This window comes from Sorex araneus, chromosome 9, assembly GCF_027595985.1.
Source record: "Sorex araneus isolate mSorAra2 chromosome 9, mSorAra2.pri, whole genome shotgun sequence".
NCBI classification, from domain to species: Eukaryota; Metazoa; Chordata; class Mammalia; order Eulipotyphla; family Soricidae; genus Sorex; species Sorex araneus.
In genome coordinates this window covers 18163141-18449734 of record NC_073310.1, presented here as the reverse complement: position 1 = coordinate 18449734, position 286594 = coordinate 18163141, and the positions used below count along the sequence as shown (strand labels likewise).

General features: G+C 48.9%; 5 protein-coding genes across 11 annotated transcripts; 2 read left to right on the top strand and 3 right to left on the bottom strand.

Annotated features, from left to right (window-relative positions):
* Positions 1 to 37043: 37043 nt before the first annotated feature.
* On the bottom strand, positions 37044 to 46807 carry TUG1 (taurine up-regulated 1). Its single transcript, XM_055147139.1, has 4 exons — positions 46728 to 46807; positions 46488 to 46627; positions 43965 to 46290; positions 37044 to 42768 (listed from the first exon to the last, which is right to left on the bottom strand). Exons 1-3 carry the CDS (start codon positions 46805 to 46807, stop codon positions 45827 to 45829), a joined length of 684 nt encoding a protein of 227 aa, XP_055003114.1. The 3' UTR covers positions 37044 to 42768; positions 43965 to 45826.
* On the top strand, positions 46147 to 95305 carry MORC2 (MORC family CW-type zinc finger 2). 5 transcript variants are annotated; one of them, XM_055147529.1, is made up of 27 exons: positions 46147 to 46808; positions 47365 to 47775; positions 58548 to 58601; positions 61022 to 61056; positions 65345 to 65413; positions 65794 to 65884; positions 69802 to 69910; positions 73042 to 73201; positions 73312 to 73423; positions 74344 to 74469; positions 75632 to 75711; positions 76320 to 76402; positions 77088 to 77173; positions 79597 to 79737; positions 79843 to 79997; positions 80128 to 80256; positions 81258 to 81363; positions 81669 to 81801; positions 85128 to 85202; positions 85283 to 85666; positions 86814 to 86945; positions 87357 to 87444; positions 88433 to 88574; positions 88700 to 88936; positions 89025 to 89118; positions 90999 to 91187; positions 92023 to 95305. In XM_055147529.1, exons 2-27 carry the CDS (start codon positions 47708 to 47710, stop codon positions 92089 to 92091), a joined length of 3147 nt encoding a protein of 1048 aa, XP_055003504.1. In that variant the 5' UTR covers positions 46147 to 46808; positions 47365 to 47707; the 3' UTR covers positions 92092 to 95305. The 5 variants fall into 5 exon arrangements, with proteins under 5 accessions (XP_055003504.1, XP_055003508.1, XP_055003507.1 ...); XM_055147533.1 differs by having other exon boundaries at positions 46147 to 47775; positions 87390 to 87444; positions 90999 to 91178; XM_055147532.1 differs by having other exon boundaries at positions 46147 to 47775; positions 87390 to 87444.
* A 9752-nt stretch (positions 95306 to 105057) lies between these two features.
* On the bottom strand, positions 105058 to 236279 carry OSBP2 (oxysterol binding protein 2). Of its 3 annotated transcripts, none has more exons than XM_055146737.1 (14): positions 235717 to 236279; positions 207328 to 207536; positions 129229 to 129482; positions 120435 to 120627; positions 119481 to 119598; positions 118700 to 118754; positions 118385 to 118531; positions 116986 to 117231; positions 115539 to 115659; positions 115307 to 115410; positions 115136 to 115231; positions 114872 to 115056; positions 106810 to 107036; positions 105058 to 106670 (listed from the first exon to the last, which is right to left on the bottom strand). In XM_055146737.1, exons 1-14 carry the CDS (start codon positions 236256 to 236258, stop codon positions 106525 to 106527), a joined length of 2643 nt encoding a protein of 880 aa, XP_055002712.1. In that variant the 5' UTR covers positions 236259 to 236279; the 3' UTR covers positions 105058 to 106524. The 3 variants fall into 3 exon arrangements, with proteins under 3 accessions (XP_055002712.1, XP_055002713.1, XP_004615615.1); XM_055146738.1 differs by having other exon boundaries at positions 105058 to 106667; positions 235717 to 236276; XM_004615558.2 differs by lacking the exons at positions 207328 to 207536; positions 235717 to 236279 and adding an exon at positions 154813 to 154974.
* A 17219-nt stretch (positions 236280 to 253498) lies between these two features.
* On the bottom strand, positions 253499 to 261923 carry C9H5orf52 (chromosome 9 C5orf52 homolog). The gene is made up of 3 exons (XM_004615626.2): positions 261652 to 261923; positions 260195 to 260303; positions 253499 to 253696 (listed from the first exon to the last, which is right to left on the bottom strand). Exons 1-3 carry the CDS (start codon positions 261921 to 261923, stop codon positions 253499 to 253501), a joined length of 579 nt encoding a protein of 192 aa, XP_004615683.2.
* A 190-nt stretch (positions 261924 to 262113) lies between these two features.
* DUSP18 (dual specificity phosphatase 18) lies at positions 262114 to 270753 on the top strand. Its single transcript, XM_055147044.1, has 2 exons — positions 262114 to 262360; positions 266746 to 270753. Exon 2 carries the CDS (start codon positions 266819 to 266821, stop codon positions 267383 to 267385), a length of 567 nt encoding a protein of 188 aa, XP_055003019.1. The 5' UTR covers positions 262114 to 262360; positions 266746 to 266818; the 3' UTR covers positions 267386 to 270753.
* The last annotated feature ends 15841 nt before the right edge of the window (positions 270754 to 286594 follow it).

Sequence of the window (286594 nt, the reverse complement as noted above, 5' to 3'; positions counted from 1 at the left end):
GCCAGTACTCATCAATACACTGGTTCGGCTCTTCACACAATACCTGTCTGAGTGCAAGGTTTCATACCAGTGGAAAACCAGCAGGACCATTCTGTTGTATAAGAAGGGAGACATCCACGACATTGGGAACTATTGCCCAATCTGCCTGTTGTCTGTCGTGTACAAGTTGTTCACTCGAGTCATCCTGTATAGGATTGGCAGAACACTAGACGAAGGACAACCATGCGAGCAAGCTACGTTCTGAAAAGGATTCAGCACAATCGACCATGTCCACACGGTGACCAAGCTCATTGAGGTTTCACAGGAGTTCAAGATGCTGCTTTGTCTAACGTTCATTGATTTAAAGAAGGCCTTTGATTCTGTTGAGACTGAAGCAGTCATTGAAGCCCTAGCCAAACAGGGCATTCAAACTCAGTACATCAGGATCCTCCATGAGCTGTATTACAGATTCACCACCAGGATCTCACCATTCTTCAAGGAAGTGATCATCAATGTAAAGAGAGGGGTTCAGCAGGGTGATAGCATTTCACTGAAACTCTTCAGTGCCACCCTCGAGAATGTCATGTGACAAATGGAATGGGAAGGAATGGGAGTGAAGATTGGCAATTACACCACCTTCGTTTCGCTGATGACATCGATCTAAAAACACCAAACATTAGCCAAGTGGCATAAATGCTGGCCGACTTCAACCACAAGTGTGGAAAGGTTGGACTGCAGCTGAATCTTACCAAAACAATGTTCATGAAAAACAAACTAATCCCTAATGCTCCATTTGCTCTCAACGGAACGAACATCTCCGAATGCAGCAGCTATGTGACCTGGGTCAAGAACTCAACATGAGGAACCACTTGGTGCCAGAACCACACAGGAGAAAGAGAGCAGTGTGGAATGCCTTCCAAGAGCATCGAAGAAGTGGTTAGGAGGATGAAGAACCTCTGGCTCCAGGCACATCTTTTCTTTTTTCTTTTTTTTTTTTAATTTTTATTGAATCACCATGTGGAAAGTTACAAAGTTCTCAGGTTTATGTCTCAGTTATACAATATTCAAACACCATCCCTTCACCAGTGCCCATATTCCACCACCAAAATCCCCAGTATACCCCCTGCCCCCGCCCCCACCCCCAACTGTATAACTGATGAATTTCACTTCATTTTCTCTTTACCTTGATTACGTTCCATATTTCAACACAAAACTCACTATTGTTACTGGAGTTTCCCCCCAAGAAAGACAGCCCTACTAAGGAAGCATTTGATAATTAGTTTTCCATTAGAAGATTGTATGTTTTCAGTTTTTAGAAAAGGTCGCGCGGCCGCGTTAGCGGACCAGGCACATCTTTTCGCACATCTTTTCAACTCCACTGTTCTTCCTGCACTAACATACGCCTTGGAGACCTGGGCCCTAAGAAACCAGGATGAGAACACTATTTGGGTCTCTCAAAGAGGAATTGAAAGAGCTATGCTAGGAGTATCCATTTCACTCGAGTGAGAGAAGGAAACCGGAGTTGCATCAACGATCGAGAATCAGGGACGCTGTCTCATTTGCCAAGATGTCAAAAATCAGATGGGCTGGACATGTAACGCGATTTGGAGATGACCACTGGACTAGAGCTGTTACCGAATGGATTCCACAGGACGTCAAAAGAATGCATCTCCATCCACCTATAAGATGGTCAGACTTCTTCATCAAGACCCTGAACGAATGGTTTGAGGTAACTCACATTCCTGGAGCTAGCAGACACCATTGGGCTACACTAGCACATGACAGGGATGAATGGAGACGTTACTGGCACCCGCTCAAGCAAACAGATGAGCAATGGGATGACAAGTGATACAAGTGTTAATAATATAGTTACAGAATAGTATATGTTGCCAAAAGTAATATATAGATTTAGTGCAACCCAAATATCTAATAACATTTTTGTTTGTTTGCTTTTGGGCTATACCTAGTGGTGCTCAAGGCATACTCCTGGCTCTGTGCTCAGGGATCACTCCTGATGGGCTTGGGGTACCATATGGGGTGGTGGAGATCAAAGCCAGGTGGGCCGCATGCAAGGCAAGCACCCTGCATGCTGTACTAGCTCTCTGACTCAGACATTTAAAAAAATTAATTAATTTTGGGTTTGGGGCCACACCCAGCAGTGCTCAGGGCTTACTCATTATTCTGCTCAGGGATCACTCCTGGCGGGGCTTAGGGGACTATATGGGGTGTCAGGGAATCGAGCCTGAGTTGGCAGCATGCAAGTCAAGTGCCTTAAAAACTATAATAGCCTTGGGGCTGGAGTGATAGCACAGCGGGTAAGGCATTTGCCTTGCACGCGGCCGACCCGGGTTCAAATCCCAGCATCCCATATGGTCCCCTGAGCACCGCCAGGGGTAATTCCTGAGTGCATGAGCCAGGAATGACCCCTGTGCATTGCCGGGTGTGACCCAAAAAGCAAAAAAAAAAAAAAAAAAACCAAACTATAATAGCCTCCCAAATCACTGTCACTGTATCACTGTCATCCCATTGCTCATCTATTTGCTCAGGCGGGCACCAGTAATGTCTTCACTGTGAAACTTGTTACTATTTTTTTTTTTTTTTTTTTTTTTTTTTTGCTTTTTGGGTCACACCTGGCGATGCACAAGGGTCACTCCTGGCTCTGCACTCAGGAATTACCCCTGGCGGTGCTCAGGGGACCATATGGGATGCTGGGAATCGAACCCGGGTCGGCCGCGTGCAAGGCAAACGCCCTACCCGCTGTGCTATCACTCCAGCCCCAAAACTTGTTACTATTTTTGGCACATCGAATGCGCCATGGGTAGCTTGCCAGGCTCTGCCGTGTGGGTGGGATACTCTCGGTAGCTTGCCGGCTCTCCAAGAGAGGCAAAGGAATCAAACCCAGGTCAGCTGCATGCAAGGCAAACACCCTACCCACTGTGCTATCACTCCAGCCCAAATACTGTATATTTTTTTATGGAATCAGAGAAGACCTCAAATACTTATGAAAATCCAGAGGAAGAAAAAGAAAAATGGAGGCATCATGTTATTTGACTTCCAATTATACTAAAAAGTAACCAATTAAAACTATATGGTACTGGGATAAAAAGAAACACAATGGGAAACCATCATTAACAGTATTGTAAATCACAGTACCTAAATCAATAAAAGAAGTTAAAAAATAAAAATAAAATCACTACTGGGGCTGAAGTGATAGCACAGCGGGTAGGGCGTTTGCCTTGCACACGGCCGACCCGGGTTCGAATCCCAGCATCCTATATGGTCCCCTGAGCACTGCCAGGAGTAATTTCTGAGTGCAAAGCCAGGAGTAACCGCTGTGCATCGCCGGGTGTGACCCAAAAAGCAAAAAAAAAAAAAAATTAAATTAAATTTAAAAAAATCACTACTAAGCAATCCCCAAGTGCAGACCTGGGAGCTCCTGAGTAGCCCTGAGTGTGGTTCAAAGACAAAATGTTTAATGAAGTCTATATTTTAAAATCTACTAAAATATTATTACTATTATTATTTGTTACACCCAAAGAATATTTAAGCAGGGGCCAGGGAGTTAGATCAAAGGACTTGAAGCAAATAGATTTTGGCTCAGTTCCTCAGCACTGCCAGGCGTGGTCCCAAAAAAGAAAAGAAAAACAGAATCAAAAGAATATAAGAGATTAGCACATCAGACATCTAATTAGGGGTGAATATCTAAAAGCACATGAAGAAATCATACAACTTAACTACAAAAAGAATTCAATTGAAAAAAAAATGGGCGACTTGAATAGACTCTTCTCCAAAGAGGAGATACAGATGGCTGATGAGAATATGAAAAACATTCTCATTATCACTGATCATTAGAGAAATGGAAATTAAGACCAAATAAATATTATACCACTTGTGAGAATGGCTAACAACAAAAGAGGCAATAATCAGAATTGGGGAGGGTATAAAAAAGTTTCCATGGAATTTTCATGTAAACTGGTGTAACCATCTGAAAACTGATACGGAGGATCCGTAAGAAAGCAGAAAGATCAGGCTAGAGAGATAGTACATGGGAAAAGCTCTTGCCATGCATCTTGCCAAACCCAGTTTTATCCCTGTGAAGCTACAAAGCTACAAATAAGCCCTGAACACAGGTGGATGTGGTCCAAACACACATCTCTCTGTCTCTGTCTCTGTCTCTTTCTGTTTCTCTCTCTCTCTCTCTCTCTCTCTCTCTCACACACACACACACACACACACATACACACACACACACAGAGCAGGAAAAAAAAAGAAAGAAAGAAAAGGGAAAAAAAGAAGAGAAAGATATAGGTATGGGTCAGAAGGAGAGTTAAGCTCATCAGCTAAACTCATACTTTGCAAGCAGGAGGCCCCAGTTGAATCCCCAGTTCCAAATAATCCCTGAGCACTGACAGGATGACATGTGTACCCCTCTCCCCCAAATGGAGCGAAGATAGGGTCACTGAGAAATTCACATGATAGTCACATGTCTAACATGTGCAAAGGCCTGAGTTTGATGATTCTTGGCACCACACGGCCCCGTGGCTCCATTTGACATAGCCCTGGTGCTGCTGGCTCCATGGGTCAAGCTCTGCTGGGAGTGGCCCGTGGCAAAAGAGAAAAAGCTAGAGATTCCATGTGATCCAGCCATTCTATTTTTGGGATTCAGAGACTAAGAAAACAACACAAGTAATTCATGTATAATCCATTGTTTACAGCAGCACAATTCACAATATCTAAAACATGGAAGCAACTGAAATGTGCAGCAAGAGATGGACAGAGAAGATGGAGAATATGTACATGGTGGAATCAGCTACTCTTTAGAATGAAATTTTAGGGGCTGGAGTGATAGTACAGTGGGTAGGGTGTTTGCCTTGCATGTGGCCGACCCGGGTTTGATTCCCAGCATCCCATATGGTCCCCTGAGCATCGCCAGGAGTGATTCGTGAGTGTAGAGCCAGGAGTCAGCCCTGAGCATCGTTGGGTGTAACTCAAAAAGTCAAAAATAAAAAATAAAAATAAAAAAATTAAATAAAATTTTGTCGTTCAGGAGAAAATGAAGGGGGTTTGAGGGAATTTAACAAGTTCAAAAGTCAGAAGGAAAAAAGATACATAAATGAATGGCTTTGCCTACATGTGCAATATAAGAATAGCACTGTAGCAATGTCTACCCATTGTTCATCGATTTGTTCATCGATTTGTTTGAGTGGGCACCAGTAATGTCTCCATTGTGAGACTTGTTGTTGTTACTATTTTTTTTTCTTTTTGTGTCACATCGGCAATGCGCAGGGGTTACTCCTGGCTCTGCACTCAGGAATTACTCCTGGCAGTGCTTAGGGAACCATATGGGATGCTGGGAATCGAACCCGGGTCGGCCACATGCAAGGGAAACACCCAACCCACTGTGCTATTGCTCCAGCCCCTTGTTACTGTTTTTGGCATATCAAATATGCCACGAGTACTTGGCAGGCTCTGCCGTGTGGGCAGGATACTCTCAGTAGGTTGCCAAGCTCTCCGAGAGGGGAGAGGAACAGAGGAATTGAACCCAGGTCAGCTGCGTGCAAGGCAAACGCCTTACCCGCTCTGCTATTGCTGCAGCAATATAAGAATAATAAAAGATTAGGGAATGGAAAGATAGGACAATGAGTTGCATGTTTGCCTTACAATTTGCACATGGCCAATCCGGGTTCGATTCCTGGCACCAAGCCCTTGCACCCCAACCCCTCCAACAGTGATCCCTGAGCACAGAGTTAGGAGTTAGCTTTGTGCAATGCTGAGTGTGCTCCCTCCCCCCAAAAAATTGATGAACAAGAGTTGGAGATATAGTATAGTGTCTAAAGCCTTTGCCTTGCACACAACTGACATGGGCAGATTCCCAGAGCTCCATACGCTCCCCTGAGCCAGGCCACCAGTGATCCGTAAGTACAGAAGCCAGGAGTAAGCCTTGAGCACAACTGGCAATGGCCAAAAACAAAATAAACCCCCAAACAAAAGAATGGAAACAGGGGCTGGAGCAATAGCACAGCTGGTAGGGCGTTTGCCGTGCACACGGTCAACCTGGGTTCGATTCCCAGCATCCCATATGGTCCCCTGAGCACCTCCAGGAGTAATTCCTGAGTGAAGAGCCAGGAATAACCCCTGTGCATTGCCAGGTGTGACCCAAAAAGGAAAAAAAAAAATGGAAACACTGTGTCTTCTTTTAATATTAAATCTTTTTTTTTTTCTTTTTTGGGCCATACCCAATTATGCTCAGGGGTTACTCCTGGCTCTGCACTCAGGAATCTCTCCTGGTGGTGCTTGGGGGACCATATGGGATGCCGGGGATTGAACCTGGGTTGGCCGCATGCAAGGCAAATGCCCTGCCCTCTGTATTATCGCTCGGCTCTAAACCACTTTCTTGATAAGAGAAAACTTCTATTTAATAAAACTTTTTGGGTTTTGTTTTGGGGCCACACCTGGCAGTGCGGGATCACTCCTAGTAGGGTTGAGGACCATATGGGTACCAGGAATCAAACCCAGGTCAGCTGTGTCCAAGCTGTATACTGACACAGCGAGAGGGGGAGGGGCGAAGGGTGGCGCACCAGGTGAATTTAGTTTAAATCTCATCATTGAAGGGCATCTAATCAAAAAAGATAATGGAATGCTGGGGACTGGGAGAAAACAATAGATGAAAGGAAGCCTTTGGCCAAACTCTCCTGTTCTTTCTTCGCATATGGCCTGCTGGGCTACAGGGTCAGGTAGGGGTTGCCAGCCCAGGCAGATGGCCGGATACAGGAAGGGCTGGACAGGCTCGGATGCCCAGGCGTTGACAAGGCACTAACTGCATGGGAGTCTTGCCCACATACACTGTAGACCATGGCCAGAGACTAGGAGAGTCAGGACCAGATGATAGGAACCCCTGGGGTAGAGTTGAAAGAAGACGAGCAACAGGTATAGATCATGGGGATTTCGTGCATATGGCCACGGTTGGAGATGAAGGAAAGCTGAAACATCAGGGAGGCACCGGGGGACAGTCCAAAAGAGGCACAGCGACAGATTTCAGAAGTCATGGAGCTGGAGAAATGGCACAGCAGGTACGGCGTCTGCCTCACACACAACTGCCAGGGATTTGATCTCCAGCATCCCATATGACTCCCAGAGTACTGCCAGGAGTGATTCCTGAGTGCAGAGCCAGGAGTAACCCCTAGGCAGTGCTGTGTGGCCCCAAAACAAAATCATACTCTGGACCTGGCATCATGAGACAGAAATTGTGATTTTATACACAGGTGAAAAGAGAAGCCTGAACATTTGGGGAGGGACCGTGACCCATTTACTTAAATTGTACTATGAACTCTTAACTTTTGTTATTGCTTATTTTGGGGCCTCGGGGTATATTCCTGGCTCTGCACTTGGGGATCACTCCTGGCAGGAACAGGGACCTACATGGGATTCCAGGAACCGAACCTGGGTTGGCCATGTGCAGGGCAGGCACCCTACTCACTGTGCTATGTCTCCAGCCCTTGAACTTTTCTTTTTTTTTTCTTTCTTTCTTTCTTTTTTTTTTTTTTTTTTTGCTTTTGGGGTCACACCCAGCGATGCTCAGGGGCTACTCCTGGCTCTGCACTCAGGAATTACTCCTGGCGGTGCCTGGGGGAATATCTGGGGTGGCAGGGATTGAATTTGGGTTGGCCGATTGAACTTGGGTTGGCTGTGTGCAAGGCAAACACCCAACCCATTGTGCTATCCATCTGGCCCCTCCAGCCCTTGAACTTTTAACCTTCCCAGTCTTGTATGCAAATTTTCCATACAATTCTTAATTCAGAAGCACATGAAAATTCACTTTCAGACTAATATTACTACCAGTTAGTCTGGCCCCTAATAAGCCTGACAAATGAAACTGGAAGACAAGTATGTTGGGATATAGACTATATAAAGAATCGATTTATACATTATAAAATTTTGTTTGGTTTTGGGTCACAGTTGGTGATACTTAGGTGTTTTTCCTGCCTCTGCTCTCAGGAATGACTCCTGAGATGCTCAGGGGACCTTATGGACCATATGGGATGCTGGAGATTGAACCCGGGTGGGCTGTGTGCAAGGCAAACCCACTACCTGCTGTACTATCTCTCTAGCCCAATATACCTTTAAAAAAAATTTAAGGGCCAGGGGTGTGGCTTGGCTAAAAGCACATGCCTTGGATCCCTAGACCTGGGTTCAATTCCTGACACTGTAAAAAAAAAAACAAAACACCTTTTTTGAAAGGAACAAAGATTAAAACCTGAACCCAGGGCCATAGATTACGAAGTACAGGGCCTATGTACAGGTTTGATCCCCAATACAGCACTGCATGGTTGGTCCCAGAGAACTGCTAGGAGTGACATCCCCTTCACAACAGGGCTGGGATTAGCTCGAGGAAACCGTCAGATGTGGCCCACCCCACAACCCTGCAAAAAGAAAATCTGAATAAAATAGAAAAAAGGAAAGAAGACAGTTATCTCCCAGAAAAAAAATCTTAAAAAGACATTTTTGGGAAACACATACACTGGCACTATACAGACCCCAAATTAGTCAATTTAGAATTCTTAATTCTCCTTCTATCTTTTTATTGAATAGGTGTTGAAAACAACCCTCTTTGCGCATACTGAGCCAAGCACCTCTGTTGAATGGCCTCAGGAGACTTGCACTTGGCTGACATCAGGTTCCCAGTTGATGCAACCTAGAACCACTTGCAAAAAAAATTACTTGTCCAATACTTGGTCATCGAGACACTATGACTAAGAAATGTGCCTTATTTGGGGCTGGAGCAATAGCACAGCGGGTAGGGCGTTTGCCTTGCACGCGGCCGACCCGGGTTCGATTCCCAGCATCCCACATGGTCCCCTGAGCACCGCCAGGGGTAGTTCCTGAGTGCAGAGCCAGGAGCAACCCCTGTGCATTGCCGGGTGTGACCCAAAAAGCAAAAAAAAGAAAAAAAGAAATGTGCCTTATTTAGTACATCCCTCAGCCCATCCTTCTCTGCCCTTCTGCTTAGTTTTCTCTTAAAAAGAGAACTACGGAGGAGCGGGAAAGATAGTACAGTGGGTAAGACATTTGCCCCGAAGCCAACTCAGGTTTGATCCCTGGCATCCCATATGGTCCCCCAAATATCTCCAGGAGTGCAGAGCTAGGAATAGAACTGGCTATGTTGGGGCTCAGGGCACCATATGGGGTGCCAGGAATTGAATAAAGGTTGACTGCATGCAAGGCAAGTGCTTTACCTGCTGTACTAATGCTCTAGCCCCTTGCTTCATTTTTAATAACTTGCTGATTCTGGTCAGAGATAGTCCAGTGGATAAGGCACTTGCTTTGCATAGCCTTACAAACACACACAAAAAAACCAAAATATAAAGAGACCCGTGAAGCTTGCCTTTAAATCACCTTGCCGAGAAGGACAGTAAGTAGTAAGTACAGCTATGATTTAGACTGCTATTCAGTGGCCTTTGTTTCTCAATGTTCACATTTTCTGGAATTTGGACAGGTGGTGCTCTGGGCATACTCCTGGCTCTGCACTCAGGGGTCACTCCTGGTGGGCTTGAGGGAAATATATGGGGTGCCAGGGATCAAACCGGAGTCAGCTGCATGCGAGGTAAGCACCCTGCCTGTGGGACCGTTACTCCAGCCCTCACTGATTCCATTCCAGTCATTATTCCAGATCATGCATATTCTAGCTTGACCTGGAGTTCACAGAGCTCGTATCCTCTGGATTCCTAATAGAAACCTCCTGCTTGTTGGGCAGTTGTGTCAGGTTCTTCGACCCAATTTCAATTATGAGTCTGGTGAGGCTTCCCTCCATGACGCCAGCCCAATGTCTTCAAACTCACCTCAATTCTGACTTCATCTACATGAAGACAGGCTCAAGTTTCATAGGTCCAAGGCTGGGTTCCCCAAGACATCTCTTCCCTCTAAGCTGCACATGTCTGAGCCACCTTTGCTTCCCATCAAGCAGCTACAGGTGGGAGGGTCCCACTTCCCAAGAGCAGGCTTCAGTGGCTAAACTGAAGGCGTGGTAAAGCAGAGGCTCCCCGCTAGCCGTGGCACCTTCAAATAGCAGGGGAAACATCTCACAGAACTCCAGAAGCCCAGCGGACTCACTAGATTTATTCCCAAGTTTCCAACTCAGTAACAGTCAGATGGAAGAGGCCCAGGACTGTGAAAAGGACACGGAACACTTTTGAGGCACAGTCCTTCACGTGCCTTTACACGGTCTCTGACCCAGATCTCTCTGGAGCTGCTGATGGGCCCCCAAGTCATGGAGCCCCCATGCTGGCGTTCCAGAGCTCAGTACTGGGCAACGCCCAGAACCCATCAGCAAGCTAGGTGGGCAACCCACAGGACTCCCCTTTGGTAGGGAGTTCCCTGCTTCCTCGACTTTTGTTTTGCTTTTGGATCACACCCAGCAGTTCTCAGGGCTTCCTCCTGGCTCTGTGCTCAGGAATCACTCCCAGCAAGGCTTGGGGGAGCCATATGGGATGACTAGGATCAAACCTAGGTCTGCCGCGTGCTACCAGCTGTACCATCGCTGTGGACCAACTTCCCCACATTTTGAATTCTCCAGGAGTCTTCATTACAAAGGCGGGCTTGGTGAAACTATCAGCTTTTGAGAGTGTCTCAGCCCTTAGCTTCTCTCCCTTCGGCAGAGGTCCGGGGACTGGACCAGAAGTGAAGTACGAGGTTGGTTTCCCTGGCAACCAGTCACCAGGTTCTAGTGGCTCCAGAACTAACGTCATTTACATAACAAGAGACCCCTTTCTAAGCACTTCGAAAATTCTACGATCTGGGAGAACTGTGAGCAGGAAGCTGGCAGATGACTAAAATGTATATTGGAGACATTTATATTTCAGTGACCAAATACATATATTTCCCTATCAATCACAATATAATAGCCAGAATCTTTTTTTTTCGGGGGGGCTTCATTTTAAAATTCTTTGATTTTTTTCTTTTTTTGTCACACCCAGTGGTGCTTAGAGCTTACTTCTGGATATGTGTTCAGAGATTTTGTCTTTTGGGGCTCAGGGCACCATATGGGGTGCCAGGGATTGAACAAAGGTTGACTGCATGCAAGACAAATGCTTTACCTGCTGTACTAATGCTCTAGCTCCTTGCTTCATTTTTAATAACTTGCTGATTCTGGACAGAGATAGTCCAGTGGATAAGGCACTTGCTTTGCATCCTGCTGATGGGGTGGGAGATGCCAACCCCCACCATCTGAGGAGTAGGATTCCCTGGGTGGCTCGTGCGAAGTGGGGAAGAGAGAAGCAAAATGGTCTTGATCACGAAAATCTATCACTTTCCTCCCTACTTACCTCTGCTACCTAGAGAAGTGCTCGGGAATCTAGATCTGATGAAAGTCTGTGATGAGCCCCAGCACCACATGGACCCCAAGTGTCCTTTCAGTCCCAGGGCAGCCTGCAGTCCACTGTGCCCAGTGTAGGAAATGATCCTTGCCACTGATTTCTCGGGTAGCCGTGGACTCAGGCTGGAACAAGGAATGGCTCTTTGCAGGAAAGTTCAGCCCGTCTTAAATCTTACCCAAACTTTTCCAGTCCATTGCCTTCCCTCATGGAAAAGAATTTGGGGAGGAGACAAATAGTGAAGTAAAACAAGTGCGCCAGGGGAGGAAAGGAAAGGAAAGGAAAAAGAGGTAGATAAAGCTATGGGCTGGAGCGATAGCACAGCGGTTGGGCGCGCTCGCCTTTCATGAGGCCGACCCAAGTTCAATTCCTCCGCCCCTCTCTGAGAGCCCGGCAAGCTACCGAGAGTATCGAGCCCGCGCGGCAGAGCCTGGCAAGCTACCCATGCATATTGGATATGCCAAAAACAGTAACAATAAGTCTCTCAATGAGAGACGTTACTGGTGCCTGCTCGAACAAATCGATGAGCAACGGAGTGACAGTGACAGTGATAAAGCTATGTGCCAAGAGAGACTACAAGCTCCTACAAAATGGAAAAAGAAAAATACACATCCGAAGCAGGAGTGTGTGGGCCATTTCCCTGGAATGCTGAAACCACCCTAAAGTAAGAAAGTGCCAGTACCAGGCAGACGCAGGCCAGGCTAAGAAAGCACACACCTCAGGATATGGGACTGGGGCATGTGCGTCCTAAAGCAAGAAAACTGAAAACTGAAGACCGGAGACACAGGCAAGAGCATGCCTCTTCCTCCACCATTAACTTACATTATCATTTTCCCAAACTGCTGGGGGTAGAGGGGCCCAACCCCCTTGAGGCCCTTGCCTCTGGGAATGCTTGGAGCAGTTGATGGCCTTCTTTTGATATTCTTCTCAAGGCTTTTGTTTCAGTGGTGCCCAGGGGGTCCAGCCTCCTCTCCTCTCAGAATGCCTCAAGCACCTGGCCTGGAATTCTGCATCTCAATTGTTCCCCCGGGCTCCTGAAAAGGGTTTTCTGTATCAAAGGCCTTCATTCCTACCATGGGGCTGGTTTAGGTTTCAGGCAATGTTTTCTCCAACAAGCCCCCGCTACCCCCCAGTTGTCCCCCCGCTGCCCCCCACGCCCCCCACCAACCGCAGGTTTAATCCCTGGCATCATATATGGTGGTGAGCACTATCAAGTGTAACCCAAGCTGCCTCTCCCGATCAAAAGAACTTCCAGACTTTACTCTTCATTTACAAAATGATGCCCATTTCATTTTTTTTTGGGGGGGGGGCAGTGGCACACCCCGTGGTATTCAGGACTTACTTCTGGTTCTGTGTTCAGGGGGGACCATATGGGATGCCAGGGATTGCGAGGCAAACCTCCTACCTGTGTGGTGCTATGACTTGGGCCCTCCCTCATTTTATCCTTAAAGCTTTTGTCCCAGGGACCTCTACTTTCCAATTTTAGGATTTTGGTCATTTGGGTTATACCTGCAGTGCTGGGGGTGGAGAGTTGCTCCTGGCTGTGCTCAGGGGACCATGTTGCACCTGGGATCAATCTTGAGCTCTTCAATGCAAAGCATGTGCTCCAGCCTTCCAGGGGTCTCCTGGCCTCTAATTTTAGTATTCATCTTTGTTTTGAGGCCACTTTGCTTAGGGTTTATTTCCGATTATGTGTTCAGGGATCACTCCTGGCAGGGCTCAGAGGACTATATGCTGTGCCCAGGATTCAACCTAAGTCTGCTGCATGCAAGACAAGAATCCTACCCGCTGTACTATCTTTCCAGTCGCCTCCAATCTTAGTTTTGACAGGTAACGACTTTTTTTTTTTTTTTTTGGTCTCTCCCAGCAAGGCACAAGGGTTACTCCTGGATCTACACTGAGGAATTACTCCTGGCGGTGCTGGGGGACACCCTATGGGATGCTGGGAATTGAACCCGGGTCGGCTTCGTGCAAGGCAAACGCCCTACCCACTGTGCTATCACTCCAGCCCGAGACAGGTAACATTTTAAGTCTCCTGTAGACCTGTCAGGGTGGGATTTTTTCTGAAGCTTTTCCATCTTCAGTTCCTTATTTCTATTTCATTTTTTTATCTTTTCTTTTTGCTTTTTCTGGTTTTAGGTCATACCCAGTGGTGCTCAAGGCTTACTCCTGGTGTGGCTGGGATCATATGTGGTGACAGAGATGGAACGTGGATCAGCTACATGCAAGGCTAATGCCGTGCCTGCTGTGCTCCTGCTCCGGCCCTATTTTTTCAGTTTTTTCGGGACTCCATAATCAGTTGTTGGAGTATATCCTAGAGATCTTTCCTCAGAAAGGGTGCGTGAGAAAGCTGCAGAGCGCCTGTTGTCTTCAGATGTCTTTTGCTTTCATATTTGCTGGAAGTATTACTGAAATGGGAAATTTGTTGAAAATAATGATCTCTATTTATGATGTATTAGGGCTGAAGATGTAGCTCAGTGGTACATCATATACATCATAAATATGAGGCTCTAGGTTCACTACCTGGGAGAAAATTTTTCACATAACAAGGAGAAATTTTATTATGTTAGTAACTGGCATCAGCTTCCCGTAAAGAAGGGGACTGATTAAGATAACCTGTTGAGTTCCTTTTTGGTTTTGGGACCACCCCCCACCCCCCTAGAAGTGTTCAGGGCTTACTCCTGGCTCTGTACTCAAGAATCACTCCTGGTGGGATTTGGGAGACCATATGTGGTGCTAAGCACCCTGTCCACTGTACCCTTTCTCGGACTGACCCCTCTTTCAATATATTCTTTAAGAGAAAGCATCCAATTCACCCTTCACTTGAGTGTGAGCTACACTCAGTGACCTATTTTCAGTGACTAGAATAAAGCAAGAGGAATGAAGTGTGGCTTTGGAGACTAAATTAAAAAAAAAAGGCATCATGGATTCTGTCTGATGATTTTTTGTGTGTATGTGAAAAAGGACACTGTCTGATGATCTTTAAGTGGACTCAAGGGGCTGGGAGATGGTGGTTAAGCCACATGTGTAGCATGCACCCAACTTGGGATTTTGTTTTGTTTTTTGGGTCACACCCGGTGATGCACAGAGGTTACTCCTGGCTCTGCACTCAGGAATTACTCCCGGTGGAATGCTAGGATTTGAACCCGGGTCGGCTGCATGCAAGGCAAACACCCTACCCACTGTGCTATTGCTCCAGCCCCCCAACTTGGGATTTATTATTCTCATCACCCCAGCATCAGTGGGTACACCCCTGGAAATGCTCCTTCATTACTGTGAGTGGTCCCAGAATTGCTAGGTTGGTCTGGGTATCCCCTGAACTGCATCACATTTTTTGTTTCCTGTCCTTGCATGACTAAGTTAGTTAGCTAAGAAGCACAGGTAGGGCCCCAGGATGACACTGTCCCAAATAAGACCTACCCTACGGCTTCCACTTCCTCATTCTCCAAATGCTTGCTCTCAGAGGAAGCGAACTGCCAGGACAGACCAGACAGACATCTATTTCCTTTGATTGCCAAGCTGAGGGGCAACCCAAGCTAGACTCAGCTTCTCTGTGTGAGGAAAGATGCATCCCTAAAAGGTGCTCAACCTGCCTCCCACTTGCCAAATGTCCCAAGGTGCCAGGCTGGAAGTGAGGGAACCATACTGGATGTTCCTCTCCCAGATGTCACCTCAGGGAGAAGAGCTGAGCCTGATGCAATGGCTCCATGTGACTCATTCCAGCCTCCATCAGCCATTGTGGATCCTGTAGCTGACGTCTGGATGTCTGAGCACAGAGATGAACCACACACTGTTTTTGCCGTTTCTGACTCACAGAATCAAGGGTACACAAAATGGCTCCTGGGGCTGGAGAGATAGTACAGCAAATAAGACAGTTGCCTTGCAAGCAGCCAACCTGGGTTAAATCCCTGCTACCATATATGATTACCGCCCCCGCTCTCCCCACACACACACCACAGCACTACCAGGAGTGATCCCTGAACACATGAGTAAGGCCTGAGCACTGCAAGTGTCATTCCCCTCCCCCCAATAAAATAAAATAAAATAAAATATAATGTCTACTGTTTCATGTTACACCATTTTGGAAGTAGTTTGGTATCTAGCAATGAACTGTAGCACCGTCGTCCTGTTGTTCATTGATTTGCTCAAGCGGGCACCAGTAACGTCTCCATTTTGAGACTTGTTACTGGTTTTGGCATATGGAATATGCCACGGGTAGCTTGCCCGGCTCTGCCGTGTGGGCAGGATACTCTTAGTAGCTTGCCAGGTTCTCTGAGAGGGATGGAGGAATCGAACCCGGGTCGGCCGCTTGCAAGGAAAATGCCCTACTCCTCTGTGCTATCGCTCCAGTCCTTAAAAAAGGGTAAAAGAGGAAAATAATACGAGCATCACAAATTCCAAGCATATTTTAAAACAAACTTTAATCCTACATGTATGAAAACTCTGAACTATTTTCCTCTTATTAAAAGCGAAATGAAGACATAGCTTATTTATATAACATACTTAAAGGGTAACCTTTGCATGCTAGACTCTACTAAAGTAAACCTTGCAAATGGGGCTGGAGCCATAGCACAGCGGATAGGGCGTTTGCCTTGCATGCGGCCGACCCGGGTTCAAATCCCAGCATCCCATATGGTCCCCTGAGCACTGCCAAGGGTAATTCTTGAGTGCAGAGCCAGGAGTAACCCCTGTGCATTGCCGGGTGTGACCCAAAAAGCAAAAAAAAATAAATAAATAAAGTAAACCTTGCAAAGAGATAAAGCCACATCAAGTCATACAAAAAGAAATCAGGAGAGGCAGGAAATCTCATAAAATTAATGAAGCAAGGTAATTGGGTGGGCATACCTGATATAATCTTTCTTACAGTAGTTTTCCCATCTCTAAGAATCACGTACAGCTCTCATCCAAATACTAATTACACTCTGCATATTTCTAACATGCCACATGCCATCCCAAATCCAGTGAAACCCTCAGAATATACTGATATACTGATCGTTGCTGCAACCAACACATAGGGAAATCGGACATGGTTGTTTTTTTGTGTGTGTGTGGCTCTCCCATGTCTCCCATATCTGTAACAGGGAGTAATGTTCACAGTGAAATGGTGGTTGGACAGTTGGTGAACAGTCCACAGAGAGGATGCTGAAGCTTGGGCTAAGTGGGAAATTGAGGCCCCGAGGGCTGCCAGGGCTGGAAGAGCCAGTGGCCGGGAGGCGCCAGGCCCTCGCCGATTGGAGGGTACAACAGACTCGGCGGACTCGGCGCGGCTGGGGCACCTTTCCTTATTTCTTACTCAAACTAGAACAATCGCACAGTTTATAACCCAGACATTTAAAAAAAATCTTTATTGAGCATAATTTCTTCATTGCCAAAGCAACTTTTGCGGTTCTCTCCTATTCCAATACAGCACTGTTTTGGGTAGGGGCCTTGTTTTACTTAGAGTATAGCTCCAAAACCTAGCATAGGCCCAAAGGCTTTGGGCTCCGGGATTGCTCGCAGAGGTTCTTGGGGGGACCATAATATACCAGGATAAAACTGTTACAGCAGATCCTGCATACATTATGGGTCCTTGAGAACTGCATGTAAAACAAATTTTTTTTTTTTTTTTTTTGTGGGAGTGGGTCTACAATCAGCAACGCTCAGGGCTTACTCCTGGCTCTGTGCTCAGGGATCATTCCTGGCGGTGCTCAGGGAATCAAATGGCATGCCAGGGATTGAACTTGGCTCAGCCACCTTATCTGCTGTATGACCTCTCCGCCCCAAGCATGTAAAACCAGTATGCTGAACATGAGGCCGTTGGTGCGCTAACTCTAATTTAGAGCTCATGTCTGTATCTCTGTGCACTTCACAGCCACAGCAATAGGAGCGTCCGCCTCCTGGACAGCTACCCTGCTGCCCTTTACTGCCACGTGGCTGCTCAGAGCCCTCAGGTCTGCCCTTGGCTGATGTGCGCAGACTGTGTTGGCTTATTTTTCTCTTGTTTTCTCCAGTATCTGCTGTTCTGCATCATTTTCTCTGCTATCTGCCTGCCTGCTTGCCTGATCTCCCAATCAGTGACCTCTCTGGCTGGGAAAAACCATAGATCATCTTCATATCTCTGCCCTTAGCTGTTTGTGCTATCTGACTGGCTACACTCCATGCAATCAAGGTTTAAAGTGGCTAATCGGGCCAGGGAGATAGGACAGAGGGTGAAGCACTTGCCTTGCACATGGCCCACCCAACTTTGATACTCAGCACAGCTTATGTTTCCCTGGGCACTGCCAGCAGTGATTCCTGAACACAGAGCCAGGAGTAAGTCCCAAACACAGCCAGGTGTGGTCCCCAAACCAAAACCAAACAACCTTCTCCCATGTCCACCCCTAAGACCTCACAATCAAATAAAATGACCAGTTGGATTGCCTTATTGCCTTGTTTCCCCTCCCCTACTTATTTCTTCTTTCTTTCTTTCTTTCCTTCTTTCTTTCTTTCTTTCTTTCTTTCTTTCTTTCTTTCTTTCTTTCTTTCTTTCTTTCTTTCTTTCTTTCTTTCTTTCTTTCTTTCTTTCTTTCTTTCTTTCTTTCTTTCTTTCTTTCTTTCTTTCTTTCTTTCTTTCTTTCTTTCTTTCTTTCTTTCCTTTCTTCCTTCCTCCCTTCCTTCCTTCCTCCCTCCCTCCCTCCCTCCCTCCCTTCCTTCCTTCCTTCCTTTCTTTCTTTCTTTCTTTCTTTCTTTCTTTCTTTCTTTCTTTCTTTCTTTCTTTCTTTCTTTCTTTCTTTCTTTCTTTCTTTCTTTCTCTCTCTCTTTCTTTCTCTCTTTCTTTTTCTTTCCTTTTTTCCTTCCTCCCTCCTTTCCTCCCTTCCCTCCCATCTCCCTTCCTTCCCTCCTCCCTTCCTTCCCTCCTCCCTCCCTCCCTTCCCCCTCCTGCCATTTATTGTTCTTCCTTCCTTCCTTCCTTCCTTCCTTCCTTCCTTCCTTCCTTCCTTCCTTCCTTCCTTCCTTCCTTCCTTCCTTCCTTCCTTCCTTCCTTCCTTCCTTCCCCTCTTTTATTCCTTAAATTAAATTTTGGAGCTACATCCAGTGATACTCAAGAGTTGCTCTTGGCTCTGTGCTCAGGAATCACTTACTGGTGCTCTGGGGATCATATGAGATGCTGGGGATTGGACTCGGGTAAGCCACATGCAAGGCAAATACCCTACCGACTATGCTACTCTCTCACCCCTTTCCTGCTTCCTTCTTAACAGAAATGGGGTCAGACTCATGCAAGGCAAGCACCTTAACCCTTGTATTCTCTCTGCTTCTTGATGAATGCTTCTCCCTTCATTTTCATTTGTTTTGTCTTGGGGCCACACCTGGTGGTGCCATTCAGGTTAGCTGCATGGCAGGCAAGCTCCTTACCTGCTTAATGCTCTACCCCTCTCCTGCTTTCCCTTTTCTATCTCCTTTCTTATTACATTTGCATTCACATCTGAACGAAAGCCAAACCCAAAAAGTCTTGGAATGGTATTTTAGGAGTTGAATTTCAGCGGCTTACAGGGCAGGGGCGAGTCATGTCTCGTGGGTAGTGGCCTGAGTCCAGCTCTCTGGCAGAGGGTTCTGGCTTCCACGATTCCAAGTCCCTCTGCGCATCCTGCTTGATTAGGGTTGACACGGTGTCTTTCACAGACTCTGACAATTCCAGGGGAAATAGCTTTCAGGACAGAGCAGCTGAACTGAATGGGGAGAAATTTCTGGATGGATTACAGGCATTTGGCCTTGAACATGTCTTTCTCTGGCTGGGAAAAACCATAGGTCATTAAAAGTGGGGTCTGGCAAGGTCCCAAGATGCCAGAATGAATTCACCCCTCCAGTGCCTCAAATTCTTTAGAAAATGTGCACTGATATCTCGTGGAAAGTCTGTTGCGATGGTCCGGACAGAGAGTTCTCTTTTTGTCACTTTATTCCGCCTGTCAGCAGGAACCAAGCAGGGCAAGGCCATGTGCCATGTGATATCTGTGGTTATCTGATGGGGTGAGAAGTTATTCCTGGGAATTTTTGTTTTCTTTTTGGTGTGCTTCCAAATTCACAACAATGAGCATCTATTGCTTCGAAGATCACGGAAGTTTTTTCTTTTTTTCAAAACAGGCAGTTTGGCATCTGCCTTTTATTGTTCTTGTTAAGTTGCTTCTAGGAAAAGGAGGACTGATTCTACAGCTTTGGGAGCGGAGGCCCTGGGGTCTTGTAGTGTGTTCATGTTTAGTTACGAAGGGACACTACTACTGACTCAGTGACTGAGAGCTGTTTTTTACTTCCCCCAGTGCCAGGGACTGAACCCAGGACCACTCACAGGCAAGGCAGATACTCTGCCACGGGGCTACATCCCCAGCCCATTCGTGGTCACAGTTTCTGTGTGTTGGGAGTCTAGACATGACTTAGTAGATCCTTTCCTCAGAGGCTCCAAAGAGTACCATCTATTTGCAGGCGGGTTTTCTCATTTGGAGACTTTTGCTTTGAGGCCACACCTCTCTGTGCTCAGGGATCGCTCCTGGTGGAACTCTGGGATTTTCTTTATGTGGTGCTGAGAACGTTATAGGGGTTGGTGGTATGCAAGGCAAGCACCTTACCTGTGTACTATCCTGTCTGGAATCTTGACAGGGAAGAATCTGTCTCCAAGGGCACTGGAGGTTTTTATTTTTTCTCTTTTTAAGACTAAATTTTATTTTATTAAAAAAATTTTTTTTTAAATTGAATCACTGTGAGGTAGAGTTACAGACTTACAAACTTTCATGCTTAGGTTTCAGTCATACCATGATCGAGGACCCATCCCTCCACCACTGCCCATTCTCTACCACCAATGTTCCCAGAATCCGTCCTCCCTCCTCACTTTCTCCCCCCCCACCCCACCCCCTGTGGCAGGCACAATCCCTTTTTTTCTCTCTCTCTCTTTTAGGGTGTTGTGGTTTGCATTGCAGGGATTAAGTGGCTATCATGTTTGGTCTATAGTCTACTTTCAGTATGCATCTCCCATCCCAAGTGGGCCCTCCAAGCACTCTTTTCTTGGTGGTCCCTTCTCTATCTGAGCTGCCTTTTCCCCCAGCATGTGAGGCCAGCTTCCAAGCCTTGAAGCAATCCTCCTGGTCCTTATCTCTACTATCCTTGGGTGTTAGTCTACCATTACGTTACTTTATATTCCACAAATGAGTGCAGTCCTTCTATGTCTGTCTCTCTCTTTCTGACTCATTTCACTTAGCACAATACTCTCCATGTTGATCCAGTTGTATGCCAAGTTCATGACTTCATCTTTTATAACAGCTGCATAGTATTCCATTGTGTAGATGTACCAAAGTTTTTGGCACTGGATTTTTTTTTTTTTTTAAGGATTCAGTTTATTGTAAGAATGAGGGACCTAGGGCCCAGAGCGATAGTACAACAGGTAGGGCATTTGCCTTGCATGCGGCCAACCTGTGTTCAATCCCCGGTATCCCATATGGTCCCCCAAGCACCACCAGGAGTAATTCCTGAGTGCAGAGCCAGGAGTAACCCCTGAGCAACGCTGGGTATGACCCAAAAAGCAAAATAATAATAAGAATAAGAATGAGGGACCTAGCTTCCTACCTTTGGTGGGAAATCACTTTCATATCTCAGAGGCTACCCATAGATTCCCCCATGGGTTCTTCTTACCTGTTCACTTAATTCAACCATCTGGTAAGGGAAGAGCAAGCTTTCTAGCAGAATTTTTTGGTTGTTTTGGGGCCACTGTAAGCAGTGCTTATACCATAATCAGTACTGGGTAGGTGGTAGACTCAGTACTGGGTCGACTCAGGACTATGCAGTGCTGGGGACTGAATTCTGGGCTCCAGCAAGCAAAGCATGTGCTCCAGTCCTCTGCATTGTCTCTGCAGCCCACAGAGTCTTGATAAGTTACCACAGACTGATATCTTATCACCTTGATCAGATGCTATTGGTGAGAAGCAAATCACAAGTTTCACCCTTAGAGGGATTCTGAATCAGGGAAAGGATTATACCAAAATATTTCTCTTATTTTTGTTTTTTGAGCCACATCTGGGGGGAGCTCAGGGATTAGTCCTAGTGGGGATAGGTGACCTTATGGAGTATGGGGGATGGAACCTGGGTCAATCACAGGCAAGGCAAGCACCTTCGCAGCTGTACTGTTGAGGAAAACAGATCTCTGCCCACATTTCAAACAGGCGAAATCTAAGCAAGTAACACTAGAGAGCAGGAAGTGCCAAGGGGCAGCTGAGTCTGAGTGACATAATAACCATGGAATGCATCTGGGATGTCCTTGAGATAGTCTTAGTCTCTCTGTTACCTTGGTAACCTGGGAATGTACTCCAAATGTGCTCATGTCCTTGAGGCGGTCCCGGCTTTGCAAAATAGAGTGCTTTGCAATTTCTTCTTTTGTAGTCTCCTGCCAGCTGGCTGCAAATGCCCCAACCCCCATCAGATATTCTATAAAACGGTGCTTTCTGGCCTTTGTGCTTAGCCCATTTCTGAAGCCTTGGAGGAAAAGTTTCCAGAGAAGAAAGGAAAGTTCGAAGGATAACTGTCCTTCCAAAAGACACTGACTCATAAAAAAAATAATAATAAATTAAAAAGCAAAAAAAAAAAACCAAAACGGATAGCAAGCACAGTGGGTAGGGCGTTTGCCTTGCACACAGCCGACCCGGGTTCTATTCCCAACATCCCATATGGTCCCCTGAGCACCACCAGGAGTAATTCCTGAATGCAGAGCCAGGAGTAACCCCTGTGCATTTCCGGGTGTGACCCCCCCCCCAAAAAAAAAGCAAAAGACACTGACTCATTTGCTCTCTCCCAGCACATAGGCGCTAAAGAAAGGCCACGAGTGGGTGGAGCAGGAATGCAGCTCTCTGCAGGGCAGGAAGTGTCCTCTGATACCATATTGCTTCTCACCCTGATCTCCAGCAAGGCCACGTGTGGGTGGAGCAAGAATGCAGCTCTCTGGAGGGCAGGAAGTTTCCTCTAGGTACCGTATGACAGGTCACTCTGGTCTTGAACCTCCAGCCTGTAGAATTATAACATGCCTCTGTTGTCTGAATCAGATGGGTTGTATTTTGTTACGAAAGCCTGAGTGGATGAAAGAGGTATGTACATCAGGGAGCACTGATCCTGGTTGGGGTCCCCTAGAGCTGGCCACACTTCAGACTGGGAGATTGGCTGGACTTTCAAAGAGAAATTCTACCTGCTCCTAGGTAATACGTGGACTCTTTGAAAATGTAAATTCTCTGCAAGACTTTCATTCTGCAGGCCAGCGTGGGGCAGGAAAGTTTCTAGGTACATCCCCGTGAGGATTCCAAGGCTGGGGCAGGGGGTGTGAGTTGGAGGGTGGAGTCCAGCAGCTTCAAATCCCAGCCCTGCACTTCCTGCCTACGGACCTAGATTTGTGACTCCTTCTCTTAGCCAAATTCATGCAGCTGGAGAAAAATGGCAAGTTATACAAAACAAAATAGAATGGAACTGAACGGTGTTAGTGGCCCTGTTCCCAGTCCATCGCCTGCAAAGAAGACAGGGATTGAGCCCTCAGAGTCCCAGCCCCATAGTGGTGGATATCTCAAGGCCATTAAAAAGTCTGAAATCAGAAATTGGGACTGGTTGGGGGTGGGGGAGGCTGAGAGATACTATGACAGGTAAGGCACTTTCCTGGCACCTGGTCAACCTAGGTTCAATCCCTGGCATTACATATGGTCCCTTAAGCATCATCAGGAGTGATCCATGAGCACAGAGCTAGGAGTAAGCCCTGCGCATGGCTAGGTGTGATCCAAAAATAAAACCAAAATATAAAAGACATGGGGATGAGTTTTGGGCGTGTTTAAATGGGAAGGAGTTCCGGATCTTGCTTGTCCTCATGGCACCTTCAGGGGTATGTGGAGTTCTGTCATCAAGCGATGGTGAGAGTGGAGGGGTAGACTGAGGCCAGCTGGGGGAGAGTGCCCGGGTGAACCAACAGGCAAAGCTATCCCTGGCCATGGTGTGCTCTAGCACCCTGTGTGAGCACCAGAGTCCATGGTCGGGGTTGTGGTGTCCCTGTGTGCAGGTAGGAATAAATGACCCGTAGAGATAAAGGTAAAGGCAAATCTTACACATGGACTATGGGATACAGTTCATCCCAAAACATGTCCAATGGGACAATGCACACACTTTGCAAGGCACAGTGGCTGGCCTTGCAGACTAAGAGTTTGACAAGCCAAAGTTATTCCACTATGTCCAAACTTCCTACTTTGCCTCTCCTGCCTCTATGCTTGTTTAATCACCATCATGGGTCCTGTTGTTTTCCTGGCTGGAAAAAAAATCAGTAGCTGAGAAGATGGTGCTAAGGGCTTAATTCCTGACAGTATTCATGGATCGCTCCTGAGGGGCTCAGGGGATCATGTGCAGTGCCGGGGATCTAACTCAGGTTGCCTTTGTGCAAGGTAAGCACCTTTCCTGCTATACTGTTTCTCCAGACCCATAAATGAGAGCATTAACACATAGGTAATGATGCCAAGAGTTAGCCTAAGCTGGCCGATTGGGTGACATGAGTGTGTGTTAGAATGTTAACCAAAGGGTACTTGAGCTGAATATTCCACTGGGATGAGATTTCCAGGAATGGAATCTGTGTGGTCACAGAGAGCCCCATTCTTAGGAAGATTCATGCTTAGGAGGTTCTCACTTTTGAAATTTTTATGGGTGGTGGTGGAGTTATTCTGAGGAGTGATAGTTTGAGAGTTATTCCTGGCTCTGTGCTCAGGAGTGACTTCCGGCAGTGAGCAGGGGAGTGTACATAGTTATCACGGATCAAATCAGAACAGTTGCGTACAAGGCAAGCCCTGATCTCCAGTACTATCTCTCTGGCCTTCACATTTTGTTTAATGATCTGCTAGGATCATGTGGAAATTCTTACTTTTTAAACTAAGGGCCCTTGTATTTTCTTTCTTCCTTTTTTTTTTTTTTTAAACTTTTTGGGTCACACCTGGCGATGCACAGGTGCACAGGGGTTACTCCTAGATCTGCACTCAGGAACCACTCCTGGCAGTGCTCAGGGGACCATATAGAATGCTGGGAATCTAACCTGAGTTGGTGGCATGCAAGGCAAAAGCCCTACCCGCTGCGCTATCACTCCAGCCCCAGGACCCTTGTATTTTCTTTTTTTAAATTTATTTTATTATTTTTTTAATTAGTGAATCACCATGGAGGTACAGTAACAGATTTACATATTTTCATACTTGTGTTTCCCTCTTACAATGTTCAATGTTCGGGCACCCCTCCCTCTACCAGTGTCCATTCTCCACCGCCAGTGAACCCAGTATCCTTACCACCTCCCAATCCCATCCCCCCTCCCCAGGACCCTTGTATTTTCTTTCTTTCTTTTTTCTTTTTGGGTCACACCTGGCGATGCACAGGCATTACTCCTGGCTCATGCACTCAGGAATTACTCCTGGCGGTGCTGCGGGACCATATGGGATGCTGGGAATCGAACCCGGGTCGGCCGCATGCAAGGCAAACGCCCTACCTGGTTGTACTATCACTCCAGCCCCAGGACCCTTGTATTTTCATTTGGCATTGGGTACCACGAATTTTGTAGCTGGTCCTGAAATAACCTGACTAAAGTTCCTAGTAATGACCTGCATGTGAAGTTTCCAATTTGGGGAGAAACTTGATCTTTTAATGTTTTGATCCTACGTGGCTATGTCAGGGGGCTACTCCCAGCTCTACTTGTGGGTCACTCCTGGTGGATTTGAGGGGACTGTAAGATGCTGGTGACTGAACTCAGGACTACCTCATGCAAAGAGCCTGTCTGTCTGATCCCAGCCAACTCTATCTTGTCTAAGTGTTGTTATAGCTTGAGCTAAGTGGTTGGGGGGTTTCCTGCATATGGCATGAAACAAGCAAGGGGGGAAGAAGGGGCACAACAGGGTTGAAGGCAAAAGCTGTAGGACTAGAAAGTGGACCGAGTCAGAGTTGGGGAGAGTGTGAGGAGCCCTCGTCAAAGGAAATGGCTTTCTGTGAGGCTTCTGTCAGGCACACGAAAAATGGACTCAAGTTCTCCATGTGAAAGGAAGACTGGGGAATGAGAGAAGTGGGGAAGAACGAGTGGATTCTGCTTCTCCCACTTTGGTTGTTAGGTCAAGGACAAGCACAGCGAGTGTAGGTCCAGTGACATGAGGCCAGCCAATGGGGGACGATGGCCATCAAAGCAGACTCTTTGCCTTGAAGAGGGAACCGGGAGAGGTCTCTAGGCAAAGAACCATCCCCACCACCCGAGCCCTCACTCCCTTTTTGGGTGTCCCAGGAACGAGGAAACAACAATCTACTTGGCCAAGTGCTAAGAACAACTTGGTGTCAATTTGCTCTTCAGTCAGAGCCAAGGATGCCTGTTATTCCAGACTTGAAGTTCCTTGAAACTTTTCCATGTTCCTTTTTGATCACTCAGAATGCTGGGAGCCTGTGAGAAAAGGGACGTGTACTGACCCAGTTCCTCCAGTGGTCCATCAGGAGGTCTCTGCCTCTCTCGCCAGGGGCTGCTTTCAGCAGGAGCCCAGCAAGGCACTGCCTCAGGAATTACTTTCTGGACTCTCGGTTAGTGGCCGAGGGTGGGTGGGTGTATGTACAGGCCTGGACTCATTTCATGCTGTTTTTAGTTTTTTTGAAGGGTGGTGGTACACCCAGTTGTTCTCAGGGCTTAATTCTGGCTCTGCACTCTGGGAGCATTCCTGGTAGTACTTGGGGAACCATATGAGGTGCCAGGGATCAGAACATAGTTGGCTGCATGCAAGACGAGTGCCTTATTTCCTGTATCAGCTCTGCATTTTCATGCAGACTGAACTTATGGCCTGATAAATCTCTGAGCTAGTCCTTGAGTTGTTAAGAAGGTTTATTTTATTTATTTTTTGCTTTTTGGGTCACATCCGGTGGTGCTCAGGGGTTACTCCTGGCTCTGCACTCAGGAATGACTCCTGTCAGTGCTTGGGAGACCATATGGGATGCTGGGAATCGAACTCAGGTCGACCACGTGCAAGGCAAATGCCCTACCCGCTGTGCTATCGCTCCAGCCCCAAGAAGGTTTATTTTAAAATGTTAATTCTTGTCTGCCATAGAGGCAGGGGGTGGGGTGGGGTGTGGGTGGCAGGAGGGATACTGGGGACATTGGTGGTAAAAAATGTACACTGGTGGAGGGATGGGTGTTTAATCATTGTATGACTGAAACTCAAACATGAAAGCTTTGTAACTGTATCTCAAGGTGATTCAATAATAAAAACAAATAAAATAAAAATAAAATATGCCTCAGAGACCTGGGCCCTACAAAAATAGGATAAGAACGCTATTTGGGTCTCCCAAAGAGGACTCAAAAGAGCTATTCTTGGAATATCACGTTTCACTCAAGTGAGAGAAGGAATTCAGAGTTCCAACCTCTGTCGACGATCGAGAAATAGGGATGCTGTCTCATTTGCCAAAGCGTCGAAAATCAGATGGGCCAGACACATAATGCAATTTGGAGATGACTGCTGGACTAGGGCTGTTACCGACTGGATTCCACAGGACGTCAAAAGAACTCCTGGCCACCCACCTATGAGATGGTCAGACTTCTTCGTCAAGACCCTGAATGGTTTGAGGATCTTCGTGCTCCTGTAGTGAGCAGGTGCCATTGGACTACACTAGCATGCGACACGGACGAATGGAGATGTAACTGGGCCAGCTCAAGCAAATTGATGAGTAACGGGATGACAAGTGATACAAGTGAAAAATAAAATGTTAATTCAGGGGCTGGGAAGATAGAGTAGGGGGTAGGATATTTGTCTTGCATGTGTGATCATATAGAGATCCTTAAACCCTGCCAGAAGTGACCCCTGAGCACAGAGCCAGAATTAAGACCTCAGCATGGCAGGTGTGTGCTCAGGGCTCAAAAAATCCACCCCCTCACCCAAATTCACTTGTATCACTTGTCATCCCATTGATCTTCGATTTGCTTGAGCGGGCGCCAGTAACGTCTCCATTTGTTCCTGTCGCGTGCTAGTGTAGCCCAGTGATATCTGCTCTCTCCAGGAACATGAAGTGCCTCAAAACGTTTGTTCAGGGTTTTGACGAAGTCTGACAATTTTGTAGGTGAGCGGCCACGCAGTCTTTTGATGTCCTGTGGAATCCAGTCAGTAACAGCTCTAGTCCAGCAGTCCCCCTCATTAAAATAATAAATTAATCAATAAATCAAATAATTAATAAATTAATAAAATAAATTAAATAATAAATAAAAAACACTATGTCTTACAGTGTTTTCTGAAGATGGCACATATTTGAGACCTCATCATTATCTTATTTATTTTGCTTTTTGGGTCACACCTGGCTATGTTCAAGGGTTGCTCCTGGCTCTGCACTCAGGAATTACTCCTGGCAGTGCTCAGGGAACCATATGGGATGCTGAGGATCAAACCTGGGTCGGCCACATGCAAGGCAAGTGCCCTCCCCAACTGTACTATCGCTCTGGTCCTCGTCATTATTTTTTTTTGAGTCTGAGTTTGTCATGTAACTTTCCTGACTGGAGTTAATGGTCTGGGTACAATGGTCTTCTAGTCTTGCATTCCTGAGCCCCTCTATCCTAGTTGCATCCCGCTCCAACGGCTTTGAAAACCTGATTTCTGTAGGTCGTAGGTCGTTCTTCTAAATACTGGGCCACTTAAAAACAATGTCTAGTTGTAAATCCATTCGCTGGGCAAAACATTTTCCAGACATTTTCTGAAATTGAGAAATCCCATCATGACTAGATGTTTTTTGTTCCACTGCTGCTGTCTCAGGTCAAAGATAAATGAATGCTCCTCAGTGCCCTGTTAGCCACATGAAGAACTCTGACTTTGACCCATTTCCTTGACTCTAAATTTAGTCTAGGAAATCAGGATAGCAATTTGGGATAATGCTGTAAGGTCTTCTGGGATATTCTGAGTAATTCCTGAACAGAAAATATCTTTAGGTCTTATGAGCATGACACAAATCAACCCGTGTTGTCTCATTATCATCATCATCATCATCATCATCATCATCATCATCATCATCATCATCATCATCATCATCCCGTTGATCGTCGAATTTCTCAAGTAGTCTCAGTAATGTCTCCATTCGTCCTAGCCCTGAGATTTTCAAAGCCTCCCTCCCTGCACACGTTCTTTCCAATGATGCCGCACTGGAGGCTCTTTCAGGGTCAGGGGAATGAGGTCCATCATTGTTACTGGTTTTGTCATATGAATATGTTATCCCCAGAGGGAGAACTAGGCTATAAGATATCACGCTTTCAGGAGCTTGGTTTTATAGTCTCTGGATGTTGGCCATTGGTGGCATTACATGGCGCCAGGGGCAGTCAGTCCCTGGGTGTGACCACCTAGATACTAGAAAATGGGGATCTGGGTGGAAGAGGTCCAGTCCCGATCTGAGCAGCCTTGGGGATCTCAGCCCCAGATCCCACACACCTGGGTTCCTCTGCCAGTTCCTTCATGCATGAGGCTCGTCCAAATGTGTGGAGAGGGGCCCTGAGCATGGCTGTGGCTGGGTTCTGGAGGTCTTTGGCCACAGGGGCTCTGCTCAGGGTGGGGAGGGAAACTGAAACCCATCCCCTCCAAGAGGCCCTGGTGAAGACAGCCAGGCAAGGGGCAAGAGACTCTCTGGCCGTTTTGTCTAATTAAAAAAATGTCTCTTCCTTTTTGTTGTCATTGTGAGGACTCTGCACTTAGGAATCACTCCTGGTGATGCTAAGGGGACCATATGGGATTCCAGGGATCAAACCTGGGTTGACTGTGTGCCGGGCAAGTGCCCTACCCACTGTAATATCACTCCAGCCCCTTTTTCCAATCCCTGGTATTGCATAAGGTCCCCTGTGCACTGCCAGGAGTAATCCCAGAGCACAGTATGTACAAGGTCCTGAAGTTGATCACTGGAACCACATACAAAAATAGTAACAAATAATTGAAAAACACCAAAAGGAAATACCTTTCTCAGTTGTTTAAGCAATATTTCCCTTGCAACTTGCCAGAACTAGCTTGTTTATGTAAGCCTGGTTTGGCTGACATCTTATTCACTCCTTATCAACGATCCTGACGAAGGGACCGAAGTACTCTGGTGTATCAGTTGGGAGGAAGTATTCGCCATAGGAGCAGGAGCTATGGTACAGTAAGGCCTTGCTTTAGTTGTGGCCAACCCAGATTCGCTCCCTGGCACGAACCTATTGTCCCCAATGCATGGTGAGGAGTAATTCCTTGAGGGCAGTGAAACAGTGGGTAAGTGGGTAGTTAGGGTATGGACAAAAAGTGGAGGAGGGTTGGGGACCCAGAGGGAAATTACCATGTTTTCAAACATAAGGAAGAAGGCAACTGGTTAAGAAAGCAAGGGCTGATTTATTAATGTATTACAGGAATGTGTATATGGTTCATGACCCAACCGATTTTTCACTGTAGAAAACTACCCTGCTGGCAGTGATGTAGTAAGGGGAGGTTGCTTCAGTGTTTAAAATCAGTACAAACTGTTTTTCAGATACAGTACTCTTGTGAGGGAGAGAATTTTTTTTTTTTTTGCTTTTTGGGTCACACCCGGTGATGCACAGGGGTTACTCCTGGCTCATGCACTCAGGAATTACTCCTGATGGTGCTTGGGGGACAATATGGGATGCTGAGGATCGAACCTGGGTCAGCTGTGTGCAAGGCTAACACCCTACCTGCTGTGCTATCACTTCAGCCCCGAAAATTATTAACATCGAAGAAAGAAGTTTCTCTTGTAAACGCAGTTTAGAGGAAAACAGCCAGGTCTGGTTTGGTGGCTCCAGTCATTTGGCTCTTTTGAACTGGTTGCTCCACTTGCATTCACACAAAAGTTCCTTGTCCTTCATGGTTTATTCGTGACAGGCTCAAGATCTAGTCATTAGCTGAATAGAATGGAAGAAAGAGGGTTGGGCAGAAACAAGACCCAGAAGTTGCTCATGATCTATGGGCTAAAACTTATCTCTAAGAGAAGCTGGGAAATACAGTGTTTTACTTTAGGAAGAACCAATACAAGGAGACAACCAGTCTGTCTAAACATGGTACCCTAAAGAATAGCCCTCCTGGGGTTGGAGTGAGTATAGCGGGCAGAGTGCTTGGCTTGCACGCGGCTGACCTGGGTTCGATGTGTGACTTAAGTAGCATCCCTGATGGCCCCCCAGGCATCCTGTATGGTCCCCCAGCCTGCCAGCCTTCTTGAGTGCAGAGCCAGCAGTCAACCCTAAGTACTGCTAGGTATGGCCCAAAAAATAAAACATATACAAAAACAAACAAACAAAAAGTAGTCCTTCATTGCTTATGCAAAGATTGAGGGCCAGGAACTTGGAGCCAAATCACCTTCTAAAGGCAATCTTAAATGTGGAAGATGTCACTGTTACTTTGTGTTGCTCTCCTTTTAATTATCACCCCTAAGTGATAAAATATTTATAAATAATAAATACATTTCATTATATATAATTTTAAATTATATATATGAATATACTTTAATTTATATATTAAAAAATATAAAGTCTAGGGGCTGGAGCCATAGCACAGCGGGTGGGGCGTTTGCCTTGCACACGGCCGACTTGGGTTTGATTCCTAGCATCCCATATGGTTACCTGCACACCGCCAGGGGTAGTTCCTGAGTACAAAACCAGGAGCAACTCCTGAGCATCGCTGTGTGTGACCCAAAAAGAAAAAAATATATATAAAGTCTATTATCACTGTATCACTGTCATCCTGTTGTTCATCAAGTTGCCCGAGCAGGTGCCAGTCATGTCTTCATTTGTCCCTGTCTCGTGCTTGTGTAGCCCAATGGCATCTGCTTGCTCCAGGAACATGAAGAGCACGTTGTTGTTACTGTTTTTGGCATATCAAATACGTCACGGGTAGCTTGCCAGGCTCTGTTGTGTGGGAAAAAAAATGAACAAAAATAAAATAAAATAAAATAAGTAAAACAAAAGAGGTCACGTGAATGCAGCCGCACACTCCAGGAAAAACTGTGTTGCTCTCTTCCTCTCTTCTGGGAGCTTTGTTTCATAGTCTCTGGATCTTGGTCATTGATGAGATTACATGGCATGGGGGGTAGGGGGAGAGTTTGTGGGTGTGACCGCCAAGCTAGTGTAAAACTGGGGATCTGGGTGGAGAAGGCCCACTCCTGATCCGAGCAGGCTTGGAGATCTCAGACATGGGTCCCGCATACCTGGGTTCCTCTGTCGGTTCCTTCATGGGTGAGGTGGCTTGTCTGAGCATGTGGAGTGGCCTTGAGTATGGCTGTGACTGGGTTCTGAAGGTTTTCGGCTGCCAGGGCTCTGCTTGGGGCAGGGAGGGAAACTCAACCCACTCCACTCCAAGGGGGCCCTGGTGAAGACAATCTGGCGTGGGAGCAGGAGATTATATAAAGTGTATTGTAATTTTTAAAATATGGGGGCTGGAGTGATAGCACAGTGGGTAGGGCACTTGCCTTGCATGCGGCAAACCCTGGTTCAATTCCCAGCATCCCATGTGGTCCCCTGAGCACCGCCAGAAATAATTTCTGAATGCATGAGACAGTAGTAATCCCTGTGCATCACTGGGAAAAAAATGGAAAAAAAAATAAAGTGTAGCTATAGGAGTCAGAGAGTTTCTGCCTGCAGGAGGCCCAAGTTCAATCCCAAACACTGCCTGGCCCCAGGGCACAATCAGAATACCAGGTATAGCTCCCAAACCAAAACAACCCCACCAAATGTAGCTATAATAAACTGCTATACATATATGTACATATATATATGTATATATATGTGTGTGTGTGTGTGTGTGTGTATAGCGATGCACAGGGGTTACTCCTGGCAGTGCTTGGGGGGCCATATGGGATGCTGGGAATTGAACCAGGGTTGGCCACATGCAAGGCAAACACCTAGCTCTGTGCTATCGGTCCAGCCCCAAGGTGCTATTTCTGTGTTACATCCTTAACTCAATAAATAGCTTATTTTATTAAAAAATTTTTTTAAAATTTGCTTTTGTTTTGGGGTCCACAGCCAGTGAAGTTCAGGGGTTACTCCTGGCTCTGTACTCTGGGATCATTCCTCCATATGCTTGGGGGACCATATGGAATACTGGGGACTGAACTCAGGTTAGCCATATGCAAGGCAAATGCCTTACCTGTTGTACTATCTCTATGGCCTCAGATATTTAATTTTTTTAATCTTTAAAAAGATTGGGACAAATTACATTTCCATTAACAAAAAATTTTAATTTACCCTAATTCTTACTTTGAAATTACCCTAAATCTTGCTGGGTAGGTGACCAGTGGTACCTTGTCTTTGTGTTTATGTATCACTCACAAGTACACTTGACCCTCTTTCATATGATTATTGAAACCCAAAAGTAATGATTCAGGGTCCAAACTTTTTCAAATAGGATTCTCAAAGGTCACACATGATAGCACTGATGGGCTCATGTGGCATTGGGTATAGAACTCAGGGCCTCCAAATGCACAAGGTATATGTTCTCCATGCAGGCATGAGCTAGCTCTCTAGACATAATAATGGTGTGTGTGTGTATATACAAGAATAACGTATATATATACACATACACACACCATTATTCTTTATATATATATATATATTTTTTTTTGCATAACATGCAGTACTCAGGTCTTACTCCTGGCTGTACTCAGGGGTCACTACTGGCTGTGCTGAGTGGTGTCAGGGATCAAATCAGGGTGGGCCACAGAAAGGCAATTATTTCAACCCTTGAACTAGAACTCTGGTCCCAAGAGTACAGATTTGGGGGTGGTTTTTTTTTGTCACAACTGGTGGTGCTTGGGGGCTACTTCTGGCTCATGCTCAGGGGCTCGTGTGATCCTGATGATGGAATCTGGATTTCCTGCATGCCAAGCATGTACTTTCTTGACCTCTGAGCCATCTTTCCATCCCCATTCCCCAACCCCCCCTCCCCCCCATTAAGCTGGGTCACACTTGACTATTTTCAGAGTTTAATCCTGACTCTGTTCAGGAATCACTCTTGGTGGGGCTGAGGGAACCATATGTGGTGCTGGAGATCAACCTATACTTTTATGCTCTCTGGCCCAAAGGAATAGTTTTGGGCGACACCCAACTGTGCTCAGGGATGATTCCTGGTGTTACTCAAGAGGATCATATGCTGTGCTGGGGATTGAACTGGGATAGGCTGGATGTAAGGCAAATGCCTTACCTGCTGTATTATCTCTCCAGACCCAATCTTTCTTTTTTATTTTTTGGCATTTGGACCATACCTGGCAGTGCTCAGGGTTTACTCCTAGCTCTGCATTCAGGGATCACTCCTGGCAGGTAGAGGGACCATATGGGATGCCAGGGGTTCAACCTAGGTCTGCTGTGTGCAAGGCAAACATCCTACCCACTAAAGCATTGCCTCACTCCCCATCCACTTTCTTTCAATGGAATCTTCTACTTATTTTTTGAAAATAGGGCCATATACTCCTGGCAGAGATCAGAGTGGCATGTAGTTTCAGGGATTGAACTCAGGGCCTTGTACATGCTAAGCATGTGTTCTATCACTTACATGATCTTCCTAGCCCCTCCCCCTCCTTTTTATTTTTGGGATACACCTGGCTATAATGATGGACATTTCAGAACAAAAGTTTAGATTTTATTCTTAACTAATGGGAGAATAAAAGGTTTTAGACAGGGGGAGTGACACAATTAGATTTATCAAAAACTATGGCAACTGATTGGGAAAACGGACCCAGTATAAGGACACCAAAATAGTCAGTAATAGATACTGTTGCCTTGTGTAAGTGTGATAAAAGTGGAGATGTGGGCCAGAGATAGCTTCTGCATGCAAGAGGACCAAGTTAGGTCCTTTGTACTGTATGACCCTGAGCAGAGCCAGGAGTAGCCTGTGAGCACTGACAGGGATGGCCCTACAATAAAGAAAAAGTGGAGATGGTTTTTACTTTTGTATTATTTTTTGGTGGGTGACACCTGGCAGTGCTCAAAGGACAGTATGGGGATAGAAACTGGACCAGCTGCACCTAATTTCAAGGGGTCAGAATTTTAATTTATTTTATTTTTTGGCAGTGAGGGTGGGATGGGATGGGAGGAAAACTGGAAGTGCTCAGAGCTCATTCCTGGCAGTGCTCAGGGAGTCAGACGTAGTGCTGGGGAATGAACCGGGGTTAGTGGCGGGTAAGGCAAAAGCCTTAACCTCTGTACTATCTTTCCAGTTCCTAGCCAAGCATTTCTGACAAGATCAAAAATTTTATTCTTGATGCATTCTGAATTTGGGGCTTTACAAGTCTTTGGCTTCCTCCCGGATGTTGTCGGTCTCTTTCCTATTAGTGTTTTAACTTGCACCGGAGTGAAGTTCACTGAAGATTCTAATTTTGCAATTTGCAGACTCAATCTCCATGTTGGGTTTTTTTTGGGGGGCGGAGCAAAGGGGGTACACTTAGCAGTACTTGAGATTTATGTTTCTGGATCAGGGGCCATTCCTGACAGGGCACAGGGAACCATATGAAGTGCCAGGGATATCACTCTGGAACCTCAAATTCCATGTTCTAATTTGGAAATTCATCCATCCTGGACATAATTCAGTCATGGATTAATCTATGCCCAAATTTGAGTTTGTGGTCTATTAATACTCAGTGTTGATTCAAGCTGCCTCGATCCTCTTGGCTTTTCTTACCTATTTCAAATTGTCCTAGTAGGCCTGAGTGCAGAGCCAGGAGTTAAGCCCTGAGCAATGCTGGATGTGAGTCCCACACCACCAAAACAAAACAAAACAATGTTCTACTCTTGATAACGATCTGGTTACCCAGTTTTGGGAAAGTGGTGTTTGGGCCATACCTGGTAGTGTTTAGGAACTGACCCAACACCAGCCATGTGCAAGGTAAGCACATAAATCCCTGTAGCCTTTCTGGTAGCCTCTGATCATCCACATTTTGCTCTGTATCAGCATGATTTCAAGTAACAAGGAGGATCTTTTGCCACATCCTAATTCCATCATAGAACCCTGGACACTGTGAGCAAATTATTGCTTCCTCTAACTCAGTCTCAGTGCAATTATCAATCCCAGGCCCTTGAAATCCCCAAGGTTCTGTTTTGTTTTGTTTTTGGGTCACACCCAGCAATGCACAGGGGTTACTCCTGGCTCTGCACTCAGGAATTACTACTGGCGGTGCTCAGGGGACCATATGGGATGCTGGGATTTGAACCTGGGTCGGCCGAGTGCAAGGCAAACGCCCTACCCGCTATGCTATCACTCCAGCCCCCCCAAGGTTCTGAAGCTTACCAGAAAGGCATGTTCTGTGAGTGAGTCACATCATCAGCCTTAGTTTACACTTAGAGTCATTTTATTGGAAGAAATAGAAACCTATGGTGGCTGATGAGAAGGATCAATTTTAAGAATATGTGGTAGACCATGGCAATAGGAATAAGGAAAATATGGAACTCCTTGAAACTGTCCCCATGCCCCTCCTTCCCGCTCCCCCCTTCCCACATACCCTTGGACACAGCCAGCAGAATGACTCAACTCTTATTTTTTTGTTAGCTCTCAAGATTCAAAGGCCTGGCAGGAGGGGGGTTTTGATTGGACAAACTTGATCACATGGCACAAAACTTAGTGAGGGACTATGAAACTAAAACACTGTTAATATAGTTTCACTACATCACAGGATTGGGAGGGACATTTTGAAGAGCTAGCTCTAGAATTCATGACTAAAATAGAAATGACTTGGGGAGCAATGACTTGGAGCAGTAGCCAGGAAGGCAGGGTTATAGCACTCAAGGGGAGAGTTTTAAAATGATGGGGAAAGTCCATGCTACCAAGTTTGACAAGATATATACATATATAAGTAATGGATTTAATGATGAAAAAGGTCAATAATATGTTTAATAATCAAGAATTTAAATAAGTGACTCATTTCAAATGTGATCACTAAGAGGTCTTAACAATGACAACTGAAAATAATCTTTGATGAATAGTGAAAATATGAAGTCCTAATAATCCAAATAAAATAAAAGATTTAAACAAATAGGCTGAGGGTGGGGGAGTTAATTATTGAGCTCTGAGTTTTTCAACCAAGTAGTAGATGATGTATATATTAATCTAAATTCATAACAAGAGGATATTTAAAGTTATTTGACAAAACTGGCCATACTATTTACCACATTCAAACAGTAAGGACTAAACCGTTTTAAGTGTACTGTAAAAAAAAAAAAACAAAACCCAGGAATGTGTGAACTTGAAAGTTTCATGGTTTTTGGCTTTTTTTTAAAACAGTGGCAGGGAATGACTGAATACAGTCCTACTGAGCCATACACAGGTCTCAGAAGTCTCATGTAACCTACACTGTTCAAAGAAATTGTTTGTATATTATAAACAAAAATTTTAAAATGTTTACTTTTCCATCAGATTTGTCTCAACATATATTTTACACGTCCATACACAGTAACTACTTCTCTTTGATGTGGTGGTGTCTCACATATGCAAGACACTGTGCTACATCCTGGCCATGTACTTTATTCACTTTAAGGCATGTTGTGTTACTAATAATCCTTTACTGATAAACATTTAGTTTTCCTGTGTAATTTTATAATACAGGAAATTCTCATTTCACTATTTTTTTTTTTTGTTGGAGAATCATTTTAATGGAGCTATACAGCTTTTAGTTCAATAAATGGATCTGCTATATCTGGATATCAGTAGATACTATTACTTAGGACTCATTTTTAAGCAATAGAAACCCAACTCAAAGTAACATTAAGCAAAAACAGGTATTTATTGTTTCACATAACTGAAAAGTCCAGGGGATATTAGCTTCAGGCACGGTTGGATCCAGGGGCACATTGTCATCAAGACTCAAAATGTCTCCATCATTTGGCTCTGCATTCCTCTGCACTGGCTTTGATCTTGGACTGGCTGATTTGACATGGTGAGCCCACTGGTTTGAGCTTCTCAGTCTACAAAGCTAAGTAACCTCAGTAAAGAGTTTCTGCGTTTCTCCTCTGCAGTTCAGTAAAACTCTTAGCTGAGTTATCACTGGACCAACTTGAATCCCTGAACCAATCACTAGCTGATCAATCAAGTCTGAATTACATGTTCACCCATAAAGACCAAGGTTGGGTATGACTGTCTGAACAACATGGACCAAAAAACAGGGAGGTGGTTCCAAGAAACATCAGGGAGCTGCAACAAAGAGATGGAATGGACATCAAAATGACTGATGTCAAAGAGAAGACAAGATACTGTAAAAAGTGTGATCTTTGCTCAGAAAGTTTAAGGGTGACAGCTGCACTGTTATTTGTTGAGGATTAAATTATTTGGAAAAACCCATTACCAGGAATGTTGTTCCTATCTTCAAAAAGCCTGCAATCCACTTGAATGGAATAGCACACCCAATGGTACTGGGTGTTACAATAGTGTCAACATAAGTTCAGTGGTCATAAGTCTGAAAAAGCCCAAATGTCTTGCTGATGTGAAGCAGGACAATGAACTTCCCAATGGCAGGGTCCTGTGAGGTTAAGTCAGTGGTAAATTTTAAATTCAGTGAAAAACTTCTTGTGTTCCTTTCAGTCTTATGCCAAGTCAAACCGGTACCTTTCTGCAAGTTCTGGTAAATCAGATTCGTTTCTGTATTATTGCAGTAGAGAGGAATGGTACTTTTGGTTTCCTTTAGATCTGGCAGTCAGGATCTGAGGTGCTGAAAATTATCAAATGTAGACAGAGTACAAATATCCTCTGCATTTAAAAAAAAAGTTGCTGGTCAAGGAGCTTATAGTATTGTCCTTTCCTATTGTGAATAGTGGGGTGAGGTGCAGGTTGCTTCTGTATAAAACTCGTTGGTGGAACTGTGTATAAGTTTGATTGAAATTAGTCATAGTCTCAGGCAGCCATTTTGATTGCAGCCACGTGTCAAAAAAGGGAGGTCTGGACTGAGTAGAGGCAAGAAAGATACCTTTAGCAGGGCTTAATAAAAGGTCAGTATATGATGGGGAGAACAGACAAATTAATGTTGAAATTCTAGTTTTTCCTGAGTACTCCAGGATTAGTCCACAGGATCTGTATAATTTTCTAATCCTAGGTGTTATTTTCCAGCTCGTGTGTCCAAGAATTTCAGTCCAAGGCAAGGATCTATCCTCAATTCAGACAAAACTTTCTTGTTGGTGCCTATGCTACATCTGGGAGCATTTAGGTTGAGAGGCAGGTTCACCAAGGTTAGCCCTACTTTCTTTGGTAATGAAATCTTCAGTTTCTGTAACTCAGCCCATCTCCAAGAAACAAATCAAGACCTCAGTTGGTTGAACAGTGCTGCTGACTCAAGATAAATTCTGAGGAATGGAGACAGTAGCTAAGATTCTAGGTTTTTGAGTATTAGGCTTTGCTTTTTCAACCATCCATTCTTGTACACAGCATATATTAGATTCTTGAACAAATGATCCTCCTCACCTTAAGTCCCTCATTTTGTCTGAGGGTTGACAGGAATAAAGGGAATGTCTGGCAGTGTCAAAGTCTTTCTGTAAAAATTCAGGAGAAAGAGAATCAAGCTGACTTTTTGAAGACAGTAGAAATATCGTGTTTGTAGTAACTTTTTTTCTTTACAAATAATTGTTGCAACATAAGCAGGTCTAGTCAGATTCTTTGAGTGTGAGCAGGCTAGAGTAATCTGAGGCCTTGTAGTCTGTAGAGGAATCATGTAACTAAAATGTGTTGAGAAGCTAGGAGATGGCAAAAAAAAAAAAAACAAACCAAAAAAAACAAACCATTCCTAATGTTTAACCAGTGCATTCATTAAAGTAGTTGAGGACAGTTGGCCTTTACTTAAATTGACCATGAAGGAATGACATTTCCTCACAACACAAATTGAAGTATACTTGACACACTCTGGTGTGAGAATTCATGAATCAAATCCTTTCTGCAGAAACAGGTTGAATGCCTGAGTATCTCATGGCAATGAATGAAGCTGGCCACTCTGAAATCAGTGTAAAACAACAGTATTCAGACAGATGAAATTCCATTAAAAGGGTCTTATGACATTTGGAGCAGCAGCAGGAAAAGTAAATCTGATAAAATCCTTAGCTGCAGGCTTTGTAGATTTTTTTCAAGTCAGTATACAATTCCTATGAAAAAAGTAACTTGGTAATGCAATTTGGTACGCTCAGTAAGTTATCATAGTTTATTCAAAGGGTCTACCTCCAAATATTCCTACTAACACCTACAGCCGATGGTATCAGACATCAAAAGACCCATTTTAAAATTGTCACATTTTAAATTACATACATGAGAAAGGATGTTCAAAGATTGTCTCTTCTGGATCCAGTGTTACATGTAGTTTTCAAACATTTGAAGTACAGAAGATATGCCAGGGTTAGAGAAACTGTTTTAACTTTGAGAAAAGATTACTAGCTCCATTTACCCAGGAGACAGCAGTTAAACTGGGGGAAAAAAAAAACTGAAAAACAAAAACCCAACAACCAAGAAGCAGTTCAACTGCCACTGGTTGTTATAGTGATTTATAGTTTCAGAATAAGATAAATGGTAATCTGGTATCCCTTTCAGATAATGTTGCCAGTACTTTGATATGATTTTGTAGTTAATGGTTCTCCTTTGCACAGAGTACCATGGCAGATGATGGTCCAATGTATAAGTTGATCTAGTATGGCCTCAATGTGCATCATAACATGGTGATTCAGGTACCAAGGAAAATCAAGATTTCAGTCATATTTCAAGTACCACTAGAGTATCTGTGAAAGAGGTTGCTTAAGCGAGGTTGTCAGTGTAGAGTACGTATAAACTGCTCTCTAGCTAGATCTGATGCCCTGAATCAAGTCCATTTGTGGGTAGAAGGTTGTTAATCTGAATTTATTTGATATCACTTTCAGTCCATGACTACCACTGGGGGTGGGGGTAGTGTGTCAAAGACATACCCATATTCTTGCCTTAATTCTGAACCTGCATACAGAAAGTACTCCTAAGAATGTTCAGTGTCAACTGATGTTCAGATACAGGTCAAATATATTGTTGCCTAGGGCAGGGATTTTCAAAGTGTGTTCTGCAGCACTCTAGACGTTGTGGTTTCTCCTTAGGGTTCAACCAAGGTGGTGATAGATGCTTGTGACAGGTTTCAGGCCCCCACTTCTGCTTCATCCATAGCAGCTTCACTTTTACTTTGGGCTTCCACATAGCTTTCATTCAATGGGCTTCATGGCCACAAAGCCTTTGGAAAAGCAATGATCTAAGAATAAGCTGTTCACAAAATGCTGAAATACAAAAAACGGGTCACAGAAACTGTGAGCAAAGTCTGTGGTCAGCTAAGGTGTTTTTCTACTACTCTTTCCCTAATGTGGGCCACATTACAGAATGATGAAATTAATGTTCAGTCTGCTATAAAATTGAATCATTTGAAATTAGATGCAAATGATTTAGAAAACAAGGTTATTACTGGTATTAGGTGACAGCACTAGGGTTCTTGCAGTCAGCATACAGCTGTAAAATGCATTTAATTCTAAGTACTATTCCAGTAAGTCCAAGGATGGAGGAACTTTCTTCAAGCATATAGCTAACATCTCAATGGGCCACTCAAATTCTAAGAAAGAAAATATTGTCTTCTTTGTCACCCTACATTGCCCTTATCTTTCCAATCTCACCCACCTGAGAATACTTTAAAACAGAATTAAAGCAAAATTCTACAAAGTATGCAATCTAGGGGCAGAATAAACATTCCTAGTGTCCCTCCTGTTCTCTCTTCCCATGCAATTCCATGTCTTTTACAGATGACAGGAAATAAAATGGTTAAGACACGGGACTCAGAAAATATGCCAAGCAGCTAAACAATAAGGTAAAATAAAGGGGGACGGAAGGGGTTTCAGATGTTATTCTTGGGTCTCCAGAGCAATATGTTGGCAACCAAGAAACACTGGCTATAATGCTCTACAGCAATATCTCTATGAAAGAGTGTTGCAAAAAGAACATTCTGTGCTTGATGAAACTTAGGACATAATGGGTTAAAGAGCTACATGAGGCTCTTTGTTGTAAGCCCTCTGAGATTCATTACACTATACTGTATCATGATGCGGGAGGACACATTTTACAGTATTTTATCAAATTACTGAACTGAAGCTTGCTACATGATATGGCTGGCATATATCATATATCCACACATGTAAACAGTACTACTCTATTTTATGTAAATATTAACTTGAGGCTAGATTTAAGTTCTTGATGTTCAATACACTGAGACTTAAAAATAAAAGACATGACACAAACAGGGAACTCTAATCAAACAGGCAATCTTTGGGAAGACCATCAAAAATGGCTGAAAATAATCTTAAAGCAGTTATTTCTTTCATTTTGGACAGACTTGTCAGATAAACTCCTGCATGGGACAATCTATCAGCATGGAGACAATCTGTTCCTAAACCATGAAATTCTAATCAGTTATCACCAGATTACATGATACACTGAGGGCACCGAAAACAGGAAACTGGACATTTGCCTTGGTTTTCTAATCTCTAATCATTTAACACTGCAGAAAAAGTAGAGGCTAAGTCAATACTAAGGAGAGTACTGGACTGGGAGTCAGAAGGCAAGGACTGGCCTCTATCATTTTATAGCTGTATCACCTTGGATAACCTTTAAAATTTGTTTCTTCATTTGCAAAAAGGATCATACTTTGTTAACTTGACAATAGGGATTAATGCATGTAAAAGTGCTTGAAAACTGTAAAGTGCTATATAAACATAAGGGATTACCATACAGGTTCTACCTGGATTTGTCAAGAAGCCTTTTCGGGAATCTGATTGGAGCTTTGTGAGATGCTGTTAGATTAAGGGATTCCTTGGTAGAATTTCTTAATTTGTGTGAAAAGTTCTGGTTCCTGAGTAATCCCAAAGAAGATGCTATGAGGAGTTCACTGTGTCATTGTCTCAATCCCAATGGGTCTGAACATTTGCTTACTCATTCAGTGGGCTACTACATATTTGAAGTAGAAAAAGAATAAGGTCGAGTGACCTTGCTGGGATCCTAGACACTTCATGAACTTCAAAATTTGAAATTGTGGGTGTTGTCCAATGTTGTTCTCAAACAGATGTTGCCATTCTTCAGACAGTGTTGATCACTACAAATCCCCTGGTCCAAACTGGTGTGTCTCTGAAACTTTAATTCAAACAATGAAATGCACTATCAGGGAACAAACTGGGCCTGGTTGTGATAAAACAGCTTCAACTATTTGGCTTGAATTTAACTTCACTATAAAGGGCTGTGCTCAATCTGGGTAGGACAGGAGTGGAGATGAAGGCCACATCACGATGGCTGAATGCCTCTTGGTTCACAGTGGTCCACTGGAAAGATGTCTTCTTCAGTAGTAAGGTGGTAGTAGTCACCACGGGCAAAAGTCCAGGTACCAGAACTGTAGGCTGATGGAACAGCACAAGGAAGGTAGTCAGATGATCCAGGTGAACACTCAGCAATCAGGAGGCACAGGACTGAAAAGGACAAGGACAAAACAGATAAAGTAACAAATGCATGAAACTACAAACACAGGACTCTTAATACCAGAGTGGCTTTTCTATTAGTGCATCAGCTGCTGCCAGATGATAAATGGGACTGGGGGTATCATATCAGTCATAAGAACAGAATGTTCTGGCAAAGGATGTTTCCTGACTCTTGAGAGCAAGTTGTCATAGCAAAGAGGAACTGCCCTAAGTCTCAAACTCTTGGAGCAATTTGATCTGCTGGGCTGGGAAGGAGGAAATGAATCCACAGGTAGCATGAAAAGAATGGAGATACAAATTTATAAACCAAAACCAAAACATTGTTCTTTCTTATTTTCCAATGACTTCCTCAAACTCTCATGAACATTTTCTTTTAAAAATCATCTTTCACTTTAGCAAGATTTTATCTTGAGTGGTAGAAAGTAAGGTATCCACAAAATACTGTTATGATTCTAGCAACCCTCTATAACTCCCTATTAGTTTTTCTTTATATTTGAGGCTTCCCCAAGTCTTTTAAAGTTTAGAATTAAAAAACAAGGTGCCAAGGAAAAATCTCAAAGAAACAGAGAACAAACTTTGCAGGTATGAGGCCCAAGTTCCATGCCCAACAGTTCATGGTACCCTAGCACTGCTGGAAGCAGCCTTGAGCACTAAGTTAGAAGCAGTTCCCAAACACCATCAAGGTGTGGTCCAAAACAAGCAACCTAACAAAAAAAAGCACCACAAAACCCAACAAATAGGAAATAAGGCCTATATGTCAAGTCTTTGCTTCTCATTAATAATCAGGTTATCACTCAGATTAGGCCAACACTGAGCATGTATTCTCATAGTCTGCTCTCTAAATTCTTCCTTTCTATACACTCTATACACTTCCTTAAATACACTGGCAAATGTCAAAGATTAACAGAAAGGCCTTTGCTGAGAGCAAATGCAATGTACTCAAAACTATTTTACAAGGTAAATAAAGGTAGGGGGGAAAAAAAGGTAACAAATCACAAGTCTGAAAGCAAGTTACTTATGGTTAAGAGACTCATGGAGATCAGAGAATCTAAATTGGTTATTTAGAAGATGGCAGAATTTTGACAGATAAAGAACCAGAAAAGGCACTCTGGGTTAAGGAAGAGAGCATGAACAGAGAGAGTACAGAGATAATAAAAAATTAAGGCATTTTGGAAAATGGCAAGTACCGTAGTTCACTTTGGATGGAGCGTTGCCAGTTTGTACTGAGGGTCTGGCAGACATTCGCATCTTCCAATTCCCAGTAACAGTGTGAGTGGCAGTGTTTGCTCAGGCGTTGCCTCTTTTCTCAAGCAAGATCAAAATTGAAAATATCCAGCGCTCCACAGCTCCTGCCACATCCTGATAAGCTCTTCCAGGTCCAGTTCTTGATACTCTGGAGTCAATGCCGTGGTCACAATGAATATCCGCTGCTCCAGCTAGTGCAGAACATGGCGGCAGCAAAACCCTTTCAACAACCTATTCCGGACATCTCATGTTTTGTCACAGAATTTCAAGCTTTGGCTTCCAGTTGGTTTTTTCCCCTCCTTTCTCCCAACAAAAACATCTTATCAACAGTCATAAGGTTCTTTTGAGGTACGACCAGATTTAATTACAATGCGCTAAAAGACCAACAAAGTTTTCTCACAGTCATTTCTCTGGAAGCGAGATCAATCGTCTCTGCCCTTGAAGGAAAAGTCAACTGATTTTTCAGACATTTGTATGAAACAGCAGAACTGGTTAGCAACCAGACAGAATACACTTAAATGTGTTTGTATTCACTTGCTTAGAGCTTTACCACTGATAAGCACCACTCCACAAGACAAAAATGTTTGAAATCCGACAGTTCAAACATTTCTATAGTGTTTACTGGATAATGGCCCTGGAATTTGATATAAGCAGCTGACAATTAACAAAGAAGCAAAAAACTGGCATTTTGGCCATTTTAGTAACACACTTGCAAGCAACTGGAACAAGGCAGGGCAGGAAATATTTTTAACACTTCAAATCTACTGATTCTGAGGCTCAGTAGTTCTAATACAACTTTCAAGAATGTTAACCTTCAATTAGTAAAGACAATCCCCTCCCCAGCATCTTCAGGAATACCACGACTGGTTCCATCTGTTCAAGTAAGCCAGCTTGCAGATTATCCACCTGCACCATTAATTATCTGGACTTGGCAGCACCATTTACAATTAAGTCTGTTCACGATCAACCATACAGACTAGGTTTACAAAGCAGGAGAGCAAGTAACAGATGGCAACAGTGAAAAATGGTCAGCGAACAAGGAAAATCATTAGGCACCAGTATAAGCAGCGGAAAACAAAGTTGCTGGGTCAACGATGAAATCGGCTTCTTGACAGAGAAAAATATCCACTCTAGTTTTAGCTGCTCTATATTGGGTGCCACTGTACCACCATATGCACCAGCCACCCCTCAGGCACCCCATGGTGAAAGCCAAGGACTCAGAACAGAAACCAAGTAGTGGAGTGTTATTACCCCAACATCCATTATGCATAGAACAGCTCACATATCTCAGGGATTCAAACAGGGGCTTCATAAATTGGTTGTAAAGGGTCCCAAATGACATCTTAAGCCTCAGTTTCCTCCCTGTGGCGTAAAGGAATTGTGGGTCTCAACTCTTTGGGGCCTCAGCCCCCCCCCTTGAAAACTTGCTGGCCAAGAATCCTCATTTCCCCGCCCCCCCTCAGATGCACCTCCCCACTAACTGCTGCACCTGATTCTAGGGGATCCGAGGTTCTCCAATCGAAGGACTGGGCCTTTGCTTAAGTTTTCTTATAAAAGGAAAAACACACACACACACAAACGAACGATATCATCCCCTACGCACACCGGCGCTTCAGAGATTTCAAAGCGCTGTCAATCCCACAAATATCGAGAGGCAGAGGAGGAAACTGAGGCGCAAATTAAAGAGTGACTTGCTTAAGGTCACTCGGCCAGCTGGTGGCTAGGCCCGGAAGCAAACCCAGCTCTTCCGACTCCGAAGCTTGTCTCCCCACCCCGGAGCTGCCGCCAGAGCTGCCGGCCCTCACTAAGGCGGCATGAGGAGGAAAAGGCAAAGGAGGAAGCCCACCACCAACCATCCTCCGGCCCCTTCTTGGCCCAACTGGGTCCTAGCAGGCCCCGAGGGGTGGCGCCAGGCCTCCAGGCCGGCCGCCGCGGCCCCCGCCTCCCCAGCCGCGCCAAATCCCGCCGCCGCCGCTGCCGCCGCCTCCCCGGGAGCGGGGCGGAGCAGCTGCCCGCCGCCGCCGACCACCCGGACGACTCCTCGTCGAATAGCAAACGCATAGGCCGCCGCCCGAGTTCTGCGTACGAGAAGAAAGACTCGGCGCGAGCGCCAACGGCCACCGGGCGCGCGCCGCGGCGGCCGGGCCTGCGCCCCTAGAGCTGGATGCCAGAGCAGGAGAAAGAGCCGCCAACCGATCGCTCGATCGACCGCGCGCCCGCTCCTTCGCCCTACCAGACCGGGGAGGGGGGGAGGGCGCGCCAGGGCTTCTTCGAGTTAGGGGCCTGACTCCCCGGCGATGAGACAAGATGGCTCCTCCGGTCCGCACCTCAGCTACCGTCCCGGCTGCGTCGCTCGGCCCGCCCCCGGTACTGTTTCTTTAAATGGCGGAGAGGGTCAGGAAAGCCGGAAGAGAGGCGCGCGCCCTCACGTGATAGGGGCGGACCGACTAACAAGATCCGGTCACGTGGACGCGCGATTTCCCCGCCAATCAGGAGGCGTGGCAGCAGGGCGGGGGCGGGAGGAGTTGCTGCGCTTTGATTGGCTAGATGGACCACGGAGGCCTCGGGGGTTTGGGGCGTCGGGGAGTGCGCGAGGCGTTCCAGGCTGTGTGCGGTAGCGGAGACAAAGCGGTGGCTTTGGCGGCTGCGGTAGCGGCGGCAGCGAAGCCCTGAACACCGAATCGCGTGGCGTAGAATCCTGTCACTATTTCATCCTGAGCGGCGCGCGGCGACTGGTCGGTTTCGTGGCGGCGGCGGCGGCGGCGGCAGAGCGGCGGCAGCACATGGTTCCAAGAGCGCGCTGGGGTTGTTGGGTTCCAATTCCGCGGGGAGGGACAAAGGCAGTTGCGAGCGCCGGGCAACGCCCGGTGGGGTGGTGCTCTCGCCACTGCCCTCGGTCTGGGTTTTAAAAAACTGGGACTAACTCCTCTTCGTGAGAAGGAGGCCAGGGACGAGGCCCGAAAGGGCCTGAGGCTGACGCCGTTGTCGGAGGGGGGTGGGGGAGGGGCGCCGCCCGCCTGAGGTGATTTGGGCGGGTCAGTTCTGAGGCGTTTTAGTGGGTCGGTGAGGTAATTGGAGTCTTCTCTCTTGAGGAGATTGGGGCAAGCCAGGTTCTGTGGGCTCTGGAAAGAATTCGGCCAACCGCTCATAGGCGGCCTTTGGGGCGGTGAAGCCGGAAATATCGCCGTATGTGTGCCATCGACCTCATGGTCTCCAGGCTGGCCTGTTTAAGGAGCATTGGTGGTGAAGACAAGGGCGAATGAATAGTTTTATGACAAATTAGTGCAATTTCCGGTTGGTCAGTTTGTGGATTGGTATATTTCTTGACCGAAACCTAAAAAGAATACTGGAAGAGTGAAGATGGAGTCCTGATAAAACCTCCAGGAACAGGATCATCTACTGTAAGACCACATTCAACTTACTGAACGAATCGCACCTTCGCGCTGAAGCTCCCTGAGGCTACAGATTTATGATATAATTCTTTTCACAAATACAGCATCAGAACCATTGAGATTCTGAAGAATTCAATTATATTTTAGCCACCTCTGAATATAATTTGGACAGACATTAGGTAGCCATTAACTGTAAGCACAGACCGCTCATTTACTGGAAGGAACCCTGGAAAATCCAGATAAAGTTTTATATCCCAGTTCGTGGGTGAAGGCCAGAAGACCTCCCTGCACTCATGGCTTTCTCAAATTACAGCAGTTTGAATCGTGCCCAGCTAACCTTTGAGTATCTGCATACCAATTCGTAAGTATTGTAGGTCACCCATAATGCATTCCTATTAATCCAGAGATCCTTTCCCCAGGAGATTCTGCTCTTTATTTCCATTTCTTGGGACTGTGACATTGGATGGATGAGTCTTGAGCTCAGGATTGAAGAACTGAGATCAGTGAATTTGTTGCTAATCCAGAAGAATATGATCTTCGTTTATCAGATCAAAATTTAGTTGATCAATTATTTGAAGTCAATATATTATTTCAAGTGCTAGGAGTTCGTCAAGTACTGTTCTTTGGATCACCGCAAATTGGACCATTATATGATCAACTGTTTTCCTTCTTTAGCGACAACAGCTGAAACAGTTGGGTTATAAGAAATCTTTTCTTTCTAGCAAAACCCAAACAGAAAGAAGACATATTTTTGTCTTTTGGGCTACACCCTGCTATATGCCAGGCTTATACCTGGCTGTGCTCAGGGATCACTCAGGGCCGGTACCCAGAGGACCGACCATAGGCAATATGGGCATCAAACCTTGATCAGGATCATGCAAGGCAAACACCTTAATCCCTGTATACTAGCCTCTGAGAAGGAAGACATGTAAATGATAACTTTTGAGAAGAATTTTTTTTTTTGCTTTTTGGGTCACACCCAGCGATGCTCAGGGATTACTCCTGGCTTTGCACTCAGGAATTGCTCCGGCAGTGCTTGGGGGACCATATGGGATGCCGGGGATTGAACCCAGGTCAGCCGCATGCAAGGCAAACGCCCTACCTGCTGTGCTATTGCTCCGGCCCCTTGAGAAGAAATTATTAAAGTGGCAGTATATACCCCTAATCCCGCCCGCCCCCCTCCCCCCTAGCAAGCAGTTGGCTGTATTTTTGTGGGAAATTCATCCCTACATCCAGTATACTTACTGCAAGCAAAGCAAGAATTGGCAGCTTGTTTAAACTCATGATAGTCTTTCCCTGATATGTATAAATCAGAGAACACTGTGTTCTTAAGTTTAAGAGGAAATTGCCATCACTCCACAGTTGTTCTGGAATGTTTTAGAATTAATCCTTAAAAGCTCACTGTTAGAATTAATCCTGTGGGGTTTTCGTTAGTGTTTTAGTACATTGATTTGTCTCTTTTAGTTGAAGGTGTAATTCAATCAGTAGTACTTGGAGAGGTGATGCTAACTGAGTAGTCAAGTTATCTGGAGAATTATCTTTAGGGTTGAGAACATAGGTTCCAGTTATCCAGTAATAGGATATTTATCCAATAATTATCCAAAACAGGATAATTTTTAATCTTTGAGAGTGAAGGGCATACTGTTTGTGATAATTGTAAGTTTTGTTTTTAAGTAAAGCCCAGTTAGGCAAGTGAGAATTGCAAAAGAGCTGTATTTTGTTGAGGAAGCTCTTTGAACTAGAGTTTGAGGCTAAGTATCTAGAGAGGTCATGTAGGTGAATTCAGATGCTCTGGGTGATGAGTAGAATGATGAATTAAGTCCAGCCCTAATCTCGGGCTACTTAGCTATTTGACAGTGTGGCTTTGGGCAAACCTTGGGGAATTTTTATTTGTATTTCCATATTTAGAACAAGCAACGCTCATTCACAGGTGGTTTGATAGCTGAGTTTTGTTTTTTTTCTAATCTCAGTTTTCAGGTTTTTTTTGTTTTGTTTTTCCACATCTGATTGTGTTCAGGACTTGTAGCTCTTCACTTAGAGGTTGCTCCAGGCAGGGCTTGGAGGAACCATATGGGGTGCTGAGGATCAAACGTGAGTCAGCGATGTGTAAGGCAAATACCTTACTTGCTGTACTGTATCTTTCTGTCCCTGTGTTTTCGGTTTGAAAGAGTCATATTTGAAATAAGATTGTAGGGGAATCTTTGAGGCCCCTGTGAGACTTAAGGACTTACCTACCTCTCCAAAGACTGACTTGTTAGTAATAGTTACTATGAATTGCTTCATGAAAGTCAAATTTTTGGGGGGGTCACACCTGGTAGTGCTCAGGGGATCCTCCTGGCAGTTCTCAGGGGATCATATGGGATGCTGGGGATTGAACCTAGGTTGGCCGTGTGCAAGGCAAAAGCCCTACCCACTGTGCTATTGCTCCAGCCCCCATGAAAGCCAGTTTTTGTTTTGGGGCCACACACGATACCCAGGTTCTAAATTCAGGGATCATTCCTGGCAGGGATTAGGAGATCACATGGGGTGCCAGGGATTGAACCTGGGTCTTCCATGTGCAAGGCAAGTGCCGGTGTGGAAGGCAAACACTACCTGCTGTACTATCTCTCTGCCTCCCTCCCTCCGCCCCACACGCCTCAAAATCAATTTTAAACAGTCTAATACATAGCAACCCTGCTGCTAGTGCAGGGGTTATTTTAGTTTTTTACATGACCAAACAGTCTCAGAGATGTCAAAAGTTTACAGAGCCACTGAATAACAGAGATAAAGAGATTTTTCTCGCTACTTTTAACCTATCTAGTGGTTTTTGTACATATTTGGGCAACACCTGGCAGTTCTCAGTGCTTTCCACTGGCCCACTGGCCCTCTGCTCAGGGGAAACCCCTGACAAAACACAGGAAATCAAACTGGTTGGTCAAATGCAAGGTAAATACCCTACCTTATGAACTATCTCTCCGCCTCCCTAGTTAGTGCTTTTAACTATTGGGCATTGTGCAATACTGATTCCAGTCAGTTTTATCTTCCAGAACTTGTTCTCCCTGTTTTAGTTTTATTATTTTAAAACTTTAGTTTTTGGGTTGTGGTTGTTGCTCAGAGGATAGACCACATGCCTTGCATGTGGGCAACACAAGCAAAGCCCCAATTTTTAAATTTTTTTATTTTTTGCTTTTTGGGTCACACCCAGTGATGCTCAGGGGTTACTCCTTGTGGTGCTTGGGAAACCATATGGGAGTTCGGGGATTGAACCTGGGTTGGCTGATTGCAAGGCAAACACCTTACCCGCTGCACGCTCACTCTGACCCCAACAAAACCTGTCTTTAACTTTAGTTTATTGCTCATAATTTGAGGATTGTGGGGTCCTTTCTCTATTTCTTTTGCTGTTTTATAGCTTAACAGTAAGTGGGCAAAAAAAAAAAAAGCACCTAAATTACTTAAGGAGAAGTTGGAAAATTTACTGTGAAATTAACATCTGGTGAAATGGGAACACTGCTACATGAACAAATGTTTGGGGATTAGATGAACAAAGGCTCTGGAAATTCTTAATGTTGCTCAAACTTTTGAAGTAGTCTATTTTTTTTTTCTTTTTGGGTCACACCCGGCGATGCACAGGGGTTACTCCTGGCTCATGCACTCAGGAATTACTCCTGGTGGTGCTGGGGGGACCATATGGGATGCTGGGAATCGAACCCGGGTTGGCCTCGTGCAAGGCAAATGCCCTACCCGCTGTGCTCTCGCTCCAGCACCTTGAAGTAATCTAATTTTTTAATGTGTCCAGTACTCTCAGAAGAAAATAAGAAACTGATACCAAGATAAGTTTTTGGTTATAATCAGTTTCAGAAAGCTGTGTTTGGGACCGGAGCGATAGCACAGCGGGTAGGGCGTTTGCCTTGCACGCGGCCGACCTAGGTTCGATCCCCGGCATCCCATATGGTCCCCCAAGCACCGCCAGGAGTAATTCCTGAGTGCAGAGCCAGGAGTAACCCCTGAGCATCGCTGGGTGTGACCCAAAAAAGCAAAAAAAAAAAAAAAAAAAAAAAAAGCTGTGTTTGTGTTCAGTGTTGACCTGAGTTAGAAGTTCATTATCAGAGGAACAAAAAAGGGGTGGGTGGTTTGGGGCTGTGTCCGGTGGTGCCCTAAATCCTTGCTCAGGATCACTATTGGTGGTGTACTTGATTGGGATTGAATCGAGGTCAGCTGCCAACCACTTTTGCCCATTTATTATCTCTGTGGTCCCAAATTGTTAAATTTTTATATACGAGGATTGATGTAGCTCTTGTGATTGATGCAAAGTACAGTTAAGGGAAGAGTTATCTTTAGTGTCTTTGTTATTTTAAAATTTACTTTAGGACATCTGCCCTCTAAATATATTACCTTATATTAAATTATGAAAGAAATGGTCCTTTGCTTATTTTATTGTAGACTTTCCTATAGAGCCCAGACTAGAAGGGTGGAAATCTGATGCAGTGAATAGCTAGGGAGCCAGTCAGTCTTAGAAGCTGGCTTTTTCCATTGGGCATATCAACTTCTCCAAACCTCAGTTTCTTCACTTATAAAGTGGGGCTAATTGGGCATGATTATACCAAATGATACAATGACCTCATGCATTGTAAAGCAGCATTTAAGAGATGGTGATAATTTTTAAAACAGTTTCATGTATATTATACATAAATCAAAATTTGGTCAGAGTGGTGGGAACTTGCTGTGTGTCAATCACTAGACTGATCTGGTGTCAGTCATTAAGCTGTCATTAGGCTGATAAAACCCAGGTTGGTCACTTGGAAGACCAAAACCCTATCTCTACTGTTCTTTGGCCTTTGGCCCCAGAGACTAGTTTTTTTTAAATCCTGGATTTTGCTAGGATAAGATAGGTGTAAAAGTTAAGGGTATTATAATGTGCTTTGGTTACTGGTGGTGAGTTTGTGACTGCTAGGAAGATCATGAATTATTCAGATGTTAGATTGCAGATGTAATTGATGTTTCTTATAAGTCACTGCAGAACTGAGTGGTCTGAAAGAACAGGATATTTAAGTATAAGAGGCTTGCTTTCAGTGTTATTCCCTTGTTCACTTAATTACTTGTCGAGGTCATCTGGTATTTTGGGGGTTGTTTGTGTAGTAATCAAGAAATATATCAACTCTAGAGACTTAATATTTCTTATAACATGTCCTGTTGAAAGTGGGTTCACAACTCTAAGTATATTAAAGCTATTTGAATGTAAAATGGCTATGCTAGAATTTCTCAGTTTTATTTTCTAGCCACTAAGACAATTTATTTTATCTTCATATCTAAGAAACCAATAGAAGCTATTAGTATGATGAGCTTCTGAATTAATCTTTTGGTTTAAATTCAGGCTGAATATAAATAGGTCATTTTCCTTACATAACGAGTACATTTACACATTCATCATTAAAAATGCTATGCTACTGCAAACTAGTTTTGATTAATGCAAAGATAACTTAAGAGCCACAGATTTGTTGAAGGTAAAAGGGTTTGTTAAACAACATGTATCTTTTGTCAGGTTGATCTTTCTTGGGTTACCTGCAAAAGTTTTTAGGTCCCTGAAGAAAAGAATTGCCTTTGAAATTTGTTCACATGTTTTCATTGTAAATCTTAGCAATAAACATGTGCTTTTGAATATATCTGAAAAGTAAAAATTATGCAGTAAGTTTTTGGATATTACGATTTAAAGAGAGTTATAATTTTGGTTTAGCTTTTGTTCATGGGATCTATCATTAATCAATTGACCATAATGGACATCTGTTACAAAGAGGCCCCCCCCTTTTTTTTGATCACCAAGCTGAGAAGTTCCAGTATATTTTATTTTATTTTTATTTTTTATTGAATTACCATGAGAAGAGTTACAAAGCTTTCAGGATTAAGTCTCAGTCATGCAATGATCAAACACCTATTCCAGTGCACATGTTCCACCACCAAGAACCCCAGTATACCCTCCCTCCCCCTCCCCCTCCCCACCCTGCCTGTGTGGCAGATGATTTTCCCTTTACTCTCTCTTTGATAACATTCAATTTTCGACAGAAAACCCCCTACTATTATTTGGAATTCCCCCCCCAACAATCAGACCTGCCTAAAAGGCATCATTAGATCATTTGTTTTCTATTGCTGATAATGAAGAGCATATGACGTTGCATGACTTCGAAAGCAGCTGTGCGGTTTTGGAATTCTGGTATTATAGTAATTAAGTCCAGAGGTATTTCTGCCAGCTGCTGCTGTGTTCCTAGATTGGTTTGGGTGCCTCCTAAATGGCTGTTAGGAGCAAAGGAGCTGTTCATGGGCGGCTGCTTGGGGTCTCATTTGGGCAGGGAGCAGGGAAGGGCCCCTTTTTATATGTTAGTATATCCTAAAAGTATTTGTTAGCTACTGTTTCTTTTTTCTTTTTAACCTTGTGTTTGAACCCAGGTTTCATGCACGCAAGGTTTATGCTGTAACACAGAACCATATCCTTAGCTACTACTTTTTTGGAGATAATCTGGTAGCTTACTGATGGTTGTGTGAAACAGTATTGATACTGTGTGGAACAATAAAAGGAGATTTTTTTTTTTTTTTTTTTTTTGCTTTTTTTGGATCACACCCGGCCAGTTGCTCCTGGCTCTGCACTCAGGAATTACTCCTGGTGGTGCTCAGGGGACCATATGGGATGCTGGGAATCGAACTCGGGTCGGCCGCATGCAAGGCAAACGCCCTACCCGCTGTGCTATCGCTCCAGCCCCAAGGGATTTTTTTTTGTTTTCTTTTTAGATTGCAAATGCACAAGGCTTATTTCTGAACATCATATAGAAAGTAGTTAAAAAGAGTTGTTTTTTGTTTCCCTCTGAGATTTTACTAAACTCTAAATGCCTCCTATTTTAATGTGCAGTGATCAAAATTATATGTTGCTGTGAAACAATTATTCTAATTTTGACTTGTTCTAAGGACAAAAATAAGTATCAGAATTAGTTTTACAAATTATTCATATTAATCATTTTCCTAGAAGGTTCAGCTGTGTCATTCTTTAATTCATTACCAAAGATGATAATATATATATATATATATATATATGTATTTTTTTTTTCTTCTTTTTGGGTCACACCCGGCAATGCACAGGGGTTACCTCCTGGCTTTGCACTCAGGAGTTACTCCTGGCGGTGCTCAGGGGACCATATGGGATGCTGGGAATCGAACTTGGGTCGGCCACATGCAAGGCAAACGCCCTACCCGCTGTGCTATCGCTCCAGCCCAAAGATAATATATTTTGCATCCAAGTTGTAGTCTCATTCTGACAGTGTAATTGTGTTCGTGTGTTTTTCATGAAGCTATTTCTGAGGTTTCTTAAGTTAAAGTGCTAATTTTGATATGAGGAGAATTATAGCAGAATTGACTTTTTTTGTTCGTTTTGTAATAGCACTTTAAAAATTTGTAATATAGAAAAGTACACAAAGTTTTATCATTTTAGGGTTGGTAGGAAAATAAATGAAAATTTGAGATCAATGTTAGATATAAATCAATATTAGATAAATTCTATTGCCTCCAAATCACCTTAATTTTTTAACTTTTTCCTATTTCACAGAGTATTCTATAGAAAACTGTTTTGTACATTTTTTATGCTGATAATTTGGAGAATTTAAGATGATTCCAAAGATTCTAGAGATGATTCTGTATCACTGTATCACTGTCATTCCGTTGCTCATCGATTTGCTCGATCGGGCACCAGTAACGTTTCCACTGTGAGACTTTTTTTTCTTTTTGGGTCACACCTGGGTCGGCCGCATGCAAGGCAAATGCCCTACCCGCTGTGCTATCGCTCTAGTCCCTCCATTGTGAGACTTGTGACTGTTTTTGGTATATCAAATACGCCATGGGTAGCTTGTCAGGCTCTGCCGTGTGCGTGAGATACTCTTGGTAGCTTTCTGGGCTCTCAGAGAGGAGTAGAAGAATCAAACCTGGGTCGGCCGCATGCAAGGCAAACACCGTACCATACGCTGTGATTTTTTTTTTGCTTTTCGGGTTATATCTGGTGATGCACAGGGGTTACTCCTGGCTCTGCACTCAGGAATTACTCCTGTCAGTGCTGGGGGACCATGTGGGATGCTGGGAATTGAATCTGGGTAGGCTGCATGCAAGGCACAAACACCCTGCCCACTGTGCTGTCACTCCAGACCCTGATTCTAATTATTTTTAATAATCAAGAACATGAATGTTAGGGCAGGAGAGGATAGCAGGTAGGGTTTTTGCCTTGCACATGGTTGACCCAGGATTGATCCCTAAACACTGGTCAACTAACCTGAGTTTATTTCTGGCATCCTGTATGGTACCCTCAGCCCTGCCAAGAGTGATCCCTGGCACAATAGCGTGACCATAAAAACCAAGGAAGTGTGCTTTTTTAATTCATTTCTTATTGAATCACCGTGAGATATACAGTCATACAATGTTCTAACACCCATCCCTTAACTAGGGTACATTTCCTTTCACCAATATCCCCAGTTTCCTCCTGCCGCCTCCATACCAGCTTGCCTCTATGGCAGACACCTCTCTTTTTCTCTTTCTTTTTAGGAAATGTATTTTGATCAGAAGAATTTGAGCTCTATTTCTTTCTTTCTTTGTTTTTTTGCTTTTTGGGTCACACCCGGCGATGCACAGGGGTTACTCCTGGCTCTGCACTCAGGAATTAACCCCTGGCGGTGCTCAGGGGACCATATGGGATGCTGGGACTCGAACCCGGGTCGGCCGTGTGCAAGGCAAGCGCCCTACCTGCTGTGCTATTGCTCCAGCCCCTTGAGCTCTATTTCTGGACCAGTATGAGATAAATTTTTTTTCAAAAACATCAGTGTCTTGGATTAGCAACAGTTAAATTCACTGATCTCATGAGGGGAAAAAAGTTCTTTCTAAAACCCAAGAACTCTTACTGTTTTACTTTATTGACTGAAACTGCAAAAAATCAGCTGAAATATTTGGTTATTTTGGAAATCATGGTAATATATTATTTAAGATTGTTAATTTGTATTTTAATTAAAAGTCAAGGTGTTGGGCTAGATAGTACAATAGGTAGGGCTCTTGTACGTGGCTGACCTAAGTTTGATACCTGTGCCACCTCATATGCTCCCCAGGCCCCACTGGCTCTTGAGTTTCAGAGTCAGGAGTAAACCTTAGGCCCACCCAGGTGTAGCTACCCCCACCAAAAAGAAAAGTCAAAATGTCTAGGTGGAGACATGCTACTTTTATAGCTCAAAACTGGGGGAAATGGAACAAATTCAAAAGAGAGTTTTAGGCAGAGGAAGAGTATAAGGAAGCATTTTAGGTTTAAATATTATCTTTGGGTTCTAAATAAGTAAATTTTACCCAAGCTGAGCAGTCCCTTAGAGGAGATGATTATAGACTTTTTGTTAATTTTGAGCTACATCGGCAATGTTTGGTTTTGAGCTACCTGACTCTACATTGGTGCTGTTTGGGGAATCACATGGGTTGCCAGGGATCGAACCTGGCTTGGCTGTGTGCAGCGCAAGCATCCTACCTGCTGTACTATCTCTCGATTCCTGATTATAGACTTCTTAAAGGGATTAACTTTAGCAGGGGCTTTTGGAGACCAAGTTCTTTGCTTCTAGGAAATTGTTTAGGAAGAGCTTGTAGTTGTTTTTTGTTTTGGGGGGGCTGGGTACACCCAGCATGCTTTTGTGACCATGTAATGCCAGGGATTGAATCTAGGTTTCCCTCATGCAAAATGTATGCTCTAGCCTATTGAACTATCTTCCTATCACTTGGATTTCTTTTTTATCTTGTGGAAAAACATCTGCTTTTTGCCAGAATTGGTTTTAGTCAAGAAATTATTATTTCCAGAGCGTTTGCATTGTACGTGGCTGACCTGGGTTCAATTCCCAGCATCCCGTATGTCCCCTGAGCACCACCAGGGCTAATTCCTGAGTGCAGAGCCAGGAGTAACCCCTGTGCATCACCGGGTGTGACCCAAAAAGCAAAACAAAACAAAACAAAACCAGAATATTTGGGGCTGGAGTGATAGCACAGCAGGGAGGGCGTTTGCCTTGCATGCCAGGGATAACCCCTGAGCATCGCTGGGTACGACCCAAAGAGGGGGAGAAAAAAATATTATTTCCACTTCAGAAATGGAATATTTTTACTTACAGATTACACAAAAGAAAATGGGTTTCCTTTTTATCGTTAGTATGTTTCACAGGTTTGATAAAGAAAAACTCTTAATATGTCCATTAAAGGATGCTTAGAGATAGGCAGACCAAAAAAATGACAGTTATGGTAATAAAAAGAAAATGTGGCTTTTTTAAAAAAAGTTTTGGGCCACACCTGGTGGTGCTCAGGGTTTACTTCTGGCGCTGAACTCAGGAATCACTATTGGCAGGGGTCAGGGGACAGGTGCAGAAGATCGGACTCAGGTCAGCCATACCTACTGTGCTGTTGCTCTGGTTCCTTTATACGTAGTCTTTCTAGAACTTTAAAATTTTCATTCCTTGCACCACATATGGTTCCTCGGGTACAGCCAAGAGTGATTTCTGAGCACTGTTGAATGTGGCTTCAAACCCCCTCCCCCCAAAAAAAAGCATAACTTGACACTTGACAATAAAGTAAGATGATCACTGTTACTGTCATCCCGTTGCTCATTGATTTGCTCGAGCGGGCACCAGTAACGTTTCCATCATGAGACTTGTTACTGTTTTTGGCATATCGAATATACCATGGGTAGCTTGCCAGACTCTGCAGTGCGGGCGAGATACTCACGGTAGTTTGCCAGTCTCTCCGAGAGGGGCAGAGGAATCGAACCCAGGTCGGCCGCATGCAAAGCAAACGCCCTATCCACTGTGCTATGCCAGCCCAAGTAAGATGATAATAACAGCAATTTCTAGTTTTGTTTGATGCTTCTCAAGGGCTAATCCTGGCTCTGCTGGGGGGTTTTTGGCAATCACTTCTAGTGGAGTGTTGCTTGGGGGACCTCTTGGAATCAAATCTGGGCCTCCCGCACTCACGCAGTTATCCCGTTAAGCTATCTCTCTGGCCCATTTTGAGTTTTTTTTCCCTAAAACCTTGAAATTATCTTATAACCTTGACTTTTAATTAGGATCCTTGGTTTAATTTCATTGTTCTTTTGCTGATTCTTTGTATTTGTCATTTTAGAACTACTCATGAATTCTTATTTGGTGCTCTTGCCGAACTGGTTGATAATGCCAGGTATGTACTTTTCACGCATATTGTTTGTTGAATACTTTTTTGGATATTTATGACCTTTGCTCCCTAAAGATTATGGAGTTTAGTGGTGCTAACTCCTAAGAGGTTTCTTACCCACAAAGTATTTTTAATAATCATATTAGTTGATACTTCCACTGTAGTTGATTAATTGCAACTCATTCATTACTCTGTTCATACCTGAAAGTTAGTGAACTTATGACCTTCAAAACTATCTTCCCCTGTGTAGACCAAGATAATTACAGTGAAACATAGGGGATTAAAAAACTCAGGAGTCAAATTAATGAAACAGACAAGCTCTGATTACATTTGTTTTTCAAACAGTAGTATACCATCTACTATTCTTTAAAATTCTGCTGGGTTTTGTGTCTTCTTTAAATTGTATTTCATTGTCAGATGATTCTAGTTAATAAAAAGCATCTTTTGTTGTTAATAGTGATGAAATAATTTTCTTCAGCATTGTCTTATGTAGAGTTTTTAGTGATGGAAACTTTTAAATGTTTCTGCAGGACAAAACGGAACTTAGGGTTTGTCAGAGAGAAATAGCAAAGTTCAAATTAGGTTTCTGTTTATGTTTTTAAAATACTGTCTCAGTCTTATTTCTGTATGCAACTAGAAATCAGTAACATTGATTGCTTGTTTTATGTGTGTATGTTTTTTTCCCTTTAATTTTGATTCATTTTTGGGCCATACCACACTGTAATGCTGGGGATTGAATGTTGGCCTCTTGTGTGCAAAGCTTGCTCTCAGCCTGTTGAGCTATCTTTTGGGGCCCCCAAGTATTTTTTATATACATATTTTTAAGTAAGTACATATAGAGTTATATGGATTTAAATGGATTTTTTTTTTTTGCTTTTTTTTGGGGGGGGGTCACACCCGTCAATGCACAGAGGTCACTCCTGGCTCTGCACTCAGGAATTACCCCTGGCGGTGCTCAGGGGACCATATGGGATGCTGGGAATCGAACCCGGGTCGGCCTCGTGCAAGGCAAAGGCCCTACCCACTGTGCTATCATTCCAGCCCCTTAAATGGATTTTTAAAAATCTAATACTAATGAAACACTCGACCACATTTTCCTTGGAGTGGTTAGCAGAATTGGAATAGTTATGTCTAGACTTTAATAGAAACCTTCATTAATGACCTAAGTTGTATTTCAGGTGAGGAGTAGAATCTAATGGGGTTCCCCAACTTCCTAGAAAGGCTGTTTTGTTTTGTTTTGGGCCACACCCAGATTTACTCCTGACTGTCTAATAACTTCTGGTGGTTCTCAGGGGATGTGCGCTACTGGGGATTAAACCAGATTCAACGGGTACTCACGGCAAGTGCCTTACCTGCTATTCTATGTCCATAGCTCCTTCTGTCAAGGTTAAGGAAGATGAGATAATGGGATCATAAATAATTCTGTTGAGTGTATACTTTGAAAGTGATTTATTTTTTCTTTTGTGATGCAAGATAGTTTTTATTGAAACTTCTTTAGAAAGATGTGAGGAGATTGGGCTTGAGTGATATAGTACAGCAGGTGTGTGCAAGGTGTTTGCCTTGTTAATGACTGACCTGGGTTTGATTCCCGGCAGCCAATATGGTCCCTTTAGCCCACCAGGAGTTACCTGAGTATAGAGCTAGGAGTAAGCTCTGAACACTGCCAGGTGTGGACGCCCCCCCCCCCAAAAAAAAAAATAAGATGTGAAGTAAGAGAAAGGGAGAAGTGTGTGTTCAAGAGAGAAATAGGCAAACAAAGAAATATAGAGACAAGCAAGTACGATACATATTCTAGGGAGAACACAGGCTTGCAGAGCAGGACTGAAACCTGATTTTTATTTATTATTTTGGCCATTTCCTTGGTGTTTGAGAACTACTCCCTGCTCATTGCTCTCTGCTTATTGCTAATTGCTCCCATTAGTGCTCAGGAGAACATGTGGTGCTGTGGGTTTCTGAATGGTAAGCATATGCTCTAGCTTTTTGAGATATCTCTTCTGTCTGAAAACTGATTATTTTTTTAATTAACGCTCTGTGGCAGAATATATGTCTTTACTCTTTAATATCTTAGAAGAAAATGTTCAAGTTATTGAAATATCTTTTTATGATCACAATCTACCAAGAGAAACAGGTAAAGAGTTGTTTTTAGTGTGTCAAGGGAAATATTCACTGTATGTTCTTACAATTAAATTTGCATTAATAAAATCTTTAGGCCCCACTCGTCATGGACCTCCAGAAGTAGTTCATAGGTATATAAGGAAAAGTGTGATAAGTACAAAAGCATAACATTAAAAAAAAAGCATAGATTTCTGTATGATTTCCTGAAAAATCAAACTCAAAATAGTTGTAACTCACTCAAAATATATGCATTTGGGTGATTGACTTTTCATATTTGTTTGACTCTTGATTTTTTTGTTTTAACTTTGCAGAGATGCTGATGCTACTAGAATAGATATTTATGCAGGTAAGTTAAACATTAATTCCTTTCAATGAATTTATTGCTATAGGTTGTAAGAAGTAGCAGCTTTCTGGAGCCTGGGGACATGGTTAGAAATAGCAGTCCTGGTCAGATAGATAATGAAAATCAACAGTATTGGTCCAAAGGACCTAACTAGGGGTTTCCAGATGTATAGTTCTACATAATAGCTGTCAGGAAAATTATGGGAGTGATGGACTAATGGAGAGTGACATGACAAATACAAAATTGGCAGAGGGAGGGTAGGGGGCCAATTTGGGCCATATCTGGCATTGCTCAGGGTTTACTCCTGGTTCTGTGCTCAGGATTAACTCCAGGTGGGCTCAGGGAATTATGTGGGGTCCTGGAGATCAAACTAGGGTCAGCTGCATGCAAGGCAAGTAAGTACCTACCTGCTGTAGTATCTCCCCGAGCCCCCAAATATTTGAATACAAGTGAGCAGGTCACCAGATTGTGATACTGTAGTCAGAGAGAGGAGAAACCAGTTTTACCTTCTGTACTGCTGCCATTTATGAGTGTTGCTGGTGTCAGTTGAATGTAGCAGGTAACTGGGTTCATGCTAAGGTTTGCAGAAATGTTCTTAGGCAGAGGAGTCAGGAAGGGGGGAGTGCTGCTTTTCTTGGAATTCCAAGATAAAACAATGTCTACTGTTTTGTTCCTTTAATTGACTGCTGTTTGGCAATAAGCATTTTTCTCTTTTTTAGAATCCGTGAAATGATTTAAGAATTCTCAGTTGTTACTACCTTTTTCTTTTTCCTTAGGATGAGGAGGGGTTTTTCTGGGATGTAATCCAGGGCCTCATAATGTAGAGCATGTGTTCTGCCTCTGAGTTACATCACTGGCAGCTTTTTTCTATTTTTCCATACTGTCTGCCTGTCAACTTTATACCTGCACTATTTTTGTTTTTGTTTTTGACATTTACTTAAACATGTAGAAACAGATTAGAGTAAGGTAACTTTCAAATACAGTTTAATTAGGATGATTTTTTTCTTCTTTTTTTTTCCCCACCTACACCCCCAGAATGATTTAATTTTCATACTTTTCTGAAGTCTTCTGAAAGGTTTAAGGGAAAATTTTAGTGTTGCTTGCTTCTGAGAAGATTTGAGTGCTCTTTTCTAACAGTGCTTCAGGGCTGCCAGGCACCACCCCTACCAGCACTCAGCCTGATGCTGCTGGTGCCCAGAAGTGCTGGGTTGCTCCAGAGCCAGCTTGGTGGGGCTCAGGGGACCATGTGGTACTGAGTATTTAATCTGGAGCCTCTGTATATTAGGTTTGTACTACAGTTCCTTCGAGCTCTCTTCACAGATCTCAAGCAATTATTTAAAACAATTATTTTTAACCACAGCTGTAGATTCCATACCCTGATGGTGCTCAGAGACTATAAGGGCCAGACTCTGGAGCTGCGTGGGGGCCATGAGGGCCATATAGGCAGTGTCAGGGCCCACTGTTGCACAGGGTTGTAACCAGGGCCTTCCTCTATTCTTTTTTTTTTTTCCCCTTTTTGGGTCACACCTGGTGTTGCACAAGGGTTACTCCTGGCTCTGCACTCAGGAATTACTCCTGGCGGTGCTCAGGGGACCATATGGGATGCTGGAAATTGAACCTGGGCTGCATTCAAGGCAAACACCCTACCGGCTGTGCTATCACTCCAGCCCCAAAACAAGAATAGAACCAGTAATTATTTGTTTGTTTTTGGACCATACCCAGTAGTGCTCTGGACTTACTCTCAGCTTTGCACAGAGGGATCATCCTTGGATGGGCTTGAGAGAGTTTATGGCATAGTGGAGAACAAACTTGGGTGGCCGTATGCCCACTATATTAGCTCTGTAGCATCTGTTGTTTTTGGGCCACACCTTGTGGTTTTGAGTGACCATGTTATGTCAGGGCCTCCTGTATGCATAACATGTTCACTAGCCCTCTAAGCCATCTCCCTAATATCACTGTATAACTGTATCACTGTCATTCCATTGCTCAACAATTTACTTGACACCAGTAACGACTCCATTTGTCCCAGCCCTGAGATTTTAGCAGTGTGTGTATTTCCCTTTATGATGATTTCCCTTTATGATGATTGCCCTATTATATTTAATTTTATTTTTTAATTTTGTTATTTATTTGACCACACTGACAGTGCTTAGAACTTAACTTTTGGTTTTTCAAGGAGTGCGATACAAGTACCATACCAACTGTGCTCTTTGACCCTAATTTTATTTTTAACTTTTATGTATTTTTTGTTTGAAGAATGATGATTTGCAATACTGTTAATGATTCATGCAAAAGTGCAAAAGTTTCGTGCAAAAGTGTTCCAACTCCACTAGACTGTTCTCTTCACCATTGTCTTCAGTGGGGAGAAGGTGGAAGGTAGGGGTCATGTCTGGCAGAGCTCAGGGATGGCTTCTCACTGACTAATCTCCGGTGAGCTCTGGGGATCCTTGTAATGCTAGAGATCAAACCTAAGCCTCCTGCATGCTAAGAATGTTAATAGCCTGGTAAACTCTTCTGCCCCACTCCCTGACTTTTTACTTATCTTTGTTTTTAATTTTGAGCCATACCTTAAAGGTGCTCAGAGCTTACTCCAAGCTCTTACTCTTACTCCTGTTAGTGCTTATGGGACCAGATGGAGTGCCAGGGATAGAATGTGAGTCGTGAGTGGGCTATGTGCAAGTTAAATGTCCTATTCTCTGTACTGTCTCTCTGGCTACATTCCCTGCCTCATTTATCTATCTATCTATCTATCTATCTATCTATCTATCTATCTATCTATCTATCTATCTATCTATCTATCTATCTATTTGTTGTGATGTATTCCATATGCCAAATACAGCAACAATAATGGGTCTCATTCCCCTGACCCTGAAAGAGCCTCCAGGCATTGTTTGGAAAGACGAGAAAGGAGAGACTACTAAAATCTCAGAGCTACAAGGCTGCAAAAAAGCACAGTAGAAATGACATCTGTACCTACATGTTCATTGCAGCACTGTTAACAATAGCCAAAATCTGGAAACAACCCAAGTGCCATAGTATTCCAACACAATGGAATACTATGCAGCTGTTAGAAGAGATGAAGTCATGAAATTTGCCTATAAGTGGATAGACATGGAGAGTATCATGCTATGTGAAATGAGTCAGAAAAAGAGGGACAGATATTGAAGGACTGCACTCATTTGTGGAGTATAAAATAACATAACACAAGACCAACACCCAAGGATAGTAGATAGAAGGGTCAGGAAGATTGTTCCATAGTTGGAACCCTGCGTCAGGAGCAGGCGGGGTGAGGACAGCTGGAATAGAGAAGAGGTCACTAAGAAAATGATGGTTGGAGGAATCGGTTAGAATGGGAGATGTGTGCCTAAAGTAGATAAAGGATCAAACTTGATAACCTCTCAGTATCTGCATTGCACACCATATGCCCAAAAGTAGAGAGAGAGTATGGGGAATATTGTCTGCCATGGAGGCAGTTGGAGGATGGGAAGGGTCGGGGTATACTGGGGATATTGGTGGTGGGGAATGTGCACTGGTGGAGGCATGGGTGTTTGATCATTGTGTGATTATAACTCAAACGTGAAAGCTTGTAACTATATCTCATGGTGAATCAATAAAATTAAAAAAAAAAAATCTCAGGGCTGGGACGTATGAAGACGTTACTGATGCCCACTCGAGCAAATCGATGAACAACAGGATCACAGTGATACAGTGATTTATTTATTGTGAGGGGGGTGTTTGTGTCACACCCAGCTATTTATTTATTTTTCTGTACTGTATTTATTTATTGTGAGGGGGGGAGGGCGTTTGGGCCAAATCCAGCTATACTCAGGGCTTACTCCTGACTGCGGTCAGGGATCACTCCTAGAGGACTTGGAGCAGAATATGGAAAATGCTGGGGATCCAACCTGGGTTAGCCATGTGCAAGGCAAGTGCCTTACCTGCTGACCTATCTCTGTGGCCTTAAACCCCTGTCTTTTTAAAAGAACCTTTCAGTCTTTCTCATGAACTAGAAAATGTTGGAGAACCTTTGGGAATTCCCACCCTCAAGGATCCTCATACTAAGTAGAACTGCTAGAAGGAGAAGGTAGATTTGATATGACCCTTATCTTTGTTGCCAGGGACTGAACCCACGATTTCAGTCATTATACAGTGTGAACTCTACCAGTGATTCTTTAGCCCCTGATCTGACTTTTTTAGACAAAGCTTCACACTGTTCCACCTTCTGATCATTTCCATGTTGACAACCTCTGATGGGTAACAGCTTGGTAATGGCAGCTACTATTTTTTACAGAAAGGCGAGAAGACCTTCGAGGAGGATTTATGCTTTGCTTTTTGGATGATGGAGCAGGGATGGATCCAAGTAAGCAATGAGATGATTATACATCTTTTGAGGAGAATGTAACCATTTTTATTAAAATATTTATTTTAGTTTACTTTTTATAAATTTATTTTCTGTTCCCGTTCTGTTATGACTTGAAGATCCACATGGGGAGAGAGATCTGTTGTAATATCTCTGATTGGTTTGTATTAGTATATATGTTGGGTCTTACTCCTTAGCATGGGAGACAGAATCTGAATAGCAATCTGATTGATCTACTTACCTATGTCTTGACTTTGTAATATATTAGCTTATACAACATACAGGCCTTACTCAGTCTGTCCTGACCCCTGACCTGTGGTTTTGAGACATCTGAGATAAGAATGATAACCTTGTGTTTTCTCTTGCGCCTGCCACTTCAGGTGATGCTGCCAGTGTGATCCAGTTTGGGAAGTCTGCCAAGCGAACACCTGAGTCCACTCAGATTGGGCAGTATGGTAATGGATTAAAATCGTAAGTATTTGTAGAAGCCTGTCTCATAGCTCAAAGTAAAAATCAAGTGATGCTCTCCTGCTTTTGTTTGATTAGAACTTTCCTCTACCTTGTTTTTCTAACAGTATATCTCTTTAGGAGGAGGAAAACCAGAAAGGACTAGTGGTTTTGACAAACAACTGTTGTCTAGCCTATTTTACTTCACAGATAAAACATGAACATCCAAAATCCCTTTGGGTTGGAGAAGCTATAGTTTCTCTTGGCACTGTGCTCTGGAACTGTACCATTTATTTTTACCCCATGGTTGGGAATATGAGTGATTATTTTGTGATTTAAAATTTATTGGAAATGGTGAAGAAATTTGTCTCACAGTTCAGCAGTGGTTTTTGAGCACTTTACAGGGACTTATAGAGTGAGTTATAAAGACTCAAAAGTCTCCTTCCTAGAGAATGTGGTTTCCATTCCATGGTAGGGACCTACCTAATGTCATCAAATCCCTTGGGACTTATTTCTCTGCCCTTGGTTTCCACTTGTTTGGTGTTTGGAATGTGTTGTTCTGGTTTTGAGTAAAGCCCCAAGAGAAAGGTTTCTATTTCTGAAATGCTCACTTCCAGCTGTGTACATACCTTTGAATGGAATTGGAGTTTGTACAAGTAGAATTCTGAGTCACGTTTTCAGCCTTGCTGTGGAAACATCGTTTTATTTGAGAGTGGTATGGTTTAGTTAGTCATCAATACCAGCTGTACCTCGTATGCAGTGTTTTGGGGTGTGAGAAAGAGAGTCCTTGCAAAGACATCAAATAACTGGTACCTGGACTTCTTAATTTGTCTCTCAAATAATACAAACATTTACCATGTGTGCATTGCCATTGTGCTAAAGAGTTTACTTAGGTGATATTTAATCCTCACTGTACCCCTATAAATTATACATACCATCTTTCTTAGCTTTGGATCTAGAAATTGAGACTTAAAGGATGAAATGACTTAAAGGCATGTGTACATGTTTATGTATACTCAGGACGCCTGAGACCCCTTCCTGACAATTCTCAGCCAGCTGTTTCTGTGCTTGGTGGAAGCGCTGACATTCAAGTCCTAGTAAAGCAATTTGTAACAGGACTTGAAGGATAAAATGCCTTCAGTGTGGTGAGAGTCCTAGATGGTTTTCTAGCTCACTAATTTTAATTTCTTCTTTCAGGAATCCTTGGCAGTTTCTTGGTCTGATTTAGTTGAGTCAGAGGTAGAGTCAAGGAATCTGTTTTTCATAGTCTACCTCTGTGACTCAGACACAGGGGTGACAAGTTCCCAGTGTTTGAGGTCAAGAGCAACATTTCTCAACTGGGGATCCTAAGGCCTCCTGTGAGCCCGCAGGATGTTCCACAGAGGCTGCGTGTGAAAACTGAGTAAATGGGGAGCCATAGCACAAGACCAGGGGCCAACTGGTAGGACAGGTGGTTGGGGGGGGGGGGGGAAACATATGCTGGAAGGAAACAAGGTTGGAAGGAGGCCATGGTCAGAAAAGGTTGGGAAGCACTATACACTATCCAAGAATTATTGTGATGTAAGAAATCTAGACTTCCCATCCAGACTGCTTTCAGCTGCTTTCTGCCTGTGATTTTTCTGGAGTTTTTTTTTTGCCCTATGGTGCTCAGGACTTATTCCTGGCTCTGTCCTCAGAGATCTCCTGGTGGTGCTTGGGGGACCATATATGGTATCAGATTGGAACCAAGGCTGGCTGCATGCAAGGCAAGCCCCTTAACCACTATACTATCTCTCCAGTTCTAAGTTTTTCTTTCCTGTTTTGTGGTCTCTTGTAAGCCATTTCACCTCTCAGAATGTTTACTATTTATTTATTTATTTTTATTTTTATTATTATTATTATTATTTTTTTTGCTTTTTGGGTCACACCCGGAGATGCACAGGGGTTACTCCTGGCTCTTCACTCAGGAATTACTCCTGGCGGTGCTCAGGGGACCATATGGGATTCTGGGATTCGAACTCGGGTCAGCCACATGCAAGGCAAATGCCCTACCCACTGTGCTATCACTCCAGCCCATGTTTACTATTTAGAAAATGGGGCTGGAAGGGGTGATGGGTGCATGGATAAAGGAAGAAGTAGACTAGACGTAACAAAAAGACAGTGGTGGAGGATCTTGGGCACTTTGGTGGTAGTAAAGTATAGTACTTGTATACATCAAAACCATAAATGTTGGCAGTATTGTAATCATGCTACCTAAAAATGTAAGGGCTGGAACAATAGTGCAGCAGGTAGGGCACTAACCTTGCCTGTGGCTGACCTGAGTTTGATCCATTGCACTATATGTCGCCCTCAAGCCCAAATCAGGAGTGATTCCTAAATGCAGAGCCAAGCCCTGAGTACCGCCTGGTGCGGTCCAAAAACCAAAGTGGGAAAAAAACACTTAAAAAACAAAAATTGGTTTCTAATCTTATGAAATGGCTTCCAGGAGTAAATGAAAGGTAACTTTCAAAGTTCTTTGAGGATTGGGAAAGAACTTGATTGCAGAGATTTCAGTGAATGTTATTAGCCTACTTTAAATGATTTTTGAAAAGGACCTGGAATGGTGGAGCCATCTAGTGTTCAGAGTATTAATTTAAAACCATTTAGAAATTGAAAAAAGTTCCTGAAAAAAAAACGAGAGAAGGGAAGCTAGCATCGAGGTAGTGCATTTCAGTTCCTATTCTGCCCCATAGCAGGATCAAAGACAGGATGAGAGAGGCACAAAATGCATGTCTTGCTAAGTTAGGGCAAGAACAATCTTTGACAGATGGCAAGATAATGTTCCTTAGTTTGCTGCCCCTGAATGTCAGAGACAGGAGGAACATGAAAATTGTTAGGGAAAGGAGCATTACAAACACCCTAGAAACTGGAGAAGGAGAAACAGGAACAGAAACTCTTGGCAACCCTCAGAGTGTCCTGAGACTTTTCCTGAGCATTTGGGAAATGGATTATGGCATTCACTTATGTGCTTGACATGCCAGTCTGGTTTATATTTGTACATAGAAAAGGAATTCTTAGACTTCTCACTGCCATCACCTCCCTTGGGTATTATGAAGACTAATGAGATAATAACCATAAAGACCCAGAAGTTGCTCAGAAGAAGAAACTATACAGTTCCATTCATTCTTTTGTTATCCCGTGTTTGAGCTTTGACACAGTATTTGTTTTTTGAAGACTAGTGAGCATAGGCCCTGGGCTATTTAATAGGTCTGCCATTTGATGAATGGGCAAGAAGAAGATTTTGAGTCAGAAAAAAAGGGACAGGATGGTAATTGGATGTGATCAGCATAGAAAAGGATGTTTTGAAAGTTTAGTTATTGGAGTGAAATCTGATTACACAGTCAAGGGTACAACAACCCTCATGTGGCTGGGATAAACCCAGAGCATAGGTCTGCAGGATTATATGTTATTGTGGCCATTGGCTGGGAGTGAGACTGACCTTGGATGGTGCTTGTGCTTGTGCCCTAGAAGTTGCACGTGTCTGTGATCCTTGCGTGGTGTTTAGGTATGCTTTTAAGGCTATAAAATTTGGGGTACACAGGGATAGTACAGTGGATAGGGCACTCGCCTTGCACTTGGACAAACCGAGTTTCATCCCCAGTATGCCATATGGTCTTTCAAGCACTGCCAGGAGTGATCCCTCAGCGCAGAGCCAGGAGTAACCGTGAGTACCACTGGGTATGGTCCCAGATCACACACACAGACACACACACACACACACACAAATATAAATGGTTATAAGATTAAAGTCAGTGGAAGAGAAGAAGGAAAAGAGTCAGATGGGAGAAATCTGGAAATAGTAAAACTTTTTAGAGCCCCTTAAAGTCAGTTTCAATCAGTCACATCCACGTATGAATTTCTTCATTTTTTAGATGAGATTTTTGGGTCCTTAGTTGAATAACCTATTTCTGCTTCCTTTTCAGGGGGTCAATGCGCATTGGGAAGGACTTCATCCTCTTCACTAAGAAGGAAGATACCATGACCTGCCTCTTCCTATCTCGTACTTTTCATGAGGAAGAAGGCATTGATGAAGTAAGTTCTGTCCTTAAGATTGATTTCAATTTTCGAGACCATTTGACCGCTTTTTCTGCTTCTGAACAATGAGTTGAGACTGATAATCTTAATGAGAGAGGATGTGAAGTCTCAAAATACTTTAGAGAACATTTGTCCTGTTTTTGAGAATGCAGTCAGTAAAGGACAGGAACTAAAAGTTATTTTTGGAGCTTCCTTAGATCTGTAACTTGATTTCATTTCGGGGCTAGGGAGAATACAGCTGCCAACAATCATAATATCACCATCTTTTCTATATTTTGTGGAATATACTGTGGCTGCATTTTCTTCCTTTTGAAAAATATGTTGTTCTAACTGCCTATATCAGAAATCCAGGCAGGTAGTGAAGCAGGTGAATTTTGGGAAACTACCATTGTAAGCTACCAGCTAAGTGATAGCTGACAGCTCGCTCCTTAGTGCTATGCCAGAAGGAAAGCCTAATAAATCCAGAATATCCTGCTTTCTGTTTGGTTTTGGGCCACATCCAGCTGTACTCAGGGATTATTCCTGACTCTGTGCTTAGGAATCACTCTTGGCAGTGCTCTGGGGACCATATATGGTGCTGGAGATCAAATTAGGTTGGCAGCATGCAAGGCAAGCATCTACCTGCTGCTGTACTATATCTTGGGCCCAGACCAAGAATATTCTGATTTTGGAACATTGTGGCAATTATACATCAAGGCAAACACCCTACCCGCTGTGCTATCATTCCAGCCCCTACTCAGGATTTTTTTATTTTGGGTTTTGGGCCACACCCAGTGATGCTCAGAGTTACTTTTGGCTCTATACTCAGGAATTACTCCTAGCAGTGCTCAGGGGACCAGGGATGCCAGGATCAAACCCAGGTTGGCCATGTGTAAGGCAAATGCCCTACCTGCTGTACTATCACCCCGAGGCATGCAAGGTTTGCGGGAGAAGAAAATAGCAAGAAAAATGGAAGAGTGACTAGAAGTGTAGGAAGAAAACTAAGAGAATGGTGACATTGAAGCTAAAGAAATATTTCTTTGGGGCCAGAGAGTACAGTGGGTAGGGTGTTGGTATCTTTTGCATGTAGCCAACCTGGGTTTGATCTCTGGCATCCCATATGGTTCCCAGGTCACCACCTTAAGCCCTGAGCATTGCCAGCTCTGTCCCCAAAACAAACACAAAAAATGAAAAGTTCTTGTAGCAAGGAATGGTACTCATGAAAGTGGATGGGGGCTGAAGAGATAGTACAGGGGTTAAGGTTTCTCCGTACTTGGTTGACCCCAATTTAATCCTTGACACTACCTATGATTCCCCAAGTACCACCAGGAATGTTGAGCACAGAGTGAAGAGTAAGTCCTGAGCATAACTGGGTTTGGCCCTAAGTCCTTCCTTCTTCTATTTTTGGCCAGAGAGACTATACAGGGGTTAAGGTGTTTGCTTGCACAAGGATTACCCCAGTTCCATCCCTGGTACCACATATGGTCCCCTGCACCACCATGAGTCATGTCTAGCAGAGCTAGGAGTAAGCTTCGATATCATCCAACCTCCCCCACCTCCCATCCCCGAATAAGGAAAGTAGACCTCTGTTGCCAGGAACTGCTCTGAAGAATTAAAGGTGCAAAGTAAAGTAAAAGAGGCCATAGAACATAAGTGGTGCTCAGTTCTTCTGGTGAAAAAGCCAGGTTGAAATTTTTTCCTTACTTGGTGCTTAGAAGGTCACTGTTTTGGATTGTACTATAGTGTACACTCAGCCAAGATTTCAAAATAAGATCATTTTCAGCTGGGAAGGAATGTGTACAAACCAGCCCTAGGGTTGAATACTGCAGGCATGAAGCTTCTTAGAAACCAGTAACATGTTTCGGAACTCTTCAGAACAGTTTATAAAATTGGCAGTTGTTAGAGTTCATTTTTTCCTCAGGGTGTGCAGTTTGATTAGAATCTTGGTAATTTCTCCACTGGTTTGCTACACAAATATACAGCAATTATCCTCTAATATCAGAGCACACTGGCTCAGGGCAGGGGGAGGAATTTGTTAAGGCCTCTGGGAATTGACATTTGATATAGGATTCTTGAAAAAAGAGAAATTTTCCCTCCAGCTTTATTAAGGTATGATTGGCAATAGTAAAAAAATTTTAAATGTTATTTAGACGTAAAGTAAAATTTCCTACAAGAAGAGTATTTTTAATAATGAGGGATTATTAAAGTAGTTGAGAGAACAGTTGTACAGTGAGCATACTTATAGTCAATCTTAGGTAAGATCCTGGTATGCGTCTCACTAGATTCCTTATTCATTCCTGAAGGAACCACCTTTAGATGGCTTTTGTGGTCAAAAAAGATTATTTTTTTGTGGTTTGTCACCTATGTGAACATTCTTGAATAATAGTTTAATTTTGCCTAATTAAGAATTTTTTCCCTAATTTTTATTGGGTTTCCAGAACACTAATGAATTTTATATAGATGGACTCCTGCCATAGGATTTCTTTCCCTTTTTTTGGTGTATGGGGGATATTTTGTTGCTTTCATGTTTGTGAGATTCATCCACATTAATGTTAGTGACTCCATTTTTATTAATATTTTGTTATATACCGTACAGTGTATCTACTTTGTAGATGCTTATTTTTCTTACATGTTTGATTTATCCTAGGATATATTGCCTGTAAACCTTTATATCTTCATATAATAATACATTTCCAGTGTAGTTGGAAGTCATATATATTTTTTTTGCTCTTTGGGTCACACCCAGCTATGCTCAGGGGTTGCTCCTGTGCTTGGGGGACCATATGGAATCCTGGGGATCTAACCCCATTCGGCCACTTGCAAAGCAAACACCCTACCCACTGTACTATCACTCTAGACCCCGAAAATAATTTATTTAGTGGAAAAAGTAGAATAACCAAACCAGAAAATTGAGAGGGGCATTTCTAGAAGGAAACTGCCTGTGTATAGGACATAAACCAGCGTAGCCAAGAGTTTGAGTCTTGGGAAGGGGACTTGAAGCCACAGAACTTCAGGTCCTAGACCGAGGAGTGTTACCTCTAGAGCCTTTGCAGCATCTGTGGGGGGAAGGACATGCTTTATGTCCTTATTATGGGGTGAATATACTTCTAGGACCTCCTTCAAAGTGTCTGCCTGTGCTTACTCCAAAGGTGATAGTCCCATTGCCTACCTGGAATGCTCGGACCCGGGATCCTGTCACAGATAATGTGGAGAAGTTTGCCATTGAGACAGAACTCATTTATAAGTATTCTCCTTTCCACAATGAGGAGGAGGTTATGAATCAATTCATGAAGATTCCTGGGGACAGTGGTAAGTAGGCTTTGAGCTTGCAGCCCCTGAAATATAGGAGTTCCAGAGCCAGTATCCTGGTGGGGCTTAGCTGGAGGTGCCTGTCAGAAAGAAGAATTTCTGTTCCTTAGGCACACTGGTGATAATCTTCAATCTCAAACTCATGGATAATGGAGAGCCGGAGCTGGACATAACCTCAAATCCAAAAGATATCCAGATGGCAGAAACTTCCCCAGAGGGCACGTGAGTGTGACTTGCAAGAGAGGAAATCCTGAGCCTGGTGTTCATTCGCCCGGGGACTAACAGTGCATTGTGTAACTCTAGGGAGAGAGGAAAGAGCTTATTCCACTGATTTTCTAGTATTAGAGTTGAGAACACCAGGCATCTGTCTTCGAGCCACAAAGCAAAAGAGATAAACAGAAGGACATTATCATTCTTTTTTTTTTTTTAATTTTTAAAAATTTTATTGAATCACCGTGAGATAGTTAGAAGCTTTCATGTTTTCATGTTTGGGTTACAATCTCACAATGATCAAATACCCATCCCTCCACCAGTGCACATTCCCCACCACCAATATCCTGAGCATACCCCCCCATCCCACCCTCCCCCTGCCTCTATGACAGACAATATTCCCCATACTCTCTCTCTATTTTTGGGCATTATGGCTTGCAACACAGACACTGAGAAGTCATCATGTTTGGTCCATTATCTACTTTTGGCATGCATCTCCCATCCCGACTGATTCCTCCAGCCATCATTTTCTTAGTGATCCCTTCTCTATTCCATTTGCCTTCTCCCCTCCGCTCATGAAGCAATCTTCCAGCTATGGGGCAATCCCAAGGACATATCATTCTTACACGTAAGCCAAAAGAAACGATTAATGATCCCTTGCTTCAGTTCCTTGTTCTGACAGGAAAATAACTGAGACCTGCTGAGGAGACCTGCGTAGTTCTATGGTGGGGGCAATGGGAGAGCCTGTTGAGTTGTTTTGGAGGCACCAACTTATGATGGTGTTATGAGAGTGGACAGGTTGTGATACCCACACTGAGGGGGCATCTTCCTTTAGAAAGCAGGAGTAGCTCAGATATAGACTGGTTGTTCTACTGCGTCCTTGGTCAGATTTGTGAGATGGGTGATGGCACCCCTGCATTTGTCACCTTCAGGAAGCCAGAGCGGCACTCATTCCGTGCCTATGCTGCTGTGCTGTATATTGATCCACGAATGAGGATCTTTATCCACGGGCACAAAGTTCAAACCAAGAGACTCTCCTGCTGTCTTTACAAGCCCAGGTAAGGATCTTCTCACCCTAGCCACGTTTCTCTGGGGCATTATGTGAATGGTGGCTTCTGAGAGGCACTCTCATTGACTAAATTTGGGAACATTTAAACTGCTTTGATTTACTAAAGAGTCACTTCTGGATCCTGAAAGAGGGGCCAGTGGGTCATGGAGATTGGCTGACATAGCTTATTGAGTGTGATGGCCTTGTCTGAAGTGGAGGGTGCCTTTTTTTTTTTTTGCTTTTTGAGTCACATCCATCCAATGATGCACACTTCTGGCTCTGCACTTAGGAATCACTCCTGGTGGTGCTTGGGGGACATTATGGGATGCTGGGAATTGAACCCAGGTTGGCCGCATGCAAGGCAAACTCCCTACCCGCTGTACTACTGCTCCAGCCCTGGAGGGTGCCCTTCTTGACAAAATGAACTGTTTTGAGCCTTTCAGCTTCAGTTGTTGAAAGGCCTTTAGACCCTCTCCTGGGAGGTAAAGGTCCTGGTCAGTGACTGAGGTTTATTTCTGCTATGGGATAGATATAAGATGTACCTGATACGTACTAAGGTTGCTTAATGAAAAGACTAGCAGGAGATCAGTGGTATAAGGAATTAAGATTTTGGTTCTTTTTTTTTTGCAAAGAGTGGAAAGTTTTGGGGTCATCCACAGCATTGTTCAGGGCTGCTCCCCTGCTTTGTGCTCTGGAGTTATACTTGGCAGTGCTTGGAACACCATGTGGTGCCAGGGATTGAACTTGGGCCTCCTGCATGTAGAGCACGACTATTAATTAGCCCTTTGAACTAGCTCCAGGAATTAAGGGTTTTTCTTTTTTTTTTTTCCTTTTTTGCTTTTTGGGTCACACCTGGTGATGCACAGGGGTTACTCCTGGCTTTGCACTCAGGAATTAGTCCTGTCGGTGCTCAGGGGACCATATAGGATGCTGGGAATCAAACCTGGGTCGCCCATGTGCAAGGCAAATTCCCTACCTGCTGTGCTATCACTCCAGCCCCTAAGGGATTTTTTTAGCCAAGGTTTTTGTCTCAGTGTGGTGGTAAATTGGAGATGGGACCGGACAGTACAGCTTGGGAGTGGGCAGGAAGGCAGGGCACTTCCTGAGGTGCCTGGTTGCTGCTCTGTGTTGCTGCTGCTCTGGCCCTTGGGTTAATTTTTTTCCCTGTTCAGGATGTACAAGTATACGTCAAGCCGTTTCAAGACCCGTGCAGAGCAGGAGGTGAAGAAAGCTGAGCACGTAGCACGAATTGGTAATGCCCTACCTCTGTAGCAGGGGGGAGGGGTAGGGAGGCGGTTTTATGAGGGAGGGACACTATTTGTGGCCAAAGAAGGATCTAAGGAAAGGCTTTATCCAGAGACAGGTCTGTCCTCCTGAGCCACAGATCTAGTTCTTACATCCCTTCCCCTGTTGCCAGTTCTCCTCAGCTCTTTTCTCCAAACTGCATAGGATATTATCAACCATTGGCATGCTCAAAATGAACTCTAGCCCAGATACTTGTGAAATTGCTTTTCCTGACTTCAGGGCAAAATTCCTAAGGCATCTTAGCAGCTTGATTGAGAGGGATTGGCTGAATACTTAATAGATTCCAGCTTGTGCTGGGGTTTGACCCAGTTGTCTTAGTGTTTAGACCTGTTTTGATTCATGTGTAAAATTTTAAAAGAATGTTAAATCATGCTTGTTTTCGTGGGGGAAACTTTAGCTCAAGCACGTAGGTTCATCTTCCAAGCCTCTTATCCCTTAACCAGGTTACATCCTTTTTGTCCAGCCAGGACTGTTTTGTGTGATCTAGGAGGGATTACTAATAGTCTCCTTTTAGTATAGTATGAATTCCTAATCATGGATTCTTCTGCATTTCAGCGGAAGAGAAGGCACGGGAGGCAGAGAGTAAAGCTCGAACTTTAGAACTACGCCTAGGTGGAGACCTCACACGAGACTCCAGGGTAAGACTCCAAATCCACATGGCCATTCTCTTATTATTTCTCGCATAACGATCTCAGGGTTGGCCTGACTCAGCCCCAGGCAAGCCTAAATACAGGATGCCATATTACTGTAGAACATACAGTATTTCAAAATCTCGGTGAATCGTTTTATTACATCAGCAAATATATTAGATGGTCACTGTTAGTATCCTTGATTTATTTATTCTTGACACCACCCTATCAGACAGACACATAACTTCATAGTATTTGGGGGTGGGGGAAGGTGGGGGGTCCTTGATGAATGCATTGTGAACATTCTCCTGTTGAGCTACCTCTCCAGCCTCTGAGCCACTGAATACAGGGGTTAAAGGTGCTTGATTTGTATGTGGCCAGCCCTGCACTAAATATGGTCCCATGAATAGCCCCTTAGCACCAGAGGGTGAAGCTCCAGGCCCCTTCTCGAATACCAAATAACAGCAAAGTGAAAACATTTCCATCCTCTGAGCACATTGCTGTTTCTATATGAGTATTCTTCTTGCTCTCTTTGAGCTCTGGTCAAGTGAAACACAGCTTTTGAGTTTGTCCCTGGGAAGAACCATTTTCTGTGGAAAAACTTTTTTTTTTTGTCCCATTTGGTTTAAAATAAGTTTTAGATGTACTGTATTCATACCTTCTGTGGCCCACAGTCCTTTCCTTACTTTTCCAGGTGATGTTACGACAGGTTCAGAACACAGCCATTACCCTGCGCAGAGAAGCTGATGTCAAGAAGCGAATCAAAGAGGCCAAACAGCGGTGAGTACCAGGGCTAATCTGTAAGTTTATATTGAAAGTTGATAGTTAACTTGAAGAATTTCTTCCCACTCTATGAGGTTGCCATCCTTTCTCAATGATTGTTTTTGGGAAGCCTTCAATCTGCAATTCCAAATGCTTTGTCAAGTAACCAGGCATTTGGTCACAGAGAGGACTTATCCTGTGTTCTCAGTTCTTGCTGATGTCAGGGCAGGGCCAGCATCTTGAGTTGAACACTGCATTTTCCTCACTGAAACAATATCACCTTTTTATTCTTACCTCTGCCCTTTTTTTTCCTTTCCAATATGGGCAATACCAAAGAGCTTAGGCTACATCTGGCTGATGATGCTCAGAGGCACGAGGGCCAATATCCAGCTGTGTTGTGCTCTGGCGCCATCGGGACCCAAAATTGACAGAGCTGGGAACCTAGGGTTGCTTGTGGGTCATCAGATGTTTGGGGTACCATACAATGTCAGAGATCAAACTCAGGGCCTTCCGTATACTTGGAAGTGTTCTACCACTTTAGCTATCTCCTAGCTCTCTCTCTCTCTCTCTCTCTCTCTCTCTCTCTCTCTTTTTTTCTTGGCCACACAGGGCGATTATCAGGGGTTACTCTTTCTTCTGCACTCAGGAATCACTTCTGGTGGGTTCAGGGGTTCATATAGTTTGCCAGGAATTGAGCCCAGGCAGGCCGTGTATGAGTCAAGCACCTTACCCACTATACTATTGCTCTGCCACTCTTCCCTGCCCCCCTGCTTTTTTTTTTTAAATACAATTTTGTTTGTCTGGTTTTGCTTTTGGGGGATATACCCAGAGGTGATCGGGGCTTACTATCGGCTCTGCACTCAGGGGTCACTCCTGGCAGCTTGGGGGACCATATGGGGTATCAGGGATCAAGACCCAATTCTGCCACATGCAAGGTAAATGCCCTATCCACTATATTATTGCTCCGTCCCCTAAAGTAGTGTTTTTCTTCAATGTCTTCATTTTATTTTATTTTTTCCTCTTTGCTATTTTTTTTTTTTTGGTTGGGATGAAGAGAAGTCTCATACATATTTGGTTGTGATACTCAAAGATTTTGGTTGTGATGTTTGCTGATTGTTCCTGTCCGCAGTGCTCACACTTTAGTTTTTTTAATTTAATTTAATTTTTGTAATCTTGTTCAGTACAGATAATATTCAAACACCAATCCTACCACTATGCACCTTCCACCACATAAGAGGAAAGTGTGTGAAGATTGTTATAGTTTATCCTGGAGCCATTTAAGCCCTTGTATAAGAGATTACAAGCATGTATGTTAAACCCAAACAAATGTGTGCTACTTTTGGTACATCGGTGGACTAGAGGAATGTGGTCATGCACTCCGGGATGTTCTGTGTCACTCTCTTCCGGGAGTTTTATTTCAGTCTCTAGATCTCGGCATTGATGAGATTTTATGGCACCAGAGGCAGTTTGTGGGTGTGACTACCAAGCTACTGGAAAAACTGGGGAACTGGAGGAAGGAGGCCCAGTCCCGTTCTGAGCGAGTAAGCTTGGAGAACTCAGTCACAGGTTTTTCTGCAGGTTCCCTTATAGATGAGGCTCATCCGAGCCTGTGGATAACGGCCTTGAGCATGGGTGTGCAGTTGGGTTCTGGAGGTTTTCAGCTGCCAGGATTCTTCTGGGGCAGGGAGGGAAGCTTAACCCATCCCCTTCCAAGCTGCCCCAGTGCGGGGTCAAGATGTTCAGTGTCTCTCTCTTCAAGTAGCTTTATTTCGTAGTCTCTGGATCTCAGCCATTGATGAGATTATATGGCTCTGGAAGCAATTTGTGGGTGTGACTGCCAAGCTACTGGAAAACTGGGGAGCTGGGGGAAGGAGGCCCAGTCCTGTTCCAAGCAAGTGCTCATACATTGTCATTTGCTGTGCTTATTGTCACACACTGTAGTTAGTTGTAGGTGTCCAGATGACATTTTTTATTTCACTGTGTAGATACATTAAAGAGGGCTGGAGCGATAGTACAGTGGGTAGAGTTGCTTGTTTTGCATGCATCCAACCTAGGTTCAGTCCCTGGCATCACATATGATCCCTTGAGCCTGCCAGGAGTGAGTTCAGAGTCAAGAATAATCTCTGAGCATGGCTTGGCGTTTCCTCCTCCCTCCCCACCCCTACCCTGAAAAAAATAAAAAGGGAGATTCATAGCAACCTTGCTCTGTGCCACTCACACTTAATATCATTTTGTTACTGAAAGCCAAAGTAGGATGTTTTCATTTGGATATTTTGAGTTGCTATATAGTATGTATACTTTTTCAAATCTTAACAGATTGTTCATTGAGTGGAAATGCAAAACTTTTTGGTTAGCATGTCTTAAGTTAAAGTTTAAACTTAAGATATCTTAGAAAACCGTGGTATTTGTGTGCTAGTGGAACTTGTCTTTTGTCTTCTCAGAGCACTTAAAGAACCTAAGGAACTGAACTTTGTTTTTGGGGTCAATATTGAACAACGTGACTTGGATGGTATGTTTATCTATAACTGTAGCCGTCTGATCAAGATGTATGAGAAAGTGGGCCCACAGCTAGAAGGTGGCATGTGAGTATGCCTACGAAGAGCTTTCCAAAGAGCTTTCCAAAAATGGATGGCAACTTTTTGGCCAGCCAGAGGGGCAATAAAACTGTTTGTTCTGTTTTCCTGTAGGGCTTGTGGTGGTGTTGTTGGAGTTGTTGATGTTCCCTATCTAGTCCTCGAACCTACACACAACAAGCAGGACTTTGCTGATGCCAAGGAGTACCGGCACCTGCTGCGGGCTATGGGGGAACACTTGGTGCAGTACTGGAAGGACATCGCCATTGGTAATGGGACTTTGAGACTGCTCCTGCCCTTTCTCTTTGCCTTTACCCTTATAATGCCTGAGAAGAGAGTAAGTTTAGGAAGAATAAGAGACTGGCTTCTAACATGATTGAATGGTTGCTTGCCTTCCAGCCCAGCGGGGAATCATTAAGTTCTGGGATGAGTTTGGTTACCTCTCGGCCAACTGGAACCAGCCCCCATCCAGCGACCTGCGTTATAAACGCCGGAGATCTATGGAAATCCCAATCACAATCCAGTGTGGTAAGTTGCTGATATGTCCTGCTGACATTTTCCGCATTTTGGTTCATAATGGTCTTCTATGAATCTTTATAATGACCTATTTTGGGGGCCACCATCCAGCTGTGTTTTAGTGGCTACTCCTGGCTCTGTGCTTGGGATTAATCCCAGCAGTATGCAGGAGACCATGCGGTACCAGGGATTGAATTTGGGCCTCCTTCATGTGTAACATGCACTCAGCCCATTGTACTGTCTCTCTGACTCCATTATTGCCTCTTGACTGATATATGTGGACTTAAGGTCTGTTTTTTACTAAGCATGTGAGTCTTGGGGCTGGAGCAATAGCACAGCGGGTAGGGCAGTTTGCCTTGCATGCGGCCTACCCGGGTTCAATTCTCAGCATCCCATATTGTCCCCCGAGCACTTCCAGGAGTAATTCCTGAGTGCATGAGCCAGGAGTAACCCCTGTGCATCGCCAGGTATGACCCAAAAAGCCAAAAAGCCAAAAAAAAACTAAGCATATGAGTCTTGTTATGTCCTTATGAGTTTTAGGACCCAGTGCCAATCTGTACCTCATGAGTAAGGCAGAATGTCATATTACATGCTAAGCTTTACTCATTTTTTATAGTGTGAATAATTACTGAGCCAGGTTTCTGCTATAGGAAGAATCAATTGGGGAATTGGGGAGGGGAAGGGGTTTGAGAGCCCATCATTCCTATTTTTGGGGGGCCACTCTTGGCTGTCCGCAGGGCTCAGGCTTACTATTGGCTCTGTGCTCAGGGGTCACTCCTGGTGGGTTCAGAGGAGCATATGTAGTGCCAGGAACCATACAAAACTGGGTTGGCTTCATGCAAGGCAAGCACCCTGCCTGCTGTACTATTGCTCCAGCTCAATTCTGTTCCATTCTTGCTGGAGAAGAATCGCTGTTACGTAAGGAAGGACAGAAATTTGAAGGAGCCTGATTGTAGTTACTACTGGTGAACATAGCTGATGTTTACATCAGGTGGGTGTTTTCCTTGTTGCAGATTTGTGTCTGAAGTGGCGAACCCTCCCCTTTCAGCTGAATAGTGTGGAAAAAGAATATCCTGATACCTGGGTTTGCTCCATGAACCCTAATCCTGAGCAGGACCGGTGAGCACTTCTCTCACAGGGACATTGTGGGTGTTCCCCCAACCTGTGTTTGCTCTGCTTTGGGGTAAATCCTCATTTCATTCTTGAGGTGTCAGTTCTTGCACCCTTAATATTTCTGTCTTGTATATAATAAGTGCTCTGGAAATATAGATTGGTCCCTTTAGTGAATATTTGTTTCATTCACTTGGGAACTCTGTGAGGTGGTTGCCTTAGTGAGAGGTCAGTGTGGGTTTTCGAGGAGGACTGATCCTGCTCTCCCTGGGCCCCTGTTTTGCCATAGCTTCCCTAGCACCTTCTTTCTACAGATGTGAGGCTTCTGAACAGAAGCAGAAGGTTCCCCTGGGAACATTCAAAAAGGACCTGAAGACACAGGAAGAGAAACAGAAGCAGCTGACAGAGAAAATTCGCCAGCAGCAAGAGAAGCTGGAGGCTCTTCAGGTGGTCATTGGTAGTGGACAGAGCCAGCCTGTGTCAGTGAATGACCGGGACAGTACAGAACCATCAGTGACTCCCCTGCACTCTGCATGCTGCCAAAGCCTTCCAATCCCAGCCTCCACATATTTTTATATACCTTTTTAAAAAGTTTTGTTTACAGGGCCAGAGGGATAATACAGTGGGTAGGATGCTTACCTTGTACGCAGCTGATCTGGGTTTGATTCCTAACACCCCATATGGTCCCCTGACCCTCAGGAGTGATCCTGAGGACAAAGCCAGGAGTAAGCCCAGAGCAGAGTCGGTGTGGCCCCAAAACAAAAAGTTTTGTTAGTAACAGGAATGTTCTAATGTGCAGTGACTTGAAATTCTGGAAATAAATATCTCAACTAACTTTTAGCTACATATCCCTCCAACTTTTTGTAATTACCTATTAAATACAACTCTGTGGGCCATAGAGATAGTTCATCTGTCTGGAGTGCATGTAGGATCCTGGTTTGAGCCCTTGCATTGCACAGTTCCCTGAGTACAGAGCTGAAATAGTCCTTCAGCAGTGCCAGGTGTGGTGCCAGTAAAAGCAAATCCCCCAAGAACCTTTTTTTTTTTTTTGCTTTTTGGGTCACACCTGGTGATGCACAGGGGTTACTCCTGGCTCTGCACTCAGGAATTACCCCTGGCCGTGCTCAGGGGACCATATGGGATGCTGGGATTTGAACCCGGGTCGGGCGAGTGCAAGGCAAACGCCCTACCCGCTGTGCTATCTCTCCAACCCCAGAACCTTTTTTTTAAAAAAAAAAAAAAAAAACAAACATGAAAGTTATGGTATGTTTATATATCTAGAATATTAGCCCTTTGCCATATGTATGGGTTCTGTTTTATTCCATTTGTCTGAGTCTATTTCAGTGTCATCCTGTTTGACTGTCATTTTGTGGTATAGTTTAAGGCCAAGGGGATGTAGTGTCTCCCATCTTTTTTCTCTGAACTGCTTTGACCATGATTTCATACACATTTTAGTAGTATTTGTTATATATCCGAAAGCATGCTATTGGTATTCAGTGTGTTGAAACTGTATAATAAATTCTTTGATAGGATGATAATTTTAAGAATTTTCTTTTAATTTTATTGAATCACTGTGAGATAGTTACAAGCTTTCATGTTGAATTTAATTTTTCTAATTAATGAACATAGAATATTTTCCCTATTCCTTGTGTCCTCATCTAGTTCTTTGTTATAGTGACTTACAGTTTTTCATGTTTAGGTCTCCCATGTCCTTTGTTAAATTGATTCCTATTACTTGGTGTTCTTGGACACAGCTGTAAATTGGATTATGGTTTTTTGTTTTTTGGTTTTGGTTGTTGCTGCTACTGTTTTTTTTTTTTTTTTTTCCCCTGGGGTGGGGGTGGTTACTCCTAGCTCTCACTCAGGAACCACTCCTGGTGGTGCTTGGGGGACTATATGGTGTGCTGGGGATTGATCCTGGGTAGGTACTTGTGGTTCTCTTTCTTTGGTCAGGATCATGTTTTTCTTTTCTCTTTTAACTTGTTTACATTTGGGAATGAAACTGATTATTGTGTATTAATTTTATAGTCTGCTAGTTTAGTCTGTTGACTTATTGTTTCTTCTTGGCTGAGTCTTTAGGGGTTTCAGTGTACATTATCATGTCTATCATCTGCAAATAGTGATAGTTTGACTTATTTTCCAACTTGAACCTCTTCTCATTTCTTTTTCTTGTCAAGTTGCTCTGTGTAGGACTTTCTAATGTACTTTTAGTGCTTAATTATTTTTTTGGGATAATTTTTCAGAAGTGAATAGAATAAGAGGGTTTGTGGGATGAGAGAAATAGTATAAGGGTTAAAGTACTTCCTTTGCACGAGGTTAACCCGATTCATTCCCTAGCACTGAACATTAGTTTTACAAGCATTAGCAGGAGTGATGGCTGAGCACAGAGCCAGGAGTAAACTTTAAGCACAGCTGAATGTGGACCCAACTCTTCCCCCCCCAAAAAAAAAAATTTAAAGGGACATTGCCAAATTTTGTAGGTTTTTTTTTTTTTTTTTTCTTTTTGGGTCACACCCGGCGATGCACAGGAGTTACTCCTGGTTCTACACTCAGGAATTACTCCTGGCGGTGCTCAGGGGACCATATGGGATGCTGGGATTTGAACCCGGGTCGGCCGCGTGCAAGGCAAATGCCCTACCCGCTGTGCTATCGCTCCAGCCCCAGGTTGTTTTTTTTTTTAACTACTTCCAATTACCTAGATGATTTTTTTATTTGTTTGTTTTCGGATTATACCCAGTGGTGCCCAGGGCCTAGTCCTGGTTCTGTGCTCAGGGATCATTCTTAGTGGACTCAGTGGACCATATAGATTTTCAGGGATCAAACTGGGTCAGCTGCATGCAAGGCAAATGTCTTACCCACGTACTATGTACAATGTACAATGTACTACACCCCCAAGATGTATTAATTTCTATTTTACTTTTCCAGCAATATATTTTTTTTCAGATATTACAAATTTGATTAAAAGATAAACATTCATGACTTGAATTTTCTGCTTCTAAACTTGGGCAGTATTTTTCATGTTTCTGTCTTCTCTCTTTATTTGGTAGTGCCATAGCTGGCTATGCTCAGGGCTTACACTTGGATTCATGCGCAGGGCTCATTCCTGCCTGCAGGATGAACCATATAAAGGGATCAAACTGGGCTTGCCATGTGCAAGGCAACTGCCTTACCTGCTGTAGTATCTCTCCAGCCTCTCATTCATTTGTTCCTTTTAAAATTTCTTGTTCATACATTTCTGTTGATTCTTCTTTTTGTTTTGTTGTTGTTGTTGTCTTCCTATTGGTTTTGGGGAGCCATATGTGATGCCAGGGATGCCTGGGATAGCCACATGCAAGCAAGGACTTTACCCACTATGCTGTCTCTCTGGCCCTGGTTATTTTAATTGGCTTGTTAGTTTAAAAAATATGTTTGTAGTATCAAGCAGCCATATATTTATTACAAAGCTTTTCTCTGGTCTTTTCTGTTTGGTGAGAAACTCTTACTAATCCAGAGTGTCTTATCTTTCCGTATACTGAATCCCAGCTGTCCTGTCTTACCTTATCAATTGGGCTTCTGGCCTTTTATTGGGTCCCTTTCAAGGTACTTAGTTTATTGTCACATTTTCCTCGCCTCTCAATTGCTGTCATGATCACTTAGAATCCTGTAATTTTCTGGTGGTTTTGTGTCTAATTTTTGTCTCCCCAGTCAAGACTTTCTTTATTTACTTGCTATTTATAACATAATGGGAATTCCAAAGTTTGTTTGACTATCTCATCATCATATTTGCCCTGCAGAAGACCACACCGATCCGCTCCCAAGCTGACCTGAAGAAATTGCCTTTGGAAGTGACCACTAGACCTTCCACTGAGGTAAAACCTGAGGCAGAGGGATTTTTTTCTCAGACATCTTTTTCTGGGATTAATGTCCTTTTTCTCTGGGCATTTATTAGGAACCCGCACGTAGGCCTCAGCGTCCTCGGTCACCTCCATTACCTGCCGTGATCAAGAATGCCCCCAGCAGACCCCCTGCCCTCCACACTTCCAGGTCAACCAGCCAGACTCGAAAGGCCACTGTTGTTAGCAGTGCCCCCAAACCTCCTGCCCCACCAGCACCCCGGGAGGAGGCCAGTACATCAAAGCCAGTCCAGCCTCCTGATGTCCCCCGCAAGCCTGCTAATACTTCAACCAAGACGTCAACCCGATCTGCACCTGTGGTGCAGCCGCTGACACCGTCTGTGCCACCCAACACCAGGAGTCCTAGGGAGGTTCCTGCGCCCAGGGCTGTCAAGGCGCCAGTGGTCAAGAAGGTAGAACCACCCAGTAAAATATCAGTGGTGAGTTCTTTCTCATCTTCCAATCTCTAGCCTATCCTTGTGGTACTGTCGGAATAGAACTGGACAGTATCCAGACTACTGGAGTGCCCCAGTGGAGCCCATGGAAGCTAAGGCGCCCTTGCTGCCATGAGAAGATCGAGTCTAGAGCAGGATTCTGAAACTTCCTGCTCATACCCCATTTTACTAAAGTGGTATACACACCCCTGGGTATGTAAGATAAGTGAACTATATATACAAATGAAACTTTTGGGGGGATTTATAGGGGTACACCTGGACTGCCCAGTGCTTACTCATGGCTTGTGCTCAGGGATCATTCCTGGTGAACGAGATGTGACGCTGGGCATTGAACCTGGGTCACCTTACCTGCTGTGTTCTCTCTCTCTCTCTCTCTCTCTCTCTCTCTCTCTCTCTCTCTCTCATGAAACACTTATGGAAAATCAAATTTATTTTAAACAAAGTTGTAAAAAGTTATAACAACCCACAGTTTAAAAAGCTAGGCTCGAGATAACTATAAAGACACTTGGGCGTAGGGCATGGGTAAAGGTGAGTTCCTTATTGAGGAAACTTTTCTTCACTCCAAGTTTTATTTATTTTTTTTTTAATTTTTGGTTTTTGGGTCACACCCGGCGATGCACAGGGGTTACTCCTGGCTCTGCACTCAGGAGTCACCCCTGGCGGTGCTCAGGGGACCATATGGGATGCTGGGAATTTAACCCGGGTCGGCCGAGTGCAAGGCAAACGCCCTACCCGCTGTGCTATTGCTCCAGCCCCATTCACTCCAAGTTTTGAGTCACTCAGTTAAGTTACGCTGTGGGCAAAGGTAGATACTCTCGAAGAAAACAACCTTGGTGAGCTTTGGCTATGGTTTATGTATCTGAGAGAGGTCATGGTTGGCAGGACAAGCAGGCTGAAATGGAATAAAATGAAAAACTCTTTCTTCCCTCACTGCCGCCATCCCCATCTCACCCCCCATGGTAGTTTGTGAGCAGAGGGCAGGAGTTTGCTGGACACTGGATAATGTCAGGTGGGGCTTAACCCTGGTGCCATCTGGGAAACCGGTTCTTTCTGAAGCTCGTCAAAGGCCACACAGAATCGTTTTGCATTTTAGAGCTAACAGTCCCTCATAGTCCCTCTTCTCATACTCCAGGCTCCTTCTGGGAGGAAGCGGACTCTTGTGGTCTCTGATGAAGAGGAGGCTGATGATGAGGTTGACAGGAGGAGGGAAAGGCCCAAGCGGGGCAAGCTTGCTGTGAAAGAGGAAAAGAAGGATTCAAATGAGGTAGGTGGTTAAGGGGAGGTTCTTCAAGCCTCTCCTCCTGGGTCGTCATCTGCCACCTGCAGTCTTTATAGCACTGTGCTTGTGACATGAGCCTTCCTGAAGGCTTGACTTTTAATCATGCGGATGATTTGAAAACTGCTGCCTGAACCCATCCTGAGGGAGACTGGCTTCTGGCTCTACTCATAGGCCCCAGATCACACTGACACAGTCACGGAAGCTTGAACCAAACCTTTGCTGCCCTGACTCTGTAATGTTCTGTAGCCTTACGTTGTTCAGAAAGGTAACAGGAGGATTGATACACAGAACAGTTGATTTGGAAAGTGATTCTCATTAAAGCATGGTGATTTAAACTGCCACATCAGACAGAATGAAGTGACAGCTGATTGCCCTTAGCAAAAGTTTCCTTTTCAGGAGCCTTCTGTCAGATTCTGTTCTCCGTTGCAGCTCTCAGATAGTGCTGGGGAAGAAGACCCAGCTGATCTCAAGAATGCTCAGAAAGGTAAGAATTGGAGGGGGCATGCACTTAGAGTCCCACGGAAAACATGGGACACAGTGATTGAAAGGTTGCTCGGCCAGATGTAAATTACTATCCTGGGGCTTTGTAGTGTTTTTGGCTCTAGGCTCTGGTACAACAAAGGTTTCAAGTGTAATCCTAAAACGAATTCTTAAGATGATATACTATGGGTTTCTTTTTTACCTTTTTTTGAGGGTTAAGGGCAACGGGACACACCCAGCTGTACTTAGGGATTACTCCTGGCTTTGTGCTCAGGGATTACTCCTGGTGGTGCTCAGACCACCATATGGTGTGGTGGGATCAAACTTAGGTCAGCCCGTGCAAGGCAAATGACTATCCACTGTGCTATCTGTCTGGTCCTCCTTCAGTTTCTTTTTAATATAATATAAGTTTTTGGTGGTTCTCTGTGATGGTCACTAATCCTGATACTCTTTTTTTTTTTTTCTTTTTGGGTCACACCTGGCAGTGCGCAGGGGTTACTCCTGGCTCTGCACTCAGGAATCACCCCTGGCGGTGCTCAGGGGACCACATGGGGTGCTGGGAATCAAACCCGGGTCGGCCGCTTGCAAGGCAAACGCCTTACCCTCTGTGTTATCACTGTAGCCCCTAATCCTGATACTCTTTGGCACTCCCATGGCATGTGGTGAAAGAGATGGTGACTGGGCTTCACATCCTTGGCATAGAAGGGACAAGCATCTAGTGGGACCAAGCAAACCTTGGGACTGCTTTTATCAAGTTGACTCTGAGTTTTTTGGTTTTTTTGTTTGTTTTGTTTCTTTTTTAAATTTTTTTGTTTTGTTTTGTTTGGGGGCCATACCCAGTTTTGCTTAGGGATCACTTCTGGCAGGGCTAAGGGAGCCATATGCAAAATTTGTGAATCAAACCTGGTTGGCTGTGTGCAAGGCTCCTCTGAGCTCTCTCTCCAGCCCCAAGTAGTTTAGTTTCTTGACTCACACTCTGTTCCCATTTTCAGATAAAGGACTGCATGTGGAGGTGCGTGTGAACAGGGAGTGGTACACTGGCCGTGTCACAGCCGTGGAAGTGGGCAAGCTTGCAATACGGTGGAAGGTGAAGTTTGACTACGTGCCCACAGATACAACACCAAGAGACCGCTGGTAATGCTCCTTTGGAGAGGTTGACAAAGTTGGCGCGGGCAGAGAGAGATTGCCTCCACCTCCCCTTGAGGCAGCCCATCTGGGAACCAAGGACACATGACAACAAAAGACCTGTTTTTCTCTAGGGTAGAGAAAGGCAGTGACGATGTGCGGCTGATGAAGCCCCCCTCTCCTGAGCATCAGAGTCCTGACACACAGCAGGAGGGGGGTGAGGAGGAGGAGGCAGAGACACCAGCAATTGTGGCCCAGCAGGATACAGCCATGGCAGAGCCCCCCACTTCTGACTGCATCCGCATTGAACCTGACACCACTGCCCCGAATACCAGCCATGAGACCATTGATCTGCTGGTCCAGATCCTCCGGTGCGTGGATCTTTCTGCTGGCATGATGCTCTACCCGCTCATGTCTCCATCCTGAATTTCTGTCTCTATCACCTTCTTTCTTATTTAGAAATTGTTTACGGTATTTCCTGCCTCCAAGTTTCCCCATCTCCAAGAAAGAACTGAGCACTATGAATTCAGAAGAACTAATATCATTCCCTCTGGTGAGTCGGATTTCCTTTTTTAAAAAAACTTGTTTTGGGGCCACACCCAACTGTACTCAGGACTTATTCCTGGTTCTGTACTAAGGGATCATTCCTGGCAGTGCTTGGAGACCACGTGGAATCCTGGGAATTTAACTTAGTTTGGCCACATGCAAAGTAACTATCCTAGCCCCTATACTATCACTCCAGCCCCTTGACTTGTTTTTTGTAAATCTGCAAGCCTCCCTTGGAGATGATATAGGTAGCTCTTCAGCTGTATAGTTCCCACTCTCAGTCAGCTGAGAACATGTAATGTAGACTTGGTGGAAAAAAGATATAGCTTAGAAATAACTAGTATACCAAGAGCCAGTATTACTCCACCCTGCTGTGCCATGGCTGAGTCCTCATTTAGGATGCCAGGCCTGGTTTGACATTTCACCATGAATATATCCTCTTTCCTCTCTCATGCATGACACAGGGACGAAACTTGTCCCATGCAACAATGAAGACTCAAAGCACCTAAAATTTGGAGATGAGAAGAATCAAACTTACATTACACTGATATGGCACTTCCCCAAGTAGGTCTCCTTGGAAAGCAGCAAGACAGGCTTTCCTTCACAGAGAATAAGATTCAGTAGCAACAGAAGTTTTATCAGGGAGCCAGGCATGAGGCTCAGTGCTGTTGACATGGGTAGGAGGGCTGTGGCAGCACTGGGGGCAGGGTGACTCCAGTCTGAAGAAAATGTGATTTGGCAGGTGCTTATGACAAGGATCAGAGTAGTGTTTGAGGTGGGTGGACTTAGGGACAAAAGGGCAGACTATGTGGTGAATGTTTAGGAAAGGAGGGGTCCAAAAGGTAGTGTATCATATTTTGAATGCCTGGTCTTACTTAGCATATATGCTTAGTGATTTAAACTTTGTATGAAATGATGATGCCGTATTGGGGGCTCTCTTGGTGTCAGGTGGGCGAGGCCCTTTGTTGTTACTGTTTTTGGCGTATCAAATATGCCACGGGTAGCTTGCTGGTCTCTCTGAGAGGGATGAAGGAATTGAACCTGGGTCGGCCTCGTGTAAGGCAGACCCCCTTCCTGCGGTGCTATCGCTCCAGCCCTACTGACAGGTCCAGGCATGTTAAATTTTATATATATATATATATTTTTTGGGGGGGGTCACACCCCACGATGCACAGGGTTTAACTCCTGGCTCAGCACTCAGGAATAACTCCTGGAGGTGCTTGGGGGACTATGTGGGATGCTGGGAATTGAACCCGGGTCGGCTGCGTGCAAGGCAAATAGCTGTGCTATTGCTCCAGCCCCAAATTTTAAATTTAAATTTTAAATCTAAAGAGATACTACGTAAATTTTTAATGCTGAGATTTCATTGAAGCAAGTATTTGGAAAAAAAAATTATTGAAGAGAAACTGCTGGTTATCATGTTTTAGAAAGGTACTTAGGAAAGATAGTAACAAACTGATGGCTATATAAATATATAAATCTAGAGGTGTTGGCTTTTTGTTTTGTTTTTTGGACCACACTAGTATGTGCTCAGGGGTTACTCCCTGGAATTACTTCTGTGGTGCTTGGGGGACCATATGGAGGGCCAGGATTCGAACCCGGCTCCTCTGCATGCAAGGCAAGACTGTACTGTTTATTTCTCTTACCTGAGGCATTATTGACTCCTGGTAGCATTGTTGGTATCTATTCTGTTCTACCTCTTACACAACCTACCAAGACTTATTTGTATGATCCTGTCTTCCAGTTCATTGGCAGTGCCACAAGATGGGCATATAAAGAAAGGTTTTTATATTCTGGAGCTAGAAAGACCACTTGCTGCTTGGTCTCACAAGTACTGGGGATCATCATGGACTCACGGGCTTGCCCCATTGGCTTTCCTCCTGACAGAAAGAGTACTTCAAGCAGTATGAAGTGGGACTGCAGAATCTGTGCCATTCCTATGAGAGCCGTGCTGACTCACGGGCCAAGGCCTCTGAGGAGAACCTGCGTACATCTGAGAGAAAGCTCCGAGAGACAGAAGAGAAACTGCAGAAGCTGAGGACAAATATCGTGGCGCTCCTGCAAAAGGTGCAGGAGGTGAGCCAGGCAGGCCTCTCATTGCAGCTGGACCACCTGGTATTTGGGAGGGGGGCATGGGCACCACCTGCACCCTTCTCCCTGCTCACAGGCATCTGTGGTTTCAGCCTTGGCACTACAGCATCCTGCTCAGGAGGGCTGGAGGTGGTGCGGCTGCCTGGGTTTTATCCCAGCCAGACCCATGGTATCATTTTGCCCTTGTTTAGAAATTTCATGTACAAGCCGGTCCTCCAACCATAAAACACAAGGTCTCACTTTCCAGATGATGCCCAGATGGGATTAGGTCTCAGTCCTTCATCTAGGCTCTGTGCCTGTCATATGGGTACTGGGTGAACCAGACAAAAATAAATGTTTTATTTGTAACAGTGTGGTGGGGGAGACAGGCCAGAATGCTACTGAGCAGTAGGTTTTGCAGGGGAAAGTGCGTGGGGGGGAGGTCATGGTGATAGAAGGCTGGCACCCTGTGAAGAGTGAGATTCTAGTGGAATCTTGGTGACAGGAAGAAGAACTGGGCAAATTTGCATTATTTGAGAGAAACAAGAGTAATTCTTGTTTTGTAGTGGGGTGATAGGGGTGAGATTTTGCAGTTTGAGTCAAGAAATCTGGGTGCCATCTATGCATAGGGCATGGGGGAAGGGAAGCATGAGTCAGCTGGAACTAGGCTGATAGGTGGGGGATGAGGAAGGGGGTGAGGTGAAAGGGAAGGGGACCTGGGCTCAGGCCCCAAGGGCAGAAAAAAGAATAGAAATTCCCACCCTCCACCCGCACCACCTTTCCTCCCCTTTTTCTTCCAACTGTCTTCTTGTCTCGAGCTGATCCTGCCCCTCTGTTCCAGGACATAGATATCAACACAGATGACGAGCTGGATGCCTACATCGAAGACCTGATCACCAAGGGGGACTAAGGGGTTTGGAGCCAGAGATCAGCTCCCTCAAGGCAGAGTCCCCCCAGGGGGGAGGGGTGATGTGTGTCGTTTATGGGTTGGTAGACTTGGTTTGACCTACCTGGAACATTTGTGCTTTTGGAGGGAAAGATACTCTGATTCTTTGAATCTTCCTAAGTTTATAAATAATTTATTTTTAAAAAGAAATGATGCTGTGCTTGCTGTGAGACCATACTTTTTTTTTTTTTAAACCCTGGGGCGAAGGGCAGAACCAGGATGCCACTACCCTTGACTCCTGGCCTCTTAAAATATGACAAATCCACTATCAGCCAGAGAGGCAGGGTGGATGAGCCATATTGGGATTTGAGGGATTGGTGGGATGGAGGGGGATGAGCCCGCTCCCCACCTCCTCGTTTGCTACTCATCCTGTACTTACCCAGCTGCTCCCAAGGGGACTGTGATCTGGAAAAGGCTCAGCAAAGAGTTGGCCCTACCCCCCTCCTTCATGGCTGCCATCTCAGTGTCAAGGGGTCTGAGCATCATCGAAAGCAGCAGTCAGTCTTGGCTATTTCCTTCCCAAATAGCTTCAGGAAGAAAAACCCTCTGGCTCACCACTCCCTTTACCACCCAGATTGACCTCCCTGCAGGAGTGATTGCCTCAGTGTACTGTGCATCCAGTTCTGGTCAGACCACCGATGTGGGCAGCACACCAAATATTTGCACTCCAGATGACCTCTTTAGGACACTGCAGTCTGTCGCTCTGGCAGGGTCATGAGGAATCTGCTGATCTGAAGAGCCTGCTGCTACTTTTTCTTTTATTGCTGCCCCTCTGCCTGCACCACCCAGTGAATGTCCCAGTAAAAAGGAAGAAAGTGGGTGAGTGTGGAAGGTGGGAACTTCAGAGAACATTTCCTTCCCTGGCCTTGTCTCAGCTTCTCAGGGTCAAAGATAAGAGATACTGAGTTTTCTCTGGAATAGTCATGGGGAAAATACGATTTCACTCAACTCTCTTTTTGCACCCTTTGGGGACCTAGGGTTTTTAATGGCACAATAACTGGCATTGTACCTGTGATTCAAACCTCTCGTCGTGTTTGGACATCCACCCATCCACTCTGCAGCCGAGAGATTGGGAAGCGCTACTGAGGGACATCAGCCACACTAGAATCGAGTTCTTACCTACTTGTGTACATGGCCAGACACTCTGTGAAGATTTTAGGAGCTTCCCCAAACCACTTCCCTGGGAAGGGCTGTTTGGAAAAATAGCCACTCACTCAGATATTCTCCAAGACTCTTGATTTCCTTCCCAACATGATCGCTCTATCCCTGTCAGCACATTAGTCCTATTTTTTTGTCCTCCAAACCATTATTTCAATCTAAAGAAAGTTGGGCTCTATGTTTTTTTACTAAAGGGTAATACTCTGAAGGGTTTTTTTTTTGGGGGTGGGGGGGCAGGGGCATACCCAGCTGTGCTGGGGGCTATTTCCTACTCTGTGCTCAGGGGTTACTCCAGGGGGTGCTTTGGGGACCATGTGTTGCCAGGAATCAAACTGCAGTTGGCAACATGCAAGGCAAGCACTTTAACCCCTGTTCTGTCTCTTTGGCCCCTCAAGTTTTTAAGTTTAAATATCTGTAACCAAAAATGCAATTATTATAAAGTTTTACTGGTGAGACTCCTGAGCTCAGTCTGATTTCTTCTCAGTAAAATCCATTATTTTCTCTTTTTCATTCTTTCCACCACTTGTGGCTTCCATATTCTTTATTTCCACCCTCTTTGTTGTTTCTGTATTCACCCTCAACACTTACAAGAAACTGAAATACTTAGGTTATCAAATGTTTTTAGCTTCAGTCTGGATGTGTCCTTGTTGCTGTTTGAACCCATAGCTATACTCAGCCTGTTTCCCAGGCAGAGCTGCTGTTTCCCAGGTGTGAAGATAAAATGCAGCAGTCAGACTTGGGAGAAGGAAAATGAGTCTGGTCTTTGACTGGAAGATCCTTAACCACAAAGCTGCAAGAAGGTGAATGAATATGGCAACCCCTGGTTTTAAGGAATGGGACCTTTAGTTTTTATTTATGATTAAAAAAATACAGAAGACAAATCATGAAAAGCAAAACTTTCCTCATTCTAATTCCCTACCTTTTCCTGGAGAGAGTATCTATCCAAATACACACCAACTTGTTCTATTTCTGCCTCCTCCCACTTATTGTATTTTGGAACTTGTTTGTGAATAGTGCATATGGGTCTATTTTATTCTAAATAGTCACGGAGTATTGTCTTGGGTGTACTGCCATATAACAGTCCCCTGTTTACAAACACTTCAGTTTTTAACATTTATAAAAATTTATAAATGTGTGTTCATTAACTCAGATCTGTATATTTGTGTGTATATATAGTAAATTAGAGATGGCTATCAGATGGTGAGTACATTAAAAAAAAATTTTTTTTTTTCGGTCACACCTGGTGAATAAACTCAGGAACCACTCCTAGTAGTGCTTAGGGACCATATGGAATGCCAGGATCAAATCCAGATTGACTGCATACAAGTCAAGCACTTTACCTGCTGGGCTATCTCTCCAGCCCCAGATGGTGGAAATATTTGAAAGTCTAAGATATATTCCAGGAAAAAGATTCAACCTCAGGAATCAATGGTATAGTTCCTCTGTACACTTGGCTGTATCGAAGCTTCTTACTACTTAACTGATTACTAATCAGGTAGTACAAAATGATGAATTTTTTAGTTGGATGAACCTAAGTGACACTGAGCATCTTCATTAGCCAGCTGTATCCCTCTTCTGGTATAGAACTGCAATTCTGTATCTTGAGTTAAAGATACTTACAAGTAAGATGAATATATAGAAAATAAGGAGGCAGCCTCTTCAGCTCTTGAAATCCCATTGTTTCAGGATGTAAAAACACTGCTCTAGGGCTGGAGCAATATTACAGAGGTTAGGCCTTTTGCCTTGCATGCAGCTGACCCAGGGTTGATCCCAGGACCCCATATAGTCCTCTAAGCACTGCCAGGAGTGAGTCCTGAGTGCAAAGCCAGGAGTAACCTTTGAGCATCGCCGACTCAAAGAAAAAACACAGTAGAGCTACCAGGTTAATTTTTTTTTTCTTACAAAGTAAGGGTTAATTAACAGGCCAAGATAAACCATTCTGGTTCTTATTCTGTCCAACTGACACTGCATTTTTGGCTTTTGTCCCTGGTTCCTCTTAACTAATACAATTCTTTTGACATGTGGTTCAAGCAGTGTTGCCTAGAGTTCACAGCTCTAAAGACTGAGAGCTTGCTCATTCTTGCTATTTACATAGACCACAGGCTCAGACTGAATGGGTGGTTTCTCCACTGGCTGCTTCTCTCTGGGACTGGAGGGTGGTTGGCAAGCTTTTGGAAGCATTCTCAGAAGTATTCTTTGTAAAAGGTGCAATCTCCAAGGCTTCCTTTGGAATACCTTAATGCTCTTGGTCCCGTGAACATGTGAACAGACAGGAAACAGAGCTCTGAAGAATGAAAGTCTTGTCCAAAAGAGCTAACTTTGCTGCCATGATTAAGGCCTGACTGTCCTCTTCCTGATCTCAGTACTAGTGGGCTTACCCTCCAGTAAGAGAGTAGACGGAGAAGAACTGGCAAGGCACACCCACTCAGCAGTAAACAGAATTGTTACCAGTCCTGTTTCTAAATTGCCTGTTCACATCCAATAACCTGGACTACAGCAGGTCCAAGGAGGGCTTCTGATGGGTCCTACAGGACTTCTCTTCCTTCTTTGAGTTTTTAAGGCTTCAGATAAGTGATGGCCCACCTCAAGTTCTCATTCCTTCTCTAAAGTATCCAGTTTATTTAGTCACAAGGCCCTTTTGCTACTGGAAATTTACCCAGTGGTGAAAATACTGGCAGTGATCTGAACTAACAGGTTGTACTGACTTGAAATTAAAATGGGAGACCAAATTCCCTTGCTGCCTTTCTGTTTGTTTTCTGATTTGGGGGCAAATCTGTTGATGCTCAGGGGTTTCTCCTGGTTCCACACTCATAATACTCCTGGCAATGCTTGGGGGCCACAGGGGATGCTGAAGATTCAACCCAGGTGGGCTGCAGCAAGGGCAGACGCCTTAACCATTGTTCTGTGCATACTCTGGTCCAGCCCCTTGCTGCCTTGAACCCCCATTGTTGCTTTCGAGCTCCCCTGACCCACACCTGCTATCTGTATGTTTCTGGCAGTACTCAGTGGCTGTTTGTGATGTCACTGGGTCTGCTATTTGACAGATTTCAGTAAAGCATGAGAGCAGGGCTTCCACCCAGCATCCAGAGCACTGGGTGGCCCAAGATTCTGGGTTTGACATTCATAGCAGTTGCCAGTAGAAGCTGTGGGAGCTCAACACTGGGGCAAACTTGGACCTGTGGGAGGACACTTAGAACTGTGGAGAATAAGGACGTGATGGGCATATCCTTCCTCTTGCCTTCTCTCCACTGCTATGATGCTTACAGGGGATTCTCTGGGATCTTTCCTCCTTGAGCAGTGAAGTAACCTGTTTTGAATTTACTGTTTCTCCTCCTTCCTTCTTCTCTGTCTCCCCTTTTCTATGGGCCGTCAATAAGAACAATTTGCCACTAACTGGTTTTGGGGGCCTCCAGCGGAAGAGAAACTCAAGGGAGAATTTTAGTTCCTCACATACATCATATGACATAAGCAAATTCTCACGTTATTCACTCTCAGCACTTAGCTAACAGAATTGATGCATACGGAGGGTGGAGGCAGCCTTTATCTGCGGGCCAAGCGTTGTTTGCTGAGATCGAGGTCGGTGCCATGTGCACCCCACACTGCGCAGGTGCCATACATCCCATACTGCAGCAGGCGCAGCACCCACACTGCGCAGGCGCAACACCCCGGCCTGCACTGGTGTAACTACATGTGGTCAAAGCGGGTGTTGCACAGCCTAACGTACGTGCAGGCAGACCAGGGGAATCATTCAATGGATGGCCTGCATCTAGATCCAAAAAGCAGGAATTATTTTTTTTAAAGCCTCTGGTGCCGCATATAAGCTGTGAGTACATTTAAGAGGCTTCCTTCCCTGTTTACCCCCCCACCCTAGAACCCCCAACTTTCTTGAGTCACTGCAGGAAAAACAGGGTTTTTGTTGTTGTTGTTGTTTTGTTTGTTTGGTATTGATGTCCTTGCTTATTACATAACTGCAAGACAGAAAACCTAGAATGGTTTTATATTGTAAAATCATCAAATTTAGGATTTTTCTGGGATGGTTTAGCCAGTTTACCAGCGTGTTGGGCTCATCCAAGACCCAGGGACAAGTGGCGTAAGCTAGGGGTTCTCTACTTTGGTCTATTTTCTGCTGGTTTGTCTGGCTCGGTTTATGGTCTATTGAAGTCAGACATATTTATGTTTCAGGATTTTTGATCATGCACTCAAAAATACTTGCCCTTCTCTCTCCCTGCCTGCCACTCCTCCCTTCCCCCAAGAAAAACATTCTCATTTTATTGCAGTAGTTTTTAAATGTCATTCTTCATTCCTTGTGAAGTATTAAAGCAGGAGTCAAACTTTTTGTTATTTTTTTTTCCAATTTGAAATTCATTTATGCCTGCCCTGTTTATTTAAATGAGCCACATTGGTCATTATTTATATTTCACATTATATTTGGTTTGGGGCCTGTGTTCTTGAGTTGCCCTTTAGACCTGCCAGTGGGTACAACTTGTTCTCAGCTGGATAAGCGATTTCTGAGAGAGGGGTGAGGTGCTAACTAAACCTAGAATTATGGGAGTCATTAGCATTTAAATAGATCAATCTCCCTCACTATTTTTCTATCAAGAATACTCTTCCAAGCTATTCTTAGAATTTATTCTCACATGAAATTTAAAATCACTCTCATTCTCTCTTACTCCTGCCAAAAAAATCCCCAAAAATGTCCCATTGGGATTTTAGTAATAATTGCTTTGTATCTGGATCTAAGTTTGGAGAAGGTTGGCTTTTTTAAGTACTCTGAAAATCTTTCCAGGCACTACAAAACGGTTTCCATTTGTTCACCTTTTTAAATTCTCAAGGTTTTCCAGTTTCTTCATAAGCGTTCTATAACATTTTTAAAAACTAGTTATTTTTTATTAAAAAAGCGCACTTACAAAGTTGTTTGTTTCAAGCATGTAATGTTCCAGCACCGCCAGTGTGACTTTCCCTCCATCAATATCCACAGTTTCCCTTCCAAACCAAACTTGCCCTCTTTGGCACATAACAAATTTAACTTTATATTGCATTTCATACAGAGTCACCAGTGCCCACTGGTGCCCCTTGAATTAAAATCAAGACAAGACTCTCAGCCATAGCTTCATCCAAAGGTACCAGGTTAAATAAAAATGAAGGTTACTCCTTCCAGTTTTTATTGTTTACTTGAACTACACCTGACAGTATTGGCTATGTGCTCAGGGGATCATACATGCTACCAGGTTTTGGAAACAACCAGGTTTGGCTGCATACAAAAGTAGGTACCTTAATCCCTGTACCATCTCTCCAGCCTACCTTCCAAACTTTTAAGGCCATTTCCCCCGAACTTGCCAAACTCCTGCTCAGCCTGAACATGTGGATTTTCATCCATGTAAGAAATAAGTATCAAAATTACTAATTATTTTGAAGTTGATTAGCAAAGTTGATCGGCAAATTTGAATATTATCAAACAAGAGTTCATTTTTTTCCTTTTAATTACCAGAGTTCATAAGATAGAAAATTAATTTTATTCAGTTATTTTCTAAGGACAGAGATGGTTCAAAGGGGCTGAGCTCATGCTTTGCTTTTGGAAGGCCTGGGCTCAATCCCCAGGACCACATGGTACCCCAAGCATTGCCAAATGTGGCCCCAAAAGCAAAAAAAAATAAACCAAAACATTATATTTTCTTTGCACTAATAATTAGTTTTTGCATTAATAATAATAATCGAGAATAGAAATAGTCATTCCTATTCCATCAGGAATATTCCATCATGTTAGGGACAAAAGCCACAAAACTCAGGAATTAAGAAGTATAAAGTATAAAATAAAATTTAATGTAATATACTTTAGATTCCAGAGTTGAAATGTATATATGTAAGGAATAGGCATTTTTATATTGTATTAAATGCTTTGAATTTTTTTATTTACATAGGTCAAAATCATATGGTAATCACTAACTGGCCCTTGGCTATTATTTTCTGATCATTCTATTTGCCAGTTCTTAAAGTTTTGTTGGAATAAGCAATATAAAGAAAGTCTGTTATGTACCAAAGGGGCAGGTTGGGATTGGGAGGGAAACTGGGGGATGGGGGTTGGGGAGCGAAGGTCACTGACTTCTCAGATGTGATCCCTTGACATGCCTGGGGATGCAGTACCAGAAATTTGAACAGATACAAGGCAAGAGCCTTAACCCCTGTACTATCTCTCTAACCCCTAGATTTCTTCATTTTTGTTGGTTCTTGGGCCACACCAACAGTGCTCAGGGCTGACTCCTGGCTCTGCTCATGGAATCCTGTGGCAGGGATTGGGGAAATGTTATGTGGTGATAGGGATTGAACCTGGGTTGACAGCATGTACCCTACCACTGGACTATCTTTCCAGCCCTAAAAGTTTTCTTTTATGAGATAGTTTGAGACTTCTGACCATTTTTCTGTTACTGATTTGTATTTTTATATGTTGTTTAAATGTTACGGATTTCTTTCACACCTTGGCTTATTTAAAAAACCCTCTTGGGGCCTGAGAGATAGTTCAGTGTGTACACCTTGCATGTAGCTGACCCAGTTTCAGTCTCAGCACCACGTATTGTCTCCTGAGCCATACCAGAAGTGATCCCTGAGTGCAGAGTCAGGGGCAAGCTCTGAGCACATCTGAATGTGGCCTAAAACCCTCAAAATTTAAAAATCCTTCTTTATATATATATATATATATATATGTATCTATGTATGTGTATATATACACACACACATATATGTAGCACTGTCATCCCATCCCGTTCATCGATTTGCTTGAGCGGCCACCAGTAATGTCTCCATTGTGAGACTTGTTGTTACTGTTTTTGGCATATTGTATATGCCACAGGTAGCTTGCCAGGCTCTGCCATGCAGGCAGGATATTCTCAGTAGTTTGCTGGACTCTCGGACAGAGGAATCTAACCCAGGTCGGCCGCCCTACCCGCTCTGCTATTGCTCCAGCCCATATCCATATATATATATATATATATATATATATATGTAGCACTGTCATCCTGTTGTTTGATTTGCTCGAGCAGGCACCAGTAATGTCTTCCCCCTCTGCCCTCTCTCTTTTCTCCCTCCCTCACTTCTCTCTCCCTCCCCCTTTCTTCCTCCTTCCCGTCCTGCACTCCTCTTCCTTAAAAAAAGAAAAGACAAAGATTGGTCATCAGTGTCTTTTGGGGGGGTGTGTGGAGCATACTCTGTGGTGGTCAAAAGCTAACCCCCTCAGTACTTGGGGAACCATGTGGCACCAGGGATTGAACATGGGGTTCTTGCATATAACACATGTGCTCCAGCCCTTTGAGCCCTATTCCTTCCTGGCCCTGTGTTTTAAGTTTTGTGTTTTATGTGTATGAAGAGAGATTGTTTTTCTTTTTCATAAAAGTATTTATCTTTGGGGCCAGAATGATAGTTCAGTGGGTATGGTATTTGCCTTATACATGGCTGACCCAGGTTTGATCTCCACTACCCCATATGATCCCCTGAACCCTGCCAGAAGTAATTCCTGAGTGCAGAGCCAGAAGTAAACCCTGAGCATAGCTGGGTATGATCCAAAACCAAAATGTGTTTCTTTTCTTGGGGCCAGAGTGATAGTACAGCAGATAGGGCACTTGCCTCCCATGTGACCCTCCCTGGTTTGATCCCCAGCATCCCGTATTGTCATCTGAGCCCACTAGGGGTAATCCCCGAGTGCTGAGCCAGGAATAACCCCTGAGCACCACCAGGTGTGTCTCCCAAATAAAACAAAATAGAAAGTGTTTTTCTTCTTGGCCTAGGAGAGCAGGAAGGCTGTTTACACGTCAGTATTCACAGGCCTGTTTTGATCTTATCCTCAGAATTAGTTGAAACTTTCTTCTTAAATCAAGAATTGTTTAATCCCGGGCTGGAGTGATAGTATAGCGTGTGGGGCGTTTGCCTTGCACGCGGCTGACCCAGGTTCCATTCCCAGCACCCCATATGTGAACCCGGGAACCACCAGGAGTAATTCCTGAGTGCAAAGCCAGGAGTAACCCCTGGGCATCACTAGGTATGACCCAAAGAGCAAGTGTGTATATATATATATATATATATATATATATATATAGTTTATATATGTATATATATATATATATATATATAGTTTAATCTGAGTACAGATCTAGGAAGGTGATCCTCTTTATCTGAGTTCTTAGACTCATCCACTCAGCAAGTTATAAAATTAGAGATGATCTAACAACCTTTCAGAACAGGTCCAGTCTGAATGATACACAGTGGAAAGAAAGTTTCCATACGTGAAGGAAAGGCCTAGGTAGATGGATGCCCTTTCATTTGCAGAAGCAGGAGGTCTGAGCAGGCAGCAGGGCGTCTGTGTTACAGTCTGTACCCCACCTAACTCAGCAGGTCAGAGGGCATAAGTGCTCAGGGATCACCCATGGTCGTGCTGGGGATTGAACTGGGTCTGCTGTGTGCAAGGCAGACCATTATTCTGAGGGGAGAGTTTTAACTGATTTTTATTTTAAATAGCATACTCTTCAGGCTTTTTTCCTTGGGTAAATTTTGTTACACGTGGGGCTAGAGCAACAGTAGAGTAGGTGGGGTGTTAGTCTTTCACATGGCTGACCTGGGTTCGACTCCTGGCATCCCAGGAGCACTGTGAGGAGTAATCCCTGAGTTCAGAACCAGGTGTAACCCCTGAGCATTGCCGGGTGTAGCCCAAAAACCAAAGCAGAAACAATTTTCTGGGTTATATTTTTCTAAGATTTTATTTTGAAAATTGTCACACCTTTTAAGCATGATTTTGGTTTTGGTTTTGGGACATTCTTTTTTTTTGCTTTTTGGGTCACACCTGGCAAAGCACAGGGGTTACTCCTGGCTCTCCACTCAGGAATCTCCCTTGGCGGTGCTCAGGGGACCATATGGGATGCTGGGAATCGGGATGCTGGGAATCGAACCCGGGTTGGCTGCATGCAAGGCAAACGCCCTACCCGCTGTGCTATTGCTCCAGCCCCTCTCAGTCTCTCTTATCTTGCTTTTTTCTGTCTTCCTAATCACCAAAGTTGATCAGTTTTGGTTTATCTGAGATTTCAAGTTTAGCTTTCTTGGTTATGTTATATATTAATTTTGGCCACAGTGGATGGATGGTGTTCAGTGTATTTAGTAGGTCCTGGTGGTGGTTCAGGGTGCTCATGCTGGGAACCAAAAGCATGTGCTCCAAACCTTTGCACTATCTCTCCTTTTTTTTTTTTTTTTTTTTGGTTACACCCGGTGGTGCTCAGGGGTTACTCCTGGTTTTGCATTTAGGAATTACTCCTGGCGGTGCTTGGGGGACCATATGGAATGCTGGGGATCTTACCTGGGTTGGCCGCGTGCAAGGCAAATGCCCTACCCGCTGTAGGGCAAATCACTCCGACCCCTCAATGATCTTTTTATGACCAATTTTGAAATACATTCATTAGGATCTGAAAATGCAATTTATCTACAGCCTGTTGAAATTTTGAGGCTTTATGATTGGCCCGTATGTGGTGTGTGTTTTGTTTTATTTTGCCACCCCTCCCCTTCCTCCATTCCCTCCCTCCTGGTACTCAGGGGGGTTGCTCCTGGATCTTTGCTAGGGAGACCATATGTGATGCTGGGGATTCAAACAAGGTTTGTAACTTAGGCACATGCAAAAGAAATGCCGTAACATTTGTACTACCTCTCCAGTTCCAGATTGTTTATACTCATATATGTTCCATGTGTTTCAAAAATACATATTCTGTAATTATGTGTAATACCCTGTAATCCATGACATCATTTGCTATGTTGTTTGAAACCTTACTGATAATTTTTGTTTTACTTCTCATTACTGGGAGAGATGTTAAAATCACCTTATAATGGTGTATTTGTCCATTTATCTTTGTGTCCATTTCACACTGAGATGGTATTAAGTACATAAGAATTTCAGAAATTTAATTTTACCTGGTACCAAGTGAGTTCTTTATTTCTAGGAGTTGGCCTCTAGTAATTATTTTTTGCCTTCAGCTCTTAGTCTGCATGTTAATATTTTAGGTATTCTTGTAAATGGCACAGAGCTGGCTTTTGTTTTCACTTATATTTTTAGTCTGAAGCACTTAACTAAAATTTTTTAGGTTTACTAATGCATTATCAACTTATTCCTATCAGTTTAAATGCTTTTTATCCACCTTATTTGCATTCCTTCCCCTTTATTTTCTTGCTTTCTTTTAGATCAGCTGAAATGGGGGCCAGGGTAATGGTTCAGGGCTACAGCACATATCTCTCAGGCTTGATGCCCTGGGTCAGAGCACCAGCACCCTTAAAAAAAAAAAAGTAAAATTTCAGTGGTAGATTGACTAGTTCCTTACATTTTAAAAAAAAATAGTACTCCTATATCTTTTATGACCAAGTATGTTTTATTTTAACACCTGATCAAAGTCTACCTCCAGTAGACTTTTTTTTTAATTTTAATTTTAATTTTTTGCTTTTGGGGTCACACTTGGCTATGCACAGGGGTTACTCCTGGCTCTACACTCAGGAATTACTCCTGGCGGTGCTCAGGGGACCATATGGGATGCTGGGATTCAAACCCGGGTCTGCTGCGTGCAAGGCAAACACCCTACCCGCTGTGCTATCGCTCCAGCCCCTCCAGTAGACTTTAAACTATTAAAAAACTATTGCTATTATTTTAATATTTTCACTGGAAATTATTAGCATGTTCTCTACTTTGCGGTTATCACGCCCTTATCGTGAAAGCCTTCTTTGGAAGTCAACTCAGTATAGGAAATGCTTATATTGGTAGCAGTTGGACTGCCAAAGTGAGGGTCTTCTGATTACAGATTTTTAGGGGATATTCCTCACCCCACCTCTGGTCTGCTTAGAGATACTTTGTTTTGGGGTGGTTGGTCACATCTGACTGTTATCACGGCTTACTCCTGGCTCTGTGTTCAGGGATCATTCCTGATCCAGGGGGCCCATATCGGATGTTGGGGATTGAACTGGGTCAGCCATATGCAAGGCAAGCACCTTCCGTGCTATACTATCCAGCTCTAAGGGTTAATTTTTAAGACAAATTTCATTGTATTTTATTTTTAATTCACCATTTTGGCTGGAGCGATAGCACAGCAGGTAGGGCATTTGAATTGCATGTGGCTGACCCGGGTTTGATTGCTCCGTCCCTCTTGGAGAGCCCAGCAAGCTACCGAGAGTATCCTGCCTGCACGGCAGAGCCTAGCAAGCTACCCATGGTGTATTCGATATGCCAAAACAGTAACGAGTCTCACAATGGAGACGTTACTGGTGCCCGCTTGAGCAATCGATGAACAATGGGGACAGCAGTGCTACAGTGCAGTTTTTTACGCCACACCTCAGTGGTGCTCAGGGGTTACTCCTGGCTCTGAACTCAGGAATTACTCCTGGCAGTTCTCAGGGGATCATATGGGATGCCAGAGATCAACCCCAGGTCTGCCATATGCAAGGATCTAGTGATCCATGTTGCTTCAAAACCTTGGGTTCTGGGGGAACAGAATTAGCCCAGGTCATGACTGTGGGTGCAGTGGCTGGGCCCCTAAGGCAAAGCTGCAGTTGTGCTGCTGACTTAGCTCTAGAACCTTCCAGGCCATCATATGGTTCACTTCCGTTACCATCCCTCCCCAACTTCCACCCCTTCCACCTCACACTTACCTTGGCAGTAAGCAGAGGAAGGCACGTCATCCTTCCCAGGGCCACCTTGGGGTGCCACCTGGGCCAGCCTCACCCGACCCAGCCACACATGGAGTCAGTGAGAGAGACACGGAAAACTCCACATCCAAAGATTTTTTTTTATTACTAGTCTGTAGGGACTGGCTCACAAACAGTGCTGAAAAGAGAGTTGCATTCCCCACTCTGCTGTAGGTGGGGTGGGGCACCCCACTTTCCCACCTGCCCACACTGACTCCCTCCAGGGGTACCCTAAGGCATTTCACACTTGAGTGTTTTCTTTTTTTTCTTTCTTTTTTTTTTTTTTTTATAAAAACAAAATCAGTTCTGGAGTAGAAAGAAAAACCCTGTGAGTTTTCAGGACGAGAGTGAAGCAGAAAGGTTCGGAGTGGGAGTTTTGAGGGGCCGGGACAGTGGCCGCGATGGCCCAGCCCCCTCACTGGTGGCAGATGCCACTGGAAGAGGGTCAAAAGCAGAGGGCACAGCTGACAGGAGGGCCAAACTCAGACAGGCGTGCCCTGTCTTCATAATTTTTTTTTCACTCCACATACCATAGAAATTTAAGCAAAATAGCTATTTTTATATATATTTATATGTCATATATATATAAATCAGGCAAATAAGAATTCAGAGGGTGTGGTATGGGGCGTCCCAGAGCCGCCGAGGCCCGGATACGGACACAGCCTCTGGGTCCGCCCTGGCGGAGTCCAGAATTTGTTCATTATTGCTGATTTGGGGCCTGGTTCTGGAGAAGGGAGCACCTGCAGGTTCGGCCCCAAACCCTGTTCTCTTTGGGTCTGGGAAACAGGGCCTGCCTGGCCAAATCAAGGCAAGGGGCTACTGCCCTCCACTCCGCCTGGGGGCCCCTCAGCTGTCCCCCACTTGTCAACAGTGGGTGGGGCAATAGCGTCAGAGATGACTGGCTTGTGCTCTCCTGGGCCAGGGCAGGCCCGCCTGTCCCTTTCTGAGGGGTCCCCGGGTCCTCGGGAGTGGGCAGCTACAAAGAGGGGCGGGGCTCGCTGCCTTAAGCTGGAGAATGGCGCCCACCTTGGGTTCTGGCTGGATTCCTCGTGTCTTAAAAAGAAAGGGCTCTTGCCAGGACACACGCGTGGCAAGAGAGCACACTTAGAAAGTTGTCTGCTAAGTGCTGTACTAAAAATATTTACTAAACGTCTTGGCTGGAAAGAAACGGGGATTGTTCTCCTAAAAAAGTCAAACGTGGCTCCCAAGGAGGGGCTGCTTTTCCCCTGGGGCGGGGAGGTGACAGGGGCAGTCCGGGGCCCAGGCCTGCAGGCCTGCATTCTGGAAGCTGGGCTCTAGAGGAGGCCCAAGTCCGTACCTGACGGGGTTCGGAGGCCGGAGCAAACCCAGCCTCGGCACATCTTCCTTCCCAGTGGGAACCCCTCAAAAGTCCTTAAAAAACAATAACAACAATAACGGAAGGGGGAAAGTTGTGTGTGTGTGTGTGAGTGAGGGTGGGAGGGGCGGGTAGGGAGTACTCAAGTGGTGCGTTCAAGAAAAGGTGGACCAGGCTGTGCAGGCACCTCTATTTGCAGGAAGGGGCGGTGCTCAGAAGATGTTGGGGCACATGTGCCAGTCCTGCCTCTCCTTGGCCTCCCAGTAGCCACCTTTGTACATGAAGGCCATCTCTCCGGTCAGCGGGTCCAGCTTCCTCTCGAACCACAGCGGCGTGTACAGATCCGTCTCCTTTTCTGCTGGACAGGCAGAGCGGGGCAGGTGGGCGGGCTCCCCGAGTCCCCCTCCGGGGCCCAGGCAACCCACCCCTACCCCGCCCGCAGCGCCCCCTCGGACACCCTCAAGATCGCACCCGTACCGCCCCCCGGCCGGCCTCACCTTCCTCGGAGCCGCAGCCTTGGGAGCAGGACTCGAGCCGCCGACGCCGCGAGATGCGCTGCTTCTCCTCCAGCCGCTGCTTCTCCATGTTGGCCTGGTCCCAGTGCCCCCTCTCCATCAGCCGCTGGTCGGGCCGCAGGCGGCTGTCGGTGGGCGCCACGCCCTCCTCCTGCTCATTGAGCGTCAGCGCCAGCTCCGAGAAGTAGTACATGTTCTCCGCGTTCTCCCTGCAGCGACCACGGGCGGCGTGAGTAGCGCACCCGCTCCGCGCCCACCCCAACCACCTGCTACGTCGGCTGCGGGCCTCCACCTGTCACGTGTGCCACACGCCTGCAAGCCTCAGTTTCCCTACTCTCTCCACGACTGGACAGTGGGGCCCTTCTCTCTGGGTTTTCACAAATGATCAGCTTAATACTGCTTCCTAACAGTCTTTTCTTTGTGTTTTTTTGGGGGGCGGGGGGCTTTCAGTGCACACCAGGGCTTACTCCTGGCTCTGCACTCGGTATTACTCCTGGCAGACTAGAGGGAACATATGGAATGCTGGGGATTGAACCTGGGTCTGCTGCAAGCAAGACAGATGCATCTGCAGGAATAGCTCTTGTGTGTACACACCTAGAAACGCCAGTGCCGGGCTAGCTACATGGTTTGTGATGGTCTTCTTTATTTTTATTTATTTATTTATTTATTGCTTTTTGGGTCACACCTGGCGATGCACAGGGGTCACTCCTGGCTCATGCACTCAGGAATCACCCCTGACGGTGCTCAGGGGACCATATGGGATGCTGGGATTTGAACCCGGGTCGGCCACGTGCAAGGCAAACGCCCTACCCGCTGTGCTATCGCTCCAGCCCCTGTGATGGTCTTCTTTAGAGGCAAAGACAGATTGCTTTCCAACATGGTTATACCACTTTACACTACTACCAAAGGTGCCAAAAAGATATTGTAGATTCACTTCTTCCAACACTTTTCTCCAGTTTGCCAACTGGAATGAAAGGTAAGGTTATCTCATTGTGGTTTTGATTTAGATTTCTCTGATTATGAATGAATCACCATTTTCAAAGAATGACAGCTGTGTGTCTTCTGTGAAATTCTTGTGTACTTGGATTGTTTTAGCTTTTTTTTTTTTTTTTTTTTTTTTTTGCTTTTTGGGTCACACCTGGCGATGCACAGGGGTTACTCCTGGCTCTGCACTCAGGAATTACCCCTGGCGGTGCTCAGGGGACCATATGGGATGCTGGGATTTGAACCCGGGTCGGCCGCGTGCAAGGCAAACGCCCTACCCGCTGTGCTATCTCACCAGCCCCTGTTTTAGCTTTTTAACTGATTAGAAGTTCTTCATGTATTTTTACTTATTTTTAATGTGATAAAATATTTCTACTTTTGTTTGTTTGTTTTTGGGGTCACACCCAGCGGTGCTCAGGGGTTACTCCTGGTTCTGCATTCAGGAATTACTCCTGGAGGTGCTTGGGGGACCAAATGGGATGCCAGGGATTGAACCCAGGTCGGCCACGTGCAGGGCAAATGCCATACCTGCTGTACAATCGCTCCGGTCCCTACTTTTATTCTTGATACCAGTCTTTTGTCAGATGTGAAGTATTGTGACTCTTGTCTCCAAGTTTACACATTGTCTTTAATTTTCTCTCAGTGGTTTTTCAGCAGTATTTTAGTACAGTCAAATGTATTAATGCTTTTTGGGTCTTGTTTAAGATTTATTTCCTTACGAGATAAAAGATTATTTTTCTTCTTACAGTCTAATTGTTTAAAGCAAATCAACTTAATTACATATTACCCATCAAATTTTTATTATGATGTAAGGAAGGAATTCAGTTAAATTTTTCTCTGTAATAAAGAACATTTGCCAATTTGTTTTGTTTTGTTTTTGTTCCTCATCCAGCTGTGCCCAGGTCTTATTCCTGACTCTGCATTCAGGGTCACTCCTGGCAGGTTCAAAGGGCTATACAGGGTGTCAGGGATTGAACTGAGACCAGCTGCATGCAAGGCAAGAACCCTATCTCTGGCTCCTTTTCTAAATCGTTTTAACAAATAGTTCCTCATTCCACATGAGGAATCTTTGTCATACGCCAAATATCCATAAGTCTGGGCTCAGTATCTGATTCCACTTCTGATCTATATGAGGATCAGTTCTCTTTTCTCTGTTCTTTAGACATTTCCTAGTCCTTTATTCTTTAAAATAGAATATCACGTTGCATGAATTACTAATAGAACTTTATTTAATCTTCTCACTTTCGAGATCATGACATACTATTGATGCTACTGTTTTGTCCATGAACATTGTATCTTCCTCTATTTATTTAATCTCTTTGCTGATAATTTCAGTAGTTCTATAATTTTCTTTAATGTTTGGATCACACCCAGCAATGCTCAGGGTTAACTCCTGGCTCTGTATTCAGGAATCACTCCTGGCAGTGCTCAGGGGACCATATGTGGTGCCAGGGATCGAACCTGGGTTGGCAGTGTGCAAGGTAAGAACCCTCCCTGCTCCAGCCCCATAATTTTCTTTACAAAGGCTTAATTTTTTAAATTATTTTTCTTTATTTTTTATTTAGCAAAGAGACATTTACAGATGCTTTAAATATAAAATTACAGGGCATTTATGTTCTCTAATATCAAGTGATTTCTTTTATTAAATATTATTTTCTAGTTGTCTGCTAGCAGTTTATAGAAATAAAACTGATATGTGCTGGTTAATATCACTTTATCATTGTCATCCCATTGTTCATCGGTTTGTTCGAGTGGGCACCAGTAACATCTTCATTTGACCCTACATTACACTACGTGATAGTGTAGCCCAACGGCATCTGCTTGCTCCAGGAACACAAAGAGCACGTTTTTGTTACTGTTTTTGGCATATCAAATACATCACGGGTAGCTTGCCAGGCTCTGCTGCTGGTTAATATATATTTTATATATGTGCACACATATATATGTATAATCCTAAGTGGTCTCAGGAAGCCTGGGATCCCTCCCAATATTTCCCAGTCAGCCCAGCTGGTGGTTGGATGTAAAAGCCCGAGGATGTGGTTCTGCTCAGGATTTGTGGTGCTGGGGATTATGAGCTACCCAAGGCATATTCAGGTCTCTTGAGCAGTGCTCCGGGCCTCCAAGGCCATACCCAGTGATGGAGACTGGGTGCAAGGTGAGGATCAGTCATGTAGAAGGCATCTGCCTTAGCCCCTGTACTACCTTCTCTGGCTCTCTTACCTTTTTCTCCCTTCTTTGGGTTTATTTATTGAATTTCCTCTAATTTCTTAAGAGTGGAAACTTAGAAATGGTCAAAAGCTGGGCTGGAGCTGTGCTACAGCAGGTAAGGCACTTGCTCTGTATGCAGCTGACTCAGCTCAATCCCCTGAGCCCCACCAGGAGTGATCCCTGAGTACAGAGCCAGGAGTCAGCCCTGAGCACCACCGTGTATGGCCTGGCCCCCGAACAAAAAATTTTAGGAAGTTAAAACTATTATTTACTTAAAGTAATCTATACCCTTTGGACACTGCTTTTGTTGGATCTAGTCAGTTTGGATATCTTTTCATTCTCATTCACTTTTGGAAACTTAAAATTTTCCATTCTAACTCATTATTTTACCCATGAATTATTTATCAGCTTAATTTTTTTTATGAAATACATTGAGGCTCTTTTTTCCTTCCTCACTTTTTTTAAGCCACAACCAATGTGTTCAGGGACTGTTCTTGACTCAGGAGTGCCCATTGGTGGGGCCGTGGATGAAACTGGGTTGGCTGTAGGAAGGCAATCTCCTTACCTCTGTGCAATCTCTTGGCCCTGTTCATAATTTCCAAGTGGATTATCTTTAGCACAGACTATGGGCAATACGTTGGTTTTCAACCTTCATATGTTTGAAGGCCAACACCAGACTACAGATGGGCAGTTAAAAATCCACTGGTCTATAAACTACCCTTTCCTCTTTAGGGTTTACTACATACATCACTGAATTGTATATATGTTCCACGTACACCAGAATAAAAATATGTTCTGAGTTTTGCATCTGTTGTGTATCCTGTGTTGGTTCGATATCCTTCATATCCTTGCTGTTTTCTTCCCACTCCCACCCCTTCTGACCTATCAACAAGTGATAGAGGTGGATTAAAATCTTCCAGTCACCGACAGCAATAGATTTATCGGGCTCTCCCTTTACTATGAAGAAATGCTTTTTCACACCTTTGAGGCTGTCTCATGACAGGCTTAATTTTGGAACCATTATACCTCCTTGAAGAATTGTTTCTCATTAGGCAGCAATCCTTTCATCTCTAATAATAATGTTTTGCTCGTACACTCATTTTACCTGCTATCAACAGAGCTATCAGTTGTTGGCATATCTCTGTTTTGGGTATCTCTTGGAAAGTACATCTATCTGGCACTGTAGCACTGTCATACCGTTGCTCATCGATTTACTCGAGCGGGCACCAGTAACATCTCCATTGTGAGACTTGTTATTGTTTTTGGCATATCAAATACGCCACGGGTAGCTTGCCAGGCTCTGCCGTGAGGGCAAGATACTCTCGGTAGCTTGCCGGGCTCTCCAAGAGGGGCGGAGGAATTAAACCCGGGTCGGCTGTGTGCAAGGCAAACACCCTACCCACTGTGCTATCGCTCTAGCCCACATCAGTCTGGATTTAAGAAAAATCTTTCAGGGCTTTTTCTTTTTCACTTCTGGAGATGCCTGTGTTCTCTCTTGAATGCATATTCTCTTTCTCTTCCCTTAAATCGCTAAATTCCTTTCAATAAAAACTGTTTCACCTCACAAAAAAGAAAGAAGGGGAGGGAAGGAAGGAGGGAGAAGTTTTCTAAGAGAAATGCTCAAAGGACTGGTGTGCATGCTTGAGGCACTGAGTTTGATCCCCAGCACCCATGGGTTTGGGCCTGGCGATGCAGGGTCAAAGCACCTAACCGTCAGGCTGCACTGCTGGGGAGCAGCCCCCCAATCCAATCACTTAGTATTTTGCTCTTAATTTATGAGCTGTATCTGCTTATATTTATATTATACTTAGACCTGCTTTTTGGTTTGGGGGCCACACCCAGAGGTAATCTGGGCTTACACTTGGCTCTGCACTCAGGGTTCACTCCTGACTGGGCTTGGGAAACCATTTGGGGTAATGGGGATTGATCACTGGTGTATCCACCTCTCTCCCCCAAGGACCCCAACACCCCTCCCTTTTCATGCCCCCCAACTCACTTTTGTGGATCACTTCTCCCATTAGATTGCCTTTGGACTTTTGCTGCTACCTTGCCGTGTATTTTTATTTAATTAATTTGGCAAGGGGGCAAGGAGTATGCTCCAGGCTTACTCCTGGCTTGCACTCAGGAATTATTCCTGATGGTTCTCAGGGGACCATATAAGATGCTGGAAATTGAACCTGGGTGGAGAGCATGCAAGCTCCCTGCTGGACTATCACTCTGGCCCTTAAGTTCACTGTCACTGTCAACCCATTGCTCATCAATTTGCTCGAGCGGGCACCAGTAACGTCTCCATTGTGAGACTTTTTGTTTTGTTACTGTTTTTGGCATATTGAATACGCCACGGGTAGCTTGCCAGGCTCTCCGAGAGGGGCAAAGGAATCGAACCCAGGTCAGCCACGTGCAAGGTGAATGCCCTACTGCTGTGCTATCACTCCAGCCCTTAAGTTAATTTTTTTAATTGAACCACTTTAAGATTTGCTCTGTAACTTTAAGTCCTGCTTATCAGAGATCACTTTGTGTCTGTCCTTCTGACCCCACTCAGCTTATCATCCTTCTGACTCCAGCTTATCATCCTTTAGTTCCATCCTTTTGCATGATTTTGTTGTCTCTTAGAGCTGCATAATATTCCATTGTGTAGATATAATCAATCACAAACCAATCACAGGTTTGTTTTTGTTTTGGGGGCCAAATTTAGCAATGCTCAGGCTCTCACTCTTGGTGGACTTGGGACCATTTGGGATGCCAGGGATTGAAGCAGGGTTGGCTGTGTGCAAGGCACATACACTGTCCTCTACTCTATGTCTTTGGCCACACAAACTCAAATTCTTATCTCATTTTTTTGCTCTGAGAAATTCATCTCCATTCTTATATTTCTTTTAGCTTTTATATTTTTGTTTTGGAGCCACACTGGGAAGTGCTCAGGGCTACTCCTGCCTCAGTGCCAGGATTTGCGTTTTGGTTTTATTTTCGGTTTGGGGGCCACACCCAGTGATGCTCCTAGCTTTGCACTCAGGAATCACTCCTGGTGTTCAGGAAACCATGTGGGATGCAGGACAAGCACCTTCCCTGCTGCTGTACTGTTGCTCCAGTACCAGTACCGGGGTTTTGAAGCCAGGACTCCTGTGAGCCGAGCATGCACCCAGCCCGCTGAGCCATCTCTCCTCTCCATTTTAGCTTTTCCCCCTTTCCTTCTGGAGTCCACTGAAATGTACTTAGTGCTCCCTCTGACTCTGAAATGCACCCTTCACACATGTACGAGTGACCATGTGTGGTGCCCCTCTTCTGGGGAGGCCTGAGAGCAGGCTCCCTCTGTTTGCCCCTCCGTGACCTGTGTGACGGTGAGGGTCCACTTTTCATCTTTTTTACTTGTTTTTGGATCACACGCAACAGTATTCAGGACTTTCTACTGGGTCTGTGCTCAGGGATCCTATCCATAGGTGCTGAGGGGCTACTCCCAGCTCTGTTGCTCAGGAGTGACCCCTGGTGGTGCAAAGGGAGGTGGTGCTGGGGGTTTGAACAGGGCTCAGCAGGATGCAAGGCAAGCCGCAAGCCATAAGCCTTGTACTCTCTTGTACTCTCTTCTCCAGCCTTGTTTTACACTTGAAGGTATTATTCACACACGTTCTGTTCCTCATTCATTCCAGCACCTCATTTTGTCCATCTGGAATCAGTTTCCTCCTGCCACAGGCGTTATCTGTTAGTGCACGTCTGCTGGCAGCAAACTGGAAATTTTCTTTGAAAATGTCTATTTCAGAAGGGCCGGGGTGAGAGGATAGCGAGTAGGGCATTTGCCTTGCATGCGGCCAACCTGGGCTCCAACCCTGGCACCTCACACGGTGTCCCCAGCCTGCCAGAAGTGGTCTCTGAGTGCAGAGCCATGAGTAAGAGAGGGCCTGCCTTTTCTCTGTCATTTACTGCCTTTTCCAGATTTTGCTTTTAGTTGCAGTTTTTTTTGTTTTTTTCCTGGGCCAGGCAGGGAGGGTTGGGTTTGGGTTATACCTGACCCTGCACACGGGATCTTGTGTGTTGCCAGGAATTGAACCAGGATCAACCATGTGCAAGGCAAGTGGCTTGACCCCTGTATTTAGCTGTAGTTTTTATTTTGTTTTATTTTTGCCCACACCCCGTGGTGCTCAGGGCTTATTCCTGGCTCTGTGCTTAGGAATCACTCCTGTCAGGGCTCAAGAAGCCACACGGAGTTGCCAGGGATCGAAGCTGGGTCAGCTACATGCCAAGGCCAGTGCCCTACCCGCTGTACTACTGCTCCAGCCTTAGTTACAGTTTTTGATCTTTTCAGCTGACTTAGAGTCAGTTGATTTTCCTCTTAACCCTCTCATTAAGTTCTCAGTCTCAGTTGTTCGTCCTTTGCAGAATTCCCGGTTTGCGGGGCTGGGAGAGAGAATGGAGTCCTGGTGTCTCACAGACCCTTGCGCACTGCCAGGAGCCACCCTGGAGCCCTGCAGCAGCCCCCAGTCCCCCACCACCTCCTTAGACTTATTCCGTTGGCCATGAGTCGCCAGTGGAGCCCCTCGACCTCCTAAGACCTTCCCTTCCCCCCAGAATAATTTCTGGTGTGCTCTCTCTGGAATCTAGTCCCACATTCACAATCTTCTCTTTCCTGAAGTCCTTTGCAAGTCCATTTTCCTTCCTTGGGCTGTGGACACTGTCCTGCCAGCCTGTTTAATGTCCCCGCAGACGCCCTGCCACCGCCCCCGAGGAGCGCAGTCTCGCTACGAGGGGCAGTCGGGCTCCCCGTGGGTTGGCACAGACCATCCTGCGCCCCTCCCGGGGTCTGCTGCTTCCTCCCTATCCGCCCTGGGCCCAAGTGCCTCCGCCTCGCCCCTCCACTCACGGCAGCGGGTATTTCTTCCACAGCAGCTTGGCAGGCAGCGTCTGGTACACCGTCTTCTGCCTCCCCTCCACGGTGGTGCTGCTGGCGCTGCTCTGCACGATCTTGGCGCACTCCATCTGCTCGTCCCACGAGCCGGACAGTACATAGTGGGCCTTGCCGTGGCCGTCGCTCACCACGCCTGACACCTGCGGGCACAGGCGGGGGCCAGCATGGGCGTGGGCGCCGCTCCAGGCCCACCGAGAGGCTGCGCCTGGCTCCGCTTACCTTCCGGGCAACCTCTTTGGAGAAGTAGCTGTAGGGCAGGAACTTGAGCTGGCATCGGTCCTTGGTCTTGTGGTTCACAATCTCCACATCCCCTGTCTGTGCGCAGGGAGGCGGGGAGTCAGCGCTGATCCTCGGGTGCCAACCCCCCACTCCCCAGAGACACCCCCTGACCTGGTCGATCCAGAGCTTGCCCACGATGATGTTATGCACCGTCGAGGTGCTCTTCCTCCACACATAGTGATTCCCGCTGCCCTTGAACTCTAAGTGGATGGCACCTGGCGGTGGGGGATGGGACCCAGGTCAGGGCTGCCCCCAGGGGCCCCCATCAGGTGCCCCCCTCGCCAGGGAGCGGAGGGGCACTGATGTCACTCCAGGATGCCCTCCCTGGGCCCCGCTCGCTCACCCAGAGGCATGATGGAGAGGTATTTCCCCCGGAACTTGCTGGCGATGGTGATCTCCTGCCAGAGGGACCAGCCGTGCCTCGAGAACACGTAGTGCGCGGCCGAGGGCGGGTGGTGGCTCACCTGCGACCAGACCGCAGGACCTGAGTGTCTGCCAGACACGGCCCTCGGCAGCCCCCAGGGGTGGCCTGCCTGCCACTCTGTGGGGGCTGCAGGCTCAAGGCAAGCCCCAAGAACGTACACAGAGGGGGCGAGCAGGGGGAGCAGCTGTTGGTAAGGTGAGGGAAGAGCACCTCTGTGCCAGGAAATTCGGTGACAGGAAGTGCCAGGAGAGGGGGGCCGAGGGCTGGCAAAGTGAGGGACGGAGGGCTTCCTGGGTGCCGGGTGGGGCTCCTGCCAGTCTGGGGTGCCCCAAGTGCAGGTCCATGCGAGTGCCCTGGCCAGGCCGATGGCGCTACGGCCGGCTCTGCTCACCCCACCCGGGGCCCCGGTGCTCCCGCCCCTTCCCGCTCCCAGCACTGAGCACCCCTCGCTGTTTCACCCACCGGGACCCGCCCCTGCCCCGTCAGCTTTCCCTGGGCTATTCCTCCAACGCGTGACTCTGCTGGGCTCAGGTTCTAGGGTGCAGGCTCTCCCCAGGGCACCCCAGCAGCCTCTCCCTGCAGTTGCCCCTGGCTCCAAGGTGTCTCCACACGGCGGCCAAGGTCAGGGTCAGAGCCCCAGCCGCACCCACTTCCTCTCCTGGGGTTGCCAGCCTGGTGCACCCCGCTGCTCCCTCCAGCCTGGAAACAGCCCGCTCTTCCCAAGCAAGGATACCCCGCCCCGCTGACGGCCAGGAGGCCCCCCTGCCTGCCCACCATGGGCGGCCTCCGGGCCCTGGCCTGGGGCTGGGTGCCACAGCTGCTGCCTTCTCGGGGGCTTCACCACGACTCTTTCCCACGGGCTCCCTGAATCCCTAGCACTTCCTGGCTATTCTGCCTTCACTTTTTTTTTGGGGGGGGGGTGTCACACCTGGCGATGCACAGGAGTCACTCCTGGCTCTGCACTCAGGAATTATTCCTGGCGGTGCTCAGGGACCCTATGGGGTGCTGGGAATCAAACCTGGGTTGGCAGCGTGCAAGGCAAATGCCCTACCCGCTGTGCTCTTACTCCAGCCCCTATTCTGCCTTCGAAGCATGTCCAGCACCTGCCCTGTCTCCCCAGGGAAGGGGAGACCACTCATGTCCTGCCTCCCAGTGGAGCAGTCAGGGGGACCCCATAAAGCAGACACAGGAGGAGGGGTCGCACCTCTCTTCTTCCAGCCCACCCAGAGCCCCCGAGTAGCTGTAGGCAGGTGCCCTCCTCCCCCCTGCTCCACACTGCCCACCTGTGTACTCTGACCTCGGGGTCAGAGGCCACATTCTCTCTTGCTCTGGTGCCCCAGCCCAGCGGGAGACTGGGGAGCCTCACCTGCTCGCACAGGGAGCGCAGGCCCATGTCCTCCAGCCGGTCCAGCTCGTAGGTCTCCCCGAGCATGGGGTTGAAGGGCTTGGCGATGCGGTGCACAGTGGTGGAGTAGGAGGACACAGAGAAGGCGGCCACCAGGCACATCTGCTCCATGGAGCTGGTGCAGTGCACCGCCTTGTCCAGCAGGTCGTGGTACTCCAGGTCCTCGGTCAGCCGCTGGAGCATGGACAGGGGCTCGTTAAAGTTGACCTGCGGCGGGACCAGAGAGACGGTACGGAGCGTAAGGCGTCTCTGCCTTGCACATGGCCCACCCGGGCTCGATCCCTGGCATCCCATATGGTCCCCCAAGCACTGCCAGGAGTGATTCCTGAGTGCAGAGCCAGGAAGAACCCCTGAGCATCACTGGGTGTGGCCCCCAAAACAAACAAACAAACAAACAAAAACGTTGACCTGCGTGGTGGGCAGAAAGTCAGGCTAGGGTCTCTGCAAATAGACAAGTACACATACACACGTGCACACACACATGCACACACACACCACACATATAGGTGCACACACGCTGGGTCTAGACAAACCCATGGCTCCCCGCCCAGAGCCAGGGGGCTGCCCGGAGAGTCCATCACAATGAGATTCCTCTGACTTGGCCCGGGAACATGGCTCGCGGGGCTGGAGCAAAGATGTCGCCTGCAGGAGCCCCGGGTCAGTCCCAGCACCTCTCAGTTCCCTGAACACCACCAGGACGCACCGGGGAAAGGAATGAATAAGATCTAGCCTGTTGCCTGTGTCTGCCACAGCCTTCAGCCCCACGCTGCCTGGCCAGCCACCCATCCGAGGGGGGAAAGGCCGTCCAGACCAGGGTGCGGGCTCACTCAGCACGTGAGCTTAGGAACGAGGGAAGAGTGGACGAGTGAGTGATGACGTGGCTTCTCCTATCGGCAAGGTTTCTGGGATGGGGTCCCGTGGTGCCCGGCAGGGTAGACCTCTGACCCCATGATGCTGGGGGCTGCCCTGGGCCCACTGCGAGCCAGGGTCTCTGTGTCCATCCGCCCACACAGCGGGAACTGCCAGCTCTTCTCCCCACTGGACACAGGTGGTCATGGGCCATTGAGCTGGCCTGGGCCCCGCCCCCACCTCTTCCTTTATGGGGGAAGGGAAAGGCCGAGAGGTCCGGTGTGGGGCCCCACACGGCTGAGGCATCCTGAGTGCCCGTCAGGCCAGAGGTGCCGTGGGGTTCCCCTGAGTTTCTGGTGGGTGCAGGGCCCGAGGAGGGGGCGCTTCTTATCAGTGAACACCTCGTTCTTTTAGGAAAACGCCCTTGTCTTCTGCTTCATGCGGGCTACTAGGTGTCCCCTGGGCATGTCCCTGGCGCCCGGGAGGACCCGAGGACCCACCACACACTTACCGGCATGGGGATCTTGGAGAGCTCCCGGCCAATGCAGTTCTTCATGATGCTCCAGAGGTTGAGGCTGTAGTTGGGTTTGTCGGGGATGCTGACGCGTCTCTTGACTTTGGGACGGGGCTTGGGCACAAGCGAGGCACCATCCAGCACCTGCCGGGGAAGCAGGGTGCGCCTGTCAGCAGAGACCAGAGTGTTCCCTTGGCCCTCCAGGCCGCCCCCTCACCCCTGACCCAGCACCATCCCGGGACCCCGCCCACCCGGGAGCAGCCAGGGCCTGGGCCCCCTCCCCGGCCCCCCTCAGGCTCCCGCCCCACTTACATTGTCTGATGAGCTCCAGTCATCTGGATCTGTCTCTGTCTCACCCTCAGCTTTTCTGCAGGAAACAGGAAGAAGGTGACGAGGCCGCTCCCGGAGCCGCCCACCCTCTCACGCCAGCCCTGACCTGGAGCTTGTGGAGGGATCCCGAATTTGGGGCAGTCCAGGTGGGCTGAGGGGCCTGGACCATCGACTTGGAGTGACCCTCATATCACTTCTCGGGGTCCCTGCTGACTGCCCCTTTTCTGGGAACTGGCTGGCCTGGGAACCTAAGTGGGGCCCGGAGGTGGACTCCAGGAGCCATCTGTCAGGGCTTCCTGGGGACGACTAGTCTGACCGCTCTGCCCCAGGGTTCCAGCACCTCCCTGTGCCCCAGGATTCTTGTGGTGCCAATAAATGGACAGCAGAGGGCGCCATGGCTGAGGGAACGGAGCCCAGTGAGCCACGCAGAGGGATAACCTGGGCCAGCGAGGGTGGGGATACTTGGCAGTCAGGATGCAGGGGACGTGACCCAGGAGACTACAGTGCCAGGGAGGGGTGGAGAGAGCCGAGTGTGAGAGGACCCGCTGCCCGTCAGATGGGGGAATGGGGGATTGAGCCCAGCATGCGAGGCAAGTGCCCTACCCCCTGCACTATCGCTCTGCACCCCCCACCTCTTTTGGGGAAGAACAAAACCAATGAAAGCAAAACTCTGAAGCAAGAGTTCAAAGAGGGAAGCGCCCGGGGCAAAGTGGAGGAGGGGGAGCGTGAGAGGAGTGGGGGGCTGATGGGCGGCGGGGCTCACCTGTCGTCCTTGGCCTCGGTGATCACGGTGATGAAGGATGTGGCGTCTTCCATGGCGTCGAAGTACTCGGTATCTTCATCTTCCTCACTGTCCTCTCCTTTGGAAGTTAAGAGACTTCCTGGAGACACAAGCAGAGCTGCTGCCTCAGTTTACAACCCCAAACCTGGCTCATCTCTCTCGCCTGACCAAGGGCCCCTCCTCACCTCTGCCCTGTCCCCCGGGCCAGCCTGGCTGCGACCACCCCAGCTGGCCTATGTGCTTCTCTCTCACTGCCGGGGCTCAGAGCCTCTCTCCTTCCAGAACCTTCCCCACCTGCCTGTGACCCTTTCTCACGACCCGCCTTCCCCGGGTGCCCATGACCTCAAAAGGAGAGTGGACGGTCACCCCAGGCAGGCTTGCCAGAGATGGGACAGCCGGAATCACCCAACATTTTTGTTTTGGGGACACACCTGGCGGTGCTTGTGGGACCAAGATGCTGAGGATCGAACCCCAGTTGGCTACGTGCAAGACAAGTGCCCTCCCCGCTGTACTACCGCTCCGGCCCCATGGATTCATCCAGCTTTTTTTCTTTTGGCTTTTGCGCCACACTCGGTAGTGCTCAGGGGTTACTCCTACTGTCTTTTTCTTTTTGTTTATTGGTTTTTTGGGGCCATACCCAGTGGTTACTCCCAGCTCTGCACTCAGGATTCACTCCTGGCACTGCTCAGGGGACCATATGAAACACCGGGGATAGAACCCGGGTCTAGCCCTGTGCAAGGCAAACCCCCTACGTGCTGCACCATCTCTCCGGCCCCAGGATTCACGGAGGTTTTAAGGCCTGGAGCCCAGCTATGGGGAGAGAGGCGCCACCTGGCGGCGGGCAGGGGCATGTGACACCAGGGGCCGTGAGAAGCAGCTGAGAGAAGCCCAGATTGGGCCTGTGGGGGGGGGGGGGGACGGGCACAGCCAGCTCACCCTTGCTGAAGCTCTTGTTGGGGTTAGCGGCCAGGCCGGGGGCGCTGCGGAAGGCGCGCTCTAGGCTGTTGTGCTGCTTGGCCAGCTGCTCGATGGTCTCCTCCAGGTGCACCCGCTGCTCCTGCTCATACTGCAGTGCGCGCTGCCATCTCCGGCTGTGAGTCTCTGCCAGCTCCAGAAAGTCCCTGCAGGCCTGGGGGACGCGGCCCGTGAGCCCGGGGACGACGACGACCCCTCCTCCACCTCCAGGGCCGGGACGCTGACTCCCCTCCACCTCCCTCCACCGGCAAGTGACATCTGTCTGGCATCGAGGGGCTCGGGGCCCAGTGATGCTCGGGGGTCACCAGGGCGGCAGCGGGCGCTTGGGGCCTCAGGCTCCAGCCCCAGCCCTGACGCTGCCCACCCGCCTCCACGGAGCCCCGGCGCCCCCACCCCCGCAGGGGGCGTTACCAGCCATGAGGGGCTGCGGGCTCGAGTCAAGGCTGGGGCTGGGCCCTCAGCAGCCTCCCCGTGTCCCTCTTTGTACCCAGGGCACCGTGTGAAGGAGTCGCTCAGGGGGCGGGGGGAACAGGGCTGGGGGATGGGGCCCTTCCGCTCAGACTAGTCACTCCGCTCTGGCCTTCCCCCTCTGGCCCCAGAGACACCCTGACTGTCTTCAGTGACCAGGCCCACAGGTGGCGTCCTCAGACTGAAGCAGGGTTGGCTGTCCCTCGTCATCACAGTGGAAAGGGAGCCACCCCCTTGCAGGAGCTGCCCAGCCGGAGGGGCGGCAGGCACCTCAAGAACATTCCAGACCCTGCTGGGAGCCCTTGGAGATCTGTGCACACCCCACCCCCTGCAGACGGTGGAAGTGAGGCTCCTAGACCACAGTGGGGGCCAGGCCGCCTGCTGCCCGGGACCCCCCTCCTCCTTGCTCTCCCGGGCCCAGTTACATCTGCTTCAGTTCCTGCCAACTGTCTGCTGCCCCAGGAACGAGGCTGTGCCCGGGGCTCTCCCACCGGCCCAGGCAGCCTGCCCAGCCCCTCAGGGCCAGAAGGACAGTGCTGCAGGCACGGGCCCTGTCACACTGTACCTGAGACGTGGGAGACGGAGCTGCCCACGCCGTGGAGCAGGACAGGATTCCCGTGTGGCCCCGGCAGAGCCAGGCCACCTCAGCACGACTCCCCCCACCCCTGTGTGGAAACAGGGCGCAGAGCCCCGGCTGGGTCACATGGAGGCGGTGGGCAGGTGAGACTCGGGGCTGACGCTTCACGGCTTTCTGGGTTCTTGCCACTTGGGGGTGAAGGCTGTGGAACACTGGCCTGCCACACCCCGGACTGGCCGGCGGCTGCACAGGCTTCTTCCCCGCCCTCAGCATCTGACCCCACTGCTCCCTACGACTGTCCTGTCTCTCAGGATGGAACCAAAGGGACACTGCACCCTGCAGACTGCGGACTAGGGGCTGGAGGGATGGCACGGGGGAAGGGCGCGGGCTCCAGCCCACGTCGGCAGCCCAGGCGTGCCCCGTACGTGGCCCCTGGGCATCGTATCTCTCCCCTTCTCTGGCCAGCCCCAATCACGCCTGCTGCTTTGGATGCTGCCCTGAGCTAACACTACGAACGGGCCACGCTGTCTGCAGCCACCTCGGCCTCTGCCACACCTGCTGAGTCTTCCCCAGAGGCCAAGACCGAGGGCCCAGGAGGACAAGGGACTGTCACTCACAAGGCAGACTGTATGTGGGCATTTGAGAATGTGTGTGTGTATATAAAATTATGTGTTTGTGGGCTTTTGTGTGAGTGTGTGTTTGTATGGGTGGGTGTTTGTGTAAGTTTGTGTGAGTGTGACTGTGTAAGAGTGACTGTGTGTGCAATTGTGTGTGAAATTGCAATTGTGTGTGAAATTGTAAGTGTGTGAGCGCGTGTGCATGTTTGTGTATGACTATATTTGTAAGTGTGCAGGAGTATATGTGTATTTGTGTGAGTGTACATGTGACAGTGTGTAAGTGTGTATATGTGTGAGTATAAGAATGAGTGCATGTGTGAGGGGTGTAGGGGTGTGTGTGTGTGTGTGCGTGTGTGTGTGTGTGTGTGTGCAGAACTAGAACCCCACACTCCCTTGTGCTAGTCCGGAGCTGGCTGGGCGGCTCATCACTGTCTGGGTGCCCCATGAAGGGGCCGTGTAGGACACTATGTCAGTGTGGAATTCATGGAGGGGAGCAGGCAGGCTCCGTGAATGGGCACTGGGGAGAGGTCCTGTCAATCAGCAGGGCCTGGCTCTGCCTCTAACTCTGCCCCCGCCCTCCCTCCTGCACTCCCCCTGCATCCCCATCCTCAGCTGAGGACGCGGCCTGCAAGGCCAATCTCCGTGCCATCGCCACTCCTGGCTACTGTGCAGCAACGGGGGACAGCTGGGGCCTCAGCCTCTGGGCTGGAGACTGCTACACCCCAATCTGCCCCTAGACCCAGGCTCTGCCACTGGGCAGGCCATCAGAGCAGATGGGTGCTGGGCGGGGGGGGCAATGCCCTGGGTTTCTTTGGTCACTTTCTCCAGGCCCCCTCCTGGCCTGCTGCCCTGGAGCCGGCAGGAGGGCAGAGCATGGTGCTGGCCAGCCCCGGTTCTCCTGCGGGGGGCCCAGGGGCAGTCTGCAAGGTCAGATGGTGCCGAGTTCAGTGACTCTTTGCAAGCCCCTCCCCTTTGCTGTTGCTGTGTTCAGAGGAAGGTGCCGGAACACTGGGCAGGGGGAGCTCTGAGACAGGGTGCGCAGGCGCAGAGCACGCCGGCTGAGCGGGGTGTCCTGGGCTGATCTGCTGTCCTGAGGCACAGCCCGGGTCTGGGGGCTCCCGGGGAAGGAGCAGGCGCTGATGCACCAGCGAGGCTGGCTCCAGACTCAGGCTCCTGGGGGCCCTCTGTGCAGCCCCCTCGGGGACACAGCCCCCTGCCAGCAGTGGGCAGCCGAGCCCCAAGCCCGGTCTCCGTTCTGCCCGGATGTGACTCGAGGCCTCAGGGAAGCAGCTGTCCACTTGGATCCGAACTTCAAAACAGCCCTTTCCGAGTTCAAAATAACTCTTGGTCGCACACAGGAACCAGCACCATCTGGTCGCCTGAGTGCGGCTGATTTTTGACAGTTCTGGAAGCTATTTTTACTCCCTTCCCCAGGCTTCAGGGAGCAACTGTCAGAGGCAGAACAGGGGTCAGCTGGCCAGGACTTGCCCGCAGGCCACGCAAGGACCAGGGAGAGCGGTGTCAGGGGGCTCCTTCCTGCCACCCCTGCCCCCCAAACAGGGCTCAAAGAAGCTCAGGGTCGCCCTGCAGCAAACCTCACCTTCATTTCTTTCAGGGGCGGGGCGGGGAGGTTGGGATCACACCCGGCAGTGCTCAGGGGTCACTCCTGGCTCTGCACTCAGGAATCACTCAAGGGGGACCTTATGGGGTGCCGGGGATCGAAGCAAGGTCTGCCGTGTGCAAGGCCAGCGCCCTCCCTTCTGTGGGGTCATTCCAGTCCCAGCTTGCCTTCACTTCTATGACACGACGTGCTGAAGTCCCCGCCTCATGCCTTGTGTAGTCCCTGACCATGTCCCGCTTTTCCTCGCCCTGAGAACGCAGACCCCCACTGCCCACCCCCATAGCTAGGCGCATGTCCCTCCCACGCCTAGCCATGCCCGGTCACTCAGGGCAGCACCTGTCCCATCAGGCCCTTGGGACAGCGAGCAGGTGGCCTCTGCTGGCAACTCTTGGGCCCCTGAACAATCAATCTGATCTTCTGGGGGTCCTGCACCCTAGCTCTGCTCCCCCAGGCACTGCACAGACTGTTCCTGGCAACAGCCTTCCTGCACCCTGCCTGAGTTTGGGGGGGATGGGCTGACCAGTGGACACACCAAGGAGTGCTCCCCACTCAGTGTCTCAGGATTCGGAGCCCTTCTGTCAGACCCACATCCTCAGAACGTGTCACCTGCTCGGCTCCCCTTTGCTTGCTCTGCCAGCCCAGCTTGGGGGGCTTGGCCCTGCAGAGGGAGATGACACAGGACCCCCTCCCCTCCACAGTGCCCAGTGGCTGCTGATGCAGCCGGCCAGAGCCGAAGGGCAACTGGCACTGGAAGGTCCATGGAGTTGGTAGGCGGGAACAGGAGTCACCATGGCAACTACAGATGCACGCACCCAGAACCGAGGGTGAGGGCAGCCTCCATGGGGGCTGGGGCTCGGGCGTTGTCTGAGGTCAGAAGCCTGTGGGGCAAGCCAGCAAGATCCAGCCCTGGCTCTCCGTGTCCATCACTCCCTGCTTAATCAGGCCGGGAGCGGCCAGCTACGACCCCAAGTATCAGGCAATGCCTGAGACTCCGCAGTCCCAGGGTGGTGCCCGAGTAACACAAAAGGTGATGCCAAGGGGCCTCTGAGGACACCAACCTCATGTGGCCTCTGTGACAGCAAACGGAAATGAGGCTGCGGCATCGGGGCCATCCCAGAGACCACTGTCCTTCCTCCACCCAAAGATAAAGTTGTCGAAAGAGAAGAAACTCCAGTCCCCTCTCGTTAAGCTCCTTCCCCTCCAGCCATGCCACCAGGCGCCTCCAGGGGGCGCTGCAGGCCCCTTCTCAGGCTGTGGGCGCTCTGTGTTCAAGAGAACAGTCAGAGGCTCCACTAAGTGGCAGGCTAATTCACAACTCCCCAAACAGTCATCGCCGCAGCAGTGAAAGGCTGGGCTGGCTCTGCTCACTCACAAAGGCACCCACGGGGAGAACTAGGCCAGGCTCGGCTTCATTCATAGGCGCCCGCGCTCCCACATGCCCGGCTCGCTGCTCCCCGCTGCTCTAGGCATGAAAACTTGGGGCACACAGAAGCCCCTGTCCTCCGGGGGTGCCCTGCCCAGCAGCGGGAGAGGCAGGCCGCACTGCTGCAATACCCCAAGTGCCGAAGAGTGACCCTGCTGGTCCCCAGCACCTCTGTCTGAGCACTGAACTGCGCAGGCTGGAGTGGCCCCCAGATCCCCTGGACACTGCTTGGGAGCTCCTCTCTCCCTCCCCCCACCCCAAATGCTGCATAAAAGCCCCTGAGATGCCCTGTCACACATGAGGGTGTCAGCAGTGCCTGAATGGGCGGTGTGAGGCAAGGATGGGCAGAGGGAGTCGATCAAGGGCGGGAGGGGGTTGGTCCTCTCCTAGCAGGCAGTGAGCTACAGCTAGCCCTGGGGCATCAGAAAAACTGGGCACCCTCCTTTGCCCCTGCCTCAGTTTACCACTGCAAGCCTGCTGAGTGGGCAGAGACCATGGGAGCAGGAGGCCACAGTGGGAAGTGAACTCCTAGGTATCCTGGCCCCTGGCGACCTGTGTCCATGGAGGAAGACAGCGCCAGGCCCCTTGGCAGGTCAGACGGAGATGGGGTGGTGGTGGGTAGGGGGCAGGGAGTAGGGGAGGAAGAAGGGGTCATCAGGGATCCTAACTATGGGGAGAAGGGGCTTCCATTACTCACAGATCTGGGGGCCAACTGAGGGTGACTTCCCAGGAAGGGGCTGTGTAACCCAAGGTGAAAAGCTTGCCAGCCCCCGGGAGGTTCAAGGTCTCCCCGCCAGGTGCTGCCCTCAGCGTGCAGCTCGAGGGTCTCTCCATGGCTGCCTCTGGGTGCTGGGCGCCCCCTCCCAACCCTTCTGGGTCCCAGCCCTGGACTTGGCCAAGATACAGCTCCTATGGACAGACTCCCTAAACCTCGGTGTCTACCTTTGCCCCCTGTGTTTGGGGGCCACACTCAGTAGAGTTCAGGGGTCTGTTCCTAGTTCTCTGCTCAGACGTGACCACTGGCAGTGCTCAGGGACCGTATCCGGGCCCTGGGATGGAGCCGCACACATGGCAAGTGCCTCAGCCCTGTGCTGCCTCAGGCCCTTCCGCTCTGGCCCTGATAATACCCAACAGAGACTGTCAGAGGTGGGAAGTGGCCTTGGATGTGGCAGGTAAGCTCCAATGCGGGGGATCGAAGGTGTCACTAGTGATTCTGCTTCGACCCCCTTTCCTATAGCAGGGACAGAATTTAAGGCCTGGAGGCGGGTAGAGGAACTGCACATGGGCAGGGAGGTCTGACCTCCTTCCTGAGATGCCCCAGTTCCAGCCAGGTGAAGAGCAGCCACCAGGCAGGGTCCCCAGGAGAAGGAGAGGCCTGCCTGTGTCGCCGCACGTGCGCCAGCCTCACAGAACACCGTGGGCACCACAGCTCACCCCAAGGTCCCCACAGGAGCCCTGCGACTATGACTTGGCACGGCCCTCAGTGAGCACCATGTGAGGTGGGAACCTCAGAGAATGCCATGGGCAGGGCATACATGCAGCCCGTCACCAAAACAGCACCAAGAGTGATGCTGGGAAGATGGTGTGGAGCGGGAGGGAACTCCAAAACCCGCTCACGTCCAGAGGTTGCAACATGGTTGGAATGCTATGCACAAGATACCATGATTAATAGTATTGTGAACCACAGAATCTCAAATCAGTTAAAAAAATTAAAAATTAGGGGGGGTCAGAGCAATATTGCAACAGGTCGTTGGGTATTTGCCTTGAACGTGGTCAACCCGGGTTCAATCTCTGGCACCCCATCTGGTCCCCCAAGCCCACCAGGAGTGATCCCTGAGTATCAAGTCAGGAGTAAGCCCTGAGCACTGCCAGGTAGGTGCCCCAAACTAAAAAAAGAATAAAAACAATAATAATTTTCTTTAACTACAAAAAAAAAGGAAATTAAGACTATCTCCCCTTTGGTATTTTGAAAACACCGAGGAAGAAGTGGAGCATTAAATGTATGTTTTGCTGTGTTTTTAAAGAAGCCCTCCCCCCCCGCAAAAAAAAGAAAAAGAGGGAAGGTGACAGTGGTGGTGTTGGAATATTGAATGCTTGTAACAAATCATGAACAACTCTGTAAACCATGGTGTTTAAACAAAGTGGGGGAAAATAATTTTTTAATTAAAAAACAAACAAACACAAGAAACTTGAAAAATCCAGGGGCAGACTGAAACTTGAAAAATCCAGGGGTGCACTGTGGACAAAGGTCTACACAGCCAGGTTCCCAGCAGTGGGGGAGAGGGCGTCCCCTCTGTGGCCCTGGAAGGGGCGGGGGTGGGGAGGGCGGCGGGGTCCTGCCGCGCCTGTCTGGTTTATCCCTTGCGGTGGGGGCCGGTCTGGGATCTCTGCGGCAGCTCCTCTGCGCCCAGTGCTCCCTCGCTGCAGCCCCATTTCCCCACACCTTCCCTCGCTGGCTTTTGTCTCCCCAGTACCATCCTGGCCCACATGGCGCCTTCCAGTGGGGGCTCATCAGAGCACTCCCCAGGAGCACTCACCTGGGGAGAGTGGGTGAGTGAGGAGGTAGAAGATGGAGATGAAAGCCAGATAATAAGCTCTTGCAGCCAGAGACAGAACAACGGGTCAGGCACTTGCCTGGTACACGGCGGCCCCGGTTTAATCCCTGGAGCCACAAGTGATGCCCTGAGCACCGCCTGGAGTGGCCACCCCAAATAATAATGATTTTTAGAAAATTCAGTAAGTTCTAAATTCGGCTGCCACCAACAGGGCTTTTGGGACCCCCTCCCCCTCACTAGTCCTGTGGTTGCTCAGCTTCCACACTGCAGACTCAGCTGCAGAGCTCGCCTGGGTGAGGGAAACCCCGGGGCTCCCCGGTGTCGGGGTCCCCATCCTGCAGCACCTGTGCCCGGGGCCCTGGCATGCGCAGTGCAGTCGCACCCCGGTATGGGCAGAGGTGGCTGCCCCCTGGGCCTGACCTTCCTGCTCACACCCAACGCTGGTTTCCCCCATACTGAAAGAGTGTCTTTTGGTTTTGGGGGCCACACCTGGTGGTCCTCAGGGGATATTCCTGGCATTGCACAAGGGCTCACTCCTGGCAGTGCTCAGGGAACCATATGGGGTGCTGGGAATCGAACCCCGACTGGCTATGTGCAGGGCAAGCGCCCTACCCGCTGTGCTACCGCTCCAGCACCCCCATACTGAAAAAAAAATGAATGAATGTTCCTGCACCCCACCGCCCATGACCACCTGGTTCCAGTGGGAGCAGAGGCTGGGGGACGCCAGGTAATCGAGTTCACTGAACGGGTGCCCTGGGCCTCACCTGCCTGAAGGTGGCCCGGGAAACCAGACACGGGAAGGTTGGGGACGGGAGAGTACCAGGGGCCCCCACCAGGCCCCGTCCTCTCTGACCCTCACTGCCCAGGCGTCTGGCAGGAAGGCAGCAGTTCACACCCAAACCCCATGGCTGGAGAACAAGAGAAACTGGGGGCATAGGGAGCCGCTGGGCTACGGCCCATGAGAGGCGCAGGCTGGACCACGGGATACGGGGGCTGCAGCCAAAGAACTCTGACCCAGGAGTCATACACTAGACCAAGGACAGTGGAGGGACAGGACCAGGGAGTCATGCGGGGGGGGGGGGGAGAGAGAGAGAGAGAGATAGAGAGAGAGAGAGAGAGAGAGAGAGAGAGAGAGGGAGGAAAAAGAGAGGGAGGAGAGAGAGAGATAGAGATGCTAAGGAGGTTCCTAGAACCAGCGAAACTACAATAAATTTCAGCTTCCCGAGCTCCTGGAGCCTGCCAGCAAATCTTTCATGCGGTCCTTAAGGATCCCCTTGCATCCCCCTTGCCCACCCCCTACCCCTCAGCCCCACCCCCCCTTGCACACTGAATAAAACCTATTTCTGGCAACAGAGGATCAAAGTACAATGCTAAGGGCTGACTCTGGGAATGAAGCGCAGGGCAGTGGGATTGGGGGGAGGGGTGAAGCAGGGGCCGGGCGGTGCTGCGAGGGGCCAAAGGACAGGGAGGGGGACCGGGGGCAGCGGCGCTCACATTGATCATAGCATTGGAGGTGATGCGGAAGAGCGTGGCCCGCTCGTTCACCACCTTCAGCTTCTCGCTGCTGTCCTGCGGGACCTTGAGGCCGTCGAGCTCGTTCAGCGAGCGCTGCAGCGCCGCGCCATGCTTGCCGATGAGCTCGCTGCACGTGCTCAGGTCCTCGAGCTTCAGGGAGAGGTTCCGGAGGGTGTGCTGGAGCTCGCTCTTGTCCGCGGGCGAGGAGGCCTCCTCGTCGTCGCCAGAGTCATCTGCGGGGGCAAACACGGTGGCTCTGGTGACCGCCCGCCCCGGCGGCCCGGGAGAGGGGTGCTTGGGCGTGCCAGAATCTGCAGGGGCGGGGAGGCAGGGCTGGAAGTGGCTCTGGAGTGGGTGCGGCAGGACACCAGTGCCCCAAGCTGTGACCCCCAGGCTGGGTGGGCAGAGGGAGACTGCCCTGGGGGATCATCAGCTTCTATCCCGGACCCCCGGACCCCACCTGAGCACCGCACAGGCCCAGCCGCCCACCTCTTATCCCCGGCCCTCCGCACTCCTGCCAAACAGCTAGGACCGAGTGCCTGACCCTGTGTCCCCGCCGCCCGGCTCCTTCTTGAACCCCTCCCACCTCTTCAGAGGGCTGCGCCCACTGCATCCCCTCGGAACTTGGTGTGCAAAGCTGGCCCGAGGACCCCAGGCCAGAGTCCCGGCTCCCTGCTTCTGCCTGGTGCAACACATCTGTTTCCCGGGCAGGGGTGAGGCCTCTCCTGCCTCCAAAGTCACCATGTGCTGACATGGTCGTGGCTCTCCATGGCCGTCTCCAGGGGACACGGAGGCCCAGAGAGGTGCAGACAGACCCCGTGGTGGGGGGCAGCACCTCCATATGCCATGGTCCAGGTGCCCCATCCACTGCTAGGGCAGACTGGATTCAGGCGGGCGTGGGGCTGGAGGGATGTTTGGGGGTGTGATGAGGGGGGTGGGGGCAAGCTGGGCCACTGGTCTGACCCTGCTGCTACTTGAGCGATGGACACAGTCAGTCAAGTGGCCCATGAGGTGTGTGTATGTACACCCAGGAATATCCGAAATGCCCTACGGGACAGGGGACAGAACCAGCCCCCTGCACTGTCCGGGCCCTAGAACTGTTTTTAAAGAACTGTTGTAAGAGAAGAGATTACTTTCCACGGGGGCCAGAGTGGGTGGGGGTGGCAGGAACGGCATCACTGCACAGCCAGCAGTTCGGGGTCTGAGAGATGGGAGGCTGGGGGGAGTACCCACAGCACCCCATCTTTTAGGCCAGGGGACCTCGGGCTGGCAACTGAGGCCTGAGTAGGGGTCTCCCCTGTGGCCTGCTGAGTGGAAGGTCCCCAGGAGCCTGGAGATAGGACCAGGGCCCGCCCACAGGTGCGGCCGGCTTTGCAGTGAGGTGCCAGGTCAGCACCTGGGGATCAGGTGACAGAGTAAGATCAGTAAGGACAGAGCCAGGTCTATACCCAGGTCAGCTGTGTGGGAGGTCTTTCCTCTCCTGGGTCACCTTACAGAAGCTCCGGCCGCTCGTGTATAGATCGTGTGTTTGGAGGAGGCCCGGGAGGCGGGGCTACACGCCCAGCAACCCAGAGGCGAGGCAACACGGCATCAGCTGCAGCCCAGTGGAGATGGGACTCTGGGGGCATCAGGCGTGTCTGCAGAGTGGGACTTGGCGACCACGCAGCCTGTCACCTTTTCAGACTCAACATCTAACATTCAGAACGTCCAGCCACCCCTCGACCATCAATGTGACCACCCCGTGCTCACAGCCCGACCTTCTTCTGTTTCGGGAGGTCCCCCCCAAATGGTGCTCAGGTGCTCTGGGGGCCCCGAGTGCAATTCTTGGCTAACCAGGCCCTCAGTCAGGGCAGGGGCTCAAAAATTCGGTGCTCCGAGGGTGCTGCAGGGCCGGGGAGACCCAGGGCACCCCAGTGGTGCTGGGGGCCTCCAGGACCACACCTGGTGATGCTCAGGGGACTGGGCGTGGGGGGGCACTACCTCCCGGGCACAGTCCTACATTAAACTGTGGGCCCTGACCCCTACACTGAATGTGAGGGTTATGAACAATCTGGCCCCAGTCAAAGATTTCTGAACGTGCAACGACCAAAAATTCATTCAGAATTGACCACATCAGGAATCAAGGGTACCTGGTACCGGGTCAGGGCTCTATTTCTTGGGTGAAAAGGGGTCTCAACTATAGACTGAACATGATGGCCACTTAACACCTGCACTGCTGACCACAGCACCCTAAAGGAGAGAGAGAGCAAAAGGGAACCCGCCTGCCACAGAGGCAGGGTGGGGTGGGGGTGGGGGTGGGGGTGGGGGTGGCGGGAGGGATGCTGGGAGCATTAGTGGTGGAGAATGGGCACTGGTGGAGTGATGGGTACTCGATTATTGTATGACTGAAACGTAAGCACAAAAGTTTGTAAGTCTGTAACTGTACCTCACAGTGACTCATTAAAAAAAATTTAAAATAGAAAAGGGGTCTAGGGGCTGGAGCAATAACACAGCGGGTTGGGCGTTTGCCTTGCATGTGGCCGACCCGGGTTCAATTCCCAGCATCCCATATGGTCCCCTGAGCACCACTAGGAGTAATTCCTGAGTGCCTAAACCAGGAATAACCCCTGTGCATTGCCGGGTGTGACCCAAAAAGCAAAAAAAAAAAAAAAAAAGAAAGAAAGAAAAGAAAAGAAACGGGGTCTCAAGCAGGAATAGGGAAGAAACCCCGATGAGAAGCAATGAGCTGAAGTTTGATGAACTCTGAGCAGCCATCGGTGCGGCAGGCAGAAGGCCCCACCCCACCCCCACCCCCCACGACCGTCACCATGTCACGCATCAGAAAGATGCCTTCAAAAGTAGCTCTCGGGCCCAGGTTCGGGTTGAGCTGCCAGTCTGTGGGACGGCCTGCCCAGCTCTCACACGGCAACATGGGGCCAGTGCTCACGGAGCTGCTCCATGCTTTTTGGGGACAGGACAGTGAGGACAGAGGATGTGGGAGGGGAAGTTGGGGTAAGTGCAAGGGGTAAGTGCAAGGGGGCGAGTGGGTGAGTGGCACACTACAAGTGGGGAGTCCACAGCATGCATGGAAGCAGCAGGCCACGGGGGAGGAGGGGAGAGCAGGGGGCTGAGGCAGGCACAGAGGGACGAGTTGGAAGGGGAGAGAAAGGTGCTCCCGGCATGGCCTTCATCCCCGGGCAAGCAGGGGTGAGGAAACATGTGAGCAGAGCCTCACGGCCGAGAGCAGACTGACAGCACGCGGGGTGAGGGCAGGGCCAGAGGGTGGGCCCCGGGGGTCCTACTCAAGCCTCAGCCCCTGCTTTGCCAGGGACCAGCATTTTCCTGCGTTGGCACCAAGCCATCTGCTGGTTCCCGCGTGCTGCTGACGCCGGTGTGCTGCGAATGTCCAGATCAGAACTTCCCGGAACAGTGACTAAGTGGGACCCAGCGGGGGAGGGGGGTGGGGGGTGCGGGGGTGAGACCTGCCAGAGCGTCAGCTCTGCGACAAGGACATGGAGCAGGAGTTCAGACGCTGTGTGTCCCCCTGAGACTAAGCTGGGACAGAGGGGGCCAGGCCTGCTACAGAGAATGGCTCCTTGGTCACTCGGGCCTGACCATCCCGTTAGAGCAGTTCCCGGGCCTTCCGGGCAACAATGAGGAGAGCAGATCATGGCCCCTGATGGCGGGGCAGGGAGGGGACGGGCTCAGGGCTGAGGCCAGGCAGCCTGGTTTGGCCCAGAAAGGTTTGGACCTGTTCTTAGCTCTGCCCTTGTCTAGAAAGCAGCAGTTCCAGAAACGCCCGTCAGTGCCCGCCAGCTACACACCGCACAGATTCTCCCACTGAGAGGATAAACGCACAGAACTCGAGCAACCCTCATGCTCCCCTTGTGATGACAACCCTGTTCGCCCTGACAAGCTTCCCAAGCATTTCCCATCCTCAGTGGTTGCGCTGGGTGGGTTAGTGCCCACCCCGTGCCCCCAAATTCAGCACCCCCTGGGGCTTCATGAGGAACTCTTATTTGGAAGCGTTGAGGTGGATGGAATTGGGAACAAACAAAATCCACCGGGTGGGAGACAGTACAGGGGTTAAGGCACCTGTTTTGCACGGGGCCAACCCCTGACTCCACTCCTGGCACCCGGAGCACCATCAGGAGTGAACCCTGAGCACAGCACCAGGAGCACTGCCTGGTGTGGCCCCAAACCCTGGGTCCTTAATCCAGTATGGCTGGGAAGAAGACGGGAGTGAGGCACATGGGGACAGAGACCGGAGGGATACAGTGAGATGCCACGAGCCGCCGCCAGCATAGCAGAAGCCGGGAGACAAGCTGGGGCACACTCGCTGCTCGGTCCTTAGAGCGCGTGGCTGGGTTTCAACTCCTGAACCTCTAGCATCAAGAGGTCAAACTTCCACAGCGTGGAGCCCCTGGTGTTTTTGTTCTGGCAGCCTGGCACTGTGGCATAAACTTTGAAGTGATTATTTTTGGATTGAGGGCGGGGGGGGGGGGCATCCATCAGGGACTTCTCCTGGTTCAGTGCTCGGCAGTCTCTCCCAGTGATATTAAGTTGGACCGTTTGGTTCTGGAGGTCAAACTTGGGTTTCCTGCTTGCAAAACACACTCACCTCACTGAGCTCTCTCTGGTACTAGAATTTTGTTTCGTTTTGTTTTGTGGGGCAGAGGGGTGCTCAATGCCAGAGATCAGGGCCTCACACATGCAAACCAAGATGTCACACATGTAACCGTGTAAGTAGCACAGTTACATCAAAATCTATGACTTTTTATTTATTTGTTGGTTTTAGGCCATACCTGGCAGTTCTCAGGTCTTACTCCTGGCTCTGTGCTCAGAAATCACTCCTGGTGGTGCTCAGGGGTGCCAAAGATTGAACCCAGGTCAACCACGTGCAAGGCAATCACCTTACCCATGGTACTATTTCTCCAGTCCCCTGTAATTACTTATTTTTAAATTCTGTTTTGGTTTCGGGGCCATACCCAGTGGGTTTACTCCAGGTTCTGTGCTCAGGGACCACCATTCCTTGGTGGGGTCTGGAGGATCATATGAGGAACCTGGATCAGCCACATGCAAGGCAGGCACTTTACCCACTGTACTATCGCTTTAGTCTCTAAAACTTAAAAGATAATAGATGTTGACTCATCCACTAGTCCTGCTCTACCAAATTAGGACTCAATCTCCAAGGAAATGCATGCCAAGCAGCTAAGGTTCATGGGCACACCAGTCCTTGTGGCTGAAAACTCAGGGGTACCCCAGGGAGGTGGGTGGGCTGAGTCCCAGCCCTGCCCCAGATGCCACACCCACACCTCACCACTGCAGCCACGCCAACGACTCAACTCCACCACTTCCCTGATGACCCAGAACACAGATCCTGAAATCTCTGGACCACAGCACCTCCTAATTCCTCAATACTTAAATTCCAGCAGGCGCCAGTCAGATTAGAGGGGAAAGTAACAGAGAAGCCAACTAACCTCCACAAAGACAATTACTCTAGAAATCTCACCAAGCAACTAATAGCTTAGTAAATTCTTAGACAATGACTTAACAACTCCGAGATTAGATATAACAATTTTCACATAAAAAAGTGAGCTTTGTTATCTAATCAATTTCAACTCTAGAATTAAAAAGTGTGGCTTCTGTCTACATTAAAATAAAAAGTTTTAATTAAAAAATTATATATATATTCTAATTTCAACCCACAGATATATACGAGAATCTCACTGGTGTCCAGGACATCAACCTGAGCTGGAGCCTCCCCAACCTAAATGCACAGAGAAGTCAAATTATCAGAACAGCTACGTAGAGCCTCAAATTTGGCATCAGTCTTCTTCATGTGTGTGTGTTATCCTAAAAACTGCCCATCTGAGGGTCAAGGATTCTAAGAGTAAGAAGCTCATTTTACCAAAATAATAAGGGGGGAACTCATCCTAAGCACTAGGCATTTAGTTGACCATAACATAGTTTCATCTCTGAATAATAAAGTACATTAAATATTCTCTGGGTGGAGCGATAGCGCGGCGGGTAGGGCGTTCGACTTGCACATGGCCGACCTGGGTTTGATTCCTCCGCCCCTCTCAGAGAGCCCAGCAAGCTACCAAGAGTAACCCACCCGCATGGCAGAGCGGCAAGCTACCCGTGGCATATTCGATATGCTAAAAACAGTAACAAGTCTCACAATGGAGACGTTACTGGTGCCCGCTTGAGCAAATCGACGAGCAACAGGATGATAGTGATACAGTGATATATAATCAAGCAGTACTTGGGGGCCACTAGGACCAGAGCTAAAATAGCCATGGAGGAGGCTAGTGGTATCTGTGTCCTTGAGCATGTGAAACAACACATTATTTTACAGTTTGTGGAGACACAAGTAATAAAATCAGGGTGGAGGCTCCAGGAGGAATTTGTGGCTCTGCCACTTCCGTCCTGTAGAGGCAGCCAGTAGCCCTTGGCTTATGGCCCCTTCTCCATCCTCACAGCCAGCAGAGAAGTCCCTTCCACTGTCCCCTTACGCTGAGCCTCCGCCTCCTGGTGGGACCCTTACACTAGGCCCACCTGGGCAATCCAGGATCACGTGGTCCCTGGATGCCCTCCAGTTAGGCACTGAGACTCTGGCCTGGGCACGGAGACGCCTAAGCTGGAACTAATCGGGTCCAGTAAGAGTCCAGCACTGCGTATCGGACCAGCCCGTGTTTGCACACAGCCAGTGCTGGGCTCACCTCAGAACAGAGCCTTGGACCATGTTGTTTACTGTCCCCCTGCTGCGGCTCCCCCTGGATCCTCACAGGTGGGCTATGGATGATGAGGGTCACAAGGGGGCCCACACCACAGCCAGGACCCTCTTCCCACCTCTTGCAGAAGGAGCTCTGGGAAGGAGTGGATCGCCATGGAAACCGCAGCGGGGAGCCAGGTGAGCTATTTTTAGAAGTGGAGCTTTCTGCCTCACTTTGGAGGAAAACAGATGAAGTTTTTGGGCGGGGAAGCCTTGTCAGGGAGCGGCTCTTTATTTTTAGTATTCCAAGTTTTCTGAAGGGGTGACTGAATTCTGTGCTTGGGGATCACTCCCTCTGATCACTCCCTGGGACCGTACGGGGATGCTGGGGACGGAACCCAGGTCGGCTGTGTGCATGACATGCATCCTCTCTGGGGTACTATCGCAATTGTCACTGACTTCTTTCATTTTGAGGGCCCACACCCAGCTGTGCTCAGGGCTGACTCCTGGCTCTGAGCTCAGGGATCACTCCTGGCAGTGCTCAGAGGACCGTACAGGGTGCTGGGGATCGAACCCAGGTTGGCTGTACGAAGGCAAGCACCTTGTCCCCTGGACCATCTCCCTCCAGGCTCAGGAGGCCCAGGGGCCACTCCGTCAGACAGGCCAGAAGATTCAATGGTTGGGCCGGCAATGGGATGGTGCTCAGGGAATGAAACTCGGGGCCTAACACGTGCAAGACATATGCCCCCTCCCTTTGGCCCACCTCCCCGGCATGTCTCACACAAACCCCAATGGGTCTCTGCTCTCTTGACAGCAAACAGCGGTACCAGTGTGCCAAGTTGGTCCCTCGAGCATTCAAGGACATGGATTTGGGGTCTGGATGCTGGGAATGGACACAAATGGCTCCAGAGGCCAGTACAGCGGGCCAGCATGAGCGTGGCCAGACCAGCTGCTCTGAGCTTGCTCCTGTCGGGTCATTCCCCCGCCTGACTCCCTCACTGCCTCAACCATGCGCAAAGCCCAAGGGCCCAGGCCCGGGACCCCAGGGCACCAACTGACAGAGTCGGTGGCATTGGTCACTCTGGAGGTAGCAGTGGGCACTGGTGGCAACGCCAGTGGTCAAAGTGGAACTGTCCACCCTGACCGGAGGTAGGTGGGCAGGTTGGTGAGCCCTGCTTCAAGACAGGACTGATCATCAGGAGCCAGCCTGGGGGACACCTGTCAGCACTGTGCCCCTCTTGGGCAGCGGGGAGAGGCAAGCAAAGGGCTCTCTGGGCATGCCAGGGAGAACAGGGGGACGCCGGCAGAAAGAACTCTGGCCTGTCCCGGCACCATGGCTTGGCCAGTCGGTCCTGACCAGAGACCTTCGGTAGAAAGCAGGTCAGCCTTCCCCAGGGAAGGCCCAGTGACCCTACAGTCACCTCTGGGGCTCTGGGAAGTGGAAAAACAGGATGAATTGGTGTCCCCACCCCGGACGGACACAGGGCACCCAAGGTTCCCGGCAGCTCGGCCAGGAGGACGCTGAAAGGCATGCTGGGCTCCAATCTGACGGAAGATCAGGCCCTAAATAATCAATTGTGAAACTCAGGCAGGCAGAAACCCGAGCTGGAGACACGGTCGTGTGCACCTGACCCCAGAGCTCCCGGCCCCAGCGTTTCTGCAGGCGGCACTGCACAGGCGCATGCTGAGGTCCTCAGGATTTGCAGCCACATCTGGGTTCTTGGCACCATGCTGCACAGCTGGGGCACCTTACAGACAGGCACAGGGGGCAGTATGCCCGTCCGCTGGGGCCACAGGAGCTGCAGCGGCGCCACCCCCCTTGCAGGGGCTGGGGAGGCCCCAAGCCTGACACATGCAGGTGTGGGATTAGGAACCGGCCTGTGTCTTAGGGTGGTCCTGAAAGGGAAAACCTCAGTTTCCCCTTGCCAGTGAGAGTGGAAGCCAGTTTTCTCTCTGCAGACGTTCCATCTCTCCCATCAACGTGACACACATTCCAAGCCCAAGGTTCTGGCTCAGCATCCCCAGGGGCTTCCCAGGAACACAAAACTCTGCCCTGGAGCCTCAGCTGACAAGGAAACTAAGATAATGAGCAACTGTGCCTGGAGAGAGTTAGAGCAACCAGATTTAGAGATCGAGACATCCCTGTGATTTCCTGGCAGCTTTTGTAAACACCTGCCAACCAATAAGGAATGCAAGAAGCCTTTAAAAGGACACACACAAAACTCCCTTTAAACTTAGTCTTACCTAAATCCATAAGGTACATGAAGGAAAATGTAGGCAGAACCCTCCATGATATTGAAGCTAAAAGCATCTTTAAGGATGAAACACCATTGATCAAGCAAGTGGAAACAAACATAAACAAATGGGACTACATTAAACTAAGAAGCTTCTGCACCTCAAAATACAGAGAGAGACCATGGAGTGGGAAAGAATATTTACCCGAAACCCATCTGATAAGGGATTAATACCCAGGATATACAAGTCCCTAGTAGAATTGTACAAGAAAAAAACCTCCAATCCCATCAAAAAGTGGAGAGAAGAAATGAACAGAAGCTTCCACAAAAAGAGAAATAAAAATGGCCAAAAGGCACATGGAAAAAATGCTTCATATCACTAATTATCAGGGAGATGCGAATCAAAACAACAACGAGATATCATCTCACACCACAGAGACTTGCCCACATTCCAAAGAACAAAAGCAACCAGTGTTGGATGTTGGGGGAAAAGGGACGCTCTTTCACTGTTGGTGGGAATGCCGACTGGTCCAGCCTTTTTGGAAAACAATATGGGCATTCCTTCAAAAATCAGAAACTGAGCTTCCACATGACCCTGCAATATCACTCCTGGGACTATATCCTGAGGGTGCAAAAACTCAGAGTAGAAGTGACATCTGCACCTGTATATTCACTGCAGCACTGTTCAAAACAGCCAGGCTCTGGAAAGTTCCCCTGCAGGCCTGGCCTCCCCGGCACCACCTCTCACAAGCTTCTCCCGGAGACTTTATCATCACTGCCCTCATATCCCACAACGCTGGGGCAGCCACCATCCCAGGCTCCATTTCTGTCCCCTGCCCCCAGCTCTGCAGGGGAGGAGACCCAGGTTTCCCGGGGCCCCTTTCTCAAGGGTTCCTGATGCTTCCCGGGGAAGCAGAGGAAAAGGGGGGAAAAAAATCACCCATTATCTGACACTTCATGAAAGGCAACGGGTTCCGCATTCCTGGGCTGGAAGTTAGCCGTGTCCGCAGAGCACACAGCCAGTGCCGCGAGCAGCTGTCTAGCTACTGGCCACAAGCCTTTCCCCAGGTCCAGGTAACCCCATGACGAAGAGCTATGAAGCCCCACCTCCCACTACAGACACACACACACACACACACACACACACACACACACACACACACACACACACACACACACACAGAGTCCTAGGCCCTGGCTGTGGAGGCTCCAGCACAAACAACACTGGGCGGGGGGCAGGGGGCTCTTTCTGTCGTTTCAGGCTCTTGGAGGGGCACTGGTGGAGTCCGTGACCCCTCGCCTGCCTGTGACTGACAGCGAGGGCCTGCCCGTGAGAATGTCCTTCTCAAGGCCATGGCTAGTGGCTTTAAGCTCCCAAGTTGGCCCCACCAGCTCCATGGGAGAATCCACTCAATGTGGTCACCGGCACTGCAGGGCAGCGGTCACTGGACACCCGAGTTTCCGCTTCTTATCCTTGGAAACCATCTGATGCCTCATCATCAGACCAAGAATTTTCCACAGGCGCCCCTGACAGTGAGCACTGCCAGGGCTACAGTTGATCCCCACCCCCACCCCCCACAAGAGCCGGGCCCCGAGGGGTGCAAAACAGGAGCCTGTTGAATGGTGGAGATGTCGGGGGGTGGGGAGGTGGGTAGTATTGGTGACTGGCTGGAGGATGGCGGTGCTTGGGATTTCTAAGATGGTCTGGGCCAAAGCGACAGTACAGCAGGTAAGGTGCTTGCCTAGCATGAGGCCGACAGGGGTTCAATCCCCAGCACCCCATGGGGGTCCCCTGTGAGCCGGGAATAAGCCCTGTGCTCTGGGTATGGCCACAAAACTAAACAAAAACAAAATGAAATTTAAAAAGACAAGTCTGGTTTCAGGCTCTATTGCTGTTCCTGTTGACCCAGCCCTGGACCCCCAGTCCAGCAGAGAGGGTGCTTGCCTTGCACACGGCCGACCCAGCTTCCCATATGGTGCCCAAAGCACCGCCAGGAGTAATCCCTGAGTGCAGAGCCAGGAGTAACCCCTGAGCATCGCTGGGTGTGACCCAAAAACAAAAACAAAACCCCAAAAACAGGAATCCAAAGTGAGTGTATCGGGCGCCTCCTTGGCCTGGCCCACGTGCAGGCCCTGCATCCTCCTTCCCACCAGCAGACATGTGGGACTGGGGCTCAGATGGAGCCAGGAGAAGGCAGAGGGGGCCCGAGGTGGATCCAAAGCCAGTAAAACATGTGGGCGTTTTCAGCCCTAGTCCCTCAGTCAGCACCCCTGCCCTGGTCCCTCCCGCGCCCCCATGTCCCTCCCCTGTAACAATCAAGGTGAGGTGAACCCCACCACAGGCCCCTGAGGCACAGTGAAGAGTTTTCCAGCTCTAAGAGGAAACTCCCAAATCACAAGGCTCCAGCCAACTCCACACAGCAGAACTGGCCAAAGCGCCCCCAGGTAGGATTTCCGGGGCTATTCCTTTACTGGAATAGCTGCAGTGATAGCACAGCGGTAGGGCATTTGCCTTTCACTCGGCTCCTCCGCCCCTCTCAGAGAGCCCGGCAAGCTACTGAGAGTATCTCACCGCATGGCAGAGCCTGGCAAGCTATCCGTGTTGTATTCAATATGCCAAAAACAGTAACAATAAGTCTCTCAATGCGAGACGTTACTGGTGCCCACTCGAACAAATCGATGAGCAACGGGATGACAGTGATTCCTTTACTGGGCCCTGGCAGCACCGCCCTGCGCTCCTGCTGGCCCAGCCTCCTTCACTGACCTCATTTTTGGGTTCCCAGCAGTTCATTCCTTTCTCCTTTTTTTTTTTTTTGGTTTGTTTTGGGGCCACACCTAGTGGTGTTCAAGGGTTACTCCTGGCTCTGCACTCAGGGATCACTCCTGGTGGGCTCAGGGGGCCATATGGGATGCTGGGGATCAAACCCAGTTGGCCACGTGCCAACACCCCATCCGCTGTACAATCTGTCTGGCCCCTCAATTTCTTTTTTTAATAGATGCCACAGCCCTGGGGGGCTGCCTGGTGTGGGGCAGGAGGGCACCACTTGGTGCTCAGCCTGGCAGGGCAGGTCTGAGGCGAGAACAGCTCAGTGCTCTAGCTGCCAGGTGAGGCAGTATGGATTTGGTCCAGGGGTGCCCCGGAGCCCAGGCCTACACCTGGAGGTGCTCTGGGGCCGTGGGGTGTCAGGGATGGGATCCAGGTCCTCGAACACGCCAGCCCTGTGCCCTCCCCCTCAGCCATCTCCCAGTCCACTGTCGTTGCCTCACTGCAAATGACGACAATTTCTTCTCTAAAATAAATAGAAATGAAACCATCCCAACACACAATAAGATCTGTGAGAAATCAAAGGTGACAAATTATAAAACTGATAGTTTTTCCATGGCGATTTTTTTACCTGCCAAAGCCTGGTGACTGGTACCCTGGTCGGGCCCCCAGGGAGGATGGGGCCCACGCAGGTGACCATGGCAGGCGTCACCATGAGGCTGAAGAGTCAGAGGGAGGAGGTGGTAGGATGATTAAGCCGGGAAACGAAGGGGCCAGAGCAATAGCACGGCAGGTAGGGCGCGTGCCTTGCATGTGGCTGACCTGGGTTGGATCCCTGGCACCCCATATGGTTCCCCGAGTACCACCAGGAGTGCAGTCGGGAATCACCCCTGAGCATCACCGGGTGTGCCCAAAACAAATTTTAAAAGAGGGAAAAGGCTACGCTCAGGCTACACTACCTGAGTATGGGGTTCTGACATGCTGTCCACCAGCGCACAACCCAAGCCCCATGGCCAGGAGGGGTGGACTCACCACCAGTCTGCACAGCTCCAAGTTCCCTGAGCCAAGTTTCCACACAAGACCCATCTCAGATTGTCTACAGGGCTTTTTTTTTTTTCCTTTTGGGTCACACCCGGCGGTGCACAGGGATTACTCCTGGCTCTGCACTCAGGAATTACCCCTGGCCATGCTCAGGGGACCATATGGGATGCTGGGAATCTCGAACCCGGGTCAGCTGCATGCAAGGCAAATGCCCTACCTGCTGTGCTATCGCTCCAGTTCCCTGCTTTTTGTTTTTTATTTTTGGGTGTGTGTGTGTGTGGGGGGGAACATGTGATTCCTTAGACTAGGTTCCCAGTGGCTGAGAATGTCCTGATGTCACACCTTCAGGGACAGATGGAACAAGTGTGTGTGAGTAGAGGAGCCTTTGGGAGTGGGGGGCTGTGCTGAGGAAAGTCAAAAGCCCTTTGTACCAGAGGATGCCAGGGCCACAGAATGTCCTGCAAAGAGGAGCCCAGCACTCACGAAGCACCCTGTCCCGTGGTGTCCTCGTGGTGTCACCCCAGTGCTTTCTCAGTCCTGAAATGTCAGGGGGTGCTAAGGATCCCTGAGACAGGGAATCTGCCCCAGTCTTCTGGTGAGCAGTTTTGACCCTGGCATGGGGCTTCTGGGGGTCCCAAGAAGGGTGTGGAGTTCCCTGGCTGGGGGGTACAGAAGCCAGAAGTACTCTCAGTGTTTCGCACTGAGAGAACACCGGCTGGGATCACAAAGCCCTCGGTAGTGTCCTTCGCAAGTGAAGGTGAGATAGCTATTTTCAGACAAATAAAACTGAGAGAGTTTGTGGCTAGCCAACCTGCTCTACAAAAAATATTACAAATTCCTCAAGCTAAAAGAAAATGATATCAAGTAGGAATTCAGATCCAGACAAAGGAACCATGAGTTCCAGGAAAGATAAATAGGTGAGCAAATACAGGATGCTGGGCTTCTCACTTTTAAATTTCATCTAAGAACTGATAAGGTCAGTTAAAGCACCCCTCCTCCAAAAAAGGAATAAAAAGTAAATATTACTATCAGAGATCCTATTGATATAAAGGAATATTAAGAGATCAGTACATAAAACATTATGCGAATAATTTTTTGTTTGAGACCACACCTGGCAGTGCTCAGGGCTTACTCCTGGCTCTGTACTCAGGGACACTCATGGTGCTGCTTGAGGGACCATACACAATGCCCGGGGATCAAATTCCCATCACCTGCACGCAAGACAAACACCGACCTGCTGTACTTTCTCTCTGACCCCAACTAATAATTATTTTTTGCAATTCTGGGGATCAAATCCAGAGCCACACACATGAAAAACAAGTGTTCTATTACTGAACCATACCCCAACCCCTTATACTAACCATTTTGACACCGCTGATGAGATGGAAAGTTCCATGAATTGCCAAAAATGATCTACACACACAAAATAAAATCAGGTAAGATGACCCAGAGACAAATAAATCTCAGAAGAGTGCCACAAGCTGCAGAGATGCCTCCAGATCCTGCACAAGGCTGAGTCTCACCCGGGGTGCCCCAGAGCGTGTGTGTGTGGGGGGGGGAATAAACCCAGAACTTGCCCCAACAGAGCCCAGGCAGCCCAAAACCTCCAGAACCCATCACCAGCACACTCAGGGCCAATCTTACAAGCTTGGAACGAGCCTCACACATGAGGATGAACGTGCTGAAAAACCAGGATACGGAATTTGTCATTGAAGTCTCCAGGCTCTCACAGAGTCAGGAATGGTGACCTCCCACCATCTCCCTGTTCTTTGGGGAGCCTGGCAGTCCCACCCACGAATTGCCTCCGGTGCCACATAAGCTCATTAACAATCACTGACCCAGAGACTCACAAATAAACCTTGGAAGGGAGCCACAAGCTGCAGAGATGCCTCCGGGCCGCAAAGTCACTATCCCGTTAACAATTTAACTCCAGCTCCATTACCTTATTTACTGTTTTAGAATTCCTGGGATGCACAGCTACATTTGCAGCCAAGCAACATCTCATTCTCTAAGCCATTGATGTACCAAGAGTAGCACAGTACATTTGACAGGGTGTAAAACAGAAGGCAACTCATCCCAATCAAAAAAATATATTAGCACACAAAGCTCAACCTGTAACATGTTAGTAATCGCCTATACAAGAGCTTAATGTTTCCAGGGTGAGATACAGCAATCTTTACACACTTTCCTCTAAGGAAAGATTTTTTTGGATAATTTTTAGTGGATTATTCATAACAAGCAATACAAACTAAGTTATTTAGAATCTGCCTTTGGGGCAGGCTTGGGTGGTGGTGGGAAAATTCAAAATAATTTGAAGAGCGCTAACTAAGTAAGCCTAAGTGTTGCTGGGTATAAAACCCTAACAATAAAAAGTCCTATAGCTAGGGTCATATTTAATGATGAAAATTTATACTTTGCCCCCTAAAATGCATGAGGAGGAAGTCTGTTCTCACCCATCTCTATTCAACACATACTGGAGGTCCCAAAAATGAATAAAAAGAAACCAAAAGGATATAATATGTTTGAAAGAATCAAAAAAGTCTTTAAATTTTTATTTATTCATTTATTATTTGGCCACACCTGGTGATGACCAGGTATTACTCCTGACTCTGCACTCAGGAATCACTCCTGGTGGTGCTCAGGGGACCATATGGGATGCTAGTAATCAAACCCAGGTTGGTTGTGAGCAAGGCAATTGCCTTTCCTGCTGTATTATCTCTCTAGTTCCCCCCAAAAGTCTTTAGTTACAAATATCAGAAAATCCTAAAACTACAAAGAATATAAATTTACTAAAACTAATATGTGAACTTATCAAAAATAGTATGAAAGGTCAATTTACAACAATCAATTTTATTTCTGTAATGTTAGCAATTAAAATTAAAAATTGACAATTATAGGGGCTGGAGAGATAGCACAGCGGGTAGGGCGTTTGCCTTGCACGTGGCCGACCCGGGTTCAAATCCCAGCATCCCATATGGTCCCCTGAGCACCGCCAAGGGTAATTCCTGAGTGCAGAGCCAGGAGTAACCCCTGTGCATTGCCGGGTGTGACCCAAAAACCAAAAACCAAAAAAAAAAAAAAATGACAATTATAATAGCATCAAATTCACTACAGTTGAACAAGTTTATCAACATATATATATTAGAAACACACAATGATGATGACAGAACTCTAAATGATTATCATGTTCAGCTGACTAGAAATTATGCGGTATAATTTCTCCACAAATGGATTTATAAATTCAAATCAGTCCCAATCAGTAAATAAACTTTGCAGGGAAGGGGTTAGATCACACCCAGTGGTGCTCAGGGCTTATTCCTGCCTCTGTGCTCTAGGGCTGCTCCTGGCGGTGCTTGAGGGGACCATATGTGGTGCCAGGGGTCAAACAGGGTCGACTGCATACAAGGCAAGCACCTTAATCCCTGTACTATCGTGCCCACTACATACAAATGTATAGAGATTGATAAACTAATTCCCAAACTTACCTAGGAAAGAACCAATAATGATCAAAACAATTTTAGAAAAGAAGAAAGCTGGAGACAACACTACATGATGTCAGAATTTACCAACATATCTAGTAAGACAGCATGGTGTAGGCATAAGTATAGAATTACGGTCAGAAACAGACCCACGCATATGTAATGTATTCAACACAGGTCACTGTCACTGTCATCCCGTTGCTCATCAGTTTGCTCGAGTGGGCACCAGTAACGTCTCCATTGTGAGACTTCTTGTTACTGTTTTTGGCATATCGAATACGCCACAGGTAGCTTGCCAGGTTCTGCTATGGGGGCGAGACTCTCGGTAGCTTGCTGGGCTCTCCGAGAGGGGCGAAGGAATCGAACCCAGATCGGCCGCGTGCAAGGCAAACGCCCTACTGCTGTGCTATCACTCCAGCCCATCATGGTAATTCACTGGGAGTGGTGGTGGTGGAAAGCTTTATTTCTTTAAAAACGGTGCTGAAACAACTGAGCTCCATAAGGGGGTAGGGGTCTGGGGGAGCAGCCTTGACATCTACCTCATGCCATATACAGTGTTAACCAAATGGATCATTAACTTACATGTAAAAGATGAGGCTAGAGCGAGAGTAAAGGATAGGGCGCTTGCCTTGCACGCAGCTGACCCAGGCCTTATCCCTGACATCCCATATGGTTCCCCTTGCACTGCCAGGAGTAATCCCTGAGCACAGCTGGGTATGGCCCAAAATGCAGAAAAAAAAAAAAACCTGAGATAAAACTAAAAACCATCTAGAAGAAAACAGCATCTTGAGGTAGGTAAACATTTCTTAGAACTTAATTTAGAAGTCAATAAATTCAATAAATACTAATTACAAAAGAACTGATCAAGGTCAGGTCAAAACTAAAACCTAATGTTCTTATAAAGATATCATTAAAAATAAAAAAGATGAACCACAGACCAGAACTTTTTCATGATAGACATTCCCGAAAAGGAATTTGCCTTCAGAATATATAAATAACTCTTGAAACTCAAGAATAGGGAAACCCCACCCCCACCCACCGACAAGGGTAGAAAGGCACTTCACCAAAGGATGTGGAAAAATAGCTAACAAAGGCATGATAAGAGGTTCAAGTTCATTATTAGAGAAAAAGACACTAATGAGATACCACTCCATGTCCACTAGAAGAGATGAATTTCTAAAAACAGTGGCAAGTGTTGGCCGGTTATGGGGCATTGACATAGGAGGTATCGTGGAGCCACTCTGGAAAATAGTGTGGTGGTGTCTTGTAAAGATAACTATAAGGTGACACTGTGAGTTACACAGTTACTTACAGGTACACCAACAGAAATAAAAGGCCTCCTGACCTCATATCTCTTCATTCTCAGCAATGGAAAACAAATTACCAAATGCTTTCTTTTCAGCAGATCGACTTTAGGGGGGAGAAACTCCAAATCAATAATAGTGAATTTTTTGTTTAAATATTGAATGTAATCAAAGTAAAACAAAAGTAAAGTGAAATTTACCAGTTACACATGCGGGGTGGGGGGCTGGGGAGGTGGGGGGAAGGGGGGAGGTATATCGTGATTCTTGGTGGTGGAATATGTGCACTGGTGAAGGGATGGGTGTTTGAGCATTGTATAACTGAGACTTTAACCTGAAAGCTTTGTAACTTTCCACATGGTGAATCAATAAAAGAATTAAAAAAAAAAAACAGGTATCTAACAAAATTACACAGATAAAGGGCTGGAGAGATAGCACAGAGGGCCAGGCACTTTTCTTGTACACAGCTAACCCTGGTTCAATTCCAGGCATCCCATATGGTCCCTTGAGCCCTGCCAGGAGTGATCCCTGAGTGCAGAGCCAGGAGTAAGCCCTGAGCACTGCTGGGTGTACCCCAAAGCCAACCAACTAAGCACATTAACATATATATGTATACACAATATACATATGTGGGTATGTATGTATACAAATATATGTGTGTGAGTGTATTTGGGAGGGGGGCATACCCAGCAGTGCTCAAGGGCTATTTATTCTGGGCTCTGTGCTCAGGAGTCACCCCTGGCAGTGCTCAGGGGATTCAAATGGGGATTGGCCACATGCACATTATCCCCAGTTCTATTTCTTTGCCTCCACATACATTTTAAAACATGCCCAGAAACTCTATGGATCAAACAGTCTCAAACTGGAAGTAATTAAAAAATTTAATAACAGGTGAGTGAATAACTGTGATATATGCACACTATGGAGAACTGATCAGCAATTAAAAGGAACAAATTATATGTTCCCATGTTCCCACAAGGATGAAACTCAAAAGGAAAAAGATAAAAATAAGTAAGAAAAAGTTAAAAACAAAACAAGTAACTCAAGAGCATTCTGGTGATGGGCTGGAGCAGGACGGACATTTGCTTTGCACATGGCTGACCCGAGTTCAATCCCCAGCATCACATATGATCCCCTGAGCAAACCAGGAGTAGCCAGGAGTCCCTGAGCATCATCACCAGGTGTGGTCCAAACACACACACACACACACACACACACACACACACTCGCAATCAAGGGAGTCAAACACAATACTCCCTTGAATGCAATTTTAGAACAAATTTCTAACACACGAGGATGTCCAGTGGTCTGTCTGGGACTGGGCATGGAGGCTGACTCTCTGTCCCTAAGATTAGGAACAGAAACAGGGTTTCTGTTCTCTCTCACCACTTCTGTTTATTGCTCTGAAGTAGCTCTAGGAAGTGGAATAAGGTCAGGTGACCTTTGCCATAGCCTCCACTGTATGATAAACCAGCAACTGTAAGCAAGCATATCCCTGAGGTCCATGAATTATTCTAGCAAATTCTCAAACCCAAGGAGAGTACTGTAGGGACTCCAATCAGCAGCTGGTCAGTGGAAGTGAGGCAGCCTCATGGGACCACACCTGGAACCTCTGAGATCTGACACAGACTCAAGAGTGTCAAGATGGAATTCTAGGGGCCAGAGCAGGAGTACAGCAGGTAGGGCACTTGCTCTGCATACAGATGACCTGGGTTGGATCCCTGGCATTCCATATGGTCCCCTGAGCACTGTCGGGTGTGGCCGCCAAACAAGAACCAAAAAATAAAACAATTTTAAAAAGGAATTGTACAGAACGGCAGGATCCCCCAGTGGAATCCCAGAGCTGCAGGATGGCCAGAAAACTCACACACCTGGTGCAGCAGTACAATAAGGGGGAATCCCGGGAGAAAAAGGCAGACGGGTGTGTTTTTTTCCAGACACCCATGTTATCCTCAGGAGGATTTGCTTGTCACATTTGTGAGTGAGGGCTACAGAGGAAGAGACCAGGGTGACACCAGCTCCCGTGACTAGCCCCAGGAACCCCTACGGAACTCACTGCTTTGGTGACACCCTGAATACAACCCGACCCGACCCTGCCTGGCCCTGCCCCCCAGCCAGCCTCTCAGCCTGCAGTGAGAGTGAGTGAGCAGCTGGCAAACCACGGAAGGTTCCAGAGCCGCGCTGTGGGGGAGACCCAGAGAGGCTCTGGTTCTGGACTGCCCAGTCTTTGCAGCAGGATGCTCGGGGGAGCAGTGGAGCACGACTTCCCCTGTGTCATGCACTGCAGGATGTTGGGAGTGAAGAGCTGAACCCAAACACCAGCATGGAGCCCTGGGGGCGGGCCGAGTCTACCTCCTTCTAATGGGACTTGGAAGGGAAGAATTCTCGGCCTTTCCATCCGAGGGGTGTAGCCCCAACCGCTCTGGCATCACGGCATTGGTACGAATGGGTGCATCGCCACCAATAGAACAGGTATGTCCTCGCAGCTAACGAACTCTACACACAGGTACTGTGGGGACAGCCCAGCACTGCTAACAGGGGATGGTGTGGATTCATCAAGAACAATTCTGCTGAGAGTTTGATCAAACGCTGGGCCTCATGCATGCAATGAGCCACATCCCTGATCCCTAGCCTTTTTCTGTCGGTTGAACTGGTTCCACCATCACATTCATTTATTCAACACGCATTGACTGAGCCAGCGGCTACGAGAAACACTGGGGCCACAGGCAACAACAGTCCTTGGGCTCACTAAGTCCCTCTGCCTCATCCTCTGTCTCATACCTGCAGCTCCAACCATCAGCACCTGCGAGGCTCCAGGCAGCTCCCCTGTCCCACCCCACCCTGCCCGCTCACATCTGCCTGCTTTTTCCCACCCGGGCATCTCTGACCTTCACACCGTTTGGGGGTTGCAGTTAAAATGCGATTTCCCTTTTCCTGGCCAGAGACAGACGCGAAGATGAAAGGGTCGGCAGGTGCCAACCAGCACAGAATGGCTTTGCGTGTCCCCGTGACTCAGGAGCAGAGGGGTCTGTGGGCTGTAAACGTCCAGGCCCACTAGCAGGATGGGCCCAGCAGCTCCTCAGACATAGAGCGGAAGTCGACGTGAGAGAGCCTTGATCTGCTAGTGAAATCACTGAATAAATCAATGAAAGCGGCATGGTGTTGGTACCAAGAACCATTGCCATATGACTTCCTTTCCTCTGAAAGGAAGTCATATGGCAATGTCAAAAAATGTTTTCATAGACGCTGGAGTGATAGTACAGTAGACAGAGGGTATGTCTTGCACACGGCTGACCCAGGTTCAATCCATGGCATCCCACCAGGAGCAATTCCCCAATGCAAAGTAACTCCTGAGTATCGATGGATGAGAACCAAACACACATACACGCACGCACACACGCGCACACACAACACACACACACACACACACACACAAATACTGTCAAGCTCCAAGGGCTGAGTATAAGAGTCCCGGCTTTGATCACCAGCACCACATGGTCCCCCGAGGACCGCTGGGAACACCCCCAGAGAACCAACCTTTGAGTAGTCCCTAAGCACCAACTGGCCATGGACACAACTCCCTCCCCTCAAACACATCACGCCAGCCTGGGGAGACAGAGCAGAGGGCTGAGTGCAGGCTTTGCCCGTGGGAGCCCGGGTTCTGTCCCCACTGCATGGTCCCCAGAATATGCTGGGAAGAGACCCCCAGGCACTACCAGGGATGTGGTCCCCAATACAAACTAAATGAGGGATGCCCAGGGTGGTGAGAGGGGAAGAGTAATTTGGAAGAGGGGTTTCGTAAGAGCTAAGAGTCGGGGCTCAGGGCCCCAACACACAGTAATACTTTACAAATATTAGCAGCTTGATAGTCCACATCAAGCTGATATAAAAATATCCAGGATAGAGGAACACGCCTGGGGGGCTTAGTTGGCTGTTACTTCTAGTCTGTCCAGAAAAACACTGTCCTCTAACCAGCTGCCACTCGGGCCCCAAGGACACCAGCACCCAGGCTGGGCTGTGGGGTGGGGGCTCCATTTCCCGACTGGGGCTCCTTCCACCTCCCCACCCCACCAGCAGCTACTATTCCTGAGGCTGTGCGTCAGGCGTCACTCACGCGTGTCACTGGAACAGCACAGAAAAGGAAATTTTTCTTTGGCAGCCGGAGCGGTAACTTCATCTTTATTTATACTGCTCATCTCTTTCATCAGATGCTGCCGTGGCCTCAGCTGACGGGCCCTTTACAGGAACACGGGCAAGCTGATGAGGAAGAGGACCCAGAACAAACCTCTCCGTCCCGGGCACGAGGGGCTCATGGGCTCTGGTCTGACCCGTCAGCAGATTCAGTTCCCCAGCAGTTCTGGGGTCTTTCTCCCCACCTTGCTGGCCACCCCCACGCTGACTCTCCTTCCCGCCCAGGGCAACATCAAGTCCTGTTCCCACTTCGGCCTGTGCCAGGTCTTGTACAGAGTTCACCCGTTTTGGGGCAGCCCCTGTGGCCGTTGTCCCGAGGGAGCCAAGTTCACTGTGCTCGCCTCAGGGTCAACCAGACATGGTTTCAGCTACACACGCCCGTGATGGGACTGGAGCGGACAGCTGTGCCCGTGTGCTCTCCGCAGGGGACCCTACTCACAGGACACTGGAACTCGGTTTATACCATCACACACTCTCCTGGCCATGGGAAGGAAGGAATCCCTGCTCTCTCAAAATCAGTATGCACGACGGTTTCGGGAGTGATGGGAATCAAAAGTCTGGAGGAAGGAAGGGGTGTCTGCCCGTCTGTGAATAACAAGCGCATGACACAGGTCCCTTGGGGTCATGCACGGCAGCAGAACACTGGCTGGCACAGCCCCGGGCCCCTCCCGGCCTCTTCCCTGGCGTGCGGCTGCTCGAGGGAACAGCCGAGAACACCCAGCCGGCTCCTGTTCCCTGCGGCTGAGGCTGAGGTCACTAGCGGTCACATCCTGCCCAGGCTCTCGGCTCCTGGCTCAGAAACGGCAGGGAAAAAGCAGTCTGTGTGCTGAGGTGAGGCTCTGAAGCACCAGGGAATCTTCTCTGCCCGCCTCCCGACCCCTCCTGCCTTCACCTGTCCCCGCCTGGCCACCTGCCTCGAGATACACAGTGAGGACACCCGCACACCTGCCATCCAGGGATCCGCCTCGGCAACCCCCACAGGTGGGCAGGGCGGTGCCAGCCCACCCCTCTCCTCTCGTGCCCTGGCAGGGCCTTTCCTCTGAGCTCACAGCCCCTGAGTGCCCCGGGACTCTGAATACTCATTTTCCCACCAGGAAGGGACTGCCACCTCCCAGGGTCTGCAAAGGATCCATCAGCACCACAGTGGTCTGCCTGCCCCTGCCAGAGGGTTCCGAGGAGGCCAGCCTGGGAGTAGGGGGACAGAGCTCCAGCACCATCCCTCTGGGCTGGGGTCCCGTCACCAGGCTGCAAGCACCGAGTGCCCCCCCCACACACACACACAGTGGTTAGCACAGTGCCGCTGCTCCAATTTTCCACCGACTAGAAAAGGCTCGAGGAGCAACAGTACGAGCAGGGAAGGCACTTGCCTTGCCCACAGCCGTATTCAGTCCCCAGCACCACCTATGGCCCCTGAACACCACCAGGAGTGATCCTTGAACACAGAGCCAGAAGTACACCCTGAGTATGGCCAGGTGTGGCCCAGAAATCTAAATTAATTAATTTAATCAAGTTTAAGGGGCTGGGAGTCACAGCACGGCGGGTAGGGGGCTTGCCTTGTACGCGACCCATCAGGGCTCAACCCTTGGCACCACATACGTCCCCCCCCCAACTGAGCCCTGCCAGGAATGGCAGAGAGCCAGGAGTAAACCCTCTGCACCTCCCCCTCCCCGCAGCATACTTCTCCGACCCCCACACAGGGAAGACGGAGTGACGCCGTCCACAGCACCCTAGGGCTCACCTGACTGACAAGTCAGGACCCCACCAATCACAGGGGGCGGTCCCTGAAACCATCCTTGGAGGCCTCTGTGCAGGACAGACAGGGGTCTCCCCATAAGCCATGGCGGGTGCATCTAAGCAGCCACGCGCTTGGCAGGAGGGACCCCAAGAGGGACGCAGTGATGGTAGGCGGCTGCCACTGTTCATTCACCAGCAATCCTCACCAGTCACACCACGGGGGGGTGGGGGGGGACGGAAACCAACGTCCTGTTTTCAAGTGTCACGTTCAGATCAATGCTTCTTGCCCACCTGGGTCCCTGCAGACCCACTTCCCCAGCGGGGGCCAATCTCACCGGCTACCTCGGATGAGTCCTGACGCCCCGCTTCAGCGGAAATCAGCACCTGCACAACCCGATTCTCCACCGGCTCCTTCGCAGCCTCCGATGCCCAACGGGGTGTCACCACCTCCAGAAGCCTCCCCGGCATTCCAGAAGAGCCAGTCAAGATCATGAGATTTGGAGAGATGGGCCACCTTCCCCCTCCCAGTCCTGAGCTGTGAGATTCCTCCAGGGTGCAGGTGTGGGGAGGGGGGTTGCCTAGAGGGAAAACAAGAGCTGAGGAGCCCAGCTGGCAGGGGGGGGGGTTGGGGGGGTGGGAGGGCCCTTCCCTCTATTCCCCTCTGTGCAGGGCAGCAAAAGCGCTGGCGGCTGGGTGCAGACACCTCGCACTGCAGGGGCTCTGCTAAGCTCCCTACCCACTGACAATCCCAGCTCCTCACGCCCAGACCCACTGTGCAGCGTGGAGCAACAACCGGATGGTGAGAAGGGAGGCGTGGAGGAGTCTCGCCAGCAAAGAGGCTCTCGGAGACCATCCTTCCTGCGACCAAGCAGGAAGCACGTGGCTCCCGGGCCCCACCGTGTGTGAGCAGCACAGCGCTGGGAGAAGGGCGCCCGGAAAAGCATCAGGCAGGCAACGGGGAGAAAATAAATGATCCTCCAACTGCTACCTACTTTCTCACGCTTTACAAGGAATTCCAAAACCAACGCTCCAAACAAATCCATCCAAGTGGAAAATAGCCACATCGTTAAACTTCACATAAAGAACAGAAACTGCATGAGCGAGCTTTTAAAGGCAGACCATTTTACACAACACAGGTCATAAACACCTTTTCTTTTGCCAACCACAAACGCCCTAAAGACTTGAAGCGTTATTCTATGACTGAACACAGTCATGAACAACTTTGTACCTGTGTATCTCACAGCGATTCGATTAAAAACAAAGAAAAAAAGACCTGAATCAAGTGCTTTCAAGGGAATCTGCATGGTTTAAAAAAAATTAAGTGCCTTGGGGGTGGGAAGTTGCCATGTCGAGGTGTCTGTCCTGGGCCAGGGTTTTCGGAAGCCCACACGTGGCCAGTCAGCAGGCAAAGTTCATTACCAAGTTTCTTACGGATCAAGAAGGTGTTAGTTTTAAAAATGAACTATTTCTAATAACTTCCACCTACGTGAAATTAACTGTCTTTTCGGTCTAAGGAATCCCCATGTTCTACCCAGAGTTCCCAACTATGAAACACCGATTAAGGCCAACATGACACATCTCCCTCGTGCAGAATCTCCAAAAGGCAAGCTCAGGTGAGCTCTGGCAGGCGCTTAGCCATGTTTTTTTTTTAACCAATTTTTTGTCCTTCCCCCACCCGGCACCCAGCAGTGCTGACACACAGACAGCCGAAGGGGAGAGCTTGCATGCCTGCACACCTTCTGGGCTGTCTTTCCAGCAGGGCTATGGCTGGGGGGTGGCCCTTGTTCAACCCCAGGGGGTCCCTGAAAAAAACCGACTCTGCTGTGTCAGTGACAGCCAGACGCTCCACGGGAAAAGGCAAGGGGGGCTGGGCCATGCACTGCCCGGCTCCACCGTGCCCGGGCCCCGCGCCACCCCGCGGGCAGACCCTGGGAGGGGGCTGATGGCGCATGGACCCGAGTTTCCCCGCGTCCTTCCAGAAAGCTCTTCATCCTGGTACCGCAACCCCCTCCCCGGGGCCCGCCCGAGCACAGGGACGGGGGTTTCCCGGGGCTCCCCGCGCGCGCGGCGCTGACATCAGCGGCCCGCGTGGCCGGATCCCGCCGGGCGGGGCAGCACTAACCCTTCTTAAATTTATTCAGGCAGCCCGAGCTGCAGAAGGAGCGCACGGAGGCCGTCTCCCAGCAGCCGCGTCCCTTCATCCCCGCCGCGGGGCGGCCTCCGGGCCGCGGGGCGCTACATGGCGCCGGGCCCGGGGAGGCTCGCCCGGACGCGCGCGCAGCTCGGCGGGCCGCCCGGCGGAGGCGGCGCGCGGGCGCTCGCGGGGCCCCGGCGCCGCGTTACCACAATGCACCACTGCTGCCCGCCGCCCGGTGCACGAGGCAGTTAACCCCGTCGGCGCCGCGGGAGCCCAGCTCCAGGCGGCTGAACCCCACCCCGCCCCCACCCCGCGCACCCCCGCCCTCGGGCAAGGCGGCCGTGCGTCTGCCTGCCCCGGAGAGACACCCTCAACCCCCACATGCCAGAGCACCAGGAACCGAGCACCCAGCCGCCCCCGTCCGCACGTCACGTTTGCACGCGCACCCCCGAGCGAGCGCGGGCGCCTCCCCCTGCAGCAGCGCGGCCGGCGTGGCTCGGGTTCCACGGCACAGGTGCCCTTGAGAGGCGCGAAGCACGTGCGAAACGGGGACCAGGGAAATCGGGGTCACTTCGGCGGCTCGGTCCCTCCCTGAAGCTTCCGGGGCGGCGAGTGCACCTGTAACGGGCCACCTGCAGCCACCTGTCCACCTGTCCCCAAGGGAGGCAACAGGCGGGAGGGCTGCAGGCCTCCCCGAACTCTCCCCGTCCAGCTGCCTGCAGGGCTTCCGCGTGGGCTACTGATGCCCAGAAAAACACTGAGATCGCGATGGCGCCCCAGACCCGTGTCCCCACCACCCTCACCCCTGTTCTGGACAGAAACGTGGAATCTGTCTGTCCACCTTGCCACCTTGGTCCCTCAAACCCAGGCTGGAGCCACAGGGCAGCGGGTAGGGCGCTTGCTTTGCACGTGGCTGACCTGGGTTCCGTCCCTGGCACCCCATATGGTCCCCTGAGCCCCGCCAGGAGTGATCGCTGAGTGTAGAGCCAGGAGTCAGCCCTGAGCATCACCAGGTGTGGCCCACCACCACCACCACCCCGCAACCACCAAAAAGAAAATTTAAAATAAAACACCCCCAAAACCAAAAAAAGTTTATTGACAAATCCTGACTCCAGAGCCCACAGACTCCATCATCCTCCTGCCCTCCCCCCCACCCCACTTGCCATGCACACTCCCAGGCCTGCCTCCACAGGTCTCCACTCTCTGCCAGAGCCTGGGATGTCAGGCCCTGTCACTGTCCCCCTCAGAGGCCTCCCAGACCCCACGGCAGGACCCTCACCTCGCCCCCCCACCCCCAATACCATGCTGACCTCTTGGCCTGAACACACAGCGGCCACAAGGCCATCCTAGCCCGGTCACTGGCCTTGTTATTTTGGGGGGAATGGTTCACTCGTATGCAGTTATTCAGGGGGCTCGGGGGCCACCCCCAGAAATTCTGGGCCAACCAGGCTGGGGGTTCAATGAGACGGCCTGAGATGTGGTGAAAGGGATTCCCAGGGCTGCCCTGGTCATACGCAGGAACTCTGGCTGCACCCAGCGATGAAGGGGGGGCATGGGCTGCTGGGAACAGAACCCAGGGTGCGCGCTCACTCCTGCGCTCTCCCCGCCCCTCACTGACGGTTTGTGCCTTTCCCAGTGCTCACAGCCTCTGTGCCCTGAGACCGAGTTTTTAACATCTGTCCAGACCTGACAAAACCCTCGCCACGAGCTCCTTGAACCGCCTTTAGCACAGGGAACTAACCGAGAAAGAACTGATTGCTTTTCGTGGACTTCAAAGTTTTCCGATCTACAATGACGCTCCTGTTATCCCAGGTAGCCGACTCGGGGAAGGGGGTCCCCTTTCCAAGCCTTTAAAGCAAACGCACACTTCTCCCACCCTGGGACTTCATCCTCGGCAGTGGCGCTCGATTCAGGGAGCCCCGAGATCTAAGGCGCACAGCAGTTCTGGGCCTTGGGCTTTGTTGTTCTGTGAATAAAGTGGCCTCGCCAGCGACGGGAGGGGTCGCTGGGCTACCTGTTGCAGTGCTGGGGTGCTATTTAGTGCCAAGGATGAAACTTGGGGCTCCCACATGCAACACAAACTCTCCGCACCTTTGCACTATCTCCCCCTGGCCTCGGGCCTTGGTGTTCTGTGTTTTTCTCGCTGCAGAATGAAGAGCATAATAATGATCCATATGCCCCCCCAGGACGGGAAGGCTGAGTGCCAGGCCCTGGCTAACGGCTACCCCTGCATTTCCCATTCAAACCCCCACCCCCACCGCCACACGGCCCTCTGCGGTAGGATCCACCAGTTCCCTCTTGCACAGATGCGCAGACTAAGGTACTGGGGGAAAGTGACCTGCCCAGGGCGACCAAGCTTTGAACTGGCCTGTTCTGGCTGACCTCCAAGGCCACCCTCTGAACCATACACTCCGGAGTCCCTTCCACAGTGACTGCTGCCAGGGTCCCCGAGGCTGAAGAGAGAAAAGTAAGGGAATTCGGAAACCATGTCCCAAATGCTTTGGGAACTGTTCGCCTGGAGGGTTCGCACACGCAGAATTGATTTTGAATTTTATTTCTATTTGTATTGTTTCGGCTTGAGGGCCACAGCCAGCTGTGCTCTGGGCTTGCTTGCTTACTCCGGGATCATTGCTCTGGAGTCCCTCCCGGTGGCGTTGGGTAGCAAACCAGATGAACCGCATGCTCCTTATCATCGCTGGAGCCCCTGATTCAACTTTTGATAGCGGCCTCCCCAGTGGGGCTCAGGGCACCTGGGGGCCACTCCAAGTGACACATGAGGGCCACCCTGGCAGTGCGCAGGTACCCCCCGGGTTACTCTGTGGTGCAAGGGCACAAGCAAGGCATGTGCTCCACCCCTGCCCCCAGCCCAGGACAGTCAGCCAGACACTTTGAGCATCGTGGGCTCCAGAAGCCGGAAGAACCTCAGGAAAGCAGAGCTGGGAAAGGGGGCACCTCGTGCCATGCGCACAGCTGTGGAGGGATGTCAGGGTGACACATCCTGCTCACTCTGCCCGCTCTACCCTCACCAAGTGCCACCCAGACAGCTGCGTAATGCAGAAGTGGGAGCAAACACATGTGGGGTAGGGGGCACACAACAGAGCCATGTTCCCCTGCGTGGGCACTACCTTTTCCCCTCCCCGCCCCGCCCCTCACCAAGCTGGAAAAATGATAGGGGTGGGGGTGGTCGTAGCCTCAGGGACAGCTGGGAGGAGCTAGATTTCCAGGGGGCACTGAGTGGTTTTTTCCCTGAAAGGGGACGGCACATGGTGTCTGCAGAGAACAATGAACAACCACCACCCCCCCAAAAAATAATACACATCATATTAGTTATTTTAACTTAGTAAACATGTTAATCATATCAATAACGGTCAGTTGGTGTTCAGGGAAACACTTCACATATCTAAAACGGAGCTTAGCAGCCTGTCAGACGGACGCTGATTCTTTGGGGGAAACAATGGGCTGGAAAGTCTCAGCTGACCCAACAGGGAGCAGAAACGAAGCACGGGGGGACCTCACAGCCGTGTGTCCCCACCAGTCTCCCTCCCATCACAAGTGGAGGATGAGGGCCGGAGCGATAGCACAGGGGGCGGGGCACGTGCCACGCACACAGCCGGCCTGGATTCCATCCGCAGCACTACATACGCCCCCCCCCCCCCCCCCCGCACCACCGGGAGCGAGCCCTGGGCAGAGACAAGAGCAAGCTCTGCGCCCCGCCGGGTGTGTCCCGAAAGACAGAAACAAGTGCAGGGTGAGACTGAAGCCCAGCCCTGCCTCTGCTCCCCCGGCAGGCCCTCCACGTGGCATGTGTCTCCAGGACACTTCTAGGGGGCAGGCCCTCCACACCCTAAAATGAACAAGTGCACAAACTGCACAATTCCTGAGACCCACTTGCCCCCAGTGCTCTGTGCCAGCACCCCTGGGGGCAGCTATGACCATCCCTCCGAGCTCAAGGTCCTTGACTTGGTGCCACGGAAGTCCCGGGCCCCACTTCCTTGGCCACGCGGCACCCTTACAGCTGCTCCCTCCGGCCAATACTCTCAGCGGGACTGTAGCCCTCTCCTGGCTCTTGCCTCTCTATCTCCCACATGTCCCCAGGACTGGGAGTCTCTGCTGGCCCTCCCAGAACATGGAGTCATAAAGAAAAGGTCGCCCCGAGGGCAGGATAGGGTCTTGGTGGCCACCCGGCAGGGCCCTGCGAGCCCCACGACCCAGTGCCTGCCCAGCGGATGGGAGGACGGATTCTCCGGGAGTGATTCCCAAGGAGCAAGGGGGCCTGCAGCAGGCATGTGGCAAAAACTGAGACGTCACCTTGGATCTGACAGCAGCAAATGTTTATTTTCTCTACTAAGCAGAGTCTCAGGGAGCCGTTTATAGAGTTCTGTACGCAGCGGATGCCACTGGAATCAGAGATCATGTTTTCAAACAGGTGGAGGGCCAGGGAGACAAAGAAGGGTAAGGCTGGCACTGCATGTAGCTGGCCCTGGTTTGAGTCCCCGAGACAACAGATGGTTCCACAAGCACCAACACAGTGATCCCTGAGCACAGAGCCAAGAGTAAGCCTTCAGACCACTAGATGTGACTCCCCAAAACAAAAACAACAAAATTAATAAATAAAATAAAATAAATAACATAAAAAGGCTGGGACTGGAGCGGTAGTACAGAGGGGAGGGCATGTAGCCTCACATGTGGCCAACCTGAGTTCGATTCCAGCACCCCATATGGTCCCCCGAGCCTCACCAGGAGTAATTCCTGAGTACAGAGCCAGGAGTAAGCCCTGAGCATTGCTGGGTAAGACCCACAAACAAACAAACCAGTAAAAGGTAATATAAAATAAAATAAGATGGAAAAGATAAATTATGCAATATTTTTAATTGTGCAGTTTTAACTGTGCATATAGAAGCACGATAAAATACTGGGTGCGGAGGGGAACTTCCTCAAGCCTGGGCTCCTGAAATGTCCTGGTTTCTTTCTGCTGTGGGCTCCCATTTGTCTGTCCCCCCACCCCAGACTGGACAGTCCTAGCGGGACGAATACGGTCTTTTCTCATGATGCTCAGCGTGGTCCAACACACAGGACGAGCTCACGAGTAAAGAGATGAAAGCAAACTCATAAATCATCAGGAGCCCCCCGGGGACCTGCCAGCACACCCACACCATCTCCTTGCCTTTGCAAGCTCCTGCTGCTCCCCACATCCCTCACATGCAAGTCAGCACGCTGACCCCTTCCCTTCGGAACCCACGTGTTGGAACCCTGGCACGGAACATGCTGGGAACACACAGAGTTGATCAGAGGCTTGGAAAGGCCACAGGAGCAAGAACTGACAGTAGCTCCCTGGCCTGAGCTGAGCCCCCAGTGCGTCTGGATTGAGGGACCTTCATTTCCCTCTAGAGCCCCCGTCTCATCACGGATGCGTGTCCAGGATGCACAGGAGAGAGACGCCCACCTTCCCTGTGTGTTCTGCAGAATCAAGTTCCCAAGGGTCCGTCTCGCCTCCCTGCTCCTGAGGCCAGCAAGAGGCCCTGTAGGCCAGCAGCGTTCTAAGAACAGCCATTGGCATCCCTGCCACCTGCCAGCACCCTGGATCAACTGTTCTGCACCAAAGCCAAAGAATTAATTCGTGAGCCATTCATGAAAATGTGTGGCTAGGCAATTCAAATAAACGTCCAGGGGGAAGCCATTGCCGATGTATCGCTGAGGAGTCTTAGAACAGAAAATGGAATGGAGGAGAGCACATCATTCATACCAGTTGGGGCAAAGAAGGGGCGAATGTGACAAGCGAGACTGGAGCAACAGGACAGTGGCTGACCCGGGTTAGATCCCCAGCACCCCATATGCCCCGAGCCCTGCCAGGAAGAATTCCTGAGCGCAAAGCCAGGAATAAGCCCTGAGCACTTCTGGTGAGGTAGAATCCTCCAGTCTCCCTACCCTCCACAAAAAGGTGACGCGTGTTCCTTAGGACTGTGACACTGCTAGGGCAGCCCAGGAGGCGAGAGGCACCTCTCGGAAAGCTGAGCCCGGCAGGCTTGACTGCCGGGAGCCAGCCAGCATGGCAGCGCAGGGCATCTCTGCACCTGCATTCGGAAGGGGTGGTCGCCTGAGTAACAGGTACTTCCAGGTCAGAGCCCACCTGGCACAACTGATGACACAGGCCCCTTCTCATCCCCTTCTGCTCCAAAAGTGGCCCCCGTGGGCCCCCACAATTGCTAATGTCCATCACTGACAGAGGCCTTTGGTAGCTGAAATCTAAAATACCACCTTCTCCCACCAATCCTTCAAGATAATCCAAAAGCTGGAATTACTATTTCACTGTTTTCCCCACACACACAGCCACTTAAAAAAAAAAAAGAAAATAACAACAACAAAAAAAGGTATTTGAAACACAAATACATTGCAGAATGCTTGCCCCCTTTGCTATTATTATTATTTTTTTTTTGGTTTTTGGGTCACACCCGGAGATGCACAGGGGTTACTCCTGGCTCTTCACTCAGGAATTACCCCTGGCGGTGCTCAGGGGACCATATGGGATGCTGGGATTCGAACCCGGGTCGGCCGTGTGCAAGGCAAATGCCCTACCCGCTGTGATATCGCTCCAGCCCCCCCTTTGCTATTATTAAGTGGTAGTGATCCCTAAGTGCTGAGCCAGGAGTAAGTCCTGAGCACCACTGGTTGTGGCCCAAAAACCCGAGTAATAATAATAACCAAAACCAAAGTGGGACAAAGTAAAGCTACCTGAAATAGTCCAAATGGATTTAATTAAGAACCCCTAAGGTCAGTAGGATTACAGTGAGGTAAAAACACTCGATGGCAGGGAAAAATGTGCATGATCATTTCATGAAGACTGGGGGGGGCACCCCCGACAGTGCTCAGGGGCTATTCCCAGCTCAGTGCTCAGGATTCACCCCTAGAAGCACTTGGAAGGCCATGTGGTGCTGAGAATCACACCTGGGGCTCCCACATGCAAAGCATGCACTCCAGTCCTGGAACCATTCCCTCTGCCCTTCACAAAGAGATCTTATCATTTCCCCAGGTGCTGCCACCCTGACTCAGTAACCCAATGCTGGGAATATTCCCTGGGAAATGATTCAAGAGAAGCAAAGAGCTTCCAGTTCAGACACTCAGCACATCGTCATAAAGAGAAATGGAATTGCTCGAAAGGGGCTTTGAAATAGGAAACGATATCAACTCAGGGGTCTAGTACACACCCATTAACAGGACCAAGATAAAAACAAAGCAACAATCAAGTGGAACATGGGATTTGATTCCTGATTTCTGATTCCATGGGATGGAAGAGGCAGGGCATGAAGAGCTGGGTGAGAATGATGCCAAAGGCGTGGCATCCTAGTACTTGTGCAAAGAGGGGAAGGGGCTGTGCATTACTCAGCAAGTTTTATGAGGCTGTGTGATTGCAGGGGTGTTGCCTGCATTCTGGACGTTCTTTGCCTTCATGTGTGATCTTTATCACAGTCCCAATGTCCCTAAAAGCCCAAGTTACATTCTAACAATTGAACGTTGGTAAAACTTTTGCCTAGGGGATGAAAGAATGTGGAGAAGAACTGTATGAGTCATGAGGACAAAGGACAGAGGCCATGAGCGGGCGGGGGCCCCCAATAAACTTATCCGCAATCAGGAGCCCCGCAGAGACCGGGTATTCAGGGTCAGATGCAGAGCCCGAGATCAAATCTGCAAGCTGTGCATGGACTGACTTTCTAAGCAAGCGCAGGAGCGTCTCTGAGCCTCAGACCCTAATTCCATCCAAAGGGCACTATTTATGTCTCCCTATTTATGTCATCCTATTTATGTCTCCCTCCCCCACATTCTTGGAAAACCAACACTGCAGTACTGCAGAATGTGATCATGTTCTGAGACGGAGCCTTGGAAAAGGTTATTAAGGTAGAAGGAGGTCATGGACGCAAGATCTCATCCAGTTGGCCAGTGTCCTTCAAAGACACACACACAAAGACTGCGGTGAACAGCTGGAGCCGAGACAAGAACATAGACAGCTACAAGCCCAGGGGAGAGGCTGCAGGTAAAACCAAACCTGTGGTGACCTTGACCTTGGACCTCTGGTCATTCTGACTGGGTAGGCCACGCAGTCCTACCCAACGCAACAAAAGGGTTGAACACACGAATCTACCACAGGGCAGGGTTTGTTATGGCAGCCTGCACATTCTAATAACTGGCACCACTCTGCAGAGCCATTAAGATCACCTCTCTAGCAGAGGCAAGGCCAGAAAAATATCCAGGAAGGTAATGCAGGAGGTAAGGTGCTTGCCTTGCATGCGGCCAACCCTGGTCCAATCCCTGGCACCACCTATGGTCTCCTGAGCACTGCAGAGTGTGGTCCCAAACAATGAGACAAACAAAATACAGGTGAAGAATGCCGCACCAGGGGCAGACCAAGACCCAGAACCCAGGCCTGTGCAGGAAGAGGGAATCCCAATGCCCACCAATGAACTATGAGGCCCTGCCAAGGTCAGCTTGCTCTGGGGTCCTCAGGACAGCCAGGGAGAGGTGGAGCATGATGGGCGGAACCACCTTAGTGATGACAAATTTAAAGATCACTGAAGTTAGGGGTTTTGTTCCAAGAGCAAGCAGAGACAAGAGGAGAGGCAGAATGCCTCCAAAGCTTTAAGCCTCCTAGCTCCACTTGCCCCCAGCACTGAAAAATACTTCCTAGGGCTGGAGAGATAGTACAGTTATTACGGCACTTGCCTTGCATGTGGTGGACCCCTGTTAGATTCCGGGCACCGGATATGCTCTCCCAGCACCACGGAGGGATCTCTGAGCACAGAGCTAGGAGAGAGCCCTGAGCATTGCTAGGAGCCCTGAGCATTGCAAAGCCCTGAGCATTGCCGGGTGTGGCTCCCAAAATAATGAAACCAAACAAAATAATTCCTGATTGCTAGATTTTTTTAAAAAAACATACATATGTTTGTAAAGACCATGGTACCACAGCCACCAGGAAATTAAATGATAAACCACAAAGAGAAAATACTTGCAGAATAAATATGTGACCAGCCAGAGAAGAGTCATAATGTATCAACATAGAAAGCACATACCTCTAAACTGTAAAATGCAATGGAGAGGAACACACAAATCGCAAAAAACAAATGATTGGTCAACACACAGATGCAAATATATCTAGCCTCATTGGCAATAAGTGCAATGAAAATTTCATCATTCCTTTTGACTGACAATGTTCATTTGTATTTATCATATATGTGTCCTTCTGATGTAGCAATTCCACTCTGAGAAACCCATGACCAAGATCCAGGTCAAAGAAGGTCCAGGTGTAGCGATAAAATGAACCAAACTGGCCATTGGCAGCGTATACCATAAGGAGTTAAAATATGCCATGAAATACTTTGCAATTCTTCGTTTTGTTTTTCTCTAAGTCACACCCTGCAGGGCTCAGGGGCTATTCCTGGCTCTGTGCTCAGGAGTGACCCCTGGTGGTGCTGGGGGATTCCAAACTGACAGGGTCAGTTGTATCAAGTCTCAACTGTGTGAGTGTATTAACGTATGCAGGGGAGAATATGCAACTGTATAGGGAAAAATCTAGAAAAAGAAAAAAGTAATGGGCGTGTTCATCTCTCAGGAGGTGAATGAGCTGAGGGGAGGTAATGGTGAATGACCGAATCTTACCCTCTGTATTGGCGAACTATCTCTTGGGTTTCCCAACGAAATGGAATCTTTCAAGAAACCAAGTGAAAGAAATGCAGCCAGATTGTCTCCTGTTCATGCCACAACCAATGAGATCTGACCACAGACCTCTAGGTCCGGCATGAAGGGGGTTGCATAAGGAGGGAAGTGGGGGCGGGGTGGATTCGGGGGCAGAAGAGCCCAGAAGTCACATCAGAGAGGCCACCACACCAGTGCACACAGACCAACCTGGCTGGCAGCATTCAGAGAGGGGCTGGAGTATTTGACGCACCCGTGGCACAATCCCCACGAGACAGAGGAGCAGAGCTGCCCATGGTGACGGGCCCTGCAAAGAACGGACACAGCTGCAAGTGGGAACAGGAGCGACGAGCCTCACCCGCTGCTGCCACCCCACCTCCCAACCCTGAACACCACTGCGCTGGCTCAGGGATGTGGTCCAAGAGATGCCCTCTCTCTGAAGGGGTCCAGGTACCTACCTACAACACACCTGCTTGGGGTTAGGTATGTCCAGGGAGACACAAGGAAAAGGACTTAAAGAAGGGACATGATGTCATGGGCAATTCAGACAGAAGATGCAGTGACAGGGCTGGAAAGATAGGCTGGAAAAACAGCCAGCAGCGAGTTTGCCTTGCATGCAGCGACTTGGATTCCATTTTCAGATTCCTGTATGTTCCCCTAAGCATCACGAGGAGTAATTCAGTTGGTGTGCAAAGCCAGAAGTAACCCCTGAGCACTGCTGGTATGGCCAAAAAACAAACAAAAACGGAGACACAGGACATACAGGAAGTAGACAGGGTGTGCTACTGCTTGGAAGTCATCCCTGTGCATGTGACGGCCTGGTCAGATGCCCAGGGAGGGGCCCTGAACTCCAACACCGACCGCTTCCTGCACCTAGTGTCACTCACCCTTGGTTCTCAAGTCCCCTCTGTCTGCTCCCTGCCCTGAATCTACAAACAAAATACCAGAAGGTCAGAAAGGTTAAAAAAGAATTAAGACAGGAACTTGAACTCAGATCTCTGTGTCTACAAAATTGGCCTTGTTCTCATTCCCTTGCATAGCTGTTGCCTCCGTCTCTTAACCTGGTTCCACCAAGAACCCAAGATCAGTTGCTTGCAACCAAATGACATGGAACATTCTTTATCATCTGCCTTGACCTTAAGAAATCCAGTCCAAAAGGTCTTCACAATCAGGGGCATATTCTGACACTGTACACAGATACTGCAAGTGTGGGACTTCTAAATAAAGTAGGTGAGCTAGACTAAGCTGTGTGTATATCTCCCAGGTCAACTGTCCATGCCATTTTCCTCAGTCACAGAGAACTAAAATACACCTTATTAATAAATTAATTTTGTTTTTTGGGTTACATCTGGCAATGCTTAGGGGTTACTCCTGGCTCTGCACTCCTGAATTACCCCTGGCAACGCTCAGGGGATGCTATGGGCTGCCAGAGATAGAACCCAGGTCAGTTAGTGTGCAAGGCAAACACCCTACCCACTGTATTATCGCTCTGGCCCCTCACCTAAATTATAGAGGAGGCTTTAAATTGCTCAGACTACAAATAAAAATAGATAGCCACATTGCATTGCAGGTCTGAAGCATAACACACACACACACACACACACACACACACACACACACGAACTTGATCTAGTTATGGAAAACTTTGGGGCTATAAATGTATTTTCAAAGCCAACTAGGGCAAAGCACAAAGACAGTGTTCTCCAGCAGTGGCAATGGCCTGCAGCTTAGCTGGCCTGCCACTGTAGCTTTTAGAGCTCATCACCCCCCCAACACACACACACACACACACACACACACACACACCAGAAACAAATCAGCAAAGATGTCAAAGTAGAACTATGAGTCAGCCATCCTAAAACAGCAGTCCATTCATTTGTCCACAAACGCAAGTGTTCAGCTGTTAGGTATAAAAAAAACCTACCTACATAAGACAAAAATACTTTTGGGGGGCGAGGTGGGCAAGAATAAGGCAAACACAGTACATGTGAGAGGTGCTGTGGGTATACTTTTTCCTCGCTACCTCTCCTCTCTACAGAACACTAAGCAAGGAAACAAATGGGACCCGGTGGCCCCATGGTCTGCCATGGGGAGGAATGCCACCGTGTTGGCATGCATTACCACCGGCACTGCAGCACCACTGCAGCTCACCCTGACCCTAAAACCAGCACATCACCCCCCACACCCCTACATCCTGACCCTCTCCTGCGTTTCATCAGTACCATCAGACATCTGATGATCCAAAGCAACTGCCCACCAGCATTGTCTCCCATGCACACAAGCTAGACTGGACACACAGAACCAAACACAGATCCAGCCTCCAGCACATGCCAGAGGCTTTACTTACATCCACCAAGTTACATCCAATCCATCAGGGGCCTGCCGAGGCTCAGAACTCAGCAACTCAATCACTCCAGGGCACGGGGCACTGGAGGCTGCTCTCTCTTCCTTCTGCCCTTTCACCTCCCCGGCACACCAAAATCCTTTGTCTGGAGAACAACTCCCCCCACCATCCACCGCCCAGAGCCCACCCGTCCACTTCTAGAGTCAAGAGGTCTGTCTGTCTGACCTTGCCAGGTGATGGAGATGGGAACCGTATGCTGGTGGGATCGAAGGCAGAGGTGACCCATCAGGTTTAAACACATCTCCCCCTTCGGCAGATGGCTCAGAGCAGGATGGGGGGAGGCCGCTTTAGGGACCACAGAAACCCCAAGCTCCTCTGGGTAGGGAGTTGCCCAGCGTGACCCCAAAGTGCTTACTCAGAGGCAGAGGCCAGCTGGAGAAGGACTTTGCCTGTCATCGGCGCCTTAAAATCCCCTTTGCGTGCTGGGAATGAGTGCGCACACACAACACACACACACACACACACACACACACACACGCAGGGAGTGTCTGCTGGGGCTTCACTTCAGAGCGCCTCTGGCTGAGTCCAGACAGCCAGGTACACCGTGACCCGTTAATCAGCCCCCTCTGCTGAGAACCCGGCAGAACCTAAGGTGGATCAGAGGAAAGCAAGAGGAAAGGGGATCCTCCCCACCCACTTGCAGCCCCAGTGAAGAAACAAGCCCACCTTCCCTGCTGAAAGATGGCTGGCCTCTCCCAGGGCTGAATTCCAGAGCTGGGCTGTCCAGGGGGCAGAGGTATACCTCCTGGATGCCAGTCCGGCAGTGTAGTGGGCAGCACCCACAGCTGGAGGCCGGCGGTCCTCGTGACTCTCTCCTCAGACTTCTGACCAAACCCTTTGTCCCCCGGCTTGAGAGCTTGGGAGGGGTCCCCGCCCTTTCTCTCCCAGGACCGGGAAGTACCACAGCTGGGATCTGGGTCCTCCCTCCACCCAGTGATCCCGGCCAGAACCGAAGCAACGGGAAAATGGGAAGATGGGAAAGCCCAAGGCGGTTCCATGCCCCATCCCTGCGCCCCGGTGCCCCAACTCACCCCAGGGAGGGGCTCACGGGTGTGGACCTGAGTCTGGCCCCAAGCCTCCGAGGGGTCCTGCCGTCGCCGCCGCCTGGCCGCTGCCGCGCTCTCGGTGCGTCCCGGCGCGCCGAGCCCGGGAGGAGGAGGGCGGGCCCCGGATTGGGTGTGAGCGGCCCGGCCGCCCCGAGCCCGCCTCCCCGCCGCGGCCGGCGCTTCAGCACCGCGGACAGCGGCCAGCCCGCGCGCTGCCCGGCAGCCGCGGCCAGCGCAGCGCAGCGCAGCCGGGGCGCGGCCGCCTCGCTCCGGGTCACCACCTTCCGCAGCCCGCTCCCCAGCAGGGACGAGCGCTCTCCCCGCGTCCGGCCGCCTGGACAAAGGCGAGCTTCCCCGGGCGGGATACTACTACGGGCGGGCGTCGGAAACGCGCGGCTCAGCTTCTCAAACGGGAGCCGAGCCCGGCCTGGAACCCGACCCCGGCGCTCGGGCGCTATCGCGGCCCCAGGGAGGCCAAGGAGGGCTGGGCAGGCACCTGGGTCCGCGCGGGAGGGGCCGAGGCGCCAAGCCGCCTGTCTCCCGGCTGACGCCCTGCGTTTGCACGATCGAGCATTTAGAGAGGCGCCTGCCGCTGGGAAGGGGCGGAGGGGAGAGCCGGTGGAATCCGGTCCCCACCTGGAACCCCATCTCCCCAGCCCCACCCCCTGTTCTTGGTGCCTGCGCTTCAATCCGCCGACAGATGGGACTGCGGGAGCCTAATGACATCACAGAGAATCGCTTCCACGTTTTTCATATATGTCCCACTTCTCTCCCCTGCTCCCCGCATCCAAGCCAGGGAAGTCCTGGTCTGATGGGGACCCTGGTTTTGACTCTGCCCCTGCGGCCAGCCAGCCACAGGATCTGAGCTCCCCTCACCCCCGCCCCCGCAGAGAGGGGAGCCTCAACTTCTCCTTTGGGGCTCCCTCTGGTACCAAGTCTGAGCACCCACCTGTCTCGCCAGGCATCTGGCAATCCAGACTGGGCAGCCACTTCAGGCCCTGACCACTTCACACCTGGCCACGTTCACATCTTTCTAGAACCCGAGCTGCCTGGACTCCTTCCGCCACTAACTTGGCAACTTAAATCCTTTTCTTTTTCCAAAACCACAACCTTTTATGATGAATTTTTTCATATCCAAGGTATCTTCATTTTTAAAAGTCCCCCATTTGGAGGGTGGACCATACCCAAGTGGCGCTTGGGGGCTATTCCTGGCTCTGTGCTCCAGGAGTGACCTCTGGCAGTGCTCATGGGAATAAACATGGTGTCTTGGATCGACAGCTTCATTCTTTCTGGGGGAACCACACCCATAGTGCTCTGGGAGTACCAGCTTGATGCTTGCTCCTGGGGAACCATGTGGTGCCGGGGATGGAACCTGGGTCTCCTGCAGGCAAAGCAGGTGCTCCAGCCAGTTGTACCACGTCTCCCACCACCATCTGCATTTTTACCATTTAGTTGAGCCCTAAGTTTGAAGGGCGAAGGCCAAATGGAGTAGGTTCAAGTCAGTTGTTAAGAAAGGCTGATCAAGAACTCCAGAGAGGCCAGAGTGATAGTACAGTGGGTAGGGTGCTGGCTCTGCACTCGGCTGACCCTGGCATCCCACATCCAAGTACTGCCAGGAGTTAATTCCTGAGTGTAGAGCCAGGAGTAAACCCTGAGCATCACTGGTTGTGCCCCCTGCCCCCTCCCTGCCAAAAATAAGAACTTCCAGAGAGATGGTGCATTAGGCACTTGCCTTGCACACAGCTGATCCAGTTGATCACCAGCTCCGTATATAATCCTCCATGCCCTGCCAGCAGTGATTCCCGAACAAGGAGCAAGTCCTGAGCACTACTGGGTGTGGCCCAAAAAACAACAACAAAACAAGTCATAGGCATAAGACTGTGGGCCGGGCTCCCCAGTACTACTTTCCATATACCCAATCCTGGCCCAGTGGACATGTGGACACATAAGAGAGGCCCAAGCCTGTTACTGCATTCCCTCATTTGGAATTTCTTGAGAATTCAATGCCAAAGGATACCTTTCATTTAATCCCTTCATCAAATTTATGGCACAGCAATTGCCACCATGTCTGTCCTTCTCCCAGTGAAGCCTATTTCTACACAGACACATACACACGTATGCACACACACGCAGGCATACATGCTCAATAACAGAAGACTAAATTAGCAGCAGACAGCTCAGTAAATCCTCAATGATGTCAGTGACACCACTGTGAGACATATGTTGGAACAAGAAATATAAAGTATATTATGTTGTATCTGTTTAGGGGTCAGGCTTGGTAGGGGTGAGAAGAACTGGGGATATCTGTGGAGGAAATCTCACACTGGTGGTGGGATTGGTGTTGTAACATTGAATACCCCAAGTATTCTTAACAACTTTGTAAGATACAGTGTTTAAGTAAAGTTTCAAGCAGTAAAAAAAAAACACCCTCCTAGGAACTTACTTGTTTTGTATGCAGCTGAACACAGGATTAACTCTCTTGCTTTGTATGCAGCTGAACCCTCGTTGGATTCCCAGAGCCACGTCGTCCCCTGAGCATCACCCTATGTGTCTGGAGGCCCCCAAATACTGCTGGAAGGCTCGTAATCCCTGGCACCAGAGGAACTGAGCAGTAGTGCATCCTTGGCACCTTGCATTGAACCACCAGAGGCACTACTTGGAAAACACCCCCCCACCGAAAAAAAAAAAAAAAACACTTAAGACTCAGAACCTAAAATCCTGGTCCAATAGTGTGCTCAAGGGCTGGGCATGTAGCTCAAGGGTAGAGCACCTGCTTTACATGTGTGAGGCTCTGGGCTCAATCCCAAACACAGAAACAGAGAAGAAGAAAAGAAGGAAGAAACCGCTGCCAAGAAAAAAGGAAGGAAGGAAGGAAGGAAGGAAGGAAGGAAGGAAGGAAGGAAGGAAGGAAGGAAGGAAGGAAGGAAGGAAGGAAGGGAGGGAGGGAGGGAGGGAGAGAAGGAGGGAGGGAGGGAGGGAAGAAGGGAGGGAAGGAGGAAGAGAGGGAGGGAGGGAGGGAGGGAGGGAGGGAGGGAGAAGAAAAAGCTAAAAATTTGAAATTTTCAAAGAATATAAACAAATGACCTATAAGCACATGAAAATAAATGTTTAATATCATTAATCATGAGAAACTGAAAATCCAAACTCCCACTAGACATCACCTCATATTCATTAGGATAGCTAAAATTGGGAAAAAATAAAAATAACAAGTGCTAGCATGAAAATGGACAATTAGAACCTTCCACACAGTTGGAAAGAATATAAAATAATGCAATGGCTATGGAAAACAGTATGGCAGTTCCTAAAAAATAAAAATTAATAGCAGAGAATTAACATGTGGTTAAGCAACTCTACTTCTCTATGCCCACAAGTTTTTGAAGAGATATTTCTATGCCTCCACTACCTCCACTGCCCAGCCACCGCCATGCTCCAGGCCGCTTTGCAGCTGCATGACACACCATAAGACACTTAACACCCATTTTCCATAATTTCCGCACCATATTTGATGGAGTTAAACTATGGTGTGAACCATAGGAACACCTGTAAGGGCGATTGGAGGACGCCCTAAAAGCCTCCATCCTTCTCAGAGATCCCGGCAAGCTACCAAGTGTATCCTGCCCACACGGCAGAGCCTGGCAAGCTACCCATGGCGGATTCAATATGCCAAAAATAATAACAACAATGGGCTTCATTACCTGACACCGAAAGAGCCCCCAATACGGCAGTGTTAAGAAGGATGAGCAAGGAGAGGCTGATAAAAATCTCAGGGATGAACTAGACTGCCAAAATGAAGAAAGACTAAAATGATTGTACTTTCAACCACGTATGCTGGCATCAGAAGCATCCATGAGGACCTGATGGTGCAATCGCAGAAGATCAAGTATGACATCATTGGTCTGACCGAAACGAGAAGGCACTGATCACATCATGCCTTTTTCGACACTGGAGAAGAAACTGTTCCTCAGAACATGCAACAACAGAGGCATCTGGTGGTGTCAGTGTCCTTGTCAACATGAACTTGGCCACGAGCATTGATTCATTCGAATGCCTAACAACCCGAATTGGATGATTACACTTGAATAGATGTGGCTCACTGCTGGCAGTTTCCATCTTCGTCATCTACACACCAATATTCAACTACGATGAAGAAGAAATTGAGAAGTTCTACATGGAGCTGGAGAAGTTCTATAAAGAAGACCACACCTTCCACAAGTTGTTTATTTCAATGCCAAGATAAGACCGAGAAGGTCACCTGAAAAACTCCACACTGGGACCCATGGCCTAGAGTGGAACGAACAAAGTGAGAGACTGAGTTCATCATGTCGACCAAGACCATCCATGTTAACTCACAGTTCCAGAAGGCCAAATCTAAATGCTGGACATGGGAGTCTCCCGGTGGAAAGTTCCACAATGAAACTGACCACATCATATTCAATCGAAGGTTTTGCCTGACCAATATCGCTGTTGTCCCAGAATTCCAAACGGGATCGGACCACCGTCTCCTTCGTGCAAAATTCTACTTCACAGAGCAGGGAGAAAGGTCTGCAAAGTTTAAGTTTAAGAAGAGAACTCCCAGAATGACCACCAACTTGGAGCTCTTTGGCACTATTGCGGCAATGTGGGAAGATGCCGTCATTGACAACATCAATGAGGAATACGATCAACTGGTTCAGCACCTCCATGACTGCGCGAAGAATGCCGAGAGTGGGAAAGCCACAAACAGATGCCTGTCTTTGGAAACTCTCAAGCTCATTCATCCTGTTGTACAAGATGGGAGACATCCATGACATGGGCAACTATCGCCCGACCTGCAATTTGTTGACTCGAGTCATCCTGAATAGAATAGGCAGAATGCTAGACGAAGATGAAGGACAACCATGTAAGCAAGGTGGGTTCTGAAAAGGATTCAGCACGATAGACCATATTGGCACAGTGACCAAGCTCACTGAAGTTTCACAAGAGTTCAAGATGCTGCTCTGTCTAATGTTCATCGATTTAAAGTAGGCCTTTGATTCTGTTGAGATTGAAGCAGTCATCGAAGCCCTAGCTAAACAGAGCGTTCAAACTCAGCACCTCAAGATCCTCTGAGAGCTGTATTAAGGATTCACCACCAGGGTCTCACCATTCAACAAGGAAGTGATCACTGACATAAAGAGAGGGGTTCGGCAGGGTGATACTATTTCACCAAAACTCTTCAGTGCCACCCTCGAGAATGTCATGCGATGACTGGATTGGGAAGGAATGGGAGTAAAGATAGGCGGTCGGCAACTACACCACCTCTGCTTCGCTGATGACATCGTTCTAATAACACCAAACATTAGCCAAGCGGCACAAATGCCAGCCAACTTTGACCACAAGTGTGGAAAGGTCGGACTGCAGCTGAATCTCATCAAAACAATGTTCATGAAAAATGAACTAGTGCCTGACATTCCATTTCTCTCAACAGAACGAATGTCTCTGAATGCAGCAGCTTGTGACCTAGGTCAAGAATTCAACATGAGGAACGACTTGGTGGCAGAACTGCGCAGGAGGAAGAGAGCAGCCTGGAACGTCTTTAAGAGCATCGAAGAAGTGGTTAAGAGGATGAAAAGCCTCTAGCTCTGGGCACATCTCCTCAACTCCACCCTTATTCCTGCACTAACATACGCCTCAGAGACCTGGGCCCTATGCAAACAGGATGAGAACGCTATTCGGGTATCCCAAAGAGGAATCGAAAGAGTTATGCTAGGAGTATCACGTTTCACTCAAGTGAGAGAAGGAATCCAGAGTTTCAACCTCCATCGACGATCAAGAATCAGGGACACTGTCTCATTTGACAAGGTGTCAAAAATCAGATGAGCCGGACACGTAATGCGATTCAGAGATGACCGCTGGACTAGAGCTGTTACCAAACGGATTCCACAGGACATCAAAAGACCGAGTGGCCGCCCACCAGCTAGATGGTGAGACTTCTTCATCAAAACCCTGAATGAACGGTTTGAGGCTCTTCCTATTCTGGAGCTAGCAGATACCACTGGGCTACACTAGCATGGGACAGGGACAAATGGAGACGTTACTGGTGTCTGCTCAAGCAAATCAAAAATCAACAGGATGTGGGGCTGGAGAGATAGCACAGCGGGTAGGGCGTTTGCCTTGCATGTGGCCGACCCGGGTTCAAATCCCAGCATCCCATATGGTCCCCTGAGCACGGCCAGGGGTAATTCCTGAGTGCAGAGCCAGGAGTAACCCCTGTGCATCGCCAGGCGTGACCCAAAAAAAAAGCAAAAAAAAAAAAAAAAAAAAAAAATCAACAGGATGACAAGTGATACAAGTGAAGTGATTTCTATGCCTGTATTGACAGCAGCATTAGTCACAAGAGCCAAAAACGTGGAAGCAGTACGAGGGCTCATGAGGGATGCGTGGAGAAGCAAAACAAGGACAATTGTTTAAGGACAATCGAATATTTCAGGACAAGAACTAAGGGTTCAGACAAAGTTTAATTAATGGTCTGCATACATGAAAGGGAATATAGCGCTGACTTTTATTTATTTATTTGTTTATTTATTTACATATAAATAAATACAATTTATTTTATTTTCTGGGTCACACTCAGCGATGCTCAGGGGTTACTCCTGGCTCATGCATTCAGGAATTACTTCTGGCGGTGCTCAGGGGACCATATGGGATGCTGGGAATCAAACCCGGGTTGGTTGTGTGCAAGGCAAATGCCCTACCCGCTGTGCTATCGCTCCAGCCCCTGAGTGCTGCCTTTAAAGAGAGTAAATTCCGTGTATGCTACAACACAAATGAACCTGAGGAAACATGCTGAGTGAAATGCCAGTGAAAAGATACAAATGCTGCATTATTCCACCTAGAGGAGACCTAGCAAGCAGTCCAATTTGAGAAAAAGTAAGTAGGACATTGATTGTCAGGGGCTGAGCAAAGAGCTATTATTTACTTAATGAACAGAGTTTCAGTTTTGCAAGATGAAAAGATTTTTGGAACTGGCAGTGACAAGAATACAATACCACTGAATTGTTAAGATGAAAAATTCTGTTTGTTCATTTTTGTTATTGTTGTTTTGAGCCACACCCAGTGGTGCTCAGTAGTTACTCCTGGCTCTGCAACCCAGGAATCACTCCGGGAGAAGCTCTGGGGGCCATATGGGAGTCCAGGGACTGAACCGAGGTTGGCTACAAGCAAGGCAATTGCCAAACTTGCTGTATTATCTCTCCAACACCGAAATGGAAAATTTTGATATATAGCAGTAAAAATGTTTTAAATCTAAACACATAGGTATATAGTCTATCAAAATCAAAGATGTATACTTAACATTTCCACTATATACGTATAAAGAGTGAAGATGGATTAAAATAACATTAGGTAATTGGCTGACCTTATTACCAGTTATTTCTAATATATAAGGAATAAAAATAGGAAAAATCATCTTCAATTCCCCATATCATTTTTATAGACTTAATGGGCCAAAAGGCACCGAAGTGAAAGAAGACCCAGCCTAGGAAACCAGTATTTCTCCCTTAGCAATCACCAAGCAGGCACACCTATATATATATATATATATATATATATAAAAAAATTGGGTTGAACGTTTTTTAAAGACATAATGTTCCCCTCACATGAAGCTGTTGGACAGTTAGAACAACCCCAAAAAAATGGTGGAAAATAGAAGATAAGTGGAAGCTTTCAGAAATACACACAGATGGTGGAAATGTCAAGAGCCAGTGAAGAGAGCCACTTGGCATATCTCGTGTGTCTCAATCAGACTGAGTGTTGAGAAGCTAACTTCAAAATAACTGATTGATACGTTTGGGTTTGGTTTGTTTTTTTTTTTAAGAATAAAATGGAGATAGAGAACATTTCAACAGAACTGGAGATCTTTGGGGGGAAAAAGTGTCAAATCAACATCTCTGAATGAAGAATTCATGGGCTGGAACAGAGATGTAGGCCAGCACTTTCCTGGCCCTGTGTTACATTCCCAGCACTGCACTGTCCCCCCACCCCCCAAAGTACTGCCAGAAGCAATCCTTAAGCATCACTGGGTGTGACCCGTCAGCCCCTCAAACAATAATTCATTTACTAGGTATCAGAAGAATTGATCAAGCAGGAAACAGGAGTGAACTCAAAGCCGAGTGAACTGAAAATGCTCAGAGAGGGAGAAAAGAATTGAAAAGAGCAAAAATACTTCTGGAAAGCAGTATAAAGATCAAGCTATTACTTATTTAATGATCAGAGGTTCAGTTTCGCAAGATGAAAAGATTTTGGAATGGGCAGTGACAAGAATACAATACCACTGAATTGTTAAGATAGGGTTGACTAAAACCCCATAAGAGGAAGCAAGAAACAATAGGTCAGATACAAGAAGGAACAGTCCAGAGTTCCCCCAATTCTGTGAAAAATAATAACCCACAGATTCAAGCGGCTCAGTGAGCCCCAAGAAAGGTAATAAAAAATCAAACCTTGTCTAGGTTTCCCAGATGATAGTCCCCCACCCCCAAAAAAACACGGTATATTTCAAAAACATCTGGAGATGGGGAAAATAAGCTGTTTTCAAAGCAGCAATAATAAGACTTATCTTTTCCATCTAAAACATCACTGTATCACTGTATCACTGTCATCCCGTTGCTCATCGATTTGCTCGAGCGGGCACCAGTAATGTCTCCATTGTGAGACTTGTTACTATTTTTGGCATATCGAATATGCCATGGGGAGCTTGCCAGGCTCTGCCTTGCGGGCAGGATACTCTCAGTAGCTTGCTGGGCTCTCCAAGAGGGACAGAGGAATCGAACCCAGGCCGCCCCTTTGCAAGGCAAACATCCTACCCGCTGTGCTATCGCTTCAGTACCACAATAAGGTATTTAAGGAAAATGAGGAGGGGAGATCAAATGTTAATTCAGAATTCTAAATGCAGTAAAAATAATCTCCAAGGTGAAATTAAAATGTTTCCTGGCAAAGAATAACAATTTTTAAAAGTAATAATAAAAGCAATGAATTCATGACCATATCATGATATTAAGTGTTTTTAGACCAAAGGAAAATGATGCCGGGTAGAGCATAGAAATGTAGAAAGCAATAAAGAATTTCAGAGCTTTCTTTAAAATGTAATTAAATATAAGTAGTGATTATCTAAAACAATTACAATGCTTTATGAAATATAAAACGTAAACAAAATAAACAGCAATAATATGGAGCATGGGAGGAAATAAAATTAACTTGTGATCTTTTTTCTTTTAGTATTTTGGGTCACACCCAGCAGTGCTCAGATTATTCCTGGTTTTGCGCTCTGGGGACCATACAGGTGCCAGGAATCAAACCAGGGCATGGTGGCTGCCCCGTGCTATCACCCCGGCCCCAGCCTGTGACTTTCTCAAATTGGGAAGTGGTAGAGTGTAAAAAACTAAGGCTGGCCGAGGGCGAGTGCACTCGCGGGCTCTCTGGGCGGCTCTGTCTCACCGCCCGAGTTCGGTGCCCCGGAACCGCAGTGTGTGGACCGGATCGGGACGGCCGATGGTCAAGGACTGGCGAAGGAAGAACGAGGACCAAGCTGGTTGCTGATTAGTTACCGTTTATTCAATCTTCCATCTTTCTCATCTCCCGCACTCCCAGCTCAGGCCTCTCTCTGGATCTACTCCTGCCTCTTTCTGGCTTCTCTCTCTCCTCTTCCTTGTCTCTCCCACCTTGCCCTCTAGGCTACAACCAGCCAGGTAGCAAAATCAACATAAGAAAGCCCTTCCTGAGGGCAGGGCACTCCAAAGCCCTTCCTCACTCTTAAGGTTTTTTTCTTTTCCTTAGTCCAGGAACTTATTAACATCTTAATACTAGTTATTTTTGTATGGACATAGCAAGGGATACATTGAGGCTTGCAAGGCAGCTCTCCTGGCAACATCTTGCCACAGGCTCAGACCACAGCACTCAGGCCAGATTATCATTCCTCACCCTAGCAGGGTCCAAATCTAGTATCACTGTTTGGATCATGACAGCATTTGTCCATGATCAAGCTCTTAACTTATAGTTAAGCATTAGGCACTTTGGCCAGGCCCATCTCGATGCCAGGGTAGCACACAACTCACCGCTTGCCCTGGGTCCTTCTTGTCCCACGTCGGGGGTGCTAGGAAGTAAGGGCAGCTGAGGCTTAGGTCAAGAGAACAGATGCCCTGGAGGAAAATATCATGTAGAGTCAAATGACTCCCAGGTTACAAAAGCATAACATTTGTTAAGTCTTCCTGTGTCCATACAAAAAGGACTTTCTCTGAATAAACTATGCACAGGACTCAAGGAGAAGAGAAAAACATTATTTACAAGTCAACAGAACACTAAGAAAGAAGCTACAAATAAACAAAGAGGAATAGGAGCACTGTAACGGGAGTAACCCAATAAACCTAAACTACTGAGGCTATGTTATCCTACAGTAGAGTACTAACATGAATATGTATCAAGCAAATATGACAAATGAATCTTCTTGGCACTTGACATTCCAATCTACACAATATCAATTTCTATCATAATATCTTTTTTTTGATAAGAAATGTATTTGACTTATTTTTAATCTTTCCTTTTGGCAAATCATACTCTTCTGCCCTGTTAAAATTATCTTGGGTTTATTTTTCTTAATTAAAGCACCATGATTTGCCAAGTTATTTATAGTTGGGTTTTCCAAAACTTACTTAATTATATAGTTGGGTTTTAGACATACAATCTTGCAGCACTGATCCCATCACCAACTACCCTTCAGCAGTGTTTTCAGGCTCCCTCCCATAACCCCCCTTTCTATCATAGCATATATTCTTCAAAGCATGAAAGACAGGATAAATAAAAATGAACAGAGGGGCTGGAGCGATAGCACAGCGGGTAGGGCGTTTGCCTTGCACGCAGCCGACCCAGGTTCTAATCCCAGCATCCCATATGGTTCCCTGAGCACCGCCAGGGGTAATTCCTGAGTGAAGAGCCAGGAGTAACCCCTGTGCACCGCCAGGTGTGATCCCCCCAAAAAATGAACAGAGAGTGAAATAATTTAATCCTGATTATGCCAGAGAGATCGTAGAGAAGGTAAGATGCTTGCCTTGCACGCAGCTGACTCTGGTTCAAATGCCTGGCACCACATATGGTCCTCCAAGCACTGCCAGAAGTGGTCCCTGAGCACTGCTGGGTGCAGCCCTCCCAGTTCAAAATGAATAAATAAAATATTAATAATAAAAGAAAGAATCCTCATGCTGTGGCATGTGTCAACAGTTTCACTTATTTTTGTTTTTTTGGCCACCCTTAGCAGTGCTCAGGGCTTACTTCTGCCTCTACACTCAGAGATCACGCCTGACAGGCTCCGGGGACCCCCGGGTGCCAGAGATGGAGCCCAGGTCAGTGACAAGCAAGGCAAGCGCACTACCCACAGTATCATCGCTCTGCCACCTATTCCCTTCCCTTTTAAGGACAAGTAATAATCCACTGTTTGGATATCTTATTCATTTTCTCCAATCATCAGAAATCAAAAAGTAGTGTTACTCCCACGATTGGCTATCACAAATTTCTGTAAACACACGTGAACAACCTTAATCATGGTGGGAACCCACTTTTGTTGTTGTTATTGTTGTTGTCCTTGCTGGGTCGCACCAGGCAGAGCTTAAGAATCACACCTTGTGGTGTTTAGGGCATGCAGTGCCAGGGGTGGAGCTCAGACCCTTTTAAAAAAAATTATTAGCGAATCACCGTCAGGTACAGTTACAGACTTATAAACTTTTGTGCTTGTGTTTTAATCATAAAATGGTCGAGCACCCATCTCTCCACCAGTGCCCATTTTCTACCACCAATGGTCTCAGCATCCCTCCCACCACCCCCACCCCATCCCCCACACCCCACACCACCTCTGGGGTGTACGAGTTTAAATGAAAACACCCCCTCCCTTTCCAAATGACTGATTAAGATTTTTATCTTTTTGCTCTCTCTCTCTCTCCTTTTGGGTGTTGCGGTTTTGTAATAGAGGTATTGAGTGGCCATCATGTTCGGTCTATAGTCTACTTTCAGCCCGCATCTCCCATCCTGAGCGGGCCCTCCTAGCATCCTTACTTGGTGTCAGACCCTTTCTTGCATGCAAAGCACATGCTCCAGCCCTTTGAGTTGTTTCCCCCGACCCCCAGCCCCCTCAATAAGCTTTCAAATGAAGATAAAAATCTTAATCAGTCATTTGGAAAGGGGAAGGGGGTGTTTTCATTTAAACTCAGAAAGCGCAAGGGGAGAGTAGGAAGTACATGTCCAAAAGAGAACACAGGCTTCTCCAGAGTGGAAAAGGCAAGCAAAGAAACTCAGTAGAGACAAGCAAGGGAGAAATGTGTTGAAGGGAGAATACCAGCCTGAAGAGCAAGCAAAAATCTTAATCACTCTTACTGCCAGTTTCAGGCGATGTGGTAGAAAGAACGGAGCAGCGGCCTGAAGTCACACAGGCCCGGGTCCAAAGCTGCCTCTGGGTCTGGAGAGATCGCACAGTGGGTAAGGCACTCACCGTGCTTCTCGGCCAACCTCGATTCGATGCCAGCACCACATCTGGTCCCCCGATCACAGTCCCATACAATCCCCTGAACACAGTGAAGAGTAACCCAAGTACAGGGCCAGGAGTCGGCCCAGAACACCACTGGGTATGACCCCAAGGTCCCCAAAACAAACATTCGAGAAAACCAAAGCCGCTATTTACTATCTCAGTGACTATGACAAGTTACATGGGGGAACCCACGTAAAGCATGGAAAACCGCTGAGCACCCCCAGTGGGTACAGACAGCCAAAGTGTGCACGCCCCTCTCACCAGCTCAGAGCTCCCCTCTGCCGTCAGGTGAGCTGGAAAAGACTCGCGGCCCTTAACGGGCTGGTACGGACAACTCCATGTTGCTCCTTTTCTCCCCAAACACGATGCCAACCAATAATATTGGCCAAAGAGAATTTCACACTTTACATTCATCGCTCAAATCTTTCATTTCTATTTATCTGCTTTTAACTGTCATGTGCTGGTGGCCAACCCAGATTATGAATAATTCACGCACAGAGACTAATTAAACTCAAAAGGAAGGATATATATATATATGTATATATACACATATATATATACACACACATATACACACACACAAACTCATTTTTTTCTTTTTTGCTTTTTGGTTCACACCCGGCGGTGCACAGGGATTACTCCTGGCTGTGCACTCAGAAACCACCCCTGGCGGTGCTCAGGGGACTATATGGGATGCTGGGCTTCGAACCCGGGTCAGCTAAATGCAAGGCAAACGCCCTACCCTCTGTGCTATCACTCCAGCCGCCCCCCCCCCGCCCCCCCACACACAAACTTTTTATCCACAGGCTTGCACATAGATGTATGCCGGAAGCATACAAAGGAAAGTTTATAACCGCAGCATCCTCAGGAAACAATCTGCTGATGGCATAAGACAAGTGCTTGTGTTCATAACCATTTCCCACCATGCAAACCACAGGGACTTTGATTCCTATGCATGGTTCCTAAATACTTAGTATTTTTTTTAATTTTTGATAAATGTCTTTGGTTCTTTTCATTGTTGCACCCTATTTTATTTTGCTAATTTACCCACTGATCTGGGAACAAGGTATAGAGACAAGCTTGATTTTTAAAATAATTACTGCCAAAGGCCCATGGAATGTACAGAGCCTGATCCGGGCCCGGAAAGAGACGGGCCCTTCTCAATCTAACTGCTTGTGCCGCTCCATCATTCGCTTTCCTCTACCCGGAGTAGAATTACAATGGGCGTGGGGGCCTGGGGATGGCTGGATGGTGAATCACAGTCTTCTAAGCGTGAGGCTGTGAGTTTGATCCCGAGCATCACTCAACATGCCCAGTGGCTCTGCTGGGATCCACGGCACGGCAAAGTGTGTGATCTCCAGTGTACCACAACTAAAGAGCAATGCCCCAGCAAGCACTACAACCAAACGTGTGAGTCCTGGCCAGCAAGGAAACAACAGCAAAGAATAAGAGGTGGGGGAGAGACAATGTATTTGACAAGACTAGTATGGACATGATAAAAATAAGACTGAATCATATTTACTCAATGTACAAGTACCCAGTATATTAATTAAGGGATTTTGCTCTACCCAGATCACACTGGCTTTAACCACCAAACTCCCTCCAGACAATGACATTTAAAAACCAATTAAAGAGCCTTGGAAACAGCAGGCTGTGCAGGCTGGAGGTCTGGATTCAAGCCCTGGCACTTCGGGCACGGCTGAGAGTGACCCCCCCAAGGCACCATTAGGTGTGGCCAAAACACACAAAAATATGTAAGTAAATAGCATTGTCATCCTGTTCATTGATTTGCTCGAGCGGGCACCAGTAACGTCTCCATTGTGAGACTTGTTGTTATTGTTTTTTGGCATATCGAATACGCCACGGGGAGCTTGCCAGGCTCTGCCGTGTGGGTGAGATACTCTTGGTAGCTTGCCGGGCTCTCTGAGAGGGATGGAGGAATGGAACACTGGTCGGCCGTGTACAAGGCAAACGCCCTACCTGCTGTGCTATATCACGCCAGTCCATGTAAGTAAATAAAATTTAAAAAATTAAAACTAATTAAAAGTATCCCAAGAGGGTAGGTTGAAGTGGAGGGAGGCAGTGGTGGAGAGTTTGATGATGAAACCCTATCATCAGGGGCCAGAGAGATAGTGCAGTGGGTAGGGTGTTTGCCTGGCACACAGCCAACCTCGACTCAATTCACAGAACCTCACAGGGTCCCCTGAGTCCATCCCATCAGGAATAATACCTGAGCACAGTGCTAGGAGAAAGCCCTGAACACTGTGACCCCAAAACCAAAAGGTGGTTTTTTTTTGTTTTTTTTTGGGGGGGGGTCACACCTGGTGATGCATAGGGGTTATTCCTGGCTCTGCCCTCAGGAATTATCCCTGGTGATGCTCAGGGGACCATATGGGATGCTGGGAATTGAACCTGGGTCGGCCGCATGCAAGGCAAACGCCCTACCCGCTGTGCTATTGCTTCAGCCCCAACCAAAAGTATTTTTTAAAGAAGATAATTCAAAGGGCTGGAGCACAAGCTCCGCATGTAGCAGCCCTGGGATGGTCCTCGGCACCATGTGGGTCCCCAGAGCACTAGGCAGGGAGAAGCCCCTGAGCATCTCTGGGTGTGGCCCAGAAACCAAAAATAAAGAAATAAATGATAAAAATTACTTAACAGAACCCCTCCCCGCCCCAAGGGACCCAGCCCCAGCAGCCAAAACCCTCCAGAACTCAACCACTGCTATGCCCACGGCCACTCTCCACACGCTCGGGCCGAGCCTCATCCAAAAGCGAACATATTTTTGGACTGTGCAGCTGTGACAACTCATACCTCACACCACCCATACTCCAAGAGTACTGCACCACATTTGATGGGGTTTAAAGTAGGAGGCAACCAATCTTAGAGGGAATTTTTTTTTTAACAGATATGTAAGCACACAAGTCTCAATCTTTAACAACATGTTAGTGATCTCTTATAGAAGGGCTTAATGGCCTCTGGGTGAAATATAACAATCTCTACACGTTTTCCTCGAAGGAAGCTTTATTTGGAGCCTTTTCAGTGGTTTTTCATAACAAACAATACAAAATAAATTATTTCGGTTCTGCTTTGGGGCAGGGGTTGAGGTTAGGGATGGAAACATCCTAAATAGGGTGGTGGGAAGGGGTAATGGGGGTGGGATTGGTATAATTGGTGTAAATATCAAATGTAATTAAATATTGTGAACTACTTTATAGAATTTTAAAAAATTAAATTACTTAAGATATATTCTCCTGGGCTTCAGGGCAGCTGCTTGATATGAAGTAAGCACCAAGATAACAGAAGACCTATCCCTTACCCAATAAACCAAAGCTTCTTGGTCTTGAAATGACCCTTAACATCACTTTACAGCTTTAAGCAAGGTTCCACATCTTCACCCAAATAATAATAATAACCTACAAAGTATTTCCACTCTCAACCCTTCCTCCCCGCTTTTTAAAGGCAATTTGCTATATTTCTTTGAGTTTGCTTGTTACTCTTTACTGAAATATTGCACAAAAGCTATAGATGCACAGGTTATGAGAGCAAGCAACTGTAGGAACTGCATAAAGTGAACAATACACACACCAAATAACGTTCCAAGCAGCAAACACATACACACATACATGCACAATAAATACCCCCCTCCCTCTCTCCCTCTTTCCCTCTCTCCCTCTCTCTCTCTATTCTCTCTCTCTCTCTCTCTTTCTCTCTCTCTCTCTGTATGTGTGTGTAAACCAGAGAAACAACTGAAAATGGTAGGAATGGATAAAAATCACCAAATCTCTTCTTCTTTTAAAACTGAATTGCCATGAATTCAAAGTTATTCATGATTCAGTTTCAGGTGCACAATATTTGAGCACTAATCCCTCCACTCCCCTTCACCAATGTCCTCAGTTTCCCTCCCACTCCCTGGCCTGCCTCTGTTAGGCACAGTGGCACTGATGGGCTATCACACAGGACACTCGATTTCCTTTCAGCCCCCAGTCCTCCTCCAGAGTCAGCCCTGCCCTCTATCATGGTCAGAGTGGTCCCTTCCCACTGCCCCTCTCCCCCTCCAGTGGCAAGCTGCCTACTAAGTTAGAACAGTGTCACTGAATTTCTTCTATCTCTTCTCTCTCCCTCTGCCACAAACAGGGATCCGCCGAGTGCCATCTGTGTGGGGCTACAGATCCCAAACCTTGACTGCACCCTGCAATGCCCAGAGGCTCAGCGTCACACTGGCAGACACAGAGCAAAGCCCCTGCACCATCGGACAGCCATTCTGCCAGCCCACGGAGCCCTCCCCTTTGGGGTCACTCAACATGGCCACGGTCGAGGCCTGGTTTGTCCTCCCACCGCCCCATCTCAAAATCTCTCTGCGGGGGACAGGGTTGGAGCAATAGCACAGCGGATAGGGCATTTGCCTTGCACACCGCGGACCCAGGTTCAATTCCCAGCATCCCATGTGGTCCCCTGAGCACTACCAGGAGGAACCCCTGTGCATCGCCAGGTGTGACCCAAAAAGAAAAGAAAAATGTCTCTGGGGCACAGATGGTCCCCACCCTCACCTGTCACCAGCCCACTTCCTGCTCATGGCAATCCCTGTCAGAACACGGGGAGGTGCCTAAGAAACAACATGTGTTCTCGCTGGGATTCACATCCCTCCTGCCTCCAAATAATGTGGCACAAAATAGACTGAAGCCGCACTCTAAAGTGGGAACAGTTTCCCCGGCAGAGGAGGCGGAGCTGTGGGGGAGAAGCAGCTCTGGGCAGAGCCTTTTCTTAGGGGACACTCCCTCTGCCTTTGCCCCCGGGCTGGGAAGGGAACTGCTCCAGAGAGCACCCACCTCTCCGCCATCAGACTACTCTCCCACCAGCCCCTGCCCACCCCCCAGCATCGAACACAGGAGCCTTAGCCTGGACACTTAGTGGTGAATTCCCCCAGGGCTCCACGGCCGGGTTCCCAGCTTTGTTTGGTTTTGATTTTTTGGGTTTTTTTCTTTTTTCTTTTTGGTCTTGGGGTCATACTGAGTCTGCTTACTCCTGGCTTACTCCTGGCTCTGCACTCAGGAATCACTTCGGGGGTACCATATGGGATGCTGGGAATTGAACCCGGGTCGGCCATGTGCACGGCAAATGCCCTACCTGCTGTACTATCTCTCCGGCCCTTCTTTTTGGTTCATTTTGTTGGTTTTTGTTTGTGGTTTCGGGGCTACACCCAGCAGACCTCAGGTCTGACTCCTGGCTCTGTGTTTAGGTATCACTCCTGGTAGTGTGCGGAGGGCTACATGGGATGCCAGGAAGCAAACTCAGATCAGCTGCGTGCAAGCAAACCCCTACCTTCTATACCGTTGCTCCATCCCATTTGGAGGTATGTGTGTGTGTGTGTGTGTGTGTGTGTGTGTGTGTGTGTGAGAGAGAGAGGGGGGGGGGGGAGAGAGATTTTGTTTTAAATCTGGTAATCGGGCTTCTCTCGCTGTGAGATCTGAGCCAAGTCGGTGGGGTCACTGGAGAGAAAACCTCACTGGGCTCACGAACAGTGGCAGACGCGCTCTGGACAGAATCTGCTGGGCTCTGAAAGAGGAAGCTGACTTCTGGCACCCAAAACCTGACTTCTCGGTTGGTTTTGCTTGTTGTTGTTGTTATTGTTTGATTTGGGGGCCACAGGGTGCTGCAGGCTTACTCCCAGCTCAGTTCTCAGGGAATCCCTCCTGGTGGGGCCCAGAAGACTATGAGTTCCGGGGATCGGACCCTGATCAGCCTCCTGTAAGGTAAGCGCCTCCCCCACTGGACACTGTGTATCTCAGCCCCTAGGACCTGACTCTCAATGCACGGAGGACACAGCCCCCGCCTCCTTGCCAGCCTTGGTCAGAAGCTGGATTTCCGTTCAGACCCTCTCTCCACAACTCCAGGGTACAGTGCCAAGATGGCACCGTTTATATTTTAATAGCCTCCCCGGCCTTTTGTACGGAGTGGGAGAGGGCTAGTGAGAAGTAGGGGCATATGCTTCAGTGGGCAGGGGCTACTCCTGGCTGAGGTTTCTCCAGGAAGTGCTAAGGGACCATGTGGTGCTGGGGGTGGAGCCCAGGTCCCCTGCATGCCGAGCCTGCACCCCAGCTCTTTCATTTTGCTCTCACGCCCCACGTTATCTCCTGGCTCTCGTCTTCCCTGCCCTACACCTTGAGCTCTCTGGAAGGCTATGCTCTCTCCTCCACCGTGGGCCTCACTTCCGCTTGTACTCCATTTCCCCTTCGCCAGGATCATTCCTCCTTGCCCTTCACACATCACTGCCTCCAGGAAGCCTTCCCTGATCCTACAATCTGGGCTAGAAATGCTTTCCTTTGGATCTCCTGTGCCAGGCTGTAATTTCCTGTTGGTCTGCTTGCTTTCCCAGCGAAGACTGGGGCAGGTTTTGCTCTCCAATGAATCCTCTCACATCCTTGGCAATCTCTGGCAGAGAGCTGTGTAGTAAAGATTTATTGTCTGCTGACTTGACGTGCATTGACCTCCATAAAATGTAGGGAGAATGTCAGTCCTTTAACTCAGAAATGGGCACTGATATGTACAAGGCCCAGTGCCCCATAATATGATTAAAGTTATTCAAAGAGAAAATATGGTCACCGCATTACATGAATCACTGTATCACTGTCATCCCGTTGCTCATTGATTGCTCAACGGGCGCCAGTAACGTCTCCATTCATCCCTGTTGAGTGCTAGTGCGGCCCAATGGCGTCTGCTCGCTCCAGGAACATGAAGAGCACACCATTGTTACTGTTTTTGGCATACTGAATAGCAGAAAAAATCATCTACACTGAAAAGGCAACCAAAACTACAATCCCCATAGACTATTCAATCAAATTTAAGCTGATTCTATAATGTATTGGGAAACGCTCCCAATGATTTTTTTTTCTTTTTGGGTCACACCTGGCGATGTACAGGGGTTATTCCTGGCTCTGCACTCAGGGATCACCCCTGGCGGTGCCCAGGGGACCATATGGGATGCTGGGAATCAAACCCAAGTCAGCCACATGCAAGGCAAACACCCTAACTGCTGTGGTATTGCTCCAGCCCCCCAACGATTCTTTAGATTAAGGAAGACAGAAGATTTGGCCCTGCCAGCTGGAAACCTGTGTGACAAAGCAACTGGTGAGCTGGTGGGAGACAGGCCCCAGCACTGATACGGAGATCAGAGGAGAGTGTCCGCGTGTAAATTCTTCTGGGAAAATCAGACACACTTTCAGAAAACAAAATCAGACACCTGCCTTGTACCTTGCATAAAAACTAGAGGTATGGCAGGGAAGGAAGGGAAGGAGGAAGGGAAGGGGGGAGGAGGAAGAGGAGGAGGAGCAGGAGGAGCAAAGGGACTGTGTCTCCCAAGCAGCCTGCATGAACACCTTTATCCTTACAGAAATTACTATCAACTAGGCAGTCAACTTCTGGGGAAACCATTCTGGGTTTGAGAATGAAAACCAAGAGTTTTTGCCTGCCGCTTCTTCAGAAGCAACCACAGACTTAGCCCCGAGAGGCCGCCTGCCGGAACTGGGCCGTGGACACCATCTGTCTGTTCTGCAGCCTCCGCACGAGAGCAACCGTCATTCTGCAGACTTTCACCTGCTGCCAACAATCAGGGTGATCACACGGGCCGCTTGTGGGACCCAGGCTGACCTCTCCCATCATCAACTTGGCTGGCCTGACTAGGGGCAGTGCTAGGAACTTTCCAGAGCCCAAAACCAATGTTGAAAACAGGCCTGTTTGGGCTGGACAGATAGTACAGCGAGCAGGGCATGTGCCTTGAATGCGGTCAACCTAGGCTCAATCCCCGGCGCCACAGATAGTCTCTCAAGCACCAGCAGGAGTGATCCTGAGTACAGAGCCAGGATTAAGCCCTCAGCATAGATGGGTGGCCTAAAAACAGGAGGAGGAGGAGGAGGGGATGGAGGAAGGAAGAAGGAGGGAGGAGGAAGAGGAGGAGCAGGAGGGGGAGAAGGAGAAGGGGAAGGAGGAGGGGAAGAAGAGGAGGAGGAGGAGAGGGAGGAGGGGGGAAGGAGGAGGGGAAGAAGGAGGGGAAGAAGAGGAAGGAGGAGGAGAGTCTACTGGAGGGTCAGAGAGATCATACAGGGGTTAAGGCACATGCCTTGCACGTGGTGCATCCAGCTAAATTCCTGGCACAACGGAGTCCCCGGAGCATCACTGGGTGCAGCCCGGAAGTCCCCCAAACACCACCAACTGGCCTGGCTGATCCCTGCCACCCCAGGGCCAGAGCAGCACCCCATTCTTGGACTAACACACAGAGCTGCCAGCCTAACTGGCAGGGAATCATGGGGAGTCCCCAGCAACCCCACCCCTAAAGCGTAAAACCTAAATTTTGAAGCCCAGCGCCACAGCTCGTCTTCTGGTTTACAAAATAAGGACCCTCCCTAACTCACCCACAGGCAAGCAACCCCAGAGGCGAAGGTCCTGAGATCAGCAGTATCTGCAGGGCTCAGCTCCCTGCAAGACCCCCTGCCTCAGGGATACAGTATCTCAAGACCCCAGGAAACAAGAACAGGAGAGCCCGGGGGCTCAGGGGGCACCGTCACAACTCCCTGGGCACCAGCGATGTGGCCCAGATGTGCACAAGAGACATATCGGACACAATGCCTGAGAAAACAAACACACAAGCGTTTGTTGTGTGAGAGATCGCTCACTCCCAGGGTACCCTAGGGTGATTGGGCTCTTCTCCCTGAGCCTGTGAATGGCACAACTATTGGACAGGAGGATGTCAATGGGAAGGTAAATGACTACTCCTGGCTCTGTGCTCAGGGTTATTCTTGACAGTGCTTGGGGACGCAGTGTCAGGATTGGTCACATGCAAGGCAAGCTTCTTCACCCCCATAATATCTCCCCAGGTTCTCCAGGTACAACCATTTGGAAGGCAGATTGCTTTAAAAAAAATTAAACAGCGAGGACCAAAGCAACAGTACAGCGGGTAGGGCATTTGCCTTGCATGTGGCCAACCTGGGTTTGATCCCTGGAATCATATATGGTCCCCTGAGTACGGCCAGGAATAAATCCTGAGTGTAGAGTCAGGAGTAACTGCTGAACATCGCCAGGTCTGACCCCAAAAGTAAAAAAATAAAATAAAATAAATATCTACTAACCCTGTGGCTTAATCATTCCATTTTGAGGTGTCTAGACAAGAGGGAAGGAAAAAAGGCACGTCCACACAAAGGCTGGATGTGAACATTCTTTGTAGCTCTATTTATAATAGCCTGGTAAAAGACCGGCAGCCCAGCAGAAATGGGCACAGACTTAGCAAGAAACTTCCTAAGTTTCTTAGTACATCAGTAGCGACCGGATGTTAAATATCAGGGCAAGTGTCTCTGACCTCATTGGCTCTGAGAGAAATGCCAGTGAGACTGCAGCGGGTCAACACTGCACAGTCATCTTTAAGTTGGCAGAAATTCCAGAGTCTGGCATTCTCGGGAGTTGACAAGGATGTGGAAGACGGCCAATGCTTTGTAACAGAACTTAGTATAATTACCTTTTTAAGAAGTTTTTAAAAAAAGCAACGTTGAAGCAGGAAACATAGTACAGGGGGTTAAGGCTCTTGCCTCACATGCCGTTGACCCAGGTTGGATCCCTGACACCACCACATACCCACCACGAGCACCACTGGGAGTAATCCCTGAGCAGAGCCAGGAGTAAGCTCTGAGCACCACCAGGTTGGCCCAACCCCCCAAATAACGTTATGTTCATAGCAAAATCGAACTGAACTCACCCAGCCTTCCCAGATTTCCAGGACACCTCCCCCCCACACACACACACAAGCACAACCACTCTGGAATGGAGAAACATTATTCGGTAAAAATCTTTGAGTCCCACACCATGTTATTCTGCTCCTTGCAGGGTTTGCTAGATAAAGGTGCACTCCTGTTCTCCAAGAATACTGTGAAACTGTTTTCTCCACACACAATGAAAGCAAGCAAAGGCCCATCCACAGATACTTGAAGAAATAAACTGGGATACCATTAGTTAATGAAGCATAAATGATCACAAAATGGGAATTCCCTCTCTCCCTCCCTTCCTTTCTTTTTCTTTCTTTCTGTTTTTGGGCCACACTCAGCAGTGCTCAAGGCTTACTCCTGGCTCTACCTTCAGGGATCACTCCTGGCAGTGCACAGGGGACTACATGGGTTGCCAGGGATCGAATCTAGGTTGACCATGTTCATGTCTAGTGCCCTACCCGCTGTCGGATAGCTCTAGCCCCCAAACAAGGATTTTCTAAGTCACTGCTGTAAGTTACGACATGAACGTCACAATTTTGAATAAAAGCAGCAATGGTTAAAAGAGACAGAGGAAGCAAGTTGGAAACAGCCCAAATATTCATTCATGAGCCCTTCTGAAGCTGGGCTGCATCTGCCAGCGGTTTCCACTCAGTGAGGAAAGGCAGGGACCTTGCGAGAGGTGTGGGAGCACGCGTGTATTTCAAAATAGTCATACTGCAAGAAAGGGGCAAAACAGGAAGAGCACAAGCCTAGGAAAAAGGCAGACTAAGGACCATGCCAGCGGGGGTGGGGTGGGGGCGGGGGAAGAGGGCGGTGGAGGGCACCTGGGGAGGTGGGAAAGGTCCAAGGGGAATGACAAAAAGGCAGGAGACTGGGGGAAGGATCTGTCCACAGTCCTGATCGTGGTGCTGGTTCCACGGACACAGATACATAGGTGGTACCCAAGTACCGCTGGTGCAACCTTGAAGGGCCCCAACTTCTCTGAGTGTGGCCTCAGAGGCCTGCATGCTGGCTGTCCCACCACTGCAGGGCTTCCCCGGGCTCCGCCATCAAGCCTTTGGCCTGGTTGGCTGAGATCTGCTGGCAGGGCCCCCTGGGGGCCTTTCCTCCCCTCCCCAGTCAAGCGAGTGTGTGGTCCATGGTCTGCTGAGGACGACTCTGGAGGAGGAGCCAGGACTGCCAGAGCCTCTGCAGGAGAGGACAGGATCCTCCAGGAGTATCCGGCTTGCAACTGCAGATCTCCCCAAGCTGCCTTCAGATACCCCGCCAGAGAGCATCAAACCCAGCTCACATTCTTAATACCGCTCCCTGGGGTTCCATGCAATCAATCTGCTGCTATTCGGAGAAAGCAGGTGAGCACCTGGCTTAAGGGAAGCTTCATTAACTCTTTGCAGCACAGCCCAGTGAGCTCCAGGGCCAGCACAAAGGTCTCTATCCCCCGCTCAGTAACAGACAGCCCTACTCTGCTCCTGCCCGGCTCTGGTATTTTCATCCTGGGGCTGCTGCAAGCTGGAGCTTAGAAGCCACAAAGGTCTTCACTTGGATAACACCGGCCACCATTCAGTCAACAGTTCCTGCACACGACACTCTTCCCAGGGTCCACAGCCTTGCTGAGCAGACAGATGTCAATCCAATAGGCACCGTGACTGACAGGTGCCAAGCAAATAAGCACCATGTCCTAACAGTGACGAGGGCAAGGTACGGAGGCCCGACTCCGAGCACAGGAATAACACTTCCTCCCTCCCCATGGAAGGCCGTGACTCACCGAACAAGTGCCCCAGACATGCCCCGTAGATAAGTCAGCATCTGCTTGCAGGGAAAGGAAGCAAGACACCTCCCAGAAAGGGCTTCCTTCCCTCTAAATGGCCCCAAAATGCTTCAATCCACTTCGAGGCATCTGACTTAAAGAAACCAAGAGTCGGGGCTGGAGACAGGCGCAGCAGGTAAACTGGTTGCCCTGTACACAGCTGACAATTCCATCCCTGGCACCACATAGTTTCCTAAGCGCTGCCGGCACTGATCCTTGAGCGGGGCCAGGAATAAGCCCTGAGCACAGCTGGGTGTGGCCCCAGAACCAAAAGAAGAAATAGAACCACGAGTCAGCATGCTCCGGAGTCCGAAGAGAGCCGACATCCTGTGGGTGCTAGAGAGATGGATGTGGGCTCCCTGGCTGAGAGACCCCTGGGCTCCGGGACTGAATTATTGGGCCCACAGTATTCACCAAAGGCGGGGAATCTGCCTCGTGGGGAGAGAGACAGAGGGCGTGGCAAGGGGGCCGTCAGTGCTGGCACTCTACCTGCTGCTCCCGGCCTAATGTACAGACTGAGAGGGTGAAGTGACGCTTTCCACAGAAGTAAGCCCTGTGCATCACTGGGTGTGACCCAAAAAGCAAATAAATAAATAAATAAATAAATAAAGGTTCACTTTGGTGGTGGCTATGATTTCCAGTGTGTGGGTGTGCAGCTGTGCGGGTGGGTGAGTGTGGGGGTGAAGGTGGGTGTGTGGGCCAGCATGTGGAGGTGTGGGGATGCGGGTATGTGGGTGTGGGGTGCAGGTGTGTGGGGGTGTGCAGGTGTGGGAGGCGGTGTGGGGGTGTGAGGGTATGGAGGTGTGGGCATGCAGGTGGATGTGAGGGGGGTAGTTGTATGGGTGTGGGGGGGTGTGGGCAGTGTGCAGGTTTGTGGGTATGTGGGTGTGTGGATGTGTGGGCTGTGTGCAGGTATGTGTGTGTGGATGGTGTGAAGGTGTGTGTGTGGGGGTGTATGGGTGTGTGTGTGTGTGTGTGCAGGTGTGCAGGTTTGCAGGTGTGCGGGTGTGTGTGCAGGTGTTCGGGTGTGCAGGCATGTGCGCCTGTCACAGGCCTGAGGGGCGACAAAGACCGGGTGATGCTTTCATGCCGCCTGAGTTTCCTTAAATGTCACTATCAGGTTTGAATAGTGCAGGGAAGGCTGCCGAGTGAGGAGCGGGGAGTCTTCTCCTCAGCATCCCTCCCCCCCTTCCCCAGAGGCAGAGCACCCGCTTCCTTCCGGCCCACTGCCCAGGTAGAGAGGCCATCTCCGGGCCCAGCAGCCCCGCTCCCCAGCACAGCCCCGTCTGTGAGCTTCCCCCTCAGCTACCACCAGGGGCCTGGAGACTCAGTCACCTCCGGGGAGGCCACGAGCCCAGTGTCGCTGGACATTTCTTAAAAATGCGCGAGTGGCACTCTCCCGGGAGCGATGGCAAAGATGTGCGGAGATTTCCGGGGAGTGACTTCTCTGAGCCTGGCCATGAGTTTTCTGCCAAGGCGGTATCACAGAGACACCTTCACAGCGGTGACAGTGGCCCAGAGGGAAGCGAGCACTGGACCCAGGTGGTCATTCCTGGAACAAAGGAGGGATTACCCACGTCCTTGTATTACTTCTAATCAACCTCATTCCCCACCCACACCCCTCCAACCTTAGTTGGAAGGAAGTCAATCTTTTTACTTGGGGGTTTATTTGGATCCACAGTGGTCTTTTCTGGGGGCTGGCAAACACCTCCTGTACAATCTCTCAAAGGCCCCTCCACTACCACTTCTTTTGGGTTTTTGTTTGTTTGGGGGTCACACCTGGCGGTGCTCAGGGGTTACTCCTGGCTCTGCACTCAGGAATTACTCCTGGCGGTGCTCGGGGGACCATATGGGATGCCGAGGATCAAACCCAGGTCAGCCACATGCAAGGCAAACGCCCTCCCCACTGTGCTATGACTCTGGCTTCCCCCACCACACACACACACACACACACACACACACACACACACACACACACACACACACACACACACACACACACTTCTCGAAGCTGTTAAGTTAATAACGATGCCTTCGTAAGGATCTGGAGTACTGTACGTAAATCTTCTATACACCACTCAGGGACCCGCAGAGCCATGCATCCTGCTGATGGGAAACTGGCGTGTCCCCCAAGTAACGCAAGTGGGTGGTACCGTCTGCAAGTGGCTCCCTTCAGAGCTGGGTCTGAAGCCCACAGGCAGTCTCCCAGGCCCGGCCAGCTGAGGGGCAGCTGCTGATACCCACAGCTGTTGGCTGCCCTCCTATTCGCCCTCCTGCTCGGCCCCCTGCCAGGGAGGGGTGCTGGGGATGAGGCTGTGGGGCGTCCAGAAGGGCGCCTGGCTGGGGCAGCACCTCAGCAGCAGCCTGGGCAGAGCTGGGGCTTCCTGCTGTCTCTCAGCACACCCAGGGCCCCTCAGAGAGACCCGGCTCCCACGGGGTCCCGTGCAGGGGGGCCCGCATGGCACCCCGCCAGTCAGAGGCCAGTGTGCAGAGGGAAAGAGAAGCAGCAGGCAGGAGGGAGACCCTGGCACTGAGTTCTTGGGACAGAATCAAACCAAGATGGGATTTCAAGAAGTTACTCGGTCACTAGCCCTAAGCAGCTAACAGCGTCGTCAGCACACCCTTTGTGGACACTGGAACTGAGGGCTGGCAAGGCTCTAACTGGCCTGGCACAGGCCCAGAGAAGCTGGACACCACCCCTCCCCCACTCCCCTGCCCCTCCAAGAGAAGGTCCAACAGGAACACAGGGTTTTGACAAGGACATGAAGGAGGACCAGCAAAAGTTTCAAACTCTTCTTGACAATGCCATACCAATGGCCTGGCGTCTGGCAGAAAGCCCTTGGGCAGCCTGGGGGAACACCTAGAATGCCAACTTCGCAAAGGCCAGTGGGCATCTTTGCACCCTAGGGGCGAAGATTGCCACCTTACATGTATTCTCAGCTGTCTCTGCAGAAGCCTCCTCTCTCTCTCTCTCTCTCTCTCTCTCTCTCTCTCTCTCTCTCTCTCTCTCTCTCTCTCTCTCTCTCTCTCTCTCTCTCCTCTCCATGCTCTATACTCCCTCTCTCTATTCTCTCCATCTCTCTTCTCCCTCTCTCCTCCCGCTTTCTCTCCTCTCTCCTCTCTCTCCCCTCTCCCATCCCTCTCTTTCCCCTCTCTCTCTCCTCTCCCTCCCCCTCCCCTGTCTGTCTCCCTCCCTCTCTCCCTCTCTTCTCCAATACTTTTCTGTGCAGGAAGATGACGGACTGGGAAACCCTGGGCAAGCTTTAGGACCTACTTTCCTCTCCTGCACAGGGCCCTTGCTCACTCTAGCCTGTGTCCAGGCTCCCCGAGAACTCGAGGCGGTGTGGAGCAAGTGGGCTTCAGGCGCAGCTTGACCCAGCCTCTCGGGGCTGGTGAGGCGTGAGGTGTGCACCATGCAGGGGCTGGGAGCAGACTGTCATCAGAGTCCTCCCACCAGTTCACATGTCACCTGCAATAGAAAGGAACTTTGCGGGGTGGGGCAGGGGGCTGCAGCAGGAGTGCCAGGGTGGGAGGGTCAGAGGGCCAGAGGGCACAGCCTCCAGCAGGCCCTGAGCTCTGGCCATCCCTGGAGCTGAAGGTGCTCTTCTGCCAGACCTGCCACCTGCTGCGGTGCCCTGAGCAGAGCACGCTGACAAAATCACCCTTCCTTCAAAGAATGCGAAGACAGGCGCCGTCTGAAAAGTGTTTCTGGCACGGCGAGGAGACACCCCCACAGGTACCTCTACGGTCAGCTCCCAGGGGCCAGAGAGCCAGGGAGTGGGGGCTGTGGGGTGGGGGCGGCTGAGGGCGCCCCCCACTCACCCCAGTGCTCCAGCCCCGATTGTTCTGTCGTCGCTGTCATTCACCATCTCACTTAACGCTGGCCTCACTTTGACCAACAAAGAACACGAGGCTGAGTGATGCTGAAGATCTTGCCCAACGTCACAGAGATTCAGAACAAGGCCAGGCCCCCATGCATCCCCCCCACACCCACATGTAGCCAAGATGCAGCACTCAGCAGGTGGGAGGGGGGACTAGAGCGATAGCACAGAGGGTAGGGCTTTTGCCTTGCACATGGCCAATCTAGGCTCGGTTCCCAGCATCCCATGTGGTCCCCCGAGCACCGCCAGGAGTGATTCCTGAGTGCAGAGCCAGGAATGGCCCCTGTGCATTGGCCGGGTGTGACCCGCAGGCCCTGGGGGGTGGGGGCAGGGAGCCAGCAGAGCCAGCCTTCGGCTCCACGGCCCAGACTCCCTCGGTTGGTCTCCAGCATGCTCACAATGACCCCCACACACTGAGCTGGGAGCAGCCCCTGAGTGCTACAGACAAAACAAAATAACAAAAAAACCAAACCATGTCTCTCCAGATCAAAGCTCACACGGCAACATGCTGTGCAGGGGACCCAGTCCTGTCCTTGGGGGACCAATGAAGATGACGAGCTGTGGACAAGGGAACGAGGACAGTGGGCGGCGGTGAGCTGTGAATAGGGAAACTGAGGACAGTAAGCAGTGAGATGAGGACAGGGGAAATGAGAATAGTGGGCGGGGAGCTGAGGACGGGACTTGTGCAGACAGTGAGCTGGGCTGCACCTGCCTCTGACGGCGCTCTGGGCCCAGAGAGCCCCCTGCGGGTGAACGTCGGAACAGCAACAACCCAGAAGCCTGTGCAAGCTGGACAGGGCCCACCAGGGAGAGGGCTGCGGTGCCCTGCCGCCAGAGAGCAATGACAGTCCCACTCACTGCCCCAGGGGGTATGTGACCCCCAGGCCATCTTGAAGGTAAAAATACACCAGATTTCTATCTTTTTGGTTAACTCTACTGGGCCCAGTGAGTCTGACCTACCAACCCTTTTGTGAAGACACTCAACATCTGAAAAACATCTGGGCATGCCCGTGGCCGGCTGAAAGAAGGGCGCCAGTGCTGGTCCTGCTCTCAGCTCGGCTGGCAGGCAGAGGGCAGTGGGAAGAGACACCGGCAGAACTTCCCACCCTGTTTCTGTGCAGTGTCCTGGATTTCTGCACGTTTAGCTGTGCCCGCTAACAGCCCACTTCCGTTCAGCCTCTCTCAGCCAGCACTGATCTAAATTGGGCCGAGGGGGGTGGGCAATGCCATCTGCATGGGTCACAAGATCACATCTAAATTCTACTTGTCAACACCTGCCACAGACCCAGTCAGCAGTCCTTTGCCGAGTGAGTTCCTCCCTCGCGGCGCTTGCCCTTGTTCTCACGGGGACCAGAACCCTGACTCCGACTCAAGCCCCACTCTCACCTTGCAGATACCCCCTCCCCACCCCGGCACAGCTGGGGAGCTGGCTCAGTGGCAGAGCACTGGCCTTGCATGGGTGAAGCCCTGGGTTTAATCCTTGGCCAATGCAGGGTCCCCCAGCAGCACCCACAAGGAACAATCAAGTATGGCCCCAAAGCCAACAAACAGAAGCTACTGACCCTGCCCTCCGTGCCTGCTCGGGCTGTGACCTAGACCTGCAGAGTCCCGTCCTTTGTTCTGCTCATTTTAAGGATCGAGTAATGGCCAGGGGTCTGGGAGCCGTTCCTGGCGATACTCAACCTGGCAGCACAGATCTGACCAATCAAAACTCAAAGCCCAGGGCCACCCCATCTTCGGTTCTCAGGAGATCTTGCAGTGCAGGGATCAAACTCGGAGCCTCGAGCATGCCAAACATGAACCCCGGTCCTAGACCTCGCTCCCCAGCCCACCCACAGTCCTAACAGAACCACCAAGGCCTCATTTCTCAGAAGTTTATTCTCTCTCCCCAAATCAGGGTTCAAAGTCCCCCCACCACCAACACACATGCACACATGTGCACACATACACATACACACGGGCATGTGCAAACACAAGCACATATGCAACACACACACACAAGCACATATGCAACACACATGCATACACATACAACAAACACATACATGACCACACATACAACACACATGCGCACACACAAAACACGCACACATACAACACACACATGCATGCGCACACATACACATACACACCTTCCTAGACCACATGGAATGGAGGGAGTCCAGCTCACTCCCTGGCCTGCAGCCTCTCTGCTCCACCCTCGGCCTCACTGGGCCAGAGGGCCCTGGTGGAAGGTTCAGGGAGAAAGCAGGAAGACAGGTGGCCCACACACACTTGGGGATTTGGGGAAAGTCACTCCTCCGGTTCACAAGCACAAGACGAGAGCGCAGGGGAGGACACAGTTGGCCACCCACCTGGGCCAGAGCCTGGACTGCAGAGACCATAGAGGCTCCATGCCAGACAGGCCCAGTCCAGCTCGGAGCCCAAAACTGACTTCCATTCCCAAGTAGGACCAGAGATTCAGCTCTGGGGTCAGGAGTACATGCTTTGTGGGTACAAGGTGCTGAGTTCGATCCCTGGCACCTGGGAAGCCCCTAAGCAATGCCAGGTGTGGCCCTGGTGTTCCCAGGGCACCGCTAAGGGGCGCCTACTGGCCTCCACCACTGCAGAGCTAAGCAGTGCTGTGCGGCTGGGCCTGAGGGTGACTCTCGTAGCCAGGAGGAGTCCCGGGCCCCAGCCCAATAATAAAATCAACAAACCTAAGGAGGCATCGTGGTGTTTCTTTGTTCAAAGACTCCATCAGCTCTCTGGGAAGCCTGAATTCACAGCCCAGAGGGGGAGGAATCCCCACCCTGTACGGTGGCTCTGGGGTCCCATTCAACGCTCAACCAGAACCACCACAGACGCAGAGAGCCAGGCGGGCAGTCAGGCCCCTCCCTCCCCGCACCAGCTTCCCCCCGCACGGGAGGCCCTCCTGGGAAGGGTGTACTCAGCGCCGGCTCGGGCTCCCCACAAGGACACCATCTCCTCCGAGGCTGAACCTACACCTACAGATGGAGCCAGGGAGCCGGGTTCGAACGCACCTGAACACCCTCCCCAGCTCCCCTGGATCCAGCACATGAAACAACCATGTGGGAGTAAAACAGAATTAACCGCCCGCTCCGTGGGCAGCACGAAATGGAGGGGTCAGCTCAGCCAGTGCAAGCCAGCCGGGGGGCCTGGGCAGGTGCAGCAACGTGAGAGGCAGGAGGGCGAGCAGGAGCCCTGCACGAGAGCGCGTACCAACACGAAGCGACAGTACGGCTGGCAGGGAGCCGACCTGGCACCGGCCGACCTGAGATTAATCCCCCACATCTCTTAAGATCCCCCCACCCACTCACCCCCTCACCCCCACCAAGCACCACCAGGAGCCATTCCTGAGCGCAGAGCCAGGAGCAACCCTTGAGCATCACCGGATGTGGCCCTGAAACAAACAAAAAGGCGGGGCCTCTGGGTGCCATCTGACCATCAGATCAGAATCCTCCCACAAGAATTCTGTGCTCGCACCCCACGGGACTTTATGTCCACCCACTCGGGAGACACTGTTCAGCGATTTTCTGATGGTGTTTAATTCATGCCCGTGAACACCCCTAACGTCACAGGCTCCTAAGAGACAGCATTATACCTTCCACCCAACTAAAAGGTTAGGGTTTCTAGAACCTTCTTCCAGGGACCTGGAGATGGCTCAGTGGCCACATGCCTGTCTGGCAAGCATGAGTTGGATCCCCAGCCCCATCCTGCATGCGCCAAGTATGATCCCAGCAGCACTGCTGTCTGAGATCCTCAGAGCCACAACCAAATGTGCCAGCCCCGGCAAGCACCACGCCAGGATTCAAGGGCCACAGCCAAGCACGTGCGGCGCCTGGCCATCACCCCACAGTAACAAGGGGACTGGAGGCAAGGGGGATTTCTCTTTTTAATTAAATTTTTTTTTCAAATAGAGGGGCTAGAGCGATAGCACAGCAGGTAGGGTGTTTGCCGTGCACGTGGCCGACACGGGATCGATTCCCAGCATCCCATATGGTCCCCTGAGCACCTCCAGGAGTGATTCCTGAGTGCAGAGCCAGGAGTAACCCCTGTGCATCGCCGGGTGTGACCCAAAAAGAAAAAAATTAAAAGGGGGGGAAAGAAGGGGAAAGAAAAGAGACCCATTTGCTATTTTTCTGGAAAGGAGCACACCATGTCCAACAGCCTCAGAGGGAGAGAGGACAAAGGCGGAACCCGAAGAGAAGCCGTGGCTCAGTGCTTGCATCTCTTAGCATAGTGGGACAACACCTCCCCCCACACACCACACACACACACACACACACACACACACACACACACACACACACACACACAAAAGCAAGCCCACATTTGAGGAAGTCATTCCTTCCCATGGGAAGAGAGGTGGGGGTGGGGGCCAGGGAGACCCCCATGCATCCCAAGGCACAAGAACATTCCAGAAGCTTCGAACAGAGTCACACTTCCGAGTTTCCCGGGAAGGTCTCTCTGGCGCCCCACAGCGCCAGTCCGCAGGGCAGCCGTCCAAGTCCTACCTTCTAGAAGATACTCATACTGGAGCTGGAGGAATGGCAGTGTGCCCAGATGTTAGCGAGGGTCAGACCCCAGGGCCTTGAGCCACCCCCGCCCCGCTGCTCCCTGCTCAGAGGCGGGCCTGGCTGCTATCAGGGCAGAACCAGGGTTGCCTAGGATCCATTCCAAGTGCAGGGCGATGACATCAGAATAGGGGGATGACATCAAGGTGGGCACAGGCCGGCCTGGGGGGTACAGACAGCAGAGAGGGAATTCTTGGGGCTCTGAATCAGCCTCCACTGGAAGGAAGGCCCCCAAGGGAGAAGTGGCCAACTCTGGATTATTCTGTTCCTTCCACATCCCCACTGCCCCCCTGGGAGGCTGAAGATGCAAAATATCATTTACAAAGACTGAGCAGTAGGAGGCAACCTCCACTTAGGGACAATGAACAGCAGTCCTCTAGCGCCACCCTGTGTTGAGTGGGAGGATTTATATTTGCATTACAAATATACGATAAGCAATAGTACAGCGAATAGGGTGCTAGCCATGCACGAGTCCTACCAGGTTCAATCCCCGGAACCCCATATGGTTCCTCAGAGCCCCTCCAGGAGTGATCCCTGAGTTTCAGAGTCCAGAATAACCTAAGCACCGCCAGATGTGGCATCAAAAACAAAAGCGGGGGTGGGTGGGGGTGAAACAGATACATACTAAGTACATGTGGATACACAGACAAGTATAAGTAGCATCTGCCAATTCTTGCAGGAGGAGGTTCTGATGTCCCAATTAAACTGGGTAACCTTGATTTTTATTTGCTAAATCTGAGCATCAGTTGCTTTTTTATTTGGGGGCCACATCCCGAGATACTCTGGGTTTACTCCTGGCCTTGTGCTCAGGGATCAATCACGGCAGTGTTTAGGGACCGTACATTTATTTTATTTTATTTTATTTTATTTTTTGCTTTTTGGATCACGCCCAGTGATGCTCAGGGGTTACTCCTGGCTCTGCACTCAGAAATTACTCCTGGAGGTGCTTAAGGGGACTATATGGGATGCCAGGGATCGAATCCAGGTCGGCCACATGCAAGGCAAACACCCTACCCACTGTACTATCACTCCAGCCCCCAAACATTTTCTTGACACAGTTATGTCATCAGACCTGTGGTTTGTTCCCAGACCCTGGCAATTGTACTAAGCGTTGCAATGACCATGGATGTGGATATATCTCCTCAAATTACTGCTTTTGTGCTTTGAGGATAGAATGCCAAGAAGTAGAACCTCTGGGTCACATGGGAGCTCTAGCATTGCCTTTTTTTTAGTGTACAATCATTTTATTTCCAACTTTTGTGGTGTCAGGGATAGAACCCAGGACCTCGCACGTGCCAGGCACCTGCTCATCGCTGAGTCACCTCCTGTCTGAGGAGAAAAAAAATCACAGTAATTCCCATAGCTCGACAGCTCTCCAGTGTCAAAAACTTGGATTTTCCCCCAGAAAGTCAGTCTTTCCTACAAGATCCTGGCAGCTGAGGGGGGGCAGGCAAGCACGAGCTCCACCAGCCGCCGTGCACAAGACCCAGGCTGGGGGTCTCTGTCCAGAACAGAGCCGGGCAGGTCTTGCCATTACTCGTCTGGGTTGCTTGGGGACCCCCGGACCACCTTTCCCACACACTGCCACCCACCTTGCTCAGACCGAGTGGGGTTCTAAGACGGAAGGACGGAGGCTATTTGAACTGGTTGGGATGCAGGACACTCCGGCAGGCAGCCTCCGACTGATTCCAGGGCCGAGAAGTCGAGCGACCCAGCCTCGGGTGGGGATAGGACCACTGCCAGGACACCACCCCACACAACTAGCATTGCCTTTCTGAGACTCCGTACCATCTCCCACCGAGGCTGAACCAGGTGACATTCCCATCAACAGCGAAGAGGGGTTCTTTGTTGCCACTTCCCCCCAGCACTAACTGTTTCCAGTATTTTTTGTATAAGCCATTCTCGCTCAAGGATCAGCTCCGGCTCTGCACACAGGCAGGCGCTGCCTCGCGTGAGGGGTTCACACCCCAGCTTTCTGTGGCGCGCCTGCAGACCCCCGCATCTCCTGGTGCCTGGGCGGATACAAGCTGCCCGCTAGAGCGGGACAAGATGTGGCTCGGGGGAGGCTCACCCCATGGCCCGCTGGCCGCTTCCAGGTGCCCCGGCCAGCAGGCGGACTGCAGGAAGACATATTTGGATCCAATTTTGACTGTGTGTGTCCCCAGCCAGAAAACACAATTATGCCCAGAATCTGTCACAGGGGTTGTACGTCTGATCCTGGACAAATTATTGTTGTTGGTTTGTTTTCATAATGACCATCCTAACAGGTGGCAAGTGGCAAGTTATGGTTGTGGTTTGTTTGCATTTCTCTAAGAACCAATACAGCTGATGATCTTTTTCACATGTTCACTGCCATTTTTATGTCTTCACTGGAGAAAGAGCTATTCAAGTTTTTTGCATATTTATATTTTGGGAAGTAGAATCATCAAAAACATAATTCGGGATTCTTCTATTCTCGGCTGATATTTTCTTTCTTTCTTTCTTTTTTGCCATACCCGGCAATGCTCAGGGGTTATGCCTGGCTCTGCACTCAGAAATTCAGGAATTACTCCTGGCTGTGCACAGAAAGACCATATGGGACACCGGGGATTGAACCCAGGTCAGCCGCCTGCACGGCAAACACCTTACCTGCCGTACTGTCATTCCAGCCCTCTTTCTTTCTTTTTTAAATAATGTCCTCTAAGCAATAATTTAGCCTTAAGATCAAATTTTCAAGAAGCTTTAAAGGAGCTTCTTTAAAAGACAAAACAAACTTCTGGCTCGTTCTTCAATCTTCAAGCCTTATGGTCATCCTTGAATACCATCTCAGTGGCTGTCTCGATGTTTCATCACTCGCCTATTTCCACTCTAGAGAAGTTGTTCTCTCTCAAACAAATACCTCTGTCTCTCTCTCTCACTCTCTCTCTTTCTCTCCACACCCACATGTTTCTAAATAAGTTTCAATAACAATTTTCTTGTTTCATACACACAAAAAGAAAGATAAGACAAACTTCTCAACATTTCACCGTTAAATATGGCACCCACTCATGGCACTTATGCTAGCCCTCTACTAGATTAAGAAAAATCTGTTTATTCCTTGTGTGCTAAAGAATTTTATACTGTTTCAATAATTAATTAATGTTTCATTCCTACTGAATGTTCTGCATCTACTCAGTTAATTTTATTAAATCTATGATTTTATTACAATAGTTTTCCTATCAATACAGATACTTAACATATATATATATATTTTGTTTTTTGGGTCACACCCAGTGATGCACAGGGGTTACTCCTGTCTCATGCACTCAGGAATTACTCCTGGCAGTGCTCGGGGGACCATATAGGATGCTGGGAATCGAATCCAGGTCAGCCTCGTGCAAGGTAAACGCCCTACCTGCTATACTATCACTCCAGCCCCAACATTGTATATATTTTCCAACATATTTGTAGGATTCATCTATTTCATGTTCACTTTCAATGCATTAACATAAATTATTTGTCCTAGTAATTTATATACCTAACAAAAGGAAAGCTAATTTTTGAAAAATGTTTTAACAACTTAACATTGGTTTACAATTTTGTGGGCTCTCAGGAGTTTAGCTTTATTCATCTCTATGTGTAGGTGTCACATATCTCCTCCACATTAAATTTTCAGAAAAAATATCTTCTGGGGCTGGAGCAATAGTACAGCCGGGAGGGCGTTTGCCTTGCACGTGGCTGACCCAGGTTCAATCCCTGGCATCCCATAAGGTCCCCAAGCACTGCCAGGAGTAATTCCTGAGTACAGAGCCAGGAGTAAGCCCTGAGCATCGTGGGTGTGACAACCCCTGCCCCCAAAAAAGCAAAATAACAAATCTCTCATATGTAGCATATAAAGAAGACTTGTAAGGAAACAACTAAATGGCCAAAGCCATCAGAACCAGAGATTCTGTCTACAGAACTGAGCTCACGTGGCAGGGGGGCCTGAAAGGGTACCCTGGGACACTGGCGGGGGTGGAGGGCCCCCAGTGATGGGCATGCCGTTGGATGATGCGTGCATGAGCAGTATTCTAAATCCCAGGACCTCAATACAAATGATAAATAAAATAATACCCTCAGGCCAGAGAGCTAGCACAGTGGGCGACATGCTGACCTGGAGTTCAGGTGACCTGGCTCCACCCCCACCACCTCATCAGGTCACAGAGTTCCTCCAGGCGTGACCCTCAAGAGGAGAGCCAGGAGTCGGCCCTGAGCACTGCTGGGCGCCCACCCACACTACCTGTCACCTCCCTCGCCGCAGTAGCTCCTCACGAAAGCCCAAACTCAGTCTCCGAGGTGCTGCTGGGAGTCTCAGAGCCCCTGCTGAGAGGACCCCTGAAGTCTTCACTCACCAGGAAGTGGCACGGTGGCCCACAAACCCTTTGCCAAGGCGAGTCCCTAACCGACCAAAGCCCCGGCAGCCGCGAGCACACCCCAGCAGCTGCCACCCTGCCCGCTGCCCAACTCTGCCGCTTCACAACTGAGCTCCACAGGGATGCCAAACTGCCAAAAATTTCAGGTACACAGAGGCGGGGTTGGGCTGAAAGCTCTGGGCCGTCTGGGAGTGGTGGTGGTGACCTCCCCCCACCCACTTCTGGAAGCCCCCGCAGTCACAGTTACACTCCTCCACCACCACCCCCAGGTAAGCTCACTACCCAGCTAAATCGTCTGGATTTTCTTGAGCAACATCGCCAAACTCTACAATATTAACATCCCAGTAGGAGGACACCAGATTGGATGGGAATGTAACAGAGATGCCAAGTGAGCTCGATTAACAAAAACACTAACACAGAAGCCTCAACTAGCGGCAACAGCCTCATAAACCCCCAGACAAGGACTTCCTGTCCACATAGTGAGATAAACAATTTTCGCAAATTTCTTTTACTGAATTTTTTTTTATAATTCCATTAGTCAATTAGTGGAAACAAGCAATATAAAATCAATTAGTGTGTGTCTGCCTCAAGGGGGGGCAGCCTTGAGGGGTGGTTGAGAACATGGGGACAACGGTAAAGGGAAGGTGACAGTGGGGGTGGGATTGGGGTTGAAACATTGAGTGCCTATGAAAAATGCATCATGAACCACTTTGTAAACCGTGGTGTTTAAATAAAGCAGAAAAAAATTAATAATTTAAAAGCTGACAGCAGCAGAGGCAGCTGTAGAGGGTAGCTGTTCCCTCCTAACACAAGACAGAAACTATTTTTCTCGTAACTTCCAAAGGATCAAAGTTTTCTGATCTTCCTTCCTCTATAAGTGGACCATTTCCCTCCATCAGAAATATCTGCTCTGGGGCTGGAGCAATAACACAGCGGGTAGGGCATTTGCCTTGCACGTGGCTGACCTGGGTTCGACTCCCAGCATCCCATTTTATCCCCTGAGCACCACCAGGAGTGATTCCTGAGTGCAAATCCAGGAGTAACCCCTGAGCATCGCCGGGTATGACCCAAAAAGCAAAAAAGAAAAGAAATATCTGCTCTGAGGCTGGAGCGACAATACAGCGTGTGGGGCATTAGCCCTGCACGAAGCCAATCTGGATTCAATCCCTGGCATTCCATATGGTCCTCCAAGCACCAGCAGGAGTGATTCCTGAGTGCAGAGTCAGGAATAACCCCTGAGAAAAAGAGGAGGAAGAAGAAGAGGAAGAAGAGGAAGAGGAGGAAAAAGAGGAGGAGGAGAAGGAAGAGGAGGGAACAGCTGCTCTTGCTCTGGGCGAGGGGCAGGCTGGGGGCCGGTCCCCCTCTGGTACAAGCCCGAGGGAGATGGTGGGAGAACATCTCAGCATTCTACGTGACAACTCTGCTGACCCAGCAACCATGCTTCCTGGGACACGTGTTCCGATGACACTTGAGAGCAAGAGTCAAGTGAGAAGGTGTCAAGTGAGTCACTTCGGAACAGTGTCAAAGCAAACAAACCAGCAAAAGGTTTATCCACAGACTACAGGTTGAATGAATGATGGGAAACCCAGAGAAGAAAATATTGTACCGTTGGCAAAGGGGAAGATTTTCATTGACTCGGTCACTGTCACTGATGAGACACTGTCACTGTCATCCCATTGCTCATCGATTTGCTTGAGCAGGCACCAGTAATGTCTCCATGGTGAGATTTGTTGTTACTGTGTTTGGCATATCGAATACGCCACCGGGAGCTTGCCAGGCTCTGCCGAGCAGGATACTCTCTGCGGGCGGGATACTCTCGGTAGCTTGCCGGGCTCTCCGAGAGGGACAGAGGAATCAAACCCGGGTCGGCCACATGCAAGGCAAATGCCCCACCTGCTGTGCTATCACTCCAGTCCAGAAAGACGTTATATACTTAAAAATAAATTCAGGGCTGGGGAGCTAGCACAGTGGGTAAGGCTCTCGTCTTGCACTCAGCTGACCCCATTTCAATTCCTAGCACTGCACATTGTCCCCTGAGCACAGCCAGGAATGATCCCTGTGCATACCTGGATGTGGCCCAAGAATACCAAAATTTTAAAATAATTAAAAATAAAAATATATTTAGAGCCAAAAAAAACAAATCTTTTTATTCAGGACATCTGAACTGGCCCTTCAGCCAAGACAGTTTCTCTAGTTAAACATGCTCAACCCCCACAAGAAGCTGGGGGAAGTCTGGCCTGCAGCCGGCCCCGGCCCTGGACGCTAGACCCTCTCCAGCCGCCGTGGAGCCTTCTCAGAGCCCCGGCACCCCAACTGGTCCCCAGGGAGGCACAGAGGCCCAGCCCAACACCAGCGCTGCCGGCCACCGGGCCTCTGAGTGTGCCTGGAGATGAGTTTGGACTGGCCGGACGACTGGTCAGCACCGTCCCCAAACGCTCTCCCGACCCGCGACACGAGCTCACTACCTGAGTGACTGCTCATCATGCGCACGGCCTTGGCCTTGGCCAGCTTCAGGCTGGTCATCCACTGCTGCCGCTCCTCCTCCGTGCTGGCCTTGAGGTGGTAGGTCCTGGCCCCACTGGTCAGCATGATACCGCAAGAGTCCTCCGTGTCAAAGTGGGCAGCGGACATGACGATGGTGCCACGGCAGGTGTGGGCCATTTCCCCCCGATTTCTGTAAGAGAGAACGAGAGGGTATGATATAAGACTCCCAAATTCAACAGCAGAGGAGGGGAGAAGGGAGAGGAGGGGTGGGGAGGGGAGGGGGAAAGGGAAGGAGAAATGGAAGGAGGAAGCAAAGGGAAGGGAAGGGAAAAAGGAAAGGGAAGGAGAAAGGGAAGGGGAAGGGAAGGAAAGGGAAAGGGGAGAGAGCAAGAGGAAAGAAAGAAGGGAGTGAGGAAGGAAGGAAGGAAGGAAGGAAGGAAGGAAGGAAGGAAGGAAGGAAGGAAGGAAGGAAGGAAGGAAGGAAGGAAGGAAGGAAGGAAGGGAGCAAGGAAGGAAGGAAGGAAGGAAGGAAGGAAGGAAGGAAGGGAGGAAGGGAGGAAGGGAGGGAGGGAAGGGAGGGAGGGAGGGAGGAAGGAAGGAAGGAAGGAAGGAAGGAAGGAAGGAAGGAAGGAAGGAAGGAAGGAAGGGAGGGAGGGAGGGAGGGAGGGAGGAAGGAAGGGAGCAACGAAGGAAGGAAGGAAGGAAGGAAGGAAGGAAGGAAGGAAGGAAGGAAGGAAGGAAGGAAGGAAGGAAGGGAGCAAGGAAGGAAGGAAGGAAGGAAGGAAGGAAGGAAGGAAGGAAGGAAGGAAGGAAGGAAGGAAGGAAGGAAGGGAGCAAGGAAGGGAGCAAGGAAGGGAGGAAGGGAGCAAGGAAGGGAGGAAGGGAGGAAGGGAGGGAGGGAGGAAGGGAGGGAGGGAGGGAGGGAGGAAGGAAGGAAGGAAGGAAGGAAGGAAGGAAGGAAGGAAGGAAGGAAGGAAGGAAGGGAGGGAGGGAGGGAGGGAGGGAGGGAGGGAGGAAGGAAGGGAGCAACGAAGGAAGGAAGGAAGGAAGGAAGGAAGGAAGGAAGGAAGGAAGGAAGGAAGGAAGGAAGGAAGGAAGGAAGGAAGGGAGCAAGGAAGGAAGGAAGGAAGGGAGGGAGGGAGGGAGGGAGGGAGGAAGGGAGGAAAGAATGAAGGAAGGGAGGAAGGGAAGGAAGGGAGGGAGGGAGGGAAAGGGAGGGATAAAGGAGGGAAGAGAGGAAGAAAGGGAAGAGGGAGGGAGGGAGAGAGGGAGGAAGGGAGGAAGGAAGGTAGAAAGAAAGGAAGGGAGGGAGGGAGGAGGGAGAAAGGGAGGAGGGAGAGACGGAGCCTGCAGTTAATGCCCCCAACTCCAAGCAGGGAGGTGACTGGGAGGTGATTCCTGCTGGGTCTGACTGGAGAGGCTGTGTGGACACTGAGGCCAGTCTGGGCCCTGGGGGAGGAGGGCCTGCTTCAGCACCCACTCTGAGCCGGCGCGGGAACGGGGAACAGGAAGGCAGGGTGACTGCCCAGGGCCTGGCCAGGCCTCGCTCACTCCAGCCCAGCCTCCAGCCAGCCTCGGAGCCACAGAAGCCGAAGGTGGGGAGGGGCCACGGAAAGCGTGAAGGGAAGCCCAAACCCCAGCAGGAGGCGCAGAGTCGTCGCCTGTCCAGGAGGGACCTCGGAGACAAGGTGCAGAGCAAACCTTCTCTGGGCCTCACGGGAACGAGCTGAGGGTAATGGCCGGGCTGTCCTTGGTAGGGAGACAGGATGAAGGGGCTAACGGTACTAAGGAGAGGGGAAGCGGCAGCAATTACAGGGTGGGTGTCTCCAACGGGGACCCAGGTCTGAGAACTTAAGGTTCAATTACCGTGCTTGGATCTACTCAACTCACTCCTTAGATGTTCAAAGGAACTTCAGGACTTCCCCACCCCACATCCCCCACCTCGTCCTCTCAACCCACTGCTGATATAGTAAAGCTCTTCCCATGGCGTAGGGGGTTATGGCCACAGCTTCAGAATCTAGGCTGCAGGGGCCAGAGATAGTACAGTGAGTAGCACACATGTCTTGCAGGCAACTGAGACAGGTTCAATCCCATATGGTCCCCTTAGCCCCACCAGGATGACCCCTGAGTGCAAAGCCAGAAGTAACCCCTGAGCATCGCTACATGTGGCCTCAAAAGAAACCAAAATATTAAAATATAAATCAATGGGGGAAGGGGAGACTCTTTAATAAAATTATATGGAATTATAGAAATAGATCATTACTAAATACAATGTGGAATCTAAGAGAGGATAATAAAGAAGGAAAAAAGACAGTAGTGAAAAGATGTAAAATGCAAAGTCTGAATGTTAATTAACAGTATTATAACAAAGCTGATTTCCTCCTTCTGATCACGGTAGGTACTTTAGCGAGGTAAGATGCTAATATGAGAGGAAGCTCTGTGAAGACTTGGGAACTCTGTACTATCTTTGCAACTTCTCTAAATCAAAGTTGTTTTGTTTTTGGGTTCTTTTTTCGGGGGGGGGTGTTTTTTATTTTGTCTTAGGGGCCACACCAGCGATGCTCAGAGGTTACTCCTGGCTCTGCACCCAGGAATCACTCCTGGCAGTGCTCAGGGCACCCTGTGGGATGTGGGGGATCGAGCCTATCAGCCTCGTGCAAGGTGTGCGCCTTACCTGCTATACTATCACTCCAATCCCAAGTCAAAGTTCTGTTTTGTTTTGTTAATTTAAAGCTGCCATTACCTTTCACACAGAGCCATTGCCGAAGTGAAGTCTTATGGTCAGAACCTGAACTCAGCCTGCCCTCAGGTCTATGACGAGGCTAGAGACAGTCCTAGTGTCACTGATGAGGACAGTAGCCCCAAGCCCACATCATAAAGGCTGATTCTGGACCAGGCTCTCCAAGGGCTGAAGTGAGGCAGCTGAAAACTCACTGAATGAAGAAGGGCAGAGTAATCGGTACGGGGTTAGGGGAGAAGGGAGAATCAACCAGTCAAGTCCGAGAAGCCAAATTCAAAACCCATAAAGACAACAAACTCAATGTACAGAGCACAAGTCCCTTCCGATAAAGCAGAATTATCAGAACATGAACGAAATTAATATGCATGGGCTCAGACATCCCCAAAATGGAATAAAAAGATCAGTAAAAGAACAAAGAGCAGGTAAGAATGAAACAAAAAACAGAAAGGCATGAAAAAGTAACAAGAAAATTGAAAACATAAAAAATATAACAGATAAGTCTGACCAGACATTCCCACGCCCAAATCTAAATTCAACCTTACCTCATCGAAAAGATAACTACTTCTCATTAAAGGATTTGAGGAGACTGCTCGATTTCTCCAGTTTTACTTTTATGAATTATGGAAGAATTTGTGCAATGGCAGAAGTGAAGGTAGGTATTAGACACCTCCCGAAACCATCTGGCTTGTCAGATGGTTTGTCAAACCAAACTGCACTGGCTTGTCGAGGAATTTACCTCTGCTCTCTTTTTTCTTTCATTTAGGTGTTTTTTGGTCAATCCATTCTCTACTAGTAGCTAAAATGGTATTTTTTAAAAGACATTTATTTATTTATTTATTTATTTATTGCTTTTTGGGTCACGCCTGGCGATGCTCAGGGGTTACTCCTGGCTCTGCACTCAGGAATCACTCCTGGCGGTGCTCAGGGGGACCATATGGGATTCTGGGAATCAACCAGAGTCGGCTGCATGCAAGGCAAAAGCCCTCCCCGTTGTGCTATCGCTCAAGCCCCTAAAATGGTATTTTTAATATCCTACTTAGTTTTTAAAGTCCTCAATGACTTCCAAGTCAGTCCTGAAAAGGCCTAAAATTCAGGGACACCACCTACAGATAAGGTTATTTTAGAGTATGGAGCACCTCACCTGCCCGTGTTTACATAAGTTTTGGTTACTCCTCTTGTCTTGAGTTCCAGCGGAGGTGACCCTCTTTCCTGGGTCCACCTTCCACATCCACCCGATAGCCCAGAGAGAGGGAAAATCAAGTTTCCCCTCACAACACAGTATAGACCCGGGCCCTGAAGCTGCCATGACAACTTCTCTCCCCTGGGGTCCCAGAACCTTCTGGCTAATCACACACCTTGGGCAGCCTCAGTGACCTCATGATCTCAGGACAAACCAGGCTCCACCATTACATAAGAGCTCCTATTTAGCATGTATGACCTCATGCCATTTTTTAAAAAGAAAACTTTTTGTTTGTTTTTGTTCTGGGGCCACACCCGGCGCTACTCAGGGGTTACTCCTGGCTTGGCACTCAGCGATCACTCCTGGCGGTGCTCAGGGGACCATATGGGATGCTGGGGATCGAACCCAGGTCAGCCATGTGCAAGACAAGGGCCCTACCCCACTGTACTTTCTCACCTGTCTACCATGACAATTTCTTATTGACAACCCCATCAGGGCTTAGATGAGAAATCTGTCCTGTTAGCCCTTCAATATGCCATATACGGGACTGGCGAGGGGGTCTGGGGATTGAGGCATCTGCACGGGGCAACAAGCAGCAGGCTCGGGTTCAAGAATTGCTGGAAGCAACTCCCAAGCCCAGAGCTGGGAGTAGCCCCTGAGCACCTCCAGGGAGTGCCCCAAAACAAGAGGGGGTGAGGGGAGGCACCATGTCATTAAAAAAAAAAAAGTGGGAAAATGGAAAAAAGGCAGGACGACAACTGAGCAGCCCAGGGACACAGACATCTCAAAGCCCGCCCTCACCCCCACCCTCCCCAGCACCCTCCCACTGAACAATGTCGCTGCCCTGACTGCCCCCTGGCTGGTATCACGCTCACTCTCAGCAGTGAGGGCAGCTCAGCGCTGCTGACTGGAGCCATTCAGAAAACCCTTGGGCGGTCGAGCCCAGAGCGAACCTCCCAAGAGAAGCCCTGCCATGCCCAGAGACGAGCGGGCACCGCGGGGCCTGACACCGTTTCTTGGGCTTCTGGCCTCCTTTGGCTGCCCTTGAACGTTTCCCCTGAGAAAGGTTACATAAACGCAGGTACAAATTCTACAGGAAGCACATTCCTGATGTAACTTTTAAAGGAACGGGTGAAAAATGAGAGTAGGAGTCATTCTCCTGGCAGTAAAATTCACAGAGCTGGCTGCGATTTTCAGACAAACGGAGCTGACAGGAACTCCGAACGCCCAGACAACTTAGAAACACAAGCTGCCTCTAGACAGCGCTTTGCTTTCCAAGAGAGACAGCCACAAAGCTGACTGATTCCTCCCAGAGGCCCACAGGTGGGCAAAAGAGACATCAAAAGAGACATTATTTAGCAAAGGTTCATCAAATGTATTCTAGGGTACAGCATCGGGAGGAGAGACAACCTCATTTTATAGCCAAGAAAGGAGAAAAAGTCAGGAAAAGGCCAATCGCCTACCCCCAGTTCAGACAACTGGTAACCCACAGAGCCAGAACTAGAAGATTTTCTGCACAGGGATCTCTCCATGGAGGGTAACAGAGCTTCCATCCTGGGGGCACTGAATGCCTGGCTTTCCCCGACCATTACTTATTCTTGCCACCTGTGAGACACGACCTGGCCAGATGTGGTCAGTGCCCGGTTCAGATCTACACTGGCACATGGCAAGAACTCCGAGATGACAGGCAGCTGTTGAGTGTCACACATGCTGTGGAGCAGACGCAGGGAGAAGACCCAGCCCCAGTCCTCATCCAGAGTCCTGCCAACACCACCTGCCCAAGGTGTGATGACAGGGCAACAACACCCAACCCTCTCGGTGTCACTCACGGAGACCCACCAGACCCTTTCTGTGGTCTCCGAAAGTACTGGAATAGCTTTGTAGTCCCCAAACATATCGGACCTGGAAATGCTTTCATCTCAAAATTAATCCATAAGGTCTTGCCAAGCAGAAGGCACATGCCACTTTTTTTCCTGCCAGTTAAACAAACGACACTACCTTTCCGAGTCATTGCCATTTTGTTGGTTTGATTTTGCGTTTTATTGGGGGGCGGGTGGAGCAGTCCCGAGCCTGAGGGCTGCTCCCAGGGACTCTCAGTCAGCGAGGCTGGTGGTTGAATGCGAAGACCCAAGGATGTGGTGCTGTTTGGGTCCTGTGGTGCCCAGTGGGCATCCAGGGTTTAGCTGGCGATGCTGGAGGACCATGTGCCAGGGATGGAACTAGGGTTGACCACGTGTAAGGCAAGCACCCTGGACTGTCTCTGGTCCTGCAGCTGTTTGTTTTAGTTTAGGGCCCTACCAGGCAGTGCTCAGGGCTTACTCCTGATGCTGCACTCAGGGATCACTCCTGGTGGTGCTCAAGGGACCATATGGGGTGCCGGGGATCTAACCCAGGTCGGCTACATGCAAGGAAAGGACTCTACTTGCTGTACTATCATTCTGCTCCTATAGTTTTGACGTGAGAGGGTGGCTCAGCCGTCTCACCTGTGCCTTCCAATCAGAATTCCAAAAACTCTCCGTCAGGCCTCCTGAGTGTCTTGTAAACTGATTTTCTCTGCCCTGCCCAGCCCTACCCAGGGCCACAGTCACCCCTCACCTGACCTTCACAGCTCCCAGTCTCTGGGTACCACCTGATCCCTGACCTCTCAAATGTCATGCTGGCCAGAGAGACAGTACAGGTGTTAAGACTTCACTTTGCATGAGGCTGAACTCCGGAAGCACCATAAATGAACCCCTGAGGGCTGCCAGGAGTGATCCCAGAGCATATAGCCAAGACCCCTGAGCACAGACAGGTATGGTTCCAAAAAAAAAAAAAAACCCTAATGATCCAACAATACAGCAATTCTCTTCTGGATGTAAATCTTCCCCGCAAATTTAAAGCAGGTTCCCAAAGGGGTATTTTCATACCTGGTTTAGTCACGAGTCAACTCACAACTCAGCTGCCAATGAAAACAGGGAAAATGTGGGGCATTCATGCAATGTAACATTACTCAACCTTAAAAAGGATGACACTTACCACTACACAAATAAACCTGGTGGACAGTATGCTAAGTGGAGTAAGACATTCACAGAAAGACAAAAAGACAAATTCTATATGATTCTACTTTTATGAGGGATCTAAAGTTGTATCTAAATGGTGGCTGGTTACCAAGGGCTGGGGACTCAGGAGGAATTGTTCCCATGTAGCAGTTCAGATAAGCAAAATGAAAGATTCTAAAGATGTTTCACTATATTAATATACTTAAAACTACTGAAATACATATGCGGTGCAGTTATGTAGATAGATTTCTTTTATTTGGGGGCCACACTGGGCGGTACTAGGGTGTAGTCCTAGCTCTGTACTCAGGGGTCACTCTTGGTGGGATTTGGGAAACCAGGATGAAATCAATGTCAGTCACATGCAATGCACGTATCTTAACTCCTACATCATCTCTTTGGCCCAGGAACGTATAGTTTAAAAGTTAATATGATCAATTTTATGTTCCTTTTTATTTTTTAGGCCACACCCAGCAGTGCTCAGCGCTCACTCCTGGCTCTGCAGAATCACACCTGGCCAGCCCCGGTGACCGCATGTGGTGCTGAGGATTGAACCTGGGTCAGCCACATATAAGGCAAGTGATGTTCAAGGTAAGTGCCCGATCTCTTCCAACCCAAATCTCACTTTTTTTTAATCTCACTTTTTTTACCATTATAAAACAATGTATTGTGAATTAATGACCAAAAACTGGTGGGAAGGGGGCTTGATTTTCCACTATGTTTACAGCAGAGGGAACATAAACCCCCAGAAATAGGCCTGACAATGAGGATGCGGTTCCAGACATAAATTGAAGGAAGCATTTTAATATAATATTTAAGGACTGAACATTTTGGGACTGACAGAAATATGAGGATGTGTGAGGACTACTAATAATTCCTGTGTCTCTCACTTTCTATCGTGCCACTAGAAAACTGGATCTTTAGAACAAGGATAAAAGGTAAATTCGATGGACCTCTAATTGGAACATAGATGGACCTCTAATTCAAAATGAAAACATAGGGGCTAGAGCGATAGCACAGCGGGTAGGGCATTTGCCTTGCACTTGGCCAACCCGGGTTTGAATCTCAGCATCCCACATGGTCCCCTGAGCACTGCCAGGGGTAATTCCTGAGTACAGAGCCAGGAGTAACCCCTGTGCATGGCTGGGTGTGACCCAAAAAGCAAAAAAAAAAAAAAAAAAAAAAAAAAGAAGAAAAGAAAAGAAAACATTTATTTTTAAAGCTGGCAGTAAGAGGGAAACCCAGATAATATAATAACCAAAAGCAATAGCTCTGAATTTAGTTTGGCTGAGGTTTGAATCTGGCTAAGCAACTTACCAGCTGGGAAATCCAGTCTTTTGGGGTTGGGGGGATTGAGCCACACCCATTGGTGCTCAGGGGCTATTCCCGACTCTCTACTCAAGGGTCACTCCTGGCAGTGTGCGGGCACCTCTGTGGTGCTGGGGACTGGGGACTGAACTGGGTCAGCTGCACCGAGGCAAGTACCTTCCCCCTTGCACTATCTCTCCAGCTCTGGGTCCTTCAAACATTGCTGGGCCCAGGCATCCCTCAGGAACAGGAGCAATAACAGGCCCTGCACCTCCTGGGCATGGCAGAGGAGACAGTGCAGCTCGAGACAGCCTGTCACACACTCCACGTGACAAGTGACATTATAATAAATAAAGCCTTCTGGTAATACACATTTAACATGACACTGTTGACAGCTTTTGAAGAGGCAAGAAAGGGTGTGCAACACAAAAGTTGTGGAATTTGCTGATTTTTCCTGTAAGAAGAGTAGCCTGATAAAATACAAGACGCTAAAGGGGGGGAGGGGGAATCCAAAGCTAAACTGAAGAGAACAAGAAGGCTCATTTAAATTCATATTTAGATCACTGTCATCCCGTTGCTCATCGATTTGCTCGAGCGGGCACCAGTAACGTCTCCATGGTGAGACTTGTTGTTACTGTTTTTGGCGTATTGAATATGCCACGGGTAGCTTGCCAGGCTCTCCGAGAGGAGCAGAGGAATCGAACCCAGGCCGGCCACATGCAAGACAAACACTCTACCCGCTGTGCTATCGCTCCAGCCCCATATTTAGATAAATACAAATAATTTTTAGTGTAAGTATGTTTCAAATTTTCAAGGGACAAATGACACCTTGCAAAGGACACTTAGGCTGAAATACCACTATTTATGCTAAAAATGTATCCCATATTTATCTAAAATTCAAGATTAATGGGCATTCTTTAGCACAGTGGGTAGGGCGTTTGCCTTGCACTCGGCCGACCTGGGTTTGATCCTCCGTCCCTCTCGGAGAGCCTGGCAAGCTACCAAGAGTATCCAGCCAGCATGGTAGAGCTTGGCAAGCTACCCGTGGCGGATTCCATATGCCAAAAACAGTAAGAAGTCTCACAATGGAGACGTGACTGGTGCCTGCTCAAACAAATCGATGAGCAACGGGGCTACAGTGCAGCACTGAATATATTTTTTTGGCTTTTGGGCCATATCCAGCTGTGCTCAGGGCTGACTCCTGATTTCTGTGCTCAGGGATCACTCCTGAAGGGGCTCAGAAGACCAGGTAGGATGCCAGGGAGAGGACCTGGATCAGCTGCATGGAAAGCAAGCCCCCCCAACCCCCCTATACTATAGCTCGGGCCCCTTTCCTATTATTTGTTAAGGCTGCCACGCCCACTTGCAGCTCAGCAGGGTCAGAGGTTATTCCTGGCTCTGTGCTTGGGAGCGCCCCCTGGTGGTGATCCCAGGACCATCTGTGTTGCAGGGACTTCATTGAGGTCAGCTGCATGCAAGAGGCTCACCCGTGGTTCTGTCTCTTTTGGGGGGTTGGGGGGAGGGCACTTTTTTTTTTACCCAGACTCCAGGATACTGGCCCAAAAGTTGAGTCACTCCAACTTTCCTTCACAGAAATGGTTTCAGCTGAAGTCCAGCCGCCAAACCTGACCCCACAGCCGCCACCATGCCCAATGCCCACAACTCCTGCTTCACGACCAATCTCCGCAGAGCAAAACCGATGAAGATTCCAGGGGCACCAGTCTCAGCTGAAAACTTTGGGGTCTTCTCAGAGTGGGGGCAGGAGGTCTCCCCCAGCCCACCCCCATATTTTCAGAAACCGGGACAGCCACAATGGCCACCGCCATGTAAACTCATCCGCCCAGTTCTGCAGATCCCGGGGTCCCTGGAGCACGTGTAGGTGCAACACCTCCAAATTCCGCAATGCTGACATCCCGGCAGGAGCACGCCAAGTGAGATGGGAGAGCAACAGAGACGCCCAATAGGGTCAGAAACAGAGCAATGACACAGAAGGCTCAGCTAGCAACAAACAGCTCAGTAAACACTCGGGCAAGGACATAATGACCCATGGTGAAATAGAACAATTTTCACAAATTTTCTTTTTTTTTTTTTAAATAAAAATTTTATTTTATTAAATCACCATGTGGAAGATTACAATGCTTTCAGGCTTAGGTCTCAGTTATACAATGCTGAAACAACCATCCCTTCACCAGCACCCATATACCACCTCCAAAAAAAAAAACACACACACACACAGTACAACTCCCATCCCGCCCCCCCCCCCGCCTTGTAACTGATAAGTTTCATTTTACTTTCTGTTTACTTTGGTTAAATTCAATATTTCAACACAAGCCTCACTATTGTTGTTAGGAGTACCCCACTAGATTCAGACCTACTGTGAAGACAAATGAGGTCTCGAGGCCGCACTAGAGGCCGCGCGGTTTTGAGCCCAGTGCCTCCCACCTTCCCAAGAGCACCCTCGTGTCCTTTTGCTGCAGTTTTTGTCGTAAATCCCATCTGTGGTCGTCTTAATATGGCGGACACCGCGCCCTTCATCCCCGGAGAGAAAGAGGCAAGAGAGAGAGAGAGAGAGAGAGAGAGAGAGAGAGAGAGAGAAATACCTTTCCCCTCCTGGGCGGGCACGGGGCCGAGGCTTAGTTCTCAGGCTGGAGACATTCTTCGAGGAGTTGCCCATGCCGAAAGAGGTTTTGCTGGGTCTGGATTCACACTCATGCAGCTGCGGAGAGGCCGCACATGCGTGCGGCCCCCAGGATCACATCTCAGCGGTCACAAATTTTCTTTTATTGAAGTTTTTTGCTTTTGTTTTGTTTTTTTTCTTTTTGGGTCACACCTGGCGATGCACAGGGGTTATTCCTGGCTCTGCACTCAGGAATTACTCCTGGCAGTGCTCAGGGGACCATGTGGTATGCTGGGAATTGAACCTGGGTTGGCCGCGTGCAAGGCAAACGCCCTACTCGCTGTGCTATCACTCCAGCCCCGAAGTTGGTGTGTTTTTTTTAATAATTCCATTCGCCATTTCCTTATAACAAGCTATATAAAATAAAATAAATTATTTTGTGCCTACTAAGGGGTAGCCTGGGGTCGGGGTGGGGGGAACTGGTGGAGGGAATGTCACGCTAGTGATGGGATTGGCGTTGGATCGTCAAATGCCCGTAATAACTGTATTATGAGCAACGACATTGTTCTTAGGAGCAGAGAGATAGGTCAAGAGGTAGTGCTCATGCCGAGCATGGGTTAGGCCCCAAGTTTAATCCCCGGTACCAGACAGCACACAGACACTCCTTCACCCACCCCAACACCACCAGGTGTATTCCAAGGCTGCTTTGACTGACAGGCCCTTGGCAGCACCACACAGCTGAGCCCGAACAGCGAGGCCTACACCACTGGGCCCAGAGTGTCCAGGAGTGTTATGACCACGAGCACTGCTGGGGAAACACCACCCCTGCAAATAAACTGGCTCAGCAAGAGTCCGGGCGGCCTCTGCAGGCAGCGGCAGGAAGACCTGTAACTCATGAGGCCAACTGCTCTGGGCAGCAGCTGTCTTCTGCCCAGAGCCCATGGAACAAAACAAAACAAATGCTATTTTTTGCCTCATGCATTGCATTTTTCTCAGAGCCAGGGTCCTTAGGTGTGGATCTGCGAGCTGTTGCCCCGCCCAAGGAACCAAGGAATAGAAACGCTGGCTGGTTTGGGCTCAGACAGCCCAGATGCTGGAGTACAACACATGGCAAGCGGGCCTGGGTTGACAAGGAGTCAGCTCCTAGAACACAAACACAGCCTCAGCTCTGATGGCCCCTCTTGAAAGAATCCTGCGGGCTGGAGCAATAGCACAACAGGTAGGGCATTTGCCTTGCACGCGGCCGACCCAGGTTCGATTCCCAGCATCCCATATGACCCTCTGAGCACCATCAGGAGTGATTCCTGAGTGCATGAGCCAGAAGTAACCCCTGTGCATCGCCAGGTGTAACCCAAAAAGAAAAAAAAGAAAGACTCCTGCAAGTCCAAGTGAGCTGGGGGCAAGGCGAACGCCTTTCCCCAGGTGCCTCATCCTAGCACTGTCACGAGCATCTGGTGGTGCTAGTCAGCACCTCAGTGACAGCACAGCACTCAGCGTCAGTCAGGCTCCTGGTGCTCCCACCCCCACCCCTACCCACCCTGTTATCCTGGGCAACCACTTTACCTGCTAAGCTTCAGATTTCTCTGGAGAGGTGTTTGGTGTGTTTTTATTTCCCAAGTTTATTTTTGAGGATGAAGTGAGATAAAATGCCTGGAATAGAGTTAAGTATTCCATAGAGCTGCAGAACACATTTAGAGGACCCGTGACCTGGGCTAAGAGGTAGTAATATACAGGAATTAGGGCACTTGCCTGGCATGAGACCTTCACCCCTGGACAATCTCTCCAGCCCCATGCATCCTTAACGTTTGTAAAAGTCTAGGTCCAAACACCCCCCGCAAACTCCCAAATAATTATTATTATTATTATTGTTTTATTATTTTAAATAATTATGATGAACCAGTAACCCCAAACTTCTGTTTTTGTTTGTTTGAGGACCACAGCAGGGGTGCTGGAGGCTATTCCCACTTCAGTGCTCAGGGGACCATGTGGCCCTGAGGATTGACCCAGGGCAAATGGTACAGAACTGAGACAAAGTCCACTCATGGATTCGGGGCCTGAGATGTGGGGGGCACATCATGAGACAAGTGAGTGAAAGAAAGTGAGCGAGGGTGGCACCCACCATGACACCAAGACTTATCCAGTTTGTTGAAGGAACTGGTGGAAAGCATCGCACACCCTGAGCCCTTAGACAAAGCAAATAAACTTTCTTTTTCTTCTCTTTTTTGATTTGTTTTGTTTGGGCCACAACAGGCAGTGCTCAGGGACCACCCAATGTCAGGGATCAAAGCACCAGGTCCAGAATATAATGTATGGGCTCCAGTCCTTTGAGCCAACTGGACCCAAAGCAGTGCACATTTCTATTCCTTGATTCCGGGACTGGGGATAGAGTATAGTGGGTAGGGCACTTGCCTGCATGCAACCGACCTGGGTTCGATCCCCAGCGTCCCATACAGTCCCCCAAGCAGCACCAGGAGTAATTCTTGAGTTCAGGTTCAGGAGTATCTCCTGAGTATCCCCAGTGTGGCCAAAAACTGCTTGGTTTCTCATCTGCTGTTCAGTCAACAAGAGAGGAGGGTAGAAAAGGGATGTGGAGTTCTGTCACTTAGGGAACCTGGACCTCACAGAAATGACCAACCAAATCCTTAATGTTTGTTCTGTCGTTGGCTGGCTGGCCTTGGGGTCACATCCGGCTTTGCTCAAGGCTGATTCCTAGCTCTGTTCTCAGAGATCACACCTGGCAGAGTTCCAGAGACCTTACTCGGCAATGGGGATCAAACCTGAGTCACCACATGCAAGGCACCGCCACCCCTTTACTAACTCTCTAGCCCCACACGTCCTTGACATTTGTAAAAGATCCAGAACCAATAAATACACACCTGGGCCTCTGCTGCCAGGGCAAATGAGAAGCTGTGAGAGTTCAGGAATATTCTAGCTCAACCAGCACTCCTGGGACCTTCCTCTTCCACCTGATAAGCCATTGGGGACAGCGAAGGCCTCCATTCTGCTTGGCCTATAGCAATGGATCAGACTATGTGATGCATTTTTTTTTTTTTGGCCTTTCGGGTCATACTCAGCAATGCTCAGCAATTACTCCTGGCAGTGCTCGGGGATCAGGCTATGAAATGCCAGGGATTGAACCTGGGTTAGCTTTGTGCAAGGCAAACACCCTACCCACTGTACTATTGTTCTGACCCTGTGATGTGTCTTTGTGACATGAAAAAAAGTTTATATTTCAGAGCGTGTCTGCTATAAAATACGGAGGGGCTCAAGCAATAGTACAGTGGGTAGGGTGCTTGCCTTGCACAGGCTCACCCAGATTCAATTAAATTCCCAACACTCCACATGCCACACCCCGCCCCCCCAAATCCATCAGGAATGATTTCTGAGTGTGAACCAGGAGTAAGGCCTGAGCACTGCCAGGTGTGGCCCCAAAACAAAACAAAACATAAAACCACTGAAACCTAGGTCTACCCAGTACAAAGCATTTTGTCCAGCACCCCAGGGAGACACCAAAGCAAGACGACATGGACTCATACTCTGATGGAGATGAGGCAGGCGCTGACCTAAGGGAGGGCGAGGGTCGGAAACCCAGTCAATGGGGGTTCAGGGGTTCATTACTAAATGACAGCACACACAAGGGGCATGGGGAGCGAAGGGGCCAGCAGCCCTGCTCTGCAGAGGAATCGGGGCATGATCTTGCTGAAACAGATGCCTGCACGGCTAGAATCGTGACAGTACCAGGAGGGTTCTCCTGGCCAGGGGGAACGCAGACACAGAGGTAGAAGATGACAGGTGCCTGGCTTGCAGAGATAGGGTAAAAGGGAGTTGGTTGGGGTCAGGAGGAGGGGAGGGCATCAAGGGTGAACTCAGGCAGCCACAAACCACCAGTGGGGAGGCAGCGCCCCCTGCTGCCTGGGAGGACTACATAATCCTGGCAGTTCCTATAGCAGCTCAGCAAAGCCATCTGCCCACTTAGGCAAAGGCTCAGCAACGCAGGTCCAGCCAAGAGTCCAGATTAAAAGGGGTGTGTGTGTGGGGGGGGGAATTACTAAACTGCTATTGCATGATGCAGAGTGCTTGGTTGAGTGTGTGGTGTGGTGCAGAGAGGCAAACAACCAAGGGCCCAGTTTTTAAAACTCTCAAGCTTTTCAAACAGAAGCAGGTGCTGGGAATAGTCACCTGGGAAGGGATGAGAGCACCCGCTGGATGGGAGGAGCCTCCTACCAGCCGCTCTGGGTGGGGGCACGTCGCTGCCATCCATGCGGCCTCAAGCTGCCAACTTCAATTCTGTTCCCATCTCCTCCTCCGCCGCCTGGCAGAAGCACTCGGTTCAGTCGTCCAGGAAACAGGCGCATTTCCTCTGGGCTCCTTTCCTCTTGGGATAAGCAGACGCAGACCTTGCTTCCAGGAACCTCACCCTCCTTTCCTCAGGTTCTCCTCTAGGCCAGGATCCGCTGGCTCCACCCCAGAAGACCACAGAGCCAAAGGCACAAGCTGTTGCACAGCAGGGTCACCTGCAAAACCCTCCCTCCCATCCCCAGTGTACCCCATACTGTTTTGAAGATGGTACAGCTGTCTTCTCCCACAATGCCTGGCATGCCATGGGCACCCAGCACAAGATACAAACAAATGGTGCCGGAGAGATATATAGTGGGCACTTGCCTTGCACGTGGCTGACCCGGGTTCAATTTCCGGCATCCTATATGCCCCCCCCCCATGCACCCTAGGAGTGATCCCTGAGTGCAGAGCCAGGGGTAACCCCTGAGCACAACTGGGTGTGGCCGCCAAATAAATAAAGATACAAGCCAAAGCAGGTGTGTGCTGACTGTCCCAGCACTCCAGGAAATGTGCTCCTGGCTCCTACCTTGGGCTCCCGGATCCTCCCTGAGTAACGTACAAAGGCCAGCAGCAATTGAAGAGCTCACACCCCACGAGACCCCAAAGACACAAAAGCACCAACAGGTGCTAGACCGTTAGTACAGTGGGGAAGGCGCTCGTCTTGCAAGTAGCCGACCAGAGCTTGATCCTTGGCACCATATACAGTCCCCTGAGGCCTGCCAGGAATGATCCTGGGGAGCAGAGCCAGGACTAAGCCCTGAGCACAGCCCAATGTGGTGCCCAAAACAAGCAAGCAAAAATTACCTGCAGGGGGCTGGAGCAATAGCACAGCAGGTAGGGCATTTGCCTTGCATGTGGCCAACCCAGGTTCAATTCCCAGCATCCCATATGGTCCCCTGAGCACCACCAGGAATAATTCCTGAGTGCAGAGCCAGGAGTAACCCCTATGCACCACCGGTGTGACCCAAAAAATAAAAAATAAAAAAATATTACTTGCAGAGAAAGGAGGTCCCAGTGGTCAGAGTTCTACAAAGTCCAAGGACCCTTGGAATGGGCAAGTCTGAGCTACCATCGGGCCTCAGAAAGGTCTGTGAAGCGAGACACGGCCGATCTTGAGAGAAGGGGTGAAGGTGCTCCAGAGGGCTGGGTGCACCCCGAGCTGCAGGCCATGGAGTGTGGGAAGAGACGCCCATGACATGGGTATGAGCCCACTCTGGTGCTCAAAGTCAAGTGCCAGCCTCGCTGTCCTTGACCCCGGGTGCAATGTCACCATGTCACCTCCGCTATCCCAGAATAGTCACCTATCCCAGATAGTCCCAGAATATCCCAGAATATCCCAGAATATCCCAGAATATCCCAGATAGTCACCTCCGCTATCGCTATGCCAGGCCCACAGCAGGCGCGGCCAGCAGGGAGCAGACAGGGCAGCCATGCAGCCATGCTGTGAGAGTGGACTTGGGGAGGGCACCCCCTTTCTCCTGGAAGGTGACTGAACTGCCTGTTCACACGGAGGCTGGGCAGAGTGCCCATGTCCCTGCCAGGAGCCCGGGCAGAGGATGCCCACCCATTCAAACCGTGCGCACTGCACTCCAGCCTTTCACGGGAGGAACTGAGGGCATCCCGAGAGAGGCTGGGAAGGGAAGAGGGGAGCCCCCGACTGGCCTCCCCACATTCCTCTGCCCTTCGCTGATGGTGCCTCACCTCATTTCACTGGAACAAGGCACAGCGGCGCACATGACACCACATTGCTGAGGACGACGCAGCCTTGCAGCTCATCATCAAACCAAGGGTTAGTCTTGGGGACCCCAACATACCACCCAGTGAGCAATGTCCCCAGGGTGAGCAGGGTGGACACCGTAACCCCTGGATGAATCATGAGGCAGGTGACCCTGAGTCCCCACATCTTCCTCCATGGAAGGGAGAGAATAAGGCTCAAGGCGTCCCAGTGTAAAAAAATATCCGGCAGGGGGCACAGCCGGGGACGAGCCCTGGCAGCTCTCTCAGTCAACCACGCCCAAGTTCAGGGGGTGGTCCCAGGCCGTTCGCCCAGCCAGAGCGGCCCGGGCCATGGGGCAGACAGAGGAGGAAATGAGGGCCAAGCCGGTTGATTGATCAGTTGCTGTTTATTCCATTCACTCCTGTCTCTCTCTGCATCTCTCCCGCTCTCGATCTCCTCCAACTCACTCTTACAGCCTAGTTAAATCCCCCCAGCATGAGGGGGTTGGGGCTTACACATAGGTGTGGGCACAATCAATAGGGTTAAAGTTCTTTCCCTCAAGGGATGCTGCTTCTAGGACAGATTCTCTTCAGCAGGACGACCCACCCAAGGGCGGAATTCCATGAGTGTGTTTCTCCTCTCCTCGCCCAGCAAACATATAAACATTCATAATATTAATTGTTTTGTATGGACATAGTAAGAGATGCATTAAGCTGATAGAATTGCTCTCCTGGGGCCATCTCGATCTCAGACTCAGACTACAGTGCTCAGGCCAGATTAGTCTTTCCTATCCCTAGCAGGGTCCTAGTGTTGTCATTACTTTTGGATCATGACAGCATTTGTCCATGACCAAGCTCTTAATTTATAGTTAAGAATTAGGCACTTTGGCCAGGCCATCTCAATGCCAGGGTAGCACATAACTCACCGCTTGCCCTGAGTCCGTCCCGTCCCTTGTCGGGACCTGCTTTTGGGGTGCTAGGAACTGAGGGCAACTGAGGCTTAAGATGCCCGCAAATGAATAATATCTGAAGCCAATTAAATCCCAAGTTACAAAAGCGTAATATTGTCTTCTTGTAGGCAGATGGAATAGAGAAGGGATCACTAAGAAAATGATGGCTGAAGGAACTAGTTGGGATGAGAGATGCATGACGAAAGTAGATAATGGATCAAACATGATGACCTCTCAGTGTCTGTGTTGCAAGCCATAATGCCCAAAAGTACAGAGAGAGTATGTGGAATACTGTCTGCCTTAGAGGCAGGGGGAGGGTGGGAAAGGGGGGTATACCCAGGATATTAGTGGTGGGGAATTTGTACTGGTGGAGGGATGGGTGTTTGATCATTGTGAGATTGTAACCCAAACATGAAAGCTTGTAACTATCTCACGGTGATTCAATAAAATTTTAAAAATATACATTGTCTTCCTATGTCCATACAAAAAGATAATTGCTTTAAAGTAAACTATTCAAAAGACATGAGTAGAGGAGAAAGGCAATATTAACTTACAATATAAGTTCAGTGTCCTAGAAAGATCTGACCTTACAAATTAACAGTCTGATTAGGGGGGAAAAAGCTGATTAACTGGTTGGGGAAGAGAGCATAGAGAAGTGGTTACAGATAAACAAAGGAATGGGAGTAACTTGGGAGCACTTTGATGGGTGTGACCAGATAAACCTAAGCTTCTTGTGGCTATGTTATCCTACATCCCAGAATCCAGGACCTGGAAATCACTCTGTCCACTTGCCGGGTGCCCATGTACAAAAGCCCAGTCCCCAACTACAGCGAACATCTTAGGATCCAGGCCCCACCTCTGATCCATGGCCGGCTTCCCCGAGGGCCTGGCACCTAGGAAATGACCCGGGTGAACCATCGTGCCCTATGGGAGTACTTTAACACGCAGGCAGCAGCGCATTCCACTTGCAGAGGATTTAATGAACACAAATTGCACACTGGCATCTATGAGATGATGCAAATCCTAAAGAAAGCTTCTATTAGTGCCAAGATATAGCACAGAGGTTAGGATGCATGAAGAGGACGTGTCCTGCCAGACACCACCTGGTCCCCCCCTCCCCCAAGCATCATCAGGTGTAGCGCTAGAGATCCCCAACCCTCCCAGGGTGGCCCAAGGGGTCCTCAGCTCCACTGGACCCGAGCAACACTGAATCCTGGGCCTTGCATTGAGCCACTGACCCAAGCTGACCAGAATTGCTGGTGGGGCACCAGTTGGGTGGCACCCCCCCCATCAAAATAAAATAAGTAGCTTTGGTCCCTATTTCTCCAGCCACAGCCACATTTTCTAAAGCATATCACGCTGGGTACATACAGACCCCAGGCACCAAATACTTGCATCTCTACGGAAATACAGCAGGAGAAACAGCCGGCTAAGACTGACAGATTCTAATCTGTCAAGAGCATCCAGCCAGATATCAACGTGTTCCAGCTGTCACTGTCCTTGCTCCCAGGGCCAGGGGCTATCTCCAATTTATCTTCCTAATCTTCTTTGAGTAAAGAGCATGGAAGGTGAAACAAATGAAGAAAATCCCAAGTTTAGAACACTGGCATCTGGCAGTCCCAGAAAATAGCAGGAGATTCTCCTGACTTCACTCAGGACTCCCCACCATTCTGATTAAGCCTACTACTGAGGTTAATCAGAATTATTATTAATTTAATATTAATAATATTAATATTAATATTAATCAGTTATTCTGATTAACACACTACTGAGCGTGTGCCAGTGCCTAAGGACTGTGATGTGCTACGCAAAATGGAAAGAAGCTGGGGCTGGAGCGATAGCACCGCGGGTAGGGCATTTGCCTTGCACACGGCCAGCCCGGGTTCGAATACCACCATCCCATATGGTCCCCTGAGCACCGCCAGGGGTGATTCCTCAGTGCAGAGCCAGGAGTAACCCCTGTGCATCGCTGGGTACGACCCAAAAAGCAAAAAAAAAAAAAAAAAAAAGAAAGAAGCTTCCAAATGCCTTGGCATGATGTCACCTGTAGAGATACCCACAGACACACCTGGTCACTCCCCAGGAGGAAGATGCCGCCCTTGGTTCCATCAGTGTCCCTGGTGGGAATTTCCAATGAGATAAAGGCAATGCCGGGAATGGCTTACACGAGGCATTCTCAGCTTAATTTTTTTTTTAAGTATCTTGGAAGAGCCAATACAATGGGTCAGGCATTTGCCTTCCATACAGCTGACCTGGATTCAATCCCCGGCATCCCATATGTTCCCCCAAGCACCACCAGGAGTGATTCCTTCGTGCAGAGTCAGGAGTAAGCCCTGAGCATCACCAGGTGTGGCCCAAAATTTAAAAAAAAAAAAGTTAGCCAGGAGAAGATGAGGCAACACCAGGGCTCCAGCATGGGGAGCGGGCACAGCAGAGGGGATGCAATGTCCAGGCAGGAGGCTGGAAGTTGAGACCTCACGTAAACAGAAGGGAGAATGGAACCACACTGGCCACAGGCGCAGAGAGAAGGAGCAGAAGAGAAGGCAGGATCTGCAACTCCACCCGAGGTCTCAGGAGGGAGGGGAGGCAGCGTGACTCAGAGGTTCTTAACTATTCATAGAAGGGGAAAGTGGGGATGAGGCGCAGGTTTCGTGGGGGAAATGACACTCAGCGTCGCTAGACATTCCTGTGAGCACAGAGGCGCCCCACACGGATCCAAACGTGCTGCTCGCTCACGCGCAGCCTCCTCGTGAAGGCCATGTACTAAATGTCAAGAAAACATGCTTCAGGACTGGAGAGAGAGTACAAGAGGGAACTTAGGTTTTGCATGTGGCTCCAGTGGCCGCAACCCTGGTTTCCTAGATCGGGTCCCCTGGCCACCACCAAGGGTCAGTCCTGAGTACAGAACCAGGAATAGACCCTCAGCCCTGCTAGGTGTGACCCCCCAAACCCAAAAACTGTCACTGTCATTGTCATCCTGTTGCTCATCGATTTGTTCGAGCGGGCACCAGTAACATCTCTCATTATGAGACTTATTGTTACTGTTTTTGGCATATCAAATACGCCATTGGGTAGCTTGCCAGGTTCTGGCTTTCGGGCGCAATACTCTCAGTAGCTTGCCGGGCTCTCGGAGAGGAGCAGAGGAATCGAACACAGGTCGGCTGAGTAAAAGGTGAATGCCCTACCGCTGTGCTATCGCTCCAGCCCCACACTGCTTTAGTTCCTCAAAAAAAACAAAAACAGGGGCTGGAGCAATAGGACAGCGGGTAGGGCGTTTGCCTTGCACGCGGCCGACCTGGGTTCGATTCCCAGCATCCCATATGGTCCCCTGAGCACCGCCAGGGGTGATTCCTGAGTGCAGAGCCAGGAGTAACCCCTGTGCATTGTCAGGTGTGACCCAAAAAGCAAAACAAACAAACAAAACTAAAAAAGAAATAATAATAAATAAAAATTGTTAAAAAAAAAAAGGAAATTTTTAAAAAAGGAAACAGGCTTCAGGGCTGCAGCTTAGGAGCAGAACACATGCCTTGTATGTGTGAGGCCCTGATTCGATCTCAAGCACAGCAAGGAAGGAAGGAAGGAAGGAAGGAAGGAAGGAAGGAAGGAAGGAAGGAAGGAAGGAAGGAAGGAAGGAAGGAAGGGAGGCAGGGAGGCAGGGAGGAAGGGAAAGAAAGGAAGGAAGGAAGGAAGGAAGGAAGGAAGGAAGGAAGGAAGGAAGGAAGGAAGGAAGGAAGGAAGGAAGGAAGGAAGGAAGGAAGGGAGGGAGGGAGGGAGGGAGGGAGGGAGAGAAAAAGTTTTACACATTATTATCAACCTGAGAACTCCTTTTAACCTCCTGCCTCCGCATGAAACACTGGATGAGCTTTCAAATGAAAGCAGAGTTCAGTAGGAACAGACTCCCTTTGGGGCAGACTCCCCACCCACTTCACCCGGTCAGGGACTCTCTGCACCAGCCCAACGTTTCTGCTCCCCCTTGGGAAACATGACCATCTCCTCTCTCCCAAGACAGAAGAGGGCAGGATCCAGGCCAGGGCAGAGACGGCCTGCTGCACAGCCCTGTCTGCTGGTCACTCCGCCCCCAAGGAGGCAGCTCACTACATGCTCTGGGCTCTCCCTCTGCTAGAGCCCTCTCCAAATTCACTTTGGCTTGATGGCACTTTGACTTGAGACCCAGAATCACTTCCTAAGGACTTTTTTTTTATGGGAGAGATTTGGGGGCCACACCCAGCTGTGATCAGAGCTTACTCCTGGCTCTGCTCAGGGATCACTCTTGGTGGGGCTCGGAGGCCCCCAAGGTGTGCTGGGATGGAGCCCGAGTCAGCGGTGAGTAAGGCAAGCCCCTCACCTGCTGCACTACCGCTCCGGCCCTCTCTGAGGCTTGCTTACTTCCTGGCTGAGTACTCCTACCCACAGATCAGGCTGAACAATAAATAAATGGGGAAAAGCTTCTGTTGGAACCTCCTTCCTGGAAACAAAAGCCATTTATGATGCTGCTCAACAGGCAACTGGATACACAAGGGAAACAAAAGTCGCTTAACCAAATCAATGTTTTCCTTAATGTGGATAATTCAGGCTTCCAGCACTTGCCCCGTAAAGATCTGCCACGGCCAATGTGCCATTTACAAATTCTTCCCGAATATCATGTTCGCTGTGAGGAGAGATCGGGATGAAATCATTTCCATGGGAACTAGCAAAACTATCTTCCTCTTGTTGGTAGCCAAATAAATGTGATTAAGAGAACAGAGCATTAGATAAGAACCACCTCCCATATTCATTTATATTCCTAGCACACTGCTGGAAGAAATAAAAACCTGACCACATTTTCCAAATGTCTGGCGGCACTTGGGGGTTACTCCACGTTCCCCAAGTTGGTTTACCTCAAAAACACATACACATTTACAGTCCCAACAGGAGCAGTAGGACATCGGGGAGCCTGCCATGAGTAACCCCTGGGCTCTGAGCCAGGAATATGCCCTGAGCACTGCCAGGTGTGGCCCTAAAACCCAAAACATCCACAAACATTTACACTTGCATCAACCAAAGCTACCTCAATAAAAATAAAATTTTTAATTGCAGAAACAATTTTAATGTTTTGGTGTTTTTGTTTTTGTTTTGGGGCCATACCTGGTGATGCTCAGGAGTTACTCTGAGCTCTGCACTCAGGAATCACTCCTGGCAGTGCTCAGGGGACCATATGGGATGCTGGAAATTGGAACTCAAGTCAACTATTTGCAAGGGAAGTACCCTACCTGTTGTACTCTGTCTCCAGCCCTGGGGAAATAATTTTTAAAACAATAATTAAACAGAAGGAAGGAAGGGAGGGAGGGAGGGAGGGAGGGAAGGAGGGAGGGAGGGAGGGAGGGAGAGAGGGAGGAAGGAGGGAGGGAAGGAAGGAAGGAAGGAAGGAAGGAAGGAAGGAAGGAAGGAAGGAAGGAAGGAAGGAAGGAAGGAAGGAAGGAAGATTGTAACCAGGATATAGGATGATATCCTGCAAGAAAGGGGCATTTAATAAAGGGGTTGGAATCAAACCGACAAGCCGTCGAATCATCCCAGGTTGATCACTCTCTGGGCTGGAAACTGTGACTTTCTTGAATCGGGGGCAGATAGGTTCTTCTCCCTTCCAAAGAGGCCCAGCAGTTCCCACTCATACCCACCCACCACCCTCTGCACGCACAGCAGTACACCTGCATATCCCAGGGTGCTGAAGACCCAGGAGGAGCACAGCAAATTTGATGGGAAAGTTGCGGTAGACGCCCACTAAAGCTCAATAAGCAAAAACAATAACAAAAGGTTCAACCAGCCCTGTAAATCCTCCATGATTTGGATAAACCACTGTGAAATATCACAAGTATTACAAATCAACTTTTCTTTTATCTACTCTTTGGTAGTTCCATTTGGCATCCTGTTGTAACAAAAAAATATGGAGTGAATTTGTGCCTGCTAAGGGGGCAAGCTTGAGGGCTGGGTGGGAAACTAGGGACACCGGTGGAGGGGAGGTCACACTGGTGTATGGTGTTGGGACGTCGAATGCCTGAAACAACTGTATTGTGTACAACTTTGTAAATTGTGGTGTTTACATTTTTTTAATTAAGAAAATTTTTAAGGGGGGTTGAAACATGAGAAATGTGTGGCCACACATTCTCCAAGCCTTTCTTCAAATGAGGCTTTGCTTCCTTTGGCTTTTTTAAAAAAAAATAAGATTGGGGCTGGAAAGACTGTACAGTGGGTAAGGGACAAGCTGCTTTGCATGTGGCTTCCATCCCTGGCACCACTTATGGTCCCCTGGGAACTGCCAAGAGTGATCCCTGAGCATAGAGTCAGAAGGAATCCCTGAGCATCACTGGGGTGCCCAAAAGACGAACAAAAGCGAAAGGAAGAGAAAGGTCTTTCAGAAGGACAGTGGTTAAGAGAAATGGCTCTGATTCTTTCTCCAGCATCCTGACAGTTAAACCCAACTGCAAGAGATCATGCATTAAATATTTCTTCACTCGGCTTTCTACTTGTGAACACCTGAATCTGAGCTCTTCCGAGTCTTGGAGGAGAGCTGAGAGGGAGCAGGAGATCCCGCACGCGCGTGCGCACACACGCAAACACACACACACACACACACACACACACACAGCAGTCAGAGCAGAGGGAACTGAGGATCACCCCTATCTCCCCGTCCCCACTGCCCACTGTGAGGATGGCAAGGGACAGGTCTGGAAAATACCCAGTCCTCACCCCCAGCCAGTGGAAAGGCAGGATGCAGAGAGCAGCGGTGAGGGCAAGAACTGGGTCGGACTTCAGGAGACCTGCAAGGTCAGAGGGAGGAGGAGTGGACCAGTTTCCCAGGAGGTGGACTAGAGCCCGGGGAAGCCAGACGTGGCGATGCTCGAAGCTCTGGTGGCATTTAAGCACAGCTTGGGGTGGGGGTGAGGGAAAGCCTCTGGCTAAGCCACAGAAGCATCTAGATTCTGGTGCCTCCTATGAAATGACATGGAGGCCATCTTCCTGGTCTGTCACATAGAGGCCCACACCTGTACAAATGTCAGAAATTGTCATTTCCAGACAGTCAAGTCAAGCCACATTTCCACCCACCTCGGCACCTTGAAACATTCAAGAACAGAAGTAAAAGGACTGGGGAGTCAGCTCTGTGGGCCGAGATACGATCTGCAACCAGGAGCACAGAGCCAGGATACCACCCCCACCCCCAGCCCAGAGCACCACCAGATGTAGTTCCCAAAATAAACCAAAAATTACAGAGCTGGACTGTGCAAACGCACAGACAAGAAACCATTCCCAAAGCGGTATTTGTCCCCCACAACCTTAACAACAAGCCGCAGAAAATTTTCTAAGTCATACATGTGAGGGGACGTTGAAATGCCAACTGTCTAACCAGAGTTATCTTAAGACTTACAGAGATGAGCTACTTCTGCTCTTCCAATTCAAAGAAAGCAGAAAAGAAATGCTAGTGATCAGGTTTTACTTCCATGAAAAAGACTCTTTCCTTTGCTTCCAAGGAATCTTCTATTCATAAGCATTAATTATCTTGACCCCTTTAGGGTAGTGCCTGGTGAAACACAGAAAGCTCCAAAATGTGAACTTAAGGATGTGAGGGCACAGGCCGGAGAGATAGTACAGCTGATAGGGCACTTGCCTTGCATGAAGTAAACAGACGTTCGATCCCCAGCATCCCATATGGTCCCCTGAGCACCGCCAGGAGTGATTCCTGCATGGATACCCTGAACATCTTTGGGTAGTATTGTAGCACAGTCCTCCCGTTGTTCATCAATTTGCTCGAGCAGGCACCAGTAACATCTCCATTGTGAGACTTCTTACTGTTTTTTGGCATATCGAATACGCCACGGGTAGCTTGCCAGGCTTTGCCGTGCAGGCAGGATACTCTCGGTAGCCTGCCGGGCTCTCTGAGAGGGACGGAGGAATCGAACCCAGGTCAGCCACATGCAAGGCAAACGCCCTACCCACTGTGCTATGGCTCCAGTCCATGGACCCAAAAACCAAAACCAAACAAACAAAAGGATCTGAAGGCATGAGCACCCAACCGGGACAGGCAAACTTCGGAGTGTAAAGGGACCAAGACAGAATCTCTCTCTACCAAGTGCTGGGCCTTCAGACAAGGCCTCCACAAACCGGTCAAACCCCCAGACCGTTCATTTGGGCAACACAAGCCCGAAACATGACCTCTCTGTGTGGTTGTGAAGATGAACAAAATGAATAGTGTGAAATAGCGTAGGTGGGCCACAGTCAACATGGTGCATGTCCTTAGCCTTCAAGAAGACAGACTTGGACCCCAGAGACAGTATAGTGGGTCAGGCCTGGCCTTGCACACAGCCAACCCTGCTGGGTGCCTGGCCCCACATATGGTCCCCCAAGCTGTAAGGAGTGATCCTGAGCATAAAGCCAGGAACAGGCCTGAGCATCACTAGGTGTCACAAAAGAGGAGGAGGAGGGGGGAAAGGGAGGAGGAAGAGAAGAGGAGGAGGAGGAGGAGGAGGAAGATGGGAGGAAGAAGAGGAAAAAGAGGAGGGAGAGACATTTCTGTAAACATTTCTGGGTGAAATGATTACACATCTGAGTGTGGTCAGTGAAATCAAAATTCTCTTAGAGGAGCCGGAGCTACAGTACAGGGAGTAGGGCTTGCCTTGCACTCAGCCAGCTGACCTGGTTTCAATATCCGGCATCCCATATGCTCCCCTGATCACCTCCCAAAGTGACTCCTGAGTGCAGTCAGGAGTAAACCCCTGAGCAAGCTGGGTGTGACCCAAAAAAGAAAATAAATAAATAAATTTAAAAAAACAACACCTCTTTTCTACAGGACCTCTTTTTTGCTCAGTGGTCAACCTTAAGAACCATCTTTCCGGGCTGGAGCGATAGCACAGTGGGTAGGGCGTTTGCCTTGCACGTGGCCGACCCGGGTCCGCCGACTCCCAGCATCCCACATGGTCCCGTGAGCACCGCCAGGGGTAATTCCTGAGTGCAGAGCCAGGAGTGACCCCTGTGCATCGCCGGGTATGACCCAAAAAGCAAAAAAGAAAAAAGAACTATCTTTCCTGTGTGATCAGCACCGACACAGCCATATGAGCCCTTGAGTACCAACACACGAGACACACATTAGCTTTCTCTGCTGCCAGGAATGAAAAACAATGAAGTGGAAACCCATAGCTGAAGGCCAGTGGAGTTCCCAGATTCTCTACGGGGAAGAACAGAAACAGTCTGAAGAGTGTGGGAGAAACAGCTCATGGGCTGGGGCGCATGCTTTGAATTCAGGAGGGCCAAGCAGGAGCAACCCTGGAACACAGAGGCAGGAATAGCTGCCGAGCACCATGACATGACCCTCAAAATGTCTTACCTTGGGAGGGGGGCAGGCTGTGCATAACTATTTGGGTGCTTGGGGACCACACCAGGGCTTACTCTGGCTCTGAGCTCAGAAATCACTCCTGGCCATGGTGGCAGGAGGTGGGGCGGGGAGGGGGGGAATAAAAGCCATGCCAGGGAGCTAACAGCCAGGAAGCAAGTGTCCTGAACCCCTGGATCATCTCTCCAGCCCTGGGGAGTGAGCTGAAAGGAAGACAGCCCGACTGAGTGCAAGGATAAGCCACAGAGTTTTAGCAAAAAGCAATTTGCCCTAACAATAGAACCGTTCTCTGCTCAGAGATGCCTCCCAGGGGACCCTTAGGGGAGAAGTCTGATCTCAAGGCCCTGTTGCCAGAATCTCAGAGTGTGTGTGTGTGGGGGGGGGGGTGCATTCTGTGTCTCCACAGGCCCTTCCAGGTATTGGGGTGCGCCCTCCCGCTTGAGAACCAACGCCAGGCAGCACGCGGAAACAAGAACCAGTGAGAAAGGAGAAGCCTACAGCATCTCTCCCTCTTTCAATCCACTTCCGCGGGAAGAGAGCCTGAGTTCTCCCTCGCCTCTGGACCCTCAGCGGTGAAGCTTAGCAGCTTCAGGAATAAGGACAGGCACCCCACCACCCAGGGGGCAAATCCCGCGTCGGCACCAGACTGCCTCTGGAAGGGCAGGAGCCTGTCACTGTCTGTGCCACGGAGGTGCCCAGCGCTGGGGCAACCATCAGGCAACCGGGAAAGAAGAGGGACCAGTGGAGTAGCTAGGGAGGGCGCAGGCTGGCAGCCCTTCCCAGGAGTTAACGGGGACTTAGCGGGGTCCCACAATGACGGAGGCTACTGAACCCGCGAGTTGATCCCCCAAGCTCCCCGCCCCCAAGACCCTTGCCGAACCCACTGCTCTGATCCCTCCCTCCCTAGTGACTCCCTCAACCCAGGTTTGTCCTAGCCACAGGGGGGCTCCGCTGCCAGAGGTCAGGGCTCTCGGCGTGCGAGGTTGGCCAGAGGGCAGCATCTCTCCAGCACTGCTCTCCAGCCCCCCTCAGCCGACCCCGGGGTGCGCCTTCTCCAGCCCTGCCCGGATGCCAGCGGCGGGCGCTGCCCGGTCCCCGTCCCCCGCAGCCGCCCGGGCTGCTGCGTACCTGTAATAGGAGAGCAAGCCGTTGCTGAGCACGAACCAGCGGCGCTGGTAGCCCTTCAGGTAGTTGGTCCACTTGAGGAGCCAGCCCCTGAAGCTGTCCAGCGGCAGCGGGAACGCGGGGCCGGCGCCGGGCACGCCGGTGCCCGCGGCGGGCCCCTCCAGAGACGCCCGGGGCCCCGATCGCGGGGGCTTGCCCTCCGGCCTCGTCCAGTGCACGACGCTCCCGGCCGCCGCCGCCGCCGGCGCCGACGCCGACGGCGGCTCGACGCCCGCGCCCAGGGCCAGCGGCGGCGCCGAGCCCCCGGCGGACGCGGACCCGGCCTCGGAGCGCGGCGGCGCGGCGGGCGGCTCGGACGGCGCCTCGGGCTCGGCCGGCGGCCGCGGCGGGGGCTTGGGCTCGGGGCCCGGGCCGGGCGCGGAGGCGCTCATGCTCGGCGCCGCCGTGTGGCACGACAGGCAGGGGACCACGGTGAAGAGCGACGCGAGCCCGCGGGAGCGGCCGCCGGCGCCGCCGCCTCGGCACAGAGCGGCCGCTTTCCCCATCGAGCCGGTCGACCCGAGCGCGGCCCGGTGAGCGGGGGAGGGGGCCCGGGGCGGGGCCGGGGGCGGCGCGCGCGCGGCCGAGCGGGCGGCGCGAGGCGGGGCGCGCGCGCGGCGGGGAGCCCGGGGGGACACCTGTCGGGCGCGCGGCGGGCGCCGTCCCCGCCCGCACCCCCAGGCGGTGCCAGGCTCCGGGGGAACAATGATGAAGGCGGGGCGGCGGGCTCGGGGCCCGGCCCTGCCTCGCCCACTCCCTCCCCCCGGGGCGCCTCGCAGACACCTCTCCAGTCCCCGCCGTCGCGCCGGGTGGGCGCTCCCGGCTGCAGGTGCCGCGCGCGCGCGCGCGCAGAAATCAAAACAGTCGCCTGAGTTACCCAGGCGCTGCCAGACGGTGCTGGGAGTTGGCGGGGCGCCCCCACCACGGCCCCCAGACAGTCTTTACCTGCTCGTGCGTTCTTCGCCAGCCCCCAGACTCGGTGTTCCTCTTGCTTCGGAGGCAGCAAGCAGCCTCTGGTTCGTGCATCCGCGCTTTCCTGCAAGTGGCCATGAGGTTCGGGTTCTCCAAGGAGGTTTTGCACCTGGTAGGACAACCGTGAACACCTCTCCGGGCCAGAGCAATAGTATAAACGGGTTGGGCGCTTGGCCGACCTAGGCTCCATCCCCGGCACCTCATATGGTTTCCCTGGGCATTGCCAGGAGTGGTTCCTGAGTGCAGAATCAGGAGTAAGCTCTGAGCATCGCTGGCTGGGTGTGCACCGCCAGCCGCCCCCACCCAAAAAAAGAGCACCTCAAAAAGTGGTCTTCTGGCGGTCTGTGAAACTTTTATATCGTCTGTAGTGTTTGCCATGACCGTGGGTTTTCCCAAGTGAGAGAGAGAACTACTCTCAGTATGAATCTATCCTAGGAGTTGGAGCGATAGTTACATCAGTTACACTTGCCTCGCAGTGACCCACCGGGTTCAATCCCCTGCATCCCATATGGTCCCCCACGTCCACCTCTAGGACTGATTCCTGAGTGCAGAGCCAGGAGTCATCCCTGAGCATCACCAGGTGTGGCCCCCAAACCAATAAATAAACAATAAAAACTGGAAATGAGGGCTGGAGAGATAGCACAGCGGGTAGGGCGTTTGCTTTGCACGTGGCCGACCAGGGTTCGTTTCCCAGCATTCCATATGATCCCCTGAGCACCGCCAGGGGTAATTCCTGAGTGCAGAGCCAGGAGTGGCCCCGGTGCATTGCCAGGTGTGACCCAAAAAAGCCAAAAAAAAAAAAAAAAACTGGAAATGAAGTAAGCTTGAATCTTGCCCTTGTGCAAATTGATTCTCAAGGCAAATAGTTTGTAAGGGGGAAAACCTTTATGGAGGAATTAATAAGTGCAGAAGGATACAATGAGAAAAAAGAATCTTTTGGCAAGTCCTGTGAAATAATGGATCTAAGCAACAATCATCCATAGTTTCTCAGTGATGAATAAGGTTGACAAGCCAGTTATAAAGGACGGACAGGGCTGAAGAGACAGTACAGGGTTAAGGCACTTGCCTCGAATGTGGCCAACCCCAGGTCAATCTCCAACATCACATATGTTCCCCAGAGCTCTTCCAGGGGTGATCTCTGTGCACAGAGTCAGAAGTAATCCCTGATCTTACCAGGTATTGCCCCCATAAAAATATTTTAAAATAAAGGATGGATTGAACTGAGCATACTGATGGATCTTCAGACCATAGGACAGGGAGATCATAAGACAGGGAGATTGCTCAAAGGGCTGCATGCCTGATGTTCATATGGGAACCCTGGGTTTAAAACCTGACCCTGTATGACAACCCCCTCCCCCCAGTGCTATGTGTGAAGCCCTTAAACAAAGACAATGTAATGATAGGGCATCACGTGTCTCTGCATGTGAGACACTAGGAAACTGATATTATCACCTAGAAAATTTAATTCTCCATAACGCCCCCCCCCCCAGAAAGATCAACTAAACCTGAATCTAATCAGGCTTTAAACTTGATCAGTACAGAAGTGCAGGGGACAGGGGGACCTGCTAAATGACTCAAGAAAATAACCAATCGAGGCCAGAGCAATATAGCAGAGTGGGTGGGGCATTTGCCTTGCACATGGCCGATCCAGGTTCAATCCCTGGCATCCCATACGGTCCCCCAAGCACTGCCAGGAGTAACTCCTGAGTGCAAAACCAGGAGTAACCCCTGTGCATCTCTGGGTGTGACCCAAAAAAGAAAAAAAAAAGAAAAAATAACCAATCAAGTGCATAAGATAAGAAAGGAGGGGCTGAAAAGGTAGAGCAAAGGGCTGAAACCAAACTCAGCACATGGGAAGCCTGGGTTCTCTCCCTAGCACCACATGGTTGCCCAAGCACTGATCAGGGAGTAGCCCCCAAACACTGCCAAAGGTTACCCTCCAAAAAAGAATTAGGAAAATAAGTAACTGAACTTTTTGTTGGGTTTTTTTTTTTGGCTTTTTGGGTCACACCTGGCGATGCACAGGGGTTACTCCTGGCTCTGCAGTCAGGAATTACCCCTGGCCGTGCTCAGGGGACCATATGGGATGCTGGGATTTGAACCCGGGTCGGCCGCGTGCAAGACAAACGCCCTACCCACTGTGCTATCTCTCCAGCCCCAGTAACTGAACTTTTTGTAAGTTAGTGGTATGTAGGGGAAAAAGATGGGACTAGGAAAATGTTATAATTCTTTTTCACTTTCAGATGCTGAATTCCAGGGTTTCATACATATGAGGCATGAGGAAATGTTATAAATATTTAAAGCATTTAAGAATCAGGGCCAGAGAGGTAATAGAGGGCCTAAAGCATACACCTTGCCAATGATGGGCCCTCGTTCCATCTCCAGCAGCTGCATGGTCGCCTGAGCACTCTTGGGTGCAGCTCTGTAGGCCCCGGGCACAGCCTGGGGAATCACCAGCTAGGACCATTCAGCCCGGGCAGCACCTTTTCCTCAGCCCTATGTCGGACTTTGAGACTTACTGAAAATGGTGGACCCTGGTCCCCTGAGCATCACTTGGGAAATTCCCTCCACCCCCCGTAAAAAGAATCATATTAGTCAGGTGAGAGCTTTGATCGTGACTCAAACTAGTCAACTGTACAATAAATATTTCAGGTATAATTAGACACTATTGAATATAGATCTGTTTCAGAAAATAGTCACAATTATTAGTTTTGCTAGAGGTGTTGTAAGACTACTGTGATTATTTTTAAGGCTTTGCCTGCAGAGTCCGATATATGTGAGTGTGAGGGAACTACAGAAAGTGGGGCTTCTTTCTGTCCTTTCTGTGACCCCCTGTGCCTACGTGCCTGCTGGCAGGGAATCTGGAAAGCTTCCCGCGTACATTGACCCATGGAATCCGGGAGGAGTCCTTGGAGGAGATGTCACCAGCATATATCTGAAGGAGGAATTCTTCAGACGTACGGGGCATCTTGTAGTGTGTTAGAAGGAGGAATTCTTCTGACTGCTGTGAGAACAGACAAGAGACAAAACAGACCCTCCTCTGTAATCTCTCGTGCCTTCCCCTCCTAAGCACAACCGCATACCACGTAAATTTGTGACTAACCTTCTCGGGCTAAGATAACAGTGCCTACGTGACTAGCTATGTATATAAACCCCCTGCTGAAAGAATAAACTTGCCTTCAGCCCTCAGCCACCAAGCTGTGTGTCTGCTGTTGGTCCCTCAGAACTCCTGTCTCGGCTGCATTCTTAGGGGCTGGACCCCGACAGGTGGCGCCCGGAACAGGGACCCTCAGAGGTGAGCGCGCGGAAGTTAAAGTTCTGAGGTAAGATGGGGCAAACGTCTAGTCAGACGATATTTGCACAGATGCTACAAGCATCTCTAAAAATGAAAGGAATAACTGTCGGGTTGGGACAGCTTGTGAGATTCATAGACTTTGTGAGAGAAATTTGCCCCTGGTTCCCTAAGGATGGTACCGTGAATATAGAGACTTGGAAAAAAGTCGGGGAAACGATAAAAGAATACTATAGAGAGAATGGCGCAGAAAAAACGCCGATTGATGCAGTAAGAAAAATGCAAGAGCCCCTACAAGGGAATCCTGAATTTGAGAGAGCTTTTTTGCTCTCTAGATTACCAGCAACCCCATTGTCAGGGGGATAAGACCAAAGATAATGTGGACATCTGTAGGGCAGGTTCAGGAATTTCAGTGTGAATGTGGTGAGTGGGTGCGCACCCGTGTGAAAGAAGGACCGGTCCGAGCGAGTGCAGGAGTGTGCTTTGTACGTGTGCCTTTAGTGTGTATTTGTCTCATTATCTTTCTCTTAGTTCTGCTTATTATCAGCAGAGAAGGCAGGAAAATGCAAGATCATGTGGTTAAGTGTTTAATAATATCAGGAAATAAAAATATGTCACTAAGGTAGCCTATCCCCAAATCTGATAAGATACTAGAACTGGCTGGTCAGGCGGGGAAACGGGGAGCAATGTTCCCAATCGGCCGACAGGGCTTAACTTTGCCCTGGGGACTGCTCCTTCCTTTCTCGGTCTGTCAGTTTTCTCCCTGCCATTTCAAAAAGGTCAGATTGATAGATCAACTGCAGACGTGTGCACATGTATGTGTGGTGTTTTTTAGTGAACTTACTGTCTATCTGTTTGTCTGTCTGTTTGTCTGTCTGTGGAACACTCGAGTGTTAGAGCTAATTTGAAGTCAGTAATTCTTAGACCTGGGCAGACAAAATCAAGGGAGATCAGAGTGATATGAAGCCCAGCAATTTATAAGATCTAAGGTGTCTTTGGAACTTGTTAGATCAGGTTAAGCAAAGATTTCTGATTAGAATGTGGCGCCTACAACAAAATTGAAATTTTTAGTCTAAATTTCTTATTGGAAGAACATTAATAGTTATTAACAGTTGAAATTCTTTTGAATTCCAGTATCTGTGCTATCTAGAAAAAGCTACAGAACTAGAGCCAGAAAACTAAAAAGTGAAATAAGAATTCAGAGAGTGCAAGGCTTTATCTTACAAGCCTCAGTCAATTTTAATGAGGAATTTAGCTGTTTTTCAAGCAACAGAGGTACAGAAACCCTCAAAATAAATAAAGTTTTCTTATGTTTCCATAAACATTGACAGTCCAAATTTTTTTTATGCTATTATCAAAGTTTGGTTAAAAAATATATATATATATATACCCATAGGGCTCTTTCTGTGTTTGAAAGCATGTTTGTATTGTAGAATTGTTAAAGTTAGAAAGCTCATGATTTTAAGTAAAGTACAAAAAACTCTCAAAATTAAGTCAAAGAAGTTTTTACCGTGTTTCACAAAAATTGATGGTCCAAAAGTCTTTTGCTATTATACCAATGTATATATTTATATCTGCACTGGATTAGAATTATTTGACCTAGAGAATCTTGTGAGTTGAAATAATTGTGATCTATGAAAACAGGTTCAAAGAATAATGCTTCAGTTTAAAATATAATTTTCTAGAGTTGCAAAATTGGTTGAAAAACTTATTGTACCTGTGTTTTATTTGATCTCTGAGACTTCTGGTAACTAAAATTTTTAAAGCTACTTAGCTCAGGATTATAAGGGGTTAATCTCAGTTGTCACTTTGGGAGTTTTTAAAGATTTTCCCTGGATCCACCCATCCCCCTGCATTCCCAGCTCAGCAAGCTCTGCCTCAGTCAGACTGGATATGCAGACCCTCCCTAACCTCAACAGTGAATTCTAATCACACTTTTGCTCAGCAGATAAGACTTGCTAAATTAGTTTGTTAACTCTTCTAGGTATCTGGCTCTTGCAACTCTGTAAATGAGAAAGGGCTTGGGAAACAACTGATCCTTATATTTGCATTAAAATCTGACGAACACACAATAAAAGAAAGGGTGGGAAACCTCCTTGTAGGAGGAAAGGTCTCTGCTTATATTTTAACAGATGACAGACCTACTAATCCATTCTGGATCCTGCTACGGCCTCATCTGGAGTAAAATCCATCCTCCTGGCTCAGTCTCCAGACCACCTGAAACTCCAACACTCCAAACTTCAGCCTAGAGCAGATCTCAGCTGGAAGTCACAAGAAAATCTAAAGAAGACTCTGCAAAGCAGAACCCAAATGGGGAAGCACAGGCTGAATTGGCCTGAGGACTTAGTCTGGGATTTACGGTACCAACCTAATCCTGAACTTCAGAGAATTTTGTACACCAGTGTAGAATCCTTACTGTTTCATGGTAATCTATGAGTGTTTTAATCTTAAAAGTTGTTCCTAGAAATCAGAATTCTAAAGATGTCTCCAGGTTAATATATGTTGTAAGAACTTTAGTTGTGAGTATCTTTAAAACTTTTTGAAAATCTATAAGAACCGATATAATGTTTGTGACTGCAGAGTAGTTTTGCCATGTTAAATAAGATGATTGTCAACTTCTGTCCAAACTTGTGAGATCATGTTGTACCAATTTCAGTGAGTTTAAACTTGTGGGATGACTATAGATGTATGTCTTAAGTCAGAAAGATAATGTATGGAGATATCATCAGTGAAAAGTAGAAAAGCAAAGTGTAATTGTTTTTGAAATGGAAAAATTACAGGATGTAATGGATGTCACACATGAGCCTTCCTTTGGCCGTTTAAAATATGTTCATGTTTCAGTTGACACCTTTTCAGGCTATGTCTGGGCAGCACCCCTGCCTGGGGAAAATGTAACACAAGTACAAAAATTTTTTATTTCAATGTTTTTCTGTTATGGGCTATCCAAAGCATTCAAAAACTGATAATGCCCCATCCTTAGATGAAACATTTGTCCAAGAAGCTCAGGCATTTGTACAAGCGCTTAAACAACGATCTCCCCCTTTTTCATTTTCTCATTGGCTGTATTCTCTTATCGGTGTTGCTTCTGCTGTTTTGATCTTGATTGTATTAATCGCTGTTAGTTGTGTTTGTCTCCGGGTGCTTCTAACTATGGCCAAAACTTCAGCAAAAAGAATTCGGAAACTGCAATTAGAAAATGAGGCGCGTTCCTTATAAAATAAAAAAGGGGGGACTGTAGTGGGATTGCTTGGAGCACATAGACTAGAGACTAGAGACCAGCGTGGGACAATGAACTTTGTATGACCTGCACTGGGGGCTTGGGAGAGTCCTGTGCAGAGGGCCTCTTGAAAGAGGGGCCTTGAAGGTAAAACCTACCAGCAAGATAAGCAGGACACATCCTGCACGTACATACTTCTCGTGCTCTAAGTAACCTTGGGAATAATCTGACTTGGTATTTTTAATGAGAACATCTTGAGACAAACACAAATAAAGATAGAGCAAAAACTAAACACCTTGTTTGACACAGTAAACATTTTAGGGGACGAGCTACAGCGCTTTGAAACCTTACAACATTTGCGCTGTCATTATGAATATAACCATATCTGTGTCACACAAGTCTTTTACAATCGATCGCAATTTTCATGGGATAGAATCAAAAACCATTTGCAAGGTATTTGGCATAATGAAAATTCGTCCTTAAATTTACTTAAATTACATATGGAAATTAAGAATGTTCAAAATGCCCCTCACCTCAATACCGACCTGTTAAAAAATGCTAAAACTATTGCTCAATCATTTAGAAGCCAATTTCTGAACATTGATCATTGGATTTATTCTCTATTAGGATCTGGGCTTGGAATTCTTGTTTTATTGATATTTTGTTTTGTACTCTGTCTGGCATTAACTCTTATCCTGAGAAGGTTAAGGACCCTTTTTGTGTCCTCTAAACGCTTACAATTGGAACTAAGAGATCTGGCCACTAATAAATAAAAAAGGGGGAGATGTGAGGGAACTACAGAAAGTGGGGCTTCTTTCTGTCCTTTCTGTGACCCCCTGTGCCTACGTGCCTGCTGGCAGGGAATCTGGAAAGCTTCCCGCGTACATTGACCCATGGAATCCGGGAGGAGTCCTTGGAGGAGATGTCACCAGCATATATCTGAAGGAGGAATTCTTCAGACGTACGGGGCATCTTGTAGTGTGTTAGAAGGAGGAATTCTTCTGACTGCTGTGAGAACAGACAAGAGACAAAACAGACCCTCCTCTGTAATCTCTCGTGCCTTCCCCTCCTAAGCACAACCGCATACCACGTAAATTTGTGACTAACCTTCTCGGGCTAAGATAACAGTGCCTACGTGACTAGCTATGTATATAAACCCCCTGCTGAAAGAATAAACTTGCCTTCAGCCCTCAGCCACCAAGCTGTGTGTCTGCTGTTGGTCCCTCAGAACTCCTGTCTCGGCTGCATTCTTAGGGGCTGGACCCCGACATGTGAGCTTATGTTTTGGTTTTACTCTAAAATAGCCCGTTATTCTGGGGGAGGGGACAAGACAAAAATAGTCCATTATTTTATGTTAATAAAATAAAAACTTGAGTTAAAATGATGTGCTCAGAGCAGAGAGACAGTACAATGGGTAACGCACTTGTCTGGCATGTGGCCAGCCAGGTTTTAATCCCCAGCACCACATATAGTCCCCTAAGCACTGCCAGAATCCCTGAGTACAAAGCCAAGAAGAAAATTTTAAAAATAATTACATTAAATAATATGCTCAATATACTAAACATACTTTGCATGTGGGCGGCTGGAGCAATAGCACAGCAGGTAGAGCGTTTGCCTTGCATGCAGCCGACCTGGGTTCGATTCCTCCATCCCTCTTGGAGAGCCCAGCAACCTACCGAGAGTATCCCGCCCGCACGGCAGAGCCTGGCAAGCTACCTGTGGTGTATTCGATATGCCAAAAATAGTAACAACAAGTCTCACAATGGAGACATTACTGTGCCTGCTCGAGCAAATGGATGAGCAACAGGACAACAGTGCTACGGTGCTACTTTGCATATGGGAGGTCCAGGTTAGATCCCTGGAAACTAATGTCTGGTCCCTCAAGCAGTGCCAGGAGCAACTTCCAAGCTCCAAACAGGGAGTAGCCCCTGAGTACTGCCAAGTGTGACCCCCCAAAAAAATCAAATAAATAAAGTTAATGGGCAAGAGTGACAGCACAAAGAACTGAGCACACACTTTGCATGTGAGAGACTGGGGTTCAATCCCCATAACACATGGTCCTCCACACACAGCTCTGGAGCGGCACCAGAGCACTTAATCAGGAGTAACCCCCAGGTCCACAGGATGTGGCCCAAAAGCAAACTGAAAAAGGAAATCCAGGTAGATTCTCTTACAAACTATAGACACAGATACAGACGCAGAAGCTGATTTGTGTCTATTTTACTGAGAAAAGCATATGTCTTGGCAGAGAGAGAGAGAGGGAGGGAGAGAGGGAGGGAGACAGAGAAGGAGGGGAGAGAAGGAGAGGGAGGGGGAGAGAGGGAGCGAGAGGGAAAGAGGGAGGGGAAGAGGGAGAGGGAGGAGATAGGGAGAGAGAGGGAAAGAGGAAGGGGGAGAGAGGGAGAGAGAGAGAGAGAGGGAGAGGGAGGGGGAGAGAGGGAGAGAGGGGGAGGAGGAGAGTGTGAGAGTAAGGGGGAGGGAGAGAGATGGGAAGAGAGAGAGAGAGAGAGAGAGAGGGAGAGGGAGGGGGAGAGAGGAACAACACACAGTGGGAAGAAGGGTCGATTCCAATCTCAGTGGTCTCAGTGGAACACTTTCTGGCTGATGCTGGCTAGGAAGCACCTGACACAGGGAGTTCGTGTTGACTTCTTGTCTATGCTGGTTACGTCTGTCTTACTCTGGCCCTTTGCTAAATAAGAACTCACTAGCAGCTCTGTCTGGAGCCAAATCACAAAGACCAATAAGGAAGGGCTCTGTTCTGTGATGCAACATCCACACTACAAGCTTTCCCTCATGGAGCTGTCTAATTCAGTCTCTTGGGAAGACCCAGCTGTTCTCTGCCCGGGAGAAAAGGTAAGGCCACTTTGCAGTGTAGAGAGGTAGGGCAAAGGACGTGAGCGGCTCTCTCCCTCCAGCCCGGGCTGATGGTGTGTTGATTAGAGAGAGACAATATGTGAAAAAGACTTGAAAAATATGTGGAGGTCATACAAATAATAGAAGACAGAGGAGGCAGAGAGATAGTACAGCAGGAAAGGCCTGCATACAGCCACCCTGGGTTCAATTCCCAGCACCTCATATGGTCCCCCAAGCACTGCTGAGAGTGATCCCTGAGTATAGAGCACCACCAGGTATGGTCCTCAAACAAAAAAGCAAAACAGATGGCCACAGACTCTTAGCAGTTTAAGGAAGAACACCCCCATCCCCCACCCCCAGTGCTGACTTCTGTTTTCTCCCTCTTATCCTCTGCCTGGACTGGAGTGATAGCACAGCGGGTAGGGCCTTTGCCTTGCATGCAGCCAACCCAGGTTCAATTCCTCCATCCCTCTCAGAGAGCCTGGCAAGCTACCGAGAGTATCCCGCTTGCATGGCAGAGCCTGGCAAGCTACCCGTGGCATATTGGATATGCCAAAAACAGTAACAACAAGTCTCACAATGGAGACGTTACTGGTGCCCGCTTGAGCAAATCGATGAACAATGGGATGACAGTGCTACCACGCTATCCTCTGCCTTAACCTGTTCACTGCACCCTAAGCCTCTCTCGTTCTCTGAAGCTAGCTGACTCCAGCTAAGCATTCTTGGCTGCCGTTTCCCCAGTCCAGCTACCTACCGCTCTCCCCCTCTTTCTCTCTTCCTAGGACTTGCTGAAATCTCTTATTCTTTATTCTTCTTATTAAGCTTTTGTTTGAGGCCATGCCCAGTAATGCTCAGGAGTTATTCCTGGCTCTAAACTCAGGAATTGCTCTTGGAGGTACTCAGGAGATCATATGGGATGCTGGAGATTGAGCCCGGCCTGACACCATGTAAGACAGGTCCCCAACCCGCTGTGGTACTGATCTGGTCCCATTGTTATTCTTTATTTAAAATTAAGAGCTGCAGAGCTAGAGAGATAAACAGTGGGGAAGGCGTATGTATGCCTTGCATGTGACCGACCCTAGTTCAATCCTCTGACACCCCGTATGGCCCCCCCAAGCCCCGGGGTGATCCCTGAGCATAGAGTGAGGAGTAAGCCCTAGGCAGTGCCCAGTATATGCCATGCTCCTGAAGACCATTTGCTCACTTTGTTCTCAGAACAGTCTCTGCAGTGGGGACTCAGCTCTCCTGGTTGAAGAGGAAGTAGAAACAAGTTGAATCAACTTCCCCCTGAAAGGCAGAACTGAGAGCCCAAGTCTGACTAGTGGGCAGCATCTCCAATAACTCAGGAGTAAATCGCCTCTCCTGCAGTGCGAGAGAGAGAGGAGAGAGAGAGAGAGAGAGAGAGAGAGAGAGAGAGAGAGAGAGAGAGAGAGAAAGAGGGAGAGAGAGAGAGAAAGAGAGAGAGATCGTACAAAGTACAATGGCCTCACCTGTAATGGACTGCAGTCGGATTCCCCAGCACCACATGTGGCTCTCCCCATCACCACTAGAGGTCACTTGCACCCCTGAGCATGGCTGGACTGTGGTCCCAATCCCCTCCCACCCCACACTCAAATATGTTGTTTTCCTGTAGAGCCCCAATGAGGCACCAGTCACCACTCACCTAGTTTTTCATGTGATTCAAAATCTGCCCCCTCCTCCCCAGTTTTTGCTCCCAGATCTGGTGCATGAGGGATTTTTGAGTCTGGTTTGTTCATGAATGATTCCCAGCATCTAAAAGGTGCTGCCTGATCCCTGTCAGTAGCTCAAGAAATGCGCACGGCAAGGAGAGGAAGGCAAGCGTGGGGGAACCCAGGGAGAAGCAAGGAAGATGGGCAACGTGCTGGTGGGGCTCGGTCCACTTGACTGTGGAGCAGGACGCGATGGAGTGGCAGTGACATGATGACAGAGCCTGTGGGAAAGCTCCCACAAGAGCAGATGACACAAGGAAGCTGATGCAAAACCGTCTCCTCATGGACCACAGACCAGTAATGCACCACTCACCCCAGACGCTCACTCTGAGCAAGGCTGGTCTGCTCACACCCACATGCAGCAGGGTTGTCACAAAACTCCTTGTCACATCTCAGGATCTGAGGACCATGACTCCAGAACCCCATCACCACCACCCACACATGCTTACATCCCCCCTCCACTTGTAGCTCCCCCCAAAGTTTCCCTTTTTCACCACATAGTGGTTGCCTCTGCATCATCCTTGCACCCTCTCGAAGTAATACTGCCACAATATTTTTCAGCTCCAGTTAAACTCTCACCCCACTTTTTTGCTCCCTTCCCCCCCCAACATGATTAATGAGACCATGTGTTGAAATGCAGTACGGGGGGGGGGGGAAAGCATAGGGGCCTTACAGCTCCTAGCTCTTCTCTCTGACCCCTCACAATTCTGCAGAGTCCAAGAGTCAGCAGCTGGACCACTCTGACTTGCAATAGGGAGCAACGTTTGCAGGGCTGGAGGTGAGGAGTTGGGGGTGAGGAGGATTCCAGCAGGGTTGCAAGAGCCTGACTCCAGATAACTAAGAGCACTGGCATCTGCTGCCCTCTGGTGGTCACCGTGGGAACTGTCCTGGCCCAGCAACCTGAGTCCCAGGCAGTCCCTCCAGGAACTTTCGGCCTGCTGACCTCACTCCTCACTGCTTCCCAGGGGCTGGAGAGATAGCACAGCAGGTAAGGCGTTTGCCTTGCACGCAGCCTGACCTGGGTTCGATTCCCAGCATCTCATATGGTCCCCTGAGCACCGCCAGGGGTAATTCCTGAGTGCAGTGCCAGGAGTGACCCCTGTGTATCGCCAGGTGTGACGCAAAAAAAAAAAAAAAACAAAAACTGCTTCCCAAACATTTTCCTCATAACTCCTCCTATGAGCCCAGGGGGTGAGGAAATCCAGGATTCTCATTTTCATCTGCTCATCTACAAATCAGCACCAGGAGCCCAGTCCCAAATCCACCACTAGTTTCTTACCCACCTTGCCACGTCCATTTCCCAACCTCTGTCCCAGTAAAACAGGAGAGGTGGCCTGCACACGGCTTTCCTGCTCCCCAGACTCTGAGAGGGAGTCTTGTGCAAGGCCTGAGCTAATCAGGGCAGAGGAACTCCCAGTTGGCAGGTCACCCCATGTCCCAAAATGATCAGAAAAAGACAGATTTGAGCCAGGTAGATAAACTGGAGCGATAGCACAGCGATAGGACATTCGCCTTTCATGCCGCCGACCCGTGTTCGATTCCTCCGCCCCTCTTGGAGAGCCCGGCAAGCTACCGAGAGTATCATTGCACAGCAGAGCCTGGCAAGCTCCCCGTGGCGTATTGGATATGCCAAAAACAGTAACAATAAGTCTCTCAATGAGAGACGTTACTGGTGCCCACTCAAACAAACTGATGAGCAATGGGATGACAGTGACAGTGACAGATAAGTATAAGGGGTACAGCATTTGTCATGCAGGCGCTGAGCCCAGTGTGATTCCCCAGTACCTCAGGAACGATCCTTGAATGCAGAGCCGGGAGTAAGTCCCGAATACAATCAGGTATGGCCCAAACACTGCCCTCCACAGAAGGAAAAGGAAGGAAGGAAGGAAGGAAGGAAGGAAGGAAGGAAGGAAGGAAGGAAGGAAGGAAGGAAAGGAAAAAATAAAAGAAAAAATTGAAAGACTTCATGGCAAGCAAGAAAACTGCTCCAATGGATCAATGTTTGGGCCTGGCCATAAAATGCTGCTTGGATCCAGCAGAGCTGGGGGCCACCAGGGTCAGCCCCAGCAGTGCTAGTACAAGAGAGGGTACCCATATGGTGCCAGGAATAAACCCCGAGCCTTACTCATGTATTCCACTCCATCGAATGATCCCTCTGGCCCCTTTCCAAGCACTCAAGTCGTGCCGTGCATTTGGTAATAGAGGACTGAGATGTATTTTCAGCATAAATTAAAGATATGCTTGAAACCCCCCTTGACCCCTCTTAAAAGTTATTCATCCATCCCCTGCCATGGGCACAGAGCTTTAGACAAAAGAATGTTCCACCATGCTATCCCACAGACCAAACTGAGATCATCTTTCACAATTAACGAGCAGTGGGGAACATGCCTGTGTCCCCTTCTCCCATTTCCTGGGTGAGCATCTCCTTCGTCCACATCGCCCTCACCCACCCGGACACTGCCTCACAGCTGAGCCAGTCCAGGCAGGTGGGAGTTCTTCCTGGGATTTAGTCTAGTTCTCTGTTAAATTGCGGATAGCTAGTAAGTGAGATCACATTCCAGAAGTTCAGGCGAGGCTCCTGCAACTCTGTCTGGGAAATTATGTTCCAGAAGGCCCTCCGGCTCCAGAGTGCTCAAGATGCCTTATCCCAGGGTGGTTAGGAGATGATTTTCTCATGAGACAGGGCTAAGGGTGGACTCTACCACAGCTCGCTACCCGACCTTTCTTTTCTGCGTCTCCCAGTGCTCAGCGGTAAGGCCAGGCTAATAAAATGACCTACTTTGTTGTTGGGAGGATCCCATGAGGTGTTTGGAAATAGCTGAGTGCCCAATAAATGCTGGTATACTCATGGCTTTCACGGGCTTCGGGGCAAGATTCCAAACCAGCCGAGTCTCTTGAGTTTGTGTGTGTGTGTGTGTGTGTGTGTGTGTGTGTGTGTGTGTGTGTTTTCACTGGTCTAAATAGCTCTAAACCCCTTCCTTAGCTTCAAGATTTTCTCAAATATCTCCCCATTCAACACACTTCTATTCTTTTCTTGCTCATCTCTCTCCTTTAATCTCCTAGTTCATGCCAAACAATGAAAAGACCTCCCCCAAATTTCTCACTTCCTGTCCTCTACTTAAACGTAGCATGTTCTCATATCTACTAAGGGGGAACACATCCAGTGTGTTTCAGACTTGCTTCTGGCTCTGTGCTCAGGGATCTGACGAAGTTCATGGAACCATCCAAGATGCCAAGGATAGAACCAGGGTCAACTGCATGTGAGGAAAGTGCCTTACCCACCATCTTATCTCTCCAGCCCCTGGAAGCTTTTTGTTTTCTAATTCGAAAACATGGAAATATTAAGCCCACACACTTAGGGGTGAGCTTGTGGCTTATGAAGTGACTCATGAGGCTGATGGTCCAACTCCCTCATCCACTCCACTCTCGGGGCCCAGATGATCAGACACCACACTCAGAACTTGCTGTATGACCTTGGGCAAGTCAGGCTCCTCTCTAGACCAGTTTCCTCATCTATAAAGCAAGGGCTCTTGGTCAATTTTAAAAATACTAGTCGGCGGCTAGAGATATAGTACAGCAGGTAGGGCACTTGCCTTGCACATGGCTGACCCAGGTTCAATCCTTGACACCCCACATGGTCCCCCAAGCCCACCAGGAGTGATCCCTGAGTGCAGAGATAGGAGTAATCCCTGAGCATCACTGGGTGTGGCCCGAAGGCAAAAACAAACACACACACATACACACACAATTAAAAAAAAAAAAACCAGTGGGATGAGCTAACTAATATAGAGGGTAAAGCAATTTTCTTGTACTTGGGTAACCTGGATTTAATCCTCATTATGACCTGGCACCGCCTATGGTCTCCCGAGCACTGCCAGGAGCAATCCATAGCACAGAGCCTAGAGAAAAACCTGAGCATTGCCAGATGTGGTCCCCAAATCAAGTGTGTGTTTAGCCATTAATTTAGAACAAAAACATGGAGGGATAGAGCAATAGTCCAGGGGTTAAGGTATTTGCTTTGCAGGCAGCTGGCCCTGGTTTGATCCCCAGCACCTAATGGTCTTCTGACCACAGAGCCAGGTGTGGCCCAAGAACAAAAAGTAGCCACAAGTGGCCTCTCTGTTTACTGGCGCTGTGGTTGCAGAGGAGAGCACGTCAGCATCCTGGTCTACAGGACCGGCTTTCACAGCCAGGTCTGGCTAAGTCAGCAAGCAAGAAATGGCAGCAGTGTGGACCTGAGGGGTTCCAGAAGTGGCTTTTTCTGAGTCTCAGGGCAGGGGAGCATCCTAAAGGTGGCCTCAACTGCACTGTGGGTTGCCTTGGTCCCTACTCTCACAGATAGGACACTATCGTGGGGATGGACACTTGTCAGACTGGACATTTTTGTGGGAATTGGACACTCGTCAGGACTGGACATTTGTGGGGAATGGATGATTTCACTGGGAGGTGTCAGGAATACCCAAATAGTCCCCACACAAAGGGAAGGGATGCACTTGGGTCACCTGGATTCAGAGGGGAGAGGAGCCTCATGTGGTTTAGGCAAGGTGGGGTCAGGGACTGCAGGAAGTGGAAGGGGTCTGGAAAACTTGGGGGTGAGGGAGAGCTGAGGAGTAATTCTAGATGTGGGCTGAGCTCCTCTTAAGGTGTGGGTTGGGGACACTCAGGTCACACTCAGAACAGCAGGCATGTCGGGGAAGGACCTGCACAAGGTCATAAGCCAACAGGTGTCATGATGATGCCAGCCATTGGGAGACGGGCCAAGCACGTCTCCGCCTTGTGCCACTCCTCCATGCAGACTCTCTCATGAGTCTCCCACTCTTGCAGAGAAGGGAGACTCTGAGGTTTTGATGTCACCTGATTGAGGGGGTGTCAGAAAGAACTCCTCCCCCAGGTCTGACTCAGCGCCCCCACCCCAGCTGGCTTCCTCACAGCTGGAAATTGTCAAGCCCTTCCTCTAAGGCAGCGCTGCCCTGGCACCACCCACCTGCCACTTTACCCAGAGAGAGGGGTCCCCAAGCCCATCTGTGCCTCACAGGGCTAGCTGAAGACTCTAAGGCTCTCTTGCACCCCGAGGGGTGGGGCAGGCAAGGGACATTTCAGCTGCTGACAGGGGCTGGGAACACAAACAATGACTTCCATACAATAATCCTAGGTTCTATCCCCTATCCCAGCACTGTGGGACAGCAGCAACCAAAAATGAAATGGGCTTGGAGAAAGTTCAGGGGTTAAGGCTGGCTTGCACGTGGTCAACCCCAATTCCATCCCCTGCACTGCATATGGTCCCCTAAGCACTACCAGGACTAATCCCTGAGCACAGAGCCAGGAGTAACCCCTTAGTGTGGCCCATCCCCCCTCCGAAAAAAATTAAAAACATAATAAAAAGACAAATTTTCTGAGGGTTTTGTGTTCTGCAGTCCTCTCAAGCTCCTTATGGTTTATTGTTGTTCTACATCTTCTCTCTCTCTATTTTTTTTTGTTTTGTTTTCATTTTTGTTTGGGGGGTTACACCTAGTGATGCTCAGAGCTTCATTCTGGCTCTGAGCTCTGAACTCCTGGAGGAGTTCAAGGGACCATATGGAATTCTGAGGATTGAATCCAGGTCGGTTGTCCCTTCTCTCCGGCCCCTTCATATCTTCTCCTCTAGCACACTGGAGCCGGCGCAGCCTTGGAGCAGAGCGGGGACTACCGCACATAGAGTACCCTCTCCCGCACTTTGTTTTCAAAACGCCTTCTGTTGTGCAAGTGGTCCAGATACTTCTGGGTGTGCATGAACTCCCGTCTCCAGCGGCTCAGCTTCCTGAGCTCATCCGTCAAGAACTTCTTCTTCAGGTGGTCGTACAAGTGGATCATCTTTTTCTTGTTCTTTTCAGTAGCTTTTCGCTTAAAGAAAGGACAGAGGCGAGGTTAAGAAGAGGAAACTGCTGGGGGAGGGGAGTTAGAAATGGGCCTATTGGACCCACTATTCCACAAGAACTTCACTCATGGGGAGCCTCAGTTTATCTGTGTGTGAAATGGGGCCACTGAATTAGAGAAGCCCATGGTCCCTGCAGTCTAGGCTCCTGAGTGTGCCCTTAGCGTCTCTATGGGGAGGGGGTGGGGACACCCAGCAGTGCTCAGGAGCTATTCCTGGCTCTCTGCACAGGGGGCAGACGGAGCTGTGTTGGGGGGAACAAAACATACCTTGCATGTAGTAATTAAATTTGAAGCAGGGTCAGCCACTTGCCAGGCAGGTGCTTTACCTCCTGTGGACTGTCTTTCCCTCTGAACACCTCTACTTTGAAGACTGCATTGGGGAAAGCTTCTGATTTCTCTTCCCTTCTTTTTTTTATGGGGGGGCGGGGTCCCACACCCAGCAGAGCTCAGGACTTGCCCTTAGCTCTGAGCTCAGGGGACTCTGTGGGGTGCTGGGAATTAAATCCAGATAGGCCATATGCAAGGCAAGTGCCCTACCCACTGCACTATCTCTTCAGTCCCTTCTCCCCTTCTTTAACTGCTACCACCCTGTCCCTGTTACACACCTGACGCGTCTCACAGATTGCCCTTGACACTGCGACACTGCCCTCACCATGTACACACCAGTGCATGCTACTGGGTTCTCTATGATGTCATTTCTGCCTCTCCCCGTGCAAGAGCATGAGCTCTGGGGAAGCCCCATCCTCTGCCTTCCTCATTCACTTCCCTGTTCCCGGGAGGTGACTTCAGAGGATTCTAAACAAAGGCAGCTGCAGGTCTGTGAGGGGCTGCAAGAGGGTGAGGAAGAAGAGAGACACGCACAAATATTCCTGGATTTTTTTGTTGTTGGCTTATGCCATGCCTAACAGTGCTCAGAACTTGCTTGTGGCTCTCGACTCAGGAATTTACTCCTGGCAGTGCTCAGAGCACCAGAGATAGAATCCGGGTGGGCCACATGCAAGGCAAGCACCCTTCCTACTGCAGTAGCTCTCCAGCCCTGTGCCCAAATACTTCTGAGCCAGGCCGAACAGACACACCCCACAGTATTCAAACCAGGGCACTGCCAAGGAAAGCCCTGGGGAGAGTTGACATAGCCAGAGGAGCTGGGAGGCCGGATGTGGTGCCAGGGACTGAGCCAGCCGCCAAGGCCTCTGCTTTCTCTCCTGTACTCTCTCCTGGCCCTCTGGAATCTGTGCTGGTATCAAGGATCTGAATTGATTCTGCTATAGCCATTAGGAGTCTCGGACTCTGCAACAGGCTGTTTTCACTCGGGGCGCCCCAGAGGGAGGCGGGTGAGAACCCTCCCCGCCCCAGGAGACCCACCCCAGTAGCCGACCTCCACTACCCAACCGCCACCACGCTCCAGGCCACTTTCTGGACACATTATAAGATACTTCCTACCCATTTTCCATAATTACCACACCGTATTTGATGGAGTTCAGACAGTAGGCAACAAATCATAAAGAGTTTTATATATATATATATATATATATATATATATATATATATATATATATATACTCTCGGTAGCTTGCCAGGCTATATATATAGCCTGGCAAGCTACCGAGAGTATCTTGCCCGCATGGGCAGAGCCTGGTAAGCTGCCCATGGTGTATTTGATATGCTAAAAACAGTAACGACAGGTCTCATTTCCGACCCTAAAGAGCCTCCAGTCGTTGGGAAAGACGAGTTAAGGAGAGGCTGTTAAAATCTCAGAGCTGGGAGGAATAGAGACGTTACTGGTGCCTGCTAGAGTAAATCGACTAACAACAGGATGACAGTGATACAGTGATAGCTATTAGGAAGTTAGGGGCTGCTTTGTATTATTGTTCTCTCAGTCACCCGGCGACAGCAGGCTTTTGGGGGGCACCTCCAAGCCAGTGATTTCATCGTGAGCTTCATTTTTTACCAATGGTCGGTTGTAAGTGTATAAATAGAGGGCCCCTCACCTGCATATTGTACTTTTGGGAAATAAAAAAAAAACCTTGAGAAGAGATTGCCTTGGGCTGGAGAGGTAGTATAGCAGGTCGAACGCTTGCCTTGCATGCAGTTGATCCAGGTTCAATCCCCAGCATCCCATATGGTTCCTCAAGCACTGCCAGGAGTAATTCCTAAATGCAAAGCTAGGAATTACCCCTGAACATCACTGGATGTGGCCCCAAAACAAAATAAAAACAAGCATCAAAAAATAAGAGATTGCCAAGCTATAAAGTAACCCAAAGGCATGAAGACCACACCCTTTGAAATATAAATCCTGAGTTCTCTGGAGAGGAGAAACTGGTACATCCAGAAATCCAAGGCCCCACCACGGAAGCATGCATCCTTCATAAAAGAAGCTACAGAAAAATCTGTGAAATTAAAAAGAGATCATCAAGAGAGCAAGGGCTGAGATTATGAAACTTCAACAGGACAAGGTTTTACTGTGACCACACCTACGTTCACTTCTCTGTTTGCTCTTCAAAGCTGTGTTCCCCCTTAAACATACATCTCACTTGCTTGTATCTTTGTCTTTTTGTTTTTTTCCACTTTAGAGAAGCCTGTGTTCTCCCATGAACACATATTTTCCCTGTTTTTCTCCTCTCACATCTTCCCCCAGCAAATTTTGTTCAGTTGAAACTCTTTCAGGCAGGTGTGTCCCTCTGCCTGCCCCAAAAGAACCCCCGGCAGCTAAAACCTCCAGCACCCAATCACCGTTATGCTCACAGCCAGCCTTCACTGGCTCATTCCAAGCCCCCGGGCATGAGGTTGAATCCACTGAAAAACCCAGGTATGTGGGACTTGTGACCGAAATCTCAAGGGTTCCAGAGTCAGGAACAGGCCCCTCCTCCCATCTCTCTGCTTCTGCTTTCCAGGCAGTCATACCCACAAACTGCTTCTGTGTTGGGGCTGGACTGAGCTACAAGGATGAGCCCATTGGTTTGGAACATCAGAAGGCTGAACATCTTCTTATGGCTGCCTTAGTAAATAATTTCCTAAATTATACCAAAATTGTCAGTCTTCCTTTTCTCACAGATCCCTGATTCTGCTGAACCTGTTTGTTGTCAGTATGCAGACCCTAGGTACTTAGCCTGTTGTCAGTATGTAGATCCTAGTACTTAGCCTGTTTGTTGTCAGTATGCAGATCTTACATTGTTTGTTTTCCCTATGCAGAAGAACTTTGCATGATCTTCCTGTAACTCCTTTGTTGATGACCTCATTGTATTGAGCCCTATGAATTATAGAATGGTAATAAAAGGAGACTTCAGGGCTCTCTACTTTTGTCACAGAGTCAGAGAGAACCTGGGCCCTCCATGACATACATTTCTTCTGCTTTCCTTGTCTCAGCACCTCTGACTGCACGAATATTCACGCAACACCTCTGGGTGCCATTAAGCACATTAACTTCCGTGATACAGATGCACAAATGAATCTTGGAAGAGAGCAGCATTCTGCAGAGATGCCTCCAGACCCCAAAATCACCATCAGAGGTGGGGTGGGGTAGGGAGGGAGGGAGTGGGGGTGCTGGGATGGATGCTGGGACTATTGATGGTGGAGAATGGACACTGGTGGAGGGATGGGTACTTGATCATTGTATGACAAAAAGCAAGCATGGAAGTTTGTAAATCTATAACTGTATCCCACGGTGACTCACTCAAAAAATTTTTTTAAAAAAATTCTTTTCTAGGGGGCTGGAGCTATAGCACAGAAAGTAGGGCATTTGCCTTGCACGTGGCCAACCTGGGTTCAATTCCCAGCATCCCATATGGTCCCCTGAGCACCGCCAGGAGTAATTCCTGAGTGCAGAGCCAGGAGTAACCCCTGTGCATTGCCAGGTGTGACCCAAAAGCAAAAAAAAAAAAAATTCTTTTTTAGCACCCTATGAAAAAATTTTAGAATTCCAGGAGCGTGTGGCCACAAAACATCCCATACAATTATGCCACTGACACACAGTAGCACACCATATTTAATGGGGTGTAAAGTAGAAGATAACCAATCTTGATTAAAAATATATGTACATATATATACTCATATGTACATATATACATACATATATACATATATGTACATATGTATATTAGCTGGGCTGGAGCGATAGCACAGTGGGTAGGGCGCTTGCCTTGCACGAAGCCTACCTGGGTTAGATTCCTCCGCCCCTCTCGGAGAGCCTGGAAAGCTACTGAGAGTATCCCACCTGCATGGCAGAGCCTGGCAAGTTACCCGTGTCATATTTGATATGCCAAAACCAGTAACAACATGGTCTCACCATGGAGACGTTACTGTGGCCACTCGAGCAAATCGATGAGCAACGGGATGTCAGTGACAGTATATTAGCAAACAAGATTTAGACTCTAACAACATTTTAACTATCTCTGATAAAGGGGCTTAATGGATACAACAATTTTCACACATTTTCCTCTAAGGAAATATTTTTGGATCATTTTTAGTCAATTATTCATCACAAGTAATACAAAATAAATTATCTAGCATCTGCCTTTGGGGCAGGCTTGGGTGGTGGTGGGAAAACTCAAAATAATCGTGGTGGGAATGTGTAATGGTTATGGGATTGGTATTGAAATACTGAATGTAATTAATACTGTAAACAACTCTTTGAAAATATTTATTTTTCTGTTTGGGTTACATCCAGCGATGCACAGGGTTACTCCTGGCTCTGCACTCAGGAATTACTCCTGGTGGTGCTTAGGGGACCATATGGGATACTGGGAATCGAACCAGGGTCTGCCGTGTGCAAGGCAAACACCATACCTGCTGTACTATAGCTCCAGCCCCTGAAAATAATTTTTTTAATCTAAAAAATAATCAAAAAGAAAAAAAAAACTACCTTGCTTCACTATTTCATCTCCTTTTGAAATTCTTTTCTACGAGGGAAAGGCGACGGTCCAGGAATGCCTACTGGGGCTAGGACTGACTTTTCTTTCCTCCAAAGAGCAATTCCTCCCTCCAGCCTGAGTCCACAGCATCCTGAGGAATCAGGTGCAGGGAACATCTCCCAAGCCGCGCAAAACAAGTGGAGTCCTGGTGCAGGTTGACAGCTGCCTTGTGAGACTTAGTGTCAGTGCCCGGGAGGGCCTCATGGCCAACTTTACCTCTCCTGATCCAAGCCAAGTCTTTCCCCGAGGGCCAGTGGCCGAGGTGGGTCCAGCAGAGAGGTGGAAGCACTCTTTTCTCAGCTTACCTCTCTAGCTCCCCACTTTACCTTGTCACCAGCAACAGGTTCTCAACAGTTTAGCTGCACCCCAACATGCACTACTGGATGCCAATAGCACCTACACTCTAATGTGTGATATAAAAAATGTTTCCAGGCAGTACCAAAGCCCCCTGAGGGGCAGCATCTGCTCTAGCTGAGAACCACAGTCAAGAGAAATAAGCGGCAGGGGCTTGAGAGATAGCACTGGGGTTAAGGCCCTTGTGGTTTGATATTCTGGTTCTGTCTGTTTCCCTAGTAACCCCAGAGGTCAAGTCAAGAATCACCATGCTATGGTCCAAAAACAAGGGATACACGTGAGTCCACTATTCTCAGAGACTGCTCAGAAAGCCTCCCAATGGTGGTTCTGGGCCTAGAGTGATAGTATAGAGGGTAGGATTCTTGCCTGAAACACAGCTGACACAGATTTGATCCCCCATACCACATACGGTCCCCACAAGGCCCACCAGGAGTGATCCCTGAGCACAGAGACAGGAGTGCTCTGCTGGGTGTAGACCAAAAAACAGGAGATTAAGGAGGCTAACTCTTCACTGTTCTCATTACAGTCCTTAGAAACCAGAAGGAGCTCTCGGATTATAAGCTTTTTTGAAGGATAGAAACACACTTAAGCCTGGGGCCAGAGAGATAGTTCAGGGGGTTAACACTTGCCTTGCATGAGGCAGACTTGGTTTCGATCCGTGACAGCCCATATGGTCCCTCAAGCACATAGCTGGTGACTCCCCCAACCCCATTCCACACACACACACCAAAAAAAAAAAAAAAAAAAAGAAGGGAAAAAGAAAATGTACTGGGGGCTGGAGCGATAGTACAGCAGGTAGGGCATTTGCTTTGCACGCAGCCAACCTGGGTCCGATTCTCAGCATCCCATATGGTCCCCCGAGCACCGCCAGGAGTAATTCCTGAGTGCATGAGCCAGGAGTAACCCTTGTGCATTGCTGGGTGTGACCCAAAAAGAAAAAAACAAAGAAAGAAAGGAAGAAAAAAGAAAAAGTACTTTGGGGAAAAGACATGCCACAGGAGCCAAGGGATGTGGAATCTTCGGTCTCCCTGGGACAAAGGAGTAACCCCAACCTCAACGGCCGACTCTGGAAAATGGGCTCTTGAGCAGCCTGAGGACTCCCTATCACCTCAGAGACCTGTGATCTGCCCTTCAGGGTGTGGGCGAGCATGAAGAGGGGTCAGTCTTCTATATCCCCTATGGTGAACGCTTGTGACAACTTTACCTCTATTTCATAGATTCTTTGTGCACTGAGGTTGTCACGGATAATAACTCGAGATAAGTTGCTCTTTGGTAACAGCTTTTTCACGGCTGCTTCACTGGCATTCATTATGCTGGAGAGGGAAGGAAAGGTGGGACAGTGTGAGGTGGCCTGAGCCAGTACTGGTGCAGAGTCTGATGTGGGGGATTCTTGTGGAGTAGATACAACTCCCCGGGATTTGGGGTTGAGGGGGACTGAACCACACCCACAATGCCCAGGGATTACTCCCGGCTCTGTACCCAGAAATTACTCTTGTAGGTACTCAGGAGACCATACAGGATGTCAGGGATCAAACCCAGGTCGGCCACATGCAAGGTAAGTGCCCTGTACTACGCAGCCCCCAGATTTCCAGACTTCTTAGAGAGACCATGTATCTGTCATAACTGTCGTATGAGCAAGGAAAAAGGTCGTTTTTCTTGTGAAAAATGTGCCCTAAAGGGATATTTTACAGACGTTTAGAGGAAAGTTATCCCGAGGGATATTCCACTCTAGAGAAGCCTTTGGTCTCCTTCAATACTTCTTCCCCCCCCCCACCCCGTTTTTCTCCTCTCACATTTTCCCCCGGCAATTTTTGTTCAATGAAAACTACCTTGCTTCACTATTTCACCACTTTTTGAAATTCTATTCTACCAGGATGGCCCAGGAACACCTGTACTTGGGACTAGGACTGACTTTCCACAAGGGACATTTCTTTCTCTGCCTCCGCCCCCAGTTTATTTATTTTTTTATTGGATCATTGTGAGATACAGTTACAAACTTTCATGACTACGTTTCAGTCATACGATGCTCTCAAGCACCCATATATTGACTGGCTGGAGCAAACCAGGAGAAGCTCCTGAGCAACTGCAGGGTGTAGTCCCAAAACTATAATAATGAATATTTTAAAACACACAAAAACACTCTTCACCTACTCAGGAGCAGCAAAAAAAAAAAAAAAAAAAAATCTGCCAGTACTTTCCGTGTAGGGCAACAAAAGTAGGGACGGGGAATGTTCCCTTTCAAGTAATAAACAGTCATTTTGAAGCAAACTGCTTTGCAGAGCACGGGCAGGACAGAGGTTACTGGGGCTGGCCCGAGGCACCTGGAGATGGGGCTGTGGGGCGTTCCCGGGTTACTGGGACACACGGAAAAAGAAGAGCTGGGTGTCAGCGACCAGGGCCACCCCCGGGAGTTGGGGGTTCCTGAGGCTGCACGCAGCCGAGCCTGGGAATGTGTGGAGAGGAAGCGGCAAGTTCATCTTCTCCAGAGCCGGTGGCGGGAAAGGGGAGGCGGAGAAGACAGGCTCCAGGAGGGGGTTCTCGGGGTGCAAAGAGCTGGTCTGGGAAGGAGCCAGAGCCAGGGGCGAAAGGGGGCGTTGAGAGGCTGGGGGGGGGGCTGGCATCTTCGCCCCCTGACCAGCCCGCGCGGCTCCCGGACGGCACCTGACGAAGGTGAGCGACTTCTGGGTGCGCGGGAACAGGAAGAAGACGCGCGGCTGGGAGCCGATCTTGGCCTCGGGGCGGTTGGAGAGCCCGCTGAGGCGGACGCTGAAGGAGCTCTGGCCCGCGCACAGGTTGCCGCCGGCCGGCGCCTCATTCTTGGTAGCCGACGGGGCGTCCGAGGTCGAGGACACCGAGGGTTTGCGCACTTGGTCGGCTGAGCCTTCCGCGGCCAAGGGCGGTCGGGGAGCGACCGCCGTTACACTCGCAGCCATGCCGGGTGGGCACGCGGCGGGCACTGTGCGCGCGCCCGGGAGACGCGGGGCGGGGGGGTGGGGGAGGACGGGGGCGGTGCCGAGAGGCGGAGCGCGCACGCAATAAATTGTCCCTCGGCGGCCGCCGTCGCGGGGGCGGCCTGGTGCGTTGCCTAGGAGACCGCGGGAGCGGGGAGGGCGTGGGCCGCCGCGGGGCAGCCAGCATCCCCCACGCGGCCGCGGGCCGTAACCCCGGGGTAGTTGCGGGGAGGTCCGGGTTTTCCCGAAGAGCCCGAGACGGCCGACTCCTCCCCGCGACCCCGGGCTTTGTGCTCGGGAAAGCGCGCGGCCGGCCGGCTGCCGGGATTGTAGCTGGCGCTCATGGCCGGCCTCCCCCGGTTTCCCGGAGGGCGCGGTCGCTCCCGGGACGGACCAGCCCTCCCGCCTGTGCGAAAGAGGTGAGGCCGCCCGCGTCCTGGAGAGGCCGAGTGCCCCAGCCAGCAGCCCGGGGACGCGCCCCGAGGGCTCCCGGGAGGGGGCGACGCGAGCCCGCGCGCTCGCTGCTCCGCGTCTCTTCTCTCGGGCGCGGCGAGTGGGACCCGGCCCGGGCCCGTGAGGGAAGGTTGTAGAGGTTAGAAAGCAGTGGAGTCCCCCCGCTCGCCCCTCCCCTGCCCTGCACCCTCAATAGAGAAAGTGACGAGATTAATTGGTTTCTCCCTCCGTCTCAGGCCGAAAGGGCTTCAGTTCAGATCTCTGTTGCCTTTTTATTTATTTTATTATTTTTGCTTTGTTTTGGTTTTTGGGTCACACCCAGCGATGCTCAGGGGTTACTCCTGGCTCTGTATTCAAATTACTCCTGGCAGTGCTCAGACCTTATGGGATGCTGGGGATCGAACTTGTGTTAGTTGCATGCGAGGCAATAGTACGCCCTATCCGCTGTACATAGAGCTCCAGCTCCTCTGTTGCCTTTTATTTTTTTGGGGGGGGGTCACACCCGGTGATGTTCAGGGGTTACTCCTGGCTTTGCACTCATAAATTACCCCAGGCGGTGCTCGGGGGACCTTCTCTTGCCTTTTTAAAATAAAATTTGCAATCCGAATGGAGCAAGACCCGCCCGCCGCCGGCAGTTCCGCTGTCATTCTTCAGTCGGTCCTGGGCTCCCAAGCCCCAAGCCAGGGAGAAATCCTTTCACTCCTTACTTTCATGGTGCTCTGTGGTTTTTTGTTTGTTTGTTTTTGTTTGAGGGCCTGTGCCTGGCAGTGCTCAGGGCTTACTCCTGGCTCTGCACTCGGGGGTCGCCCTGGCAGGGCTTGGGGGACCCTGTGGGATGCGGGGATTGAAGCTGGGTGGGTTGTGTGCAGGGCAAGCCCCCTCCCCGCTGTACAGGCAGAGCCCTGTGTTTTAGTTATGGGGGAGCAAGGCCTGCCGTCTGCGTTAGATACAGCCTGGGGTGCCTCCCTGGTCCCTCACAAGAAAGTTAGGAGGGGACCACTGCCTTCCTAATCTGTCATTCCTGTGATTCCTCGTTTTTGTGATAATTAGACTGAGTTCTGTGAGATAGGCGAGCTGGGCTGCCCTGTAGATTGCAGTCTCCTCAGCACTGAGTACCTGATCTGATCAAATTACTCTTCTCTGGTAGCTTTTATTCCTGTTAACCACTGGTGGGGAGGAGGATTCTGATGAGTTTCTAGAACCTCCTGTAGTATTTAAGCATGCTACTGGGGTCAGGCTTTCCCCCTACCCTCATGGGACCTTTAGAGCAAACCAGCCCCCAGTCCTTCCTGGGCCGTGCCTCATGCCTTTGACTCCAGGGCACTGGCAGGTAGGATTTGTTTTTGTAGCCTTTGCCCTTCTCCAACAGCCTAGCCCTGCCCTTACCCAGCCCCACCCTAAAATTCTAGAGAAACAGTTTTCTTCCTCTCCAGAAAACCATTCAGAAGATAGTTGTTAAGGACAAGTCTCACAATGGAGAAGTTACTGGTGCCCTCTCGAGCAAATCAATGAACAATGGGAGGACAGTTTTCTATTGTTGTTCCTGTTTAGTCGTCATTCTTGGCTATGCGCTGGGTTTACTCCGGGCTCTGTGTGCCAGACTATCTCCTGGCAGGTTCGGGGACTCATTTGTGTTACGACAGATCAAATCAAGTTCTGCTACGTGCAAGGCAACTGTTGTACTATCTGTCTGGCCCTTGTAATTGTTTTGTTTTCTTTGGAAGGTGGGGGCACAACAGCCAGCAGGCTTCTCTCCCTGCAGGTGCGCTGGGGACCATGTAGTGTAGGAATCAAAGCCCAGCTTTAGGTATGCAAAGTCTATATTCCTGCTTTTCAAGCTATCTCCCTGGCCCTAGACACAGTATTCAGCAGATTTGGGGAGGGGAAAACATCCGGCTGTGCTGCTCAAGGGTTACTCGGGGCTCTGCACTCAGGAATTATTCTTGGTGGTTTTCAGTTCTCAAGGGACCATACTGGGTGTCAGGGATGGAAACCTGGTTGGCCGCATGCAAGGCAAACGCCCTACCCATTGTACTGTCGCTCTGGGACCTGATTCAGCAAATTTATAAGCACCCGTGGAAGGAGAGGGCCTTGAGCTTGGTACCAGTGATACAGTAGGATAGTAGTGAAGAATCGTAAGGTGAGAGATGGAACAATGACTCATTGGATTGTCAGGAGGCCCCTGCCACCCCACCCCACCGCACCATGTGGTCACCCCAAATATTGCAGGGAGCAGCCCCAGGCCCCAAACTGGGAGTATCCCCTGAGTGGTGCCGGATGTGGTCCAGAACGGAAAGGTACAGTGAGATTCCTCGACATCTGATCCACGTGTTAGGAAGAACTCTTAGACTGAGGAAGCCTGGAGCAGGGACTTGTATCCCGTGCGGGGACAGGGAATCCTGGGGAGGCTTCCCTCTGGAGGATTCTCGCTCACCCATCCTCTGAGGCCTCGGGATCTGATGGCTGACATGGAAAGGGGCTGCCAGACTTAAAGGCAACAGATGCAATGAGGAGCAGATGTCCATAAGGATCTTCAAGTGGTTCAGCCCTAGTTGAGGCTCTTTGGCGTGTAGGAGTGGCTGATAGGAGGCTGATGAGGTGGCGGAAACCGGGGCTGGAGTGATAGCACAGAGGATAGGGCATTTGCCTTGCACGCGACCAACCCAGATTTGATTCCCAGCATCCCATATGGTCCCCCGAGCACCGCCAGGGTAATTCCTGAGTGCATGAGCCAGGAGTAACCCCTGTGCATCGCCAGGTGTGACCCAAAAAAAAGAAAAAAAAAAGAGATGGCGGAAACTGGACCAGACTTCCAAGCCGAGGAGCACAGTCTCTACCTGACAGTGAGCAGTCATGGAAATAGATTAAACTCAGACAGAGAATTGGCTCATTGGTCTGTGCCACATGCAAATTGACATCTGGCCCACAGCAGTGTGATCTGGACCCATCCACATGTTCCCACTTGGGGAAACGCATGCAAATGTACAAGTATTGCTGCTTTGTTCAAGATTAGGAGTGGGGGGGCCTGGGCTTTCCTAAAGAAGATGGGATTTGCCCCGCCCTGAGGTATATGCCACAGCCCTATAGCCACAGTGTCATCCTGGAGTGGCTCTGTCTTACTGTATTTGTCCTTGAATCTGCTGTGGTACCAACTGGTTTCCTGGTAGTTTTCAGCCCCCTGTATCCCCAAGCCACCTTAGAGGCAAGGTGTAGGAACAAGTTAGTGATCCAGGACTCTGGTTTGACGGCACTCTCACCTGGGTGCATCCTGGCCCTGAAGACATGATTCTTGGAGGGCAGAAACTGGCATCTTCCTCATTTTTATACCAGTGTCCTTCAACCATGAGTCCATGGACTTGTGCCATCTCCAGGGAGAGAAAGGTTGGAAACAAAGTCTACCACTTTGGTTATAACTGCAGGTTCGGAGACTGGTATGGAGGACAGGTGCTGGTATAACAAGGTTGAAGAATGCTGTCTTTTGGTGGTGTGGGGCAGGCCATGCTCAGTGGTGCTCAGAGCGTACTCTTGACTGTGCTTGATGATTACTCCAGTGCTCAGGGAATCATTTGTGGTGCTGGGGATCAGACTTGAGTCAGCTGTGTGCAAACAAGTGCCATAATCCTCTGTACTATAATACCACTAGTGACTTCCAGAAGAGTGCTTTCCGATTATAAGTCACAGAGTCTCATGATTTGCGCATAAAGGCTGAAGACTGAGGAGGCCCATGGTATAAGCGGTTCCCACTGAAAAAGCTGGAAGGAAGGGAGAGGGTATTTTGGGGTTTGGGTTTTGATATTTTTTGATGACAGTGCCAGGGATCAAACCAAGGGTCTCACACAGTGCTCTACCACTGAGCCTGGAAGGTAAGGATTTTGAGGAGCCATGAGAAGTGGTCTGAGTACCTAATGGAGTCAGACCAGGGGAGGCTTTGCCAAGCTTGGGGTTATGCTGAGAATGTAGATTTGTGCTAATCACCCCAAGAGTCATGAGGGTCAGTCATGTGTCAGGGATGAGCTGGATATCTCTGTTACTTTTATTTTGTTTTGGGCCACACCTGGTGATGCTCAGGGGTTACCCCTGGCTCAACACTCAGGAATTACTCCTGGCAGTGCTTGGGGACCATATAGGATGCTGGGAATGGCACCCAGGTCAGCCGTGTACAAGGTAAACACCCTACCTGCTGTACTATCGCTCCAACCCTGGATATCTCCTTTTCAAATGAAGTTCCCTTCATAGTCATGGGAGGAGGAGGGGGATTCACTTTGGGGAATCCTGCCAAAGACTTATCCAGGATCTGGCCTGCTGGCCCAACTGGGCTCCTGCCCTCTCAACACTGTCTGTTTTCTTGCAGTTTCCTGTGGCCATGGCCTAGCAGAATGATGCAGCCTTAATGCCTCGCTGGCTGCTGACGCCCTCCCTGGCCCATGACATCCCATCCGAGTGCCTTTCCGGTTCAGTTCCGGCCACCCACGCTCAGCGGACTCTCCCGGGTCACCAGCAGCCTGTATATCAGCAACGGCACAGCCGCCAACAACAAGCTCATGCTCTCGGGCAACCAGATCACCTCCATCATCAACGTGTCCTTGGAGGTGGTGAACACCCGCTACGAGGATATCCAGTACCTGCAGGTGCCCGTGGCCGACACCCCCGTCTCTCGTCTCTGTGACTTCTTTGACCCCATTGCCGACCACATCCACGGGGTGGAGATGAAGCAGGGCCGCACGTTGCTTCACTGTGCGGCTGGTGTGAGCCGCTCGGCCACCCTCTGCCTTGCCTACCTCATGAAATACCACAGTATGTCCCTACTGGAGGCCCACTCATGGACCAAGGCCTGCCGGCCCATCATCCGGCCCAACAGTGGCTTTTGGGAGCAGCTCATCCACTATGAGTTTCAGCTGTTTGGCAAGAACACCGTTCACATGGTCAGCTCCCCTTTGGGAATGATCCCCGACATCTATGAGAAGGAGGTCCGTTTGATGATTCCACTGTGAGCCTTGCCGCCAGGGTCTGAGGTACGGAACTGCCATTGTGCCTCCCACTAAGACCTTCAGCAGAGTATTTCACTTGGGTGCGTACAGGAAAACAAAACCCAACCAACAGATGATGCCCTTTCTAAAGGCAAGGGAGGAATGCTGTAAGTTTCTAACCTAGTGTGATGTGTATCTTTAAGCGGGAGAGAAACTTGCTCCATGGAAGATTGTGGAGATAAGCTTCCTGCCATAGGTCATGGTTATAGGCCCGAGTAAAGGGTGAGGCTGCTTGTTGCTGCTCAGGTCCAGTGGGTCAGCTCCGGAGCATAGGGTGGACCTGGCACCCTGCTGCCTTCCCCCAGGAATGGGCCCTCCTCAGCTCCTTCACTGGGAACTCACTCAAAACCAGAGCCTTACACAGCCATACACCTCTGGTGCTGCTGGCAGGAAGTGAAGTGCAGCCTGCTGGCTAAGTGACCTTCAAGCAGTGCCCTGGGCACCCTGAAGTGCCCCTCCTCCTACCCCTGCCACTGGAGCTCACATTTGGTTTTCTAGACTGGATTTACACGTGAAATAGTTTTCAAACAAAGCATTCCACTGTATAAAAAGTTTAAGCCTTTTTTTTCTTTTCTTTTCTTTTTTCTCTTTGGGTCACACGTGGCGATGCACAAGGGTTACTCCTGGCTCTGCACTCAGGAATCACTCCTGGTGGTGCTCAGGGGACCATATGGGATGCTGGGAATCGAACCCAGGTTGGCCATGTGCAAGGCAAATGACCTACCCACTGGGCTATCACTCCAGCCCTGTCATTTTTTCTTTTTAATCATTGTCATATATATATATATGACACAGGCTAGAGCTACAGTACAACAGGTAGAGCATTTGCCTTGCACATAGCTGATTAAAGTTCAATCCCTGGCACCCTGTATGGTCCCCAAGCACCTCTAGGAGTGATCCCTGAGCATCATCCAGTGTGGCAATATACATACATATATATGGATATATATATAGGCTCAAAGGGCCAGTGAGACCCAATCCCAATCCAGCCTTTGAGGAGGGAGTCCCATGTCTCCTCCTGAGAGTATTCATGTCCTCAGGCCTTGGGTCCCTCCCTCATGCCTTGGCTCAGAGGACTGGAGCTCCGGCCAGAAGCCAGCCTTGTCACCTCCTCCCTATATGGAGCCCCCGGTCTGGGGTCTCTTGGGGCCTCTGTTTCCTCTGTGCCCAAGCACTGACAACCCTTCCCCAATGATTCCTTAGCTGGGCACATGGCACATGGCCCAGGCTCAGTGGAATGGGCAGCTTTTGTCATGAATTCTGCTGGCTCTGCTATCATAGTTGGCCCAGGACCCTGTCCCCTCATTTGCACACAGCTCTCTGTAGTGTCCAAGGAGTGTGCCAGAGGGCATCCTAAGGGGAAGGGGACATAACTGAGGTCCATTCCAGCTTCTGGAAAAGGTGCTCATTTTTCTTTTGTGTTTTTGGTGGGGGAGGGGGAGCATCACACCCAGAGATGCTCAGGAGTTACTCCTGGCTCTGCTGTTCCTGGCTCATCAGGAATTATTCCTGGTGGTGCTTTGGGGACCATATGAATGCGGGCATTTAATCCCAGGTTGGCCGTGTACAAAGCAAGCACCCTACCCACTAAACAATCTCTCCACCCCCAAAAAAGCTATTTCTGATGCTGGTCCTGAGAACTAGCGAGCACACCCGTTCAACTAACCAAACAGGACCCTTGGGGACATTTGACTAAGGGACAGGTGAGTGGATTCCCACCAATAGGCCTTTAAATCCAGAAATGTTCAACTCCATTCCAGGTGCCTGAGGATCTGGTGGAGACACACTTTTCTAATCCAGCAAAACAGTGTATGAACCACACAGGATGTGGCTGTGCTGGGACACAGTGACACCCCCACTTCCACCACAGGGTGCATTTTAAGTGGGGTGGGGAAAAAAGCACATCACCTCTGTATGCATCTCTTTACAAGTGAGAAAAGAGTCAGCAGTACTGGGCTGGCAGAGCCCCCTCCCCACGCCTCCAAGGCAGTCTCTGAGAGATTGAGATAAAATTTTTCTTTGAGGACTGGAGTGATATTACAGCAGGTAGGGCGTTTGCCTTGCATGTGGCTGGCCCAGGTTTGATCCCCAGTACTCCATATGGTCCCCAAAGCCTGCCAGGAGTGATCTCTGAGCATTGCCAGGTGTGACTCCCAAAACAAATTTTTTTCTTTGAAGACATCTTCAAGAGAATTTTATAGGATATATCTTGTTTCCATTTAAAACTTTTAAAATTGTTGTTTGGTATGTTTTAACACATTTGTATAACCAACTTCATAGTCAGAACACAACTTTTTTTTTCAACCCCCAAATTCCCTTATGCTACCCTTAGTTAAACCTTAGTTCCACCTTTCTGGCAAATACTGACCTATGCTCCTGTAGATTTGCCTTTCTAGAATGTCACATGGAATCTCATAGAATATAACCTCTGAAGGCTGCCTCCTTTCATATCTTTTTCACGACCAAGAAGTATTCCATTGTGTGGATACACAATTTATTTTATATTCACCCATTGAGGGGTCTTTTGAGTTATTATCACCTTGGAGTGATTTATTTAAATAAATCTTCTATAAATATTGGTGTGTAGGTTGTTGTGTGAACATGTTTCCATTTATGTAGGATTTATAAATAGGCATGGATTATTTAGTCATATAATATAGTTAACTTGTGAATTAAAAAGAAAAAAACTACCAGTACCTGAACTATTTTGCATTCTACAACTAGAATTCCAGTTTCTCTGTTTCCTTCCCAGTATTTGATACTGCCAAAATTGTTTATTGTGGCCATTCTGATTGGAGCGTGGTGATTAGTCATTGTGGGGTCACAAATTTATGGAAATTTGCATTTCCATGATGGTTAATAATGTACATCTTTTTGTGGGCTAACCTCCCATTTCATATAACCTCTATGATGTAGTATCATCTGTTCTCTGCCCATGTTAAGTTGGATGATTTTCTCACTATTAAGTGTTGCAAATTCTTTATGTAATGCGAATAAATGTTTTTCTGTCAGACGTGGATTCATAAATATTTTCCAGTTTAGCTTCACTTTCTCTTTTCTTAAAAGTGCATTTTGGACCAGAGAGAGACTACAGCACATAGGGTGCTTGTCTTGCACACAACTGAACCGAGTTCAATCTCTGCCATCCTATATGGTCCCCAGGAGTAATTCCTGAGTGCAGAGCCAGGAGTAACCCCTGAGCACCACCAGGTATGACCCAAAAAAAGTGCATTTTGGAAAGCAAAGGCTTTTTAATTTTGCTGAAGTGCTATTTTTTTTTATGGATAGTTTTGGTATCATTTCAGAACTATTACCTTATTGCAGATCACAAAGAATTTCTCAAATGTTTTAAAGTTTGAGGTTCTTTAAATGTTCACTGATTTCTGTTATCCTTTTGCATAAGGTACAGAGTTAAAGTTCTTTTTATCTAAAAGGTTTCAACTCCTTTATTGAAAACCATTCTTATTTTCTTGGATTGTCTCTGCACCTTTGTGTAACTCAATTTGGGGGCTTTATTCTATTCAGTATATTCGTCTTCCTTTTCACTGTTATCTTGATTACTGTAGCTCTATAGTAAATCTTAACGTTGAAGAGTATGAATTCACCTATTTTACCTATTGAAACACATTGTTTTTATTATTCTAGTTTAAGTGCCACACTATGTAAAATTCAGAATTATCTTGTCTAGATTAACAAAAAAAATCTGATCTGGGGACCAGGTAGATGGCTCAAGTGGCAGAGCACCTACCTAGCATGAGCACGATCAAATTCAGTCCCTGGACACTGCTCGGTGTGACGTGGCTGACTCCTGACACTGTCAGGTGTCACCGAGCACATCCAGGCCAGATACCAGGTATGACTGGTAGCCCCTAAGTGCTGACTTTGGCCAGCAGAGCTCCGTGTTAGTGGCCATGGGCCCCAGAACACTACCAGGCACACCCTGTACCCCAAAACCAAAAATTCCGCTTGGGTTTTAGTTGAAATTGTATTAGATAAATGGACACTTTGGGGAATGTATACCATTTCTCATCACACAGAGATAATCTCTCCCCATCAATTGAGATCTCTGTCATCTTTCAGCAGTGTTCGTCATTTTCAACATAGAGATTTTATCTTGTATTTATACTTCAATATTCCATTTGAGAAAGAGCATTATAAAAATGATTATTTTTAAACATTGGGCTTTTAATTGTTCATGGTAGGTAACTAGGTATTCAACTGGGTTGAGGCTGGAGCAATCGTACAATGGTTAGGCCATTTGCCTTGCATGCAGCTGACCCAGGTTCGATCCCCGGCATTCCATATGGTCCTCCAAGCACCACCAGAAGTAATTCCTGAGTGCAGAGCCAGGAGTAACCCCTGTGTATCACCGGGTGTGACCCAAAAAGCAAGAAAAAGAAAAAATTCAGCTGGATTTTGTGTGAACTTGTAGCCAGCTAAATCCACTTCTTCTGAGAACATTTCTTGGCAATCTACCTTCCTTCATTTGTTCTTATCTCCTTCCTTTTCCTCCCTCCTTTATTTTGGCATGGCTTAGGATGGAGCACACCTGCTGGTGCTCAGGGCTTACTCCTGGCAGAGTTATCCCTGTATACAGTGCCAAGGACTGAACCCCAGTTGGCCTCATGCAAGGGAAGTACCAGCTGTACTATCTCTCTGGCCCCTTCCTTGGCAGTATTTTATAAAATATCATTGTATTCTGTGGACCAGATAAACAGAACTTTATTTCTTCCCCCTTTTGTGGTGGGTGGGGAGGGCCAAACCAAACCAGAGATGCTCAGGGGTTACTCCTGGAGTTCTCAGGGGACCATATGGGGTGCCAGGGATCAAACCCAGGTTAACTGCATGCAAGGCAGATGCCCTACCCTCTGTACTATTCACTCCAGCCCCTATTTTTTCCTTTTCAATCTGAATGCCTTAGATTGTATTTTCTCCTTTAGAAAAAATTATAGTGGACAAGACAACTTCCAGTTTGGTGATAAAGAGGCATTACAAAACACAAACATACCAAAAAAAAAAAACCCTTATTTTTTTATTTTGGTTTGAGGGCCATACCTGGTGTTACTTGGGAGCTGTTCCAACTCTGTGCTCAGGTATGAACCCTGGAAGTGCTCACTGTAGTGTCTAGCTAGAGGTTCATCAACTTTTTTCTTTTCTTTTTGCTTTTTGGGTCACACCTGGCTATGCACAGGGGTTACTCTGGCTCTGCACTCAGGAATTACTCCTGGAAGTGCTCAGGGGACCATATGGGATGCTGGGCATCGAACCCGGGTCGGCCGTGTGCAAGGCAAACACCCTACCAGCTTTGCTATCGCTTCAGCCCCCAAGGTTAATCAACTTTTAATTTAAAAAAATCTACTTGCCTTGTAACCACAATATTTTTCTGTTTTATTCCCTTTGCTATTTTATTAATTTTTTGCTTCTCATTATTTCCATATTTCTGTTTACATAGTTCTTTTTTCTGATTTTATGAGGCAGAATCTCGGGTGACTGATTTGAGCCCTACATTCCACAAGCTTCTTGAGATGCTGCTTTTTCATTTTTGTTTGGGGAGGGTTGCAGGGGACCACTTGGACCATACCCTGTAGTACTCAGGTGTTTCTCCTGGCTCTTAGCTCAGGAATGATTCCTAGCAGTGCTTGGGGTGGGCAGAGGAGACCCATATGTGGTTTCGACGTTTGGCTGTGTGCAAAATAAGTGCCTTACCCCGTATTTGCCCTCTAATCCAGTGAATTTTCACTTTCATCCTGAAATCAAATATTTCCTTACTTATGATGGAGGATGTGCTCATAAAATTAATAAAATGTATGTGATATACCGCCAGCAGTGACATCTGTTAGCCTAGTTCTCCCTCTTGGAGAACCTGGCAAGTTATGAGAGTTTACTGCCTGTACGGGAGAGCCTGGCAAGCTCCCCGTGGCGTATTCATATGTCAAATACAGTAACAATGATGGGTCTCATTCCCCTGACCCTGAAGAGCCTCTAATGTGGCACCGTTGGGAAGACAAGTAAAGAGAGGCTGCTAAAATCCAGGGCTAGGACGAATGGAGACGTTACTGGGCCCGAATGAGCAAATTGTTGATCAACAGAATGACAGTGACGGTGACAGATGTGATACACCTGGGTGAACAGCTCACCTGCCTTAAACATTCTCAGAACATTCTTTCTGGCATTAAAGACTCTGCTGTGGCCTAATCAGATGCTGTTGGCCAACATCACAAGCAGAAAATGCTACCACGTATCGCAAGAGCAGATACTGCATATCACTGGCCAGGGAAAAGAACAGAATTCAAAATCAAAAGCACAGGAGCCAGTGATAGTACAGTGGGGAGGGCATTTGCCTTGCACATGGTGGACTTGGATTCAATCCCTGGCATCCCATATGGTCCCCCAAGCACTTCCAGAAATGAACCCTGAGTGCAGACGCAGGAGTAACCCCTGAGCATCTCTGGATGTCCAAAAACAAAAAGAAAACAAGACACTAAGACCAAATGGAGTCACATGTTAACCTCAGAGCACCAAACAGACATAAATCTAATTCGTTGTCTCCCAGAAATAGACTCTTAAACCTGTCAGTCAGGAATTGCCTGATCAGCACTAATTAGGCAATCTGTCTGCCAGTCCCAAAAGAAAGTAATGTCTACAATCCCCTAGGGGAAAATGACTTTGCAATAACCTGTTCATGTTTTTTTTTCTGCCTAGGATATTATCCTTATTCCTATTCTCTCCTACCTATGAAAACCTTTTATTTGTACACCTCTTTAGAACTTCTTTCTATTAGATTTAAAGTTGCACAGTTCACAAGTTGTTGAATAAAACTAATAAGATTTTTTTTTTTGCTTTTTGGGTCACACCCATCGATGCTCAGGGTTTACTCCTGGCTTTTGCACTCAGGAATTACTCCTGGCAGTGCTTGGGGGACCATATGGGATGCCGGGGATCGAACCCGGGTCGGCCGCGTGCAAGGCAAACGCCCTACCCGCTGTGCTATCGCTCCGGCCCCAAAACTAGTAAGATCTTTAATATTTACTTAGCTGAAATTTGGTTTTGTTTTCTTAAAAAAGGGCCATAGTTCCAATGTCATTTCAGTTTTGGGTTTTTTTTTTTTTTTCATTTGGGCCACAGCTGGTGGTACTCTGGGGACCCAGGGGGTTCATACATGCAGAGCATGTGCTCCAGACCTTTGAACTCTCGCCCTACCCTGTCGGTTCAGTTTTCAAAACTTTTGCAATGTAAGTCAGATCCATCCTAAACTTTTGCCACTCTGGGGAGTGGGGGTGGAGGAAACTGAACTCTTGGTGCTTTATCTAGTGCAGCGTTCTTCAGCCTTTTTACACCTGTGGGCCAGCACTTGTCCCGTGAACCTTGGCACTGATCTTCTGCCCTGGCAGTTATAACCAGTATTCTGCCTTGGCACACCAGTCTACCACCTGGACACTTATCACCGAGGCGGTAGATGAGTGCTTGGGAATCTGGGCATCCATACACCAGTTAGAGAATATAAAAATTTCAGTTATCAAACCTTCCTCTCCAATCTCTCTCTCTCCAGTTCTCAAGATCATACCTGCCCGACTTCTCCAACCAGAAATTGGGGTATGTAATTGGCCTGCACTGTGGCAGACATTCTGGAACTGGAACTGTTCTGGGGCCAGGCAACTCATGAAGGAGAATAAACAGTCCTTTCCCGAACACATCTCAGAGAGCACAGTTCTGTCCGAGAAGGATTCCCCTCGGTCTGAGGTGCTTTCCCAAGGCGACACTGTGGCTGCCTTGTTTCAGCTTCAGAAAAAGGCTTGTTTCAGGGCAGGGCCCTGGGAAAAGACTGGGGGGAAAAAAAAAAAAAAAATATATATATATATATATATATATATATATATATATATATATAAAGTAGTTCCCTCCACCTCTACCCTAAAGGGCCTCCCTCAGCCTGAGGGCTCCCCTCCCTTTTCCTCAGACCAGAGAGACTTTGCTGCTCTGGGAACTCTGGTACCTGGGCCTGTGCTTCACTCTTTTACCTGAAGTGGAGACCAGACTGGGAGACTCGGGCGGGGGACAGGAAAGAGAATGCTCACTACCATATTGTTTGTACTTGAACTCCAGACGCTCTTGCCCCGTCTAGCCTGCTGCTGTTTCTTTCTCAGAGTTCCTGGCTCCTTGGCTCATTGCTCCCTGTATTCTGCCCAGAGCTTTCAGTGACTTTCAGCAGGAGGGACAGATTATACTGACTTTCTCTTACAAACTGGAATTGTAGGAATTTCTTTTTAGAATGGCATCCGCATTGGTGAAAAAGGATAACAACTATGGTCTACCAATAGGGCTATCTTGAAGCAATCACCAAGTGAACATCTTGCTATTGTGGTATATGTCCTAACTTCACTTTTTTTGTTTGGCTTGGTTTTGGGGCCACACCCAGCAATGCTTAGGGATTTCTCCTGGCTCTGCACTCAGGAATTCCTGCTGGCGGTGCTCAGGATGCCATATGGGATGCCAGGGATTGAACCTAGGTAGGCTGCTGCAAGGCAAGTGCAGTACCCATTGTACTATCTCTTCAGCCCCAGTCCAAGTGCTTTTTACCCAAACAGTTTACTCTGTTCTCAGGCTCCGGGTGGTATGGTCCTTTTCACTTTGGCATTTGGTCAGCTCTCCTCTGGGAAGGTTTTGTGATCCATTATTTGCTGAATGAACTGGTTCTCAGAGCTTACAGCCTGGCATAGAGTAGGGTTTCCAGGACTGTGGTGTGACTAGCATGAAATTTTTAACTTCCACTCTTTTTATTTTTTATTTTTAATTTTTTAATTTAATTTAATTTTTTGCTTTTTGGGTCAACCCAGCGATGCACAGGGGTTACTCCTGGCTTTGCACTCAGGAATCACCCCTGGCGGTGCTCAGGGGACCATATGGGATGCTGGGAATTGAACCCTGGTCAGCCATGTGCAAGGCAAACGCTCTACCCACTGTGCTATTGCTCCAGCCCCCTCCACTCTTTTTAGAATGAAGAATCACTTTCTTTGTAATTAATGAAAATCAGTTAAATTTGGGGAATTTCTGTGAAGTTCATAATAGCTGTCGGATAAATTGAGACAGGTTGGTGACCCTGATTTGAGCTGGAGCTCTTATTACAAAATCCATGTAGCTCTGTAAACATGAAGATTGGAACCCTGCTCACTGATTTGGGGTCTGGTAAATCCAAATGACCTAAAAATCCAATCTCCACCTTTGGTTTGATGACTTATCTCACCTGGAAGGAGTTAAGGGTAGGGGTCAAGAGATGTGGATAGTAGCCCTGCTTTCTGAGAGCCAGTGGGCCCTGGCATTTTTTCTGGAATTCTGTGAAATGAGAGTAAAATGGAAGTCCTGTAGGTTCTGGAAAATGGGTGGGTGTCAGCAACAAAACTAGTGTTTGTAAGAAATACTACAGAAATAGAAGAGATGGCAGAAAGATTAAGGCAACTGCCTTGGAGGTGGTTGACCCAGGTTTGATCCCTGGTACCTCAACTGGTCCCCTGAGCACCAACAGGAGAAACCCTGGAGCACTCTGGGTATCCTTCCCTACACAGAAAAACAAAAGCTCCCACCCGTCCCCAAAGACCTCAGTTACAGAAAGCCAAGGGCCAAGGGCCCTAACTGTGACCATCTGGGCCAGTTCCTGAAGACCACGGGGCGCTAGGGTAGACTGGAGCCTGGGAGACACGGGACTCTGTTTAGCTTCTTTGGCTCCTAATCCAGAAGGCCCTGCCAGACCTTTCTTGGACTGAAGCATGAGATTTAGACTCTCATCAATTCTTGTGTTTCTCCCTCCCTCCCTCCTCCCTTCCCTCCCTCCCATTCTCCCTTCCTTCCTTTCCTTTCTTCTTTCTTATTTTGGCTGTGGGGCTGGTGCAGCTCCCAAGTCATGCTTAGGGGCCCACTCCTGGCCATACTCAGCCCATCCGGCTGGACAGTCCAGTGCTCACACCAGCAATCGGTGCTCCTCCAGGATCTTTACACTTTTACTCTATTTTAATTTTTTGCGGTGAGGGGGATCTAACCCATCCTAGCACAACCTTGTAACTTTAATCCCACCTTGCTCGGTATCTACTTCTGAGAACCCAGAATTACTCATCTTCCTATCCACCTCCCAGGAACCAGCTAATGCACGAAGGGGTTTTTGTTGGATTTGTTTTGTTTTGGTTTGTTGAGCTTGGGAGCCACATCCGGCAGTGCTCAGAGCTTACTCCTGGCTCTGTGCTCAGGGATCAGTCCTAGTGGTCTTGGGGAACCATACACGGTGCCAGGAATCAAACCCAGGTCAGCTTTGAGCAAGGCAAACACTGTACTATCACTGTGGCTCTTAAAGCACAACGTTTTAAACATAAAGAAAGGCCTGTTTCCAGGACTGGAGAGATAATAGCGTGGATAGGGTATTTGCCTTGCATGCAGCCAACCCAGGTTGGATTCCCAGCAATCCCTTGAGCACCACCAGGTGTCATTACTGAGTGCAGAGCCCAGAGTGATCCCTGAGCATCTCTGATGTGGCCCAATTCCACAAATCTTTCTAGACTATGCTTAGGACAATATTGTTAATGCCTTGACCCTGAAGAAAGAATTTGTTGGGTGAGGGGGTTGGGCAGTAATCCTGACAGTACTCAGGGCTTACTCCTGTCCCTGCACAAGGAAATGAGAGTAATGAGAGTTGCTATCGCTCCAGCCCCAAGAATGTTTTTGCTGACTGAGCCGAGGGCTGCTGGGCTGGTACCTGTTTATAGCAGATACTCCCAATGCCAAGGAGAGAGCTCACAGGACTGAGCACACGTATAAGGGAGGCTCAGATTTCTCCTTGGCACCACGTTTCCCTGAACACTGCAGGAAGCAATTCCTGAGCACAGAGCTGGGAGCAGCATCTTCCCCCACCCAGCAGCACCAATGTGGCCCAAGAACCAAACCAACAAGCAAAAACCACAGATATGGCCTGTGAACCTGGACTGAACCTACACATTCTCATAGTTCAAACCCTGCCTCTGTCCCTGTGTGGGTCCCAGCCAAGTGGGGGGGCAGGAATGGCAGAATCCCAAGAATCCAGAGCTGAATCTGCTGCTCTTTATGAATGGCCATTGGCTCTGGTCTGAATGTTTGCCTCCTTCCAAAATCTGTGTTGAAAGCCCAGTGCCCAAGTCGGGGACAGTCAGGGTCAGGGGGAGTGGCTTGGAGGGATAATTAGATGATGTGATTGGAATTCTCAAGAATGGATCACGGGGGCCAGGAGTAATAGTACAGCGGGCCAGGCACTTGCCTTGAAATCCCTGGCATCTCATATAGTCCCAGAACCAGGAGTCATACCTGAGCACAGACAGAGCCAGGTGTAACCCCTGAGCATTGCCATGTGTGGCCCAGAAACAAACAAACAAAAAAATATATATAGATTTTCTAGCTGGAGTGATAGTACAGCGAGTAGGGCACTTCCCTTACTTGCAGCCAACCCAGGTTCAATCCCCAGCACCACATATGGTCCCCAAGCCTTGTCAAAAGTGACTCCCTGAGTACTAAATGTAATGCAAAAAAATAAAAATAATGGGCTGGAGCGATAGCACAGTGGGTAGGGCATTTGCCTTGCATGCAGCCAACACGGGTTCGATTCTCAGCATCCCATATGGTCCCTTGAGGACCGCCAGGAGTGATTCCTGAGTGTATGAGCCAGGAGTAACTCCTGTGCATCGCCAGGTGTGACCAAAAAAAGCAAAATAAAATAAAATAAATAAAATAAAAATAAATGAGTAAATAAATTAAAAAGCTAAGTGTTACTATGTAAATTTATAGATACATATATAGATTACCTTTTTATAACTCTGCAGTTTTTTGTGGGGAGGATTGAGCCACACCCTGTAATGCTCAGGAATTACTCCTGGCTCTCTGCTCAGGGATCACTCCTGGTAGTGCTCAGGACCCATTTAGGGCACCAAGGATTGAACCAGGGATAGTTGTGGGCAAGGCAAGTGCCTTAATTCCTGCACTAATCACCTTTTGAATCTTAACTTTTGGATTTGGGGGTCACAACCAACAGTGCTCAGGAGCTACTCCCAGCTCAGGGGTCACTCCTGTCAGTGCTCAGATTAACTTGTAGTCCTTGGAATCAAGCCTGGGGTCTCCTGTATACAAAGCATGTGCTTGGCCCACTGAACTCTGTCTCTGGCCCTGGATTACCTTTATAAAACTTGTGGTGCAAGGATCAAACCCAGGGCCTCCCAGATACAAGGCTCGGGCTCTATCCCTGTCCCTCAAGATCCCCCCAAGAAGAGGAGTGAGGCTCTTATAAAAGAGGCTACGAGCGCTGGCTCACCCTTCCACCACATGGGGATGTGAGTCTGTGAGCATGAAGAAGGTGCCCGCCAGGACACAACCATGTGGCGTCCTGACCTCAGACTTCCAGTCTCCAGAAGTGAGAAATAAATATCTGTTGTTTATAAGCCACACCGCCTGTGGAATTTTGTTATAGAGATCAACTGGGCTGGCCAGTCTGGCTGTAGCTCCTCTTTGGACTTCAGTTTCCTAATATGTATGATAAAGATGGAACCTGATCTGTGGTTTCCAGACAGTGTCTCTGGCGGAGATGCTGGAGTCCCGCCTGCCTCATTGAAGACAAATCTGTAGCAGTTTTGATACGAGGCTCCAGCATAAGATGCATAGACAAAGGTTCCTTGACCAAAGAAAGTTTAAACATACAGTGGCTGAAGCCATAGTACAGTGGGTAGGGTGTACTATTGCCTTGTGTGAAGCTAATCCTAGTTCGGCCCCCAGCATCCCATAAGGTCTCCTGAGCACCGCCAGGAGTAACTTCTGAGTACAGAGCCTAGAGTAACCCATGAGCATTGCTGGGTATGATCCTCCCACCCTCCCCCACCACTCCCACACACAAAGAACATATAAAGAGAAATACCCAGAGCCAGAGAGCTAGGACAGGGGTTAAGGTGCTTTGCCTTGCTTGCAACCCTAATTCTAGTCCCTGGATCCATAGATGGTCTCTTGAGCACTGCCAGGTGTGGTCCAGACACCCACCACCACCAGCACCTCCAAGTCACAACACAGCCAGCCCAGGAAGTAGGTCCTCTCAGGCCACTATTTGGATATTGGTCCTTGAGAAGAAAGGAAACAGGCCTGTTGGGTCATGGCTGTGAGGAGAGGGCAGAAAGTGCCAGATGCTGGAAGTTTCCATCAGGTCCAGGGAGCCAAGGTGGCCTCCTGAAGCTGGAGGATTCATGGCAAATGAACATACCTGTAGCACTGTAGCACTGTCGTCCCGTTGTTCATTGATTTGCTTGAGCGGGCACCAGTAACATCTCCATTGTGAGACCCGTTGTTACTGTTTTTGTCATATCGAATACGCCACGAGTAGCTTGCCAGTCTCTGCCTTACTGGTGGGATACTCTCGGTAGCTTGCTAGGCTCTCCGAGAGGGACAGAGGAGTCTAACCTGGGTCGGCTTCATGCAAGGCAAACGCCCTACCTGCTGTGCTATCGCTCCAGCTCCCTAAGTGCTTTAAAACTACCAAAGCATTCAGGACTTCAAAACACCAGGCTGAGTCCTGGCCTTTTGCTGTACCAGGTATCAAACTGGGGTCAGCCTGGTACAAGGTGAGCCCCTCACCCCGTGCTTCCTCTCTTATCTTGACAGTACCCTTCAGATCTTGACAGTAACCTCATTAGAGGCCCTGGGCCGGAGCCACACCAACCACTTCCAATTCCCGATTCATAGGAACTCTGACCTGGTTCACACTTGCTTCTCCAAGCCAAATGTATGGGGATCATTTATGAACCCCAAGTATGTATAGTTGCAGGGCCTGAGCAAATAGCACAGCGGGTAGGGTGTTTGCCTTGCACACGGCCGCCCTGGGTTCCATCCCCGACATCCCATATGGTCTCTCCATGCACAGACAGAAGTAATTTCTGAGCACAGAGCCAAGAGTAACCCCTGAGCATCTCCAGGTGTGACCCAAAAAGCCAAGTCTGAATAATTGCTACCAGTTCTGTAGTGTGCGCTCCCAAGACACTTTTCCTGTTGTCATTCTCCTTCCCAGACAAAAGTTGTACATAGGGTTGTATAACTGAGTGGGGGGAGTTGCAGGAATTATTTTGAAATGAATTCATGGTTTATTATCAATAAATGGTTTCTATACTATTTTTAACAATCTTTCCTTGTGTCTCCTTTTTTTTGGTTTACTTATTTTACATGCCTATAAATCTGGAATCACGTAAAATTTTCTTGGGCAGTTAAGTCTGGAGAGAGATCAAAGGCTAAGCATGTGCTTTGCATTCAGGAGGGCTGGGTCTGGTTCCCCAGTACTGTTTGTTCCCCAAACACTGCTAAGAGGAATCACCCTCGCACAGAGCCAGCAGTAGTCCCTGAGCACAACCAGGTATAACCCCCCTCTCCGCAAACAACAAAATTTCTTGGGTGAGAAGAAGTCCTGAGTGGAAGAAATGGCAGAAACACTGTCCTAGACCACAATAATACCTCGTCTGTCTCCCTGCCTTGTTTCGATTTCTACACTACAGAGGATCCAGCCAAACTGAAGGTCCATTATCAGGCCCGTTTATTGCCCGTCACATGACTCTCGTCTGCTCTTTCTCTATGGGTCTCAATTAAATATTTCGTGTTATTTCCAGGAAATATTTGCCACAGAGCCATAACATGGTGATGGTAGCATTTCTGGCATCTCTGAGCGGGTTTGGGGAGCAGAGTAAGGAGCAAGAAGAGGCCTTGTTTGCTCCGGCCCCTGGAACAGCCCTCTAAGGACCCTCTGGTGGCCTGGGAAGGGGCCTTGGCTGCTGGGACGGGGACGAGCAGCAGCTCTGTTCAGAGTCCACGATGGCAGAATGCCAGAATGCCTGGCACAGCCTCGGCTTCCTCCAGGGCAGGGGTGGGGAGCATGCCCTGATGGGGCAGCGGGAAGGAGGGAGGAAGAGAGAGCCAGACAGAGACAGACAGAGACAGAGGGGAGAGGAAAGAGTGAGAGCAAGTGAGAGAGAGAGAAAGAGAGAGGGGGGAGGGAGGGAGAGAGATGCCTTCTGGGAGGACTGGGAGAGGCCTTTAACTTTAATTTCTTGGGACCCACTCCATCTTTTTGTTTGTTTGGGGGATTTGGGGGCCACGCCCAACGGTGGTGCTCAGAAGACCATAGGTGGTCTGGGAATCACCTTCTCCCTGCAAGGCAAGTGTCTTAGGCCTGTGCTATCTCTCCAGCCCTGCCCATTGGGTCTCCCAGGTCCTTGCCTTATTAGCCCCCGAAGCCTCTGAAGCTGACCTGTAGGTTCTACTGCTGTTTCCACTGCACACCTGGAGGCACAGGGTCACTTGGCCTGGGCGAGCCTGAACTGGGATTAGAACCTAGGTCTGGCTCCAGCGCCCCGCTCTCTACTGCTGCTCTTTCCTCCTCGGTGGTACCCGGCGCTGGGCCAGTGCTGGGACCCAGAGGGAGCTGTCAATCAGCCCCGCCCACCCTGAGCCAGTTTCCAGAAGAGACCGTAGCCAGTTCCAGGGCACAGACGGGGCCAGGCCTCTGCCTGGAGAAGTGCGGGGAACTGGGTGACCTTTAGCCAGGGCTCTGCAGTCAGCCGATGTGGGGCAGAGTGTGGGTTGTGGAGAGCTCAGGACGGGGACATTTGTGTCCTGGAGATCAGGCTTTCCAGTGGGGGGATGGATGCAAATAGGCTTGGAGGGATGAAGTGACTTGGCCTCTGCTGAGGAGCAGGACCTGGAAGAACCATTTAAGAAATCAGAGAGGTGGCGGAAGGCTAGAGATGTAGCACAGAGGTAAAGTACCTGCCTCCCATGCAGCTGACCCGGGTTCAATTCCCAGCATCACATCTGGCCTCCTGAGCCTCACCAGTAATGATTCCTATGACCAGAGACAGAAGTAAGCTCTCAGCATTGCCACGGTAGCCAAAATTATTATTATTATTATTATTATTATTATTATTATTATTATTATTTTGCCTCATGGTGCTCTGGAGTTACTCCTGGCTCCGCTTGGGGGTTACTCCTAGTGGCACTCAGAGGACCATCGGATGCCAGGGACTGAACCCAGTCATATACTCCACCCTGTCAATTCTTTCTGGCTCTTCTGAGTGCTTTTTATTTGTTTTTGTTCCTATTTTGGGAGAGGGTGGGCCACACCCAGTGGTGCTCCTGGTTTAGTCCTGGCTCTGTGCTTGGGGAGCTCCGGAACCCTATAGGTGTCTGTATACAAAACTGGGTCGGCCTTGTGCTTGGTCAGCACCTCAGGCCCCGTGCCGCCGTTCCTTGGCTATTTGGTTTTGTTTGGGGCCACTCCTGGCAATGCCCATGTGCAGGGGGAACTAAGTCCCACTGCAATGCTGGGAGTGGGGGAGGGATCACTTGGTAGGGAACCAGGTGGTACCAGTGCACCCCAGCCCTCTGGGCCATCTCCCCAGTCCCTCCCTGCTCCCAGAGACTCAGATCATGGGGCAAATACCCGGGCTTTCCCTCCCAAGGTCAGCCAGGCGGAGCACAGCATGCAGGATGCAGGAAGGCGTTAACTAGACTTTGGGACAATCCCCTCAATGTCCCACCAAGTGATCCACCAGTCACGAGGTTGAGCACAGCAACACGTGCCCCCTGTGCCTCCACTTACCCCTTCTGCTAGCCTAAGCCAAGGCTTAGGATGTGGCCGGAAGGCCCCTGGACTGGGGAAGGGGCCTAAGTGACCAAGAAGTGCCCACCCAAAGCTATAGCTGCCCTGCCTGGCCAAGCATCAGGGGACAGCCGGAGGTGCCCACACCACAGAGATGGGCCCGCGCCAGGACATCTCTGAGTCACAGATGGGCGGTAGTGGGTGACTCAGCCTGGGCCCACTTCCCTCCGAAAGGCCAGCCTAGGCGGAGGCAGAGTTCAGGAAATGCATGCCTGTTCCCCCTAGAACAGCTCTCCCTGACCCTCCCGTCCCCCCACTTGGAGCTAAGCCTTCCCACAGCCTGGCCTGACTCTGCCTGGCAGAGTCCTCCAGGATTCCTGGTTCCATGAAGGAACAAATCAGCCATTCCTCCCTGGGCCTCGGCCTTCCTAGCCCTCAGCCTGGGCTAGCTCCCCTCCTCGAAGGAAAGGGAGACCAGATCATCCCCGCAGAAAGTGATGACTAACTGCAGAGAGGGACCCAGCCACTAGCACCGACCCCACCTCCTGACTCCCATCCCACCTCCCTCTCACCCCCAGCAACCACTAAGCCATTTCACAGATATGAAAACAGGATCAGAAAAGGGAAGTTACTGGTCCAAGGTACACAATAAGGTGGGTAGAGCAAGGTTAGATTTCAGGTCTCCTTTAAGCAGGCGCGTGTGTGCGCGCGTGCACTTGTGTGTGTGTGTGTGTGTGTGTGTGTGTGTGTGTGTGTGTGTGTGTGTGTTTGTGACTCCCAAGCAGTGCCCAAGATTTGGGCGGGGGCCCCACTGGTGATTCCCTGCCCACCAGGCTGTTGGTTCAGTGCAAGGACCTTGAGGATGCCGTGCAGCTGAGGTCCTGCAGTGCCGGGGATACCGGAGCCCCCCACCCCCCGGGGGTGCTGGGGGCCTCCAGGGCTGCTCCCAGCAATGTGCGGGGAACCATGTAGTGCTGGGAATGGAACCTGCTCAGGCGCATGCCCTAACTGCTGTACTATCTCCTGGCCCTCCCTTATCCAGACTTTTCGCTGTTAAAATGATATTCAGGCCTCATCGTCTTGCCAGGTGACCTCAGAGGCAGCAGCCCATGCCAGGAGCTGTGGCCAGAGCCAGGGAAAGCCCAAGAGGAGAGAGCAGAGGGGGCTGAGTTGGGCCCAGAGCTCAGGGAGGCATGTGGTCGGCTCTGGGGGTTCACGGCATCATAGCCTTGTTTCCCTGCACTACCCACCCACAGGACCCACCCTTCGGGATGCTGCTTCCTCCATGAAGCCACCCAAGTCCTTGCCCCCTGCACCAGAGCCCTAGGGAATACCCTTTCATCAGGCTTTCTTCTTTTCCTTTCCATTTTGTTTGGGAGTGGAGATCAAACCCAGGCCCGACACATGCAAGACACATGTTCTACTGCTGAGCTATATTCCTGGTTCATGAACTTTTTTTTTGAAATTCAGGGCTGGAGTGATAGTACAGCGGGTAGGACATTTGCCTTGCATGCGGCTGACCCAGGTTCAATTCCCAGCATCCCATATGGCCCCCGGAGCACCACCAGGAGTAATTCCTGAGTTCAAAGCCAGGAGTAACATCGCTGGGTGTGATCCCCCCAAAAATTTTTAAAAAATATATATTTAGGATCACACCCAACTGTGCTCTGGGTTTCCTCCTTGCTCTGTGCTCAGGAATTACTCTTGGCAAGCTCGGGGTTCCGCGGAAGGTAGCAAGGATCGAACCCAGGTTGTCTGGGTGCAAGGCAAGCTCCTTACCTCATACTGTCCCTGGCCCTCAAAGTTTTTGAGGGGCTGGAAAGACAATACAGTGACTTGTCTTGCACACGCTGACCCAGGTTTGATCCCCAGCTCTACATATGGTCCTCCAGGAGTGAGCCAGGAGTAGGCCCTGAGCATCACTGTGACCCCCAAATCCCCGCCCACCACCACCAAAAATTGGTGGGGTTAGCACTCAAGAGCAACTCCTAGCTAGGTGCTTAGAGGGCCCTCCCAGTGGTGCTTTGGTGGTACCATTCAGCGCCTCCCATTATACAGTATATGCTCTTGCCCTGTGATCTATCTCCTGGCCCTGTTTCATTTTGTTTCGGGGTCATACCCAGCAATGCTCAGGGCTTACACCTGGCTTTGGGCTCGGGGATCACAACTGGTGGGCTCAGGGGAGCATCTGGTGTGCCAGGGATTGAACCTAGACCAGCCACATGCAAGGCAAGTGCCCTACCCCCTGAACTCGCTCTCCAGCTCTCAATTTGATTTTTCTTTGGAGATTTACATGTTGGTGTTTCTCTTCTGGGGCAGGGTTTAGTCAGGAAAGGAACAAGGATCCACAGGAAGAGACTGGACAGAATAGCAGGTACAGCGGGTCCATTGTACAGACCTGGGGGACCCGGAGAATGAGGAGGCTGGAAGGTGGAACCCAAGGGAGAAATGACAGAAGCCTGATGAAGCTGCAGGGCCAGGTCCTGAGGATCTGGAGGTCTGGAGCCAGAAGTGCGCGCGCGCGTGTGTGTGTGTGTGTGTGTGTG

Excerpts from the sequence above, each read along its gene's own strand:
- TUG1 (XM_055147139.1), bottom strand. The coding sequence starts at position 46,807 with ATGTGCTGCCGCCGCTCTGCCGCCGCCGCCGCCGCCGCCACGAAACCG. Across the intron at positions 46,628-46,727 it reads GCGCCGCTCAGGATGAAATA|CCTGGAACGCCTCGCGCACT; the intron begins GTGACAGGATTC and ends TACCGCACACAG. Across the intron at positions 46,291-46,487 it reads CGGGGAAATCGCGCGTCCAC|AAGCCCTGGCGCGCCCTCCC; the intron begins GTGACCGGATCT and ends CCTAACTCGAAG.
- MORC2 (XM_055147529.1), top strand. The coding sequence starts at position 47,708 with ATGGCTTTCTCAAATTACAGCAGTTTGAATCGTGCCCAGCTAACCTTT. Across the intron at positions 80,257-81,257 it reads CCCAATCACAATCCAGTGTG|ATTTGTGTCTGAAGTGGCGA; the intron begins GTAAGTTGCTGA and ends TCCTTGTTGCAG. Across the intron at positions 91,188-92,022 it reads TCCTGCAAAAGGTGCAGGAG|GACATAGATATCAACACAGA; the intron begins GTGAGCCAGGCA and ends CCTCTGTTCCAG.
- OSBP2 (XM_055146737.1), bottom strand. The coding sequence starts at position 236,258 with ATGGGGAAAGCGGCCGCTCTGTGCCGAGGCGGCGGCGCCGGCGGCCGC. Across the intron at positions 120,628-129,228 it reads CCTCCAATGCTATGATCAAT|GCCTGCAGGGACTTTCTGGA; the intron begins GTGAGCGCCGCT and ends CGCGTCCCCCAG. Across the intron at positions 107,037-114,871 it reads TGGAAGAAATACCCGCTGCC|GGAGAACGCGGAGAACATGT; the intron begins GTGAGTGGAGGG and ends TGGTCGCTGCAG.
- C9H5orf52 (XM_004615626.2), bottom strand. The coding sequence starts at position 261,923 with ATGGCTGCGAGTGTAACGGCGGTCGCTCCCCGACCGCCCTTGGCCGCG. Across the intron at positions 260,304-261,651 it reads AAGTCGCTCACCTTCGTCAG|CATAATGAATGCCAGTGAAG; the intron begins GTGCCGTCCGGG and ends TTCCCTCTCCAG. Across the intron at positions 253,697-260,194 it reads AAAGAATCTATGAAATAGAG|CGAAAAGCTACTGAAAAGAA; the intron begins GTAAAGTTGTCA and ends CCTTTCTTTAAG.
- DUSP18 (XM_055147044.1), top strand. The coding sequence starts at position 266,819 with ATGACATCCCATCCGAGTGCCTTTCCGGTTCAGTTCCGGCCACCCACG.